Source organism: Aedes aegypti, chromosome 2, assembly GCF_002204515.2.
Source record: "Aedes aegypti strain LVP_AGWG chromosome 2, AaegL5.0 Primary Assembly, whole genome shotgun sequence".
Taxonomy (NCBI): Eukaryota; Metazoa; Arthropoda; class Insecta; order Diptera; family Culicidae; genus Aedes; species Aedes aegypti.
This window is the reverse complement of record NC_035108.1, coordinates 332,836,395-333,124,752: the sequence shown is the minus strand read 5'-3', so window position 1 is coordinate 333,124,752 and position 288,358 is coordinate 332,836,395. Positions and strand designations below refer to the sequence as shown.

General features: G+C 38.5%; 1 long non-coding RNA gene across 3 annotated transcripts; it reads right to left on the bottom strand.

Moving 5' to 3' along the window:
* Positions 1-120,557: 120,557 nt before the first annotated feature.
* LOC110676796 lies at positions 120,558-283,072 on the bottom strand. 3 transcript variants are annotated; one of them, XR_002500727.1, is made up of 5 exons: positions 282,833-283,072; positions 212,817-213,339; positions 144,154-144,287; positions 121,883-122,020; positions 120,558-120,801 (listed from the first exon to the last, which is right to left on the bottom strand). It is a non-coding gene; the product is annotated as an uncharacterized LOC110676796 (long non-coding RNA). The 3 variants fall into 3 exon arrangements; XR_002500728.1 differs by lacking the exon at positions 282,833-283,072 and adding an exon at positions 280,877-281,404; XR_002500726.1 differs by lacking the exons at positions 212,817-213,339; positions 282,833-283,072 and having other exon boundaries at positions 144,154-144,457.
* Between the last annotated feature and the right edge of the window lie 5,286 nt (positions 283,073-288,358).

Genomic DNA, 288,358 nt, shown 5'->3' with positions numbered 1-288,358 from the left:
AGAGAAGCACAATTCAATTAGTGAAAATAATCCATCGACAGATGATGATTGAAACTTCGTAATACGAAGGACATTCCGATCAATGCCGCCCCGATGATTAATGTTACCTCGTTTTACGGCACCGATTGAGTCGTCATCATCCGTCAAGCTACCGCTGCGGCAGAGACGTACAATCCTAAATCAGATCGATATCGGTCCTGCCGGAGCATCCTGGAGGAGTTGTTCGTGAACGGAATATTAAGTGAACGCCTCCTTCACTCTCCTCGGTTGTATGCTTAGAGAATCAGGTCTGCGTCGCCGTTGTCATCCATCAGAGGCTGTGGAGGAGATTGCGTGCGTCAAACAGTGACACTGATAAACTCTGGTGGACAAGATTTGACCATTGAAGACTGCGACTGGCTGCAAGTGATGTCTGAAAAATGATGTAGTGCTGAACTGGAAATAAATGTAGGGTTAAGGGGCTGATAATGGTCCCTACAGTAGCTGAGATTCATTGTTGCCTTTCTTTTATCATATCCAAAACGAATATTGGGAAGCGTCCTTTCCCATACAATTGGTTTATTTCTTTTTTTTTCTGAAATATCTGAATAACACGAGTGCTTTTAACCCGTTAACGCCCAACGTATCCCACAATTGTGTTTAAGTCCCGAAATTGTTATCAATGGTTGCGTTCCCATAAAACAAACACAGTTTCAGCAAAAAATAAATAAAGTCTATGGTGAGGATCTAAAACAAATTTTAAAAGTGTGTCGTCGATATCTGATAGCTCCATAGAATTAATTTTACATTTTATTAAGACAAAATTAATGATAGTCGATCCTTTAGAAACAGTAAGCGTTGTAAAAAATATTTTCGGTTGGAAACGTCCACCTCTTTTACTACCACGTTGGCGTCGGGAATAAATCATAATAATTCAACTCAATGCTGAACGAAACGACTATTCGGTTACATGTCAAAGTGTTGCAAGTGTCGCCCCTGTTGCAAGATACCCCGTTTGACGGTAACTCAAAAGTTCACGACGATCGGATTACCCACTTATGAATAATATGATGGACGTAAATATTTGAATTTTATTAAGGAAGAAACGGGGACAACCGTACCAACCGTCTCATATCAGGGGAAAGTTCAAATCGTTGGGAGTGGCGTTGCTAAGAAAGTTAATGCACGCTCCATTGTTGTTATTGGTGCTCTTTTTCCAGGGATGGGACACAGGTATTTCTACTTTATGTCCTGGCTCGGAAGCCTTGGCTAAAGCGCCGTTACTCGCTCTCTGTAACGAAAATAAAATGGCGAGGTCAATCCCCCCCCCCTTTTTTTAGTATTGCAAAACGTATAAAACCACAACAATATTCGCAAATCGTAGCTGGCGACTGTTTTCAGAAACCTAAAGTTTCATAATTTTCAGAGTGAAACAAATTTTGAGTGTAATAAATAATTTATTTTTCTACTCAGAAATGTTCACTGGACTACTTCAGTAAAATTGGTGTCGATAAAAACACATGTCATCGCTTTGAATTTGTTTTTATAAGCAAGTACCGTAATCCGGGGTAACATTGATCAGCGGGGTAACATTGATCGGTATGTTCCTTCTCGTAAAAAGTTAAAATCATCATTTATTGATGAAATATTTTCAAAGCATGAATGATGCCTTTCTTTCTTACATTCATAAGCTAATAAAAATTGAGGTTTTTGTGAAAATTGCATTTCATTCATGCGTAAATTTATTAACATTTTGAATCAATGATTTTTATCTTTATGGATTACACTACCAAAGATTCATATCTCACACAAGTTCTGCAAATGGTATAAACAAGGAAAATGTGATTGTTACTAGAAATGACATCGCCGAAAACGATTCCGTTGTCAAATCCTTCATAGTTTTAGTAAATTAAGCAACATTAACGAACTACTATTGGGAATTCAGAATTTCCTTAGGAAATTGCCTACCTTTAGGCGTATTGCACGGTTCAAAGTGATTTTATTTTTGAAATAACTCAAAAAGTAAATGACTTGTAAGAGTTTGGTCTTCAGGGGCCATGATTTAAGTAAGCAACGACATTTTCAATATTACCGAACGTTGTTTAAATGGGTGATCAATGTTACCCCATATCAGCTAAATCAAAATACCACTTAAAACATTTATTTAAACATACTTAAATCTTTTGTAAATCAAAATGCAGTATATGGTCACGAGCGGTGGGTGCCAGTACTTGTTTTAAAAATATAAAACCTCAGACATTTGCATTTTCAAATGAAAAATTTAAAAAATATCCCAAAAACTGATCAATGTTACCCCGGATTACGGTAGTTTCAAATGAAGATTATTTATTTTTATAGTTTAGTACAATAAATGTTAAGGTGAAGATGAATCGAAGCCAAACTTCAAATTTTCAAGAGCTCAAATCTGGAGAACCGAAACACCAGCTACTGACCAATCGATTAAGTTTTCAGCTTAAACGGGTGTTCGGTTCTTCAGATTTGAGCTCTTGAAAATTTGAAGTTTGGATTCGATTCATCTTCACCTTAAGTGTAACCTAAAAACTCTATTTCTGCTAAAACGATTTCACTTCATTTCTACAAAAACTTCCACGTCGAAAAGACTATACGTCATCGCTTTGAATTTCAATTTATTGCTGAATGTATTTTCCAAAATGCTAGAAAGTGTCTATTGCTAAATAACTTTGGGTAGACACATTTATCAAGAACCAACTAAAATGAACGTAGATCTTGCCTAATGCTCGGTTGCTGAAAGAATTTTCGAAAACGCTTCGAAAACAACAAAGATATGCATTGTCAAAGTTGGATTTCCGACTTTTTCAGGGGGTTGGATGTGCAAATGTAGGGTTCATTTGATCATGCTTTGGCACCATCTGCCGATTGAATTGTAACTATAACAACCACTGAGTGGAAGATATCAGGTTTATGAACAAGTTCTCAAAAAATAATATCATTATATTTTAAGTTATTTTCAAGTTATTTGCGCAAAACACCGTCTTCAAAAAAGGACGCTGAGCGTTCGGCGCATCTGACCTCAAAATAGGGGTAAATACGCACAAGAAAATACTAGAAAAAAATATATTCCCAGGATGGTTTCCAATATAGGCTGTGTAGGCGCTTAGATTGGATTAGATTAGATCAGTTCCCAATGAAATTCATAGAAGGATTTTATCAACGGTTCTTCTCTGAGAAAAAATCTAAAAACCCTTTCAGTATTTCCTACATAAGCTCTTCAAAGCAAACCTTCTGCTTTTAAAATAAACAACAAAAACTATACCAAGAATCTAACAATGTCTTTCAGATCACCAAAAATCCTGAAGAGATAAGAAAAAAATCCGGAGGAGCTGTTCTAAGCATTCCTCTAGGTATAATTAAAAAAAAAACTACAATTCCTTTTGCATTTCATCCAGCAAATTACATATATTTTTTCCCAAGAATACTTCGATGAATGCAGGTTATTAAAAATAATTCCTTCTATAAATCGCTCAGGAATTCTTTCAGGAGCTCTCCCTAGGTTTCTCCAGGATTTTTCATTCCAATTACTAGAAGAAATTTAAGAAGCGATGTGTTGGAAAATTCCCTTTGAATTTTGCAGATAAGTTTTCGTCAAGGGATCTTTTAATGTATAAAATCTATAAAATAAAAAGGAAACATTGTAGGAATTTCAAGAAAAAGGCGTTTTAATGACTTACTCCTAAAAGACCACTGGAACTCCTGCAAGAAGTTTTCACTAAATTATTTGCAGAAAAATAATGTATGATCACGACCATTACCCTACTTTGTGAACTCTTCTACGAATTCCTTAATGTCTTTCAGATTACATTTTTAGCAGAGATGGTTAGAAGGAAAAAGAGCAACGACTCCCGTCTTCCGAAGGCGACATGAATAGCGCCGCTCTGATGAGTCAATAGCTAACTAATCACCCATTTCCAACAAAAGTAGCTTAATTCATGAAAAGAGTAAAGACGATTTACTCATTAAAGGGTATTCGCTTTAAACTTCAAATAATGGGTATTTTTCACTCTTGGTCTTTAGTATGAAAATGGGTAAAAAAAATATTATTTTATGAGTGATACTGTAGATTTAGGTTAGGAATGAAAATATTTAAGTTGAAACACAAATCAGAAATTAAACAAATTATAAAATGTAAAACATTATTTTTTTTATGATTTAGGCCATTTAGTAAGCTGTAAAATTTCTTCCGCGTAAGTTTCTTAACAAATAAAACATAAAAGCACTTGAGCACTTTAAATGCGACCCCATCCCCCGGGAATCGCTGCAGCGGGCAAAGCACTATGAACTCGTTATGGTCATCCAATCTGCAACGAGATAGTAATTTTCAGATAATAACAGAAAGTGCTCTGTGACATGCCTTTTGTAAGCAATTTTGACTTACGTTACGTGTTAATGAAACAGTACACGATCTTAGTCCAATTTCTACTTGAAAATAGTGAGCGGCAGCAAACTAAAATATGAAAGATGACGATTTTGCTCTGTAAAGAATTATGTGTATTATTTACTTATTATTGCTACCAGTTAGGGATTGAATCCTGAGAAAATTGAGAGAATCTCTCACGCATCGCTCTCTGTAACTATCATAACATGCTGCACATTATGAGAGACTGTTTATCGTATACTGCTACAACTTTGATCAGATTGGGGGGATAGTAGTACATGATAAAACCCCTCTAAACATGCTCCAAGCCTGGAGGACACTATTGCTATTGGAAGTTCGTGGATTGTTTATCGTGCCAGTAAAGAAAAACACCTACCCCCAACGGTAAACAAGCGAGAAAAATGGATTTCTCGCTGAACATTACTAAAGGACCTATGTACAAAGAGATTCTCTCCTCTCTCGCTCTCTTTCGATTATAACAGTGGAACACTAAAGTTTTTGGGATGTTTTTCACTATAGATCGAAAGGCAGTTTCCTTTACTAGCGTTCCATACAAAAAACGCAACAGAATAGGTTAATGTGACTCAGTTATTAATGAAAGGGAAAGTAAACAAAGAGAGCCTCTCAATGTTAGATAGGTCCTTTAGTAAAGTTTCACGAGATTTTATCATCGCTCTCTCTTTGGGGCTCTCGCTCGCTGCTTCGATTTATCAGACTTGTTACACCTTGCGATACAATGACGATCGTGGACCGCAACAGATGGCATGTTTTTCTTTGCTTGCTTCGATCGTACTTCATACTCAAATGAGAGCGAATTCTGCAATGCCTGGTTAGGATATTTCATAATGAGGCTAAACTACCCTTTTTTATGCCATCGAAAAATACTCTTTTTCTGACAACTCCATACTAACAATAAAATTGGGTACAAGATACCCATTTAATGGGTACTTTAATATTAGCGTGTAGTGACAAGAAGAGCCTGATTTGGGTTTATTTTTTTTTTCATCTTTATTAACGTGTTTTTTAACAATTTGGGTTTATTCACATATTTATTAACGCCAAAAATAAGCATTGTTTACACCCACCTACCCCCTCATAACGCTTTTTATATGAATATTCTTCTAATTTTGTAAGAGTCGTAACATCATGAGGACACCCACCCACCCCCTTCAACGTTATGAAATTTGTGAATGAGCCCTTTTGTGTGAGTCGTACTCCATTCTAAATGACTTTTTTCAAACGTGTTTGTTTTGATTTCTTCCTCCTTATCATAGTTTTTCAATTGCACGATGATTTTAATTTAGCCGAAAATAATGTTTCACTCAACAGATATCAGTAGTATTACTTGAATAGCCTGTCGTCGGCAATATATATATACGGCAAAATAAAAACTTGTTCTTTTTTTTCTTTTTAACCATTTTTTTTAGGGATCGTACCTGTAGTGATTCCTAATGCTTGCAAAACTCCTTGAACTCATTTCTTTGTAAATTCTTCTATATATTCGTCAATTTATTGTACCAAGTTCTGCTTCATGAATTATGCAAAAATTATAAGCAATTCCTAAACAATTTTCTCTTCATTACAAATCTCTGTGGAATCAATTTGAATTTATTCCTCGAAATTTTGTATATTTTTGAATTCATACAATTCTAAAAATCCCACCATGCTTTTGCAGAAAAAGTTAACTTTTCTTAACAACATCTAAAACTTTTTGTGAAATTTTACACTCTGTCGGAAATCAAAATTATTTGATTTATTAATTAACAAAAATGACATTTTTGCGTGTCTCAAGGATCAAATTATGTGTCTCTAGTAGATTTTGGGTCGCTGAATCTGATGCCGCTCTCAGAAATGTTCCAGCACGTCACAATTTTTAGCTATAGGTTGCCAAAGTTGCATAAAATACTGATTTTATTGATGTTTACATAGAATTTAAAGTATGATTTATCATTTTTTTTTGTGATATATTCTATCAAACATGCTAAACAGGACTTGTACTTTCAATTTAGATACAATTTAGTTGAAATTTCACTTTAAAATTTAGTTTGAATCGATTTTTTTCAACATGCTTGCAGTCTTCATATGAAATTTTTCGTTTCTCTTATATGGCAAAATGCAATACCTTTTTTAACGACCAAAAAAATGACATATTACCATCGAATATATTATGAAATTTGTTGATAATGATTGTTTTATACACGAAGTTTGAATTCTGTGACAAATTAAGCAAATAAATTGCCGTACAAGCTGGCAAACTTGCATGCAAGTTGGTTGAAACAGTCAAATTTTGCCTTTTCAACAGTCTATATCTCAAAAACTATACGTGCCATGATATTACTGAAAATGGCAATGGACTCAGCAACCCTGAAATAGCGGTATTTTGGTGCTAAAGACAAAAACGTGTTCCACAGTGTTACCATGTGTGTAAAGATTCTTATATTTAGTTTTAAAGCAGAATTATTCCAGGAATTTTCCAATAAATATTCTAATGATATTTCACTAGGAATTTAAAGAAAGTTTTCGAATTTAATCATGTTCAAACCCGACCCGAACTGGAACTCGAAAAAATGAAATAATTTTCAAACCCGAACCCGTTTAGCTCCCTAATTCACCTTATTCTATGACAGTGCATATTATGTATTTCTATGATACAGAATCATTTGTTTTTGCTTAATATGATGTTTTATTAAAATTTCTTTTTTCATAAAATTTTACAAAAAAAAAGTAATATATATTTCTAAGTTTTTAATATTATTTTTCAATTCATTGATAGTTGCTTAAGTTTATTTTGCTTTTTTTTTTAATAACTTTAAAATCACTTTTCATGAATATCTATTATTTTTATTTTGTAATATGTTGTAAACAATGCAGCAAATATATTTTCAAATAAACTGTGAGGGAAATGTAACATGTTCGATACATTCAAAGCTTTTGAAGGACATCATTGGTATTTTAAAGATATTTTGAAAAATAATTTTCAACAAGTTAGCTAACCTTCGACAGTTAGCTTATGCCAACTATAATAGGCCAATTACCCTAGTATGTGTTAAAACATTTTAGCTTGATAAAAATTATAATGTAGCTATACTGCCCATAACTGCATATTTGTCACATTCGACATTTTTGCTAATTTCGAGTTAATATCAGAGAGAGTCATCAAATGATAAATACTTTTGATTAACTTCCCAAAATCTGTGAAGTTATTCTAGAAAATTCGAAAAAAAATACCAAGTTGTTTTGTCACATTGATAATTGTAACCGCATAACAGTCACATTGAGATTAAACATGAGCCTCGTAATGTAATAGCAATGAAATTTAAATCAGAATATTCACCCAGTATGCGATATAAGTTATACACTTTTGAGTTCTTGATATTTTTTTGATATTTTAGTTTCCTCCCATACTGCCATAAAATAAACACTTGGTATTCTATTTACTCAATGCCTAATTTTGTTGAATGTTACAAATATGCAGTTATGGGCAGTACAGAGCAAAAAAATCTTAATTTTACATGGAACATAAATTCTTATGCTTGACATAATTAATGCATTCAGGAATGCTTGCAGACTTGAGTGAAACTGACTTATTTCATGATCTTGCATCCAACATTCGCCAATATTGCATGCTTTTTTGCATCTTGCAAGTAAAAGCAAACGGGATTTTTTTTTTCACATATATTATACGCTGAATATTCTGTCAGAATTAATGCATGTATTATTTATGATTCAGTTTATGTAAACCACGTTAATTTTTACTTGCAACATTCTTTAGTAGAAGACGTTTTGCGTTCATTTTTAGGGGTTCTGTTAGCAATTGTGGATATGAAAGCTGTGTTTGTAAGATTTTTTTGATGTGTATGATAATTATTCATCACGTGAACAAATGACTTATTTTCCTCAAAATTACTATTTTGAGTCGAATGTCAATAGTCGAATCAATAACCTCAACTGACAATTTGCGAAGAAATATTTGTGTGCAAAATAACAAAACCTGGGATAAACGTCATTCCATATCAATCATTGGTACCAGCAGCTTCCTCTGCAGAGCCCTAGGTCAATTCGTACCAGGGTAGCTCAGTTTTACTCAAGCACCATCAACATTAACGTTCCATGACATCCTTCAAACATCATGCTCAGAGCAACCCAAATGGACGACGTATGTTGCATTCTGAAATGAGCCAAACAGCTTTCGCCACCGGAAGGTACCGATGATATTTTTGTGCTTACATAACTATAGGGGAGAATAGGACAAAACGAAACGTTTTTTTATTTTCATCATCGTTATCATTGCAGTTCAATATTTAAGAATTCTACTCATTTTGATTGGTTATTAGATGTATCAACAAATGCAAAAACCTGACTAGACTAATATTACATAAATTTGTATATAAAAACGTGACACCCGAATAATTTGCACTGTTATCAGACAATATTTCTTGACAGCCCTTCCTTTGCCGAATGGTCAGAATCCGCGGTGTCAAAGCAAAGCCATGCTGAAGATGTCTGGGTTCAATTTCCGGTCGGTCAAGGATCTTTTCGTACTGGAAATTTCCGTGACTTCCCTGGGCATAGAGTATCATCGTACCTCCCACACGATATACGAAAGCAAAAATGGCAACATTGGTATAGAAAGCTCTCAGTTAATAACTGTGGAAGTGCTCATTGAACACTAAGCTGAGAAGCAGACTCTGTCCCAGTTTGGAAGTAATGCCAAGAAAAAAAAATCTTGAAAGGTTATTATCAGAAATGCGTTTTGTAACATTCTCCTCCTTGGATTTTCTGATGACGCGACCAGCAATGCCAAAGGTTGGATGCGAATCCAAAGCTAGCAGTGTACGCTGCATAAGAAGGGCCATTGCCCAGCATACCAGACGAAATGTCTCATGTCAACCTGTCCGTTTTCGTTGACAAGCCCGTCAGAGACACGAGAAACGTTTCCACGAAAAGAAAAGCTCGGTTCTGACGGTGGACGCCTGGCTATTTGTTCGCCAAGGTGAAGTAATGTTGCTCATATTATGAAAAGTGGATTTCAGTTCTCGAAAGTACAAATGGAACTTTATCGGGCATAGTAGTGTTGAAAAAATGAGGGCAATCAAATATCTGTATTTCTTTGTCTCTTTATCGGATGGTTTTCGTAATTCTTATGTCACATTTGGTTTTTTCAAAACCTTCAGATCACACCGATACAAAACCGGCAAAATATCAATATCTTGGAAATTCAATTACGAAAATTCATTTTTTTCTGAATAAAGCAACCAATGCTGTTTAAATTTATAGCATAAAGCAGCATGTTCACTGCGTTATAATAACCTATGCCCTACTGTGGGTGTTCGGTGATGATGATTTTTCTTATAAAAATTCAAAATTTTAGTCAAACATAAGGCTTAATTCATAACAAATCTTTTCAAGATTTTTCAACCTGGCTTAGTTTCTTCAGATGGATGGCAGAAATTTAACCTGGTGTGAAAAAGTCCAACAAAATCGACCTCAGTTTATTATTGTAGCAATAATTTTTTGCTTTGGGGTTGCTCCAATTTTTCAAGAAATTTCGTATGAGTAAACTTATTGATAATAAAACTGTGAGCTTGTTGGTTTAACTCTTAACAACATTTCTCTTAAAAAAAACCTTACAATGTTTCAAATTCTTAAGAAATCCAAAAAATAGTTGACTAATTTTCAAAAGATTTGTAGCACAAGTTTTGAAGCTATCACTCGATTTTGCTTGAAGAATTTTAGTTAAATCAAATTCCAAGATTAGCTCATACTTTCAACGTGAATTCCTCCTGGAGGACAACCATTTCTTTTTTGCCTACCTTTTACCTAATCTTTGAAAAGTTCAAAGTTTTCCAGCGCAATTCCCCAAAAAACCATTGATTATGTGAAATATTGAAGTTTATAAATATCACTGATGTGTAGCAATATGAGACAAAATCACAAACAAATTAAATCAATACAAATCTATGCAAACAATGAAATTTGTGAAAATCGTGATTATTGCGACCGATTTAACTTCTGTTGAACAAAAATCTGCTACGCCACTCCACAAAAACATCCTTGTTACTTGTTGTGTCAAGACTGTCATATTGAATTGATTGTCCCCAGTAACAAAACCTGCTACAATTTCGATGATCGACAACCCATTCAATGCGAATAACTATTTGCTTGCATCTCTTTCGCTAATGGCCGCCTACTCATTACACATTTGAAATCAGATTCCGTCTTGTTAGCAAGTACTTTATCAAGGGTGATACACAAACTATGACTCGGTTAGATTGGACATCTATTAAATCCTTGTATATATGTTCGGTATGACTCCACTGAAAATTTTGTGAAGTGAATAACAATTTCTATGAATCATTTTCCTATCCCCTTGAAGCGTGACCTACATTGCGTATAATCCCTTAGGCCCATTTAATTCAATCGATGACCATGCTCCGCTGCATCTATCAGGAGAGCATTAATTGCCAAATGGCTATTAGCATCAGTGACAATAGTTTCTATTATTCCACCAGAAATGGATTCGAAACCACAAGAGGTGGTCATTGTCATCAGCAATGGTAATGACAATGTGATTATTCGATTAGCTGTCCACTATCGTTTTCACTCTCTGAGGATCCCTCAGCTGATTGAACATAAGCCAATAATACCACGCAAATAATTTGAACAAATCAAAAGCTGAGCTGACTGAGCACCGAAATTGTGGCAACTGTTCCGTTCAATGTACATTTAAACATTACACTGTGGAACAACTTTTTGTTCCGCGTACCAAAATACCACTTTTTATTAATTTATGGGCTGTTGAATCTATTGCCGTGTTCTGAAATATCATAGCACGTCAATTTTTTAGGATATTGTTGGTAATAAGCAGTGGCGTAGCTAGGGTTTTTGGGGCCCGGTGCGGTGTTCCATTTAGGAGCCCTCAAGAAAGTAATGTGAACGCCGTTCAAATACGAACGCTAATGTGAAATCAACTGTTGAAATAAACGATGACCAAATAGCTTTTATAGAATTATGACTAAAATGATGGAACTTATGTTGATATGTTGATAATGTTGCTGTAGTCGTTAAATGACACAAATGTCAGTTAATGAGCCTACAGTTCTTCTTTTTTAATTCTTGTTCAAAAATACATTAGTTTACCTAAAATTATCGAGAGGACTTCCAGTAAGTTGATATATTAGCTGGCGGAGTAGATCTGGAAAGCAATGATCCATATACAGCTTAAATTGGGAAATCTAGCGTAATGTTGACATTACCTGAATTTTGTGTTTTGTTCGATTTTGAAATTCTTGATGGCAGAAAAGTCTTAAATTATGCTAACTAATTACAAAATGAACACCAAAGATTTGCTCAAGAGTTCATTTTGTGATTTTCACGAACTTCCTAAAAATTAATAAACCCTAAAAAATCCAATGTAGAATTCTCCTAAGGATTTTACGTTTTCTCATAACATTCACCAAGATTCCCGTTTACAATATCTTTATGATTTTAAATAGTATTTTCTCAAATGATTTTCTAGAATTTTTTTTCAATTTATCGTTCAGATTTTAACCAATGAATTCCTTCAGGAATTACTCCAGAGATTGTCCCTAAGATTACTTCGGGAATTAAAGAATATAGAGATCTCAGAGATTTTTTTTTAATTGTGACAGTTATCTTGTAGGAATTCCACTAGTTAATTCTCATGATATTCATGCATAAAAACTTCTGAGATATTCTTCAAAAATAATTCCAGAGATTCCGCCAGATTTTTGTTTCAAGGCGATTTCAGAGATTGAAATTTCTAGAAACATTTGATCAGTATTGACTTAACGGATCCCGTTCCAAGGATTTCTTGATTTCTTGTCATAAGAAAATTGTAATTAAATTCCTCCAGGGTTTTATCCAGAATATGTCCAAGAACTGTTTCCAATGAATTCCGGATTCTAGGGATTTAAATTTAAGGATTTTGAATTTCTCCAATAGTTGCTTTTTCAAATATATCTATGAATTCTTCTATGCCTTCGATCAAGAATTTCACCAAGTGATTTCTCCAGGATATAAGGAAGATTCAACTATAAATTCTTCAAACCATTCTGCCTACGATACTTTAATTTTTCCGGAGTATAAAAATTCATAAATTATTCCAGCATTTTATCATGAATTCTTCCAGCGACTCTTTCGAAGAACTATCCAGTAATGATTCTTAAAATGCCCCATCAATTATTCTAAAAACTCGTACAGGTATTCGTCCAAAAACCTAAAAAAAAATCTTCTCGAAATATCCTACTGATATTTTGTATTACAAAATATATTCGGGAATTCGTCCAAAAATTTATCAAGATCTCCAGATCCCCCAGAGAATTCTCCTGGAATAATGCCGATACTCTCACAACTGAAGCTTTTCCATTGAAAATCTCTCAACGTTAGTTCTTCTTTGAATGGAGTTTTCTAGTGATTCCTTCATCAATTTACTGATACGTTTTTTAAAGAATTCTTGGGGAATTCATTCTAAAATTCTGTCAAGAAATAACAAAAGGATTTATTTCAAGAGTTCCTCATAACAAAATTCTTCAAGTCCCATAATTGCCTAGGGTCGGTGTTCTCTTAGTGGACAGTCTCCTATAGTCGCACTAGTGGCTCTTTGCGGCCATTTTGATATAAATCTTTTCAAAACATTTTTTGACATGAAGGACAGGAGCTATTTATCTAAGTACCATTGATACACAGATTGAATTTGTTCAAAAAATGATCGAAAGAATTAGTTTTGCTTAAAATTTGAGCTCCCTTGCGCCTATAGTAAACCTATTGTTCCTAAAGTGGCACTACTGAGAGAAACTGTTTTTTTTTTATTTTACGAAATAATTGATGAATTAAGAACTTTTTCTACATCAAACGATAGCTTTTGATCCACACTTTGTAGGAAAAATATAGAAGTTTTGTAAAAATGCTGTTTTGATAAGTATTTTGCCAACGACTTCATCCTAGTGCTACTCCCATAAAACCAAGATAAACAGCTTTCAGATGATGTAACAATAATGACGCTAGCATTATTTTTCGATTTTATACGAATTTTTGTTCTTAGCTATGCGGTTATTGGTACATCGACCCTACTAGAACTGTTAATGGACGGCTCAACTTTAACTTTTTGAGGGTTTCTGAAAGATCTCGTTTATGAATTTCTTTCAGAGGTTTTCTGAGTGTTTAAGGATTCCTCCAAAGATATTTCTGGAATACATTTCTTCAAAGATTGCAGCAATAGAGGAAAATAAAAAATAAACACGCAAAATTATGTAAGAAAGACTGAAAATGCTTGCTAGGTCAATAGCATCAATTCATGATCCATTTTACAATAAAAGTATACATGTTGAACGAAATTTAGATACAAAAACACTTGCTTCGATATAACGTAACCTGGGTGTAACGTAACGAATATAAAAATCGAGTTATGTTATATCGAAGTATTGCTGTAAAAAGTCCTGAATGGCAAACTGGAGAAACTGGCATAGGAATTCTCTTAGGAATTCTTTGAAAAATCCTGAAATGCAAATGAACAGTATAGTAATTTTTAAAGAGCTCCTTTATGAAGCTAGGGAAGATCTCCTATACCGTTCTGATTCATATCACGGACACTTAAGGCCTCAGTGAAGTTTAACTCATCAGAAAGCATATAAAATAAATCATTATGTATAATTCTTCTGCGTTATCGAGCCTTTAAAACACTTAACTTTCGAATGTTGGGTGAAGATTTTGATTCCGCAACAGGAATAATTTTAAATAAATGGAAATGCGTGGCCTTTTCATGATTCTTATTCCGGACGCCTCTTCGCTTTTGCCTCGTATTCCGGACACTTTGATTCGAATTCCGGACAGCTCATGGAAATCGTAGTTAGAAAGGTCAAATCATCAATTTAAATCGACAAACCATTGGATAGACGTCTGAGAAAATTGGGTAAATTTGTATAGAATCTGTGAAAAAAAAATTCAATATCAGAATTTATGAAGTTTTTTCTCGAGGAATCTGAAAAGAAATACCTAAAGAGCCAGTGAAAAAAAAAATCTTAAAAAAAGTCTCTATTTTTAAGATCTCTTAAAATAGAGCCTTTAAAAATAAAGCCTTGCATAAAATAGATGCTAAGCCTCTAAAAAGAGATCTTCTACCAGCCTTGAATATGTACAAACCATGTCCCGAAGATGGTTACTGATTTCTATTCTAAATTATAATTGAAATGAAATACGGTGAGGTCTATGACATACCTTCAAATCAGTTTCAGATACGGTTATGGGCCCCGCACATTTAGGTAGATCCGTATGAATTTCAAAATTAAACCGAGTTATCGAGAATGAATTTTGAGGTATTTAAGCTTTTCTAATCACTAATACCATTGATTATGGGGCCCTACACATTGCCGATCATGGTCATCGTCAAACTGAGTTTTCATCTGCTTGTAACCTGTTAGTTTTCTAGAAATCAAATTCTTTACAGTAAATGAAACACTTACCACAATTTGGGGGCCCCTATGAACTCGGGGCCCGGTGCGGACCGCACCCCCCAAGCCACGCTACTGGTAATGAGTGTATTATTTGTTGATTTTATGCTGCACTTGCATGTAAGTTTACCAGCTTGTATGACAATATTTAGACACATATACCACACATTTCAAGCTTTCGGTATTGAACAATACCTATCAACAAGGTTCATAATACTTTCAATGCTCGAAATTTATTGTTAAGCATTAAAAACGTATTGTATCTTGCCATATAAAAGGAACAACAAATTAGATATAGAGATTGTTTGCTTGTTAAAACCAAAAATACCAACTAAGTCATGCAATGTGAACCAAACTGTAGTGTTCATGAAAGTATAAGTCCTATTGTATTTGAAAGTACTACAACGTTTGATAAATCATAATTTTAATTTCAAGTAAACATTAATAAAGCGAGTATTTTATACCACTTTGAAATTGTGACGTGCTGGTACATTTATGAAGACGAGGTCAGATTCAGCAACCCCAAATTTATTATTGACACATGAGTTGATCCTTAGGACACGCAAAAATATATTTTGATACGATGTGTTATTCAAACTATACCAGACAGAATCCATCCTAGTTTGTTTATCCTCTGATAAGATATATCCCATGACCCCCTACAATAGTGAACTAACTATTTAACAAATATGTTGAGCAACGATGTGCTATACGCTAACACAGTGCCCTCATATTTTCAGTGAAAAGGACACCGTATCGAGCGATTCACTTGGCCTCTGAATGGGAATATTCAAATAACGGTGAATAAAAGATAGCGCTGAAAGATATAACCCCATATCGGGTCGTCGGTAGTGTTTGTGTGAATGGAACTCATGAATGCACTCATCGTGTAAAGATTATTTCCACACTTTCAATAGTGTGTATGGTGTCGGTACGTTTCAAGCGTTGACGGTTTAGTCTTTCCGCCCACCAGTCAAATGGAGTTGACATTGTTTGAGAGATTGGTTTTCTGGTCGGTATTGGATTTATTTGTGAAGTTGTTGAACTGTTCAAAAATAAGAATACAACATTGAAACGAATGAAAACTAATCTCATTATATTGAAGACCTTCTGAACGATTAAGGTGGCACGGGAGACCGTGTTATTTTCCCTATCTATTGTCTCACTCTAACAATTATCATCAAAACTTTGTGGCAGCAAATCTCGAGTTTCAGTGAACCGATAAAGCTGAAAATTTATTGGGTTATGTACTACATATATAGAATCATAGTGATATATTTTTCGCATCGATATGGTCGGCGTTAAGTCAGAGGGGACCAAGTACAAAACTTGGGAAAATTGTATTATTCTCTCATAAGATGCGAAATTACCTTACCTCCGTTTCATTTTGACCAGATTTGATGAATGCTGTAAACTGCGAGAGATATGTAACAAATTTACTTTGGATGATCAATAAAAATCGATGAAAGTGTGCAATCAAAGAGGACCAAATGCTTATTACAATAACAGCGAAAATGATCAGCACGCTGAGGAATGCGTGGAAATGAAAAACACTTCAAGAGATGTCAGGATTTTCAACATCGAATGATTCTTCTACATATCCATCAATAGAAATTTATAAATATTACTAAATTCTATGAATTTGATTTTTGACCATTTACCATATTTGCAAGGGTGGTCAGAAATTGCAAATATTTCTGTGCAGACAGAGCGCACCAAGTGTTGAAAAGCACTAAACTGAATGATTATTGCATTTTTGAGTCAATTCCAGAGTCCGATAGAAATTTAAAGTAGTTCTATGGTATATGTATGGAATGTGCTAGAACTCGCATAATCAAGCAGTATATTTCGGACTGAACACATATTTGAACATTTCTAGTCAACCTTAATTTTCAAACTATCGTAATGCCACTGATTTTGGTATTGACGATATGGATTATTGAAGAATGTACGATACTGGTGTCGAAGGGTCTTGATAATCTGCTTATCTTAGATATACATATGCACTCAGATTGGCAATTGAAGCATTAAATGTTTATTATTTTCCTAGAAATTGTTCAGTCAGAGTGAACCAACTCACTGAACGGTGATGTTTAGTTTAGTCAGAATGGACCAAGTACAAATATTCCATCAAAAAATCGTTCTATTAGAGTTTTGGATTATGATTTTTCATGATTATCACTTCACATTATATTGTATTAAAGTAACACAAAGATGTGTAGAAATATTGAACCAAATTTTAAATGAGTTTAAAAATTACAGTGCTTTAGACTTTGAACCCATTATTCTTAAAATATGAAAAATGTCACTTGGTCTACTCTGACTTAACGCCGACCATATATAAAGTGGTTCTTGGGATTTGCTTCTTGAAATGGATAGGGATGGTGACGTCCCGTGCGGCCTTGAACTGTGTTACAACATCTCCCTCGTGGCATCTGGTGGATATTTAACTTCGAGTTTTAATTTAATAATTACATTGATTTCTTTTGAAAGTGGCCAAATTAAAAATACCCTGGAAAGATTAGGTGGAGGGGTATTTAAATTATAAGTACAATGAAAAATTTATCTTATTTTTTTTTTGCATAAATTTGAACGAGTAAATGAATGTACCTATCCTTTGATTTTGTCGCTAGCTCCTGGGGGGGGGGGAAATTACGAACACTTGTTCGGTGTTCAATGCGTTTATCGAGTAATGTTTCGTATCCGGTTAGGAGAATTAATTTCAAGTTATATGTTTATCGTTTACCTAAACTAATCCTTTACCCAACTCTTTCCCATATCCAAACTACCAGGTTATACTTTTGGAAGTGCAGAGGACTCCTCGGCCTCCATAAAGTAAATAACACGTCAACATTACCCTTACATCCTAGAATTGACCTGCATCGGACGCATCCGGTGCACAATAATGCAAGGGAGGGAAAAAGTCGAAAAAAATTATTTCATTATTAATTCAAAAAATATGTTTTGTATGTATTTTTATACGATAATTAAATAGTCTTTTTCTGAAATTTCATAGAGATTGAGTAGATATTGACTTTTAAGAGCATTTGGAAGAACATGACCGACGGAATTGTATTTTTGGCTCCTTTGAAAAATCTATGGAGATAACCAAATGAAATTCAACTTTGTTTTTAAATGTGAGCCGAGTGTGTGCTCAATGTTACGTCAACTAACTCGGTCCATGGCTGCTATCCTCCAATTTCTCGATCGCCCCACACTTCCAAGATCCTGCTCCGCTCGGTCAAACCACCTAGCTCGTTGCGCTCCCCTTCGTCTTGTACCGGTCGGATTTGAGGTGAACACCATTTTTTGCGGGATTGTTGTCCGGCATTCTCACAACATGTCCCGCCCATCGTATCCTTCCAGCTTTGGCGACTTTCTGAATACTGAGTTCACCGTATTGCACAAGCTCGTGGTTCATTCTTCTCCTCCATACGCCGTTCTCACATACTCCGCCAAAGATCGTCCTAAGCACACGTCGTTCAAAAACTCCTAGCGCTTGCAGGTCCAGCCAGCAGATATTTCGTCTTCGTCGTATTGACCTTCAATCCAACCCGATCTGCTTCACGTTTCAACCTGGTATACTGTTCAGAAACCACCTGGAAAATTCTTCCGACAATGTCCACGTCGTCAGCGAAACAAATGAACTGGCTGGATTTATTGAAGATCGTGCCCCGCATGTTGAAGCCCGCCCGTTTCATAACACCTTCTAGCGCAATAATGAACAGGAGGCAGGAAAGACCATCGCCTTGTCGAAGTCCTTTGCGTGTTTCAAACGGGTGCGATACCATTCTCGTCCATAATCTTGCATAGCTCTTCGCGGTCGATGGTATTATAGGCCGCTTTGAAATCGATGAATAGGTGGTGCGTAGGGACTTGATATTCGCGACACTTTTTAAGGATCTGCCGCAACATAAAGATTTGGTCTGTCGTCGATCGCCCGTCCACAAAACAGGCTTGATAACTTCCCACAAATCTGCTTGCCACGGCGGACGATGATCTGGTAAAGCATTTATAGGCTGCGTTAAGAATGGTGATCGCTCGATAGTTCTCACATTCTAACTTGTCACCCTTTTTGTATATTGGGTATAATACTCCCTCCTTCCACTTCTCCGGTAGCTGTTCTGTATCCCAGATCCTGGCTATCAATCGGTGCAGACAAGTGGCCAACATGTCCGAGCCCGTTTTAATAAGCTCCGCTCCAATACCATCCTTTCCAACTGCTTTGTTGTTCTTGAGCTGTTTGATAGCATTGTTAACTTCACCTGTTGTGGGAGTTGGCACACCTCCCTAATCCGCCGTACTGATGAAGCCATTCCTCCTGCTGCCTTGGTCTTCCTCCTCTGCGCCATTTAGGTGTTCATCGTAGTGCTGCTTCCACCTTTCCAGGTGTACCGATACGGGAGACAGTGCTGGAAGTATGTACTACGTATGGCCATGTTCTTGGAGGCGGCGAAATCAATCAGTCTAAGACCGTTTTCGTTCGTAAGCTGGTGAGCGCTGAACTTCCCTATAATCGGTCTAAATTCCTCCTCCTGGCCAACCTGAACGTTGAGATCTCCGATAACGATTTTGACATCATGGCTTGGGCAGCTGTCGTATTCACGTTCCTACTGCGCGTAGAAAGCTAGGTGCTTGCTAGGTGAAGGCTGTGCACGTTGATTATGCTGATATTGAAGAAACGGCCTTTGATCCTCAACTTGCACATTCTGTTGTCGATTGGCCACCACCCAATCACGCGCCTCTACATTTCGCCCATCACGATAAAAGCTGTTGCCAGCTCATGTCTGTTGCCGCAGCTCTGGTAGATGGTATAACCATCCCTATATGTATGTACCGTCGACCCTTTCCAGCAAACCTCCTGCAGCGCTACGATGTCAAACTTGCGGACCCTCAATAATTCGGAAAGTATGCGGGTACTTCCCAAGAAATTGAGAGACTTACAGTTCCATGATCCGAGTTTCCAATCGTTAGTCCGTTTTGATGCCTGGGTCTATGCCGATTGTTCCGGTACGAATTTACATTGTATGTTTCCTGTACTTATGATTTTTACGGCTGGCTTGTAAGGCCTGCACAAACTCCCTGTCTCGCCGGAAGATCATCGTGCACAGTTTAGAGTCCCGCGCTGTCACTAGGACGATGATCAGCCGCTCCTAACATGGAGACTGGCTGTTCTGAGCCGCCCCTAACATGGAGAACAGACGCTCTGATAAGCTACACCCACAGAAGAGAGGAACCCCCTTCCCTGTCAGCATACGACCAAGGTCCCACCAGGGTTGGTTACCCGAACTTCCCTACCGTTACTCGTACCCCAGGCGGCACCATGGGGAGGTAGGGATAGGAGTTACTGGACAAGAGGCTAAGGACCACAAATGGGGTCTATTTTATACCTGCAGATACGCGAAGTACGAATGGTACGCATTGTCCAGTAATTTACCACCCATGTAAGCTATATAAAAGCCTCTTATTAGCACGGAAGGCGAATTAAAGTGCTATTCGGTCACTTGTGTATACGAGTTATTTATCATAGCCGTTACAAAACAGTGTCATTCAGCCACACCAAACAAATTAAATAACGTATTGTATGCTGCAATAAATCTGGTTTTGTAGTCACAAAATTTTGACTTTATATTTTGGCTCTAAAAGGTTTTGAAAACAGCCACGAGCCGAATTACAAAATATTATTAATGCGGCCAGGATGTCTTTCCCTACGTTGTGTTATTTGGTGATGAATTGACAACGACGCAAACGCATTTTCGTTTAATACTAATTTATTACCACCGAGGGGCAGTGTGCCCGCTCGGTGGGGAATGAACGATAAGGTACAAGCAGGAGATACAAATTTACAAGTTAAGCGTGTGCTAGAATAAGGGCGTAAGTCGCATGGTCGATTTCTCTTCATCGATTCTCTCTTCTGTGAATAAAGGTGACAAGATGCGAGTTTGCCAGCACTTTTTAACTTCAGGACGCTAGGCAGCGATGCAATCTTGCGACCTGAGGTGAAAAAATGCTGATAAACTTGCGTCTTGTTACCTTTATTTACAGAAGTGAGGATCAATGAAGAGAAATCAATTATGCGAATTACGCCCTTATTCTAGCACACGCTTGAAGTGATGATGCTGTGTCAAGTGTGGCTTATATAAACTGTACTGCCCATAACTGCATATTTGTATTATTCGAAAAAGTTGGCATTGAGTAAATGGGATACCAAGTTTGCATTTTATTGCAGTATGGGAGGAAACTAAAATTTCATAAAATCACTAAGAATTTAAAAGTGCTTATTTGAGGCTGAAATTTTGTACAACTCATATTGCATATTGTGTGAATGATCCGAAAATAATTCTGATAGAAATTTCATTGCAACCACATTACGAGGCTGATGTGTAATCTCAATGTGACTGTTATGCGGTTACAATTGCCAATGTGACAAAACAACTTGGTATTTTTTATTCGAATTTTCTAGAACAATCTCTCAGATTTCAGTACGTTGATCGAAAGTATTTGTCATTTGATGACTCTCCCCGGTATTAACTCGAAATTGTCAAAAATGTCGAAAGTGACAAACATGCAGTTATGGGCAGTGTAGAGGTAGTACGGTTTGAATGCTATACTGCGTACAATGCACAGTGGTCCAGACAGCAAGTTTACGCGGACATGAACTTTTCGACAAAGTTTTTGGTATTATTATATTCTACAACTTTGGTAAATATACCACAGTTGTATTTCTTCTCATTTTCTTATTGTCTTCTCATTCTTCCTCCTGGCGTAACGTCCCAAAGAAGATTTTAATTTAAAATCATGCCGTATTAAAAGTAATATGTTGCAAGAGTTGAGAGGCATTCAATTTATTTATCTTGAGTCTTTGATTAATGTGTAGCAGTAATTATTACAGTAGTTGAAGTCGTATTGAAATCAGTCATAGTAACCATGTAAAAAAACATGTAGTAAAACCAGCCAGAAAACCAGTTTTGATCGGACCACCCTATTGTCACTGCATGAAAAAAGCTCTAAATCGGTCAATTTAAAAGATACAAAAAAACTTTTTTTTGGCAAAGTTGCTTAAAATTGACTGGTCTATAACTTTGCTGAAGCATGTATTATATAATTTCTACAAATAAGAAAGTTAGTTACACAATTTCTATGAAAATGTGGTCCACCCTAATTTTTAATAAAACCAAACAAAGGGCTTAACTAATACAAACAACTTTGTAAAAGACCGTTTTTGTCTAATGTTTCATTTTAAAGCTCAAAATGCATCTTTCCGCGTAAAACTAATTCCTGGACCACTGTGCATTGCAATGCATTGCACAATGGTCCAGATAGCAAGTTTAGGCGGACATGAACTTTTGGACGTCATTTTGTGGTTTTTATAGGGGGGGTCCGTAGCCTTGAGGTTACGCTTTCGCTTCATAAGCGGAAGGTCATGGATTCAATTCCCAGCCCCTCCACAAAAAAAAAACCCGTCCAGTCACCAGAAGACGCCGCACGGAGGACCGTGCGTTGGGGAAGCACATCCATCCTCCGTCAATATCAGATGGTGACTGAGACAAATTGACCCTCTTCGTAGGCAGCTAGCCTCAAACGACTTAGGCACACGGCAAAATGAACCACCGCAAGAGCAAAGGACTATGGCTTATGAAAATCGATTGGACTGAACCGCTGAGCTCTCTACTACCTGCTCGGTGTGAGAGTAAAAGAATAGAAGAGAGTGAAAGCAGATGTAAATATAGTAAAGTTAAAAATAGATCTGTATCGGTAGAGCAGATACAGACGAACAGGATCCGGCACAGTAGTAAGGGTATGCGATATGGATTTTTTCCATGTCGATACGAAACGAAACGATACGCGGAATATCTTGCGCTGATAATGACGAAACGAAACGAAATTTAAAAATGTTTCGTGTAACTCGATACGAAATCAAATATCTCACGGAATTTTTCGAAACGCAACGAAATTTTTGAATTTGTTTCGCGGAATACACGTTTAAGTTTTTTTTCTTGTCATATGCTGGAAATTTGACAATAGGCATAAAAACGTCTTTTTAAATCCTCTACCATATGGAAACCTTAGCGTTGCTCAGCGGAACCCTTACATGTTTTGGTAAAGCTCTTTTCTGTTTGTTTGAAATCTTCTTAATAACTTTATAAGGTTTCATTTCAACATATCTGACACTTACACAAGGCAATGAGTGGGTATAATTTAAATGTAGCAACTAAGAAGTGGGACGTAAAGCAGTTACAAAAATTTAAAACAATCTCAAAAATATTGAGAAGAGTCCAAAATTAATGTGATTTTTAGAAACGCCTTACAATTTTTTTTATCATGTGGATATGCTAATATATACCATAAAACATGGAATAATGATATTCATTTTTTGCTGTACTTTATGCTTTGTGGCTTGAATGAATGTGATTGGGGACACAAGTCGATAAGTGATCATGAAAACACTAAACTAAGAAGCAGACTCTTTCCCAGTTGGAACACAACGCAAGAAAGAAGAAGAAAAATAAGTAGAACAGATCACTGGAATATTTGCTTTAATATTTGCTGGAGTATTGAATTAAATTCAATTTTAAAAAAATCCATCAACACATACCTAAGAAATCAATCAAGATAAATTTAAAAGAACTGCAAAAGTAATAAACACCAAGAGTTTAAAACTGACTACAAAATAACATTTCCACCTCGAGCCTCGAGAGTATTTAAAAAAAACATTTGAAAATTTCGAAAACAAAAAGTTTTGAACCTGGACTACATAGCATAGAGGAACCGCAAATAAGATTGACAAGTTCACCCATGTTCGTTCAGACAATGCGTCTTCAATGAGCTAAATTTAATGTTAGGCTTATTTTTTTTTCTCGAGATCTAGATGTGCGACAATTGAAAAAAAAAAAAAATGGTTGCTCTTTTCTATTGTGAAATACCCTAGGTACCCCACCAAACTTGAATCTAAATCCGGAACTAATTTTGATGGTGCTTGCAATACATGAATCAAATTTATAACTTATTATTATTGTGATTTTTACTGAAACAAATCATCAAAATCGATCGAAAGATGGCGAAACTTGAGAATTTTGAAACTTGATGTCGGTATTAAAAGGTTAAGACCTTTGCCTTGCGGCATTTGGCTTCCAATACTTGTAATGATAGATTATCAATATTAGCATTTTTTTTAATTGGGGGTCGTGAGGAAATTATGTCACGTTATAGAAGGAGAGAGGAGTTGGTGGTGTGGTACAGCGTGAATAAACCTAGATTCATTTTTCGATATAAAATAATCTATGCATCTTCCTTGTTTAAGGTAAATATAAATCGAAGGCATACCTCAGAATTTCAAGAGCACAAATCTAACGAACCCGACAGTGGTTCAAGCTGAACACTTGATCGATTGGCCATCGAGTAACCAATCGATAGATTTTTCAGCTTGAATGGACGTCTGGTTCCTCAGTTTTGTGCTCTTGAAGATTTGAGGTGTGGCTTTGGATCACCCAAATCAACGCGATTTTTACGGCGACAGCGACAAACAATCGCTGCTACATGTAGAGTTTTATGACACAACAACGAAATCGCGGAGAGCCTTAACTCATTGATGCGTGATATTAGTTTTCTCTTCTATTCTCCCGCTGTTCTTATGCACAGTTAAAAGTGACGTCATAGCGGGAAAGCAAGAGAGAGAACTAATGCGCGCATCAATAATCCGCACCACCTGAGCAAATCCAGAACATCAGAGACTCACGCTCCGCAGCTTTTTTTGACATTTGTGTACAAAAAATGTTTGCGATATATTAACGGATTTGCTCAAAAGAACACGCGATGTTCCCCGGAGGAACCCATGGTTTTGCTCTCTTCATTCTTATGGAAGATAAAATTGCGGTCGTTCATCAAACGCAGTTCCTTTCCTGGGCTATTCGCCGCGAGAAATTTAGGGCAAATGGGCGTTATTGGAGACTTTACAACGGCAATGCAGTTTATCATATTCTGCGGACCAGTCAATATTACCCTAGTCACATCTGGTTTGTTCTGTTAAGTCAAGGATTCGCAGTACAAAGTCCTTGTTACTGGCAGCAGTTTCTGAAAATTAATCTATTTTACCTAGCAGATGGTTAAAGACTCGGAGTTGGTCAGTCCCGAGACTACACTTGAAGCCAGGATAACAATCTTGAGTAATAACTCAACAAGAACTGTAAAGCATTGGTAATTCAAGGACTCACGTGAATTCTGATTACTAAACAAATTTTCTAGCATGATACGGTTTTGCAGCTAGCATAAAGCCCCTTTTTTCTAGTATTTTTCTAAGACTAAACTAAAAGCGAAACAAGGATGTGACTAGAGTTCCGTTGCATGGTCAAATATCAGTAGTACCGATTTGGTTCCTCAGAAATTTAATCTATTATGTTTGCTAAGGGGCGCGCCTTCGCTGAGATGTAATTTTTTATGAAGGGTGTAAATAACGGGATCTTTTCATCATAGTCGATTTTTATCAATATCTGAGGAACAAGAACTGTACAGAAATCGATGCTTCATTACCTATCAATGGAAATGGAGTAATGCGACATGCACTATACACTAAGGATACGGGTAATGCCACAATAGATCTAAATACTGGTTGCAGTGGCGCATCCGAACAGGAAAAAAAAAGTCATCCCACAGTTGTGGATAGCACACAAATATGGATCAAAGTTGGATTAAACGGAGAATATTTCAAAGTAGCAATTACGCAGAACCCATTTTACCTACGCGAACCATAAATCTATACAGCATTGCAATCAACAATAACATGCTTAAACACTTTTGTTCCATTCGTAGGAAATAAAATGTCATACATATGCCAAGAAGCGTTGATTCATATTTGTGGGGCATTGAAACCCATACCACAGTTATGAATCTAAGATAAGACGATTCCTAAAGAAACGCCAAAACGTATGCTTTCACTAGCACACCATTCGTTTGCCTCGCAGATAATTTGCTGTTATAGTGTTTTGATCCATGATATGAGTCGATTTGATGCATAATACGGACCCATTTTTGACTGTAGCTGCTAGGAGTAGAAGCGAACGCTTTGCTTTTTTTTGTTCGAAATTAAACTCGAATTTCGCAAAATTCCGTTTTATACCGTTTGTTTTCAATTTTCCGTGGAAATATTTTAACAATTTGGCGAAACGAAACGAAATAGCAAAATACAAATTTCGCCAGTGCCAGTTCCGTGGAATTCCGCGGAATTTCGTTTCGAAGCGTATTTGACGGAATCATTCGGTATTTCGCATACCCTTACACAGTAGTGGCCACGAGCACGGAGTGCCTTTAAAAAAAAATGTGGTTTTAGAGTATAGGTTGCTTCCCAGAAGTGTCTCGAAATTAGTTGTACTACAATTCGTACGAAAGGGATTTTTTTCTGCACTAATCGCAATAGTGTCCTATACGCCAACTGTTCAATTCGAATTTCTCATCAAAGTAGTCTATGAAACACTTTTAGAGCTTTGAAAAATGCGTAATTTGGTGAGTAAAGAAACTCGCTACCTCCTTCCGTTTAGGAATTATTGTTGTTTTTCTCCCAAAAACATGCCTACTTTGATTGGAGTAGTGTTTGATCCTTTGCTCGCGTCACTTGCTCCTGCGGGAGCGGGTGATGTGAGCAGGATCAATCGTGTCGCGCGTCGCTCGCGTGGCATGATCTATTAGTGGCGCGGATCGCGAAGCAGGTTAGTAGTGTTTGATCCTTTGCTCGCGTCACTTGCTCCTGCGGGAGCGGGTGATGTGAGCAGGATCAATCGTGTCGCGCGTCGCTCGCGTGGCATGATCTATTAGTGGCGCGGATCGCGAAGCAGGTTAGTAGTGTTTGATCCTTTGCTCGCGTCACTTGCTCCTGCGGGGGCGGGTGATGTGAGCAGGATCAATCGTGTCGCGCGTCGCTCGCGTGGCATGATTTATTAGTGGCGCGGATCGCGAAGCAGGTTAGTAGTGTTTGATCCTTTGCTCGCGTCACTTGCTCCTGCGGGGGCGGGTGATGTGAGCAGGATCAATCGTGTCACGCGTCGCTCGCGTGGCATGATTTATTAGTGGCGCGGTTCGCGAAGCAGGTTAGTAGTGTTTGATCCTTTGCTCGCGTCACTTGCTCCTGCGGGGGCGGGTGATGTGAGCAGGATCAATCGTGTCACGCGTCGCTCGCGTGGCATGATTTATTAGTGGCGCGGATCGCGAAGCAGGTTAGTAGTGTTTGATCCTTTGCTCGCGTCACTTGCTCCTGCGGGGGCGGGTGATGTGAGCAGGATCAATCGTGTCGCGCGTCGCTCGCGTGGCATGATCTATTAGTGGCGCGGTTCGCGAAGCAGGTTGGTAGTGTTCGATCCTTAGCTCGCGTCAAATAATTTATCATGGTCTAATCGCTTATCAAAGTGAATCCTGTGACCCAACGATCCTCCCCATTAACAAACATCCCTCCCAGTAACCTTTGTGGAGATGCAGAGGTAAACACGGTCTCCATATAGCAAAGGTTACACACTAACATTCCTTCCTCCAATCCCACCTGACTGCAAGGACGTGGCCGGCGCCGTTATTGACCCTGTATAAATAGAGGCACTGAATTATGCACACTGAAGAAGATTATGGCCTATCCCAGCCGAACTTCTTGTTGATTCTTTGTGCATTTTCACTGACTTCGGTCAATCACGGAATAGCAACCTTTGATATGTGTAGTCAGTCTAAGCTAAGCTAAGCTAAGCTAAGCAAAAACATGCCTACTTTGATTGTGAATATCACTGATTGGGGCAAACATAAAAAATATCTTTTGAGGGCGTTCAAAAGACAAAATAAAATTGTATATTATATTATAAAAATACAGATGTGTTATTTTTGTAGCTCTAATAAAATGCCTTGAAAAACAAAGGATTTTAAGCAGAAAAACTTTAATAACTTTTGAACTAAAATAGATATCATCAATATTTTTGCATGAAAATTTGCGTTTTGTTAAGTTCTTAAAGTCACTCATAGACCGCTTTGACGAGAAATCTGAAATAAGAAAGATAGGGCTCTAAAATTGTTTTGAAGATTTTCACATACTATGAATATTTATTCATTATTTTGCATTTTGAGCATGAAAATGAAATTTTAGACAAAAATGATCTTCTTTGTTTGTTTCTAAAAATGTAAGCTTTCATACTGTGCCATTTGAAACTAGGGTGGTCCACAATATCACACATATCATATTGTAAGCTGCCCCTGCTGGACAGCACGCGCCCTTTCGTAAGTTTGAACGTCAACTGAATAAAACCAACAACGGCCCTGGATTAAAGCGACAGTGACAGGTGTCATAAACCGTGAGTAGCGAAAATTGAAGAAAGAAACGAATGAATGTAGACGGCATCAAAACATCCTAAGTGAATTACATTATCAAATTTATTATTCTACCTAAATTTATTATTCTAATTGGTAAAATCGATATAAAATACCAGGTAATTAGTAATCTATCGAATTGAAACCTAACATTATTTAAAATAGTTTGTTTAGTTCGATTAGCAGTCGAACTACTCGGGAGCAATAAGTGACAGTGCGTGCCAAACCTGAATTGTAGAATTCGTGCATTGCAAAGTTGGTGAGCTGCTATTTTTACCAAGACTAAATATGTAGAATGTCTTCTAAAACACAATTATAAAACATTCACAGCCGCCCCAGATCACATAACGACATTAGACTTGACAGGACTGACGGATATATTACTAAAACGGATATTAAACGTAAGTGACAAATACTAAGACTATAGACCAATAAGACTCAATGCTACTTATGCTGTTGCATAACGGATTTAGGCTACAAAACTTATATACCATTCCATCCCATGTATTCAAAACTTTCTCATGTAGGAAATTTATAATCTCCCAATACAGAGCTAAACCACATTTGCTCTGGAGGTTATTAATACGAAAGAATTCCCCCTGCGGTCCGGTAGTCGAACAACACATATAATCAACTTTTTATTTGCAAAAATACTGATATATGCTCTTAGGCAAAGCGGTAGAACTTGAAATTTTGATCAACTTTGCCAAAAAAAGTTTTTCTGTAGCTCAAAAGTTGACCAATCTAGAGCATTTTTTCCTAATCATCGCAGGGTGGTCCAACAAAAATAGGTTTTCCAACTCTAGTTTTTTAATATTATTTTCTCGTCAAAGTCGTTTATGAACGACTTTTAGAACTTAACAAAACGCAAATTTTCATGTAAAAGCATGCATGTACCATGCTTTCATTGAAAAACTAATAAATTGTATAAAATACATTAAGGAAGTTAAGAAACCACCCATCTTAGCAACTTAGCAAGGTTAGCAACTTCAAATAGGCATTTTTGTGATCGCTCTCAAAACACTGTGAGAAGAGTGTGGGGTTTCGTAAAGTTAAGGAGAAAGTGAGGTGCCATATTAGTGGCCATTTCGGTATTCTTTTTGTAGATGTTTTCATCAGTTTTTTTTTCGAAAAAAGCCGATGAAAACATCTACAAAATCTCAAAAGCGGTGATGAAACTGATGTAACAATTTCGGTATTCACGAAAATATGTCCTTAAAAAACGAAACCTTTCCAGTGATTCATCCTAAACTGTTTTAATAAACAACCTTACATCCTGTATTTTCTGTCTACCTGTATCAAAAATCTCGGCACAAACAGCTTTAGTATCCTTCTGAAGAAACTCGTCACTTTATGATAACCCTGATTCTTGTTCACGACATAAAACTTTTGATCAAATCCTATCAGTTTGAATCTATGGCCCACTTGATTTAGCTGGCTTTAACAAGAATGCAACACGCTTTTAAATCGGATGAGTATTCAAACGAAACCAAGAATTCGGATGATAATAACCTTATTGTCGACTATCCCGGGGATGGGATTCGTTCTCAGGTCCTCTAACATCCTGTACATCAATTCTGATAAGAGGGAAACTTAAATACCGTTTTGTCTCAAATTCCGAACAGACTCATATTCCGAACACTCGGTTTTTGTATGGCGATTTGGTTGAAATGTTTCGCTGAAATATGTCATCAAATTAATAGGAAAATGCAGTCAATTGCAATTCAATTTTAACGTCTTCAAATCAATTTCCAGTAGGACTAGCTCAGATAAATTTATTTGCGAAATTATTCATTTGAATACGATTTATTCGTGCTGTTCGGAATTTGAATCAAGGTGTTCGGAATATGAGACAGTGTTCGGCATTTGAATCAAAATGGTGTTCCATACTTTAACGTAAAAACAATACTAAATAAGCTAATATAAACAATTTTATCGGCACACCCAACAGCTAACAGTTAGACTTAGCGAATAAATTGAAATTTTTCCAAATATCAGCTGATTTATGCCTATCAGATGCATTTGAAGTCACTGTTGGCCTTAAGTGTTCGGAATATGAGTCAAAACGGTACGTAGTGGACGTAGCAGTTTCTCGAATGCCTATTGTGAATTCAATTTAGTTGACCACTTGCTCCTAATTATGTACCTCTGGACTGCGGCACTTAATCGAATGGTTCAAAATCTCCGAGTACATTTCGCACCAAGCCACAATCAAACTCCGGAACAACGTCCAACTATTGCGGCCAGCAGATGTGAATTGCAGAAACTTTCGCACAAAACATTTCCCACCGACACAAATGGCGAGCCCGGGGAAAAAGTTACTCTCAAAACAAAACTACAACACCGCCGGAGTACACAACTCTTCCTGGAAGCCGCCGCCGCAGCAGCATACCGAAGCTACCGAACACCGAAGGCGACCGGGCTGCTGATTGTCGAAACCATTATCGAACACAAAACTGACTCTTCTGGATCGAACCTTGGACCACAGACAAAAGACGTAACACTTAAAACAAATTGCGATCAAAATTATGATCCCAATGCTAAAACCACTGTGTTTAGCCGATGGGCCAACAGGTGGTACTAGATTGTAAACTTCAGACACCAATAAAAACTAAGCGAGCGCTGCCGATGGTGGATTGACTGTTTTCGAATCAACCATTAACATGATGGTCGATGGATTATGATGAGAGTACGATGCCTGTTTGCCTGTGCTTCGACTGTTGGAACACTAGTTTTTTTTTCAGTTGTTAACGAGAAAGTTCAATATTTGCGCTCTAGCCTCGAGTACACCGGTAGCGATTTTCTATAGTTAGAGAAAGAGTACCGATACCGATTCATCGTCCGCCGCGGCTATGTTGAATTGGGTAGTCTCTGGTTGGTGGCTTCGGGTCGTGGGAGAGACGCTCCAACAAAGAACAATCCGCAATGAATCGGCAGCGAAGTTAATCGATTTCATTCGCTGGGATGATTGCAACTTCCCCTGGCAAACCAGCTTTTGTGCTAATTGTGTCCACTGAGCTGGAAAGATGTTTTCGTTGCGCATTTTATCGGTGCTACTCGGCAAACTGACAGAAGCGATAGCGGCAGAAGCATTGTTGGTGGGAAAGTATTTCAAATGAATTGTATTGATTCGAGGATTTTTTTTATTTTTTTCATCTGTTTAATCGAGACTTTAATGTTTGAAGCTTTTATCTTTCTGGTCGATTGTATAGAAGTGGTTCCTACTTGTTTTCATTTATAGAATGCTTTTTCTTCTTGGCATTACGTCATCACAGGGACAGAGCCTGCTCCTCAGCTTCAATGAGTGTTCAATGAGCACTTCCACAGTTATTAACTGAGAGCTTTCTTTGCTAAAAATGCCATTTTCGCATTCGTATATCATGTGGCAGCCCAAGTAACACAATTGGTCATAAATGAGCTCAAAATACACCTTTCGTACATCATCGCTGTTATGGTTCGAATATACAATACTGAATATCATACACCTTTATAACCGAAAAAGCGCAAGAACGGAAGGCTTTTAAAACATCTTCTTAGTTCAGCTATTTTTTTTACAATACCTGTTTCATACTTCTCATAGCATTCGAATTTGTTATACGAAAGTTATATCATACATCATTATAACCATTAAGTTATAATCAAGTTATCGAGATGTAATCTGGCATGCAAAAATACAAGCGCACATTGTGTATTGCTTGAAATGTTTTGACAGCTGGAAAAAAATAAACAAAAATGAAAAAGGTTCATCAATGAATTCAAGTGTAAGTACCGTGATCAAAAAGAAATGTCTTCCTGCAGAAAATTTGGTTGGGATATTTTTTATTATGTTCAGAATTGGAAAATGCAAGGTGAGCTTTGTGCATAAAGTGTACGTGATTTTTAATGTGCGGTTTCAGATTTCTGGTGAAACGGAGAGTTGTACTTGTTGATTATTCACGCGCCGCTCATAGATGTGCAGTTGCTACTTATTTTTTCGTGAATTCTATACGGTTGTATCAACTTTTCGTCAGATCGAACAACAAAGAAACATGGTGGAATTGATCACCAGCGCACAGAACGGATCAAAAAGTTTTGTAGTGGTTATTTGTTTATGAATCTATGATAATTTAATTGATTGGTGTATTTTGAGGATGTGATACTAGAAACATTAAACAGTGATTGGGTCGAACTTATTCTTGACTTTAAATTGATAATATTCAAATTAATTCATGTGCCATCATTGTTCTGAGCGGTGCTGTTACATGGCCGTGCTTTGATTGTAGCCATAGAAAAAACAGGTATTGGAATGAAGTTTAAATGAAGTTTTAAATAAGTATCAAATACGTGTTTAAAACAACAGAAATTAAAAAAAATAAACATGCTACTTTACTCATCGAAATTGTGAGCATAGTCATTGAGACAAAATAATCCTTTCCATCGGAAAAAAATCACAGCATCAGACAAGTTTTTAATTTCGTGCACTATTAATTAAAACATTCACTTCCATTCATTTTTCCCTTTCCGCTTGCATTGATTACCATATCGCATAATGTTTCTTCGCATATTTTGTTTTGCTTCAAAATATAAATCTCTGCATCAATCTTCGAAGAGAAACTGAGATGCTAAATTTGTTTTTCGATTGACAGAAAAAAGCATTATTATAACATCATAATCACAACAATCAAAACACAGATGTATGCAATGTGTTTTCGTATGCAGATTTATAACTAAGTTGCCTCAGCTGAATTTTGGTCATGGGTAGTGTTTTAGCTAAGTTATTCATACACTAATCGAACAGAAATATAACGTGAATATGATTTCTGCGCTTTCCTAATAGATATGTTTCCCTAAAACATCATCAGAACGGTATTAACGCAGAAGATGTATTGGATTTTATCTTTAACACCTGAATATAACATAATTTTAAAAGAGCTGACCGAGAAGATGTTTTCTGTGTTACTTGGGAGGTACGATGATACTCTATGCCAAGGGAGAAGTCAAGGAAATTTCCATTACGTAAAGATCCTGGACCGACCGGGATTCGAACCTAGACACCTTCAGCATGACTTTGTTTTGAAGCCGCGGACTCTAAGCACTCAGCCAAGGAAGGCTCCCTATCTCTGATTTGGCACGTCAGCTTGTTCATTAGTGTGGGACAAAATTTAGATTCTCGCTCCAGTCCACTTTTTGGATTGCATTTAGGTCCCATAACAATTGTGCAGAATTTCAGCTCGATCGGAGAAACTGTATTTTAGTGCCATCCGTTCAAATTTTGTATGGGATTTACTATGGGAAATCTTAGTTTTGCAAATAAAAACCACCCGAGGTCGCCCATTGATCTCTATAAAAATTCTGAACACACACCACGATAGGTGTTTTTACGATGAAGAATATTGCAGAAGACCGCAAAACAATCCGACTCTTGTGAAAAAAGTTATTCAATAAAAACCTATTGGCAAGGCGACGTTGATTAACACGTAAAAGAATAACAATAATAACAATTTTTTTCACAAGCATTGGATTGCTTTACGGTCTTCGGAAATGTTGTTCATCGTAGAAATACCTATCGAGATCTGTGTTCAGATTTTTTATAGAGGTCAATGGGCGGCCTCTGGCGATTTTTCTTTGCAAAAGTAAGTTTACCCATAGTAAATCCCATACAAACTTTGAACGGCTGGCGCAAAAATATAGTTTTTCCGATCGAGCTGAAATTGTGCACAGTTGTTATGGGACCTATATGCAATCCAAAAAGTGAACTCGAGTGAGAATCTAAATTTTTCATATAATCGTGTCCCAGGCTATTGGGCACTAGACTGATGCAAATGTTGAAGTTTTTGCTCCCCTATGCTTAAACGATGTCAATTATTATGAAAATGATCCTCTCGAAATTTGAGATGATTCGGAAGAAATTTGGTTGTGCACACGCTGTTTGAAGTTTATATGGAAATTAGTATGGAAAAGGCAAACCTTTGTGTCCAGTCCTCTAACTGCTCGTCATAATAATCTCTGGAAAAATGAACACACTCATCTCATGTGAAATCTTTCCAGCTACAACTTTGCTTTAGACCACATTTTGATGGGACGTAAGTATAATTTGTTATTATTGTAAACAAAATCTGTATCATGCTGAGATGATCATTCAATTACTTACAGAGCAACACTGCTTTTTTGCTGTAGAACATAGTAGCCTGGATTACTTTGATCTATTCTTCTCGCCAGGAGCACCACTGTTGCCTGCCGAACAGTTGCAAACCAACTTTATGATGATGAATAACAATTTATCCTGACATCCAATCGAAAAGTGGTCTTCTACAAAGTTGTAGCTGGGAGGATTTCACATTAGGAGAGTTTGTTCACTTTTCCATGAAATATAATGACGAAGAGATGGAGGGCTGATTACTTAAAATTGGCGTTTTCCACAGTAATCTTCATATAAACTTCAATTGGCGTGTGCACAGTCAAATTTCTTCCTAATCGCTTCAAACCTTGGGAGGATACTATTTAGCATAATTAAAATCGCTTAAGCATAGGGGAGCCTAAATTTCAAAATTTGTTTTTGTGACTCCCAATTTATGGTGTAATGCGAACCGTGTCTAGGAATGAATGGTTAATCGCGCGGATCTTTTGTTCAAATCCAGGCATGCAATGAATCATGCCACGGATTGAATCCCAGGAATCTTCGATCGTAAATTTATCGAGTAAGCATTGATATTTTATTCCATATTGGATGAAAACTTTTTTATGACACTACACATTTTGAATGCCTCTGAAAGATTTTATCATGCACAGCTGCAGTCCATAACTGCATGTATTTGTATCATTCGACAAAAGTAGGCATTGAGTAAATGGAGTACCAAGTGTGCATTTCATGGCAGTATGGGAGGAAAATGAAATTTCTATAAATTACGAGGAACTCTAAAGTGCTTATTTGAGGCTCATATTTTGTACAACTCATATCGCATACTAGGTGAATAGTCAAAAAATAATTCTGATAGAAATTTCATTGCTATTGCATTACGAGGCTCATTTATTGCTGTTTGCGTTTGACGTGCAAATCCAGCCTAACTGAGCTTCAAATGCGATAACACAAAGTAACCAAAGGATACTTAGCTTCCATGATGCATACCACCGCCAACTCAGCAAAGAAAATCAAATTTTGACCTCGCCTTCCTTGTTGAAAATCTTACCGCATTTGATGTTCCCGCATTTGATATTTGCATTTCAAACGCATACAGCAATATAATCTTAATGTGACTGTTATGCGGTTATTACCAATGTAACAAAACAACTTGGTATTTTTTTATCGAATTTTCTAGAAGCATCTCAGAGATTTCAGTAAGTTGATCGAAAGTATTTATAATTTGATGACTCTCCATGGCATTAACTCCAATTTGTCAAAAATGTCACACGTGACCGTTATGCAGTTATGGGCAGAGCTGCTTCCAGTGAATAGTTTCTGGGAACTAGTCACAATTTTTGAACATTCTGACCTGATGTATTGACTCCTCATGTAGGCGGGACTCCAAGCACTTAAACAGAAAATATGAATCAGGTACTATTGATTGAATTTCCGGAGTTGAATCATGTCTTGATTCAACTCCGGCGTTCGAATTTTTGTCTAGAATAATTTCTCCTTGAGTGAAAATAACCACAAGTAGTCCCAATTGGCAGTGGTATGATACCATTCATACTCTATCCTTATTTGCTGAATTTCACTGCCTTCCATATTCTTTTATCTCTTATTCGGTAGTCAGGTTTAATTTGCTACAATCCCTTATGAAACGTCAAATATTCCAGACGAAGAGCATTTCACCTTGAATCGATTGTCTATGAGCGTAATGACAGAGATTCAATCGTGGGATTGAATCCTTGCATATATCACGCACGCTGAGATTGTAAAAATCAGGATTCAAAATGATCCCACGCATTGAGATGATTTCAAAGCATGCTTGGATAAACCTGGGAGCAGAAGTATGCTCTTAGAAGACTAGCTCAGATCAATCTTCAGCATTAAAGAACAGCAACAATCAATCTTTGCAAACTCATGCTAGGTGGTACTGCCCAAATGGCGCTAGTTCAAAAACCTTACTTTCTTAAGGGGAACTTCTATCTAGGTAACCTTGTGGACCCAGTTTTTGCTACTTTCAGCAAACTTGAAATGGAAAACTCGCGCTCCACACCCCGTGCATGTCTACTCGTGAGTAACGCAATCGTTGCTACACTCATTTCTGAGTTAACTACCAGTGATGTGCTGTCACAATCGATGTTTCTTTTGGTGACCTCAACAGGAAATACGTCTATTGTTCAGAATATTTTCCACATGATGAACCATCCCCAACGGATGACTTCAAACGAGTTGTCGCACACTGCGTAACAAAAGGCCTTCCGCTGATTATGAACAGTGATGCCAATGCTCATCACATCATCTGGGGCAGCTCAGATATCAATTTGAGAGGCTCCAAACAGATGGAATACTCTGTTCGAATAGAATCAGTCACGAGTTGATGAATTGGCATGTATCAGATGAGGAATCATTATCTGATCATCGCTACATCTTCTATGAACATTCAAATGTAACTGCGCCGACTTTGCGTTTTAGGAATCCCCGGTCAACAAACTGGGAACTCTACACTGGATTGGTTGCGACCAAATTTCATGGTTATTCTTCGTCCATTGAAAATCCAAGTGATTTGGATGATGCCGTTGATACTACAACATCCTACATTATGGAAGCTTTTGAAGAAGCATGTCCACTGTGGTCTGTGAAGACTACAAGAGGGACCTCTTGGTGGAATTTCAGGGAACAATGTAGAAGGAGTGGGGACAGACGTCTTTCAGCTGGATCAGAGTCGTTCAAATCAGGCTCGCAAGGCTTACAAGAAGGCTCTTCGTTCTGCTGAACGATCCGGCTCTCAAATCTTTGTACAAATGTTTCCAAATTGAGTGAAGTTAGTCGGCTGAACAAAATTCTTGCAAAATCAAAGGATTTCCAAGTGAAAGAAATTCGCTCACCTAATGGTGACTATACTTCTTCTGATGAAGAAGCTTTACAATATTTATTTCTATACACACTTCCCCGGATGTGTGGACATAGCATCTACGGATGAACTAAATGTCTTTTCATGTAGTAACGAGTCTCTAGCTTCGACTCGCAATATCGTAACTACTGAATCGATTCAATGGGCACTTAAAAGTTTTACTCCTTCCAAATCTCCAGGAGCAGATGGGATTTATCCTATTCTGCTCCAGAAGGGATTTTAGTTTATCAAACATGTTTTGAAAAAGCTACTTGCTAGCAGTATTGCTACCGGGTACATTCCCAGGTCCTGGCGTGATATTACTATAAAGTTTATCCCGAAAGCAGAACGTGCGTCGTCCTACAAAGCGAAGATCATCACATCCTTGATGTTTATTTAGCAAACATGCCTTCTCATGTGAATCAATATGTATACCAATCTGAAAAGTCAACTGTGACTCGTTTCCACAAAGGTGTATACGATATCGAGAAATCATTCGCTCAGAAGCAATCATGCTCGGGTGTTTTCTTGGATATTGAGGGTGCCTTTGATAACGTGTCTTTCGATGCCATATTGGAAGCCGCACGAAATCATAAAATGCTCAAAAACCGACATCTCTTCTCGAAATTGCGTCAAGCAGCGATTCGAAAATTGAGTGTTTGCGGATGCCCCAATGGGGAGTCTTGTCACCACTTTTGTTGGATCACGTAGTAGATACTTGTGAATTTGCCGACGACTATCTAGCTTTGATAGTTGGTATGTGCATCGACCTGATGCAAAGTGCTCTTCAGGTAGTCGAAAGCTGGTGTCGCCAATATGGCCTTTCGGATAACCCGAAAAGACGATGTAACGTTCCGTTCTGTTACGCTAAGCAAACGGCTAAAGCGCCACCTTACAATTAGAAGGACCGTTAGCTCTTTCTAATACCCGGCACGAAACTACCCTCTCAGGGAAGGTCAATCTTACATCTCAATTTGTCCAAATTGACTTTTGTGTCTACGACCTTCAGGTATTTTCAAAACACCATCGGCTGGTTAAGCCGTAATAGACATGACAACCCTAGTTGAGTAAGGTCAACCTAGTAAATAAGAACCGATGTCACACTAAAACAACCCAAACGACTCCAAAAACTAACCAGAACCAATTCCAAATCATAAAAAATACCGAAACCGAAAAATAAATCCAAATTTAGCCAATGGGGGAAATGCGTATTCACTAAAAGAACCCAACACCAATCTTAAATCTAGTTGAATATCAATTCGTGACGTTATAAAAAAAAACCTAGTGGAGTAATCTAACTAATCTAGAAGTAAATTTATTTGAATAAAAAAATTAATCCAAAGTTACTTTATTTCATAAAATTTCAAATTTATCGAGTACAAATCGATTTCCTTATATATAACGTGTAATTATTTATTTAAATCCAAACAAGCCTAATCCCTACTGTGACGTCACGATTTAATAGAATTTAATTATCCTTGAGCCAATTCTTATTTCCTAAAGTCAAATCTGACCTTATTCTTCTCGTCTGACCTTAATCCCTCGTCGGTTGTCCCATGCGATGTACCGATTGCAAAACTTCCCATTCTTACTCACCAATTGCTGTGGGTCAAACTTACTCAATCGACCGGTATAGCCAACCTGTTATTCGCGCGTCGGCGTTGATTACGGGGTAAAGTCACCCCCTCGTAGTGGAGTGAAGAGCTTTGGAACGATGCTCACGCCGGACGTCTTATTGGCGAGCGAAATGTCGCACGAGCTTCGAGACGTTGGTAGCCGATGTTACACAGCAATTTGGATCGGTGGCGTTTTCGGGAACTCACAGCCTCTTGGTGGCGGCCGATTGCAGTTCCAGCCGTATCCGAGGGAGGGCTTCCGATTTGTACTAGCCCAGATTGAATAGGCCCTCCTTGCCCAATCAACGTGGGCGGCTAACGTTGATTGGGCAAGGAGGACCTATTCAATGCAGATTCTCACTTAATTTGCTCACTAAATTATCAAATTAGGCTTACCTGAATTCTTATTCACCAAATCTCACAAAATCTCAGGCACTTTTTCAAAATAATACAATTTTACTCGACAAATGGCGAAGTATTTATCAAATCTGTCAAAGCAGAATTGCAGTCTCTTGGTCAGAGCGTTGACAGGCGGATTCAACTATCACATGGAAAATATTCAGCGTGCTGACTCATTTATGTGTGATAGTTGTGACTCCGATTATGGAACTTCGTATCACCTGATATGTAACTGTCCAGTTTTTGCGCAAATGCGATTCCAATTACTTGGTAAACACTTATTAAGTAAAACTGGATTCAGAAGCCTGAATCTTCAGGACATTCTGTTATTCTTAACCCGCTGTGGTAATGAGCTATAGGCTCTCTTTACGCTCATGCGTTTTGCAGTGCCCTTTTTAGGGCGCTGTTCGAACCCATTGTGGTATGGAGCTACATGCTCTCATTTCGCTTATGCGATCTTCCCTCTTCAAGGGACCCCACTCCTATTTCCTCCCATCTTTCCCTTCCTTCCCTCTCCCATTGAGTATATGATGAAATAGGCTCAAATATGGCGATGGCACAAATCTCGCAACTGGTGGGGAACGTGCCTTTGGAGCCGGCCTTCTGATTCTTTGTCTGATTGAGAAAATTCATACACCCAACATAGGCTACTTGATGGGATTCGAGCTTTTAAACTACTGTTGTGAGGAATGCCACACAATTTTCGCCAAATTCAACCGTACTACTATAACCATTTCCAGTCCGGGTAGTAATGAGTCGTTCCTATTTTGAGAAATGAGGCGCTCACACGCATTCCTCAGGCCCAACGGCTATTTTTCATCGGAATTCTAAGTTCACGTTTTATTATCAGACTTCTCTATCGTCCCGACTAAACTGAAGCTGTGAGTTTCATTAATTAACAGGACCACCGCGATTGATTTGACAACTCATGTAAATGTGGACCTGTCTATTATCTTAATATCCACCAGTAGAAACTTATCGTCATTGTCGGAAACCGCAGTTATACTTCTCATAAGTACTCATGAATAGATGGTAAATTGAATCTTTTGTGGTAAGTATTATAGTACACAGCATGGTAAAAGACGACGTGCTGTCATAGGAACAAGAAAACGAAACGTTTCACTACCGTCGGTGGGGGTGACAATGGGTCAAAAAGGGATATGTGCGATTTATCTTTTGAATAACTATCGCAATTTAACTCCAATAAACTTCAAATTTGGTGTGTATGTACTTTGATGGTACATTAACAACTGTTCAAAAAATTAAAGACAAATATTTATTCACAGCGGCACCACAAGTGAATGAAAAATGACCCAATCTCACCCCATAGAGGGGGTGACATTGGGTCACTGTAATTGAAATAACTTGTTTTTGAGAATATGATTTCAAAACCATTCACAACTAAAAAATATTGACAAAAAACGATGCAAACAAGACAAAAAGATATCTAAGATGTTTCACAAGTATGATGAACCCACTTAAAAGAAAGATTATACTGAAAATTAAAGGACTATGAGAAAAAATATGTAAACCTAACATTTATCGTCAAGTTTACATAAATTTTCTTGGTTTTTCCCTCAAATTGTCTTCAAAGTCTCATCCCCATTGCTATAAAGCCCATCCAGTTTCCCCAAAGGTGTACTGAAACAGTGATTATTTTAAACCTTCGCAAATAGTTAAATTTCGGTGCGACATTCCACGATCAATACATTTCAGGCAGAAGTTGTCGTCATAATCCCAGTATTTCAGCAATCCAACTCATTTGTACTTCCGTGAGATGTTTCTGTAATATGAAAACACTGATAAATAATCAAATTTAGAAAAAAAAAACACCCTTTTGATAAAAATTTACTATGTTGCTGCGCACGTAACACAGTTGCTGGTTTGAGAAGTTGTCAAAATGCGTTGTATTGTTATTCAACGCACGGAATACTCAAGTCAACTTGTTTGATGTTTCAGGGATGCTGTATTTAGAAAGAATAAACACATCTTACTGAAAAAAGAGAACACCCGGCACCGTTAAATGGCAAAAAAGTGGACTTGGAATTTCATTTACTATCGTTCTTGCTTGACCCAATCTCACCCCCATTTTCAATGTTTTAGACATCGAACCGAAAAAAATGATTTTTTGTGGTAAAATCAAACAGATTCCGGAAAATACCTATGATGTGTAAATGAAAAGACTTTCAACAATCTACTAATACAACGATAGAGGCTAGAGTACATGCGTAATACTTTGTACAGGAGAAATTTAATGTTGTAAATTTTATCTAGTTTCAACATGCAAGTTTATTGATGTAGTACACAAAAACTACTATTTCTAAAAATGTATATTGTTATGAATTATGTGTAATAATATGTTCCCTAACATATGAATTATTTATTTCAGTAATATCAGCGTTATTAGCTGAAATATTTCACAAAACATATTTTCCCGTTTTGACCCAATCTCACCCCCTAGACCCATTGTCACCCCCATCGACGGTACTTTCTCTGAGCCCATTGTAGGTGTTCGTGTGTTGTGTTCAGGGCAGGCAATCGTCACCGTCAAATGGAAAAAGTCGTCGACGAAACTAAAAAAAGAATCGTCTTCGTCACTCAACCAGCGTTGGATGACGATTTGCTGCAGTAGTCCGCCACAAAGGCTCGGCGTCATGACGAACAAATAAGCCTCCTTCGTTATGGTCGAATCTTCGTTCGGGAGCTCTGAGTTGACGAAAAATTTGAACCATGGCGTAGATTATGAGCCTTTTTTAGAAAAAATAAAGCAAAAACAAAGCAACAAAACGTTTCCGGATTTGAACAAACGATCTCTGAATCGTCAACGTCACGCGCTCACCAACAGAGATATTGTTGAAGCTTGAGGAGTACGGGTTAAATTGCCAATACAAGCAATTCTGGGATGGCATTTGCCGTTTTGTGCATAGCAAGCGAATATACCTACAATAAACGCCTCCTTCGCTCGAGAAAGGGGAGCGAACCGAATGAAGACAAAGTTGTTCGTTAACGATTTTGGATTGACGTTCGTCGTGCATTCTTTCGTCGATGACGAGACGACGACCTGCCAGAATTATTATACTGGATGACGATGTTTTTTTTTTTATTTCGTCATCGCACTGTGACGAATCTGACGATTGCCTGCCCTGGTTGTGTTGCCTTCCTTCCTCGTTATTTCGTTATTACAGACCATAAATTTTGCCAATCTATTCCGTGTAGGTACGTGTCGATAGAAATCCTCAGTATTCCTCGTGGATTCGACGGATGCCAAAGGCAGCAATAATAAACACCCATCTTGTATACTAGACGAGTGCTGAGTGCGAACATTCTGTCAGACACTATGCACTTCGTTTCATGCTGATCTACTGCCGGTCGTCTGTTGTTAGTTCTTCTTCAACTCCAGATTACGCCCCCACTGTGCCAGAGTTTGCTTTTTTTATCTTAGTGTTCTAGGTGCACTTCCACAAATATTAACTAAGAGCTCTCTTTGCCAAAATGGCCTCTTTTGCATTCGTAAATCTTGGGGTGGGCTATATGATACTCTGGAAAATCAAGGAAATTGTTATTACGAAAAGATCCTGAAAAAAAAACTAGGAATCGAACCCAGACACCTTTAGCATGGCTTTGCTTAGTAATCACTGACTGTACCACTAGGCTAAGGAAGATCTGTTGCGAGTATTCCCCTCTATTAAGGAACTAAGTTCGCTACTGAGTTATGGAATAGGGAACCAAACAAGAGGAAATGATGATCCGTAGGAGTGGATAAGACACAGACTTTCCTGTTTTTGCAGCACCTTGAAGGCACACGGCCTTGTGCAAACGTTCTCATCGTCAAATATTTACGACATTCGATGTCAACGTAGACTAAGGAATATACTGCCCAGAGGCGGAAATCGTAAATTGTCGATTTTCCGTCGACGGTTTTTTTTTTGCTGGAGGTCCTTGATATATTGATTGACATTTTCCGGTGGGTTGTTTTCGCTATCGAGATGATTGATTGGAATGTGATGGAGCTCTTTAGGCTCAGTCAGGAGGAGAAGAACAAATCCATATTGTTAAAGATGGCTGGATTCTTACTAGGTATATTAATTCACTAGCTGATTGTAATTTACTAGTAAGACCATATAAAATACAATATGTACTAGTTGACAGCCATTCCAAAATGTTGGCAAGCACGATAGCGTAGCAAGGGGGGTGGACGCGGTACATACCGGGCCCCAGTTTTGTAGGGGCCCCCAAATCAGGCTAATTTCTTACAGTATTTAGAATCAGATTCTAATGTATTAACAACACGTCAACAAATTGAGAACAATCATGTTGTGTAGGAGCCACTACACTAAATTATTGTTCTCAATTATCAAGCGAAATATTCATTAGGGTAGCTTAACACCAATATCTTAAATGATTTCAAAATTATGAAATATTACTTTTCAACCGAATAATCTTGCATCAGGCTCAGAAATACATTATTCCGTTATCTGAATATATTGCAATAATTTCCAAAAAATTAAAACCTGATTAGTCTAGAACTGGTTTAGAAACAATAATCTAAATATTTAAATACGGGAAAAAACACGTGCTGAATTTCCGTACGAGATATCGTGGAACCAGCAAAGTTGTAATTTAGTCAAATGTTGAAATAATTTTAGCACAAGATATAGCCTTGATGTTTTCCACTTGTTCGAAACCTATTTATTTTTAGAATTCCGTACTTCTCTGATTTCGTCTCAAGAAATTTTTAAAACTGAGTGTGGCTTCCGAGCATATCAAGATAGTCTAGCAAATGAGCCAATAATAAAATAATCGATTCCGTTTACATTTCATATGAAACGGTATCAGAGGAAATTAGAATCTACTCTTTCAGGTTTAGTACCGTGTTGGACCGAAATCCGTACATCTAAGCACTAAGCCAAATAAGAACCTTTGTTAAAAATATTTGGATTTGTTAAAGGCTATTGATCACTCTTTTTTTACTACTATCACATCTTTTAAAACAAAATTAATCCCAAAATGAGCCTGAAGTTAAGTAGAAACCTTAAAAAATAGAAATTAAAATCACTTGTCTTGGGTTGAAATCCGAACACTCTAATAAGGCTGAATCAAAATCTGTACACCCTTGATTCGAAATCCGTACAGCTGCCCGAAATCCAAAACTTAAATGCTAAAGACATCAACTTTATCTTAGTCATTTTATTCCAAGTGAGCATCAAACTTTAAAATGATGCTTCCAGCAGCAAATTCAGAAGTATAAGACGCACTGACCACTCTATAGTAGGTTCCAAGTCCCTGGGGAAAGGGGCCAATTCGGAACATATTTGGAACCATTTTAATATGGGCATCAAGCTTCAAGATTTTTGAAAGTGATAATTCCGAAATCACTTCCAGAACCACCGACTACCATGACCACTGTATAGTAGGTTCAAGATACTCCGATGTAAATAGCAAACTTCACACATGTACGGAATCGTATATGAGTTGATATGAGATGAGTTGATATATTAACATCGTAACAAAGTTTAATATCTATAACATTTATGCTTCTGGAAGCAATTTCAGAATAACCATCTACCATGGACAGTAGGTTCCATGTGCCTTGGAGGACAGTGGTCTAGCTGCTCCTGGGAGCTTTACCTTCTAAAATCTTTGTTTGAAACCCATATTGATATGGCTCCAGATATGCTCCTATTTGGCCACTTCCCCCAGGGCACCTGAAACTTACTATACAGTGGTCCGTGCACCTAATAGTGCTGCCAAAAGCAGCATATGGATACAGCTCCGTATAATATTTAAATGATTGGAAATACAAACATAACGAACTATATTTTCCGGAACCAATTTTACGGAAATGGTGATATATCTGAAGATTTCTAAATAATCTTAATGAGCGGTTCCACAGAAAATGACGACTTTTTTCCCAAATTTCATTTTTCATATATTTTGGTTTAGATGAAATTTTGCACATGCTTTCTTTATGCCCAAAATGCCTTTTTGCTTCATTGGTTCGCTATTTTAACTCTAGCCTTACTTTTAAGAAGGGCCTAAGAAAAAAATCATTAATAATTTTCAAAAAAATATAACTTAGAAACGGTTTGTCCGATTAGTTTGGTGTCTTGGGCAAAGTTTTAGGTTATTGTTGGGACTATCTGAAAAAAATATACACTGTAAAAAAAAATGTTGTAATTTTTTTATATTTCGAAAATAAAGCTTAAAAATCAATTTTCTCAAAAATCTTTTTTTTTGATTTTTTTAATTTTTTTATATGTTATATTAGACAAAAAATGAAGTCTTTTGCACAGTAGGTCAAAATGGAGAAATCATGGACAAAAGTTATGATTTTAAAAATAAAATGTGAATTTTTGAAAATGGTCATAATAAACTTTTCAAATGTTTTTCAACTCGAGTTTATGAAAGTAAGCAAAATTTACAACAAAAAAGGTTTTCGGTAAAATCAGGCTAACTTTTACCGTTTTAAAGATACAGCGATTTTAATACAAAATTATGATATAATTTTCAATTTTCTATCATTTTAGAATGTTTTTCGAGGCTCATAAGCCTAGAAATTTGTTCATTGTCTGAAAGAGCAGATAATTTCTGACTAAAAGAAGAGAACAGGATATTATAGTTATCAAAGGAACATTTTTTAGTCCTTATTACAATTGTAAACCTTGTTGAAAGTGACAAGTCTCGGTTTACCCGGTCGCCGAGAATGATCTTGAGACAAGGAAAAAAAACGAGTCGAATACAACAAATTGTTTTCTAATCTTTTATTTATTTAGTTCTCTAGTTTGAAGAAGTAAGGACTAGGATTCTGATGCATGGACAATATCGGTGCAATTTCTTGGCTTTACAAGGGATCCGATTTTGTCTGATAAAGGGGCGCACCTGTGGAGAGTGTACCCACCACATTCTTCAGAGGGTATAAATAGCGGAACCTTTCAATTAGAATCCTTTCCTGTGATCAAGTAAGGAATTACAACTGTAAGAAAACCGAATACTTTATCACTTCTCAATAGTGATAAGGTAACACGACATGCACTAAACAAAGGACGCGGGATATACTACAATAGATCAAATCTTGGTCGCAGTGGTTTATGTTCCGAACAGAAAAAAAACGTGCCCAGTTGTTTCACACAAATATACCTGATGTTTTCTTAAAGTACAGCACGTTGGTATATTTTTGTGGTCGGACAGAAACGTACCTAATGGTTGATTCAAGTACCCATGTTGGTATAAAAAAGAGCTGATGCAGCAAAGACACAAGCAAGTGATAATCAAGTGTAAAGTAAAAGATAGCTAAGAACAATGAAGTATAAAATGAACACCATCAACAAAGGTTGTGTAAATGTATTTTCAAAAAATGTTCTTTATTTTATCAACTCGAAAAACATCCGAAAACAACCAAAAGTGAATTTTCAGTAAATTTCGCTGTATCTCGGAAACGATAGCAAAATTTTCTCAAATACCTTTTTTGTTGTAAATGTTGCGTACTTTCATAAAATCGGGTCGAAAAGCATTCAAAAAGTTTATTTAGACCATATTGAAAAATCAACCTTTTTTATAATCATAACTTTATTGTCCATGATTTCTCCGTCTCGACCCAGTGTGCAAAAGACTCCATTTTTGTCTACTTACTGGGACAAGTCGAGTCTAGTACACGACACTGAAGACGGCCTTACAGTTGAGGTCAAAATACGCGTATCTGTCAAAGGATACAAACTCTAGTGAAATTAAATGGTATAATACTAAATTCGGTTTTCTCATCTACTTATAGCTTTCTAGCTTGATTCGGAATGGAAACATTATACTTACATATAAGCATGTTTATATCTCACAAATAATTATTTATCATGGTTTAATCGCTTATCAAAGTGAATTCTGTGACCCAACGATCCTCCCCATTAACAAACATCCCTCCCAGTAACCTTTGTGGAGATGCAGAGGCAAACACGGTCTCCAAATAGCAAAGGTTACACACTAACATTCCTTCCCCCAATCCCACCTGACTGCATTCGGCCAATCCCAGCACTGGATTATGCACACTGAAGAAGATTTTGGCCAATCCCAGCCGAACTTCTAGTTGATTCTTTGTGCATTTTCACTGACTTCGGTCAATCACGGAAGAGCAACCATTGATATGTGTAGTCAGTCTAAGCTAAGCTAAGCTAAGCTAAGAAGTAACCTTCCTTCACATCACAGACACGACCGAAGAAGGTGTTGCTGAGCTTTCACGCTCCGTTTAAGGTGATTATAAAACGGAACCAAACTTTGAATTTTCAATTGCACAAGACTGGAGAATCTGACAACAGTTTCGCGTTGAAAATCAATCAATTTGTTTGCTCTCTGGTGGTGACCGATGGGATAAATTTTAACGCGGAGCGCTGTTCCGTTCTCAAGTCTTGTGCTCTTGAAAATTTGAGGTGTGGCTTCGTTTTATAATCACCTTAAGAGAGATGTACCTGATGTGCACGACTTTTGTTAATGTACCAACAACGGTGTTTTTTCTTTTAAATGTCCTTCCCCCTGAGTAATTCCATCGAACATGACGATTTTTTTTTAAATTTAATTTTTGTATTTTTTGAATCGCCTGAAAATTTGCATGCAGATTTTTTATGACCAAAAATGCCATTTTGCACCTTCAGACCGCCATTTTGAACCTCGCCTTATTTTTAAGAAGGGCGTATCGGAAAATGCATAGCAAATCTTTAAAAAACTGTAACTCGAAAACGGTTTGTGCGATCGATTTGAGATCTTCTACAAAAAATTAGGTATTGATTAGGACTATATGGAAAAAATATGCACGGTAACAAAAAGTTACAGATTATTTTTTATTTCAAAAACAAAATTTTAAATCGATTTTCTCCAGAAACGCAGTTTCAATTTTTTTTTATTTTTGGATATATTTTAGGGGACAACTTATGTGATTTATTGCACAATGTTTCATAATGGAAGAATTATGGACAAAAAAGTTATGTTTTTTTTAAATTACAGGCATTTGAAAAAAATCAAAATAGAGAAAAACAATAATTTTTTATGTGATTATTTGAAAGTACAAAAAAATTGCAATCGAAAGTACTTATGTAAATTTTTTCTAGGTTGCATCAATTTCGAGATATACTCATATTTATATAAAATTTTCAAATAAAAAAGGTAAAATAGGCCCTTTTTAAACATATTTCGTATTTCTCCATTCCAGAATCATTTTATTTTGATTGAATGAATCGTAGCTGAATTGTTTATTGTTTGATCAAAACCTATATACTAAAGTATTTAAAAAACATGCACGGTAAAATAAATATAAACGATATTTTCAAATGAAAATTTGAAGTTCATTTTTCTTAAAAACCGCAAAATTGATGTTTTTAATTTTTGTATATGTTTTGCAGCATATTGTTTGTAATTTCTTGCACAATGCCTCAAAACGGAAATTTTTTAGATAAAAAATAAATTATTTAAAAAAATAGATAAAACGAATTTATGTAAAACGATATTTTTGATGTGTTTTTTTGAGTACAGAAAAATAACTATATATTTTTAAATATGAAAATTTCTATCGAAAAATACACAAGCATCACTTCTGAGATATACACGGTAAATCTAAACGTGGCATTAAAAATGTGATTCTATCACAACGGTGTACCTTTGCTACCTTTGCTCGATGAGTCATCGCTACTAGATAGTTGAGTACAATTAGTCAGTTTTAAACGACAAGAATCACAAATTTTAAGCTTACTATTTAATTTATTCTGTTCAGCAAATCCCAACAAAACCAATTTCTGAATATTATCTTCCGTAAGATTTCGACAATGTTCAGAACAACTTTGTTTGAACACTTTAATACATCTTGAACTGATATAACTCATTGCGAAAAAATGATATTTGTACAGCTTCACGCACAACAAAAATAAATACCTCTGTAAACGCCTCCTTAATCCACAATATAATGCTGTATCTTCTTTCGTAGCCCTTGAGGAGCCTGTTTAGTAGAATGATCCTTTTAATTCTACAATTGTATCCTTCGACAGATACGCGTATTTCAACCTCAACTGTAAAGCCGTCATCAGTGTTGTGTATTTGACTTGACTTGGTTTGTGTTGTTGAAATCAAAATAAATTTTTCCGGAAGGGAGAAACACGAAATATGTTTGAAAAGAACCTATTTTTCTTTTTTAATTTGAAAATTTTATATAAGAATGAGTATATCTCGAAATTGATGCAACCTAGAAAAATTTTACTTAAGTACTCTTCCAATGCATTTTCTGTACTATCAAATAAACACATAAAAAATATTGTTTTGCTCTATTTCGATTTTTTTTTCAAAATTTGTAATATTTTATAAAATTATAACTTTTTTGTCCATAATTCTTCCATTATGAAACATTGTGCAATAAATCACATAAGTTGTCCCCTAAAAAATGTCCAAAAATAATAAAATCACAGATGTATTTTCAAAGAAAATCGATGTTAATTTTTTTTATTAATAAAAATCTGTCATTATTTTTAACCGTGCATATTTTTTTCCAAATAGTCCTAAACAATACTACAACAACCGCAAAATATATCCAAAAATTAAAAACATCAATGTTGCGGTTTTAAGAACTATTAGCTTCAAATTTTCATTTGAAAATATCGTGTATATTATTTACCGTGCACTCTTTTTTCAATACTTAAGCATAAATGTTTTGATCAAACGATAAACGATTTAGCTACGATTTGCTCAATCAAAACAATTTTTTTCTGGAATGGAGAAACACGAAGTATGCTGGAAAAGGGCCAATTTTTTTTTTATTTGAAAATTTCATATAAACATGAGTATATCTCGAAATTCATGCAACCTAGAAAAAAATTACTTTTGTACTTTTCGATTGCAATTTTTCTGTACTTTCAAATAATCACATAAAAATTATTCGATTTTTGTTCAAAACCTGTAATTTTTAAAAAAATCATAACTTTTTTGTCCAAAATTCTTCCATTTTGAAACATTGGGCAATAAATCACATAAGTTGTCCCCTAAAACATATCCAAAAATAAAAAAAAAAATCAAAACTGCGTTTCTGGAAAAAATTGATTTTAAAATTTTGTTTTTGAAATAAAAAATAATCTGTAACTTTTTTACCGTTCATATTTTTCTCCATATAGTCTTAAGCAATACCTACAACTTTGTAGAAGATCTCAAATCGATCGGACAAACCGTTTTCGAGTTACAGTTTTTTAAAGATTTGCCATGCATTTTCCGATACGCCCTTCTCAAAAAATAAGGCGAGGTTCAAAATGGCGGTGTGAAAGTGCATAATGGCATTTTTGGTCATAAAGAATCTGTATGCAAATTTTCAGGCGATTCAAAAAATACAAAAATAATCGGGTTTTCGAAACGGCGTGGAACCGCTCCCCTCCAAAGAAGGATACCGTTTTGGCTCATATTCCGAACACTTAAGGCAAACAGTGACTTCAAATGCATCACATGGGCATAAATTAGATGATATGGAACAAAATTTTGATTCAAATGCCGAGCACTGTGTTAATTCTGTCTCATATTTCGAACACCTTGATTCAAATTCCGAACAGCGCGAATAAATCGTATTCAAATGAATAATTCCACAAATGAATTTGTCTGAGCTACACTCTTAACCTTAGTTAGATACTGGGGTCATAATGACCCAAAATCGAATTTCAACCTGCAATATCTCTGTTGTTATCAAACGGATCTTTCTGAAATTCCCTGACTTTTAATATTTTGTGGAAACGAAGCGCAAGACCAAAAAAAATTTTTCTTAAGGTGATTCTAAGATGGCGCCACAAAAAAAACAACTTAATAAGATACTGGGGTCATTATGACCCAGAAATGTATACCCCTATAAATCAGCGAAATATCAACCGAATAATGAAATTTATGCCGCATTCGAAAGATATACTCCTCAAGATTCTGATCACTACCTGGAATACCGGTTCCGGATCCAGTGGCCACCGGGAATCGGCTACGAAGGGGACCATGTTGGCCACGTGGAATTTCAGTACACTCAGTCCAGAAATCTGCAGTCATCACCAAATTGTATAAGATGCAGGCCATATAGGAATGTACTGTCTTCAGCAAACTTGCTTCGGGGACCAAGAACTTCCACATGGGATACAATTTAGTTCAGAACTCGACCACCGCGTGGCGCTAGCGTCGATACGAACTTCCGGTAGAGGCTAATTATGCGATAACTCGAGAATGCGAACACATAGAAGGATGCTGTCTTCGGCAAAGTTGCTAGGGAGGATAAGCACTTCCTCATAAGATACAATTTAGTTTAGAACTCGACCGCTGCGTGGCGCTAGCGTCGATATGAACTTCCGGTAGGAGCTAATTATGCGATAACTCGAGATTGCGAGCACATAGAAGGATGCTGTCTTCGGCAAAGTTGCTCAGGAGGATAAGGACTTTCACATGAGATACAATTTAGTTCAGAACTCGACCACCGCGTGCCGCTAGCGTCGATACGAACTTCCGGTAGAGGCTAATTATGCGATAACTCGATAATGCGAACACATAGAAGGATGCTGTCTTCGGCAAAGTTGCTAGGGAGGATAAGCACTTCCTCATGAGATACAATTTAGTTTAGAACTCGACCGCTGCGTGGCGCTAGCGTCGATATGAACTTCCGGTAGGAGCTAATTATGCGATAACTCGAGATTGCGAGCACATAGAAGGATGCTGTCTTCGGCAAAGTTGCTCAGGAGGATAAGGACTTTCACATGAGATACAATTTAGTTCAGAACTCGACCACCGCGTGGCGCTAGCGTCGATATGGACTTTCGGTAGAGGCTAATTATGTGATAACTCGAGAATGCGAACACATAGAAGGATGCTGTCTTCGGCAAAGTTGCTAGGGAGGATAAGCACTTCCTCATGAGATACAATTTAGTTTAGAACTCGACCGCTGCGTGGCGCTAGCGTCGATATGAACTTCCGGTAGGAGCTAATTATGCGATAACTCGAGATTGCGAGCACATAGAAGGATGCTGTCTTCGGCAAAGTTGCTCAGGAGGATAAGGACTTTCACATGAGATACAATTTAGTTCAGAACTCGACAACCGCGTGGCGCTAGCGTCGATATGGACTTTCGGTAGAGGCTAATTATGTGATAACTCGAGAATGCGAACACATAGAAGGATGCTGTCTTCGGCAAAGTTGCTAGGGAGGATAAGCACTTCCTCATGAGATACAATTTAGTTCAGAACTCGACCGCTGCGTGGCGCTAGCGTCGATATGAACTTCCTGTAGGAGCTAATTATGCGATAACTCGAGATTGCGAGCACATAGAAGGATGCAGTCTTCAGCAAAGTTGCTCAGGAGGATAAGAACTTCCTTTTGAGATACAATTTAGTTCAGAACTCGACCGCTGCGTGGCGCTAGCGTCGATATGAACTTCCGGTAGGAGCTAATTATGCGATAACTCGAGATTGCGAGCACATAGAAGGATGCAGTCTTCAGCAAAGTTGCTCAGGAGGATAAGAACTTCCTTTTGAGATACAATTTAGTTTAGAACTCGACCGCTGCGTGGCGCTAGCGTCGATATGAACTTCCGGTAGGAGCTAATTATGCGATAACTCGAGATTGCGAGCACATAGAAGGATGCTGTCTTCGGCAAAGTTGCTCAGGAGGATAAGGACTTTCACATGAGATACAATTTAGTTCAGAACTCGACCACCGCGTGGCGCTAGCGTCGATATGGGCTTTCGGTAGAGGCTAATTATGTGATAACTCGAGAATGCGAACACATAGAAAGATGCTGTCTTCGGCAAAGTTGCTAGGGAGGATAATCACTTCCTCATGAGATACAATTTAGTTCAGAACTGGATCGCTGCGTGGCGCTAGCGTCGATATGAACTTCCGGTAGGAGCTAATTATGCGATAACTCGAGATTGCGAGCACATAGAAGGATGCTGTCTTCGGCAAAGTTGCTCAGGAGGATAAGGACTTTCACATGAGATACAATTTAGTTCAGAACTCGACCGCTGCGTGGCGCTAGCGTCGATATGGACTTTCGGTAGAGGCTAATTATGTGATAACTCGAGAATGCGAACACATAGAAGGATGCTGTCTTTGGCAAAGTTGCTCAGGAGGATAAGCACTTCCTCATGAGATACAATTTAGTTCAGAACTCGACCGCTGCGAGGCGCTAGCGTCGATATGAACTTCCGGTAGGAGCTAATTATGCGATAACTCGAGATTGCGAGCACATAGAAGGATGCTGTCTTCGGCAAAGTTGCTCAGGAGGATAAGGACTTTCACATGAGATACAATTTAGTTCAGAACTCGACCACCGCGTGGCGCTAGCGTCGATATGGACTTTCGGTAGAGGCTAATTATGTGATAACTCGAGAATGCGAACACATAGAAGGATGCTGTCTTCGGCAAAGTTGCTAGGGAGGATAAGCACTTCCTCATGAGATACAATTTAGTTCAGAACTCGACCGCTGCGTGGCGCTAGCGTCGATATGAACTTCCTGTAGGAGCTAATTATGCGATAACTCGAGATTGCGAGCACATAGAAGGATGCTGTCTTCGGCAAAGTTGCTCAGGAGGATAAGGACTTTCACATGAGATACAATTTAGTTCAGAACTCGACCGCTGCGTGGCGCTAGCGTCGATATGAACTTCCGGTAGGAGCTAATTATGCGATAACTCGAGATTGCGAGCACATAGAAGGATGCAGTCTTCAGCAAAGTTGCTCAGGAGGATAAGAACTTCCTTTTGAGATACAATTTAGTTCAGAACTCGACCGCTGCGTGGCGCTAGCGTCGATATGAACTTCCGGTAGGAGCTAATTATGCGATAACTTGAGATTGCGAGCACATAGAAGGATGCTGTCTTCGGCAAAGTTGCTCAGGAGGATAAGGACTTTCACATGAGATACAATTTAGTTCAGAACTCGACCACCGCGTGGCGCTAGCGTCGATATGGACTTTCGGTAGAGGCTAATTATGTGATAACTCGAGAATGCGAACACATAGAAGGATGCTGTCTTCGGCAAAGTTGCTAGGGAGGATAAGCACTTCCTCATGAGATACAATTTAGTTCAGAACTCGACCGCTGCGTGGCGCTAGCGTCGATATGAACTTCCTGTAGGAGCTAATTATGCGATAACTCGAGATTGCGAGCACATAGAAAGATGCAGTCTTCGGCAAAGTTGTTCATGAGGGTAAGGACTGCTACATAAGATACAATTTAGTTCAGAACTCGACCGCTGCGTGGCACTAGCGTCGATATGAACTTCCGGTAGGAGCTAGTTATGCGATAACTCGAGATTGCGAGCACATAGAAAGATGCAGTCTTCGGCAAAGTTGTTCATGAGGGTAAGGACTTGCCACATAAGATACAATTTAGTTCAGAACTCGACCACCGCGTGGCGCTAGTGTCGATATGCACTTTCGGTAAGGGCTAATTATGCGATAACACGAGATTGCGAGCACATAGAAGGATGCTGTCTTCGGCAAAGTTGCTCAGGAGGATAAGGACTTTCACATGAGATACAATTTAGTTCAGAACTCGACCGCTGCGTGGCGCTAGCGTCGATATGAACTTCCGGTAGGAGCTAATTATGCGATAACTCGAGATTGCGAGCACATAGAAGGATGCAGTCTTCAGCAAAGTTGCTCAGGAGGATAAGAACTTCCTTTTGAGATACAATTTAGTTCAGAACTCGACCGCTGCGTGGCGCTAGCGTCGATATGAACTTCCGGTAGGAGCTAATTATGCGATAACTTGAGATTGCGAGCACATAGAAGGATGCTGTCTTCGGCAAAGTTGCTCAGGAGGATAAGGACTTTCACATGAGATACAATTTAGTTCAGAACTCGACCACCGCGTGGCGCTAGCGTCGATATGGACTTTCGGTAGAGGCTAATTATGTGATAACTCGAGAATGCGAACACATAGAAGGATGCTGTCTTCGGCAAAGTTGCTAGGGAGGATAAGCACTTCCTCATGAGATACAATTTAGTTCAGAACTCGACCGCTGCGTGGCGCTAGCGTCGATATGAACTTCCTGTAGGAGCTAATTATGCGATAACTCGAGATTGCGAGCACATAGAAAGATGCAGTCTTCGACAAAGTTGCTCAGGAGGATAAGGACTTCCACATAAGATACACTTTAGTTCAGAGCTCGACCGCTGCGTGGCGCTAGCGTTGATATGAACTTCCGGTAGGAGCTAATTATGCGATAACTCGAGATTGCGAGCACATAGAAGGATGCTGTCTTCGGCAAAGTTGCTAGGGAGGATAAGCACTTCCTCATGAGATACAATTTAGTTCAGAACTGGACCGCTGCGTGGCGCTAGCGTCGATATGAACTTCCTGTAGGAGCTAATTATGCGATAACTCGAGATTGCGAGCACATAGAAGGATGCAGTCTTCAGCAAAGTTGCTCAGGAGGATAAGAACTTCCTTTTGAGATACAATTTAGTTCAGAACTCGACCGCTGCGTGGCGCTAGCGTCGATATGAACTTCCGGTAGGAGCTAATTATGCGATAACTCGAGATTGCGAGCACATAGAAGGATGCTGTCTTCGGCAAAGTTGCTCAGGAGGATAAGGACTTTCACATGAGATACAATTTAGTTCAGAACTCGACCACCGCGTGGCGCTAGCGTCGATACGAACTTCCGGTAGAGGCTAATTATGCGATAATTCGATAATGCGAACACATAGAAGGATGCTGTCTTCGGCAAAGTTGCTAGGGAGGATAAGCACTTCCTCATGAGATACAATTTAGTTCAGAACTCGACCGCTGCGTGGCGCTAGCGTCGATATGAACTTCCGGTAGGAGCTAATTATGCGATAACTCGAGATTGCGAGCACATAGAAGGATGCTGTCTTCGGCAAAGTTGCTCAGGAGGATAAGGACTTTCACATGAGATACAATTTAGTTCAGAACTCGACCGCTGCGTGGCGCTAGCGTCGATATGAACTTCCGGTAGGAGCTAATTATGCGATAACTCGAGATTGCGAGCACATAGAAGGATGCAGTCTTCAGCAAAGTTGCTCAGGAGGATAAGAACTTCCTTTTGAGATACAATTTAGTTCAGAACTCGACCGCTGCGTGGCGCTAGCGTCGATATGAACTTCCGGTAGGAGCTAATTATGCGATAACTCGAGATTGCGAGCACATAGAAGGATGCTGTCTTCGGCAAAGTTGCTCAGGAGGATAAGGACTTTCACATGAGATACAATTTAGTTCAGAACTCGACCACCGCGTGGCGCTAGCGTCGATATGGACTTTCGGTAGAGGCTAATTATGTGATAACTCGAGAATGCGAACACATAGAAGGATGCTGTCTTCGGCAAAGTTGCTAGGGAGGATAAGCACTTCCTCATGAGATACAATTTAGTTCAGAACTCGACCGCTGCTTGGCGCTAGCGTCGATATGAACTTCCGGTAGGAGCTAATTATGCGATAACTCGAGAATGCGAACACATAGAAGGATGCTGTCTTCGGCAAAGTTGCTAGGGAGGATAAGCACTTCCTCATGAGATACAATTTAGTTCAGAACTCGACCGCTGCGTGGCGCTAGCGTCGATATGAACTTCCTGTAGGAGCTAATTATGCGATAACTCGAGATTGCGAGCACATAGAAAGATGCAGTCTTCGGCAAAGTTGCTAGGGAGGATAAGCACTTCCTCATGAGATACAATTTAGTTCAGAACTCGACCGCTGCGTGGCGCTAGCGTCGATATGAACTTCCTGTAGGAGCTAATTATGCGATAACTCGAGATTGCGAGCACATAGAAAGATGCAGTCTTCGGCAAAGTTGTTCATGAGGGTAAGGACTGCCACATAAGATACAATTTAGTTCAGAACTCGACCACCGCGTGGCGCTAGTGTCGATATGCACTTTCGGTAAGGGCTAATTATGCGATAACACGAGATTGCGAGCACATAGAAGGATGCTGTCTTCGACAAAGTTGCTCAGGAGGATAAGGACTTCCACATAAGATACACTTTAGTTCAGAGCTCGACCGCTGCGTGGCGCTAGCGTCGATATGAACTTCCGGTAGGAGGTAATTATGCGATAACTCGAGATTGCGAGCACATAGAAGGATGCTGTCTTCGGCAAAGTTGCTAGGGAGGATAAGCACTTCCTCATGAGATACAATTTAGTTCAGAACTGGACCGCTGCGTGGCGCTAGCGTCGATATGAACTTCCGGTAGGAGCTAATTATGCGATAACTCGAGAATGCGAACACATAGAAGGATGCTGTCTTCGGCAAAGTTGCTAGGGAGGATAAGCACTTCCTCATGAGATACAATTTAGTTCAGAACTCGACCGCTGCGTGGCGCTAGCGTCGATATGAACTTCCGGTAGGAGCTAATTATGCGATAACTCGAGAATGCGAACACATAGAAGGATGCTGTCTTCGGCAAAGTTGCTAGGGAGGATAAGCACTTCCTCATGAGATACAATTTAGTTCAGAACTCGACCGCTGCGTGGCGCTAGCGTCGATATGAACTTCCTGTAGGAGCTAATTATGCGATAACTCGAGATTGCGAGCACATAGAAAGATGCAGTCTTCGGCAAAGTTGTTCATGAGGGTAAGGACTGCTACATAAGATACAATTTAGTTCAGAACTCGACCGCTGCGTGGCACTAGCGTCGATATGAACTTCCGGTAGGAGCTAGTTATGCGATAACTCGAGATTGCGAGCAACATAGAAAGATGCAGTCTTCGGCAAAGTTGTTCATGAGGGTAAGGACTGCCACATAAGATACAATTTAGTTCAGAACTCGACCACCGCGTGGCGCTAGTGTCGATATGCACTTTCGGTAAGGGCTAATTATGCGATAACACGAGATTGCGAGCACATAGAAGGATGCTGTCTTCGACAAAGTTGCTCAGGAGGATAAGGACTTCCACATAAGATACACTTTAGTTCAGAGCTCGACCGCTGCGTGGCGCTAGCGTCGATATGAACTTCCGGTAGGAGCTAATTATGCGATAACTCGAGATTGCGAGCACATAGAAGGATGCTGTCTTCGGCAAAGTTGCTAGGGAGGATAAGCACTTCCTCATGAGATACAATTTAGTTCAGAACTGGACCGCTGCGTGGCGCTAGCGTCGATATGAACTTCCGGTAGGAGCTAATTATGCGATAACTCGAGAATGCGAACACATAGAAGGATGCTGTCTTCGGCAAAGTTGCTAGGGAGGATAAGCACTTCCTCATGAGATACAATTTAGTTCAGAACTCGACCGCTGCGTGGCGCTAGCGTCGATATGAACTTCCTGTAGGAGCTAATTATGCGATAACTCGAGATTGCGAGCACATAGAAAGATGCAGTCTTCGGCAAAGTTGTTCATGAGGGTAAGGACTGCCACATAAGATACAATTTAGTTCAGAACTCGACCACCGCGTGGCGCTAGTGTCGATATGCACTTTCGGTAAGGGCTAATTATGCGATAACACGAGATTGCGAGCACATAGAAGGATGCTGTCTTCGACAAAGTTGCTCAGGAGGATAAGGACTTCCACATAAGATACACTTTAGTTCAGAGCTCGACCGCTGCGTGGCGCTAGCGTCGATATGAACTTCCGGTAGGAGCTAATTATGCGATAACTCGAGATTGCGAGCACATAGAAGGATGCTGTCTTCGGCAAAGTTGCTAGGGAGGATAAGCACTTCCTCATGAGATACAATTTAGTTCAGAACTGGACCGCTGCGTGGCGCTAGCGTCGATATGAACTTCCGGTAGGAGCTAATTATGCGATAACTCGAGAATGCGAACACATAGAAGGATGCTGTCTTCGGCAAAGTTGCTAGGGAGGATAAGCACTTCCTCATGAGATACAATTTAGTTCAGAACTCGACCGCTGCGTGGCGCTAGCGTCGATATGAACTTCCGGTAGGAGCTAATTATGCGATAACTCGAGAATGCGAACACATAGAAGGATGCTGTCTTCGGCAAAGTTGCTAGGGAGGATAAGCACTTCCTCATGAGATACAATTTAGTTCAGAACTCGACCACCGCGTGGCGCTAGCGTCGATATGAACTTCCGGTAGGAGCTAATTATGCGATAACTCGAGATTGCGAGCACATAGAAGGATGCTGTCTTCGGCAAAGTTGCTAGGGAGGATAAGCACTTCCTCATGAGATACAATTTAGTTCAGAACTGGACCGCTGCGTGGCGCTAGCGTCGATATGAACTTCCGGTAGGAGCTAATTATGCGATAACTCGAGAATGCGAACACATAGAAGGATGCTGTCTTCGGCAAAGTTGCTAGGGAGGATAAGCACTTCCTCATGAGATACAATTTAGTTCAGAACTCGACCACCGCGTGGCGCTAGTGTCGATATGAACTTCCGGTAAGGGCTTATTATGCGATAACACGAGATTGCGAGCACATAGAAGGATGCTGTCTTCGACAAAGTTGCTCAGGATAATAAGGACTTTCACATGGGATACAATTTAGTTCAGAGTTCAGAACTTCCGGTAGGAGCTAATTATGCGATAACTCGAGATTGCGAGCACATAGAAGGATGCTGTCTTCGGCAAAGTTGTTCAGGAGGATAAGGACTTCCACATGAGATACAATTTAGTTCAGAACTCGACCGCTGCGTGGCGTTGGTGTTGCTATGAACTTCCGGTAGGAGCTAATTATGCGATAACTCGAGATTGCGAGCACATAGAAGGATGCTGTCTTCGGCAAAGTTGTTCAGGAGGATAAGGACTTCCACATGAGATACAATTTAGTTCAGAACTCGACCGCTGCGTGGCGTTGGTGTTGCTATGAACTTCCGGTAGGGGCTTATTATGCGATAACTCGAGATTGCGAGCACATAGAAGGATGCTGTCTTCGGCAAAGTTGCTCAGGAGGATAAGCACTTCCACATGAGATACAATTTAGTTTAGAACTCGACCACCGCGTGGCGCTAGCGTCGATATGGACTTTCAGTAAGGGCTAATTATGCGATAACTCGAGATTGCGAGTACATAGAAGGATGCTGTCTTCGGCAAAGTTGCTCAGGAGGATAAGGACTTCCACATAAGATACAATTTAGTTCAGAACTCGACCACCGCGTGGCGCTAGTGTCGATATGAACTTCCGGTAAGGGCTAATTATGCGATAACACGAGATTGCGAGCACATAGAAGGATGCTGTCTTCGACAAAGTTGCTCAGGATAATAAGGACTTTCACATGGGATACAATTTAGTTCAGAGTTCAGAACTTCCGGTAGGAGCTAATTATGCGATAACTCGAGATTGCGAGCACATAGAAGGATGCTGTCTTCGGCAAAGTTGTTCAGGAGGATAAGGACTTCCACATGAGATACAATTTAGTTCAGAACTCGACCACTGCGTGGCGTTGGTGTTGCTATGAACTTCCGGTAGGGGCTTATTATGCGATAACTCGAGATTGCGAGCACATAGAAGGATGCTGTCTTCGGCAAAGTTGCTCAGGAGGATAAGGACTTCCACATAAGACACAATTTAGTTCAGAACACGACCACCACGTGACTAATTTTTAATGAAAACAAAGAAATAAATTGCTGAAAGAAATTCGTGAAAAACTCCAAAAAGACCTAAACAGTAATATAGGGAGTAATTTTTTAAAATCATTGGATAAATAAATAAATTGATAAAATTACGCCTTGAGTAGTACTGGGGGTGTCTCTCCTAGGAAATAATTTATAAGGATGTCACCGAAAAAAAAAATTCTGTGGCGTATCGCTAGAAGAAATAAGAGATAGAATTCCGAAAGAAATTCTTGAGCACATTTCATAAGAAACTTCCTACATTTTCTTACCCCTACTTAAAAAAGTGCACGTCATAAAATTTAATTTGAACGTAATCTTTTGTTTGAGTTGTGATTATCTAATCACCTACACTATTCTTCGCAAGTTAGAGTAAGTAGATTTGCGAGCATGACTTGAAGTATAAAGATGTGAATGTGTTCGGATAGTGATAATTATCAATATTATTATTGAAATAATTAAAAGTTTATAGTACAGTGAAACCTCCATGAGTTGATATTGAAGGGACCATCGACTCATGGAAATATCGGGTCATGGAACAGCATTCCTTTGGATAGCAGCTTCTAGGGACCATCATAGTAACCATGAAAGTTTGTTTTTACTATGGTCCCATGAGTCGATATCGAGTCATGGAACATCGACTCATGGAGGTATCACTGTAAAATCAATAGAGTGTGTGAATTTGATTTAACGTAAAATTTAGTGCTGAAGTAGTTGATTTGATTCAGAATCAATTATTTTTGCGTAAGTAAAAATAATTAACAGGATAGTAACGCCAACATAAAACATTCTTCTCCATTAACTTCTGGACATTTCTTTTGAATCAGCTTCTGCAGAAATTTCAACAAGAATTTGCATACAGGTTTTGTATGATAACAATATTGGCAGGAAGAACTCAGAAAAATTTCGTCAGATTTGTAAAATAATTAAGCAATTTCGCAAACGCCAATGAAAAAATCCCAAAAACCCAAATTTCTCGTAGAATTCTATAATAAAGGATTAGAAGAATCAAATTAGACTCATGTAGAACTTCGAGGAGACCTTCAGTAGATTTCTGGAACAATTGAATAAATGACCGTGGAGGAATTCATACATTAACTCGAACGAATGTTGGAAATATTTTATGGACTTATACCAGAAAGAACAGCTGGAGGAATTTCAAAAATAGCTTCATTGGGACGCATTATTAAAAACTACTCTGAAGTGTTTTTAAAAAATCCTCTTGAGCATATTCAAAATTATCCTTTAGAAAAAAAATCAGACTATTATTCCGTCAAATCCAAAAATAATAACTTGAGAAATACCGAAAACAATTTTAAAATCAGATCGTAGAAGAATTCAATAAAAAAAAAATACCTGTGAGGGAATTGCAAAAACTCTGAAGAATTCACTCCAGATAGATTTCTCCGGGAATTAATCCATCCTCAGGGAAGTTTTCCAGGAATTATTGCATAGATTACTTCAAGCACTTCTCCAGCGATTTTTCCAAAGATTCTTCAAGCGATTTCTCCTGAAATTCCTCTAATAAAAAATAAGAGATTCCCCTAAGGATTCCTCCAAGAAGATCTCTACAGAGATTTTTGCAGAATGTCAGCGGTTTCTCTAAGTAACATTTCTTCAAGGATTACTTAAAATATTTCCACAGTGAATTCTCCAGACATTCCGCTAGTAGTCCTCTCAAGATTCCTCTAGGATTTACTTCTAAGATTTCCTCCAGGGATCGCTCCGAAATTCTATAACGAATTATTCCAGAGATTCTACCATTCAATTGGGGATTTTACAAGAAATTATTTTAGGAGTTCTTATAGGGGTCGCTGGAGAAATTCTTGCAAGAGCCCAAGAAGGGATTCTCGAGGTAAGCTCTGGAGAAATTCCTTACAAAAATCCCCGGAACAGCATACATGCTTTTCAGTTACGCAGTCTTTATTTTTTTCAACGTTCTATTTATGATGAAGACTGCGTGTGTGTGTGTGTGTGTGTGTGTGTGTGTGTGTGTGTGTGTGTGTGTGTGTGTGTGTGTGTGTGTGTGTGTGTGTGTGTGTGTGTGTGTGTGTGTGTGTGTGTGTATACAATCCACCTCCCACTGACCGGCAGTGCTTTTATGGAAGAAAATTGTATGCATGTATTTATTGATTCCCTTCGATATCTTTATATATGCAGACAATTTTAGCCCGGGAGATGAAAGGTGATAGCTCTACTGAAATTCCAACGACCCATTTCAAGAATGGCAGTAAATACACACACATTCTGAGGTCATTTTCATTTACAGTAAGCCCCGCATAAAAACACCCAGATATCAAATGGATATATGAAATGTTTTTACACTTCCCGCATCGAAAATTAAATTTTCGACCCTGGTACGTATTTAGTTTCAAGTGGTAATAGGTGAGTAAATAATAATAAAGAATAAAGAACGATTTTACCTGGATGTAAGGCTGTTTTTTTCCGTCGCCACACTGAGCTTACCGCAAAATACTATACACTTTTTCACTGCACTACGCGCATAACATGATCGCTTCACTCGCCCCCGCAGGAGCAAGCGTCACGGTCAAAGGATCACACACTACTAAATTAGATCGCGGATCACGCCACTTCCCCCCACTGCACTGCGCGTGAAACAAGATTGATCCTGTCTGATCGCTTCACTCGCCCCCGCAGGAGCAAGCGTCACGGTCAAAGGATCACACGCTACATGAAGACTGCGTAGACGAAACTCATATTTCATTTATTTATACAGTCAAATCTCTACCAGTTCATTCCTGAAACGATATCTACAGGAAACCATGTAGAGATTTTTCTGAAGCGATCCTTGGAGAAATTCCTGAAGAAAAAGCTGGAGAAATCTCTGCAGGAATTCCTGTAAAGATTTGCATAGAGAAATCTCTGTAGGAGTCTTTGGATAGACTCATGTTCTGCCCATAACTGCATATTTGTAACATTCGACAAAAGTAGGCATTGAGTAAATGGAATACCAAGAGTACATTGATGACAGTATGGGAGGAAACTAAAATTACTAAAAATTACCAGGAACTCAAAAGTGCTTATTTGAGGCTGATATTTTGTACAACTCATATCGCATACTAGGTGAATAGTCAGAAAATAATTCTGGTAGAAATTTCATTGCTGTTACTTTACGAGGCTCATTTATAATCTCAATGTTACTGTTATGCGGTTATAATTACCAATGTGACAAAACAACTTGGTTTTTTTTATCGAATTTTCTAGAACAATCTCACATATTTCAGTAAGTTGATCGAAAGTATTTATCATTTGATGACTCTCCATAGTATTAACTTCAATTTGTCAAAAATGTCGAATGTGACAAATATGCAGATATGGGCAGTGTAGGCATCCATGAAGGACTCTTGGAGACATCTTTGGAGGAATCACTGATGAATGGACGTATCCTAGGAAGAATCGATGTAGAAATTTTGCAGGTGGAATCGCTAGAGAAATCCCTGGAAAAACCCCTGTAGATTTTTTGCTGGAAAAACCCCTGTAGATTTTTGTTGGATAAATCCCTGAAAGAATCCTTATAGGAGTATTAAAATAGAAAAATTTCTCGAAAAATCTAAGGAGAAATATCTAAAGAAATCCGTGAAAAGATTAAAAAAAAAATTATAGAGATTTTACTGTAGGATATGTAGAGATTTTTTTTTAATGAAATCCATGGAGAAATTTTTAGCATAAGTTCTGATAATATTCTAGCAGGAATTAATGGGAGAATCTCTAGAGAAATTTCAAGAAGAACTCTTGGGGGAATCCATGGAGTATTATTGAAGACCCAGTACGAATCCCTGGAGAAATTCTTGGGGAATCCCTGGAAGATTATCTTGAGAAATTCTTGAGGCTTTTCATGAAATTTCCTTGAGGAATTCGTGAATATTAGAACACCTGCAGAAATTCCTTGTGAAATCCTTGTAGAATTTCCTCGTAGAATCATCCCTGGAGGAATCCCGGAATAACGAATCTCGAGAGAACTGCTTGGGGATATTTTTGTATGTATCCGTGGAGGAATCCTCGGAAAAATATCTGCAGATATCATTAGAGAAAGATCTTTAGTAATCCTTGAAGAAATTGTTTTAAGTGTTACTCCTGGAGGAATTCCTGAAAAAAGCCTTGAAGATATCTGTGCAAGAATCCTTGAAGACATTTTCTTAGAGAAATCGTTGCAAAAGTCTGTGGAAAATTTTATAGAGGAATACTAGAAGAAATAACTTAAAAAATCCCTGGAGGAATCGCCGGAGAAATTTCGAAGTATTCCTGAAACGAATCCTGGAGGAATCCTTGGAAAAACTCCTGAAATCCCAATCCCAATAAAGATTTTTCTGGAGGATTCTATGAAGGAATCACTAAAGACATTTCTGCTGGAAACCTTTGCGAAATCTCTAAAGAAATCCTTAACCATATTTTTTTTGTAGGAATCCTTGTAAAAATTCCATGTCAACTTCCTGGAGGAAGCTATTCCATGCATGGCAAACAAGAGTTCTTCCTGAAAGAATCTCTGGCAAAAGTCCTAGGGAACCCCAAAAGAAATCATTGTAGAGATTAAGGTACAGAATAGCTTGGATTATTTTCTGGTAAAATACTTGGAGGAATCTTCGAAAGATTTCCTGGAAAAATCTTTGGGAGAGTCTCTGGAGATATTTCGAAAGGATGAGGACAGAAGGGCATGGGTTTGTATTCCATCGGATGAGCTCTCGGTAAATAACTGTAGAATCCATCATACAAATCATTTAAGGTTACTGGACTATATCCTTTGAATAACTCCGATGTGAACTACGTCTTGAGATCTAGATAACTTTTTGGAGGAAATCCAGAAGGAAATACTGGTATAAAGTCATAAGATTCCTCCGGATCCAATTAAAAACTAAAGTGCACAGTTACTGCAACAACTTCTAAAGAAAATTTGAAGTAATTGTTTTTGCAACTTCATGACGTTATCTGTATCTGAACTCTTGTTGGAATTTTAGAAGTGAGTACAATATAGTTCATATCATATCATAGAGCTCATTTTATATTATATACAATCGACTTTCCACAACTCGATATTCTATAACCCGATATACTCTATAACTAGATAGATTTTCTGTAACTCGATATCTCCACAAGTTGATGTTACGTGAGCGTGAGATGTGAATTTCTCTCCATAACTCGATATTTATTTAATTCTTTTTATTTTTTGGGGAAACGTGATCTAATTTTTGTTTGAAGGTGAATAAATACTTACAAGTTGTAATGACATGAAAATGATAAAAAACTATTGTCAATAAAAATAACGTGATTTTTCGAGCACTTCGAAAAATGTTTTCAAATAATAGTTTGTAAAATGCTATCAACAAAATAATATTGCTTTCTTACAAAAATGATAATAAAAATATTGAAAATACATAAATTTGTTCCTTCGATTTTGTGTCGGTATATTCTATTATAACATAATTCTATAAGTCGATGGTCCCTTGAATATCGAGTTATGGAGAGTCGACTGTAGTTTATATCGTAACATATATTTACTACGCAGAATTAAAAAAAACTGAACAACTTTGCCGAAGATAAAACCTTCAAAAAAGAGTTCCTTCTGGAAATACATATAGACGCCAGCACCACATGCTGGTTAAATTTTGAACGTATGTTCATGACTAATTCCTTATTCTCTTGAACAATTTTACCGCAGACAGCATCCTTCTATAAGTCGGGTCTCGGGTTTTCAAACCCGAACTCGAATGGTGCGGGACGGATTTGAAGGCTAGAACATCTTTTTCGAGTACGTCGGAATCGGGCTTGTAAAAATTCGGATTTAGGTGGACTTTAGTAAGAGTTATGGTAAGAGTAACAACCAAAAAGCTTCCTTATGCATCAGAAACGATGAATTTATCTATTTTTAAAAATAGGTCTTTTCTTACAAAAAATGTTTAGGTTTCGAGTCAGATTCGGATTTGAACAGCGGATTTTTTTTTCAAGTTCGGGTCAGGTCTGAGTACGGGTCGGGTCCGGGTTTAAAAAATAAAGTAAGTCGGGTACGGGTCGTGTTTGGGCTCAAAAAATGTGAAACCCCCCTCTAATAATTAACCTCTATCGGAAATACAAATCGACGTCAAATCCACCGGGTGGTCGAGCAACTTTGTGGAAGACAGCATCCTTCTAAATGACCCATAACGCGGGTACGTCATAGTTTCGTGGTGCGTTATGGAGAAAAGATAAACCAGTAAACCCTAGTCATGACTGCTTCAAACGAAGAGAACAGGATGTTCGAATAATGAAAGGAACACTTATTAGTCCTTGTTACATTTTAAACCTTGTTGAAAGTGACAAGTCGCGGATCCCCAGTTGCAGAGAATGATCTGACAATGATAGAGACAAGGAAAAAAATGAAGTCGAATTGAACAATTTGTTTCATAATCCTTCATTCATTTGATTCTCTAGTTTGAAGAAGTAGGGACTATGATTCTGATGCACGGACAATATCTGTGTAATTTCTACCGAAAGTCCATATCGACGCTAGCGCCACGCGGTGGTCGAGTTCTGAACTAAATTGTATCTCATTTGGAAGTCCTTATCCTCCTGAGCAACTTTGCCGAAGACAACATCCTTCTATGTGCTCGCAATCTCGAGTTATTGCATAATTAGCATCTACCGGAAGTTCATATCGTCGCTAGTGCCACGCAGCGGTCGAGTTCTGAACTAAGTTGTATCTCATGTGAAAGTCCTTATCCTCCTGAGCAACTATGCCGAAGACAACATCCTTCTATGTGCTCGCAATCTCGAGTTATCGCATAATTAGCCTCTACCGGAAGTTCGTATCGACGCTAGCGCCACGCGGTGGTCGAGTTCTGAACTAAATTGTATCTCATGTGAAAGTCCTTATCCTCCTGAGCAATTTTGCCGAAGACAGCATCCTTCTATGTGCTCGCAATCTCGAGTTATCGCATAATTAGCTCCTACCGGAAGTTCATATCGACGCTAGCGCCACGCAGCGGTCGAGTTCTAAACTAAATTGTATCTCATGAGGAAGTGCTTATCCTCCCTAGCAACTTTGCCGAAGACAGCATCCTTCTATGTGTTCGCATTCTCGAGTTATCGCATAATTAGCCTCTACCGGAAGTTCGTATCGACGCTAGCGCCACGCGGTGGTCGAGTTCTGAACTAAATTGTATCTCATGTGAAAGTCCTTATCCTCCTGAGCAACTTTGCCGAAGACAGCATCCTTCTATGTGCTCGCAATCTCGAGTTATCGCATAATTAGCCTCTACCGGAAGTTCGTATCGACGCTAGCGCCACGCGGTGGTCGAGTTCTGAACTAAATTGTATCTCATGTGAAAGTCCTTATCCTCCTGAGCAACTTTGCCGAAGACAGCATCCTTCTATGTGCTCGCAATCTCGAGTTATCGCATAATTAGCTCCTACCGGAAGTTCATATCGACGCTAGCGCCACGCAGCGGTCGAGTTCTAAACTTAATTGTATCTCATGAGGAAGTGCTTATCCTCCCTAGCAACTTTGCCGAAGACAGCATCCTTCTATGTGTTCGCATTCTCGAGTTATCGCATAATTAGCCTCTACCGGAAGTTCGTATCGACGCTAGCGCCACGCGGTGGTCGAGTTCTGAACTAAATTGTATCTCATGTGAAAGTCCTTATCCTCCTGAGCAACTTTGCCGAAGACAGCATCCTTCTATGTGCTCGCAATCTCGAGTTATCGCATAATTAGCTCCTACCGGAAGTTCATATCGACGCTAGCGCCACGCAGCGGTCGAGTTCTAAACTTAATTGTATCTCATGAGGAAGTGCTTATCCTCCCTAGCAACTTTGCCGAAGACAGCATCCTTCTATGTGTTCGCATTCTCGAGTTATCGCATAATTAGCCTCTACCGGAAGTTCGTATCGACGCTAGCGCCACGCGGTGGTCGAGTTCTGAACTAAATTGTATCTCATGTGAAAGTCCTTATCCTCCTGAGCAACTTTGCCGAAGACAGCATCCTTCTATGTGCTCGCAATCTCGAGTTATCGCATAATTAGCTCCTACCGGAAGTTCATATCGACGCTAGCGCCACGCAGCGGTCGAGTTCTAAACTTAATTGTATCTCATGAGGAAGTGCTTATCCTCCCTAGCAACTTTGCCGAAGACAGCATCCTTCTATGTGTTCGCATTCTCGAGTTATCGCATAATTAGCCTCTACCGGAAGTTCGTATCGACGCTAGCGCCACGCGGTGGTCGAGTTCTGAACTAAATTGTATCTCATGTGAAAGTCCTTATCCTCCTGAGCAACTTTGCCGAAGACAGCATCCTTCTATGTGCTCGCAATCTCGAGTTATCGCATAATTAGCTCCTACCGGAAGTTCATATCGACGCTAGCGCCACGCAGCGGTCGAGTTCTAAACTAAATTGTATCTCATGAGGAAGTGCTTATCCTCCCTAGCAACTTTGCCGAAGACAGCATCCTTCTATGTGTTCGCATTCTCGAGTTATCGCATAATTAGCCTCTACCGGAAGTTCGTATCGACGCTAGCGCCACGCGGTGGTCGAGTTCTGAACTAAATTGTATCCCATGTGGAAGTTCTTGGTCCCCGAAGCAAGTTTGCTGAAGACAGTACATTCCTATATGGCCTGCATCTTATACAATTTGGTGATGACTGCAGATTTCTGGACTGAGTGTACTGAAATTCCACGTGGCCTACATGGTCCCCTTCGTAGCCGATTCCCGGTGGCCACTGGATCCGGAACCGGTATTCCAGGTAGTGATCAGAATCTTGAGGAGTATATCTTTCGAATGCGGCATAAATTTCATTATTCGGTTGATATTTCGCTGATTTATAGGGGTATACATTTCTGGGTCATAATGACCCCAGTATCTTATTAAGTTGTTTTTCTTAACATCCGCGGAAGGTTAAAAATAATGAAAATCACTGCGGACGTAATTCACATTATGACTGAATGACACATGATGTAAGTGATGAAATGACGTGAAAATGTATTCTGAAAGATATATTGAACGAAAAATGTAATTTTACATGATGAAGGACATGAAAACGAGGTCATTATGATTGACATTTCCCGAATCAGACATCATTTAAAATGTGACACAAATTCAGGTCATTTGGCTCGCTTCTTTTATGTGCATACAAAAGACGTAAAATCACATGATTTTTTCGGAGTGTGTAGTTCTACTGACCTCTAACTAGACAATCATCACTACTCCCAAGGTCTAAAATAGATTAGAATATGTTTAAATTGAATTGCAATTGACTGCCATTTCCTGGTAATTCGATGACATATTTCAACGAAACATTTCAACCAAATCGCCATACAAAAACCGAGTGTTCGGAACATAAGTATGTTCGGAGTTTGAGACAAAACGGTATGCAGCGTGAAACGTGAGCAGACTGAGTGCAGAGCTAAGTTTTATGGAGTGTCTTGATCTTGCATCCTATTTGAAATGTGTAGTTGTCTCACACGTATTCAGCTGATTCAAGCAAATTGTATTCTTTTGAGCATTGGTAGAAAGAGTGAAACGACTGGACTGGTTATAAAATGCATTTCAATTGCAAGACAGTCGGCAAACACCATAATAAGAGAGAGCTAAGGAAATAAAGCTACTGTTGTTTGTGGTTAGAAATTGCAGCACAAAACAGGACGAAACCACACAAAAATTCAGAACAAAGAAGACATCCATAATGATCTTTGTTCAAATGGTTATGCAAACGAGGTTCAATCAATTAAAACCTCCATGACATTATTTATGCACTGCTTGCAGTACACAGAGGATTATTCAAGGAATGAGTAGAGATAAATTTTTATTATTCTTTAAAATTGTTCAAAACTATAGGAAGAAAACTTCCGTCGTATCTACACTAAAATGAAATTAAGCTTTAGGGCTTCATGGAGTTCTAATAGATTCAATAAGACGAGTGACTACTTGTTCGAATATCAATTTTGTTTTTTTTTTTATGTAAAAGTATTTGAATTAATATCTACCAAAGTTTCAACCATGTTCCGGACCAATCCCGATCAAATTCGATTAAAATATTTTCTATCAACTATGTATTTGTCAAATTCAAAAGATATTCAAAATAAAAGAAAATTTACATCAACAACTATAGTAAACCACTGGAGTGCCCGCTTTTCAAGGAGTTAGTTTTTTTCCCTTTTCTATCTCAGTAATGTCGACTAAATTGACAGACGTTTTGGTGATGACAGCTGACGACGTTTGGGGCGTTTCATATCGGAGCAGTATCCAAAGTAGTATTCTTATGAGCACTTCCACTCGACCAGTGGGATTCGAACCCACGACCCTCAAACAAACAAACATTCAAAAAAGACGTCCATCGTTTCGGAGACACGGTGACAGGTATTGGAAAAAGCGTCACATAGTGGGGAGAGGGGTCTAAAAATCCCGAAATACAATGCTCGTCATATTTGAATCGTCCATACTTGAATCAACTTTTTTTTTCATTAATCAAATCAAAGACCTCACAACCGTTTAGAATTTTTTGTTTTTTGTTTATGGTAATTTCTAATTTCATGCTGAATTGAAGATTTTTAAAATTTAGATAAAGCAGCTTGCTAAATCAATGGCAAAATGTATTTTTGTATTAGAATAAATATCTCTTAAATAAATTAGAAATGAAGAACACTGCTATTAAAAATATCGTCACTTTTTTTGATTTTATGTATCTTCTCACGTGTGTTGATAACTCTGGATTTCAAATGAGGTCGCAATAATGAACAGGAGCTCTGCACAACATATATGTTTTAAAAAGTACTTGTAGAGTCAAAAAGTATGGAAAACACTGATTTAGAGCAATATGCTCTCCTACAGAGTTTTAGCTGAGTAAGATTTTTTTTTGTGAAATTCTATTCAAAATATTTTAAGAACCACTATGAATTGTCTACTAGCTGAGGACTATCAGTTAATTTTGTAAGACAATTTTGACGATTTTTGACATATGTAGTTTACATTACTCAAGAACTTAGTCCCGTACTTCGAAAATTATTTTAAGTCAATTAAATATTCATTGGGTAGGTCAGTCATTGAAAAAAAAATAAGTTCATGGAATAATTTCCTCATCTTTAACATTTTTATTTTTATTATCTTTTATATAATATTAGTCTTTTTCATATATGAACATAATTATATCGTTATATTCATTTCATTATATATCATTATATTCATTGCACTATATAAATTTGTATCAATATATTCATATCGTTTTACAATATGTTGGGATAGGGAAGGGGGCATCAGGGCATCATTGAAATTGTAGCTGGACAATGGAGTGGAGTGCCAGCCCGAATCTGGGAGAATGTGACGTAACATCCTTGTAGATTGGTACATATCTCCAACAGTTGCAATTAAATTGACGCGCCCATCTAATAACAAACCATCTCGTGGAAAGCTGGACCAGCACTGCGACTCCCATTATTCTATTTGTAGGATTATGCTGTTGGAAGGAGATTCTCTTTTTCCCGCGGGTTTCGCGTAAGTGCCTCTACTTACGGGTCGGCCAACCCCCTTTTGGCCCTTCATTTAACAGTTTTTGAATTCAAGTTAGTAATACAAATTGACTTTACTATTCAGTGGAACCGTATGCAGAGCAAGACTCAATATAGGATGGTGGCTATCTACATACATGCATTTCCTCTGATCATCGAAAAGCACCTGCAAACGATATTTTTAATTCATGTATTTTTTTTTTCAGGGTGTATAAGCAATATATAATTGCAGGAAGGCGTCGTAAAAATTTAGTATAAACATTGTTATTGTATTTTTTTTTTCAGGCTTGTCGGAGCAATCTGTTATTGTGCATATAATAGTATACATTTTTCTTTCATTCAACGATTTTAGGTTATTGCATGATATCTCATATTTTTTATATTTTTAATTATTGAATTTAATTTTATTACATAACAATCATTTTAATGAATCATATAACATGGACGATATTGGGAGGGTGCATCAGGGTATCATTGAAGTTACAGCTGGACAGTGGAGTGGAGTGCCAGCCGGAGTCAAGGGTTGAAGTAACCGTAACATCCTTGTAGATGGGTTCTTCTATCCCAGCATTTGATTTGACGCGCCCATCTTATAACAAACCATCCCGTGGATAACTTGACAGGTATTGCAAATTTCATTATACTTTCCGTTAGATCATATTATTGGAAGGAGATTCTCTATTTCCCGCGGGTTTCACGTAAGTGTCTCTGCTTACGGGTCCGCCACACCCCATTTTGGCCCTTCATACAATGGTATGTTGAATTCAGATTGATAATGAAGGTTGTCTTTACTGTAAAGTGGAACCGCATGCAAAGCAAGACTCAAGCTAGGATGGTGGCTACCTACATACATACATGTAACATTTCTGAATTGAGACAAATATACGGTCAATACAAACCTATGCAATCTAAGTAAATAGTCTTTAGAAATCGTAAGAAGTCGTAAACATAAAATTTAAATTCAATATCTCCTACTCAAAACCTACTCCTGATCTCAGCAAAAAATATTCACATGTGTTATCAGGCATGTCATCTTCCAGATTCCCCTTCATAAACCCTTTAAAATTTTCATTGCCCCGCAGCTGTTACAGTTTAAAAACCTTTTCACTTGCCTAGATCACATCTGCGCTCGGAAATTAATTACTAAAAAAAAGTTTCACCTTTTGCCAACAATTGCCGGCGAGTTCTCATCGAGACCAAACGCACGTGTCATCACCGTTATCGTAATCCAGCCTGCAGCAATAAAACTCATCCTTCCCATAAAAGCTCCTCCAAAACCGGCGCCGAGGTGAACGGATTTTCCCCCCAATAATCCCGCATTGTTTCAAGTTACTTTCATTGGTTCCTCAACAGCGCAGAGCCCTTCCATTCCATACCGGGAAGAAGCCAAGCCGCAAGGCATAGAGGTGCAAGTGACTTTTCCCTATACCGAATTCCATTTTCACTCCATTCATTCAGTGAAAGCACAATTTCCCTTGAAACGAATGGAATTGCAAGGGGAGGCCAAGTGGAAAGACGCGTCCGCACCAAACCGTAAGAGAAATGTTAACAAGTTAATGTAATATGTCAGCGGTACATTTCCGAGCAGAATGCACAATGGTCTAAATAGGATATTCAGTGCTAAAAAACTTTTTCCTTCTGATTGAGTCATTGAGTTTTGTATTCTCTTGGAAAAAAATGAATAGAGTAACTCTTAATAGAGTCCTGAAGTCTCAATTTTTCCACCAACCGAAATACACGTTTACTGAATTATCTAATGTTTTGTATTGATTTGAGTTCAAAAAACTTTTTTTTTTGAGTTAATGCCACATCCCTAGATATTTTGAAACAATTATGTTTACCATGTACCTTCTGAACTGTCAGTTAGGAACGTCCCCAGTGTTAAAAAGCAAACACTCGATCGGCGAAGTGAACGTCGAACACGGTCAAGAGCGTAAAGGTTAGGATTTCAACGGATTTTCAGATTTCGATTAGACCCTTATTCTTCTTCTTCTCCTTCTTTTTCTTGGCATTACGTCCTCATTGGGACAAAGCCTGCTTCTCAGCTTAGTGTTCTTGTGAGCACTTCCACAGTTATTAACTGAGAGCTTTCTTTGCCAATGTTGTCATTTTCGCATTCGCATATCGTGTGGCAGGTACGGTGATACTCCATGCCCAGGGAAGTCAAGGAAATTTCCATTACGAAAAGATCCTGGACCGACCGGGAATCGAGCCCAGACACCTTCAGCTTGGCTTTGCTTTGTAGCCGCGGACTCTAACCACTCGGCTAAGGAAGGGCCCACAATTAGACTCACCACTTTCAAAATTCAATCCCAAAGAAATATTACCCCATCAAACTTTTTTTAATGAAAATACTCAATTACAAACATCATGTATCATGAAATATATTGTTTTCTAACATCAACGAGAGCAAAGCAAAAAGTTCAATTATGCTAAATTGTTGATTCGGACCACTGTGCAATGGAATGGTTCAAGTTCTAAGCTTCGAGTGGCGACCAAACCAGATTCATTTCATGCACAAAGTCACACAACTTGACTTCGGTAACAGTCAGTCACAAGGCAACCGAGGCACAAAGTAGCACAAAGACCCGGAAAGATTGTGCAAATGGAACAAAAGGGATTCTGGTGCGAAAGTGTTTTATTACCGGACCGCTAACATCAGAAGGTGGCAACTGGGGTGCAGCTGCATTTATCAGTTTGCTACTTAGTTCTACGAGCGCATCTGTGCATGAAAAGACACGAACAGGGTGAAAGCATGAGGCTAGTTAGCATAAAATGCATTGTGGCCACAATTGGCAGCAGTTTGTTGTTGGGACTTGAGCTTTGTGCTAACACTCAAGAATGTTAGAAAGGATGTTGTTCATCTAAATCCTGATGCAATTCTACCGGATATTTTAAATGATTCTTCCAAAGAATTCTTAGAGTCCTAGAAAATAGAAATTCTTCTGGAATTCCTACAAACTCTGAGATTCTTTCGACAAATATTCCAATACTATTCCAGTAATACTCCTGATTCTTACGAGAATGCATCTGGATTCTAACAACAATCATCTGAAACGATTTTGAAAATCGTTTTAGTATATTTTCGGATATCTTTCGAGGATAAATAATTTCAAAAATCCCTCTAGAATTCTTCTAAAATAGCTCTCTAATTCATTTTGTCAATCTCTTTATATTCTTCTGGGACTTCCCAAAAATCCTGTTGGAATTCTTCAGGATAACTCTGGATGAATTTTTCGGGAAACCTTATGGGGTTCTTTTGGAAATCTTTTTGATGATCCTCTAAATATTTCCTACTACTTATTTCCGAAGATTGTTTCATAAGTTCTTACTAAATTACTTATACGATGCTTCTGGGTATTCCTCCTGAATTTTTCAAGAAATCTTCATTTGATTGTTCTATAGAGTATCTCCCTAGGACTCTTTCAAAAACTTTTCTGGAATATATCTAGATTTCTTCAGGAGCCTTCCATTCATAAGATCTTTCAAAGATTCTTCCGTTTTTTTTTTCGAAAATTATCCCTACTCTTCTGTAAAGCTTCTGAGATTCATCCGGAAATACCATATCATCCAGTGGTGGAATTCTTGGAGCAATTCTGGATTGAATCCCTGGAGGAACTCCTTGATAAATCCTTGGAGAAATTCTGAGAAGAATCGATCTCTTTAAGAATTTCTATAGGAATTCCTGGTGGAATCGCAGTAAAAGAAATCCTGATAGAATCTGTTTAGAAATTCCTGAAGTTTCGCTATAGGAATTCTAGAATAAATATTCGGAAGACTTTTTGATGGAATTCTCAAAGGAAGCATTGGATGAATCTTTGAAGAAATCCCTCTGAAAATTTTTGTTTGAATCTCTGGAGAAACCTCTAGAAAAGTTACTAGAAAGAATCACTGAAGAAATTCTTAATGAAAATTCTGAAACAATACCTTGTTGAATTAAGGGAGGAATCGTAGTAGGAAACCCTGAAAAAAGTCCTGGTGAAATTCTTGGGGGAATCGCTGGTGATGTATTTCATGAGGAATTGCTTGAGACGTGTCTGAAAGAATTCGTGATGTGATTCCTGGGTAATTCGTGATGGAATCCTTGAAACTAACCTCTAGACAAATTCCTGAAGGAATTTTTGAAGAAATTGTTATAGCAATCTCGGGAGGAATTCTGGGAGGTAGCCTTGGGGTAAGCCCTGAAAAATTACTGAAGAAATTACTTGAGGAATTTTTGGATTGATCTTAGAAGGAATCAGCGGAGGAAATCCTGAAATACTTGTAGGGAAACCTTTGATGGAATCTCTGGAAGAATGCTACCTGGAGGCATGCCTGAAGGATTTTCTCCGGAGAAAATTGTGGTTGAATCTGCGGATACATTTCTAGAGGAATTACTGGTAATGTCTGGTTGATTATCAGGAAGAATTTTTAGTGGAATTTTCAGTGTAACCCAAAGATTGCTGAAAAACTTAAAAAGTAGAATAACTGTTCGAAAAAATTCCCACATCGATGACTGCTCAAAATAATCCACGACAGAGACCTCTCAAAATTTAGAGTTTTGCCGGAATACTTCGTGCGAATTCCTCATCTGTAACGTTAAAAACGCTAATTACATTATGAAAGTTCTGCTCTTCCTTACTACGATTATTGTCCAAAAATTTTAACAATATTCTCCCCCACAGCCACGAAACGCGGAAAATTAACAATCACATACCCACTAGACTTGCCGATTCACTTGCTAGATTCAAAACATAAGAAGAAATATAGTGTTGCTGCAACGAACTTTGACAGTCGGTCAAACGGTTGCATCAACATAAATCGGTTTGACTAACTTGGGGGACGGAGTCAATGTTGGTCAAACCGTCTGAGCGTCTGTGGACTGCACAATAACTAACAGTTGTTCTCAGGGAGTTCACGATAGGTTTTCCAGGTATTTCAAAGGATTCCTGAAAAGTTCCATATGTTTCCCAATACATTATCATTGGTTTCTATGAAGCTTAAATAAAAGGATTCCAATTGGTTTATAAATATCCAAGAGGTTTTCAGGTGTTCCCAGAGCATTCTTCTTCTGTTCCTGTCGAGCACGAATGTGATTAAAATCTGCAATCTGCAAAAAAAAAACTAGCAGCACGAGTAGCACAACCCAAGCAAAGTCCAATATCAAACGAAAGCAAATCGAAAACATATCTTGTTTTTAGCATCAAGTTGGTATCATAATTTGACATCAATTTATCACAAAAGTAGTAGGAACTGTGTGGGGCGAGACAACGCTGGGATATTACAGCCTGTAACACGCGTGTTGGAGCTGCAAATTGTGAATGGGTGACAGTGCACTATGGTCCAGAAATCAGTTTTACGCGGAAAGATGCATTTTGAGCTAGAATGAAACATTAGACAAAAACGGTCTTCTACAAAGTTATTTGTATTAGTAAGATCCTTTGTTTGGTGTTATTGAAAATTTGGGTGGACCACAATTTCATAGAAATTGTGTAACTAACTTTCTTATTTGTAGAAATTATATTATACATGCTTCAGCAAAGTTGTAGACCATTCGATTTCAAGCAACTGGTTCTAGAGTTTTCAATTCAAATTTCTCATCAAAGTAGTCTAAACCGTGGTGAATCAAAATCCGGACACTTTGAATATATTAATAAATTGGTTTTACGTTTGGTTTTCATTCACTTCCTTTGTTAGTAACAATGCTCATCAGTTAACAATAATTTTAATCTAGTTACCTTACCTTGATGGCTACAGCGTAGCATCACGCCATTGCCGGGCGTATTGTAGAGCTCCATCTTCGTCGGTCTTGGGCGAAACTTCTCCAGTTGCCCCGAACGTTTAGGGTCGCCAGGTCCTCTTCCACTGCGTACAGCCAGCGTATTCGTGGTCTTCCCCGAAGCCGCCGGCCTCTACCTGGTTCCCTGCTGAATATTATTTTCGCATTTCTTTCTTCCGACATTCGCACTAAGTGACCAGCCCACTGAAGTCTGCCGTATTTTACACGATTGATAATATTCGCATCTTTGTACACTTGATACAACTCGTGATTCATGCGTCTGCGCCACACACCATTTTCGAGTTTCCCACCGAGTATTGTCCGCAGCACTTTACGCTCGAAAACACCGAGGGCTTTCCGGTCTGACTCTTTCAACGTCCACGCTTCGTGCCCGTAGAGAGCCACCGGAAGAATCAATGTTTTATACAGGGCGAATTTTGTTTCGGTTTGCAAGCTGCGGGACCTAAGCTGGTTACGTAGTCCGTAAAAGGCCCTATTCGCAGCCGCAACACGTCTTTTCACTTCGCGGGAAACGTCGTTGTCACATGTCACAAGTGTTCCAAGGTAAACAAATTCTTCAACAACTTCAAACACATCCCCATCAAACACTACCTCAGCACTTACACCACCATGCCTGACTCTATCTCTACCTGCAACCATGTACTTCGTCTTGGTAGAATTGATGGTCAGGCCTATCCTCGCTGTCTCCCTCTTCAGAGGCACGAAGGCCTCTTCCACTGACCTGCGATCGATTCCAATCAGGTCTATATCGTCCGCAAAGCCAAGGAGCATGTGCGACCTTGTGATAATAGTACCATTTCTTTGCACGCCAGATCTCCTAAAAGCACCCTCAAGTGCAATGTTGAACAGTAAATTCGAAAGTGCGTCTCCCTGCTGCAATCCGTCTAACGTCACGAACGAGGTTGACACCTCGTCTGCGATCCGAACACTTGATTTCGAACCATCCAGCGTAGCACGTATCAGCCTAATTAGTTTCGCCGGAAAACCATTTTCAGACATTATCTGCCAAAGCTCATTTCTTTTCACTGAGTCGTACGCCGCCTTGAAATCAATAAACAGATGGTGAGTCTGCAAGTTATACTCCCGGAATTTGTCTAGGATCATTCGCAAGCTAAACATCTGGTCCGTTGTCGAACAGCCCTCACGAAAACCAGCTTGGTATTCGCCGACGAAGGACTCTTCGAGCGGTCTCAGCCTGTTAAACAGGATGCGCGACAGAATTTTGTACGCCGAATTCAGCAGGGTAATTCCTCTGTAATTGGCACACTCCAGTCTGTGCCCTTTCTTGTAGATAGGGCGGATGAGGCCATCCAACCAGCCGGTGGGCAATTCTTCGTCCTCCCATACCTTCAGAAGTACTCGGTGGATCGACTGGTAAAGCTGCTCGCTTCCGTGCTTGAGAAGCTCGACCGGGATCTCGTCCTTCCCAGCAGCCTTACAGTTCTTCAGCTCGCTGATAGCCTTTTTAACCTCTCCTATGGTCGGTGGGTCCACAGCTTGATCGTCATCATCTATGTTCATCCTGTTCCTCGCTACATTTCCATTCTCACCGTACAACAATTGCTGAAAGTGCTCCTTCCACCTGGCAGCCACCGCCGTTTTATCGGTCAGCAAATTCCCTTCTCGGTCATTGCACATGGCGGGCACTGGTACGGTATTGTGCCGCGCACCATTGACCGTTGCATAAAATCTCCGCATATCATTTCGGTTCATGCTTTCTTGTGCGTCAGCTACCACACTTTCTTCGTACTGCCTTTTCTTTCTGCGGTGGATTCGCTTTTCTTCGGCTCTCGCTGCCCTGTACCGCTCTCTGTTCTGTCGGGTACCGGCCACAAGCATACGGCTTCTGGCAACATTCTTCATGTCTGTCACCCTCTGGTACTCTTCATCGAACCAGTCGTTCCGTCTTCGTCGTTGACCAGTGCCGATCACTTCCCGCGCCGTTGTTGTCACAGCTTCGTGGATAGGGTCCCACAGGCTGTCGACGTCTCCAGCAACGTTGACTCTTCCCAACTTCTCGTCTAGTTGCTGACGGTACTGCGCAGCTACCCCATCAGTCGACAAGCGTTGTATATTGAAGCGTACCGTTCTGTGTGTTGCGGAACTCGTGACGCTGGATAACCGCGCCCGAATTTTAGCTACAACGAGATAATGATCCGAGTCGATATTAGGGCCTCGGAAGGTCCTGACATCAATGACATCTGAGAAATGTCGCCCATCAACTAGCACGTGGTCTATTTGGGAGCAGGCATCTCCACTCGGGTGTCGCTAGGTGTGTTTGCGGATATTCTTTCGTGCGAAGTAGGTACTGCTGATTGCCATCCCTCTAGCAGCAGCGAAGGTTGCTAGCCGCAGGCCATTATCATTGGTAACGGAATGAAGGCTTTCCGTTCCAATAACGGGTCGGAAGAAATCTTCTTTCCCGATCTGCGCATTTGCGTCGCCAATGACTATCTTGACGTCTTGTTTTGGGCACTCTCCGTAGGCCTTATCCAGGCTCTCATAGAACTCATCCTTCATGTCATCGGGCTTATCGTTCGTTGGCGCATATATGCTGATCAGGCTGTAGTTGAAGAACTTGCCCCTCATTCTCAACACACAGATTCGGTCGCTTACCGGTTTCCACCGAATAATTCGCTTCATCTGCTTCCCAATCACTATGAAGCCAACTCCACGTTCTGCTCTGTCGCCACCGCTGTAGTAGATGTGGTACTTGAATGAAGTGTTGGCGATGGGGTCCACCGCTCGGAATTCGCGTTCTCCGGTTTTCGGCCAGCGTATTTCCTGGATAGCTGCCACGTTCACGCCGACATTCCGCAGTTCACGAGCCAGGAGCCCAACACGCGCGGGTTCATTCAAAGTTCTCACGTTCCGCTTGTTCTTTACATGATGACCACGGTCATAGCCATCACAACCATCCACCTTTATCAGGGCTTTGGACCTGTAGCTCTGGTTCTCAATAGTTTCAAGTTCTTTCGGACATGCTACTATGGTGAGCCGTCATGCGCTAGCGGTGTTTTTTTAATCTAGTTATCATCGTCAAATAATCAATAAAAATGAAAACAAATAATTCGTTCCTGCCAGACGCCATTTCATCGCGGTCCAACTCCAACGCAAGTTAAACAACCGGTAAACGCGCGAGCATCATTTGATTGAATAAAAAGTTTGTGAACCATATTTTTATAGAAAATTTTAACCATAAGTGTTAAAGAAGAGATGTTTTGAAAGTTGGGAGACTCCACTGTTGTTAAACAAGTTGGAAATACATATTAATCGGTGTGTAAAAAGACTGTCCGGGATTACGAGCCATTGTTTAAAGATCCGGACATTATCTAAAAGACCCACGAATTACTAATGTGAGTTTCAAGAAAGAAGAAATACAAGAAAATGTGAAAAATATCTATGGAAAATGTAGTGAGTTATCGGAGTTCTATTGAGTGTAGAAAAAATTGTGTATAGCTTTCATAATAACATTTCGAGCCACATCGACTGTAGTTCAAGCCACATGCTCTTAGACTCAGGTAATCAATCCGCTTATATTACAAACATGCTTTTCTTTTTAACATAATAGGGCTAACGCAGACATCAAGTTTACTAAATGTTAATGTTCTATTGCGTGTTGATACTATTTTCATAAAAAAATAATGAATATTGCATATTTTTACACGGATGTCCGGATTTTGATTCAAAAGTATCCGGATTTAAAGACATCGTTCGCATCAGGTGTCCGGATTTATAGACATGATATGCTCTAATATATGAACGATTTTCATGTTAAAATCATGGTTTTTACCAAAAAGCTCATCACTTTCGTGAAGATCTTGCTTGAAATAATATTTAAAACAATATTGCATTAAGGATTTTCTAAAACAACTCACTCATATAAGAGATTGAAGATTTGTGTCAACTTAAGTGCCCGGGTATTGATGCACCACGGTAAAACACTTTTAGAGCTTTAAAAAAATGCGTAATTTGGTGAGTGAAGAAACTCGCTATCTCCGTTTGGGAGTTATTGTTGGTTTTCTCTCAAAAACATGCCTACTATGATTGTGAATATCTCTGATTGGGGCAAACATAAAAAATATCTTTTGACGGCATTCAAAAGACTAAAAAATTTGTCTTTTGAACTAAAATAGATACCAACAATCTTTTTGCATGAAAATTTGCGTTTTGTTAAGTTCTAAAAGTCATCAAAGTCGTCTATTTGACGAGAAATCTGAAATAAGAAGGATCATTGATCGAACATCTGGACAAACACCCGGATGTATGCAGCGTAAAAGCATGAGCATGATTGTGTGTGAATGCAGGGATGCCAAGTCATTTTTTCAATAATCTGGAAGATTTTGCGAATTTGTCTGGAAAAGTCTGGATCTACTATGTCGTATATGGAGAACCTTACAAATTATTTATTGAACTTTACAAATTCAGTACAAAATTTTATGAGGACCTTCCAGATTTTTGTGGAATGGGGTCACAAAAATCTGGAATATTCCAGACAAATCTAGAAGGTTGGCAACACTGTGTGTACGTTTACAGCACGAGTAGGGGAACTGGGGGTAATATGCCCATAGGGGGCAAAACGCGCCACCCTCGATTTGGACGAACGGTGTGGTTTAGAATACTTTTTTTCACCCTAGCTTATAGCAAATGGATAAAAATGCCTCTATAGATAAATTTTTATGTGTTTTTCTCAAGAAAATCGATAAAAACATATAAAAACGTTTTTCGCTGTTTTCGTTGCAATTTTGTGTGATTTTCAAGGTCATTTTTTAGGTCGATAAATAACCAAAGTTTTAAAACTATCGCCGAGAGCCAACTTGTGCACTGTCATAGTTTGTACTACATGCAAAAGATATGTTAAATTTGTCCTAAAAAAGCTTATCGAAGGACCTAAACTTTAATCAACTCTGGGGGCAAAACGCCCACCCCTATTTCATAACACCAAAACAGCCGTTGGAATTCAAATTCTACCAAATGTAGTGCCATATTGAAGTTACGCGCAATTTGAAACCTTACAAATGTACATTTTTCGCATCAGCATGTATACTATTATCATATATATAAAATCCCAGCGTTGTCTGTCTGTCAGTAACGCTTTGAAATGTTTCATCGAAAAGTTTCGTTGAACACTACAACAGTAGATTAAGAGCACTACAACGGTCAATTTTAATATAAGAACATTACAATTGCAAATTGTGCAGCACTACAAATGCTCTGTGACAGAATATTCTGGAGTTCTCTGGAACTTTGTTCATTCCAATTCATGGAAAATTCTCGAACCCTTCATCATTGTCGTCTGTATAGGAATTTGGTTGGTGACTTAAACGTGAACAAATCAACTTCAATCAAATTGTAATTCGGTCGAACTTGAATCGGATTGGAGTTCCAACTCAGGTTCAAAAACGAGTTTGACATATTTAAAAACTAGATAAACATGAATGAGATGAATATGCGCCATATATTCGATTTTATTAATTTACAGCGAAATCTCCATGATGTTCAATGACTCGATATCGTCTCATAGATGCATATATAAAACAAAATTGTATGCTTACTATGATGATCCCTTAAATCAGCTCTCCAAAACATTCCTGTTCTATGGCTTGATATTTCCCTGAGTCGATGGTCTTTTCACCAAAACTGCGATTTTGGAAAATGACAATGAATCATAGTACACTGCAGTAGCTATTCTGGAGAATATGCTAGAATGTTTGATAAGATTCTACTCTCTAATTCATAGGATCTTCTGGAACTTTTGAAATATTTCACTACATAAGAAACATTACAACAGCATATAAGGGTATAGTTATTTCAGATAAGAACACTACAACAGCATTGAGGCCACGTGCTCGATGGAGTATAGCCAGAGCATAAAGTAAGGCAATTTTGCGGTCATCAGTATCATATCATTTGAAAGATTCTACGTAGCTTTTCACTTTAAAATTTTGTTGGAACGTGGCTAGCCACGTCGGGTAAGCTAGTTGAACAATAACATCTGAACAAACGCCCGGATGTATGCAACCTATAAACAAGCATGATTGTGTGCGTTCGTTTACAGCATGGCTAACGCCGAACTGAAGCGGGGCGTTTTACCCCGCAAAACAATACATATGCAGTTAAGCAAGCATTTTTTAAAAAATAATTTATAAACCCCAGAAAAGCTAAAATGGATAGTTGTTTCTACTATTTGATAGAAAACATGTTTGTCTATTCGAACATAATTAAAAAGGAGCATAAAATAATGTTTCTTACATCATTAATTGGACATCCTTACTACGTTATATGTACATCGTGCATATCTCATTAAACACACGCAGTCTCACCATGCATAGCTATAGCAGCACTTATTGTCAAGCTACGTACCCAGTTGTTATTACACCTTCTAACCGTGTTAACGTTAATAAACAGCATTACACAACTAACTAGCTTACCCGACGTGGCTAGCCACGTTCCAACAAAAAGCGAAAAGCTGCGTATAATCTTTCAAATCGCTTGATACTGATGACCGCAAAATCGCCTAAATTTATGCTCTAGCAATACTCCATCGAGCACATGGCCTCAATACTGTTGAAGTGTTCTGATTCGAAATAATTACAGCCATATATGCTGTAGTAGTGTTCCTTCTGTTGTGAAATATTTCAAAAGTTCCAGAAGATTCTACAAATTAGAGAGTAGAATCTTACCAAAAATCCTAGCATATTTTCCCGTATAGCTGATGTCATCGACTCAGGGAAATATCGAGTCATGGAACAGGAATATTTTGGAAAGCTGTTTCATCATCATAGTAAGCATACAATTTTGTTTTAAGTATACATCCATGAGTCGAAATCGAGTAATTGAACATCAACTCATGGAGGTTTCACTATACATTAATAAAACACGAATATTTGGCGCACATTCATCTCATTCATGTTTGTCTTGCTTTTACATATGTCTAACTCGTTTTTGAACCTGAGTTGGAACAGAAGAAACCCACATTTCACATTTTCAACTCCAACCCGATTCAAGTTCGACCGATTTACAATTTGCTTGAAGTTGATTCCTAAACAGACGATAATGGTGAAGGGTTCGAGAATATTCTACGAATTGGAAAACTCAAGAACATTCTGTCAAAGAGCGATTGTAGCCACACAGTTTGCAAATGTTGTGTTCTAATATTAAAATTGACTGTTGTAGTGCTCCTCAATTGCTGTTGTAGCGCTCAATGAAACTTTTTGATGAAACATTGCAAAGCGTTACTAACAGACTAACAACTCTGGGATTTTATATATATGATTTGTGATTTTCACATTAAAAAATCTGTCTTGGAAACACGGCAAAATGCGACGTCGAGAAATGTTCGTCGAAGATCTTGCATTCCGTCTTGGGGAAAAATATATGTGGAACCAAGGTTTAAGGAAGCACAGTCAGGTGGTATTAGGATGGAGTTGAAGGAAGAAAAAAATTCTCGAGGGAGTTGGAAACCTTAAAACAAATGACACTAATCTTCAGGTATGTCATGTATGCTCCTCTACTGCTGAACTAACTGCGTGCTTCAATTGTGAAAATTGTATTTGCCAGAAACATACAATCAAGAAAAGAATATAAAAAAATGGTGCGTATGCTTGGGAGTAGAGCCAAGTTGACACCGTAGAGAGAAGAGGTAAACAATTAGTAATTATTGCCCGCGATCCATGCATGTGTATTATGTATTATTATTGACAGATTATAAATGTTATTTTTATCATGTTTAAGGTATGTTTATCGAAAGGTCCCTGTCAATATATTGAAGGTTTACTCAGACACTACACGGTCATACTTCCAGTGGGCTATTTGCCCTTTGAAGGAAGCACCACACTAAACAATGGACTAGCATGGAATGCCCTGGTAATACCGTGATGCATCAATACCCAGACGCTTAAGTGGACACAAATCGTCAAATTCGAATATGAGTCTGTTGTTTTGAAAAGCCTCAATGTAATATTGTTTGAGACATTATTTCAAATAAGATCTTCACGAAAGTGATTAACTTTTTAGTAAAAACAATGATTTTAACATGAAAATCATTAAAATATTAGAGCATGTCTTGTCTAAAAATCCGAAACCTGATGCAAACGATGTCCTTAAATCCGGACACTTTTGAATCGAAATCCGGACATCTGTATTGTAGCATGTAAAATTTGTTTAATTTTAATGAAAGCCATATCAACACATCAATGGGGCCCAGATAGCCGAAGCGGTAAACGCGCAGCTATTCAGCATGACCATGCTGAGGGTCGTGGGTTCGAATCCAGCTGGTCGAGGATCTTTTCGTAAGGGAAATTTTCTCGATTCCCAGGGCATAGAGTATCTTCGTATCTGCCACACGATATACACATGCAAAAATGGTCAATCGGCAAAGAAAGCTCTCAGTTAATAACTGTGGAAGTGCTCATAAGAACACTAATCTGAGAAGCAGGCTTTGTCCCAGTTGGGACGTAACGCCAGAGAGAAGAAGAAGAAGATCAACACACAATCAAATATAAATATTAAATAAGCTTGATGTTCGCTTTTGCCCTACAATGTCAAAAAATAGCACGTCTGAAATAATGGTTTGATTACCTGAGCCGAAGTGCATGTGGCTGGAACTGCAGTCGACGCGGCTCGACTGTTTTTATTAAAATTATACACAATTTATTTCACTATCAAGTGGTTTTTGATAACTCACTATGCTTCCTATAGTAAGTTTAAAATTTTCTCTTATTTTTTCTTGCTTGAAACTCACTTCACTAGTTAATCGTGGCTCTTTTAGACGATGTCCGGATCTTGAAACACTGGCTCGTAATCCCGGACAGTCTTTGCACACACCAATAAACGTTTATTTCCAGATTATTCAACAACAGTGCACTCTCCAAACTTTAAAAATATATTTTCTCAAACACTTATGATTGAAACTTGCTCAAAAATACACTTCACGAACTTTTTCTCCAATCAAACGATGTTCGCGCGTACACCGATAGTCAAACTTCAATTAGAGTTGGGCCGCGACGAAAAGATGCCCAACTCGAACATATTATTTGTTTTTATTTTTATTAATTATTTGACGATGGTTACTAGATTAAAATTAAATGTAAAATTATTAGTATAGTTAATATTAAAAGGAGGGAATAAAAACCAAACATACTGTCACTTAATTCTAACTTTAATTTACTAATATATTCAGAGTGTCCGGATATTGGTACCGTCCGGATTTTGATTTACCACGGTATCTTAGACGAGTATCTGCGGAAATGTTTGGTTACTTATCATTTAAATTTTATAAAATATTTGCGATGACTTGATACCAGATACTAGAGAAGCTAGACATCAGGGCTATAACACACAAGTAACTGCTCAGCATCAAATGCGAATGTTGCTTGCAGCACGACTGCATTGATAAAAAATTGCTAGCTGTTTGATTCAATCATTATGCATCATTGAAAACGCGAAGCTACCTACTTTGTTCAATTTTGTAATATGTCAGCAATTGCGCCATTTGGCAGCAGCTCTAAATACCGTGAAATGAGGAATGCCGTATTTCCGATGATTTTTTACAATTTATTTGTATTTCGGATACGGAAATGATGTACTAAAATAATGTTCAGAAAAGGCAAAGGAATGATACTGCGGTTGAATTTTTATGATTAGGCACGAGGTTGAGAATCTCGTAGAAGACAAACTGTATAGAAAATGTATGTTTTACAGGTACTTTAATGAACAGAAATAATTTTTTTTAGGTCAAAACCATCTCCAATCGGCATACAATGTTCTCAAAAGTTGTAAAGTACTAATAATACTTGTTAGTGTGGTAAAATTATAGTAATCCTTTCTAACGTAAACAACAACATCGGGTTTCACGAGTTTTTGACGGGTTGTGCGACTGAATCATTTTTAACGATTTGAGTTGATTGAGTGATTTTGCATCAAAATCTCAAGCGTGAGGTTTGCGAAGCAGATTTCTAATGAGTTTGCTCTTACGGGAGAGCGTATTGATTGAGATTTGAGTGTGAGTCTATCATCATTGTTAGACATGCATCAAATCGTCGTCAATTAAATAAACAATGACTACATTTAGGCACACGAATTTATTCACATTAAACAATTACTCGCATTAGCCCTTAAATGGTAATTGCCTCGGTTTGAAGTTATTTAATTAGCCGTGGTTCCCGAATTCCCCCACAGAAACACACCAATTTCAATGGCACTGAATGCACCGACAATCAATTAGCCGCCTACAGATTCGAACCGCAAAAAGTTGCCAGGCAAAACAACTGATTGCTCTGCAAGCGGAACAAACTTAACGCCAGTTCCCAATCAGAACCGCGAACCGCGAAATCAACATCGCGCACCCAAACCGCATTAATATCCGGTTTGCGTCCGGGCTCATTAATCAAAGTCAACAATTGTCATGCCCTATTAGCACTATGTGGAGACTTTTAATCTTCTTCTGGTATTACGATCCAAATGGAAAAGTGCCTGCTTCTCAGCCTAGTGTTCCTATGAGCAATTCCGCAGTTACTGACTGAGATTTTTTTCAGATCGACCCATTTTTGCATTTTTATATCATATGGCAAGCATGAAGGTACTCTCTGTCCTCGGAAGTCGAGAAATTTCCAACCCGAAAAAACCCTCGACTGACGGAATTCGTACCTACGGCCCGTATCATGGTAGTGCTGAACAGCAGTGCGTTCATTGTTACTTCTATTTCAGATATTGTTTCCTGAGGCAAGTTGAATATCATTTAACGAGCGTTCTCGTTCGTTAATTAGAGTGTTGAGCTGTCAGATTCTTTGAAACTCGATTCACTCGATTGATTTCAAATTAAGAAAATCGATCAAAAATTAATGATAATGGACCGTTTCAAAGGAATAAAAAAAATCTGGCTAGCCATAGTAATTACCACAATATCCTTAATTACTGTAAGGGACTGACATTTATGTACGATAGTAAATTTAACAATGGAACGAATGTATATCCTACGGGTGGTTCTGCGACAAAGACAAGCTACAAATATTCTCATCAACAGTGATAATCATCCACGTGACAATTCCCACCATTGACATTAAACCCTAAAACCCATTTTTGTCACGTCATACGCCCTAATGATCTGGAAGGAACTTTCTACATAAAGCTCGCTTACGATAGTCAGAACTATCCACAGCATGTGTTTAGACAATCCACAAAATAGCACAGACAACTGGAGTACTTCTCATTTTCACGTACAGCCTGGAAGGCCATTCGCTGCCAGCAGCGATGTGTAATCATCCAATATGAATTCCGAAATGTACCTTGTGTCACCCGAAACAGCACATTCTACAAAAGCGTGATGCTACTCACATATTGGCGTTCAGAGATTCAAAAGCGGTGAAACTCGTGAAACTGCTAGTGCTGACTGTGGGTGGTCTGTGACCGTGGATCGTTCTCGCTATTATGAGTTAGGAAACTTCAATATGTATTTAAACTTTGACGCAATGGATAATCCGATTTATAAGAAGGGATGACAATGTCTCTTTTCTTGTATGATGGAATCATGGCTTACAACTTAGTTCTCTGTAATCAGTTAACGATTATACGATTAACCAGTGCTTCAACATTTTCAGGCAATGTATAAAATGCACAAAAACAGTTATCTCAAATCATATAATTTTGGACATTACCCGAGCAGGAACAAATAACTCCCCAATAACTTATGCATACCATATTTTGGTATCATACCAAAATTAAGTATTGTTCAATTGTCAATACCTCAATTTGGTATTATAATGGTATTGAAAAAAATCTTTAAAACAGTTAAAAATACTTCATTGAGGTATTAAACAGCTATTGAGGTCTGCTGGAGGTATTGAACTACTATTGAAAAATTTCACTTTTATATGAAAATCCATCAAGTATTATTAAGGTATTACAATACCTGATCTAATTATTAGCTTGGTATTTGTAGAATATGCAGAAGGTATTATTTGAGGTATTTTACCTCTTATGCAGGGATCATTCATACCTCATTCAGGTTGTAAGTATTGGAAATTATCGGGTATGGAATACCTCAATTTGGTATTCAGTAGTTGTTTTCTTCTGCTAGGGTACTTACATCATAATAAAAGCTAAGGACTGTTCATTTTATAAAGTGGACACTTTGTACATGCAATATCTTTTTAATTTATCAATGAAATCGCAATCGGTTTTCTGTACATCGTTCGACTAATGGTGTTTAATGTTGTGATAATAAAAAGCCACCGAAATAATTATATTTCACACTAATAAGACACAACGTTTAGAACGGATGATTTTTGGAGACTATAAAAATCAATCATTAATATAAATTGGCTGGAAAATTCGACAATCAATATTTTTATTTTCAAAAAGCCTACTGAAAAATATCTAGTTATTTTTGGAGCAACAATTTCCCAGATATCATAATATAATTTTTCATCGATTTTTTTAGAGAAAAATATTTTAAATAGAACTGATATAAGTAGAAATTTTAAGTTTGAAATGCGTCCTGGTGGAAGTATTAATATGGTATTGATATGAAAAATAATCTACGCCTTCATAGAGTTGCTTATTTAGTCCCCACGTCGTATTTTTGGCACAATAGAAAAACAAATGCCTTATTTTTAGAAGATATCTCAAAGCACAATGACAATCATTAAAATTGGGAACATTGTTGTAATAAAAACAACTTTATTTTCCGTGCATAATTTTCATAATGTGTTATTCTTAGATTATCTATCAAAATATTTGGAGAAAAACGCTCACAATTTGCTGTAGATCGATAAATATGTGTCCATTACACTGTTCGACAAAAAAAGTCGATATGAATGCACAGAGACCGGACACCCCGGGCTTGAAAGTATAAAAATAAACAAAAATAATGGCGTTTTCAGAATGTTCGTGTCTGCCCCAGGTCATTTTTAAAATATACTTGAACTTTTTGCATTTTTTATTTAAAAATCTAATCTAATCAATAAACCGACACAGTGTTTTATATTCAGGACAGGGGAATTCATGTGCCATATAATGTTTTCAACTTTAAATACAATATGAAGAGTTGTAATAAGATTTGCAGGGAGCCCTCCCCCCTTTTTTGTACCCTCTCCATTTTTAAAGTATCGCAAATGATGGAATATTTGATATACAGGGGGTTGTCAAAATAACTGGGACAGGCAAAAATTGGACCAACTTTGGAATGCTGTAACTTTGACAAAAATTGACCGATATCAATTCTTTAAGAAGTAATGGACGGGTCAACTAATCTAGTTTTGAGGTGCATCCACGGAGATGAACTATGACCACCGGATACCGGTGATAATCCGGATTTCCGGAAGCATGTCTTATGCAGAAAAATTATGACGTGTTTTTAGCAAAGGTCTCGGCTAAAAAATCAAAATTTTACTACACATGAAGATAGAAGATCCAATTCTGAAGCGATTGGTGCGCCAAGTATTAATATTTGTTAAAACTTAAACTCAGTTTTGGTTTGGTTTGTAGATAAAAATTCTTTATTTCGTCTGCCAGGTCATTATTGGTAGTCAATGTTCGATAGCGATGTAAATAATCCAATGTTTATAATTCAATATGATTCACATGATAATCCAATAGCATTACTCGCAACACTGAATTCAAGTGAGAATATTTATGAACCATAATAAGCAGCAGAACATTTATAGCGCCCGCATACAACCTCGTATGCAAGTTCCCGTTGGATCTCGTTTGGGCATTATTGGAATAACATGACATACGTCATCAATCCTTCAATGCTGGATTGTTATTATTTTGATCGAATCTGATCATCGCGATCTCCTCGCGAATAGTTCCGCGATATTTCAACATTTCCCCTCAATCCGGACATTAAGGATGTTCAGCAGTTTCCTATGTTGAGCAGCTGGAAGTCCTTTGGTGAATGCATCAGCTGGTTGATCCACCGTCGAGATATATTCTATCTTTAGCTTCTTGCTCCTGACGAGTTCCCGGATGAACATGAACTTCAAATCAAGGTGTTTCATTCGTTGGTGACTTCGAGGTTCTTCAGTGAAGTTTATGCATGGAATGTTGTCTTCCATGATTATGAATGGAGAACTTTCTATGCCCAGTTCATTCAGAAGGTTTGTTAACCACAATCCTTCTTTAGCAGCTTGACAGAGTGAAATTAATTCAGCTTCTGTTGACGACAAACTAACCGTTTGTTGTCTTTTGGTTGACCAAGACACAAGATTGCCGAAAACAAGAAACGAATTTCCAGAAATTGATTTTCGATCATCGATGTCGTTGGCAAAATCGGCATCAGCAAAACCCAATAAAACGTTTGAGTGTTCTCTATTGCTGAATACGATTTTTGTGTTCATGGTTCCTCGCAAATAACGCAAAATGCGTTTCAATCCTGTCCAATGTGCATTTGAAGGGGAAGCTTGGTATTTGCTTAGGATATTTACTGCAGCACTGATATCAGGGCGTGATACTAATGCTAGATATTGCAAGCAGCCAAGCAATTCTTTGAATGGATGTGATGTTAATTCATCATCATTTGACTTGACCCATCGTACATTCGGATCTAGTGGAGTGCTAACTGGTTTTGATTCGGACATTCCAAATCTTTTTAGGATTTTCTCTGCATAACCTGCTTGAGATATTTCCATGATTTGGTTCTGATAATCTCGGTTTATGTCCATACCCAAAAAGTGTTTCACTTCTTTTAAATCTTTCATTTGGAATAGCTTCCCAAGTTCAGATTTTATCCAGTTTAGTTGTGATTCCTGTTTTCCAAGAATGAGTATATCGTCTACATATAAAATCAAAATCAAATCTTTTGCTCGAGACGTATACACACAACAGTCACTCTTTAATGGAATAAAACCCAGCTTTTTAATTTCGTCATCGAATTTCCTGTTCCAAGATCTACTAGCTTGTTTTAAACCGTACAAACTTTTCTGTAGACGTACGATTTGAGAATTACCTATCTCATCGTTTGGAAGCTTCATGAAGATCGTTTCCTCTAAATCTCCATAAAGAAAAGCTGTCTTAACATCCATTTGATGAATAAAAAGTCCATTCTTATTTGCGACTGACAAAATTGTCCTAACGCTTTCCATTCTGGCTACTGGAGCAAAAGTATCCTGGTAATCAAAACCAGGTCTCTGTGAGCAACCTTTTGCAACTAGCCGTGCTTTATAGCGGCCATCGTCTTTCACCGAAAAAACCCATTTCGAATGAATAGCTTTTTGGTTCTTCGGTAAACAGTTGACCACTGTCCAGGTTTTATTTTCATGAAGAGAATTTAATTCTTCATCGATGGCAATTTTCCAATTCTCCCAGTCCTCCCGTTTCTTCAATTCGGCTACTGTTTCTGGAGCATCTTCATCGAATGTTGCAGAAGCTATCTTGGCAGAACTCGGTTGGAATCTCTGGGGAACTTTTCTTTTCCGTGTACCACGTCTTAGCTCTGATTGCTGCTCATCGATGCCCTCATCCTCCTCAGCATCCGCGAAAACCTCATCAGACGTCTCGATTATTACAACTTCTTCTGCTTCCACTTCTTCCTCAGGCTCAGGAAGTCGAATCACCTCTTCTTCATCATCTTTGTTTGTTATGCTCTCATCTTCGTTGCAGATTGAAATTTCTTCCTCCTTATCTTCATTTTCGCAGTGTTTCTGCTCCCTCACAACAATTGGTAGATGAACATCTTCGGTTGTTGTATTACTGCGAACAATTGATTCATCAAAGACAACGTTTCTGGATATTTCAATTACTCGGTTGTTTTTATTCCACAACCGATATCCGTTATTCGCATAACCTACGAATGTCAATCGTTTTGTCTTCGAATCAAGCTTGTGACGTTTCTCTTTCGGAATTTGCTTGTAAGCATGGCTACCAAACATCTTTAGATTACTAAGGTCTGGTTTCCTGCCATTCCACATTTCAAAAGGCGTCTTGAGTTCAACAAGAGCATTTGTCGGAGACCTGTTAGTGACGTAAGCAGCCACATACAATGCTTCTCCCCACATTTCTTTCGAAAGTTCACTTTGATGGAGTAAAGCTCGAACCTTCTCCATTAGCGTTCGATTTATCCTTTCACTTACTCCGTTCTGCTGAGGAGTATAAGGAACGGTAAAAATCATTCTGATACCTTTATTCCTACAGTAGTCTTGGAAATCTTTGCCAAGATATTCTCTACCGTTATCGCAACGCATTTTAGACAACTTTTGACCAAAGTGAGCTGTTGCCATTGCTTCGTATTCTTTAAAACGATCGAATACGTCACTTTTTCTTTTAATGAGATAAACAACAGTGAAATGGGTAAAATCATCGGTAAAGGTGACGAAATACCGATACCCATCGTAGGTGGATTGCTCCATATACCCGCATACATCTGTATGCACTAATTCAAGTGGCCGACTTGATCTGGGTAATTGCATAGAAAGAAACTTCTTGCATGATTGTTTGCCTGCTAAACAACTCTCGCAAACTTCATACTGTTTGACTAAATCATTTGATGAAATATCTATTCCATCAACCATATTGTTTTTGAGCAGTTTTTCAAGCCCCGAAAAACTAAGATGACCGAGCCGTTTATGCCAATCGGTTAGACTTACCTTCCTTTGACTAAACAACGCTGCTTGGTCGACAGTATGCTCCAAAAACATATCAACGCAATACAAACCATTTTTATCCTTCCCCTCAGCGATAACCTCGCCTTTATCTTCAATTCGAACCTCTTTATCCTGAAAAGTGACCCTTTTCCCCATGGAATTAATCTTTCTGACTGAAAGGAGGTTTTCTTCGAGATTGGGAATGAAAAGAACATCGTACAATTCAATACGTTTTATTTTGTTCAAGCCAACAACCGATTTCAATGTTACCTTTCCTCTCTTCACAGCCTGTAGGGTCTCCCCCGACTTTGCTGTGCTGATGGTAACCGGTGTTGCCAGCTTCACCGCTCTCTGTAACAATTTTTCGTCGTTCACCATGTGGCTTGAAGCTCCAGAGTCCACAGCAAACGATACCTTCCGAGATTCCTTCTTCTTTTCTCCTGCTAGCATCGCATGACCTTGGTGATGAACAAACCGCTTCTTCTTCTTCTTTAACGCCGGGCATTTATTTTTGTAGTGTCCTGGCTTTCCACACCCAAAACACTCAATTACTCTTTTGGTCGTTTTTAGCGCCACGTCTGGCACCACTGGCTCATCATCGACCTCCATCGTCTCGCTTTGCTCCGCATCCAACAGCATTCGTTTTATCTCCACTAACGGCTTCTTGCAGAGTTCATCGCACGGCAAAACGGTCAATGCTCCCTTGACGTGCTGATATTGCTTCGGTATGGCTATCATCAGAGCGGCCATCTTCTCCGATTGATCCATTCGAGTACCCATCCGATCTAGCTCCCGGATTATCGTCTCGTACTCGTCGAACAAGGCCGAAATAGAAGTATGTTTTCTATTTTTGATCGAAAACAATCGATCACGCATGGCAATCATAACGCCCGTTCCAACTTTTTGGTAGGTTTTCACCAATAGATCCATAGCCTCCTTTGCGTATGAGATTCCGATTAGCTTGTTAAGGACGTCATTGTTCACCCACATAACAATTTCATCCAGAGCGTTCATGTCGTCGTTGATTCTCTTACGCAGCTTTGCCTTTCTCACTTCCTCTTGGGCTTCCGAATTACCCGCCACGGGAGTGGCGTATTCTTCTTCGTACGGAGTACGAACCAACGTATGGATGAGGTCCATCATAGAGAGGTGGTGCTCCATCCTCCACTTCCATGCCGCAAACATCCTCTCCGACCCATCGAAGATATGGGCACGATCTCGTACAGCAACGGCGGTATACGGCAGCTGCCGTTCGAATGCTCCTCTCTCGGTCCGATTCTCAACCTCCTGTCGCTGGTTTGCAGGTTGACCACCTGCCTTGACTTCGACATCGTTCACAGACATCTTTCGATTTCTTCAAAAAAACTTGATCGTTGAAGAAAAATAAATCTTGCTCAGTTGACTACTGGGCCCATAACCTGTTAAAACTTAAACTCAGTTTTGGTTTGGTTTGTAGATAAAAATTCTTTATTTCGTCTGTCAGGTCATTATTGGTAGTCAATGTTCGATAGCGATGTAAATAATCCAATGTTTATAATTCAATATGATTCACATGATAATCCAATAGCATTACTCGCAACACTGAATTCAAGTGAGAATATTTATGAACCTATCTGCAGCAGAACATTTATAGCGCCCGCATACAACCTCGTATGCAAGTTCCCGTTGGATCTCGTTTGGGCATTATTGGAATAACATGACATACGTCATCAATCCTTCAATGCTGGATTGTTATTATTTTGATCGAATCTGATCATCGCGATCTCCTCGCGAATAGTTCCGCGATATTTCAACAATATTGGTCGAGAAACAACCAATATATGGCCATTTCCCCGGAATCGGTGCCGGTAGTGGTGCTTTGGTGTCAAAATCGAAATGTCCCCTATGCAAGGTTCCCCCGGGGCACTGGGCGGCGCCATGGATGGCCAAATCTGTACAAGACTCATTTTCAACTTATAATAAGGTATTTTATGATAAGCTAGGGAGAAAACAATATTGCGCGACATATATTGAGTGAATAAATTGTTTGATCCCAATTCGGATCCACTACCGGCACCGATTCCGGGGAAATGGCCATATATTGGTTGTTTCTGGATCAATATTAATATTTGGCGCACCAATCGCTTCAAAATTAGATCTTCTATCTTCATGTGTAGTAAAATTTTGATTTTTTAGCCGAGACCTTTGCTAAAAACACGTCATAATTTTACTGCATAAGACATGCTTCCGGAAATCCGGATTATCACCGGTATCCGGTGGTCATAGTTCATCTCCGTGGATGCACCTCAAAACTAGATTAGTTGACCCGTCCATTACTTCCTTAAGAATTGAAATCGGTCAATTTTTGTCAAAGTTACAGCATTCCAAAGTTGGCCCAATTTTTGCCTGTCCCAGTTATTTTGACAACCCCCTGTATATCAAATATTCCATCATTTGCGATACTTTAAAAATGAGGAGGGTACAACTCTTCATATTGTATTTAAAGTTGAAAACATTATATGGCACATGAATTCCCCTGTCCTGAATATAAAACACTGTGTCGGTTTATTGATTAGATTAGATTTTTAAATAAAAAAAGCAAAAAGTTCAAGTATATTTTAAAAATGACCTGGGGCAGACACGGAAATTCCTGAAACGCCATTATTTTTGTTTATTTTTATACTTTCAAGCCCGGGGTGTCCGGTCTCTGTGCATTCATATCGACTTTTTTGTCGAACAGTGTTATTTTGAAAGTCTGAGATGTTTTCATAAAACGATCATAAAGAGTAAAATTAATACATTAGAATCCGATTCAAACTCACGATTTAGTTCTCTATTATACATATATAGTTTCTTAAGTAATCTAAACCGATTTCGAACACGCTTTTTATTTTACTTATTTGCTGGGAGTAAAAAGATGGTGTATCAGCTAATTTGGCCAAAAAGGATAAATCACTAGAGTGACCTAGTGTCCGAGAATGATGCAATAATATTGATTTTTCTTAAGCTCTACTTTTAGTGGAATAGTAAAAGATACACACTAAGCTCTTACGGTGAATTTCACCTTAATCTCAACAGCTGAACAGTTCGGTGAAATAAAAACCGTAACTTCGTCGGAATTCAACGGATTCCGGTGATTTTTCACCGAATACTGTAAAAATTTACCGTACTCCGTTAATTTATTTTTTGCAATTTCTCATCGTAATAGGCTGATTTTCATCACGCCAATCTGTCATGAAATGGCCTACTTTCCTGCACTGAAGTATGCAGTGCGGTAATAGTCATTACGCAACTGAAACCAGTGCTGTAATGATTCATTACGCAACGCTTTCTCATTACGCAACTGTTTTGAGTTGCGTAATGAATCATTACACAACCATTTTTCAGAAATTGTAAATTGATGGTGAATGCATTCCGATATAATTTCTGATACCCTAAAGTGGTCTTCAACGAAATTGCAAAAAATTTTGTACGTAACTCGTTGCAGAACTGGATTTTTACAGCACTCGTCGTAATTATCCTACTCGGCAAGCCTCGTAGGATAAATTTACGACTCGTGCTGTAAAAATCATCATTCTGCAACTTGTTCCGTAAACTACTATTACCGAACTGTTCAGGTGTTGAGATTTCACAGGAATCCGTTGAATAATTTTAGTGTGTACCAACAAACAATTTGTTCATAATTTACTCAACGAGTTCTTCGTGTTTGAGGGGTGCTTTTCTACAGTGCATAAAGTTCTGGGTTTCGGTTTGCTTATCATATCACTGTGCAATATGAAGGTAGCACGGGGTGACACAGATTGAACAATCTATAGAATAAGTTTTATCATAAGTAGATGAAAACTACTAAACTACTAAACAGCTCGAAGATTTATTATAAGTTTTATCATATTTTTCTCCTCCTTCTGAATTTAATTTACTTACCAGTCAGGCTAAGGCCTGGGTGGCCTCTGCTGTACGTAGGAGACGTCTCCATTCGACTCGGTCCATGGCTGCCCGTCGCCAGCCACGCATTCTGCGAAGGGTCCGCAGATCGTCCTCAACTTGATCGACCCATCTTGCTCGCTGCGCACTACGTCGTCTTGTGCCGGTCGGATTGTTTTCGAGAACCATGTTCACCGGGTTGGTATCCGACATTCTGGTGACATGCCCGGCCCACCGCAGCCTCCCAATTTTTGCGAGGTGGACAATGGTTGGTTCTCCCAGCGGCTGGTGCAATTCATGATTCATCCGCCTACTCCACGTTCCGCAGTACCGGTCTAATCAGCGTCTTGTAGATGGTCAACTTCGTGCGATGGCGAACTTTGCTCGATCGGAGCGTTCTGCGGAGTCCAAAGTAGGCACGATTTCCAGCAACGATGCGTCTCTGGATTTCTCTGCTGGTGTCGTTGTCGGCGGTCACCAGTGAGCCCAAGTACACGAATTCTTCGACAACCTCGATTTCATCACCGTCAATATGAACTCGAGGTGGGGGGCGTGCCGTGTCTTCTCTTGAGCCCCTCGCTATCATGTACTTCGTCTTTGACACATTGATGTTCAGTCCAATTCGCCTAGCTTCAGCCCTTAATCGGATGTACGTGTCCGCCATCGTCTCAAAGTTGCGTGCAACAATATCAATGTCGTCGGCGAAACCAAGTAACTGAACGGACTTTCTGAAAATCGTGCCACTCGTGTCTATCCCCGCTCTTCTTATCACACCCTCTAAAGCAATGTTGAACAGTAAACACGAAAGGCCATCACCTTGCCGTAACCCTCTGCGAGATTCGAAGGAACTCGAGAGTGTCCCTGATACTCGGACTACGCACTCCGGACACTCTGATAATATTGATGAAATGAACGAAAAGTTATATGTTAATATGTTAAATTTTGTGCTTCACTTTTACCTTTAACATTGTTTATCATTTTCATGAAACATGTGATCTAGTAATCATTGCCAAACAATTGATAAAAATAAAAACAGAAAAGTTGTTCCAGTCAGACACTTTTTCTTCGCAGTGCAAGTTCTTCTCGGTTAAGCGTCGATGGAAGCTCCATCTAATTCGGATTGAAAATATTCTGATTAATTTCAATTATTTGAATGGAGTTTTTAGTATAAGTGCAAACATTAACAATACAGAGACACAAAAATGGATAAATATGGTGAAAATACTACTTTATAAGTGTTGGAATAGACTGTCCGCGATTGAAGACCAGTGGCTCGAAATCCGGACGAGAGGAAATGGTGACAGTAAAGTGATATGAAGAGAAAACTTGAAGCTATTTCAATACAAGTGTTTTGTTATGTGTTCACTTCGTTTTCATTTAAAATAAAATGTGCGATTTATGTATTGCTGCAGCTTAAAGACACAAGCGTTTTGTTATGTGTTCACTTCGTTTTCATTTAAAATAAAATGTGCGATTTATGTATTGCTGCAGCTTAAAGACACAAGCGTCTAACCGGATATCTATGACTTCGATTGAGGTAATGATAACACTAATTTACATACATTTCACATTTTGTGAGCAACGTAGAGTAAATGAGTGCATCAAAAGCGTAACAATGTGGAGTTTAATTGGATTAAGGTAAGCCTATTATCTATTTTATACAAATATTTCATGATGTAATTCTGCTGTCCGGATTTCAAGACAAGGCTTGTACCAGACAAGGGGGTATACGCAACGAGGTGCGCCTACCGTTCATGTTTTGTGGGTGTATTCGTTTGGCTCACAACGCTGCTAGGCATTCCGAAATGCATCAGCATTTGTTGTCTGGCATGGCCCGCGTTTCGACCTGTGCTGTTTGGGCCGGCCCGCCGGAGAGATCATTGTTAGGCAAGCTTTGTTTGTAGTTGACAGCCGTACACCCACCCTGATAGGGGGACTGGGGGTAGTTTGCCCACGTTAAGGAGAAAAGCGATTTTAGATGAGAAAAACATTATTTAATGCTCTTTTTACATGTTTTCTACCCAATAGTAGAAACAGCTATCCATTTTAACTTTTCTGGGGTCTACAAATTAAGTTTTAAAAAATGCTTGCTTAACTGCATATGTATTGTTTTGCGGGGTAAAAATGCCCCGCTTCAGTCTGGCGTTAGCCGTTCTGTAAACGTACGCACACAATCATGCTTGTTTATAGGTTGCATACACCCGGGCGTTTGTTCAGATGTTATATTGTTCAATAATAGTATACATGCTAATGCAAAAAATGTGCATTTGTAAGGTTCCAATTTTTGCGTAACTTCAACGTGGCATTACATTTGGTAGAATTTGAATTCAAACGGCTGTTTTGGTGTTATGAAATAGGGGTGGGCGTTTTGCCCCCAGAGTTGATTTAAAGTTAGGGCCTTCAATAAGCTTTCTGAGGGCAAATTTAACATATGTTTTGCACGTAATACAAACTATGACAGTGCACAAGTTGGCTCTCGGCAATAGTTTCAGAAATTTGGTTATTTATCGACCAAAAAATATGACATTGAAAATCGCACAAAATTGCAACGAAAACAGCGAAAAACGTTTTTATACGATTTTATCGATTTGGTTGAGAAAAACACATAAAAACATATTAGGTAAAGCATTTTTACCAATTTTCTATGATCTAGGGTGAAAAAAAAGCATTCTAAAACACATCGTTGGTCCAAATCGAGGGTGGCGCGTTTTGCCCCCTATGGGCATATTACCCCCAGTTCCCCTACAAGACGTCCCCACTTCCATCTTCATCCATTTGGCGTAGAGCAAACAGTAATTTAATTGATTTCTGCTGTTAGGTCGTGATTGATATTGAAACAACTTGACGTTTATACGAAATTAATTCCACGGTGGCCGGCCGAACCTTCCTAGGACAATTAGCGGCTCCGCTTTCGTTTAATTCGCGTTGTCCGGCGAGTCGTGAAATTAACATCATGTTCGATAATTAAGTCTAATTTAAATTCATTCGCCCTTCTTGCAGTTCTCATTAACGAAGTAATTTGCTGTTTGTGGCGTAATTTGGGCAGACTGAAGAGTCAAAGTGGAAAAAGCACAGCTATTCAGCAAGAGAATGCTGAAGGTGGCAGGTTCGAATCCCGTCGGTTGAAGACATTTTCTCAACATTCCAAGGTAACGAAAGTATCGTTGTGCATTGCTACACGACATACAAATTCGGAAAAGTTGATAGGCAAAGAAAGTTATTAACTGTGAAAGTGCTCATCAACAACTGAATTTGTTTAAATTTCCAGTTGATAAGTAATTACAGAAAAAAGCAAAACGTGGCATTCAAACAGCGAGTTGATGCTGTTCACAGGTGACTAATCTAATTATTCGCTAAGTTCTGTTTACCTTTGCTACGTGTCTCGCTTGAAAATGTGTCGCGAGCACATTCAAGCTTAACAAGTTTATCTTTGATAATTCTAAAAGCAAACAATTTCTAATGAACAAGTGACATGTGTCGCCCCAAACCAGTTCGCCGATTTGATAGCGTTGGTGATTAATATGTTAATGCTTGCTGCATCATATTAATGCACCAAATTCCATTTCGTCATATTTGCAGGAAAGGACTAGTAGATAATTCAAAAACCGTGATTTCACGGTCAATTATTCAATCAATCATATAATCACATAATGAGGTGATTTTTTTATATCTTCGAAATGGGTTCGACTACAAATTTCTTTGACAATAACGAAATGTGTTACAGATATACAATGTTAAATGGATTCAAAATCTGGATTGAAAAAAAAAACTAAATTGAATTTAGTAAGGCTATAATCTCTCTCGCGCATTCATTCGAAACGAGAAACATGACTGATAAATGGTTGAAACCACCACAACCCACCAGAGGGCCAACGAAAATAAATCCTCAAATGAAGCCATTAAGCCGACGATTTCCTTTTATTTCACGGCATTTCCCGCGTCATTTTTTCCAATGGTGGACCATATACCACTCAATTCCCACAAATTTGCTAGAGCAAGCGAAGTCATAAACGGTGTGTTGCTGTGGGTTTTTTGTTGCGCGAGTGTGCCTACCGATGGAACTGACGACAGCTAGGCCCATACAAAAGTGACAGAAGCCATTACACATCACATCATTTCGAGCGTTTTATTGGGCGTGAAATCGTCGTCGTCGTGCCTATTTTCCGATGAACCAACCGGATGAGGTTACACAGAGGTTCGGATATCTTAAAAGCTGGCAAAAACCCAATTTTATAATTTCTCGCTGAAACCAGACTGCCATCAGCACCCATCGTTAGAATTCCAATTTTATGTCACTGATCGCAAGATTTTGATGAAACTGAAGGATGGTCGTTTCGGGTTTCTCACATTGGTGGACCCCTCGTACGCAAGCTAGCTATATAGTTTGCGAAAAAGCCCATTTTTTGATAATTCATATTTATTTCTTCCCGTGATATGTCTCATATTGCCCTTAGAACACAAAGTAATCTTGGTAGCATCGTAAAGAGGAAGGATATAGCTTTTATTTTAAGTCAAAAAAATGACAGTCATTTTGAAAAAGGTCGTCATCTTGAGTTTCGTCGGAAAAACCGTTTTTTCTCCATAAGCGAACCGCACGTTTTGAATTCCGATAATATCACCGTCTGAATGCTGAGAGAAAACTAAATAGAATAGGCTACAAACACTAGGTGAGCAATTGTATTTACTCTATGAAATGAACGATTTTCTAAACCATGTTCTACGATTTTGAAGTATATAGCCAGTATAATTAAGAAAACATTAACACTCACCAACATTTTTTTTAGCTTTAAATGATAACTACATCCTTTATCTATACGATGCCACTATGTTTGATTTGTGTTCCAAGGGTAATATGAAACATATCACATAAAGAAGTACTTAAGATTTATCAAAAAATGGGCTTTTTGCAAACTGTTTAGCTAGCTGACGTACGAGGCGTCCACCAATTTGAGAATATCGCAATTTTATTAAAATCTAACGGTCAGTGGAATTATAAAGATGTGTGCCGATGGCGGCCTGGTTTCAGCGAGAATTGCTCATTGATAAATATATTTTTACCAAGATTTGTTTCAATCTGCTTCACTGTGGCCCATGGGAGTGCTTCTGGCCTTGCCCGGGGAGCGGCAAAATGGGAGAAGGAATTCCGGCTTTTTATAACTTCTTTCCTTTTTCATTCGATGAAGCCCCAAGGTGGCGTTATCGAGAAAAAGTTGGCCTTTTTGATGGCACTTCATAAGTTCGTAAAATACCTGGCTAGTATACACATATAATCGACTCGGGGGGCCTTTTGCGCAGCGGGAATACGATTGGGGATATGAATGTAAATGAATTCCTTTTTAGGCAGATTTGAATGCATGAGTTTTTCACTAGCTTGATGAACATTTCATTCCCATTCAGTGGGTATTGTTATTTTTATTGGTATAAGTTATAAGAAGAATAGGGAAGGTATACCAATTTAAAGCAAAATTGAAAATGAATGAAGCAGGTGTTTCAGGGTTTCAATATTAACGTATCTTTTTAAAATAATTGAGCTCACCTAGGTATATGGCCAAAAAATAAAAGTCATTAGAAAACTAGAGCAATTTAGCATAAAGCGCATTTCTAGCTCGAAACGCAAATTGCATAGACGCTATCTTTTCCGAATTGAATGAAATTTTGCACCTTCAAGCATCTTCTATGAAACTCTCCAATAATATCGAATATCTTCCTATTGAAAATTTCTCCAAGAACTCTTCCAATAAATCTTGCTGAAAACGTTTAATGTATTTATCTTAGAATGCTTATTTTTTTAAATTCATATCAAAATTATTAGAAAAAAAAAAACACAAGTGGAATCTAAGGAATTTTGAAAAATAAATCAAATATTTTTAAACGGAAAATTTTGGCGCATTTTATTCAATTTTAAAAAATTCCTTTTTCTTACTTTTGGGCTGATACAGCCAGTATAAGAACATTGATCTTGTTCTATTTTGTAGATTAGATATTACTGATCTTGATCTTTTTTGTAGATTAGATATTACTGAATTAAATGCTAATGCAAAATGTCTAAACATATCGTGAAAATTGGTGAAGTGTTATGACAGCCGTCTTAAAGATACTGTTCATACTGTTATCCGCTTGTGCTTCAGTTTGATACCTACTAGGACTTGGTTATCAAAACTGCATGGTTCAGTTAGGTTTTTTTTTTTGGCGAATGGCTTCGTCTTCGTCTGCTATAGGAGAGGCCGTTTGCATGGAAATGGAATTGACCACCGAGTGAGTAACGAAACATGTTGCTGGGCATCCATATCCACCCGTTTGACTCTTAATCATATAGTTAACTATACTGACCTGCATCACGCCAACCAACACCACCACCAACGAAGAATGCAATTTTGTACGCTACAGCTTAAAATAAATTTATAATTTCAGTCTAGCGAACAGAACAATGTCGAACCGGACAAGGAATTTGCATAATTTTCATTTGCATTTGTTTAAACATGATGGATATGTTCCAGACGATTTTGAAAACGCGACTGTCGGATAGAATGGCGAGGCGTTTGTATATTCTAATTATTGAAAGCTGAATCCAGTGTATCGTCATCTATAAGAACGGAGCCACGCTGCATACATTGAGCCACTTAAACTGTTAAACGCATTAAAATTGATTCTGAAAACTCCTTGTTTCTTTATCATTTTTGGTTATAACTGTTTCAATATTGATTGTCTTAAACGAACTTTTGCCACACCACAACTAGTGTTCGCTAGCCATAACAAAAAAAAAATTGATTCTTATATGACAGGCATGCTTTATACCAATCGTTTTTTTTATTATTTCTTTATTAGTTTCATTCCAAACATTACATTAATTTCTTATATCTAGGTGTTATAAGAAAACACTATCATCTTAGTTTGGTAAAACAAATTGAAGATTTTATTAACATTTTGTTAACAACATATTACATTTCATTTGCCGTAGCAGTTCAGATTTTTTACAGGTGAGTTGATTTCACCTGCTTATAAGAGAAAAAAAAATAACGTTTTAAATTTACTTAACCTAACATAACCTAAACATATAACGCATTAATCGTGGCAATAGAAGATTGCAATGTTGTTTGCCTGAAATTATTAATTATTTTATTAGCCACTAGTGGTCCCGGCACACTTCGTCTTGCCATCAAGTAGGCTGCTGAAAAACGTCATAGACGTCCCATACAAAACAGGCAGTTCCGTTCACTCCCGTTATTTCTAACTTTCCTGTGAACATCTTGAGTTTTTTATACACACAAACACGTCGGAACACTTCAGGATCATATCTGTATGATAAATTTCAAAACCCGATAGCCCGTTCTCAAGTCATTTCGTGACATACAAACACCACTCCATTTTGACGTAGGACTACGTCTTTGTTATCTATTTTGGGGTGCACTTTAAAAGTACGGAAAATGAGACATGTAACGAAATTAGGGGAGATTTTGAACGTTAATAACTCAGTTGTTTATGAACCAATTATTACGATTTTAGTATCATTCGATCAGAAATGTATTTACGCATCGTAAGTAATATATCCGATAAGTGAATTTTGTTGTTGAACTATTGAAAATTTGATAAATTTTGACCCCTTTCTTATCCAACCAATCACGTTCGAGCATTTTTCGATGGTATCGCTTCCCACTATAAAAGCAAACGAGTCCCTGCTTCTTCCCTCTGTCTTCTTTTTGCGGTCGGACTGTGAACACGATCGGGCGAGTCATTCTCGCCTTGCGTTTGCACCCGCGTCACAGTCCAATTTGTGTCGTCGGAAGAGGAAGACGCAAGATTGATTTGCGGTGGCGATGACGATGGCTTATGCGCTTCTCCGAGCGGTGAACTACTGCCGCTTGGAGAAGCATCCAAGCCATCGTCATCGCCGCCGCAAATTTATCCGCGCTCCCAGATTTCGACTCGTGATCGGTGGTCAAGAAGCAAGCCCGTTAGGAACCAGAAGCCCCCAGAGTTGCTGATCCGAGGAGATGCTGTTAATTGAGCGTCGGACTGGTGAAATCGCTCAAGATTTCAAGAGTGAGTATCGTTTCCGGATTTCGACTGGTTCCAGGGAATCCACAACCCGTTGCTGTTGTGCGCCATCTACGTCATGAACCATTCAGCTGGTTCGTCGTATAAGCAAATGTCCCGTTTGACCATGACAATCATGGCTTGAATGCCCTCAATGTGATTTTTGAAAGTTAAATTCTTATCTAGCATGAGCCCTAGATACTTAACTTCATCTGACCAAATTATTGGAATCCCTCTCATCGTGGCAACATGTCTACTCGAAGGTTTCAAATAAAGAGCTTTTGGTTTATGTGGGAATATTATTAGTTGAGTTTTGGAAGCATTAGGAGAAATCTTCCATTTCTGCAAGTATGAAGAAAAAATATCCAAACTTTTTTGCAATCGACTACAGATGACACGCAGACTTTGTCCTTTGGTGGAGAGGCCTGTGTCATCCGCAAACAAATATTTTTGACATCCCTGAGGTAACTCAGGTAAGTCAGATAAGCAAATATTGTATAATATTGGTCCCAAAATGCTGCCACCAGCTCTTACAGGAAGTCTTTCAGATCTGGAGTTCTGATAATTAACCTGAAGTGTACGACTTGACAGATAACTTTGAATTTTTTTACAATGTATGTTGGAAATTAAAGTTTTTAAATTTTACGATCAAACCTTCATGCCAAACACTGTCGAATGCTTTTTCTATGTCTAGAAGAGCAAGACCAGTAGAAAAGCCTTCAGATTTGTTGGAACAGATCAAATTTGTTACACGTAAAAGTTGATGAGTAGTCGAATGTCCATGGCGGAATCCGAACTGTTCATTGTCAAAAATTGAATTTTCGTTGATGTGGACCATCATTCTGTTCAAAATGACATTTTCAAGAAGTTTACCGATGGAGAAAAGCAAACTGATTGGACGATAGCTAGAAGCTTCTGCAGGATTTGTGTCTGGTTTTAAAATTGGAACAACCTTAGCATTTTTCCATTTGTCAGGAAAATATGCTAATTGAAAACATTTGTTAAATATATCAACTAAAAGTGATAAGCTACTTTCTGGGAGATTCTTGATGAGGATGTAGAAAATTCCATCATCGCCAGGAGTTTTCATATTTTTGAATTTTTTACTAATAGTTCTCACTTCTTCCCAATCAGTCTCCCAGGAATTTTTGAAAACATTCTCTTGATTGAGAATATTTTCGAAGTCCTGAGAAACTTAATTTTCGATTGGACTGGTAAGTCCTAAATTAAAATTGTGCGCGCTTTCAAACTGCATAGCAAGTTTTTGAGCTTTTTCGCAATTGAATAGTAATAATTTGTTTTCCTCCTTTAATGCCGGTGTTGGCTTCTAAGGCTTTTTCAAAATTTAGGTTATTTCCAAAAAGGCCAGGGTCCAATTGGGAAATTTTATTTTCAAAATTTTTGTGTCTTAATTGTGAAAAACGTTTCTTGATTTCTTTCTGCAAATCCTGCCATATAATTTTCATAGCAGGATCGCGAGAGCGTTGAAATTGCCTTCTTCTCACGTTTTTTAAGACGGATCAAGAGTTTAAGATCATCGTCTATAATCACGGACTCAAATTTTACTTCACATTTTGGAATTGCAATGCTCCTGGCTTCAAAAATGGAATTTGTTAAAGTTTCAAGAGCATTGTCAATATCAAGTTTTGTTTGTAATGAAATGTTAACATCAAGATTAGAGTCAACATACGTTTCATATATATATATTCCAGTCGGCTCGAAAATAGTTGAAAGTGGAGCTGATAGGATTGAGAATAGCATCATGGGATATTTGAAATGTAACAGAGACATGATCAGAATCGAAATCAGCATGAGTAACTAATTGGCTACAAAGATAACTAGAGTCAGTTAAGACCAAGTAAATCGTAGATGGATTTCTAGAAGAGGAAAAACATGTAGGGCTATCAGGGTATTGAATTGAGAAATATCCTGAAGAGCACTCATCAAATAAAATTCTGCCGTTGGAATTACTTTGAGAATTATTCCATGACCGATGTTTGGCATTAAAGTCACCAATGACAAAAAAATTGACTTATTGCGAGTCAATTTTCGTAAGTCAGTTTGGAGCAAATTAACTTGCTGTCCAGAGCATTGAAAAGGCAAAAAGGCAGCTATGAAAGTATATTTATCGAACTGTGTTTCAACTGAAACACTTAAAGTTTCAAAAACTTTAGTTTCAAATGACGAAAACAGTTGATGTTTTATACGCCTATGAATGGTGATTGCAACTTCCCCACATGCCCGATCAAGTCAATCATTACGATAAACATAAAAATTAGAATCTTTTTTTCAGTTTCGATCCAAGTTTTAAATACGTTTCGGTAATAACTGCTATATGCACGTTATTTACTGCTCGTCCTCTTTATCATTCACAGAACGAGCATTCCAATTTAAAATATTTAAATCATGATTTGGATCCATTAGAAAAACGTAATCCAATAACAATTTGATTAGTGAATTTTACACCAACTTGGACTGCTTCAGTCATAGTGGTGGCTTTGAACATTGCATCAATCATTAGATTCAATTCTTCAGTTAGAAAATAAAAATCATAGACAGACATATCACTTGAAGTGGGTGCAATATCTGATGAATTCCCATTAGATTTTTCGGTAGACGAAGAGGCGGAGTAAGAGTTACCTGTGGCGGTAGGGTTTTTTCCATTTGATTTGAAACAAGTAGAATGGGTACTCATAGTCCGAATAGGGGTTCAAATTACCTGCTACGATATCGGCAAAGGATTTTCCGTGGGTAGATACATTCAAAATTGAAAGATTCGAACGGCAACCCGACGGAATAAAATTAGTTTGTGAATGAGCATGATTATGATATTCCTGTGGGTATGATTCATGATCAAGCGATCGTTAACTGAAAAATGAGCATTGTTCGATACTCTACCTGGGAAATTCCGGAAACGACCGTTATCGTAACGGATATTATCTTTCATCTGCCTGGCACGAGCCTCAATGACTCTCCTTATCGGAGGACAATCCCATAAATTGGACTTATGCTTGTTTCCGCAATTTGAGCATTTAAACTTGGTAGTATCTTCCTTCATTGGACATACGTCCTTAGCGTGAGAGAACCTCCGCAAACCATGCATTTAGCATCCATGCGACAATTTTTTGTATCATGACTCCACTTTTGGCACCTACGGCACTGAGTGGGGTTCTGGTAATTTCTTACAGGTTTCTGGAAATGTTCCCATGTCACATGGACATCGACCATAAGTTTTGCTTTTTCTAAAGCTTTAGTTCTTTTTTGTTAAAGTGAACTAAATAATATTCTTGAGAAAGCCCTTTCCGAACAATCCCAGATTGGGTTCTCTTTTTCATAATGATTACTTGGACTGGGGCAAATCCAAGTTAATCATTTATTCCATTTTTGATCTCTTCAGGTGACTTATAGTCACTTGAGAGACCTTTCAAGACGACTTTGAACAAACGTTCAGTTTTGTCGTCATAAGTAAAAAAATTGTGCTTCTTCTCTTCAAGATGCCTGAGAAGAAGTTCGCGATCTTTAAGAATTTCCGGCGAAACGCGACAGTCTCCTTTCTTTGCGATTTGGAAGGAAACCTTGATACCCCTAATGGAGTTCAAGATCTCCCCCAAATTCGGAACAACTGACCACGATGGGCGGCACTCTTTGCTTCCTCACTTGAATCAAAGAGCCTGGGCTAGAGGCTGCTTCGATTTGGTGTTCGGAAAATTTGTCTAGAGCATCGAACTGATTGCTCACTTCGATACAATTATTCATTTCACCCTTGGAAGAAAGTTCGCATTCCGGAGAAACGTCCTTTCTTCCATTCTTGCCACGTTTAGTGACAGTTTTAAATCCCACTTTTTTGGAAGGAAGTTGTGAATTCAGAGATTCGCCCTTCTTTTGTTTGTAGTTGCAACCATCTTTAGAAAGAAGACGTGACTTTCTAAGAGGTTTTTTCCCAAGACGGTGTCCAAGAAGGATTACCACCGCTAGCTTCCGCCAACGGGTCCAACGAAAAATCGAAGGCACGGGTCCAAACAAGGATCGTAAAGGGATCAATAGTAGAAAAAATAATACTGAAAAGTACTGTTTAAGCAGCACTGAAAAGTACCGTTTTTAAATTTAGCCCTGAAAAGTACTGTTTTATTGCTTTAGGTAGTTTTTAAAAAAAACTTCCAAGAGCAGAGAGAATTCGTGTACGCACAGTACGAAAGTACGATGCGCACTGAATTCCAATCGTAATTCTATGTTTGTGGGCTGTGAAATGGTGAACCGACTAGCAAACAAACTTCCAACACAGCTCTGCTCTTCACAAAGTCCCTACACGGGTCAAACGATAGCAAAGACCGCAAGCTATGGATTGTGTACGTAGCTGGTAATAAAGTAGGGCAGTTTACTATTTGAACAAGTTTGAACATCCAATCTATCATATTTTTCTCACTACCTTCACCATAAAAATAGTGGTTCTGTTAAATTTTCAGCTAAATCGATTTATATGCCCCTAAACAGTCTAATTAATTTGCTTGAAACGATTCTTTCCGATGTTCGACTAAACTGTTCAATTGCACGTGATGCAATTACCTCAAACAATGTTTAAAACTTCTTAACCCATTACGGTTGACAGCGAGTGCATTAGAAGTACAATAGCTTTTTTTTTTCCTACGCGTGTTTTTTTTTTTCTTTTGAAAATCGCTTTATCATATTTTCCAACAGCTGCACCATATGCATCGTAAAATACTCCACCGAATATTTAACTGCATCCACACCAACAAATTTCCAAACGAATGATAGGATACCGAAAGCTGGCTGCTCTTATTCACACATATCTTAAATTTTTGTTTCTTTTTTCTTGGCGTTACAGCTCATCCATGATGCAACCTGCACTCAACATAACATCAACACCAGTAACAACACGTTACTGGTATTGATGTTATTTTTCCATAGTTACCATTTTTTCATAGTTTCCAGTTAATTCATGTAAAACATACGAGACTATATGTAATCTTGTTGTAAAACTACCACTTTTTAAAGCGCAATGAGCGATGCAAGCCTCCTCTACCATCATTTAAACGTTACCAACCCAGTTCCATTTGTGCATCCCACGACTTCATCGAAAGTGTCCAGAAGATACATAGTGCTCTGGAGGTATCTACAGTTTTAATTTCAACACAATTCATCTCTCCGCGTTGCAGTAGTAGAGCAAAAACCAGCTCCAGGGAACCGAAGCGAATGCATAAATCGATGAATAAAAACCAACCTTCCCCGTGGCCACGACTCGCTGGCAGGACTCCAATACGGGATGTGCCAGCTGCTGCCAATTGCTCGTCGTTGCACATTTGAATTGAGAAATATTGAATGATTTTTTGCCCGATTTCCTTCTGGAGGAGCGATTTCTGTTCGCTATCGGCACTTGGTGTGGTGGTTCCCCCTTCGCTAGGGTGCTGGTACCAATAGTAAATTATCTAAGGAAAAAATATGTGTTGGCCATGCTAATGACTTTGGGTTCGATTCCCGGTCAGTTAAGAATCTTTTCGCAATGGAAATTTTCTTAACTTCCCCGGGCATAGAATATTATCGTATCTGCCACACTATTTACGAATGCGAAAATGGCAACTTTGGCAAAGAAAGCTCTCAGTTAATAACTGTGGAAGTGCAACACTAAGCTGAAAAACTAAGCTGTGTTTTATTACAATGTCCAAACTACTGGTAAATCCACAGTCATTGGTACCAGTTCCCTACTGACAGTCTTGGTAGTCCATCATACGCCAGCGAGGGGTTCTGCCTTATGTCAGCGGGTACGAAGCATACAAACGTACGAACAATATCGTGGAGTATTGAGTAGGATGGCAGTGGAAGCTTGGCGGAAAATTATGCTTCATGGTAACGAATACTTTATGAGTCGAGGCAACATCTGACCGACAAGGGAAAATGTTCTACTGAATCGACAGAAGGAGTTATAAATTTCATGTGGAGTGTATCTTTCACTTGCTTCTGTCTTCCACTCTTAATATATCACAGCTGATCAATTACAGTTCATAGCATTTGCTAGACTGACCGAAAAAAAACGTTTCCATATGCTTTTCCATTCTTCCATCATTAGGGCAATTTCATCGGTGGTCCAGTTTTTTGGTTCACATTTTTACCAAAAATAGACATGTCAAAATGAAATAGACCAGTAAAAATAGACCAAACCGCACGCGCATGCACCGGTTGATGTATTTTGTCTTCTATTCATTTCGAAAGAGATCAACGAAAACAAACCAATAGTGAATTGACGGCTGCTTGGGTACGTCAGGAGTTAATCATCAATATTAACCTCCTTTTCCTGAGCAGCCTAGATAACCGCGTAGTGTCGGTAGCGATTGTTTCAATTGGCTAAGAATTAACACTACGGACTGCCTGATCCGGTGGTAAAAGTCCACCTCACAGGTGACCCCTAATTCATGGTGTGATGAGTACCGTGCCTAGGAATGAATGGTTAGGGGGGTCTAAATAAAACCTAACCGCTAACGGAGCCTGTGGGGTATCAGGGCGTCCTCCACAGTATTGAGTCCTTCCTGTGCTGCCCGGAGCAATGGTGCAGGTGACCTTGTGTTTCTCCGAGATAATCGGCTGCCCTTCTTCAGTCTCTATCCAGAGGCTGTTGACATTTAATTTAAATTATCACCTATATGGATTCGCATCATACGTTTTTTTTTATTTATTTATTTTTATGTCACAACCGATGTTTCTGTTGGTGACCTCAATAAGAAATACGTCTATTGATCGGTATATTTACCACATGATGAACCATCCCCAACGGATGACTTCAAACGAATTGTCATACACTGCGTAACAAAAGGCCTTACGCTGATTGTAGGCAATGATGCCAATGCTCATCACATCATCTGTGGCAGCTCAGATATCAATTTGAGAGGCTCCAGTCTGATGGAATACTTAAGTTGTACAGACCTTGGATTACTTAACATAGGCAATCGCCCAACCTTCATGGTTTCCAATAGAGAAGAAGTGTTAGACATAACGCTCTGCTCGAATAGAATCAGTCACGAGTTGACGAATTGGCATGTATCAGATGAGGAATCATTATCTGATCATCGCTACATCAAATGTAACTGCGCAGACTTTGCGTTTTAGGAATCCCATTTCAACAAACTGGGAACTACATTGGTTGGTTGCAACCAAATTTCATGGATATTCTCCCTCCATTGAAAATCCAAGTGATTTGGATGATGCCGTTGATACTACAAAATCCAGCTTCCATTTTGAAGAAGCATGTCATCTGCGGTCTGTGAAGACTACAAGAGGGACCCCATGGTGGGTGGAATTCCGATCTGACTAGGCTCAGAATACAGTGTAGAAGGAGTTGGAACAGACGCCGTTCAGCTTGATCAGAGTCGTTCAAGTCGGCTCGCAAGGCTTACAAGAAAGCTCTTCGTTCTCGAACGATCCGGCTGGAAAAACCTTTGTACAAATGTTTCCAGTTTGAGTGAAGTTAGTCGGCTAAGGATTTCCAAGTGAACAAAATTCGCTTACCTAATCGAGACTACACTTCTTCTGACGAAGAAGTTTTACAATGTTTATTCAATACACAGTTCCCCGGATGTGTGGACTTAGCATCTACGGATGAACCAAATGTCTTTTCATGTAGTTACGAGTCTCTGGCCTCGGCTCGCAGTATCGTAACTACTGAATCGATTCAATGGGCACTTAATAGTTTTGCTCCTTTCAAATCTCCAGGAGCAGATAGGATTTATCCTGTTCTGCTCCAGAAGGGATTTGAGTTTATCAAACATGTTTTGAAAAAGCTACTTGTAAGCAGTTTTGCAACCGGATACATTCCCAGATTCTTGCGTGATATTACTGTAAAGTTTATCCCGAAAGGAGGACGTGCGTCGTATGAGGAAGCGAAGAGTTTTAGACCAATTAGTCTGACCTTTTTTCTTCTTTCTTCTGTCTGGAGCGCATTATCGATCATCACATCCGTAATGTTTATTTGGCAAACATGCCTCTTCATGTGAATCAACATGCTTACCAATCTCGACATCTCTTTTCGACATTGCGTCAAGCAGCGATTCGAAAATTGAGTGCTTGAGGATGCCCCCAAGGGGGAGTCTTATCACCACTTCTGTGGGATCTCGTAGCAGATACGCTATTGAGGCAACTCAATAATAGCAGTTTTCCAACTTATGGATTTGCCGACGACTATCTAGCTCTGATAGTTGGTATGTGCATAAGCACCCTATTTGACCTGATGCAAAGTGCTCTTCAGGTAGTCGAGAGTTAGTGTCGCCAATATGGCCTTTCGGTTAACCCGAATAAAACATCTATTGTTCCTTTTACGGAGAGAAAAAACCGCGATGGAATTCGACCTTTACGTCTTTTTAGCACTGAGTATAATGTTTCTGATCAAGTAAGGGATGGTACACAAATTATGTCACGCTAAATTTCAACTTTTTTGACCCCCTCCCTCCCCTTTGTCACGTTTTTTGTATGAGTCCTCTGAAATTTTTGTAAGACTTGTCACGCTGGGCTTGACCCCCCCCTCGGAGCGTGACGTAATTTGTGCATGGCCCCTTAAGTATGTCGGAGTCATTCTTGATTCCAAACTTTCATGTCGCACCACCAGTTCAACCTTTGCTGCCTCACGATTCAGGCGGGTGTTATCGATCGGCCGTCAACGCAGCCGGCTTGATAACTTCCCACCCATGAACTCGTTTACTACAGGTGACAGACGACGGAAGATGATCTGGGATAATACTCTGTAGGGCGCATTTAGAATGGTGATCGCTCGGAAGTTCTCACAATCGCCTTTCTTGTAGATGGGGCATACTAACCCTTCCTTCCACTCCTCCGGTAGCTGTTTTGTTTCCCAGATTGTGCCTATCAGCCGGTGCAGACAAATGGCCAGCCTCTCCGGACCCATCTTTATGAGTTCAGCTCCGATACCATCCTTACCAGCAGCTTTATTGTTCTTGAGCTGGTGAATGGCATCCTTAACCTCCCTCAAAGTGGGGGCTGGTTGGTTTCCATCCTCCGCAGTACCGACGAAGGCATTTCCTCCATTGTCCCGACCTTCATTGCCTGTGCTTTCAGCGCCATTCAGGTGCTCGTCGAAGTGCTGCTTCCACCTTTCGATCACCTCACGCTCGTCCGTCAGAATGCTCCCATCCTAATCCCTGCACATCTCGGCTCGCGGCACGAAGCCGTTGCGGGATGCGTTGGGCTTCTGATAGAACTTACGCGTTTCTTGAGACAGGCACAGCTGTTCCATCTCCTCGCACTCCGTCTCCTCCAGGCGGCGTTTTTTCTCCCGAAAGAGGCGGGTCTGTTGTTGCCGTTTTCGTTTTTAGCGTTCCACGTTCTGCCGGGTCCCTTGCTGCAGCATGACCGCCCGCGCTGCATTCTTCTCCTCCAAAACCTCCAGGCACTCCTCGTCAAACCAATCGTTCCGTCGACTCCGTCCCACGTACCCAACGTTGCTCTCAGCTGCATCGTTGATGGCTGCTTTTACTGTTCTCCAGCAGTCCTCAAGAGGGGCTTCGTCCAGCTCACCCTCTTCCGGTAATGCAGCCTCGAGGTGCTGCGCGTATGCTGCTGCGACATCCGGTTGCTTGAGCCGCTCTAGGTCATACCGGGGCGGCCGTCGGTACCGTACGTTGTTAACGACGGATAGTTTTGGGCGCAGTTTGACCATCACCAGATAGTGGTCGGAGTCGATGTTAGCGCCACGATAGGTCCTGACGTCGATAATGTCGGAGAAGTGCCGACCATCAATCAGAACGTGGTCGATTTGCGATTCTGTCTGCTGTGGTGATCTCCAGGTGTATCGGTATGGAATGCTGTGCTGGAAGTAGGTGCTACGAATGGCCATATTCATGGAGGCGGCAAAATCAATTAGTCGTAGGCCGTTATCGTTCGTCAGCCGGTGGGCGCTGAACTTTCCAATCTTCGGTCTAAATTCCTCCTCTTGACCAACCTGAGCGTTTAGATCTCCTATGATGATTTTGACGTCGTGGCTTGGACAGCTGTCGTACTCGCGTTCGAGCTGCGCATAAAAAGCGTCTTTATCATCATCAGTGCTTCCGGAGTGAGGGCTGTGCACGTTTATTATGCTTAAATTGAAGAACCGGCCTTTGAGCCTCAACTTGCACATACTCTCATTGATCGGCCACCACCCGATCACGCGCCTCTGCATATCACCCATCACTATAAAAGCTGTTCCCTGCTTGTGTGTGTTGCCGCAGCTCTGGCAGATGGTATGGTTCAGTGCTGGGAATGGTAATAGTAGTAGACTTGAATTTTCGCGAAAATCACATGGCTCTCCCAGTACAGTAGTTCAAAAATGAGAATCTCATCAAGTAGCCTCTGTCGGGTGCACGAATTTTCTAAATCACGAGTGTCATTGAAGGCTCTAAATGCGGGAAATGCAGCGGGAAATAGAACATTTTCCTACAGTAATTTTGGGTTGCCCTTAGCAACGGGTGTTTTGCAATTTTCAAGGCATTTTGCCTACAGCAGCGATGGGCGTGAGTTTCACTGGCTTCGCTGACTGTGATTGGCTTTATTTGGCTACTTCAGAGTGAATTTCAGATTTTTTCCCAACCTCTGAACGTTCACACCATTCATCCCTTCCAACACACTTTCTGCAACGCTACGATGCCGAATGCGGTCCTTCAGCTCGTCGGCGAGTATGCGTGTGCTCCCGATAAAGTTGAGAGATTTACAGTTCCACGTACCGAGCTTCCAATCGCTAGTCCCTTAACGACGCTGTGGTCTTCACCGATTGTCCCGGTTCTTATTCTTTCGTTGATTATTCGTTGCTTGATGTTGTTACAGCTGGCTTGCAGGGCCTGACACCAACCTCCTAGATGTTCGGAGGATCATAGTGCGCAGTTTAGCTTAGAGTCCTTCTCTGGCACTCGGACGATGATCAGCCACCCCTGACATGGGGAACAGACGCTGTTGTGAGCCGCTCCTAAAATGGAGTACAGACGTTCCAGGTTTGCAGAAGCAAAAGCAAACCCCCCTTATCTGTCAGCATACGACCATAGTTCCCACCGGAGGTTGGTTACCCGATCTTCCCTAAGGTTACTCGTACCCCGGCCAGTACCGCGAGGAGATAGGGATAGTAGTTGCTGGGTAAGAGGCTAAGGACCACACAAAGGGGTCTATTTCATTCCTGCTGGTACGCGAGGTACCAATGGTACGCCATGCCCAGCCATTTACCGTGCCATCAACTATCCAGTTTCTTACGCTCCTTTTTGACATTTTTCTTGCCTACCCAATATCTTTTATAGTTAAATCAAAGCAAGCATTGCAATGGAGACGTTTTGTTGTTGACGATTTAATGTCAGAATTTTCCAATCGTGTTCTCATGTAATCGAAATAGTTGAATTAGGGTAGATGTACCAATAGTGGAGGTACTAAGCACAATTGAACTTCATTCAAACGCCTAAATTCAAGAAGCGCAATTAATGTACAAACTAATGTTGTAACGGGAAGTAACGCCCATTTACTTAATGAGAAAAAATAATTTCATCGCAGTAATCCACGGCATGTCAGTGAAAAATAATACCTCCACTATTGGTACACTGTTCCTTTAGTTGCGGTATATTTTAAATTTGTGTTCCTATAGTTGCGGTATCCGTTGTTTTCTTATGGGATCCTCCACTATAGGAACACTTTACCGCAACTATTGGTACAAGTTAGAAAAGTTTTAGCAATTTTAGTGATATTTCATCAGTTTTCAGGCAACTTGAACGTACTTTTCAACTATTCTGTGTATCAACAAGCCAAAACGTCGATTGACAGTGTCGGTTATGTGACTAATGCAATAAAATCAGTGAAAACGGTACTACCGCAACTATAGGAACACCCACAACTAAGGGAACACTTACCCTATTACCAATTTTATAATCTGTATATTTTAGCCTCGGTGCAGGAGCTACTAGTAACCATAGCGGCAACATTTTTAAAATCACCAATCATGCGGACTCAGAGGCAAACCGTTAATCTCTTTTCAACATTCCGATGATTATGAAAAAGATCTGAAGGATGTAGAGAGCATCACCCGGCCAAAATTGATAACGAACAAAGTAATATTTTCTAGTCAGTAACTGTTCCTGGTATTATCATTTTTTCAATCTCTGTAAGATGCCTAAAACATGTTAGGTCTGGTCATCTCAGGCCTTCCAAAAATCCACAGCTCCATAAAGGTTCGGTAGGCGATCCTAAGGATAAAATGTTCAATAAATTATATTGGCCATCCAAAGAAATGAACACAGATTTGTAATATAATTCTGACTAAAAAATAATGTGTCTCTTTAATTCAAAGTCTCTGCTATTTGGTCGCATAACTAACTTTTTCAAATTTATTTTAGATATTTTTTCAATAGCATCGCAACATATTACTGACGGTTCGAAGTGTGAAGACACGGTAGGAGCCGCTTTCTATAACAACGGCATTTCCGGAACTTTTAGCTTACCGAAGGAATGCAGCGTTTTCTCTGCGGAGGCGTATGCGATCAAGAAAGCGGTTTCCATTCCAAACATTCGGAACGAGGTGGTGATCCTAACGGATTCGGCGAGTTGCCTGCAGGCCTTAGAGGCCGGATTTTCAAAGCACCCGTGGATTCAGGAGGTTGAGTACATAGTGCGAAACAAAAACGTTCGGTTTTGTTGGATCCCGGGACATGCTGGCATAACCGGAAATAATGAAGCCGACCGCTTGGCCAACGAAGCTCGACAACAACCGGCTATCGACATCCCTATCCCCGGCGAAGATGTGCTGAGAGCGACGAAAGCAGCCATACGGCACCGATGGGACTGCCAATGGTTTGGAATAAGAGATAAAAAGTTGAGAGAAATTAAGCACGATACCAAGAGGTGGATAGAACGTGGCAATGCTGCCGACCAACGCGTGCTAACGAGGTTGAGAATCGGTCACACCCGGTTCACCCATACTTTTCTTTTGAAAAGAGAATCTCCACCTACCTGCGAATGTTGTGGAACTACAATCGATGTGCGACACCTTATTCTACACTGCAGGAAATTCGAACAGGAAAGAAGAAGATACGGCATCGATACGTTAAGCCTGAAAGAAGCCCTCGATGACAATCTAGAGAGAACAACGAGGCTGTTGAAGTACCTACATGAAACAGGATTGTACAAGACATTGTGAAAATCAAAAATGAATTGCGTAATGTAATATAAATTAGATTGAACATTTTTCACCGACACGAATGCACCCTTCTGGTGTAAAGTGTCATTAATAAAAAAAAAAAAAAAAAAAAAAAAATTACTGGCACTTAGAATTTGTAGACTGGATAATCCATGTTGGAAAGCTTCATGAGAGCTAAAAAGAATGCTCCGACTAATTCAGCTTATATGAGTCTTCTACGACTGTCTCCCCATTCCAGATAATTATTCAACTTTTAATGCGACAACTATCCCATTTTCGTAAATTTTCAACCTCTGCTAAATAAAGTTCACCATCTGGACACCTTAAACATATAAAATAGACATAAAATTCCTTAAATAGTAAATATTAAACCTAATTGTGAAGTACTAATACGAAGAAAATCATAACAAATACTGTGAAAATTTTTGACGATCCAATCAATAAACTCAGATCATGGCCTACCAAGAATTTGCTGTAAAAACGTAGGCAAGTAATGTCAAAATCCAATCACCCCTTGTCGTTTTATAGCCAGCATAAAAAGCTATAATAAACGAATTTCCCCGACTGTTATTATATTTCGTTGGAAACACATGCTAACTAACAGACGAAATGTATAACGATATTATCACAGACAAACAGACGTAACACTTAGTCAGTTTGGCCGACGGACCAACAGATGGCGGTATTGTGTAAACGTCAAACACGAACAAAAACGATGCGAGCGCTGCGGGTGGCGGGTTGGCAACCTATCATATTTTTGAATCGGCCGTTAAAAAGATGGTCAATGGACAATGTTGAGAGTGTGACGTCTGTTTGTCCGTGATATTATTGTGACCGACTGATTGAGTATATTTTCCATGAAAGGAAAGTGATATTAAAATCAAATAAAACGAACAAACTTTAATTTTTTCCAATGTTTTTGTTCATGAATAACACACGTGTCTGTTTATGCGATACATTTTTCGTTGCCAGTACACTTCTTCATTTTCATCCTTTATATCTGGAAGATCGATGTTACTGATGTTGATATCCAACTTTTTTTTTTTTTCTTAAGATCCAAAAGAGAGACGTGGAGTCAACCTGGAGTATCATTTATCACCATGGATGTAGAGTTCGTGGCCCAAACTGAACGATGTCAAGAACCTGATGGAAGAAATGAGAAAGGAATAAGCATCAGATAAATGTGCATGGAGATTATCAGAAGTATTAAGTTTAGCAAAGATTCTAGCTTAGTACCTATCTTACGATTAAAAAAATATGATTCCAAAATTTTTCATCTAACAGAAATTTAGATTATTGAGATTATTGAACACTGAAAAGATAATAGTATCGAAACAATGGATGAGGACACACATACAGTCAGTGACATAAGTTAGTAACCAAATACTGTTTTTCCATACAAAATGCTCAAGTTTGAGGTGCTGTATCTCAGCTTCTGGTAATCCGAATTGGCTGAAATTTGAATGACAAACTACAAATATCTTGAAGTTTTGCCTGTAAGGGAATTATTACATTGCAGTCATTTTACATAGAGTTTCAGAGGGTTGTTCAAAGACAAAAGTAAGTAACCGAGAGATTTTGTAATTTTATTCTAAAACGGTAAGTTGTGGGTTGTTGGTCTGTTCCACAAAGTTGTTCAATTTCAGAAGTCACACAAATTTGCAAAACACACCAACTTTCCACGACTTTTCGTTTTCGAATAAAATTGAAAAGTCTCTCGGTTACTTACTTTTGTCTTTGAACAACCCTTTGAAACTCTATGTAAAATGACTGCAATATAATAATTCCCTTACAGGCAAAGTTTAAAGTTATTTGTAGTTCGTCATCCAAATTTCAGCCATTTCGGACTACCAGAAGCTGAGATACAGCACTCCAATCTTGGGCATTTTGTATGGAAAAACACTAACTTATGTCACTGACTGTATAATCATTAATTTTTATCCCTTTCAGTAACTTTCTGCAGCACGGATTCAAAATCCTACATCTGTAAGCATCAACAAAACAACCTCATTATTTTCAATTATGTTCAGAATCGAAATCGCTTGAAGCTAGGAACAAAGTTTCGAATTTCTATGCCTTGAGGGATTACGAGGCATTCGATTTCGAAACTGTGTTTCTAGTCACGAGCCAACCATAAACCGTAAGCTGTACTGCTGTTGCTGCTACAGTTAAATCACCAAAATAAAGCAGCTTCATTTCCAACATATTTACATTAGGTACTTACTGAGTTAGATTTCGTTGCTCACGGTCTCGCTTTCGGTGTTGAGTGCTCTGCATTGGTACGACCCCCTTGAGGTTTGTTTCAGCAGACTTTGGCCCACGCGTATGATTTTCATCGTCAATGAGTTCTGACGTAGTTACACTTCATGTGAAATGGCGAGGGATGGGAGTTTTAGTGTTGGGATGACAACGACGATGTTAGATGATGATAATACGATACGAATCTAATGGAGAAGTGCCTGAACTGAATATTGTTGGAGAAATTCGGTGCAACTAGTCGAGAACTGGTGAACAATGACAATGATTGCTAAATAGAGTTACAGAGGAAATCAAAGGAATGGTGCTATTTTTGTCGTAAGTTGTGATAATTTGATGGAATTTGTATAATTTCGTTTTCTTTTTTTGTGAGATAATCACAAAATTCACTTTGGCATGGGGGGCTTTTCTCGGCCGAATTGTCTGAAAGTTTTCAATGAGAAACACTTCAATACGACGCATATGTTGACATAATATGAGCTCAGTAGCTTTCAAAAAACCCCTCTGCCGAAGTGAATCAAAAGTGCCAAGAATAGGATCCGGCTCCCTACATCTTTCATATTAAAAATGGTTCAAACGTCAGTTAGCTCATGGAACGGAGTTACGTGAAATGGAATGTCGCGAAACGAAACGTAGAATCAAAACAAAAAAGTCAAAGGGGTAACCAGAAACATGGCTGTAGGGTGACTAAAAATTCAAATCAAAAATAAATCCCGATGGTTTGCATGAGGTATCGTTCAAATTAGGAGGGGTACTATTCTCTCTTCTAAGACGATAGGTAATTGGTACGGTTTAGGGACAAAACGTCGAATCCCAAAACGTCGAATCCCAAAACGTCGAAAGGGACAAAACGTCGAAGGGACAAAACGTCGAAAGCAGTAGTGTTGCTAAGAAAAAAAGGTAGCGATGCGAACGGTGTTGGAAAAAGCTAAATTCGCAATTTTCATCACAGTAAGCATATAACAAATTTTAACTAAAATGTCAATTTCTATCCAGACAAGAAGCAGTGAAGCACTTCGAAAAACAAATTCGCCGTACCTCTAGATGCTTATAACAACAAATGAAGAGAAAAAAGTAGTGAACTGGAACTAGTTGGAAGGCAATGTTTTGAATACGATAACAGTAGATGTGAACAAGAGGTTGTTTCATATGTTAACTGACACGCTAACATTTTATTTTATCCCAGCCGTTTCAACATGCCCCTTTGTACTTTACATTTTTTTTCCTACGACTAGTGGGCGAACAAAATTTTAATTTGCACCAAAGCAAGATGCCTCAGAATGTTATGATTCCAGCTGTTTCGTATATTTGGAGCGTAAGCATTTTACGTTAGATAAATTTGTTTTCACCTAAAACAAAATCTTTGTATCTCAATAGGTTCATTTTTTGTGGTTATGTTACAGTTAAATAACTTCTCAAAATTTAATACAGAACTTGTTTGAAGGTGAATTGAATTTGCTACTGGTTAAGCTTCCTGTTGGTAGATAGAGCATTATTCATTTTTATAAGATACATCCGTTGTTTCAACAAACTAGTGACATCAATTTCATCAAATTTACGAATAGATTCTTGATAATTAGTGGATTTTTTATTCTTCTAAAATGTACTCATTCTTTTATTGAAAAGGTACAAATCAATCAAATAATTAACTTATTTTTCAATGTGTGACTAACTGGCACTTTGGTGACATACTTCAAAAATTGTTTTATAACCTGAACATCAAAAAATTTGGTTTTAAATTCAGATAAATTTTAGTTATTTACCATTTTATTTTTATTATCACTTCAAAGACCAGATATAAATTACGATATCATGGTCATAATAGTAAAATCGAAATATTTTTCAATGCCTCAATTTTTTAAAACCTTGTTGAGTGTTACATCATTATCGATTTTCTTCGCATTACTTATTAATCGAATAGGTCAAAGTCACTACAGCGCAAATTTTGCCAAACACCCTCGATTTTTTTTTTTGACGGATTGTTTCTTTGACGTATTGTTCCTTCGACGTATTGTTCCTTTGACGTTTTGTCCTTTCAACGTTTTGGATTCGACATTTTTTTTATTTTCGACGTGTTGTCCCTTCAACGTTTTTCTTTTTCGACGTTTTGGAATTCGACATTTTGTCTTTCGACGTTTTGTCCTTTCGACGTTTTGTCCCTTCGACGTTTTGTCCTTTCGACATTTTGGCATTCGACGTTTTGTCACCCAGCCTGCCCCCGTAGCTTATGGGATTTCAGTTATAAGCTCTTCATTAATTACGCAATTTATTACTAAGATTACCAATAAAAAATAAATAAATATATGGCGCAACCTGTGGCAGAATTTCCACCTGATATTTGTGGTCACACGGTGAGTCATATTTCTTTTATTTTGAATTTTGCGATTTTAGAGCATGAATTTTAGTATGATTGTGACAAAATCTATGGGAATCTTCGAACTCTTATTTTGCTCCGAACTTTTATTTCCTCCAACTCTCTCAGTCCAATAATCAATAATACAGATAAACTGGTAGAAAGTTAAAATAAACTAATACATTACGATCTATGCTCGTATATTTGATTTTGTGAGGCATCATTGCAGCATGTTTGATTGTTTATTTCTGATTTCTCTGCCCTCTACAAACCCCAATCGATACTTTCCAATTATTATTTTTTTATTTGTTTTTTTTTTTTTTTATACCTACGGCACCAGAAGCTACAAATTCCAGTTTTTAGCTCCAACTGTGCATAGTTTCATCGACCGTTTTCAGGTTCAAAGTCGACCAGCAGTTTTAGCTCACGTGTAGAACAAAAGCACCTGCCGGGTGTAATTAAAAGCAGTCCGTGCTCCAAATACTGTGCCCTGCTTTCTCCATTGCTTCGTTGACATAGACAGAGGGGTGGTGCTTTCACATACCGTGCACTATATTGGAGGAAAATTATTGTCTATAGCCGAAGTTGAGAACTATCAAATTGCCGACAAAGTTTCATGATTTGTTATGGTATTTAGAAATCATTGTAAAGTAGAAAATCAACTTTTACGTTCTCCAAAACCTCAAATTCATGAATTGGACTGAAACATGATTTGAATTGCTATTTTCAAATTGAAATATGAATCTCGCGTAACTTTTCAAATGGAACTATGTAACAATGAGATATTATCTACTCTCTCGCTTTCGATTATAACAGTGCAATACTAGAGCTTTTGGGATGTTTTTCACTATCCAGACAACCAAAAATCGCATAACAGTATATGTACGTAATTCATACAAATTACATACAAATTACATCATACCCGGACTACACGGTGGAAGAAATTGTCTGATCGATGAATTTCCTTGCAATAAACGCTACTTTCCGAATTCATTTGTACATTTCGATTCGTTTCGTATACTCGTACAAAGTAAATCGAATCAGTCCGTTGCAGCTGTCAAATCAACATTTGTGATCATACATTAAGTCGCGTAAGATTACAGATTAGTTCGCAAGATAATTGATACTCTCGCATTGTATGCCAGTTTTTGTCATATCAAATATGCGCGTATATCGCCTCCACTTTTGTACACATAAGGCCTTTTCGCGATATCTTATAAGTGAAAATTTATACATATAAGCATCGTAGAACGCAAAACATGATTTCATTATACACACTCCCAAAAATTCATGCGATTTTACGTCTTTTGGATGCTCATAAAAGAAGCGAGCCAAATGACGTGAATTTGTGTCACATTTTAAATACGATGATGTCTGATTCGGGAAACGTTCATCATGTAAAATTACATTTTTCTTTCAATACATCTTTCAGAACCCATTTTTACGTCATTCCATCACTTACATCATGTGTCATTCAGTCATAATGTGAATTACGTCCGGAGTGAGTTTCATTATTTTTAAGAGTGAACGTACATTTTGGTTGTCTGCGTAAAGATCTTAAGACAATGTCCTTGGCTAACGTTTCATACAAAAAAAAAACGTTGGTTAAAGAGAAAGTGAACACAGAGAGCCTCTCAATATTACTTCAAAAAGTTACGCGAGAAATTTTGAAATTGTAATTTTTCGGAAAACAAAACCACCATTGCTCGTAACATGAGTCATGTTCGAAATTTGAGACAAAACGATATGTCTGAACCCTTTCACCCACACAGCTGGATTCCCTTAAGGCTAAACTCATGGAGACAGATCTGGTTTGGCTCAATCCCATTCTGCAAACGGACAATCCACTTTGTGAAGCAAGCCTTACCGAACATTCTGGGATATTGTAAATGTGCTCATAAATTTATTATGAGCCAATCAAAAGCTGTAAACATTGACTTCGTCTTGGCAAAGCTTCCTGATCTCCAAAAGTTAGCCTATTCTGATGTTGACTTGCAAAGGCCCACATTTCATGTGATCAAACTTTACGACTGGGAGGATTAATGTTCGGCCGAAGAACTTTTCCTTCGCAAGAAAGGCCAACTCTGAGTCGTCAGCTGTTTACCGATGTTGTACAATCAGGAAGGTTTAGCTCCCACCCTCCTATAATAAAGCCCTGTTAAGTGGGTGTCAATCTCAATCCTCTTCAGCTCCATCAAACCACATTTGTCTCCATTTGTTTTGGCAAAGTGGCTCGTCTACCCAAGAATATGCGACTGTCCACTTTTCGGAAACTATTTGTTCAAGGGAAAGTTGCGTACTCCAGGGACGTGAATCGAACACGAGTGGCTTTTTGGAGAATTACCAGGAGAATCATTTCAATAGAAACAACAGACGAAAGTTCATTTTATCCTCAGTCCCTTCACATGCCTCTTAGATTATTGAAATGAATTTCCAAAAAGCTCTCTCTCCAGAACAAACAACTGGGTCCACTTTCAAACAAATAAAAAGTGTAGGGGATATCGAAAACGATATGGGAGTTTGGAACTTTTCTTTTTTCCTAAGCTTAGGGTCAGAGGTTATCGCAGAATCGGAAGTAATTTAACGAGGAGTTTAAGTTTTTCGAGAGAGTGGGAAAGAAGAATTTTCACTGGCAACATTTTGACTGGGGCTAGCACGCTGCTACATTGTTTCGAAACAGGATATTTGAAATCGTGAGATAAAGTGCCGAAACAGAAGTCAGACTCAGTTGGTCTGAAGGTGGAGATTCACTTTGTTTTATACTTAGTGATAATTCTATTTTAATTAACGCGATTTCAAGGTAATCTTATGGATTCCATAATAGTGTGTCAAAACGAAGGTTTGGGCCCTTGAGGATCATTGAATGAAGGTGACTTTACTCAAAAGAATATCCATATAGGTAATTCCATACAAGGAGGTCACAAAAAACTATAAACTAGATATAGTCTGGACTCGGGTTTTTAAATCCCGCCATCGTGTCCGGGTTCTCTGTTGAATATTATTTTTGCTTGTCGATCTTCCGGCATACGGGCAACGTGACCATCCCAACTGAGTCTGCCGTGTTTTATGTGCTTGACAATATCCACCTCTTTATACACTTGGTTAGGCTGACCATACGTACCGTATTTAACGGGACAGTACCGTTTTCATCCCTTCGACCGACGGGACATTTTATGGAAAATTATCCCGTATTTTAGGAAATGGAGAATTGGCACATAATTTTCAACACCAGTAAAAAAATGAAAATAACAACATAACAAACATATTTTAAAAATATTTCAGAGTTTATTGTTTTACTCATCTATTTTCCAAGCAATTATTAGTTTCAGAGTTAAACTTGATCCGTACATGCTTCTTCTTAACTAACGTTTCTTTACTAATATTTATGCCAAATTTTGGTGGATCTCCAAAATACGGATCTTCATAAGATAATGATTCATATAATACCTGAAATGAAAAAAAAAAACAACTATGTGTTTACTTCTGACACGCAATTGACTGTATTAACTGTTTAAAAAGTGATGAAATATTAGAATAATTTACGTTTGAATTTGCAAAATTGAAAAGAGTTACGATTTTTTGAGAAACTCTTAAAAAACGCTGCTTCTCGAAAATCAAAGAATGAGCTTCAAGGTTCTTAAGTGGTTTTTATTGAATCATACAGACATGTAGCTTAGGATTGCATAATCTGTAGCATTCTGCTACTTTCCCTCGAATGGTGGTTCCCGAATGTCGTTCTCCCAACGCCAGTTCTCAGAATGCAAGTTCCACGAAAACCCCGTTTCCCCGAATAGCTCAGTTCTCCGAAAAGTTCTAACACTCATAATTGTCATAACCTTTTGCATTTCGAGGTGGTGAACAACATGTATTTTCGGCAATATGTATTTAGTCGAGTATGGTCCAATATCTCCTTCTTTCTCGATCTTTCTAATTCAACCAGGCATTGCAGAATTCGCTCTCAATTGAGTATGAAGCACGATCAAAGCAAGCAAAGAAAAACATACTATCTGTTGCGGTCCACGATCGTCATTGTATCGCAAGGTGTAACAAGTCTGATAAATGTAAGCAGAGAGCGAGAGCCCCAAGGAGAGAGTGATGATAAGATCCATTTTTCTCGCTTGTTTACCGTTGGGGATAGGTGTTTTTTTTTTTACTGGCACGATAAACAATCCACGAACTTCCAATAGCAATAGTGTCCCCCAGGCTTGGAGCATGTTAAGAGGGGTTTTATCATGCACTACTATCCCCCCAATCAGATCAAAGTTGTAGCAGTGTACGATAAACAGTCTCTCATAATGTGCAGCATGTTATGATAGTTACAGAGCGCGATACGTGAGAGATTCTCTCAATTTTCTCAGGATTCAATCCCTGAATTCAACACTATCTCACTACCCGAGCAGAAGCAAAGTTCTGACCATTAAATCGAGATACCGTGCACTCCTGCTTATTTGAACGGTACTTCATGCAAACCATCGGGATTCATTTTAATTTGAACATCTAGTCATCCTATAATCGTATTTCTGGTTACCTATTTCACTGTTTTTTTTTTATTATGCGTCCCGTTCCAAAGCGTTTCATTTCACTTTACTCCGTTCCATGAGCTCAATGACGTTTGAACCATTTTTAGTCTGAACTTGCACATCGTTAGCGGGGTACAAATTAAAAAGTGTTCAGATTAAATCTGGTCAAACCAACGGGGGTATCCGGTATTGATTTGATTGACATAAGAGATAAAAGATCTGAAGATAATATCAACATTTTATTCCTGGAACTTCTTAGCCATAGCTAAATTTGATGTTGGAAGTTCTAAGGAATAGCTCGCTGATATTGGTGAGATCTTATAAAAGCTAAATATGATATGATAATACTATTCCAGGAGTAAATTTTAGATATTTTTTTTTAAGGCACTCCGTGCTCGAGGCCAATACTGTGCCGGACTCAGTTTATCTGTAGCTGCTTTATCGATACAGTTCTATTTTCAACTTATCTATATTTACATCTAGTTTCACTCTCTCCTACTCTTTTACTCTCACACCGAGCAGGTAGGAGAGAGCTCTGCTATTAGTGAGGCTAGCTGCCTGTGAAGAGGGTCAGTTTGTCTCAGTCACCATCTGATACTGACTATTATTGACTTTTTTGAGCTGCATTGCTTTACAAGGGAAAGGGTCATTCAGGGAAATGGCTTCGAAGAAACGGGCCATTGAGCTTGAGTTTAAGCTTGATTGGCCGCCCGTGGATGCTACTCCAGTATCGCCAGATAAGCTGCACACAAGGAACCAACCGAATGGCTTTTTGGGACTAACAGACACCCTCAGTGTATAAGTGCTAGTGATCTTCTATTTTTAGGGAACAACGGCTCTTTAATGAATGTTCGAATCCACTGAGCAGAATCTCAAATAGAGAAACTTAAAAGTAGATGGAGTACCATGTACCTTTCAATTCCGCTCCTAAATGCTTATCTTTGACAGATACGCGTATTTCGACTACCACTTGCAGTTTTCTTCAGTGTCAGTTACTCGTATCCACTGATGGCGCCTGCCACGTCAGAATCCAGGCCAATGAGGGAAAGGAGGAGGAATTGATGATGCATTAAACTGGCTCCCACAGTAGACCGGATATACCCCTGCATCTACGCTAGTTCATGCGGAAGTATATGGATTGGGGGAAAGGTATGGCAGAGAGGTTTGCTTTTGTGGTTAGCAGACTGCCTAAGTATCAGGCGTAAGGAATGGCATGCGCGTGGAAGAATGGAAGCGTTAGGGAAACAGTTTCTCGTCCGTCTCTGTCTCTAGCGTTTGCTATGCACGAATAGTTTGAGTGTGATAGATTAAGAATGAATAGAAGCAAGTGAGAGATATACAACTACAAAGTACGAGGAAAGGGACGAGCCTGGGATTGAACCCATGACCTTCTGCTTATGGAGCAGAAGCGGTAGCCATTAGACCACCAACCCCGGCTGCGAAGAAACGGGCCATTCGGGGAAAAATAGCACAATCGCATTATCTATGTCTTTTAAAATTGTCCCGTTTTTGTTTTTTATTTGTCCCGTTTTTATCTGGTTAGCTTATGGTCAGGCTACACTTGGTACAACTCGAGATTCACGAAATGCCGCCAGATGCCGATTTCTAATTAACCGCCGAGTATTGTTCGCAGCACTTTGCGTTCAAACACCCCGAAAGCTCCGGGTCGACTTCCTTTAATGTTCATGGTTAACGCGAGTTCTGTTTTCATTTGCGGGCTACTCAACCACTTCAAACTTTTCACCACCTAGCACCATTTCCTTACCACTAACACGTCCGGACCCATGTTGACCACCAGCTATCATGTATTTCGTTTTTGTGGTGTTGATCAATGATCCACTACCTAATGGTCAATCTCGATGATGTCGAGAGCATATGAAAACGTGTGATAATAGTATCGCTTCTCTGCACACCGGCTCTCCTGATAGTACCTTCGAGCGCTATGCTAAAAACAGCAAGTTAAAAAGAGCGTCACCCTGTTTCAATCCATCTAAGGCTACGAATGATAACGAAATTTCATCCACCGCCCGCACACATTATTTCGACCCATCAAGCGTTGCATCAGTCCAATCAGCTTCGACGTAAAGCCATGCTCGGACATAATTTGACACAACTCGTTTCTCTTCACTGAATCGTACGGTGCTTTGAAAACTACAAAACAGATTATGAGTCTGCAAGTTGAATTCCTGGAATTTATCTAATCCGTCGTTGATAGGCCTTCTCGAAAACCAGCCGACAAAGGACTCCTCATGCGGTCTAAAGCTGTTGAACATGATTCCAGACATGATTTTGTACGTCGAATTAAGGAGTGTTATCGCTCGGTAATTGGCGCACTCCAGTCGATGCCCTTTCTTGTAAAAAGGGCGAATGAGACCGTCCAACCAACTAGTAGGCATTTGTTCTTCCTCCCGTATCCTCGAAAAGATACGTTGAAGAAGTTCTTGCAGCAGCTCACTTCCGTGTTTGAGAAGTTCGGCCGGGAGCACGTCCTTCCCAGTAGCTTTGTTGCTGTTAAGCCCATTAATAGCTTTCTTTACCTCATCTAGTGTTGGACGTTCCACAGCCTCTCCATCGTCATTGATTCGAATTATGTTACTAGATCCACTTCCGTTATCACCGTTCAAAAAAACCTCGAAATACTCTTTCCATCATTGTCATATCCGTCAGAATGTTAGCTTCGCGGCCATTGCACATGGCAGGAAACGGCGTTGTTTATCTCCGTACATCATTGACAGATTCGCAGAATCGTCGCATGTCGTTAGGTTTCATAGCTTCTTGCGCCTGAGCAGTTACTGCCTCTTCATGCTTCTTTTTCTTTCTGCGATGGATCAGTTTTTCGGATGCCCTTGCTTTCTTGTACCGCTCTCTACTCTGACGGGTACCTGACACAAATATGCGGCTTCTAGCCACGATCTTTTACGTCCGTTTCTTGGTCTTTGTTGAGCAGCATGCTCATCGCTCCGTGGACTGACTCCCACAGATCGCTGAGGTTGATGCTCTTGATGATTTCGCTAATCCGCTCGTCGAGCTTTTGATGGTAGTCCGCTGTTACGGGTCCACGACGTTAGGCATAAATACGTTAGGCATAAGGACGTTAGGCATAAGTACGATAGGCATAAATACGATAGGCATAATGGACGATTGGCATAATGGACGATTGGCATAATGGACGATAGGCATAATAGACGATAGGCATAATTCTCACATAAAAAATAGACATCGATCGGCTAAAACTATGAGAGTCAGTTGCTAAATAAAAACAAAGTGAAACCATTTTTATGATTATTCATTGAATGATGCTTATGAAAAAGATTTTCAATTTGCAGTTTTCAAGTTATATTGATGTAGAAATTATATAGAGTATACTTAATATATTTTTATCACATATTTTCCCTTCTTTAATGAAAGGCGGTTCTTTATAGTTATAGTGGCATCATAATTATTGGCATAAGCGCTGCTAATATTTTAATAGTGAATTTTCCCTTCTTTGATTTGAACGCTGTTCTTCAGAGTTATTCTGTGATAGAAATTTTTGACATTAGAGCTGCTTATGATTTTATCAAAAACGAAACACGAACGAGATGTGAAAAGAAACACGGGAATCCCGGATCGTCTTGGGAGTATGGGTTGATTGGATAAGAAGCAAGAGAACAGACATAAATGATGTAGTATTTTGGCCAGATTTTCTTCATACCCCATCCGCATATTCAAACTTGCATTATTTATGTATTGAACAACTTGGCGTCTCCACCATTTTAAATTACGTTGAACGTTGGAACTAGATACATGTTGGTACAAATAAGCTGAAGTTCATTCCACTGGTTAACATGTGTGCAGCGTACCTAATATTTAGCGTCCAGAACAGATATAATTGTTCAACTAACAGTGCTTTGTCTCAGCTTTGCTGCTATAACTGAACCACTAGGAGAAATTATACAACGATTGTGTAGCAAGATAACAATAGTTGTGTGAAGCACAATGGGAAACAGAATAGCCAGTTAACAATACATGTACAATCACCAAGGTTAATGCATACACTCACCTAGACTACAACAATACAATACAACATTGTGTTTATTATTTCGACGCACAATATGCTTCCAATGAGATTGATAAAACAGGCTGGTGACCTCAGAATAACTTCAGTTATCAGTCAAGTGTTCAGTGGTAAAGTTGATCGCCAGTATAGTGAAAATGGCAAACGTCAAAGTTGAGCTAATCAAATCGTCACGTGGAAACGATATGCTGGCGATTGCTGGCTACGTTTTTCACTGCAATCGTAAAATGGTTTGTATAGTAAATACAAGTTGAGGTAATATTACAATGCATCATTTGTTACGTTGATCCATTCAAGGTCGAGAACAACATTTATTATTGGGAATGTCGCGTACGCTGCCATGCTGCCGGGAGTAATAATAAATGTGCGGCCAGGGCAAGATCGACAATCGTGAATGGTCAGCATAAAATTCTGGGAATCTCTGAGCATAACCATCAACCCAACCCAATTAGCAGTCAAGTGATGCAGTTCCGAGATAAGCTGAAGAGACGTTCTGAATCGGATAATGGAGGAGTGGCCAAAGCCATTCAAGAAACGTTATCAGATTATCCATCTGAAGTGCAAGGCCAAATGTCCGAAGGAGCTCGTCGAAAAATTGTGGAGAGAGTTAGATCGAGAACAAAGCCAGTACCTAATCCTACTAGCTTGGACGACTTTGTTGTACCGAATGAGTACCAAACGGACAATAATGGCGATCGTATGTTGATTGCAGATGTCGTTGAGAATCATGAAAGGGCAATAATTTTTGGAACTCATGAGAACTTACGGCGATTGGGACATGCAAAATATTGGGTTGCAGATGGCACGTTTGCGACAGTACCTTCTTTGTTCCGGCAACTCGTTACCGTTCATGGAAGTATCGCTCCTACACATCAACAAACAGTCCCGCTCATTTACGTTCTAATGACAACTAAAACAGAATCGTTGTACCGGAAAGTATGGGAGGCAATTATAGAAGCAGCAGGTATGTTGCTAGTTAGATAGCAAAACATTTATCTCACTTTGATTTAAATTATTGAAATTTACATTCAAATTAATAAATATTCTGTTTGATTACTTGTACTGCAGTCAATATTAACACAACTTTTTACTAGAAAAAAAACGTTGTTTCAAAACAGTTTTTTATTTTGATTAGTTATTTCTAAGATCATTTATTTTTCGTATTTGTTAAAGTAATCCGTATAACAACTATCCTTTTCTCAAAAATGTAATAAAACCTGATTTCTGACCATTATTCGTTTTAGATGCACTCGACATAGATTTGGAGCCAGAATATGTCATCACAGACTTCGAGAAGGCTCTGATCAACTCAGTACAAGCTGAGTTTCCTGATGCCAAACATTCTGGATGCTTCTTCCATTGGAGCAAAAACCTCTTCAAGTTTATACAGCAGAATAAAATGTTGAACGAGTTCGGCCAGGATGCATCAGTGTACTTAACGTTCAAAAAAGTACAAGAATTAGCGTTCTTACCTCCTGACGACATCGCCGCTGCCTTTGAGACAGTGAAGCAGCAAGCGCCCGAAAATATGGCAGCATTCCTTTCTTACGTCGAAGAAACGTACATCTGTGGTCGAATGAAAAGGTCCAGTCGAGGAAAGAAAGCTGCAAAAATTGCCCCACTGTTTCCGCCGACTTTCTGGTCAGTGTATGCTAATGTGCTGGATAAGGTTTCTCGAACCAGCAATCAGGCTGAGAGTTGGCATAACCGCTGGACTAAGATAGTTGGAGCAAAACATGTGGGTGTAGTTAGGATTTTGGAAGAAATAAAAAGAGAAATCAGATATTCTGCAGGTTTGATTGCTGGGATACAATCAGGTTCATCTGTCCAACAAAAGAAGCAAGAAGATGCAATTAAGGAAGCAAGGATATTAGATATAGTTCAAAATTATGTTAATTATTTACTACCGGATTACTTGACTGCAATCGCTACTAATCTTAGTTCCAAGTAGATACTGTGTATCTGTTGCTCAAATACTGAAGTCTGCTTCGATGCTGAGATATGCAATAAAATAGCTTTGAAATGTATTAATAAAAATGTTCTTTTTGTAAACAATGATTTATTTGGTCGCAGTTTTTTTTTCTCTTTAAAACGTTTGTCAGCATTTTATTTTATGCCAAACGTCCATTATGCCTAACGTATTTTATGCCTAACGTCCATTATGCCTAATGTCTTTATGCCTAACATCCATTATGCCTAACGTCCTTAGGCCTAACGTCTTTATGCCTAACGTCTTTATGCCTAATGGGGTATACTCCGCTGTTACACCTTCTGCTAACAGGAGTTGGCTTTGCTTTGTAGCCGCGGACTCTAACCACTCGGCTAAGGAAGGCCTCAGCGTCATCAGGTGTGCTTACGGATATCCTTGCCAGTAAAGTAGGTGCATCAAAGTTCACCAAAAATAGGCCGTTAACGTTGGTTACGGAGTGAGGCTCTCCGTTCCAATGATAGGGCGGAAAAAGTTTTCTTTTCCGACCTGCGCATTAGCGTCACCGATGACAATTTTCACGTCGTGTTTTGAGCATTCTTCATAGGTCTTTTCGAAACATTTGTAAAACCCATCCTTCACGTCATCGGGTTTGATGTTTGTCGGCTGTAGTTGAAGAACTTGCTCCGAATCCTCAACACGCAGATCCGCTCCTTGATCGGCTTCCACCAAATAACGCGCTTCATCTGCTCTCCGATCACTATAAAGCCGACTCCGTGTTCGGCTTTATCGCAACCGCTGTGGTAGATGTTATAATTGAATGCGGTGTTAGCGACGGGGTCAACTGCTCAGAATTCACGTAGTCCAGATCTTAGCCACCGCACTTCCTGAATAGCAGCCACGCAGACGCCAACTTTTTGCACGAACAAGGTTCACTCGTCCAGGTTCATTTAAAGTCCTGACGTTCATTGTACCGCCTGATACTGACTGTGAGTATATTGCAGGCGCCGTTTTTGATCAATAGGGAAAGTGTACCAGTTATGGCCATAGTGGTTCTATTTGTACCAGTTCCGATCAATCACGGACTACATACCATTGACATGTACAGTAAGAATATGTTATGCTATGCTATGCTTATGAGCGAACCCAAAAAGCTTCTTGATTCATGGGATTTGAACCCATAACCCTCAGCTTGATTTTGCTGAATAGCTATTGTTCTCTGGCCCTGATGGTTACCGGCTGAATTCTACACAAACTGATGATTTCTATGTAGACTATCATTTTTCTCGATCGCTAACTGTGCCTGTGAAGACTCATCAGCTGCTATAACCAGTAAAGACAACCAATCATGATTTGGGAGCTTCACAAACTTTTCCAAGCTGACGAAGACAAATATTCAATACAAAGCTCTGAAAATGTTATGATTTTTAGTTCCATCAAAACATGTAATAACGAATGTTCTACACTTTGTATTATTTTCTTTCATTTTATATCGCTACTTTCTACGTCGTTATTTTCATTTTATTCGATACACTGCTACCCATAACGAAAAAATCAAGTCCGAATGTATTCTATAACGCATAGTTTCGCTTCGATATACAACAATAGGGGAACTTACGTATTGTCGGCAGCCTAAGCAGCTGAACTTATAGGAAGGCAATTTTACGCAACAATAGAGCATAACAATTAGCAGGAGACACCTGAACTACACTTGAGCACTCTTCATTTATTAATTATTATACATAAAACACTATTTTGTTCTCTTAATCTTATATTTTTCCTCACCAAAGTCACGAGGCACTTGTTATTTTATCGACAATGCAATTACTATTGTCGGCAACAAAAATGTTCACTTCGGCAATCCAAAACTGCGCTAAAACTAGATTATGTATTGGTAACATTTCGTATTTGTTGACAATTTCTGAAATTAAACGTCACTCATTATGTTCTACTCGTTGAAAGGGCCAATGCAGAAAAATACAGGCTACACTGAAAAAAATTAATTGCAGTTAAAATATAATAGCGGAGAGTCAAATTGAATACACAACGCCACTAAATTTATGCAGACTAAGGCGCCGTCCACAAATTACGTAACGCTTTAAGGGGAGGGGGAGTAGGCTCAAACGTTGCGGCTCAAACACAAAATTCATTTTTTTTTCATGCAAAGACCATTGTGGAGGGGGAATGGTCGAAAATTGTACATTTTAACGTTATGTCATAAATGGACGCTGCCTAATTTCGTTTTCATTTATTTTATTTAATATGTTTTGTATTTAATCTCACTATGGCAGAATTTTGGCTGTATAAATTGCCATGTCATGGTTATAAACTTGCAGCAGGTACGAATCCAACCTAGAAGTTGCAGCGTGATGTCATGGTTAATTGATTCATAATATTGTGCTCTGCAAGAAAAATCCACGGAACGCGATTATCGGATTACTTGAATTTCAGAGTGGTGTTTGAATGGGTTATACGCATGTTCCTATTCGCTACTCGCACATGCGCTACTGTCTGCGGCTTATTTTTCAAAAGTTCTCAAAACCAAAAATTCGTGTACTCTTATGAATTCGAATCATATTAGTAGAGGAACCTCAAAGTTTGAGCCAAAAATATTAAGATTTAGAGGTGGCGCAAGCGTCTTGAAGATGAATTTTCAAGTTATATAAAATGGCCTTCAGTGAAGTCACCATAGCTACGGTAATTTCAGCACCATTACCTTGAACATTATTTTTTTGAAAACTTTGTAGAACATCAAACATGTGTAAAATCAAAACTAGTTTCAATAAAAAGTAGTTTACTCCAATTTTTTTTTCTCATTTTACTAAAAAAATATCTTTGTTTGACTATAACTTCATGAATACTCAAACGATTTCAAATCTTTGTGCATAGTTTTGAAGCTTATTTAATTTTGTTCAACCTTTCATACGCCACATTTCACTGTTTTGACCAAGTTATTCAACAAAAACCGCCCAAAAACATGATTATTAACGAAAAACGCCAGTTATTTTTTTTATTTTTGTCAGTTTAACAATATTTTTTAAGCTAAAACAGGTTTTCCTCATTTGTTAAATCTTTGAAAAGGACTTAGCAACAGTTGTTAAACAATTTTGAAACAATAATATATTTGCACATGTTAAAAAATATATGCACTATTCAACTTGCAATTTAAACCAAATGCTTTATAAACATAGGTTTTATATGAAAAATGTAATATTTGACAAAAAAAACTTAAATAATCCAAAGAAAATTATTATCATTTTTTAGAAAAATGTGTTGCATGAATAGTTTGTAAAAAAATATTTTTTGCTTCAAAAACATATATAAATATATAAAACCGGTTGAGTATTTATGAAGTTATGGTCAAACAAATATGATTTTTTCAGTAAAATGAAGAAAAAATAGGAGAAACTACTTTTAACAAAGACTTATTTCGATTTAGGACAAATTTGATGTTGTTATGGTTACTCCACTGAAGGCCATTTTTGTAACGTGAAAAATTCACCTTCAAGACGCTTGCGCCACACCTAAATCTCAATATGTTTGGCTCAAACTTTGAGGTTTCTCTTCTAATGTTATTTTAATTCATAACAGCACACGAATTTTTGGTTTTGAGAACTTTTGAAAAATAAGTCGCACCCTAGTGCTTATGCGCAAAAAATCGCTAAAAGATAACGCGAAAAATATTTGCATGGCGAAAAACATATAACGAATTGTTTCTCAAAATTGGGAACTATTTTCGAAAAAAAAAATTTGGTGCCGGTTGTACCTGATGGTAATGACTATCACACCTACCAAATATTTTTTTGATTAATGCTTTTATTTACGAAAAATTTGTAGTTAGATTCCTTTCCCCAAACAAAATGAAACGAGAAAACTTCTGCTAATCAACTGTGGACAAGAGCAAAGCAGGTAATCCATTGCGCGTAAGGGCGCGGCCAGGGTAGACGCAAATTGCGAAGCTAAGCGATAATTGCACGGGAAGGAATAACAATTATGAATAATGAAATGTCAAACTCCAAAGGATTTTCGGCGGCGGTAACGCACAGAAGATATGCGTGCAATTCAAACACAACGTCAAAATTCAAGTAGGCTTGGATTTTTTCGTTCTTCAAGGACGCAAATGTTTCAAATTTGGTAAATCTGAAACATTTGGTGATTTTCATTATCACTGCGACGGTATATCGACATTTTCATATAATCGTATTACGTGGATTTATCTTGCAGAGCACAATATTGTCTGCGCGTTGCTGCCGTCGCTGGATGTGGATTTGAAATGAGCGCCGCAATATTGTCGGCGTGGTAAAAAGTTAGAAATGGTTCCTCGCCGAAAATGGTTTTTTTTTCTCAGATCTTATGCGAGATACCTAACTTCGGAAGTGAGAAGAGATCCAACTTCGGCGAAATGCATTATCTAACAATTCCAATATTATCCTTTTAACCCGCTCTTGATCCACACCATCCGTCCCCATTCAAACTACACTCATGACTTATGTCGTTCAATGGTGGAGGACGACTGTCAAATGGGAGTAAAATTGAGAAACCACCAACCTAAGTTCAGAACCAGTTTTAAGGCTTAACGCAGAAAAGGGAAAATCATTATTCGCAAAATTGCAGTCAATTAATGCGCTTGAAAAATATTGTTTGAAAGCAGTTATTTGCTACGTGCTACTACAAAGTGCTGTTGGCAATTTGATCAGCAAAATTCCTAAAATGGATGTTTTCGAGAAAATTTATTACGCTTTTACCATTGTTTGGTCGTAATATTGTATGGATGTTTACATTTTAGAACCAGCGACACATTGGGATAGCAATAAAGAGCCGCCAGTATGTTGTTAGTTTTTAAAAAATCATCGAAAAAATCTTGAAAAAGGTCTTTTTAAATTGTCACTCTTGAAGTTTCATAGATATTCTCGCTTATTGAAAAGCTCTAGAAAACTTGAGAGGACACGATTATCTTGATATGTTCTTATTGCGAATCAATTCTACACGCAGCGAGCAAGACTATCGAAATTCATACATTTTTCCTTTGGAGAGATGGAACGATTATTGCAATACGAACGCTTTATGTATTATTTTAGCATCACCCCATATCAAGACGTCGATAGACGAGGAGTGTGCGCACGAGCCTATCGATTGCAAGGTCCTTGGTTCGATTCCAGGTTACCGCGAAAACTATATTTGTTTTCAAATTTCGGTTCCATAACGTAAATTTATGAACTTCAATCCGATTTCTTGTGGCGAATTTTCATAAGGGGTTCCTATGTTTATCGATAGTTCATTTTCCTGAGTGTAGTTTGTTTGGTCCAATGTCACCTTATCGAAGGGGTGAGTTTGGGCAAATTTTCAAATGATTCCTATTTAAAGGAAAATAATAAAATTTCAATTATTTGTTCAGCATGCAACGTATTCTCATATTTAACCGAACATATCAAGTCAAATTGCGAAATTTATTTAAAAATAAATGAAGACTTACGCATTTTTGGCCAAATCTCACACCCAACGACGATACTTGCACAGTTGTTTTCATTTTTTTTTAATGTGAAAGGTCAAGAATTTCACCGTGAATTAAACTATTCGTTGACAAGCTGAATGGCTCGATATGGTTTTGGTCTGTAAAGGCTGCTGCTCTTGAACGCTCTATCACCAAGTTATTACCGAGAGAATGAATGGTATTATTAAAAAAAATTCCGATTGCAAAGTCCCACGATTGGTTTATGAATAGCACTCTCCGAATATGATTCGATCATCTTATTCGGATCAAAATCCAAACCTTGCCAGTTATTTTTAAGGTTCATATTATTCTCAGTGTATGAGAAAATCAGAATAGACCCTTTTCAAATCTACTCACTTTTGGCTTGACACAATTACATCATCCACTGATTGCCTGTAAAACAACATGAGTGTTGCCAAAATAGTTAACCTATTAAAAGACGTATAATTTATATGTTTCTCAGTATATTGAAGTTTATGCGCTACAATCTTCAAATAAGGAAGGTATTGAAAGACTCAATTATTACCCATGCATGCTTTGTTGCCTAATTCCAATATATTGATTAGTTGTGTTCGATCTTTTCTGTGAATTTAAATCGTGAATAATAAATACACCGCAATTGAATATGGTTTTCTGGTAACCTGGTGCAGAAATAAAAAGTGATTGCCGAGGAAAACAAAGTTCATTAATTTTAACTTGTAATTTGAAGCATACAAATTAAGTATTTTCGAGTGCTTTATAGACCAATCAAAAGTTTAATTGTGCATAAGTGATCGGTGCATAGATTTTGTGAAAAAAATGGCATTGGAGCGGAGAATTGGACCTTTCGAAGTGGTGAGTTTTTCTTAAGCTGTTCTTATGTTGTTCTATTCGGCAGCTCACGAATGACGATAATTTTGTAAGCATTTATTTCATTTAATAATAAAACCCATATTATATAATGTTTTTGTGAAGGATTTGATTTATATGGAAGATTATAGTTCAAGAAACATGTTGAGTACATTGAAGGTAACCCTTGTTCCGTAGATAAATCCTAACAAGGACGATAAGTTAGTGTTGCCGAAAATACCCACAGGGTGCCGAAGCCATCATTTACCCTAGTTGGATCTAAAATAATTTGAATTTTGAGTACATAGGTTCATCAAACTATTATATTGTTCTGTGTGCTATAAAACATAATTTGGTTTTATGATGAAATGAGCTCCATAATGCCTCATAGCGCTTGAGCCCATGAAAAAGCTGTTAACCGAGAAAGTCTTTTGCGGCATGTAAGTGAAATGTGCCATTGAAAACAGTTGAACATGCTTACTGGCACTACAATGCCTAATGAGTATACTGAGAACAAGTGTTTTAATGGTTACACCTTCAAAAGGGCTTAACTTCAAAGTTTGTTTATATTTTCATGCAAAAATCCGTCCAAATGTTACAAATAACTATATAAACCAGCTTTGATTCAAATTTGGATGGTGCATCATTTCGGATAATCACGACCAATGAAAACCAATCTAAATATCTCAGATTTCTTTTTAATTTGTGATCTTCTACAATCAAAAGGGCGTAATTCCAAAACGGGCCCTACGATTGTTTTAGAATTTTGCTCAGACATGCAACTTAGTTAACGAAAACGACTGGTGAGTACAGATGAGATGGAGATTTTTTTCTGATAATAACGATCAGAGGGCCCAGATAGCCGTAGCGGTAAACGCGCAGCTATTCAGCAAGACCAAGCTGAGGGTCGTGAGTCGAGGATCTCTTCGGGTTGGAAATTTTCTCGACTTCCCAGGGCATAGAGTATCTTCGTACTTGCCACACGATATACACATGCAAAAATGATAATTGGCACAGTAAGCTCTCAGTTAATAACTGTGGAAGTGCTCAGCTGAGAAGCAGGCTCTGTCCCAGTGGGGACATAACGCCAGAAAGAAGAAGAAGGGAGCACCGTGTGACCATTCACCATATTTGGATGAGTGGTCAGAAATTGCAACAATTTCTGTGCAGGCAGAGCGGGCCAAGTCTTGAAAAGCAATAAACTGATTGATTATTGCATTTTCTGAGTCATTTTCAGAGTCAGATAAAAGTTTATGGTAGTTCTATGGTGTATGTATGGGATGTGCTAGACCCCGCTTATTGGACCAGTATATTTTGGTCGGTACTAAAGATTTTCACTTGGTACACTCTGACTGAACACATATTTGAATATTTCTGGTCTTCAATGCCCTGACCCTGCAAAATCTTAATTTTCAAGCTATCGTAATGCCACTGATTTCGGTATTGACAAAAGGATTATTGAAGAATTTACGATGCTGTTGTCGAAGGGTCTTGATAATCTGCTTCTCAGAGATATGCACCCAGTTTGACCATGCAAGCATTAAATGATTTTTATTTTTCTAGAAATTGTTCAGTCAGAGTGAACCAACTCACTGAACGGTGGTCTTTAGTTCAGTCAAAGTGGACCTAATACACATAGTCCATAAAAATATCGTTCTATCAGAGGTTTGGATTATGATTTTTCATGAGTTTCCTTCCACAATATATTGTTTGAAAAACAAAGATGTGTAGAAATACTGAACCAAAAATTAAACGAGTTCAAAAATTACAGAGCTTTCGACTTTAAAACCATTTTTCTCAAAATATAAAAAATGTTACTTGGTCCACTCTGACTTATCGCCGACCAACTGTTCTACTTTGTATCTCCACAATCATTACGGGAAGGGTGTTCATTAGTGAGGGAGGAAAACAATCTGGGAGTCACCTTTGGTCGGTGGTGCGATCCATGGATAAGGAGGATAAATACGACTCTTGCTTACAACTAGTTTTGCATGTATGTCTCGTGGTGAAAAGATATTAGTAGAAGATTGAAAAAGTACGTCGACAAGTGCTAATAGCAATGAAATAATGACAAAAAAGAAAAGTATTTGTACTTGGAATAAGCTTTCGCGTGGAAAAGGAATCCAGACCGTTTTTTGAAGATGCTGTTGCGGATAAAATTTAAGTCCAAAGTTTTTAGCTGGCTATACATTCTCACCGGTGCACTCCACCAATGTCAAATATCTGGCGAATATATTTCAACTCTGGCAGAGAATTCCCCGCCATCACTACTGCATCCGGCGGTATGCAATAACATTAGATCCGGCAAACGGCGACGACACGGCTATGACGTGAAATGAAAGCATTGCTAACATTTCTCTCCGGCGCATTATCCAACAGTCATTCCAAAAACGGGCAGCAGATGCTACCCAGAGAACACAGCTGCACAGAGCAGAGATTCGAGCTCGCGTCTGTTGTGCAGCGACCAGATGACAGGTCACCATCCAACATCGGAACGAAATGTTGTCTGATTACACACTACCAGGGGAGTAGCCACCTCCCCTGGCCGACGGAAAAATATCAAAATCGACCTGTTTGTTAAGGAGCTTAATCGTCCAACTTATATTTTATTTCAATTATCATTCTTCGTCTTCAGTTAATGTTCAATATAATGATCGTTTTGCATGAAATTCTTAAAAGAACTTTTCAGGTCGCTCGACCCTGATGGAAATACTGGCCACGCCCATGCACACTACTAACTTCGAGTGAGCTTTCAGACTTAGACTGATTCGAGTGTTTCGCGACGGTTGGCCGCGGCTTCATTACGTGGATTTGTCTAAATCTAAATGGAAGGTAAAACAACACCGAACGAGTGTCAGTCGGCAGGCCGACAGATGGTGCCGGTGACAGCATAGCATAACGAATTGCTGAACCGCTTTGGAAAGGAATGGCCAGGATGAACGACGGCCGGCGCAGGACCTAATATGCAAGGAATTCCGGTTCGTTCACGGTTGCTTCCGGGATTCCTTTCGTCGTTCGTTGGCACGTTCCTTTCCAGAACACGTTTCCTGCTCCGCAACTTACCTGTCTATACAGCGGGATGCTGGCGTTGTCTCGGAACCACAATACCATGTTGATTTTATCGCGATTCATCGCTAGAAGTGGACAGTGCAGTATTGCTTGGTGGTCTTCGATTGCTTCGACATCGGTTGTTTCAACTGGGGAAATGGAACAATCAGAACAAAATACACACATGGTTAAGTCAAATGATCGGTTGTGTGGACTAGTGCAGTCGGGATAGAGAATAGATAATGGGAATTCCGTTCGGGTTACACAGGATATTGGGTGCTTAACGTCGCAATTACTGGGTTCTCTATGTAAAGGTATGCGATACGTATTTTTTCATGTCGATACGAAACGAAACGATACTCAAAATTCATTGCACAGTATATGACAAAATTAAACGAAGTAATATCTCTAGTGTTTTCCTAGTTACGAATTAAATTGAACTTTTCTTTAGGAATCGCATGAGGGTCACCAGTTTCGTGTAAAGATGTTTCGCATAAGGACATTTCGCACAAATACGTTTGGTATAATGGTTGTTTTGCGTAAAGCAGTTCCATATAAGAATAGGTAGAATTTCAAAAAAGCATATAATTCTGCTTATGTCAAACGTCCATTATGCAAAACGTCCATAAAATTATGCGAAACGTCCTGATGCGAAACGTCGTGCCTCCTTATCGCATGAATCAAATCGGAAACAGACTTTTATATCCAACGGCTACGTGGAATTAAAAAGGGTCTAGTTCAGGTTCTAGCCAAAGCCTATAAACGATATAAATTTTTGAAATTTTCTACGCTGAAACTCTAGTACAAATTGTATCGTATATTGAATCTGTTCGTACAACGGAGGAGAGTTTGTTTTACGAAGTTTTGGATAATGGTTTTTAGCGGTATTTATATTCTTTAGGTTTCTATAAGTAAGATTTACAGAGCTTCTCAGGGATAAGCTCTTAAAATCTACCGAGAATTTTTGAACTTTGATATTTGCAGGCATTTTTAAGGGCTTTCTATGGGATTCCAAGAAGCTTTTGAGGGATTCTGAGAGGTTTTAAAGCTGATTTTAAAAATTCAAAAACGGTCCAAAGTAGTTTCAGAGTTGCTCGGACCTTTTCCAAAGGCTCCCACAAGATATCTAGGATATCCAGAGTCATCCAAAAAGAATTCCAAAACGTTCCAGAGATGCAGTGCTCAAGGGGCGATGCTAAAGAAAATGGGTATTTAAAAGGTTTTCTATGGGTTACCAAGTGGTTTGCAGACCCCTAGAACGCACATGGAAGCCTATTTTAACTTGGGAACCTTGAAAACCCCCTTTTGTCATGAACACTATTGGGAATTCACAATTCTTCACCACTTTAATTTCTCAGCTGTTGTATATCCGATGAAATTTATTTCTTATGTTTCATTATGGTCTACTGTTTGCTTGTTACATGTACAAAATCAGCAAAATTTGTGGATAAACAACTGACACATTTTGGCGGATATGGCTCATCAGAGGGTAAGACGGCGACTTCAGATTTGTGAAAATCAATAAAAACCCATTCAATGCGACCGTTTCTGGAATTGGCGACAAGACAGGCTGTCGTGGTAGTGTCATTCTAAAAACACACTCAAGTCGTTCCCATAGGGGACGTTAGCCAAGGAAGGACGTTTCAAGTAATACTGTTTCATATGGTATGCCCTCTTCAACATCTAATCCAATTTCTCTCGCCGTTCCCTTACGGTACCTATTCATGTAGTATTCATTGCTTTCTTCTCCATGCTTCCTCTTACTTCGAGCAAAATAGACCGAAATATTCAACGTGGCTAGCGAATCAAAGCTTGTCTCTGAACGCTATCAATTGCACTTGATAAGCGCCCGTTGGTCGGACTTGCGTTTGTATAGCGAATCGGACTATAGCGAATCGATAAAGATCGCTTTGAGTATAATCGTCATCAACACGTATTCATAAGGTTAGGACTACAGAACGTCACGTGGATAATTTGTTCTGCACCATTTCTGCGGAAGGTACTCACTGTACCCACATTTGCAAGCTCTACATTCATTACGGCCAGGAATTCCGCATCCGTTCTCGTTGTTCACATACTTTCTGGTGTTCATTTCGATGTTTTCGATCACTTGCGCTGAAAGCGAACGCAAAACTTACGATTACACTGAACGAAATGCTCTAGAATTAAAATATGCATAGTTTTCTTTTGGCGACGAATTCAATGATTTTGTTTCCTTACAATAGAATTGTTATCTTTTCAATTTAGTCCGTAATACTACATTCGCTCTCTTCTCTACTCTTCATATAATAAATACTTAAGTTGGTGTCATATAACATTGCCACAAAAAAGGTGTTAAAACATATTTTTTCATATTTTCTTAGTTTTAAATTCATTATTTTTTCAATAATTCAATTCAGTGTTGTTGATCGGCGAGAGAATCAGCGAGAGCCAACGATAATTATTCTCTTTTTCACCTTCCCTCTTCGCACCGGGTGGTAGGAGAAGCAGCGCATGGGCAAGTCAATAAATGAACGGATTGTGTCATTCGGTTGACTTATTCATTTTCTTCTCTTCTTGCAAATGAACAAAGATACACAGCGTAGCCGATTGATTCATGCCATGATAGCGGCTGCATACAGATCGCATACAGGAGAATCGCCGCCCGATAATTTTCAAAAAATGAGAGGGAGTTTACTCATTTGATCGCAATCATTCCATGGCGGTTTTCGCATTATTCGTACCTATTGCGATACTTTTTTTTTATTTGCTAGGGTGCCGGTGCCATTAGTGGACTACCTAAGCTATAAAAAATCATAACAAAATAACGAAAAGCCTTAACAGAGATATTTTGGTGTCAACAGAAAGATTTCAACTTTTACTATATGGGAAAAATATAAAAAGAGTGATAAAACTATATTTTTAACATAAAATCGCTTGAGCCACTATTGGTACACGTGTTCCAGTAGTTACGCTAGTGCTCCAGTAGTAGACGTTCGGGAATTATATAAGGAATTTTAAACAAAATGGTAAATTTTTACATAGGATTAACATTTTTCCCTCGGAACAGCAATTAATATCATTCGAATGGAGCATAAAGATCATCTCTAGGGCTTTTCTTCATTTTTATACATGCATTTTAAGAACTGCTTCCATCCGTTGATCCACTACTGGAACACGACGGCTACTACTGGTGCAAGGGAGCAATTTTGTTTTGCATAAACTTAATTATTTATATGACTTTTTGATAAAATAAAAAGCTGAAATTTGGCAAATCGACTAAACTAGAGACGATCTATCCACCAAAAATAGCACATGTCGTTTTTATCGAAAAATATTCGTTTTATTCCATAGTCCAATCTACTGGTACATTACAACCATTGGTACCGGCACCCTATGTTGTTCGTTTTGGACACGGCTCGCACCTACGAAGATCCATCTGGCCGTTTGCAATGCTTTTGCAAGTCCGACAGCTTGTGCGTGCGTATAATTGGCTTTTTTTACAACACAAATTCAACAACGCTGCAATTTTCACTTTTATAATGTTTTTTGTATGTTAATTTGACAGTTTTGTATGAACTTTAATATCATGAGGACAATCATTTGCCGCTTCCTTCAGCGTTGAGCATAAATGCAGTTAAATTATTTTAATCTGAAACAGTTGAAAAAGATTTTATACCTTATGATATACTGCAGAAGAAGACGTGAGATATCCTTGATATTATTTGTTATACAGTTTAGTTGGTTTAAATTGAAATATCAAACTGCAATACTTAATCGCCCTATTTCGCATTCAACAAAGCGTTCTGCTTATTAAAAAGTTGAAGAAAACAGTTTTATTTTTATTTTATTTGTTAAAAATCCAATTTTGCTCGGATTATTCAGTAAAAACGGGAGTTCAAATGTTTTCAACAATTTATTTCGTATTATTTTCACAATTTTCGTTTGCAACAAAAGCCAAATTTAGATTGACCTACATCATAAAACTTTTGGAAGAGTGGACATTTTGAAATAAGCTTCGAACATTTGAGCGAATTATAATACGGATTCAATGATTATATTCATAACTCAGATAATTTAACATCTAATATGAATACTGACGTGCGTATTGTCGTGTGGGTGTCAAAAAACTAATCCATGGCCATCCAGTGGCTATTTATAATGTATTATTCAAATACCACATTGTTTTCATTATTCTGGTTTTAATTTGCTGTAAAAATATTGGCCCAAAGTCACCATTATGGACCAATGTATATTAAAGTTATGTTGGTGTCAATCGAAACTATTATTCTATATAATAATCAGGCTCTTTTCCCAATGTGTTTAATTGGTGACTATGAAATGGATAGGTATATACCATGTTGATATTTGTTTTTGATTTCATGGTGTAAACACTTTTTTAATTCAATTGCATTCAAAATGTTGTATTGTTGTCATGTCTAGAATCGGGTAAGTATACTTGATGCATCCTGTCTAAGTAACAACACTACAAATTAAAACACTATGTTTAATTCAAACCAAGGAAAGCTTTTTGCTCAAATTGATCCTATTAGCCTTAATGCGCTGTGTACATTAGTATGGGAAAAAAATCAGATTCTCGCTCCATTCCACTTTTTGGATTGCATTTGGGTTGTGTAATAACTGTGCAAAATTTCAGCTCGATCGGTTATACTATAATTTAGCGCCAGCCGATCAAAATGTGTATGAATTTTACTATAGGAAAATTTATTTTTCAAATAAAAACTGCCGGAGGTCGCTCATTGAGCATTAAGCGTTGACTAATCTTGATTGATTAGTTGGAAGGCTTTCTCAAAGTCTTGTACAGTCGAAGCTCGTTATAACTACAACTTTTATAGTGACAAAAGCTCTCTATAGCGACATTTTTCGGCACCTTGAAAAATATTTTATTGTAATAACTATTCTCTATGGCGACTTTTCTCTATAACTACGGTCCCCTGCGATGTCGTTATAATAAGCTTCGACTGTAGATACTTTTGGATACTTTGATAAGAATAATGGAAAGACGGATTGCGTTCGTGTGAAGTTTATTTGGGCGATCTCGTTCACAGTAATTTGAACTAGTTGAGTTGGTTTTTCACTGACCTAACTGAAAAAAGTATCAACATACTTTCTGCATGTGAGCGCACATAGTGATGGTTTTCTGAATCAATATTCAATATAACCACTAAGTTTTATTAGTTTGAATTTGCGAGCTGCAAAGTCAACATGGATGCCAGAAGTAATGATGGGCTACTTACCCTTAAAAACGTGCAATTTTCCCTCTCTAAGTCGATGTTACCCAATTCGATGGGATCTGTTTCAGTTTTCTATGAAGGTTAATCGATATTTTCAAGAAAATTTACAAATATTCTCCAAATGATAACAAATATCTTAAAATTGAATGTTATGATTATTTTAATAGTTATATAAAGGCTTATAACTCATTTCAGGGCAACAAAATTTGAAATTTTTGGATGCTGCCTAAAAACTGTCAAATATGTAGATAAAAATGTTAAAATTTTACTATTCTTCACGTTAACATTACTATTTTGAATGTATTTTGTCAATATAATTAAAAGCTGGAGAATATTAGAAAGATTTGGAAAATGTGTGTTCTGTATCTCGATACCAACCTAACGCGATTGTCCATTAAATATCGAGTTTGGGAGAGTTGATTGAAAAATTAATTGTCATGACAAACGCACGGTGACTAAACTTTGGAATTAGTAATTCACAATGAAAAATTCTGAAAGGAATTAAATGTTGCAGAAATTGGATTTGTCTTCATTACATAATATCACAAGGTTTGAAAGTTTAATAACTGAAAATAAATAAAAATCATTTTTACCATTACCAGTCACACTAAATAAAAATAATTTTTACCATTACCAGTCACACTATTCAATCCCAAGCAAAAAGTGACAACTATGACAATACAACAATATTATGAATTACATGGATAAATTGTCATATACTTAATGCATAGCTTTCTAAAGGATAAGTAGCCCGTCATTCGTTTAGGCAGCCATGATGACTTTGAGGCTGGCAATTTCAAAGTTATTCAAATGCAAAAGTTTGAATTGACTTGAAAAGGTATTACCGTTTTGATTCATATTACGGACAGCTTCAAATTCCGGACACTCTCGTTTGTATGGGAAACATTTCACACGAAATGTTTCAATTTTCGCCGTCCAAAAGTTCTCATTTTCAAGGCTCGTTTTATTAGGTTTTTTCCATAAATATCATTGCAAATTTATAATGCCCAACTACCTTAGACGTCTCTTAAGTGGTTGAAGGATTTCAATTGATGATTTGACTGTTCCATTAATGATTATCATGAGCTGTCCGTAATTCGATTCAAAGCGTCTGGAATATGAGGCAAAAGTGAGGGAGCGTCCGGAATAAGAATCATGAAAAGGCCACACGTTTTGATTTATTTAAAATTATTCAAGTTGCGGACGCGTATTCTTTACCCACCATCCGAAAGTTAAGGGCTTCCGACGCTCGATAACGCTAAAAAATCATACAGAATGATTTATTTTGTGTGGTCCATGCTGGGTTATACTTCACTGAGGCCTTAAGTGTCCGTAATATGAATCAAAACGGTACTGTACGCGCTAACATGCATAAAGTATTGTGATACTTTTTCAGTTGTGTCAGTACAAAACCAACTGAATATCTTTGATTCAAAATCGTGAGCTGAATAAGCAACGATCATCAACGACGCGTACAAATTTCAATGACGGCCTACTTCGCCTTAAGGCACTGGATAATGAAACATTCGAACATTATTCATCCAGAAAACTCTTATCACGTTATAATTGATAATCCTATAAAAAAAACCTACTAAAAAATATTAAAATGTAAAAATTACAGTGAATATGTCATACTCCTACCTAAAGAACCATTTCAATTGCTATAAATTGGTTATCGTCATCAATATGATTAACTTACCCTATGCATCAAAATTCGTTCAAATACTCATTACCAATGGAAAAAGAAATGTTTAGCTCGCTAAATCATTTCGCAATATTGAATTGAAAGTTCAAATCTACAAGAAGATGAAAACGATATTTCTTATCCCTCCTTTCTGGCGTAACGTCCCAACTGGGACATAGCCTGCTTCTCAGATTAGTGTTCTTATGTGCACTTCCACAGTTATTAACTGAGAGCTTTCTTTGCCGATTGACCATTTTTGCATGTGTATATCGTGTGGCAAGGGAATCGAGAAAATTTCCTTCACGAAAAGATCCTTGATCAGCGGGATTCGAACCCACGACCCTCAGCATGGTCATGCTGAATAGCTGCGCGTTTACCGCTACGGCTATCTGGGCCCCACGATATTTCTTATATTACAATCATTTGTGAAAACATTATACTAAAGGACTGTTCACGTTAGAATTTTCGTCGGTTTCTCGAACCCTTCTTCCCCATTGTTAGTGTAAGATTGTTTGTTTAAAGATTGAAAACATTGTTGAACATCGACATTGTTGAAATATTTTTTCGCATAGTAGTTAAAGGAAAAAAATCTTGAAATCCGTGTGAGATGCCGTACTTAATTCCAGCGCATATACCGTTTTGATTCATATTACGGACAGCTTCAAATTCCGGACACTCTACTTTGTATGGGAAACATTTCACACGAAATGTTTCAATTTTTGCCGTTCAAAAGTTCTCAATTTCAAGGCTCGTTTTAGTAAGCTTTTTTCATAAATATCTTTGAAAAATTTTAATGCCCAAATACCTTAGATGTCTCTTTAGTTATTCGACGATTTCAATTGATGATTTGACTGTTCCATGTATGATTATCATGAGCTGTCCGGAATTCGAAACAAAGTGTCCGGAATATGAGGCAAAAGTAAGGAAGCGTCCGGAATAAGAATCATGAAAAAGCCGCACATTTTGATATATTTAAAATTATTCAAGTTGCGGAAGCGTATTCTTTACCCACCATTCGAAAGTTAAGGGCTTCCGACGCTCGATAATGCTAAGGAATCATACAGAATGATTTATTTTGTATGCTCTATGCTGGGTTATACTTCACTGAGGCCTTAAGTGTCCGTAATATGAATCAAAACGGTACGAGCACACATTTGAATTCTAATCATAACAATCACATCCAAGATTCGGCAGACAGTTTCTAATTCTCTACCACGCCAATAGGTATCTTCTGATATACCGTAGGAGTCTCTTATGCACTCTGTTACAAAGTTTAAAAACACGTGACACGTGAACGGGTCGAGTTTTCAAAACATTGCCAGTTTGCTGACACGCACCGTCTATAATCTATATGGTCGCAAATATTCCTAAGAGCGCCCGAGCGACCGACGCATTGATGCATGTACCGATAGTATCTTCACACAATCGAATAGTGATCCGATCGAGCGGTGCAAATTGACGCGCAGGATCGGATCACGAAACGATAATGAACAGCCTGCCGGCAATGAAGAATGGGTCACCAATTAACACAAGTAGACTGCAATGAACATACATGCCAATTGAACGAGCCTGACTCTCGCGCAATGTTCATTTCAACGTTCTCTTTGCCATGTCGCCTTTCGCCTGAGAGGGTGAACTCGGTTGCCCTCTCCAAGCGCAACAATCGATTCGGCAATAATTTCGAATTGAGTGTACATTGAGGCGAGAGAAAACATCCTTGATTCAATTAACAGAAAAATAATCTATACAAATGAACCGCATATTCCCAACATTTTATTACATAACTATTTTACCAAACCATTCATAATCATTATATTATAAGTCTTATACTCTTCGTTTTATTTTGTCAATCGTTTCTTCTTGGACCTTTATTGTTTTAAAGACCTTTAGATATTATATACATTTTCGATGTTTGAAACTGTACTTGCGTGGACTCATTTAACTCGATGGTAATACCTTATTATTGTTTCGTAAGTAACTGCAAAATGTATAACTTTGATAATTAATTATTCGAATATTCAATAAAAATACTATGAGAAACATGATCATGATAATTTGCATCAGAAAAACATTGATATTCATATCAAACTTTTATTTGTGGTCATATAAATCGAATCAAACATAACATACTCATCATTTAAGAGATGAACCAGCTTAGGGCTGAAAGTCTCAATAATAAAGAAAGAAAAAAAACATACTCATCGAAAATATCTTCATCAATTCAGCGTATAAAACCATTATCGCCAAAATAATATCGGCTTCCGCATTAAATTGTAATATCCGTGTTCTTTTTTTTATACATTTTGCTACAATCAAATACTTATCGACTAAATATTATTGAAATCTCGATCCTTCCATTAATCCAAATTCCAAAAATAAATCCATTTTGTCATTTCCTTTCATGTTGGTTTTATATCGAAGAAGATTTTAGTATTGTGAACAATTCCTGATTTTACGATCTCAATCAATCCTTGACACAATTTTCCATTCAATTTTACTATTTTGATTCTCATGATTTTTTTTAATATAGAATTTAAAGCATGATATTGTTTATTTTAACGCTACCCGGATGAAAACGTACCATTCATTGAATTAAATAAACCATTAATGTATAATAAAATCGTATTGGATTCAATACAGCGTTTTGTAATTAAATGTCGAAGCAACTTTATTCTTGTCTGTAAATACAATTCAATATAATGTAACAGAACAAAGTTTTGCTTTTTAATGGTTTTATATATAATAATGTTGGTCGATTTCCTATTGCCGTGTTAAACCACTGTTGTTTTTTTTTCTTGTGAAGCTTAACTGAAATTGACTAATTAATTAGAGCAATTCAATTATAAATGCAACATATAATATTATTCAGTATAATGTTTAAACTGCAGTAAACATTGACCTTTAGTTTTGATAACAAAAAAAACTTCACTTGACTTCAATGCTGAATTTCCTATTTGATTACCAGTTATCTGATATTGAAATCGTTGATTCACACCTTAAACATTATTTAGACAAGTTTTCCAGTTGGTAATTAATATCATGTTCACAATAGCTAAAGGAAAGATTAAAATTTCATAATCAATTTTGTTGCGACGCCACTTGAACAGGCCTAACCTGTGAATAGGTCTACCCCAGAAGCATAAACGCAGCATGACAGCTCGCGTGAATAGCGGTAGTGGTAGGTAGTGGATGGAGAAGGAGAATATAAAAACAAACAACAAACGATGAAGTAGGAAAAGTATTGGATAATTTTAAAGAGTTTTCGCCATTGCAATTAACTGCAGTCGTTTAGTGATCTACTGTGTCTAGATTGCATATTTAGAGGATTGAACGTGAAAGATAAAGATTTCTGTTTACATCGTAAAACGAACGGATATGTTGGTAAGAACTTTCATTTAGAGCTGAGGATTAGTGCATAACTCTTATGTAAACACCAACTATTTCGCAGTAGTGATTAGCCTACAATCGATTTTCTACCCGGTAAATACCAGGATTGGCATCGCCCTGTCTTTCGACGTTCTTTGTGTAAGTAGAAACAGAGAGAAAGAAAAAGTGATCCTAAAATAAAATACTTCAGGTGTAGAAAACGGCATCCGCGACGCAGTAGCCAGTTTAGGGTAACGGCACCCAATATCAGCTTACATTGCTGTACGGAAAACAGAAAAGGAAGTTGTGGGAGAGGAAACCACTTCTTGTAAGTATTTAGAAGATTAGTAATTAGAATTGTATAATAACGGTAAATATTAAATAAATTTCAGTTTTAAGCGTTGCTGAAAACTAATCAGCCGCTGCCGAAAAATTTGGTTTCCCTTCGGGAACAAATTTTCTATCTATGTTCTTATAAAGAAAGTTGTTTTTTTAATGCTTCGTATATATTTTTTTAATTTAAATTAACCTTTGATAATACATCCATTCGATTAATCTCAATATTTTTAACCATTCATCTCTTCAATGAAATATTTGAATGAGTACTTCTGTGGTGTCTTTTACGGAAACAGTTTTTTTTTTCTAACTACCTGTACATTGCAATAACCTGTTTTTATTTCAGATTTAATTTCGAGGAATCATGTTTTTTAACGAACACTGGTACGTTATTGTCGGAGTTTATTCTCTTTCTGAATTTGAGCATTTAAAATCCTGTCGTCGAATTCTCAAACATACATTTTTTTCACGTGCTATTCGATATTATTTTGATTTCATTTACTACTGGTAACACAGCATCTCTTCTTATAGACCACGATTAAATTTTAATATGGTTAACAATTTGACATATTCAACACTTACAACATGTAAAATACAAATAAAAAACAACACTGTTATGTGTATGTCAATGCAAGATCTCTAATAACAAATTTACTATTAAACCATAGCCTGATAATTTCAAATTAACTGCTCATTGAATGAATTTTCATATTCCATATTTTAAGAAGTAACATAAGCAACGTTTTCATCATGAATGGAACTGATCAGGATCCTGAAAAAGCTGTCTTGACACAAAACCAGACAATTCACAATCAAGCACGAACAGGTTTTTCATCACAATACTAGCCGGTTTTCATCACTTCGCTTAGATAGAGCTGGCCAGCCACCTAAAGAATCCGTCTAGTAATAAAACCAGGGAACTTGCAATCAGCATCCTCAACAAACAAATGTTTCATATTCATTATCCTTATAAGTATTGTGCATTCAGGTTAACTTTAGGCGTCGATGTCTTGACTGCCGAGCTTCTAATTGTCACTCGAATTGTCAACATTACTTACTGATTTTCATCACTTCTCTTGGCTTACGATCAATTTTCAAGAAAAACAAGTGTTACATGTTCTAAATCTCAATAAGTAATACCAACTGATTTTCATTATTTCTTTTGTATGCATCTGATCAAGCTCTTAAAAACTCCATCCAGTAACACAGCCAGAAAAGCTGCAATCTACTTTCTCAACAAGCAAATGTTACATGTTGTATTCCTCAATAAGTAATACTAACTGATTGATCACTTCTCTTGGATGGAGCTGACCAGGCTCCTGCAAAATCCCATCAAGTAACAAAACCAGAAAATTTCTAATTAATTTTCTCAAAAAAAAAAACGAATTCTACATGTACTTTAACTCAATAAATATTACTAGTCGATTTAGATCACTTCTCTTTTATGGAGCTGGCCAGGCTTTTGAAAATTTCCCCAAGTATCAAAATCAGACAACTTTCAAAAAATGTATGCAACAAATCAATTTTTACAGTTTCTTAATAATTAACACAAGCTGTTTTTCATTACTTCTCTTGGATCCGCCAACAATATCAGGACACTTTTAATTAAATTTCTCCACAAACGTATTTAACAAGTTTTTTATTTCATCAAGCCATAATATCTGATTTTTATCACTTCTCTTTGACACTGTTGATCAGCCTCTTGAAAATCCATAATTTGAAATCCAGGAAATATGTAATAAACATTCAAAACAAACAAGTGTAATATGATCTACGGTTACGCTCAATTAATTTTTCTGTATTTTCTTTAATAATAATATAAAACAATGAAGGAAAATAAATTATAATAATGAAGTCCCACACGGTTATCATTATGATTATAATTATAATTTATTTTTTTTAGGGACTTTACTTCTCACTTTTATTCATTTTCATTCCTAGTTCTCTTTTCAAACTATTTATTGGTGGCAGTTGCCCACTCGCTCTACATTTTAATTGTTTCCTTCAAATCTCATATTTTCTCCGTCTAGCATATGCAGAAATTGCCTCATCTGAATTGTTAACAGTTGCCACTCACTTTGCTGTTCAATTATTTATTTCAACGCTCTCGCTGTCTTATGTAGGAATTTCTTTCAACTCTTTTTTTTTCTCTTATAAGGCATCATGCAGGAATCCGCACATCTGTTCTGCTAGCAGTAGCCCACTCGCTCTGCTGATTCAATTATTGATTTTTCTCTTTTTTCTCTTATTAAGCATCATGCAGGGATCCGCTCATCTGCATTACTAGAAGTAGCCCACTCGCTCTGCTGATTATTTATTTCAACTCATTTTCTTTTTTTCTTACTAAGCATCATGTAGGAATCCACTCATCTGCAATGCTAGCAGTAGCCCACTCGCTCTGCTCTCTGTTTTCTTATCCGCATTTTTTGAAAGAATCATGCAGGAATCCGCTCATCTGCAATGCTAGCAGTAGCCCGCACGCTCTGCTTTCTTTTGTGTTTATTTTTTAATTCTTTTTTTTCAAGCTTCATGCAGGAATCCGCTCATCAGCAGTGCTGCCCACTTTGCTCATTATTCCCCTCTTTCTTTTCTTTTTATGATTATTCAGGAATCTGGTCATTTGCGTTGCTAGCAGTGGCACACTCTGCTTTTTTTAATATATTCTTTTTCTAAGCAGCATGTAAGAAGCCGCTCATCTTAGCATCATCGTTAGCAGAAGCCCATTCACTCATCATTTTTTTTTACATATTAGCATAATGCGCGTATGCAATGCTATAAGTAGCCAATTTGCTTAAGCTATAACAAGTTACTTTATCTATTCATTTTTTTGCGGTATTTTCTCAAGGCGATTCTCAAAAATTGCTGAAATATAAATCGTCAATGTTAGTTCTGCCTTTTTAAATGATGCAAAGAATTCAAAAGTGATAAGTAGCTCAAGATTGGTATTTTTGGTTGTTTAACGATTATGAAATATTTTCATAAAATATGTATTCTAATATCTCCCGATTCATGACATTCAGTTCCGTTTTTTTGCACTGCATGCAAGCAAAAATATAAAAACAAGCAACACAATATTTTACCGTGCTTGTTTTAGCTTTCCCAAATATACTTTTACTATGTAAAATTTTAGATTTTGTAATTTTACCTTTGATTGCCAAATACTTCTCCACTGTTCTCACTGAACACCTTACCTCGAAATTTCAACCGCCATGTATCCGATCTACTCCTCTTTAGCTGAAAGGTATTTTACTAAACAGCTCGAAGATTTACTCCTCTTTTTTCCATTATCAATCCTATAACATTCTTTTTGTACAACAAAAAATCACGATTGCAATATACAAAATACCCAATCGAATATTGGTATTTACTCATTTCACACAAAAATATTGCGAATTGACAATAGAATTAAAATATGCATAGTTTTCTTTTGGCGACGAATTCAATGATTTTGTTTCCTTACAATAGAATTGTTATCACAACACTACCGACTGCGCCATGTCGTATACCGTTTTGATTCATATTACGGACAGCTTCAAATTCCGGACACTCTACTTTGTATGGGAAACATTTCACACGAAATGTTTCAATTTTTGCCGTTCAAAAGTTCACAATTTCGAGGCTCGTTTTAGTAAGCTTTAACCATAAATAACTTTGAAAATTTATAATGCCCAACTACCTTAGATGTCTCTTTAGTGATTTGACGATATCAATTGATGATTTGACTGTTCCATTTATGATTATCATGAGCTGTCCGGAATTCGAATCAAAGTGTCCGGAATATGAGGCAAAAGTAAGGAAGTGTCCGGAATAAGAATCATGAAAAGGCCACACATTTTCATTTATTTAAAATCATTCAAGTTGCGAAGGCGTATTCTTTACCCACCATTCGAAAGTTAACGGCTTCCGACGCTCGATAACGCTAAGGAATCATACAAAATGATTAATTTTGTATGCTCTATGCTGGGTTATTCTTCATTGAGGCCTTAAGTGTCCGTAATACGAATCAAAACGGTACTTTCAAAATAAAACATTTTTTTTTTATTCATGGCGTCACCAGCGGTTATATATTTTTTTCACCTCGCGCGAACTGAACGCAAACCGTCCGCGTCAAAAATCGTTATTAGACTGAGCAGGGTTGCCACATTTAAATCTGTAATTTTTCTTTCAATTATCTGTATTTCTGTATCCTAGAACAAAATATCTGTATTTTGAATCTGTATGCTCCATAATTAAGCTAGAAGTTAAAATTATTCAAAACATTCATGAAAATACCAATCATTTCTAACTACATTGTGGAATTGTTACATCAAATGTTAAATTATAAAGCTTTCAAAAATAAAAATTTTCATTTTTCTCAAAAATCTGTATAAATCTGTATAATTTGGGCTGAATTCTGTATACAGAATCTGTATATCTGTATTTTAACGAAAAATCTGTAATCTGGATATACAGATTCTTGGTCACAAAATATTCGAGAAAATCTGTGAAATACAGATTAATCTGTATATGTGGCAACCCTGAGACTGAGGAACATGCGCAACGACATCGACCAGTTTTACTGCGACGCACACCCCTGTCTCTTTTCCTCCTTCACTTCGCTTTATTCCATTCCATTCAGTACCACCGTCGTATCGTCAATCGACGTATTTCTCTTCTGCATCCATTCAGCTCAACCCCTCTATCTCCGCATCCGTTCTCGCTGTTCGCATACTTTCTGGTGTTCATTTCTGGACAAACATTTCAAAAGGGCCCATCGACATTGGTAAACATTGGCTTTGCAAGGCGCTGTTGAGCCCATTTCAACTCGATCACGCTCACCAATACCACTATCAGAAAGAGCTGACACCAATCTTTCTGATAGTGGTGCTAGTTTGCGTGGGCGGGCTAAGAAGGGCTCAACAGCAACGTTTCTAAAAAAAAGGCTCAAGACCTCTTGAGCCCTTTTCAAATGTTTGTCCAGATTTCGATGTTTTCGATCACTTGCGCTGAAAGCGAACGCAAAACTTTCGATTACACTGAACGAAATGCTCCAGAATTAAAATATGCATAGTTCTCTTTTGGCGACGAATACAATGATTTTGTTTCCTTACAATAGAATTGTTATCTTTTCAATTTAGTCCGTAATACTACAATTACCTCGAATGCCATTACCCCAAATGGGTCATTACCCCGAATGGGTCACTACCCCGAACGCCATGACCCCGAATGCATGACTAATTCTAATTACAAGGTAAGGAGATAATTGTACGACTTCATATGAGTACTAAACAAGCTTGGCTTAACAATGTAACAAGAACGTAACAAGAAGATAAAAAGGAGCTAGATTTTCAGCGAATAAGTTTTACATACTCAATTTCGTTTGGATTTGTTCTCTAATTTAGATAAGATTCACACAACCACACTGCAATGCTCTGAAGAACAGCCTATTTCGAAGAGAAGGGTGATGTTATTATGAAAAAGATTGCTATAATATGCACAAAATTAGGATGTAGTAAAGTCTCCTTTTGGACGCTGCCTCTGTTTTTTTAGATGTCTGTCTACTAAATAGAAATATTAGAAGTAGAACGCTAGTAGCGCTGTTGTCACAAAACTGATTTAACTAATTATTACCTTTGATTGCTATTTTTCATAAATTGATCAATCCCACACAATAGAGAATGTTTTGTTTTGGCCTTTGACACTTTGAGGCCCGGTGCTCACGCTGTCACATCGCAGCAAACTAGATGTTGGTCACACGAACAGCAGCAACATTAGCATTCTTAGGTTAATGCTTCTACTGTCTACTAGCATTAGGATCTTCTAAAAGATTTCGTTTCGTAAAAACTTTCGTTGATTTGTTGGATTATTTACTCGAATTTCGATAAAATAACCACCAAAAATGGTTGTGTATGATTCAAACCAATGAAGAAATCATGATGGCCTACAAGTGATCAGCAGTTTCATAAAAGACATGACTTTTTTAATACAAGAAGATAAAAAGGGAAAATTTCGGATTATAATTATAGCAAGGTTATTATTTTATTTATTTATTTGCACTTTCAGCTGGCAAACCGAACAGCCTACTTGAGTATGCCCAAGTTTTTCGCTTTGTTGGCCTCTGCAACCGATAGCCCAATCGACGCCACATCCTTTCTAAGGTGGATGGCCTTACTGGCTAAGTCGATGTCACACTGCTATTTGAGGGCAGCCGAGACCTCCGCTACATCGGTGACCTCATCCAGATTTTTACACTGGAGAGTCATTTCTATAGTCAGGGATCTTACATTAACCTCTTACATTAACAGTTAAGAAAAATGAAGATTACACGTCATGTAAACTTCATTTATGCGATGTAAACGTGATGTCATGTAAATTTCAGTTTGAAATCATGTAAAAATGTTTTATATGTCATGTAATCACTCAGGATCCTGCTAGATTACATGACATATAATTGAAGTTTACATGACATATCATGTAAATATCCATGATATTCCACGCTCCAATTATGTGCATTATATGTCTCAGAAATTTACACGTTTCGTTCGAACTGTGTAGGCTTGGCGTCTTTCTTTAAGACTAGGATCATTTCATCAATCCTAGTCCGCCATCTGCACCCTGTCTGCAATGTCGATAACTTCTCCGTGCCTCACATCGCCTTCAGAACCTCGACTTATATCACTTCCTCGGTTGTGATAACGTTTTAGGCCTCGCCTAAGTTCCTACGTTTCACTGTCTCCGGCTTATGATTCTCATTGGTCATCGTTTCCGGGTTTCTCCTTACTTTCTTCTTTGCTGCAACTCGTATCCACTGTTGCTTTGCACTCCCGTGGTTCCTGTGGAAGCTGGTCTGGTTTGGGCTTACCCGTGCTTTCTTAGCCTTAGACGTGATGTTTGCCATCTTACCACGCTGAGGTAGTTGTTTAGAAAGGTTTTCTTTAATTTTTTTTTAAAGCGAATCCGTATAAGTTTTAAGCGAAATATTGTTGAACAATGGATGTGATAAAATTCAATCAAGTCTACATTTTTTTAAACGTCATGTGTGCAGCTGACACTGTCCACGTCACGTTTAACATTTCTAACATTCAGATAAACTAATCTTAGTTCCTACTAAGATTTAAGTATTGCGGGGAAATTTAAAAATTTGGATAAGCTCGCGGAAATAACGCGCAGTGGGCTATCTCCGCACAGAACAAAAATCACATAGTGTGCGTTGAAAGCTGATTGAAATAAAACACATCAATCAATCACTACTTTTCACATCGTTGGTTTACTTTTCATGTCCTAGGAGAAAACTTGAAAATTGACCTTTTTAATTGATTCCAATGCTCCTAGACACGTATCCCTCCATGGGGATGCTAATTGTAATCGCGAAGACGAAGACAGTATATAGGATTGATAAGGGAAGGCAGGAAGGCAGCATGTTAAGCGTTCCTGTTAAAGTGCGTTAAGCACAAATACGGAATCAAATTGTGGCTCACATTTTTACTCATCGAACAAATAGCTTCAAATCCCATTTCTATCTGCGTGGTTCGATTGCATATTCAATTAAAAACATTATAGACTAGCGTAGACAAATTTCTACTAGCAGAATTGCACCCCACAGCGGAGTTCTCAGAACTTAGATGTTAGTGATTAATTTAATATATTTTTGTTAGGCGATTGGACGTGTAGGTACTTGTAATAATGCTTCATGTGTTCATACTTCATGTCACACAATTTTTTGTGATTTTACCACTGTCGTAGAGGTGATCTTTAAATTTGTTCCTGATTGTCACGCCAATCAAAACAATCACACCCAACGACGAGCAAGGCTAACTTTGATGTTTACCCTGGAAAATTTAGCAGCCTGAGGGTTTCTATTTTCCAGGAATCCAAATTTTTCTTGCAACGCGTAATATTAAATCCGTAATAAATGTCAAAACCGAATCACCCCTAGGTGTTTTATGATTAGCGAAAAAGTTTGAATATCACAGAAGCATTCGAAATTCCGCATACCCTTATTTTTATGCTACTAGTTCAGCTGCACGTATCCATTGGGGAAATGGGAGAACGATAATGGAAACGATTGTCGACAATACGACCAAAAGCATGAGAGTATAGATTGAACTCGTTTCATTGGAGATTGAAATTTTTATGTTGTTCCTTTGCAGTTAGAATTTACGGAAATGAATTTCACTATCGAACTAAAGTGAATCTGTGATTTGTTCCGTTTTGCGAAGCACTTTATCTTCCCACAAAATCTCTCACCAGATTATTATCTTTTACCAGTCCATAAATTAATGCATGATTTCCATCGTAATTACTCTTCCATCATTTTTATCTCCCCGTAATGATGCCTAGATGAAAAATTAGTCTCGTTAAGCGAACTGCCATGCACTTCATCTTGGAGAGCCTTCAACCGCTAGATAACCTCATATCGCGACTTGAACTCGATATCCCCAAAATTAGCTCCCATCATTCATCGCCAGCATCATCCACCACTCAGATCACCCACCAGAAAGATATGCTTTCGTCATCATCATACGAGTAGGACGGCACTACAGAATTCGGAACCCCGTCGAAGCATTTTCCATCATAAATGAAGTAGGATGTAAAATGAGATTTCCATCAAGCCATTACACAGAGTCACCTTCCCAGTCGCCCGGGAAAAATCGTGGATGCGTTGCCGCCATAGTCGGATCCTTTCCCATTAGGGAAAACTCATTTTAAACCACGTTCATCATGAGACTAGAGAGGAAGAGGCTATAGAGTTAAAATATGATGCATTCCATGGGTGAGCGTGGCCTATCTGTGCTGGATTCGATTTCCGAGCCAGGCTGCGTGTGTCATCTCTGAGTGTTCTGATGGCACAGAATACAGTAGACTGAGTTCATAAATTATTCTGGTGTGAGCAAGCATCGGTTGGGCCTTTGCAGCTTAGTTGCATTGCAATCGAATTGGTGATATTGGCCTACGAAATACACGCTTCATGAATGAGGTATAAACGTTTAGGATGCAAATCGTGAAATCGAGTATTGACCAGCATGAATTTTGAAGGGCCCTTTAACCGTCTATGTGCATGTCAAATGAAAGTAAATCGAAAGTCAAACCTCTGCAGTTCTGCCTGACAGTAAGCATTTTAGGAATTCTCTTCCATCGTTCCATAAATACGTCAAATGGCAACTATCGGATTTTAAGTATTCATGGTATACATTGCAAGCAATGGGCAACAAAGGTCACTTGAAGAGACGGATCAAATACAATTTCTTGAAGAAATGTGCATACCTCTTTCTGTTCAATAGGTGTTATGAAATGGGCTGGCTTCAACATGCGGGGCACGATCTTCAATAAATCCAGCCAGTTCCTCTGAAAACAAATGAAAAAAACGAATCTAATTCTTATTCTCCTTTTTCTTCTTCTTCTTGATGGCATAACGTCCTCACTGGGACAGAGCCTACTTCTCAGCTTAGTGTTCTTATGAGCACTTCCACAGTTATTAACTGAGAGCTTTCTATGCCAAAGTTGCCATTTCCACATTCGTATATCGTGTGGCAGGTACGATTGTTACAAACCGTTTGCGTTATTTACAAAAAAAAAGGAAAACAAGTGTAATGTTAGGAAATGTTAAGGCTTCGCATGTAGCCCAATCGGAATCTTATTTTTAAAAGTTTTGCAAGATACCTTTAGTACTGAAATATGTTTAGCGTGTAAGGAACTCATCGCTACCAAGACCCACTCATCATTAGAAAGGTAGACGAGTTCTTGATATCTGTCATTAAGGATATGGGAGTTGGATAGGGGTAGTGGCTAGTGGAAAGACCCCCCCCCCCTTTTACGACTACTATAAAGGGGATGGGAAGATTTTGGAAAAGCTCTCTTTTAATTTTTGTCCGGAGTAGTGATGAAGACGTCTGGTTTCATCCGTTACAAAACGTGCCGGTGATTAGTTCCGCGAAGTGATACCCTCACTAAAGTTTTATCTAAAAATTAATGTGTAAAATTATACAGTTATAACGTCACAAACAGCTTAACAACACCTAAAGTTAATAGTACGGGTCAAAGAATGGCACCACCTCAGCTGGTAATAAGACATCATTTTCTAAAAACGCTAGTGCCAGAATAGGTTAAGCCTCCTTTGATCGTAATGTACATGTAATTCGAGCGAGTGTGGTGAAAAAGAATTGCAGTGAAAGTGATGGTCGGAAGTGACAAGAAGGGTACCTTGGCATAAGGGAATCCCAGTGACGTTGCTCAAAATCTGTACCTTGTAAGAACATTTATCGGTGTCTGCTCGCTCGAATCCCGACCAAGTGATAATGCGCGCTATAGTACCACTCTCCGGACATTTTGGAACTAAGTCCATTCGCTATAAAGGCGTATACCGTCACCACCCCCCCTCTGTTATATGTGAATGCCAGCCAGTAGTCGTGTAAGAAGAAAAGGCATGTGCACGATAATCCTCCGGCGAGACAGAGGGTTGGTGCAGGCCTTACAAGCTTGCCGTAAAAATCATCAGTACAGGAAGCATACAATGTAAATTCGTACCGGAACAATCGGCATAGACCCAGGCATCGAAAACGGACTAACGGTTGGAAACTCGGATCATGGAACTGTAAGTCTCTCAATTTCTACCCGTTTTTTTTTTCCGAGTTATTGAGGGTCCGCAAGTTCGACATCGCAGCGCTGCAGGAGGTTTGCTGGTGTTCACGCAAAACGCGAACGGTGTGCAACATTTCAACCCTGATCAGTTCAGTCGTCGTTTTCACCCTGTTGTTGATCCTGTCTATGTAATCCATTCCCCCCTATTCCCATTTATGTAAAGTAACCACATAACTAACCTCGAGTCGCCGCGAGTATTTCGGCTACCACCACTAACAAACACCCTTTTCTACCTGAACCACACACACACACTACTTCACGCAACCCGACCGACTAGCTTGAGCTCTCCATCATCACACCACCCGGACCACCGATTGCAGCATCCAGTATGTAGTACATAAGACAGTGGAAATTTCCATCGCAACCCCACCGCTGCGCATGCAATGTTCTTGACTACCTGCAACCTATATAAGGAGATTGCATGTGCAAGAAATTCATTCAGTATTCAGTTTCTAGCCGTTGTATGGCACGCGAATAAACCGTCATAGTTCGAAAACCGATACCAAAAGCGTTTCCCTCACCGAAAGCAGCCCAACTTAGTAGTCCTTTTCAGGACTGTTGTTGAGAAATCATATTCACAGTCTGAGCTATCGACACCCCAGGCATTCCTTCAGGGGAAGGAATTGGCCGATCATCCCTGGCATTCCGAAGAGGAATTGGCCGCCGAAGCAGGGATCCTTCAACCGAAAGGATTGCCCTCGTTAACTACTGTCCGTGATCGGACATTTTGGTCCTTCGAGCCGGATCTGCGTGATCCACATCCAGCGTGTTGCACCCGCAACCGTGGCTTGGAAATTGCCCATCGTTCCCGTTGTTCCCGTCGATGCTCTGCAGAGTTGCTTAGGAAATATTCCTCGCTGCTTCGATGAGGGAAATTGCCTTCCGTAAGTGCGAAAGTAAGTCGCGAGTGAAAAACGTAAGTGCAAAAGTAAGACGTGAGTGAGAAACATTTCGCGAAACGTGAGTGCGAAAGAGAAGTGGAAAAACTGTTCCGAGTGTGCGTGGAATCGTCGCCGCGGAAGTGAAAATCGATCCACCAGTGCGAAAAGTTGCCACTTGTGCAATTTGTTGAACGTGTTGGAACACGTTCGTACCTGTCGTCGTCGTGCGGAAGCGAAACGCACCATCGCCGATGCCGATCGAGCACACACCAACGAAAACCGACCAGAAGGAGAGGATGGCGGAGCTGAAATCGCTTGTTCACCTACGCGGACAGGTGAAAGCGAAAGTGACGCGCATCCGCAAATCCGTCGAAGAAGCATCCGGAGCAGGAGCAGTGCAGTTGGATTTGATCCAGCTGAAGCTATACCAGCGGAATTTGGAAACCCACTACAGAGAGTACTGTGAGTTGCATCGCCAAATTGTGACTCTGACGCCCGCCGAGAAGCTGATCGAGCAGGATGAAGCGTACATCGTGTTCGAAGCCCAGCACAACGAAACCTGCATGCTGGTCGAAACGCTCATCCAGTCCATGACCGACACCTCCGACATGAGACTGCAACGAAGAAGCCAGCAAGAAGAAGCACCCCGCATAATCATCCAGCAGCAACCGCTGAAAGCACCCATCCCCACGTTTGATGGGAAACCAGAGAACTGGCCACGCTTCAAGGCCATGTTTCTCGACGTGATGAGAACCTCCACCGATTCCGACGCCATCAAGCTCTACCACCTTGATCGAGCTTTGATCGGTAGTGCAGCGGGAATCATCGATGATTGCACCATGCAATCCAACAACTACGCCCACGCATGGAAGCTGCTGGAAGAGCGGTTTGAAGACAAGCGCCTCATCGTAGATACTCACATCTTGGGTATGCTACACCTGAAGAAGATGACCCGACCCAGTGCAAAGGAGCTCCGTGAACTGATCGACGATGTAACCCGGCACATCGACGGTCTGACCCTGATGGAGGAGCAAATGCTTGGAATGTCCGAGCGTTTCGTCGTAAACCTGGTTGCGACAGCGTTGGACAACCGAACCCGGATGGAGTGGGAATCCACGGTGCCCCACAAGCAAATTCCCACCTACAACGAGACCATGGACTTCCTGAAGAAGCGTTGTTCAATCCTCGAGCGATGTGAAGACGCAATCGAGAAGCCCACCGTGAAGCCGATCCCAGCGAATAGTTCCAGCCAAATGAAGACCTTTGCTGTCACCGAACCAGCAGAACCGACCTGCCAAGTGTGTGGCAGCGGAAGCCACCCGATCTTCAAGTGTGACGCCCTCCGCAAGATGTCCGTTCCAGAACGAGAAGCCAAGGTAAGAGAGCTCAAGTCTTGCTTTAACTGTTTGCGAACGGGTCATAGGAGTAGTGCGTGTAAATCCCTCTTTAACTGTTGGAAATGTGAAGGTCGACACCACACCCTTCTCCACCCTAACGAATCTGATGTGTCTCCACCCAAATCCAGATCCGATGATTCGAATTCCGAAACAAAATCCCATCTAATACAGTCCACTTCTGCCGTCTATCCCGCCAAGAAAGTCCACCATATGTGCAACAGTCTCTTGATGACCGCAATGGTTAAAGTGTTCGATGCTAATGGTAAACTTCAGCCTTGTCGAGTCTTCCTCGATAGTGGTTCCCAAGCAAACATTGTTTCACGTAAACTTGTTCAAACCCTGAAACTCCCTCGACTCGCAACAAAGGTTGATATTGTTGGAGTCAATAATCAAAAGTCATCCCTGTCAGAAGTAGCGAAGCTCAGAATTCGATCTCGTTATTCCGACTACAGTGCGCAGTTAGAGTGTCTTGTTGCTGATCAAGTCACTGGCCCAATACCGTCAGCTCCCATCGATATTAAATCATGGGACATTCCACCCGGATTTGCCCTTGCCGATCCAAATTTCCACATTCCCGGTGAAATTGATCTCCTCATTGGCATTCAGCACTTTTTCAAGCTGATGATGCCAGGACAAATCAAACTCTCCGACGATCTTCCTATCCTCCAAGAAACCCGTCTTGGATGGGTGGTCGCTGGAGCTGTTAATTCTGCTCGTCCTAAGTCAGACAATTACACAGTTGGTGTACAGTCGTTAACCGGTCAAGTAAATCCCTCCTGTCACAACCGTCCGCCCCGTCGTACAGTGTATAGTTCCACAGATGATTTCCCTATCGATTCGCCTGATTTTCCATCTTTCCCAAAACGATCAATCGCACGAAAAAGAAACCCTGTTTATCCGTTTGTTTCCCAAAACCTCGAAGATACGCAATACATGAAACAGATCCGTCAGTCCACAAACCCACAAAGTTGTCAGTTACCAATCCAAGTAAATGAGCCCTTGAAACCCACACAGTCACAAAATCCTCCAATCACTAGTGCTGAAAACCCGCTTTACGATCTTCTGCTAGAATCCCGACAGTCTTTAGTGAATTCTCGTTCTTCCCCCAGTAACTCAAACCGTACGTCTAGTTCGTCCACACTACTCGTTAACCAGAATCAAACCGTTACAACCAAACCCATCGTAATCAATCCAGGTCAACAACGTCCGCTTTCCGTTAATACCGCTAATGTAAGTGATTCCGCTAATCTGTCAGATACCCAACCCGTAATGAATCCCAAAATCGCTGTAGAATCAATGCCTTTAAATCCACCGGCTTCACACTTTTCGCTGGCGGGAGAATGTTCACGCAAAACGCGAACGGTGTGCAACATTTCAACCCTGATCAGTTCAGTCGTCGTTTTCACCCTGTTGTTGATCCTGTCTATGTAATCCATTCCCCCCTATTCCCATTTATGTAAAGTAACCACATAACTAACCTCGAGTCGCCGCGAGTATTTCGGCTACCACCACTAACAAACACCCTTTTCTACCTGAACCACACACACACTACTTCACGCAACCCGACCGACTAGCTTGAGCTCTCCATCATCACACCACCCGGACCACCGATTGCAGCATCCAGTATGTAGTACATAAGACAGTGGAAATTTCCATCGCAACCCCACCGCTGCGCATGCAATGTTCTTGACTACCTGCAACCTATATAAGGAGATTGCATGTGCAAGAAATTCATTCAGTATTCAGTTTCTAGCCGTTGTATGGCACGCGAATAAACCGTCATAGTTCGAAAACCGATACCAAAAGCGTTTCCCTCACCGAAAGCAGCCCAACTTAGTAGTCCTTTTCAGGACTGTTGTTGAGAAATCATATTCACAGTCTGAGCTATCGACACCCCAGGCATTCCTTCAGGGGAAGGAATTGGCCGATCATCCCTGGCATTCCGAAGAGGAATTGGCCGCCGAAGCAGGGATCCTTCAACCGAAAGGATTGCCCTCGTTAACTACTGTCCGTGATCGGACAGCTGGAAAGGGTCGACGATACATACGTATAGGAATGGTTATACCATCTACCAGAGTTGCGGCAACAGACATGAGCCGGGCACAGCTTTTATCGTGATGGGCAAAATGCAGAGGCGCGTGATTGGGTGGTGGCCAATCGACAACAGAATGTGCAAGTTGAGGATCAAGGGCCGTTTCTTCAATATCAGCATGATCAACGTGCACAGCGCTCACCAAGCAAGTGACGATGACGATAAGGACGCTTTCTACGCGCAGCAGGAACGTGAATACGACAGCTGCCCAAGCCATGATGTCAAAATCGTTATCGGAGATCTCAACGTTCAGGTTGGCCAGGAGGAGGAATTTAGACCGATTATAGGGAAGTTCAGCGCTCACCAGCTTACGAAAGAAAACGGCCTTAGACTGATTGTTTTCGCCGCCTCCAAAAACATGGCCATACCTCCCAGTCAACATTTTGGTTGGTATATTTTTTGCTATACATCATTATATATGAATCAAATCACTCGTATAAAATGCATGAAAACGCCATATACACACCAAAGTGGAGGCCATATACGCACTTCCCACGACTTTCCATGGTCAGCAATACGATGCCACAAAATTCCGATAAAAATAAAAATTAAAGTTTCCAGCGAGACTCGAACACCAGAATTTTGGATCCCTAACCCGGTACCATAACACTGCACCACAGACCACTTCATGAATGAGATGTGATTATTTGCCAATATGAAAGTAAGTTAGCTATACAGCATACACGCTTTGTTGTTTTTCGAAGCCCATCGCCAGAAGATAACAACCTCGGGTGGCAAATTTTGCTAAGTTATTGCGTTTTCATTTGATGCTAGTCTGCATTGATATATGATCTTTCAGTTTATACAACTTGACGCGATTCTAGATTATACTATTTACAGCATGGTTTGTTGTCAACAAAGTTTGTCGACAATGAATCGTAGTGGAGAATTATATACAATTTATGTTAACATTTCTTCGTTTTGATTTGACATATTGTGCGATTTTGATTTTTGACGTATGAATATGAGATTTTTGGCGCACATTCTTATACGATACGAGGTTTACTGGGCTAGTACCTACTTCCAGCACAGCCTCCCGTATCGGTACACCTGGAGATCACCCCAGCAAACTGAATCGCAAATCGACCACGTTTTGATTGATGGAAGACACTTCTCGGACATTATCGACGTCAGAACTTATCGCGGCGCAAACATCGATTCGGATCACTACCTAGTGACGGTTAAAGTGCGTCAACGACTCTCCGTTGTGAACAACATTCGGTACCGACGCCCGCCACGGTACAATCTGGAACGACTCAAGCTACCCGAAGTCGCAACTGATTACGCGCAAAGCCTTGAAGTAGCGTTGCCGGAAGAGCGCGAGCTCACCGAAGCCCCTCTTGTGGACTGCTGGAGTAGTCTCAAAGCAGCCATAAACAACGCAGCGGAAGGTGCCATTGGGTTCATGGAAGCAAATCGACGGAACGGTTGGTTCGACGAGGAGTGTCAGACGGTTTTGGACGAGAAGAATGCAGCGCGGGCGATGATGCTGCAGCAAGGCACCCGCCAAAAAGTGGAACGATACAAACAGAAGCGAAGACAGCAAACCCATCTATTCCGGGATAAAAAGCGCCGCCTGGAAGAGTTGGAGTGCGAAGAGATGGAGCAGCTGTATCGTTCTCAAGAAACACGTAAGTTCTAGTAGAAACTAAATGCATCCCGCAAAGGCTTTGTGCCGCGAGCCGAAATGTGCCGGGATAAGGATGGAGGTATCTTGACGGACGAACGTGAGGTGATTGAAAGGTGGAAGCAGCACTACGATGAACACCTAAACGGCGCAGAGGAGGAAGATCCAGACAGCAGGAGGAATGGCTTCATCAATACGCATGGGCGTAAATAGCCATCAGACTTGAGGGGGGCCACGGCCCCTTCTCATGAGAGACAAAAGTCGTAAAGGATTTATAGAACTTAATGCTTGTTTCGATAATATTTTTGAACCGATTATAGTGGCGCAATTTCATACAGAGGTAGATAAAAACCTGAAAATCGTCCAAAACCGATTGATCAACTTTCTTAGTTACAAAATGTCACTTTCATGGAAAAATAGTAAACGTATTTAAAATCTTTTTTTTCGTTTTATATGTTTTATTTTTTTTGCCAAGATGACGTATTCAACCCAATCTAATAGATCTCGAACAGAATACAAGGATTTAAAAGCAGACTATAATCAGGATTTACCTTTCCAATTTGATTCAAACTAGAATTTTTAGAAATTTATAAAACAAGAATAAGATTTAAATGTATCAGTTCAATTAAGGTTTAAGATCAATGTGAAGTTCTAACCTCTTGAAGCCGACAAGTAAAAAATATCCCAAGCCTTTGAAAAAACGCTTGCTACTTAAATATGGATTATTGTTGCTCAGTATTTCTGTAACGAACGATTCATTTCTCTAAACCTCTCGAAACCAAAATTTGAACATAGGATTGAATAATGCCTTTTTTTGTTGGAGTTAAAAACTTTAAATCCTATAACTGCTTGGCTGCGTATCATATTGGAGAATTGAAGGTTTTTTTTGTATTCAAAAAAAAGCTGTCGTCAGCAAATTCGTACCTTAACAGTTGTTTGAAGAAAGTAGGATGGAAGGTATTTTGCTCATGAATTTATAAATATCCAATCAGACTTAGGTAGGGCAATAGTTCCTTATTTACGCCAATGGACGATCGACGGGGATGAGTTCGGGGTGGTGGACGAATTTGTCTACCTCGAATCATTGATAACGTCGGATAACAACTGCAGCAGAGAAATTCGAAGACGTATCATTGCCGAAAGTCGTGCTTACTATGGACTCCACAAGACCTTGCGGTCTGGTAAACTTCACTTCCGTACTAAGTGTACCGTGTACAAGACGCTAATAAGACCGGTAGTCCTCTACGGGCATGAGACGTGGACAATGCTCGAAGAGGACCTGCAAGCGCTAGGAATTTTTGAACGACGTGTGCTTAGGACGATCTTCGGCGGAGTATGTGAGAACGGCGTATGGGGTAGAAGAATGAACCACGAGCTTGCGCAACTCTACGGTGAATCCAGTATCACGAAAGTCGCCAAAGCTGGAAGGGTACGATGGGCGGGACACGTTGTGAGAATGCCGGACAACAATCCCACAAAAATGGTGTTCAACTCAAATCCGGCCGGTACAAGGTGATGGGGAGCGCAACGAGCTAGATGGTTTGACCAAGTGGAGCAGGATCTTGGAAGTGTGGGGCGATCGAGGAATTGGAGGTTAGCAGCCATGGACCGAGTTAGTTGGCGTAACATTGTGGCGCAGGTCATGTCTTGAAGGACGTAGAGCCAGCAAAAGTAAAGTAAGTATTGGTTATTTAATAGAAAAAGAAAATGCGTAGATGGCGCTCTTCTAGAATAGATATTACCCAAAAAACATTTATGCTGAATAAGAGTTAAACAAACGACTCTCAAGCGTACTTCAGCGGAATAAACTATTATTCAGCTACTAATGTTTCTTGGGTAGTGCACCGTATTCAATAATTTTCTAGTGATTACTTTGAAAGAAAAATCACCACAATCATTTATCTGACAAGATTTTTGCAATTTAAGGCACAGGAAACCGTAAATATTCAGTTCAATTTGAGAACTTCATCAACCTAACCCCCTTTTTTGATCGCCAACAGTAGGATAGTACATGATGTTGCCTAATTCTCTAATTATCTATTGTTCCCTTATATCAATTCACTCTTAGTGAACCATCAAATTCAAAAACTAGCAGGTTATGGATGTTTCTACTTGATTTTCATAACTTTCGTAAAATGTTATACCAATGATTTAATCCTGGTTGAAAAATAATCAGCAGGGTTGGAAGATTCTTTTTAGAAAATTTCTACTAAAAGTCTATATTAAATTGATGCCATTGCGATTTGTATAAAAATATAGACATACAACAATTTAAGTCGTTTCATAATTTTTCAGAAGACTTTCATCTTAACCTGGAGGTTGTCCAGAAACCACGCTTAAGTCGTTATAATGGGAGCCTCAAACAGATTCCTCTGTTATGGTCTTATCATACCATATATAACATAGCCTCAAACAAAATTGCAAAAAATAAGTTTTTTGTAATTTTTCTACCGACTCTACCTAGCTTTCTGAATGTCACCTAGCTCATGAACGGACCTTTGCTCAAAAGTAGTGCATTATGGCAGTTTCAGTTGTTTTTATACCAATAAAATTGATTCAACTGGTTTGATTGTATTGCAAGCAGCAAAGTTTGAAGTATATGGTTGAAAAATTTACTAAATTATCGCTTTTACTTGAACCGTTGTATCTCGGCCATCCGCAAATATATGCAAAAAAATTTGGTAGCACCAGAAAGAGTGTAGTCTAGGCTTCCACCTTAAACTGGTTGCAAGCCGAATACGGTGGAATAACTAAACTTTTAAGGCGAACTCTTAAAAATATAGTACATTGTGAAATCAATGGTAAAATTTAAAATTAACCTTTTTTGTATCACATATGTGAAATGCACTCAATTTGCTTTCGAAAAATGAACACACACAATTATTTTTCTTGCCATTTTTCCCCTCAAACCAAATTTTCTAATAATAGGCTGAAATACAAGTTTTTCAGTTTAAACAAAATTGTCCTCCATAGAGTACAATGAAATAATGTAATAAATCAAATAAGATAGTTGGTATGCAATCACACATGTTCCTAATAATGAGAAATTCATCTCAATAATTAATTTTATTGAAAAAAAGGCTCTAGAACAGCAGCTTGGGGCTTTGGCTGATCCCCTTCTGGGACCTAGCATGAATACCTGGACCAAAGAGAATCGTATCACGATGATACTCTATGCCCAAGGAAGTCAAGGACATTTCCATCACAAAAAAATCCTGCATCAAGTTGGAATCGAACCTAGACACCTTCAGCATGGATTTTCTATGTAGTCGCGGACTCTAACTACTCGGCTAAGGAAGGACCCTAACCTCAGTAGAGTAAAGACTGTTCCTTTTATAAAGTGGACACCTTGTGCTTGCTGTATCTTTTTAATTTATCAATGAAATTTAAATCGGCTTTTTGCACATCGTTTGACTAGTATTGTACAAAGTTGTGACAATAAAAATTCTCTAAAATAATTAAATTTCATACGAATATGGAACAACGAATGAAACGGTCGATTTTTAGAGGTTATCAAAATCAATGATTGTTAGAAATTAGCTGGAAAATTCAACAATTTATATTTTTTATTTTCAAAAAAGGCTTGTTCTTCAAAAGCATCACCAATCAGAAGTCTAATGAAAAAAAACAAGTTATTTTTGGAGCAACAATTTTACAGATATAATAAAATCATTTTTCCCCTATATTTTTAGAGAACAATATTTTAAGAGTTTTCGGTTCGCGTGTTGTGCTGGGCAGTGTTTTGGAAAGCCCAAGCAAGACGATTCGTTTTCGGGACGCCGGGAGTTTAGTTTTCGGTTCGCGTGTTGTGCTGGGGAGTGTTTTGGAAAGCCCAAGCTCGACGATTCGTTTTCGGGACGCCGGGAGTTTGGTTTTCGGTTCGCGTGCTGTGCTGGGGAGTGTTTTGGAAAGCCCAAGCCCGACGATTCGTTTTCGGGACGCCGGGAGTTTAGTTTTCGGTTCGCGTGTTGTGCTGGGCAGTGTTTTGGAAAGCCCAAGCCCGACGATTCGCTTTCGGGACGCCGGGAGTTTGGTTTTCGGTTCGCGTGCTGTGCTGGGGAGTGTTTTGGAAAGCCCAAGCCCGACGATTCGCTTTCGGGACGCCGGGAGTTTGGTTTTCGGTTCGCGTGTTGTGCTGGGCAGTGTTTTGGAAAGCCCAAGCCCGACGATTCGTTTTCGGGACGCCGGGAGTTTGGTTTTCGGTTCGCGTGCTGTGCTGGGGAGTGTTTTGGAAAGCCCAAGCCCGACGATTCGTTTTCGGGACGCCGGGAGTTTAGTTTTCGGTTCGCGTGTTGTGCTGGGCAGTGTTTTGGAAAGCCCAAGCCCGACGCTTCGTTTCCGGGAGGCCGGGAGTTTGGTTTTCGGTTCGCGTGTTGTGCTGGGCAGTGTTTTGGAAAGCCCAAGCAAGACGATTCGTTTTCGGGACGCCGGGAGTTTAGTTTTCGGTTCGCGTGTTGTGCTGGGCAGTGTTTTGGAAAACCCAAGCAAGACGATTCGTTTTCGGGACGCCGGGAGTTTAGTTTTCGGTTCGCGTGTTGTGCTGGGCAGTGTTTTGGAAAGCCCAAGCAAGACGGTTCGTTTTCGGGGCGCCGAGAAGTTTTGCTGTTCGCGCTGTGTGAGTGCGAAAAGATATTTGTGTTCAGTCGAGGATGGATTACCAACTGGTGAGCTCGTTTCATGCTTATGATAACACATTTTTTCATGAAAGCGTTACTTTTTTTGTAATATGCAATCAAACTTTGTATGGTTTGTCACTATAAGTGTCGGCATTATGCCTGTTTTATACAATTCTAATAAACATAAAATTTTTGACATTTCTCAAAATATTTTTTGAATTGTTTGACATCATGAATGTCGACGTTTATTTTAAAACTTCTACCAAAGACTTTTCTTCTTGAGGCATAAATGTTGTAATTTTCAAACAAACTATGTATGGTTCGTCACTACATGTGTCGGCATTATTCCTGTTCCATATAATTTAAGATATACGCATATATTTTCCTCTTTTCGCCATTAATAAAAACTTCTTTTGAATGGTTCGACATTATAGATGTTGACGTTTATTTTAAATCTTCTACCAAAAAGAGACAAAACTAAAAACTAGCTTTAAGTATAAATCGTATTTTTCCTCCTTATCCATGGATCGCATCACCGACCAAAGGTGACTCCCAGATCTTTTCCTTCTTCACTAATAAACACCCTTCCCGTGGTGATTGTGGAGATGCAGAGGTATTCTCGGTCTCTAGAAGCAACAATCATTACACCCTAACATTCCTTTCCTATCCCAACTGACTGTAAGGACTTGGCCGGCGCCGTTATTGATCAATAATATTAGATCTGCTAAAATTGCACTCCGAGAGTAAGCGGAAACTCCCATCCCTTATTCATTTGGATCGCAGTGCAATTATTACCAGTTCCGATCAATCACGGAGTAGCAACCATTGACATGTACAGTCAGTCTATGCTATGCTATGCTATGCTATGCTATATTTTTAGAGAACAATATTTTAAATTTGAAAGGAATTGACATGAGTAGAATTTTTTGGTTGAAAGTAAGTCCTGGGGGAAGTGCTAAGATAGTATTAATATGAAAAATAACTTACGCCTTCATAGAGTTACTTATTTAGTCCCCACGTCACATTTAATGCACAATAGAAACACAACTGCTTTATTCTTGCCTACTTTTCTCTTTTGCTGGGAGTGAAATGATGGTGTATCAGCAAATTTGGCCATAAATGGGTAAATCACTTAGTTACCCAATGTTTGAGAATTGTGGAATATAATTGATTTTTTAAAGCTATACCTTTAGTAGAATAGTAGAGGATACAAACATACAATTTGTTCAAAAAAATTAGGTTTTTTGTTTTGCAAAAAATATTGTTAAACTTTAACGAACAGCTTATCTTAGTAGTTTTTGGAAAAACTATATAGCTCTTCAATCAAAAGCATTTTCTAATATCTCATATTTTCATAGCATTGTAGAATAATAGTTGAACGTGCACAGAAAACCGATTAAGATTTTATCAATAAATAAAAAAGTTGTAGCATAAACAAAGTGTCCACTTTATAAAATGAACAGTCCTTATGTTACATTCAAAAAAATCTTCCTTAAACAAAATAAACTCTTTTTATGTCATTATTGGTTCAAATACGTTTTGCGCAGCTTTCACTCGTAGAGCTATAATGTAATTATAGTTTATTCTCACATAACTACTGTGAAAAAATCGCATCAAATAAGTCAACTTATTTCCGAACCATTGATCCAATTTCTCACATCCGGCATCCATACATTTCGGCCCATTTCCATGAAACGTTCAATAGATTTCCACAGTAGAGCCCTCTCGCACCGAAAAGCCCGTAATGCTACGAAATCAAATTCGTTATCCCAACAGTTACGTAAGGCTGCCCTTTTTCATGCATCCAGCTGGTTTGCATTTTTAATCACCCGAGGAGAGACCGCCGATTCCGGGAATCGTTAAATTTTATCGACGGTAAAATTTGTTACGTTGTTGTCGGCCAGTTGGGCTTCCAACTTTTCACCATTTTCTCACCCACAACCGTTTTCACACACACATACGGAAACATAATCCGTCAAATGTTTATACCGGAAAATGCTAATGGCGATGATGAGCGAACTGCGAATTGTCGGCCGCTATAGGGAAAAGTTTTTTTTTTACGTGCAAATATCATATCTCTGTTGTTATTGTCGGTTGTCCTCATGCTGGAGCATACGAGGAAGCAAAAAAGAGGACATGCAGTATGAAAAAATTTTAACAACATTTCAAGGATTTCCCATCATTGAATTACTTTTCCGTGATGGGAATCAGAATGGTGCACTTTGACTCCATTTTCCATTAAAGCTAGCTACGGCAGTCAGTTGAAAATTGTTTTTCTACTTGACCTATCCGTTCTTTCCTTGACGCAGGTGTTACAGAGAGCCGACCATGAAATGCTAAACATTCGTAACGATGACCACGGTAAGCGCGTAATGGTTGAAGTTTGCTGGGCCGAAAAGGAGAAAACCATTTGCAGAAGGTTTTCACACGATTGTTGGAATTCTTTTACACGTTCTTTTTGTTATGAAGGATGAATGGTAATGCAGACCTTCTGTTTCTTGGAACCCTTTGACTGCTATTCTTTTTTGTTGAGCGAATATTTTATTGGATTTTGAAGTTTATTAATTAAGATATTGTTTGAATATGGAAGATAATTGGCTTCTAAGATAGCAAAAATTACCGTGATGCATCAATACCCGGATGCTTAAGCAGTGAAATGTGTTCTAATACTAATATCTATATTTTAACGTCAAATTTGATTAATGTACTACCGTGGCACGAATCGTTTTGACTTGTATCTTGATGAAAATAACTAGTATTCTTATTAAAAAACCAATATAATATAAAAACATTGATTTCAATTACACATGTTTTGGGTTTTAAATCCGGACATTTTTGAAGCAATTTCCGTACACCCGCGCTTTAGCAAGCTGAATTCAAGTAAAATTAAGAAAATTACATTTAAAAATGATTATTATTTTATAATTTTTGATGTTAAATACAGGGAAGCTAATAATAATGCTTTACAAAAAAGAATTATCAAGACTCTCTTGTGTTTCGGTAACTTACATTTTTTGGTTGCAATCACACGCCAATAATCTGAAACAATCATTATCAAAAAAATCAATTTTACCACTACAATTTAGTTTAGCACCCGACAATTCACTTTTTCTAGCATTTCTCCACATTTTTATTAAAAATAGGCTTTCACTAATGCAAACTATAAGTTGAACGTGTAGGGTCTGGATTTCAAATCCATGGTTCACAAATCCGGACAGCACTTATCTTTAGTAAAAAAGTCCTTCTACTCTGGTTTTCACAGCTTTGAAATGCTTCAATAATTCGAACATGGAATCATTAAAGCCACTTTATTATTCAAATTCACATTTTAATTAGTTGAACTTATCAGAGTGTCCGGATTTTGATTCATCACGGTACAATTGTTGTAAAGTTGAAAGACGAACGAGCTCATTTTAAAAAAAATACAAAACTGAGAATCATAGCTTATTTTGTCCATTTCAATTTCCAATTTGAAACATTCATTCAAGTTAATAAAGATAATTTGCACCCCCGTTACCGATCCCGTTACGATCTGAAAGGGACATTTTTGACCGTATTTTATATTTTCCTGATGAACCAATTCCCAACAGGGCCATCACCCTAGAATGCTACCAACTTTCTTTTGAGCTGCAATAATTTTCGGAGGCAGCTCTATAGCTTTCTGGAACAAACTAACTTTCCACTATCATCTCCATTCAAATGAAGTCGTCGGTTCAACTATGACCCAATGGCTTGAATTGCGTTGTGCTTCAGTTAAACCAACAAGAACAAGTTAAATGTGACAGTGGCAACCACCAAATGGCATTCCGGTTTCGACAGTCATAGTTTCATGATGCACTTTTCCTAGAGGCGACAGTTTATAGACCAGCAAACGATCTAATTGTAATTCTTCATCCCGTACTCTCGTTGTTGAATATGAATCTAGGGAAAAGTTGAATTAACAGTAAGTGGAATATTCCTTATGAGAAAGGCAAACTAAAAATAGTAAGTGAAATATTTTTCCTGAGAAGACAAGAAGACAAGAGGACAGGAATACAAACCTATTAGAAATCCAATCCGAATTCAATCCAACTTGAAGGATGAAGAATGAGAATGCTAGTTTCTGAATCAAAGCTTAACGAATCACACTTCACTCACTTTTTTATTTTGAAGTTAAATTCTTATCTAGCATGAGCCGTAGATTCTTAACTTCATCTGAGCAATTTATTGGAACCCCTCTCATCGTGACAACATGTCTGTAGAGATCCTTAGTACACCCCTGGTGACGAGAGGGAATGAAGCGAGAGTAGATGGGAGAGAGAGTTGATAGGGCAGAAGTATTGAAGCCATGACTGTGAAAAGATGTGCAATAAAGTGATGTGAAAACTGAAGTGTGTTAAAGTGAGTTTTTAATAAACGAATCCGTAAGTTGCTTATTCCGCTGGCCGATTGATTCCTTGTTACGATCCTACAAATTGGCGCAGTCAGTAGGATTAAAAGGTGAGTCCTTTTTTTTGCGAAATATTTTGCTGGATGAACGGTCATGGAAAAGAAAATGGCAGCTTGGATGAAAGTTGTTTCGTAGTGATGATTTATTGAAACACAGCGGGTTTTTTGATGTGTTATTTGAAATGAAGAACATGCGTTGTGCTAGCCTTGGTACAGTTTCTTTAGAATAAATTGATTGATTGATTGGGAGAAAGCGCTAAATTTCATCAGATTTTCTTTTGTGACTGTGAAATGGTGTTATGAGGAAAAGAGTTCGATGGTTGACGTGTGTTCTGCCATTGACCATTAAAGTGAGACAGAAGAGTGAAACTATCATGAATGCTAGCCCAGCAATTGCTGTAGAGCGAAAGGAAAAAAAAATTCTCAATTGCTAGCCCAGCAACCGAATGCTGTAGAGTGAAAAGGAAACATTGCGAGCCCATGCGAAGCGCAATAGTTTGCTAGTCCAGCGAAGCTGCAGAGCAACAAGTGTGAAAAATGTGTGAAGACTGCCAGACCAGCCGTTGCTGCTGTAGGGTAGAGCGAGAAGAAAACAAGTGCGAATCCATCAGAAGCGCACCAGTGTCACAGCCAGTCCAATGATGACGATCATTGCAGGGCATGGAGAGAGAGGGAAAACAAAACGATTGATGCTAGACCAGCAAGAAATGCTGCAGAGCAAAAGTGATAGCAAACAAATTGCGAGACCCATTGGAAGCGCATTGTTGTCTTTGTGGTGATCCCCTTGATAGAAGAGAAAAAAAAAGTTTTGTTTTATAACTGCCTGGCCAGCAAACTACGCTGTCGGGCGAGAAAAAGATCGAAAGTTTATGTGAAAGAGAGAACGGCAACAGAAAGATTATTTGATGATGATGATGATGATGGGGGGCTGTTCATTCAGTCCGTAGAAATAAGAGAGCCAGGGCTGTTTCGATCCGTCTGAGATCGTGAGTTAAGCACTGTAAAAAAATGTTTAAAGGAAATTCGAACATGCAATAATAGATATTGATTGGTGGATTATCAATACATATTTCGTTGTAAAGAAAGTGAAGTTTGTGAGCAGCAGCAAATCTGTGACAGTGTAGCATCCCAAATAATATCATTCATATACCATTTCACTGCTCGAGTCATAATTTACATTAAGGCACTTGATTGCCAACATTCATTAGTGCATACTCAGATTTCACAACAGACCTCATTCAAAATTTATTGCATACACATGTTTTCATGAACATATTATTTCGACCATATCATAACATTGAAATTGGGACTAGGCAGTTGACACTTGCCTGACCCACATTCAATGTTGAACAAACAGAAAATACCACCCGTGCAGTAAAAAGACACATGTTGAACAAACAGCCTGCTTCATGACGATTGGCTATCGTCTTCACAAAAATAAGTCCAAGCTCCTCCCATAGAATTTAAGTTTGTGTAGACTTAAGCTTGAGTGTAGAGTTAAGGTTTGATGTAAATCAAAAAGAAAGATACAAGGGAGATTGATTTGAACCAAGAACAAAAACGGACGTGTTTTCAATGTGATATCACCGCATATACTTTAACAGCATAGTAATATCTGTGGTAAGCGAAAAATGACCCAAATTGACCACAAAAAAAGGTAAGATAGATATTTTAAGAACAACTTTTGAAAACCTGCTGTGTGGAAATAAACAAGAGACAAAGTGTATTTTGTGTTGAAATAACTGGTTGCATGACAAAAACAATTGTCCCTTTATTTGTATTTTTTTTTCTTGTGATTATTATTTCAGACAATACAATGGACAAAAGCCTGTGGCCACTTGAGCCGTTCAATGATGCAGTTGATTCACAAGCCTTGCAAAAAGAGTGGGAAGAATGGCACAAAGCATTTGGCCTTTTATTGGAATTGAGAAATGTTTCGTCCCAACATGAAAGATTCATTTTACTTTTGGCCCTTGGTGGTCGCGGTCTACAACGAATTTACTATAATCTTGGAGTGGTTCCGGAAGAAATCCATCCGGCACCAGTGAAGGTTCCGTATCATCCGGTGGAGATCCCGGAATACGATAATGCGATTAAACGCTTGAGTAAATTTTTCATTGGCAAGCGAAACGATCGTGTGGAACTAGAATTGTTCAGATCGCTAAAGCAAACATATGATGAGTCGTTTAACCAGTTCATTCTGAAGCTCCGAATACAAGCTGCACGTTGTGATTTCAAAGAGCGTGAAGAGAAAGAAATCTTACAGCAAATAACCATGGGTGCGCGTGACGAAAAAGTAAGGGACAAAGGATTAGAAAACGTTATGAACCTGAACGAACTGACGAATTATGCGATTAATCGTGAGGTTCTTACGAAACAAAAGGAGAAGAAGGCATTTCGAGACGACGAAGTCAAAGGCGTTGTTGCAACAATAAAGCAACAATGGTCTGGGGAATCAAGCGCTCGTGGAATGAATCGTCGATCGTTTGAACCTGAACGCAGAGTATCGGGTAGAGAATCGTCGTCTAACTTCATCAGAAACTATCGCTCGAAGTGTAATCGATGTGGATCATTGAACCATGATACTGAAGCGCCTAACTGCTCAGCCAGAAATGCTCGCTGTAACCGATGTGCGAAGATTGGTCATTATGCCAGGGTGTGTAATCTATCACGCACTTCATCTGCGAGGAGCCGGTATGTTTGGAAACGTCAGTATGGACCGTCAGTTATGGAAACTAATTCTTTGCGCGAAAACGAATGGAAAGAGGATCTTCCTCATCGTCCTGAACTGAATGATATCTCAAAGGTAAATTGATTATAATTTCGAAAGTGGTAATATTGTTTTAAGATAAATCAACTGACTGTTAAATTGCGGTAGGCTTTGTTTTGTATGATTGGACTTTGAATAAAGAATTGATTTTGAATTTTCGTTTTTTTTACTAGGAAACAGTACAGTTATCTAATAACGGAACGATATGCTGTTTCATTGATAAGTTCCCTGTTGAATTCCTTATCGATTCTGGAGCAGCTATTAATGCAGTAACTGAAAATGTTTGGGACATGCTAAAAACGACAAAAGCAGCGATTTTCAAACAAAAATTCCAGTGCGATCGCCAGTTTAAGGCATATGCCTGTGAAACACCGCTTCGCGTTTCGACAATATTCGAAGCATGGATATCAATCAATGCTTCGAAACCGAAATGTTATGCGGATTTTTTTGTAATTGACGGAGCCAACCGATGTTTACTAAGTAAAAGAACGGCAGAGGAACTGAAAGTTCTTAAAGTTGGGCTTGATGTTCAACATATTGAACAAGAGTCAGAGTCGTTTCCAAAGTTCCCAAACATTCAGTTGAAACTGTCTATCGATAAGAGGGTTCCCCCAAGAAAGATCGCCTATCTCAGAATCCCGGGACCAATGGAAGAAAAGGTTGACGCTAAGATTTTGGAGATGCTGCGGAATGATATCATTGAGCCAGTAAATGGTCCTGCCGAGTGGATTTCACCAATGGTGGTAGTAACAAAGGGAGTTGATGACGTCCGCCTGTGTTTCAACATGAAGTACCCTAATGAGGCAATCCAAAGGGAGCACTACCCATTACCGGTAATCGAAACATTTTTGAACAAACTCAGAGGATCAACAGTTTTTTCAAGGTTGGATATAATGTCCGCATTTCACCATGTGGAACTACACCCGGAATCACGAGGAATCACCACGTTCATGACGAGCAGAGGGTTGATGCAGTTTAAGAGGCTGATGTTTGGTATTAACTGCGCGCCGGAAATTTTCCAGCGAATTATGACGGAAATGTTGTCAGGGATTGAAGGTGTCATAGTATATATCGACGATATTGTCATTACCGGTAGAAATCAGGCAGAACATGATGCTAGGTTGCAGGAAGTTTTGTCAGTACTCAAGAAAAACAATGCGAAATTGAATGAAAGCAAATGTGTCATAGGCGTCAAGGAAATAGAGATTTTGGGTTTCAAGGTTAGCTCAGCAGGTATTAGCCCTTCAGATGACAAGGTTACAGCGATCAAGAATTTCCGTCAACCTGAAACAAGAGAGGAAGTAAGAAGTTTCTTGGGGCTCGTGAATTTCGTCGCTCACTTCATCCCAAATTTATCTACACGATCCGAGCCGTTGCGTCAATTTGTGCGCGGCAACGTCAATGATTTCGGTGCACTTCAACAAAACGCTTTCGATGACTTGAGAACTGAATTATCTTCAAATGTGCGTAGACTAGGATTCTACGACCCCAAAGACGTTACTGAGCTCTTCGTCGATGCCTCATCGGTTGGCCTTGGATCAGTACTAGTCCAGAGAGATAAATCGAATGTTCCAAGAATCATATCGTTTGCTTCAAAGGGACTTACCGCTACGGAGAGAATTTACCCTCAAACGCAACGAGAAGCTCTGGCAGTTGTGTGGGCAGTAGAGAAATTCTACCTCTACTTGTTCGGACTTCGATTCACTATTTTTACTGATCACAAGACGTTGGAATACATTTTCGGAGGGAAGTACAGAGATGGAAGGCGAGCATGTTCGAGGGCAGAAGGCTGGGCATTGCGGTTGCAGCCGTATAACTTTGAAGTCAAACACATCCCTGGATACAATAATATATCGGACGTACTATCTAGGCTATGTAGTCAATCAGATGCAGCTTTTGACGAGGATTCGGAGCATTTTTTGTTAGCAATCGGAGATGGACCAGTTGCAATCACGTTAGATGAGATCAGGCGTGATACAAAAAGTGATGAGATTCTTCAGTCGGTAATTAAGTCCCTTGAATCAGGAGATTGGACTCACGATTTAGTTCGATATCAAGCGTTTGAGAAGGAGTTAGGTGTTCGAGATGGTATTGTTGTTCGTGATGAGAGAATTGTACTTCCAGTTAAATTGAGACGAAGAGCACTTGAAATTGAACATAGGGGACATCCTGGAGTAGTTTCAATGCGTAGGCGCTTAAGAGAGAGAGTCTGGTGGCCGTGTATGGACAACGATGTCGGTAACATGATCCAGGAGTGCGCCGGTTGTGCAGCTGTAAGTAGAAATCATCCACCAGAACCGATGCTGCGAAAGGATATCCCAGAGAGAGCATGGCAAGAAGTTGCTATTGATTTTTTCTCGGCAAAGGAATGTGCGACGTTCTTGGTGCTAGTGGATTATTTCAGCCGGTATCTCAAAGTTGTAGAAATGAGAGGTACAACCGCTGAGAAGACTATTGAAGCTTTGGAAGCAATCTTCAATGAGCAGACATATCCTGAAACAATCAGAAGTGACAATGGTCCTCCGTTTGCAGGAGAGGTGTTTGCTAATTATTGCCGTAGCAAAAACATCCGGTTAGTTAGAACGATCCCTTACTGGCCACAAATGAATGGTTTAGTTGAAAGACAGAACCAAGGGATTCTAAGAGCCCTTAGAATCGCAAATGCTACAAACAGTGACTGGCGTAAGGCGGTGAAGGATTACGTTTATATGTACAACACCAGCCCTCATTCGATTACTGATAAAGCCCCTATGGAACTGATGACTGGGCGACCAGTGAAGGATTTACTGCCAAGTTTCAGAACTGATGCAAGCTGGAATCGAGACGAAGACGTACGAGAGAAAGACGCAGTCAAAAAGTTGCAGGGGAAGATTTATGCGGACGAAAGAAGGCATGCAAAGATTTCTGAAATCAATGTCGGTGATTTTGTAATGCTGAAAAACTATGAGACTGGCAAATTGGAACCCAAATTTCGCATGGAAAAGTTTATCGTCTTGAAGAAAACAGGAAATGATACGATTGTCGTGAATGAGGATGGTGTGATGTATCGCCGTTCCGTAACTCATTTGAGGAAGTGGCCATTGACACCCAACGAAGTAACGGTTCCATCCCCAACAGAATCACATTCACTGGATGATAAGGAGAGTTCAGAAAATACTGCAAAACGTTTGGTAAATGACAACAAGGGAGATGAAGCACCTAAACGTCCCACCCGAGCAAAGAAACTTCCTGAAAGATTCCGATAATTTGCGTTGTTCAGTGAATTGAATTTATTTGATTTTTTTTCGGACAAGGTGAGGAATGTAGAGATCCTTAGTACACCCCTGGTGACGAGAGGGAATGAAGCGAGAGTAGATGGGAGAGAGAGTTGATAGGGCAGAAGTATTGAAGCCATGACTGTGAAAAGATGTGCAATAAAGTGATGTGAAAACTGAAGTGTGTTAAAGTGAGTTTTTAATAAACGAATCCGTAAGTTGCTTATTTCGCTGGCCGATTGATTCCTTGTTACGATCCTACAATGTCTACTTGTCTACTACTTCAAATAAAGAACTTTTGGTTTATGTGGGAATATTATTAGCTGAGTTTTGGAAGCATTAGGAGAAATCTTCCATTTTTGCATATGAAGAAAAAAATATCCAAACTTTTTTGCAATCGACTACAGATGACACGCAGGCTTCGTCCTTTGGCGGACAGGCTAGTGTCATACGCAAACAAGGATTTTCGACATCCCTGAGGTAACTCAGGTAAGTCAGATGTGAAAATATTGTATAATATTGGTCCCAAAATGCAGCCTTGGTGTTTCCCTCTTACAGGAAGCGTTTCAGATCTGGAATTCTGATAATTAACCTGAAGCGTACGATTTGACAGATAACTTTGAATTATTCTAACAATGTATGTTGGGAAATTAAAGTTTTTAAATTTTAAGATCAAACCTTCATGCCAAACACTGTCGAATGCTTTTTCTATGTGTAGAAAAGCAAGACCAGTAGAATAGCCTTACGATTTGTTGGAACATAGTAAATTTGTTACATCTGAAAGTTTATGAGTGGTCGAATGTCCATAGCGGAATCCAAACTGCTCATTGGCAAAATTGAATTTTCGTTGATGTGGGCCATCATTCTGTTCAAAATGACCTTTTCAAAAAGTTTACTGATGGAGGAAAGCAAACTGATTGGACGATAGCTAGAAGCTTCTGCAGGATTTTTGTCTGGTTTTAAAATTGGAACAGCCTTAGCATTTCTTCATTTTTCAGGAAAATATGCTAATTGAAAACATTTGTTGAATATATCAACTAAAAATGATAAGCTACTTTCTGGAAGTTTCTTGATGAGGATGTAGAAAATTCCATCATCGCCAGGAGTTTTCATATTTTTTATTTTTTTAATAATAGTTCTCACTTCTTCCAAATCAGTCTCCCAGGCATTTTCGAAAACATTCTCTTGATTGAGAATATTTTCGAAGTCCTGAGTAACTTGATTTTCAATTGGACTAGTAAGTCTTAATTCAAAATTATGCGCGCTTTCAAACTGCATAGCAAGTTTTTAAGCTTCTTCGCAATCAGTTAGTAATAATTTGTTTTCCTCTTTCAATGCTGGTGTTGGCTTCTGAGGTTTTTTCAAGATTTTATATAATTTCCAAAAGGGCTTAGAGCCACGGTCCAACTGAGAAATTTTATTTTCAAAATTTTTGGTTTCTTAATTGTGAGAAACGTTTCTTGATTTCTCAATCCTGCCATTAATTTTCATAGCAAGATCGCGAGTGCGTTGAAATTGCCTTCTCCTCACATTTTTAAGACAGATCAAGAGTTCAAGATCATCGTCTATAATCACGGATTCAAATTTTACTTCACATTTTGAAATTGCAGTGCTCCTGGCTTCAACAATGGAATTTGTTGAAGTTGCAAGAGCATTGTCAATATCAAGTTTTTTTTAGTAAAGAAATGTTAACATCAAGATTAGAGTCAATATACACTACCCGCCATAAGTATGGAATCGCATCATCTAGTATTGCAACACCTCAATTGAATATTGCAGCACCCCCCAAAAAGTTTAGCATCACCCGTAAGCTATTACACTAATGACGCAATATCTTGGAAATCTTACATTCTAGAAAGCTGCGGTCTTCAGCAAAGTTGTTCAGAAGCCTTACGGCGTTCATCAGCTGAAATTTTTAATGCGCCATTTTGCCGCTTCGTGGCGCTAGTGTGCATGTAATTTGGTCATATTGTAGACGGCTCTAGCTCATGAACCTGATTACTTAGAATGTTCGTGTCTTCAGCAAAGTTGTTCAGAAGCTTAGAAGCAATCTGAGGCAGCACTGATTGGTTAGCAATTTTGCCGCTACGTGGCGCTAGTGTGCATGTAAATTGGTCATATTTTAGACGGCTCTGGCTCATGAACCTGACAACTTAGAATATTCGTGTCTTCAGCAAAGTTGTTCAGAAGCTTAAAAGCAATGTGAAACAGCACTGATTGGTTTTGCCGCTACGTGCCGCTAGTGTGCATTCAAATTGGTCATATTTTAGACGGCTCTGGCTCATGAACCTGACCACTTAGAATGTTCGTGTCTTCAGCAAAGTTGGTTAGAAGCTTAAAAGCAATCGGAGACAGCACTGATTGGTTAGCAATTTTGACGAGGGTGGCTCTGCTTTTAGCGAAATGATGGATCCAAAATTTGAACTGAATGTTGGAAATAACTTTAAATTAAAACTGTGTACGATTCCTTAAGGCATTAAATATAGCCTATTTTAATAAAAAATGTCAAATTTTGAATTTTTTAACACATAGTAAACAATTATACAGTACTGACCCGATATTGTCAGCCCCCGATTTTGTCTGCCCCCGATGTCTACCCCCGATTTTGTCAGCTTTTTGACCCGATTTTGTCGGCTTGTTTTAAATTTATCAAAAAATTGTTTTCCCCATGTTCTACCATATTTTCATTAAAAATGATGATGATGTTTAATGTCATGCACGCATGGGCATAGCCAGAGGGGGCAATGGGAATGCCTCCTCCCCTTTGGACGATGCTAAAAACAATATTACGGGAATTTATCATGTGTTTGTATTCTTAAAAGATTGTCTCCAGCACTCATATTTAAATAATTGTTGCATGATGATAGATTGGAAAACTTATGGAGAATTCCAAACAATCAGCTTTTTGAAAAACTTCTTGCCATAAATTTTTCGAAGGGTTTATCAAATCTGTTGGGAAACTCAAAAAGGTTCTACAAAATTTATTGTCAGTAGAATATTATCATTAGAGTAATCGGACTCCTCGTATTTCCCACATGAATTCCACTCGAGATATCATTCATAATCCTCCAGATATTTCTCCAACGTGTTTCTCCAATCATTCCTGAAATTATTCTATAAGTCGTTCCTGGCTGTACCTCGAATTTCTCCAGAGATTCCTCAACAAAATTTAAAAGTGTTTTCTAGAGGTGATTCTAAAAATTCTTCCATAAAAACTCAATTTAATATGCCAAATATTAAACGAGTTATGCACAGCGATCTCAAGTATCATAAAACTGTGTTTCGTTACTTAGCAACTTGGCAACACGCTAGTTAAATCATTCTTAAAATTAAAAAACGGGATTCATACAGCCGAGTTTATGACAAAAAAAAACATGTGTGTAGGTTCATTCATGAATTCCTCAGAGAATTTCTCTCAATACTATTTCAAAAATTAATCTTTGGATTCCTGTTGAAACTTTTCTTTCAAAAATTTCCAAACAATAATTTCATAAATTGTTCCAGAAACATACTGGGTACACCGAAAGGGTTTTGCGTCTAAGTTAAAATTGATTTTTGCTTGAACTTGAAATCGACCACAAAATTCACTCAAAATTCTAATAGAATATTTTTATTTTTCAAGCAATTACTTCAATAATTATCTTCCTTTAGTCCTTGTTGAATTCATTCCATTTTTATCTTCAGTATGTCTCGAGATAAGCTTCAAAATTTGCTCACGAGATTTTCAGGAACTTGATTAGGAATTTCACCAAAATCATTTTGAAGCATTAAATCATCCCTTAGGTATAGGAATAATTTATGAGATTTATTCACAACTTCATGTGATGTAATTTATGAATACTTCTGCGCTAAAAACCCAGCAAAAAAAATCCATGAAAACTAAAGAAAATTTCTTGGTTTTCATACAGTAAGAAATATTTTTACACACATTCCATTTCCAAACATTGAGTTTTAAAACAATGTTTAGGAAAAATTTTGTGAAAACTCCGTATGAAATATTCTTTGAATTATACTAAATACTTTGAATCATACTAAAATTTATGCTACAGTACTGACCCGATTTTGTCAGCCCCCGATTTAGTCTGCCCCCGATTTTGTCTACCCCCGATTTTGTCAGCTTTTTGACCCGTGTTTGTCAGTCTATTTTAAATTTGTCAAAAAATTGATATCGTCATGTTTTACCACGTTTACATTAAAATTAATGATGATGTTTGATGTGATGCACGCATGGGCGTAGCTAGAGGGGGCAATGGCAATGCCTTTTATTAAGTGTTAAAAATCGATATTACCAATATGAGAGAGGGGGAGCTTATGATAAAAAAAACTGGCTACGCCCAAGTCCATCGCCCTCCTAAAAGTCCATGTAACCATGTAACACGTCAAAATTTGAAAAACAGGAACAAAATAAAATGACCCGATTTTGTCAGGTTCCCCATTTTGTCAGCCTAAAATTCATCGAGGGGCTGACAAAATCGGGTCCTTACTGTATTTCGAAGGAGTTTCTAAATCAAAAAGAATTTTAATATGAACCTCTTTAGGAATTTCTGTGTTCTGTGAGAAATTTTTAGATAATTCATCGATCATGTATAACTAACAACTCAGGTTGATTCCATTTGTTTTACTGGACAAAGCCGATCAAAGGGACCACAACGAATCGAATCTTTGGAATTTTTCCAATAGGTAAATCTGCAAGACTTTAAATAGACCCGTCACTCAACATTGAAATAAGACGCGTTTAGGACTTTACTTAGCTTACTATAAAAAAAAATACGGTGGGTATCTTGTATAGTTTTATGTTTCATGCAAAAAGAGTGTAATGTAAAATGATCATTTTGTCGTGAAAATCGTGAATGAAATGTTAAGAATCGATCTTCTTAAGCCCCCCCCCCTGATGAAAAAACCTGGCTACGTCAAAGGTTATCGATCCCTTAGGGACCGTTCAAATATTACGTAACGCAACAGGGGAGGGAGGGGGTCTTACATAGTGTTACGGTTCAAAGAAAAATTTAAAATTTTCTATACAAAAGTTGTTACGTGGAGGTGAAAGGGGGTCTAAAATTGACAAATTTTGCGTTACGTAATTTTTTAATGAACTCTTAAAAGTCCATGCAAGTTCTTGACGCGGTTCACAAGCAATCATTAACACGTCGAAATTTGAAAAACAGACACTGGAAAACCACACATTTGAAGAGCAAAGCGTAAAATACCGTCAGAATTTAGGTAAAGGTAATTAAACTTTCTAGGTGGTTTTTGATGACTGCACATTTTAAAAAGTTGAATACTTAAATATAGTCGTGTGTTGGCAAACTGCTATTGATTTTTTTATTCATACCTTTTTCACATTGAACAACAATGAGTGAATGATAAGATCATTAGACCGTTGTGCACAACCCAAGAACTAAAGAAAGAAGTCTAAGAAGGCAAGAAAACATGTCAACTGTCAGTGAGCTGTCTCCTCTCTCAGCTGTACATTGCTTTTAAGCTTCTGAACAACTTTGCTGAAGACACGAACATCCTAAGTGGTCAGGTTCATGAGCTAGAGCCGTCTAAAATATGACCAATTTACATGCACACTAGCGCCACATAGCGGCAAAATTGCTAACCAATCAGTGCTGTTTCACATTGCTTTTAAGCTTCTGAACAACTTTGCTGAAGACACGAACATTCTAAGTAATCAGGTTCATGAGCTAGAGCCGTCTAAAATATGACCAAATTACATGCACACTAGCGCCACGAAGCGGCAAAATGGCGCATTAAAAATTTCAGCTGATGAGCGCCGTAAGGCTTCTGAACAACTTTGCTGAAGACCGCAGCTTTCTAGAAAGTAAGGTTTCCAAGATATTGCGTCATTAGTGTAATAGCTTACGGGTGATGCTAAACTTTTTGGGGTGCTGCAATATTCAATTGAAATGTAACAGGAACATGATCAGAATCAAAATCAGCATGAGTAACTAATCGGCCTCAAAAAGTAGAACAATCGTTTATACCAATACTTACCAAGTGTTCGCTTTTGCAAAAGGCCGTTACTATCGACGAATTGTTCATTTAACCCGAGAACACTCCGATGCATTTTTGAAGCGATGTCGGCTTTGAGGCATACCATTATTCCGACTGCTTCCAAAGTTATCCTTGTCAATCTAAGCTGCTATTTTGGCTACATACTGGAGCATATTGTGGCAGTTGACAGTCAAATTCAGTACTTCGCTATACGGGTAGATTAAATCTTGCATTCCTTCCGATTCAACAAATTTGAATGGGAGACCAATCAATTTCAAAAATCCGCTTAGCAGACGCACTGAACACATACGTACAAGGAGTACCGGATCTCGTTTCTCTTCACCTTTGGAATGTTCGACTTCTCCTAGGCTAAGAAGAACATATTCCATTGGATGATGCGTTCGAATATGCCGCTTGAAATTCCCGATGACAAGTTTGCTCTGCGTATACACGCAGTCCGGAACAACAGCACATCGATGCTCTCCTGATGGTAAAACATTCTTCATTTTATTAATGGTCTCAGCAACGCAACGCCGTTTTTTTTTCGGAGCTGTTGCACCACTGCTTCCTGCGCCGTTATTTGCGTCCGACACCTGTTCCGACATATTCCGACGTGGGTTTTAAATCAAATTTTACTTTTTATTGATCAGATAAGAACCTCTGCTTTGAGCCGATCAAACAAAAGCAAACTTTTTTTTTGACATTTCGTTTCTTACTATTCTGCAATGGACCAATGCACGAGTTCATTATTTGACGTTTTAGCGGTGCCGTGTTATTTATGTGACCATGGAAACCAGTGAATTCGGCACATCTCAAACGTCAAATTAGTGAACTTGTGCATCGGTCCATTAGAGAGCGTGAGATGAAGAACAAATGAGATAGGTGCAGGGATGCAAGACAGTGTTGCCACATTTTATTCTGTATCGAGGATCAAAAAATCTTTTTCATCTGTTCCTTCTTGCTAAAAAATCTGTACCAAAAATCTATACCGCTATTAAAAGTCGTGTTCATTTCTTTTTAAATATTTTTTTATTGAATTGATTTTAATAACAAAGTTTCAAGTAGTTTTGGTTTGACTTTATTAACGAGATTTTAAGCCCTGGGCTAGTTCATCTCGGGACCAACGGCTTTACTTCCCTTCCGAAGGAAGTCGTCACTATAACTTTTTACGTCATAAGTGACTATGTCGGGGATGGGATTCGATCCCAGGTCCTCGGCGTGAGAGGCGAGTGTTCTAACCACTACACCAGGTCCGTCCCCCCGTTTCAAGTAGTACCAACGTGCCTTGTTAATCATCGCTCGATCGGTGATGTTTATACATTGTTTTGCAAAACTTTGACTGCATAGGGGCAGTTAAAACGATATTCGAGCTTCCACCCCATTGTTTGATGAGGTCCTTAGATTTGAGGATGGAATTCATTGTGTCGTCGCCAAGTCGATTCCGCAATTTGGTTTTATTGTTGTTATATTGAAAAAAGATCCTTTCAACGGCTGCCGAAGAATGTGGCATTATCAGTTTGTTGAAAACGAGTCGTCGAAGTGCAGGAAATGCATAAGAGTCATCCATTCGTTTCGCGCTCGCTAATTTTGTCCACCAATCCTAAACATGCTCATTCTTTGCCACAGTTAGTTCGTCTCGTAATATTTTCAACTTCAGCGTTTGAAATTCATTTTCCAGTGTCTGTGCATCTCCGTCGTAACAACCTGGAAAAGCTTCCAAGAGCACGCTTATGCTTGGAAGACTGGCAAGATGCGCTGCTTTTCACCATCCATTGATTTCAACGCCTCCTCAGTCGCAATTCCGACATAGATCTGCTTTTAATTTTTCAAGTGCTTTTTGAATTCTCTTGCATTGTCAATAGACAATGACGTCACGTAAGAATCCTCACAAATGTTCGTGAGGATCGTCCAGAAAAAATCCTTGAGTTCCTCATGCAACATGGTGAACTCAGGCTTTTCTGATTGAAACAAACGATTAAGTCTGTTAATCTGCGGCAAAATGTAATCCAAGAATAGTAGCAATGGCTTTGTCATTGCGTCTTGCAAATATGTTAATATCCTGCAAGCAGTCTGATTTTTGTCGACATTATATTGGAATGTGAAAAACAGAATTAACTCTGCAAAGCTTCCAAGGCATCTCTTGACAACCGCCTCCAATGAGAGCCATCTCGTAGCGGAAGGATGTAGCATTTTTAATAGTTCAAGGTCGAGAATTTCTTGAATCATTTCGAATTCACTTGTTCGCTTTGGACTATTAGAAATATAACTGTATATGTCCTTAAAAAGATGTTCCAGGTAGTCTGGAATTTTCTCACAAGCATAGCTTGCGCATAGTGCTAGTGAACGGCATGTGCACTTGATGATTATCATATCTGGACCGTCTGATTTTAACAAACGCATTACCGAATTCGAAACATCCATCATTACTGCAGCACCATCAAATGCAAATCCTTTCAACCGTTCTTTATACGGTACGTCATCTTTTTGGAATTGATCAATTATGGCATTGTAAATGCTTTTATGATCAGCTGCTCCAAGCTGAACGGCGGAGTAAAAATGATCACGTACCTGCATATCACCATTTTCATCTTCTGCACAAAGTCTGACAACCATTGCCAAGGTTTTTGTTGCCTTTATGTCAGTTGATTTGTCGATGATTAGCGAAAAATTGCTATTCTGCATCTTAGTAACAAGCTCATGGTGCTGTTCTTCCGCTAAAACCCCTTCAACAACTGCGGTAGCTTTGGTCCTTCCGAGCGTAATCTTGGCCATCACTTTGGATTCTGGATCAATGGCGCGCAAGCTTTCCAACTGAGTTGAAGGAGACATTGTTTTCAACCGCGCAAGCAGAAATTTTCAACTCCGCCTGCGTTGACATGGCATCTTCAGAAGACATAGTATTCGCAAAACAGTCCAATTCAGCTTCATTCTCAGCATGAACTTTTGAAGCGGTTTCCTTGTGACGTTTCGTTGCCAGATGAGTCGTCAAGTTCGATTTGCCTCCTCGACTGATGCTAAGCTTTTCTAGGCACACCTTGCACCAAGCAAACGATTCGTCCTTTTCATATTTTTCAAAACAACTGTACTGCGACTCGCTAATCCATTCTTTCCTGAATTTTTGTGATTTTTCTTTTGCGGTTCTTGATTTTTTCATTTCCGGTTCACAAAAATCCGTCGCATCGTTGCTTGATTTAATTTCTAAAATAATTAAAAATAATTTTAGTTAAACACAATTCAAGCATAATTTTTTAAATCGGCGTATCTAACATTTGGAAGGATTCGAGAAATATGCGATGCAACATATTGTAAAGCATTTTAAATCCTGTTTAAAATGTTTTGCATTTTTTCTATTGCTGTGTCTTCTATAAGTTGAAAAAAAGATCACCGTTTCCAACCTCTATTAAACAATTCCGATTTGTTTTGAATTAGTTTGAAAAACTGGTGAAATTATCGAATAAACGCTTTTGCTTTGTGCTGCTCACATACACCATGATGATTCGTCGATATCATATCTTGCTTGATACATACATCTTGCTTGATGCGTCGGTTTGACAGTTCATTTATCACATGCGTCACGTCATAAACACCAGTATTGTTTTGAAGTTGCACATACACCGGTTTGCAAATTCCCATAAAACATAATAAAGTTTATTCTATTCGTCAGTTTCTACGTTCAATTACAACGAATATTGAATGTTTCCAATTTCAACTCGACTAACAGTAGCATCGGACGGAGCCGTGAGTAACAAAAGTAGATGGAGAACAGTTCTTGTGAGAAATATTGTCTAAACCGAATACTGATGATGTTCCACATCAGTTTGCCGACCCGTCAGCCTACTGCAGCTGTGAAAATCCGAATCTCTCGATTTCCAACATGTTTAGTAATTCGGAAATAATATGACGTATCTGCTGATTATTTTTTTTTGTTTTGATTCTGCATATAGGTTACTTTGCTATGAGCATATGTACGGTGTATGTGCTAGCATGAAAAATGTTGACAGTTGAGTCGCTTTGCAATGGTAGGGTGTATGTAGCCAAATTAAAAACACTGAGTAAAGTGCATATATGGCAAAATTGAAATTTATTTCAAAAAATAAAAAAAAAATGTTTTAGGATTACTTTTTTGGACTAAATATGTAGATTATGCGTTTGTCAAGCCCATGCAAAGCAAATCTAGATTTGTTTATTTTTGCAGATACGTCGAAATGAAGAATTATGCTTGAATTAGAAATATTAAAATCACAGCTGTACCGCTCTGAGCTCCGGTGCCCATGACTACATCAGCAATGCTTTTTCCGGCTTGAGAAGTGCCTGCCGATTCATCAGACAGCTTTGGCTTCTCGACATTTTTCGCCGTATTGTTGTCTGCAAAAATCTCATTTCAATTATATTTTTCTATTTATAAAAAAATGTAGCCTACCTTTCTCCAGTTTTTCCGCTTTGGAGAAGTAATCAGTCAAAGTGAATTTCCGAGACATTACGGCAAATCGCGGCCAAATAACTTCCAAATCAGTTGAAATAAATCCTCGTTAAACGCACAACAACCACAATCACTTTTCTTCTCTTTCATCCTTCCGCAGCTACTCGCTACACATTCCTTCATACCTTATTCACAGTAATCCATTCATAGGGGGTGGGCCAGATGAATTAACTACAGACGTCAATTATCTTTTTACACCTTGATAAAATTATACTCAAGATTATCAGAAAGCAATATTAACCCTCTAATACCCAACCCCGCCTTTAGACGGGGTACACTTTGGAATTTTGTGTATTTTTTCGTAGCTCAGAAATCAAAATGATTTTATTTTTGGCTTAAACCTTGACTCATAACACGCATATGAGAAAAGTTTTTTATGACTTTTGAAACTTTTTTGTATTTTTAAAAATTGTTTGAAAAATTGTATTCTTATATAACATACAAATGTCTGGGGTTTATTTAACGTGTAATATAAAAAATCGTACCTTTTACATTTTTCTACTATTAACCTATAACAGAAGAAGGGCTTGGTGGTATTAACATAATTCCAAACCTGTGTTTTCGTTAATTACACGGAAAATAAAAATATTTTCAGAAAAATATTTGAAATTTATTATTTTTAAAAGTACCGTGAAAACTTGAATTTTTATTGTTGCCAAAAATCAGTAACTAGAAGAAACCTCAAGAAAAAATGAAAAAGGATAGGGATGTTCAAAAATAAAAATTATAAAAATCAAAAACCAAAATTCATAGATTTGCGAATAAAAATAAATCATTGCCCAAAACGTGTTTAAAACGATTTTAGATAACTAAAAATGATATTTAGATCGAAAATAAAAATTTGGGTATTAGAGGGTTAAATTATGCTAATTAAAAAAAAACGATAATGTGAGTATAAATAATGTATATTACAGTCAAAACTAAAAAATCTGTACTAATCTGTACCTTTCTTCAAATATCTGTAATCTGTACCGTACAAAATATGTACCAAAAAAATCGAAAAAAACTGTACCTTTCCAGATAAATCTGTACCTGTGGCAACACTGATGCAAGATGTTTGGTGAATGATTTCATTTTGCATTTCTATCGACCGAGAGGTGGAATTGATTTCCAACAGAAAATCTATATAGAGCTTAGTGACATTTGAACACACGTAGACTAGCATACGCTCGTCATACACAGTTTGTTTTTGTTTTCCTCAAAGAAACTTGCACACGTTTTCCAGACTCATCAAAATGCATATGGAAATATTACCCAATTTGAAAAATTTACACCCGGATTCTGGGTGTTTTTCGAGACAGAGTGCATATTGTTTTCCTCTAAGGTTCACAACTACATCTATACTAGGGCACCCATACCATTGGGTGAGATAACTACTATTCGGAAAGCTATGAAATGAATAAAAAACAAATAGTTTCCTTATAATACTTAATTTCTGGTGTTTCTGCAAGATAATGTTTTCGGCGTATGATAGTTTATTTGTATGCTTTGTTTTTGTTTTTGAAATAACTATCTTGCATTGTCTGGCAACACGGCATGGGATCGTGAATGCCATAATTATAGTAAGAAATTGTTTATTCTCGATCAAGTTGAACGAAAGTTATCAGTCAAATAAGAAAGGTGAAAACTAATTCTCCCAATATCTTTGAGACTGATTTGATCACCTTTGGCAAGTGAGACTTAAAATCAGTGAGAAGTAAACGCTGATAAAATTAACACAGCTTTGATGAGCGATTTTTAGTGCGATCGATAACCGACTGATAATGATAATGAGTGATAATTTTATTCACTTGCTGTCAAATGAACTCTCAAAACAAGCTCATTGAAAATATTTTCACTAATCCCACACCACGTTGAAGGGTCGACCACAGCTGTGCTTATCTCACTTACTCATTCAATGAAATGATCGTTGACGTCAGAGAGCACTAGGAACCCCAAAAATAAGGGACGTCGACTGCGGCTATGAATAGCTCAGTTAAAAGTTTCATGGTTATAAATTAGATTTTAAATATTAATTGTTGATTCCAAAATTATTTTATTTATGTCGTCACTTGAGCAAACAAACCCCGAAATAAACTAAACCACTCTTGCAGTCAGCCAGGATTGTCATGGGTTGCGTTCTGTTCTGCATCAATCATATCGTCGTTCGCTGAGAGCTTCTGCATGGTGAGGGGTTGAAGGCAATATTTATACCACGCAAATTCTACCAACTGCTTCCCATGAATAGCGTATGAGTTTGTGTAAGTTTTCTACAACCAGCTCTACCAGACCATTGAGAAATTATTACGGACGGCTTTTCCTCTGAAGCACTTGTATTTTGTGAAAAAGGGGAGAGCTAGGAATTAAGTGGGAGCTTTTCACCATTACCAGCTAACGGTTTCAGGAGTGGGTGGTATTAGTTTTCCCATGTGTTTCGAACGGAATGTCATTGTCATAGCCAAATGTTCAAAGTTTACATAATGTTTAAACTTAGAATGTTATTTTCACATTTTTTATATGGTTTTGCGTCCACTCACAAAAGAAAATTCTTCATATATTGCTGAAATTCATTCAGAAAATTTTCAATTTAATTTAACCCTATGTAAGAACCTTGGATCTTTTTTGACCAATTTCAAAATTCAAATCAATGTAACTTTTGATTGAAATAACCTAACAATTTGAAACTTTCTGACAATTATTTTTTGTGGAATATTTTGTTTTTGCGGAAACAAAAGTTTTGAATGACCCCTGTGGGAGCTTCCATAAAATAAGTTACAAATTGTGACTTAGGGTCGTTTTCGACCCGAAAATTCAAACAGCAAAAATCAGTGTGTTGACCGAATATAGTTCTGTTGAACTTGTATGAAGGGCACACATGTCTCGTTTAAGAAACCCTCCCGGAGATCCGGATTTTGTCACTGTGGCCTAGGGACGTACCGATACTGCGAAGTATCGATATTTGATTCGATACCATTATCGAAACAAAGCATCGATACCACCGATATATTGATTCAAAATATCGATATATCGGAATATCAAATGATATATTTCAATAAAACAAAGTTCATATATCACTTAGTGACGTACCGTTTAGTTTCCTTAAATTCGACAGAAAAGTTTTTGAATACTCAAGCTTATTGCTGTTTTGACCGACATTTGCATAGATATATTCTGTTAACATACATTCTACTACAATTCAAACAGAAACTGTTTTTAGTTTTCTCCAAATCTAGTTTATTTCTTGTTTTTTAACAAGAAATAAACTATATTTGGAGAAAACCCTACATTTTTTTGACTTGTAGCATGTAGAGTAGGCCGTCCCTTATATTTTGAAAATGTGAAATGTTATAAGTTCGTTATTGTGAAGTGCTCGTTTTGGTAAGAATAAATCAGGTAAAAAATCGAAGTCCGTACGTGAACGCTAAGTGGTCCTCCAACGGCAATGAAGGTATCAGGTGTAGATGATCCCGTGCGCAAAATCGAGCTCGCTGCTCTAGTGAAGAAAATTTACTTCTGTGCTGACTACCAACGCGCGCAGGAGAATTTGTTACTAGTGGCTTTTCGTACTCATATTGCGTGCACTAGAGCAGTGAGCTCGATTTAGCGGTGTCATCTACACCTGACACTTTCCGGGCCGTTGGGAGACCACTTTGCGTCCACGTAGTCCGTATTTTTACTCGATTTTTCTACCTATACTAGCACTTTACAATGATGAACTTATAACATTTCACATTTTCGAAAAATAAGGGACGGCCTAATGTAGAGGTCTTTGCAACTCTCGTCCACGTTTCCAGAGAATGTCAGAACGTTAAACAATTTTCCTTTATCATTTCCTATGCCTCAGTTTTTGCAAGGATATGGCCAAAACAATTCTCAACTGCTGAAGGATGCATCAATTTCTTCTAAGAGGCAGATTTGTCTCGAATATTTGTCTATGGTAACTGACGAGAAGGAAGCAACCCTCATACAGCAGTCTAGGGCTGTACCACCTACAAATGCTTAATACTTATGCTAGTGCTAATGCTTATGCTTAAACCCTACAATTGTCTTCTAAATATAAATTTACGATATATCGGAAGGAAATATCGATATCTCCAATATATTGAATAGAAAATATCGATACCAAAATATCGAATATCGAAAGCAAAATATCGATATTTCGATATATCGGAAGTATCGGAACGTCCCTACTGTGGCCACCGGGAACCTGCTACATCTGAAAAAAGTTCCTTTAGAGTAAGGGTCTCTAATGACCTGTAGTTTCGTAACTAAACAAGTAATCTGAACCGTCCTCATATTAATTAATAGGTATTCACGTGGACTGTAAATAGAGATTCTCAAAACACTTAGTTATTCATACCCGGTTCCGGAAACCTTTAACATCCGAAAAGTTAGTTTCCATCGTAGTTCTGTATATGTAATTCACATCGGTACTATTCGGTTGATGGAGATTTTGGCATATTTTGTTTTCTGCAATAAGGAACCAAACCACAAATATGGGACCACAAAGTTTTAGCACCAAAAGTAGGCATGTGACGGCTCAATCTTCATGATTTTGAACAGGGCCTTCCATTTTCAGTTCATTGAAAGCATTTTCAGTCCCCAACTGACAGACTCAAGCTTTCCTTTCAATTGATACTCTACTGTTTCGTTTCAATCAGTAGAAGCATTAACCTAAGAATGCTAATGTCGCTACACACTAAACACACTACGGTGAATTTCACCGTAATCTCAACAGCTGAACAGTTCGGTGAAATAAAACACCGTATTTCGTCGAAATTCGACGGATTACGGTGATTTTTTACCGAATACTGTAAAAATTTACCGTACTACGTTAATTTATTTCACCGAACTGTTCAGCTGTTGAGATTTCACAGGAATCCGTAAAATAATTTAAGTGTGTACTGTTCGTGTTACCAACATCTAGTTTGCCACGCGCTGACAGCCTGAGTACCGGGCCTCAAAGTGTCAAATCAATTTTAAAGACCAAAACAAATCATTGGCATCAAAAAAACAGCGAAAATTCATAACTGAAGATAAAAATAATTAAAATCAGTTTTGTGGTAACAGCGCCACTAGCGTTCTATTACTAATATTTCTATTTTTATGACGCGCGATGCACAGGCAGCAAGAAAGAAATGAAAGACTACGCTTGCTGCGATAAAAGGAAAGGTTTGTCGGATTGAAAAGTAGAAACATTAGCCGTAAAAGGCCAATGTCGCGACTGTTCGTGTGACCAACATCTAGTTTGCCACGCTCTGACAGTCTGAGTACCGGGTCTATAAGTGTCAAATCATTTTTTTTAACCACAACAAAACATTCTCTACAACATGGCATTAAACAAACAATCAAAAACTTGAATAGTAAGTATTAATAAAGTAATTCTATTTTGTGATAACAGCGCCACTAGCGTTCTACTACTTATATTTCTATTACTGTCATAAATCAGAGCCTCACCACAGAGAGCTGGTCTTTCAATCGGTAATCTCTAACTGTAGGAGCTGATCAATTCAAATGAACGACGTGGTGATCCACATAGATTCTCTATCTTAATTTATTACCTAACAAGTTACATACATTACTATTGCAAAAAATAGGTAAAATTCAATTTGGAACATTTTGATAGATTTCAATTAAATCAAATAAAACGAAGTTCTTACTTTTTCATTTCACCTTTCTTGTTCGCTGCTTTCAATCAGGTAACGAAACGAATGAGTGTGGAAAGAAGACCGAAGCGACGCAGTTGGTTGTCGCCATCGAGATGACACAACCAAGCCTTCGTGTTTCACAAAATGCTTTCGAAAATGCACAGCCCTGATTTTGAATCCCTGTGACTCTGCTAGTTCAATTATTGATGAATGACCACTTTGGTTTTTCTGGCCCACCGAAATAACCCAGGAATGACCACCGGAGATACCCGTATTTTGGGACATTTCAGTTTTTGTACCAAAATTAGGCATGCGACGGCTCATTCTTCATGATTTTGAACACCTGTTGCTCTTCTAGTTCAATAACACAGCGTAACAAAAATGAAATTTTTGCGTGTCTCGAATATATATGGGGTTGCTGAATCTGATGTCGTTTTCAGAAATGTTCTAGCACGTCACAATTTTTAGCTACAGCTCGCCAAAGTTGTATAAAACAGGAAAGGGAGTGAAATTATCGGTCACGGCGATAATCATAAGCCTATCGCTCAAGCCGGTTTTCCGGCGAAAAGAGACGTGCGATAATATCCTACCAACCCCCTGAAGAAAGCTCTAGTTCTTGAAGCCTGCCACCTTTGTTGTGGCGCTAGTGTTTTTTAAGCTCTGTCCATGTCACGCTGCTTGCGGAAGCGTCAAATTTCGCCTGACAAATTTAATGAAATCAATGTTTTGGTTAACAAAAATTGCAATGCAATGGACAACTATACAAATTAATCTATATATTGCGCAATACTATACATACTGGCTCAGATAAAACGGCTTCTACACACTTAAATTAGAATGCCGAATCTCGGCTAATTTTAACCTAGATCCGCACAGCCGAGAAGTTGGCAAACAAATTTCCTGGGATCTCAGTAAATAAAAGCCGAGTATCAGTAAATCGTGCTTCGTTGCTAAGCAACCGGACAAATTGTTAGCTGAGTCTCGGTTAAAATCGGGAAACCGAGATTCGCAAAGCCGAGCTCGTGAAAAAAATCTAAGTGTCTAGGGTCTCAAACTTTGATCTATGTGCAACATTTAAAAACAATTAGATTCTAATAAAATGTACTGCCATTTCATATAGTATCCACATGCTCTGCAGTGTAATGCCAATGTCACACATTTAGGATTTGAATGCGTAAATTATATTTCCACTGAAAATCCACTGATCGTTTTTCAGTTTCCAAAGGTCTTGTAGTTAAAATGTAATTTAATGAAATTTGATTATACATCAGTTTCTAAACAGGAAGTGGGGCGATACATCGCCTAAAATGACAGTGATTACAGGCACATGGATATTCATTGAACTGTAAGTTCATATTTACCATGATTGAAAACAGAACTCTTTTTCATTTCGTTAGCGGCCATCGGAAGGTTTTGAAAGACGAGCGCAACAACCACATCTGGGCCCCACACAGATGCAAGCAATATGTTTGGCCAGTCAGCAGGTGGATAAATGAAAATAACAAACCTGATTGCTGAAGATGACTCCACAAAAACAGATTCCACTGATCGTTGATTAAGCAGCAAAAATATTGGTCAGATTTGAAGTCAATCAAACATTTAAACACACTTTAGTCTACAATATATAAAAAGTCTCAAAGAAATCTGAATAATTTTGTTTCTTTTTCCTATTTTGATTATTAGAGAAGGCTAAACAAAACAAAACAGTTCAAGAGCGCACCATTTGTTTTCCGTTTGTGACCGCACATAAAATATAAATGCAAGATCATACACTCAAGATAATGTCTTCATTTGATTCATGTGCCAACCCATATGGATTTTTGCAATGGGGGTTTGCATATGGAAAGCATATGCGTAATCAATAGATTGTCGCCAATCTTAATTTCCATTGAAAGCATGATTATTTCATATCAAATCCATAATCCAGGCACATACTTTACATGGGCGGCCTCAATGGAGTATATTGACCGACCAAATCATTTAAATGAAGGTTTTTTTGTTTTTTCTTGTTAAATCCAATAATGAGCAAAACAAATAAGTGAACATAAATAAAGTTTATTATATATTCTGATAAACACATTAGAACAGTTTCAATATGTGTAGTACGATGAAACAATGAATTAGAATGAGCAGCAGAAGAAAACAAACCAAAAATTATCAACTTTTTGGAGCGACTCGTATTGGTCTTCTACGCAATCTCTGTGGGCAGCGAGTTCATCAGTCGGTAATTTTTTTGCTGTTACATCTTTCAGATGAAATTCGATTTCTCCATCTGTATAAAAGTAAACATAAGTTAAAAGAATATCAAAGTATTGAATTTTAGCCAATCTACTTTCCGATGCAGCCAAAATATCGCTGGATAAATACAGCTCAACGAGATCACTACCGCGAAACCTTCACACGGACGCCATATTTTTTGCACAATGTGCTTCAGAAGAACGTATTACTTGCACATACTTTGAATATGTTTCAAATGCTATATATATGATACAAATAAAACTAATGATTTTGGCAATTTGAGCGATGTATGTGCAAATTCACATGAATTGAAGGAAGCTATTTTCTTGAGTGTAGGAATTGAACTGCATCTACCCTTCTATTGTAGTTGCATCCAAGGGTGGAGGGTGGCTGTCAAATGGGAGTAAAATTGAAAAGCCGCCAACGTAAGTCCAGAACCAGTTTTAAGGCTTAACGCGGAAAAGTAAAAAAAAATATTCGCAAAATTCCAGGTAATCAATGCAATTGAAAGATATTGTTTGCAAGCAGTGATTTGCTACGTGCTACTGCAGTGCGCTGCAGGACCGCCCCACTCGGGATCAGATTGGGTACCACTTCTAGTACTGCATTTGGTCCCTCGGTAGTGCAAAAGGTACCCAAGTTTGACAGATCGCAGTGCACTTTTCACGGCATTCTAGATTACCTTATGAGCCATACAATTGTGGGAGACTGCAAGGGACATGGAGGACTTTAATGTGTCTTTGGCGGTCGAATTGCGTCAAAAGAAGTCAAAGTTGGGTTGATTTGCGGCTCCGTGTATCAAGGCGGGTCCAATTCTCTAAGGTGTTCTATTATGCAAACTTTGTGGAGAAAATCAGACAGGGTAGATGAGGAAGGGCTGGCCGTTTTGTTTACAAAAATCTGAGACAGGTAGTCGAGCGATCGACTCCTGAGTGGTTGGAGAAACAGTGTTGTCAAGAATTATTCTAATCTGGTCGCCCCTGCTCCTTGTGAGCTTTACTCCAGCACAGTTAGTTTCAGTTTCAGTATCATCCAGGCAAGGCAGTAATGTTTGTAAACAAAACGGCCAGCAAGTTAAAGATGGCCTCCTAGCCGCTTTCGCCAAGTGATTACACCTTACTCTGGCTACAGAGTAAAATGCACACACCTTGCCGTGTATAAGGCAATATGACGTTCAATCTCCTTTCTCTTTCATGCACTCGCACGCTATGGATTGTTTTCATACGGAAACCGTTTCCGTATGAAAACAACAAACAAAAAATCCCATTTGATCTTGGTGCTGGAAAGTGAATGGTGCGATAGTTTTATAAAATCCGTACAAATCTTATGACATTGTTGAAGGTTGAAAATTACTGTTTTTTGCGCGACGTAATTAATGAACGTACCCAAACTCCCAAACAATTGTTAACAATAGAAATCTGTAAGAGGCCCAATAACCATAGTGGTGGACACGCAGCTAGACCATGTTGATGATTGTGGATACAGGTTGAAAATTTTCTCGACTTAATAAGGTAAATAGTATCTTGTACTTGCCGCACGATAACGAATGAAAACTTTGATTGAAAATAAACTCATTTGACAAAAAATAGCTTTCAGTTAATAACTGCGGAAGTGCTTATTATAACACTTAAATGAGAAGATGACGCTGCTACAGATGGGATGTAAAGTTAGAAGAAGACTTGTCGATCCTCACACGATCAACCAATATGTAGTATCAAATACGTTGAATATCCCAACGAATGGACATGCAAACTTAGGTATGAAAGAAGAAAAACAGTGCGAAATAAATATGCTAGTAAAAATTATTACATGATAACATTGATCATAAGTTCCGTAATCAGAATCTGACGATCGTTACCTTTCAGATGTTTATTAACTGTGCTGGTAGGAGTGATATTAGATAACGAAATTGGCAACACCTCTTAATAGAAACCTCAATATTACAACAATAGTAATACATTCTACTTCCTCTTCCTCTTGCATTACCATATACACTGCAGCGAATTAAAAAGAAAACCGATCTCATAACATTCACAACTTCTTCGACCCTTCTAATATGTACTTAGACGCGTACGCTTCCGCAACGCATTTTGGTTTGTTTGCAGCTTAAAGCACCAGCTGTCAAATCAGCACCTTCTCCAGCACCAAATTTTTGGCTTCACTCCAGTTGTTCGTGGATGACAGCCGTTTCAGTCCTGTGTATCCTACCCGTCCAGTACTGCGAGAGTGTGCTCTCACGAGATCTGCAGCAGCGAATTTATATTATCACCAGCAACGAAAACTTGGCTTCCTTCTTTTCTTCTCTTGTTTCGTCGTTTTGAGTGTCCTTCGCTTTAGCATGTAGCTTTTATACATCAAATTTCTCCCCCTCTCTTCGTTTAGCTGGCGTGGCCGAGTGGTGCACCATACGCGCGTTTTGAAAACGTTTTTGCTCATGGGCATGGGTTCGAGCCCCGTCGGCGGCAAACATTTTTGTTATTTCCCGTCTGATAATTATTGCGATAAGTTCAGAGCCGATAAAGTTGGATCAGTGCATACGATCGGATCGATCTTGGCTTCTCGTCAGCACAATGATCAACAATTATAGCAGTTCACGAAATCTGTTTCTCGCAGATAAAGGCGGCAACTAATTGCCGGGTTGCTTGAAAAATGCCTATTTTCGTCTCGCTTCCGCGATAATTTCATTCACTGGTATAAAACACTGATTTCATTGTGTTTACATAAAATTTTAAGTATAATTTATCAAACCAATCCACTAAGCATGCTATTTTGCACTTAAATTTTCATTTTGGATTATATTTGGTTGAAATTGCGTGATTAAATTAAAATATAATCGGTTTTTTCAACATGTTTGCTGTCTCCATACAAAATTCTTCGTTTCTCTTATATGAGAAAATACAATACTTTTTTAAACCATCAAAAAATAACATTTCCGCATCGAAAGTATTATAAACTTTGCCGATAAGTATTGTTATACACATGAAGTTTGAATTCTGTGGCAAATTAAGCAAATAAATTGCCTTACAAGCTGGCAAACTTGCATGCAAATTGGCTAAAATAGTCAGTTTTTGCATTTTCAACAGCCAATATCTCAAAAATTAGACGTGCTATAAAATTTTGAAAACAGCAATAGATTCAGCAACCCTTAATTGAGTGAATAACGGTATTTTGGTGCTTGAGACAAAAACGTGTTCCGCAGTGTTATTGATGAATGACCACTTTGGTTCTTCTGGCCTACCCAAATAAACCAGGAATGACCACCGGAGATGCCCGAATTGTGGGACATATTAGTTTTTGTACCAAAACTAGGCATGCGACGACTCAATTTTCATGGTTTTGAATACCTGTGACTCTTCTTATTCAATTATAGCTGAATGAGCACTGGCTCTTAGGAACCACCGAAATAATTCAGGAATTGCCAAGGCAGATACCCGTATTGTGGGATATTTTAGTTTTGTACTTAAGGACATATAGGAAGGAATCCCTGTCATGGCAGTGAAAATGGCTCCCTCACATATACAAACACATTTCTGGAAGTCCACATTATTTCTCAAAATATTTCACTTACCTACACTAAGTTCACTCCCAAATTGCTAACGAGACATCAAAACACTATTACCTTACGATTTCTGTAGTTTCAACACTAGTAGCTGAGGGAAATTTCATGATCCGTGCTAATTTTCAACACGGACGTTTAACTTTGCTACAATTGTTTACACTTATCCGCCTGCGAACGAAGAACACTTTTCGCCGAATTTTACCACTTTTGCTAAACGTAGAACCTCCAACACTGTTTACTTTCACTACTTGTTAATTCAAGAACAATTACTGGTTGATTTCTGATGAAAACAACTTAAAATTTCACCAAACCGTGCTAAAAACAATCACTTGATCACAGTATTTCGCTTTTTTTATTTTTCTAATTTTACGCTTGCTGCTCGCTTGCAGGGCTGTCAGATACGTTGATGGTTACGTACGACATCAAGCAATCTTATTTAGTCGAAGAGGAAAAGACTCAAATTCAAGTAGCGATTACTGGCAACAACGTCTTATCAATTATAATTTCACTATTACCAACATATAGGAGAATATTTTTTGTATACCACTACTTTTATACAGTTATTAGTGGATTCAAAGGAGTTTCACCTTAAACTAGGTATGCGACGGCTCAATCTCCCGTGGTCATTCCTGGGTTATTTCGTGCTAACAATGAGCCAGAGTGGTCATTCATCTAAAATTGAACTAGAAGAGTCACAGGTATCCAAAATCATGAAGAATGAACCTTCGCATGCCTTGTTTTGGAACAATTACTGAAATGTCCCACAATACGGGTATTTCAGGTGACCATTCCTAGGTTATTTCGGTAGGCCAAAAGAACCAAAGTGGTCTTTCATCAATAACTGAACTAGCAGAGTCACATTTGTTTAAAATCATGAAGATTGTGTCGTCGCATGCCTACTTTTGGTGCTAAAACTTTGTGGTCCCATATTACAGGTTTCCCGGTGGCCATTCCGGTGCTCCAAAAGGACCAGAATAACCATCAATTCATTCTTTTGGCAAAATACATCCAAACATAAAAAATCGTAAAAAATTGGACAAAATTCATTTGGTTTTTAGGTTCAAATCTGAGTAATTTCAACGGATTGTCCAGATTGGCCACCTCTCGGGACTCCAGGAACCGGTTCCATATGGGCCATAATGGACCGAATTTTTCAGGGAATGTGCGCCGGTAATTTGTTTCTTATTGCAGAAAGAAATTATGCCAAAATATCCATCAACCGAATAGTACCGATGTGAATCACATATACAGAACTGCGATGGAAACTTACTTTTCGGATGTTCCGGGTTTCCGGAACCGGGTATGAATAACTAAGTGTTTTGAGAATCTCTTTTTACAGTCCACGCGAATACCTATTTATTAATATGAGGACGGTTCAGATTACTTGTTTAGTTACGAAACTACAGGTCGTCAAAATAAGGGCCTCTAAAGGGACTTTTTTCAGCTGTAGCAGATTCCCGGTGGCCACAGTGACCAAATACGGATCTCCGGGAGAGTTTCTAAAAACGTGTGCCCTTCAGTGAAGCCCAACAGAACTAAATTCGATGATTTTTGCGAGCTGTTTGAATTTTCGGGTCGAAAACGACCCTAAGTCACAATTTGTAACTTTTTGTTAGGGACTAAGGAAGGTTAAAATGAACAAACAGTCGTTCTTCATGCTCTCTTGTTCTTCTTGTCTTCTTGTTTTCTTGTCTTCTTGTCTTCTTGTCTTCTTGTCTTCTTGTCTTCTTGTCTTCTTGTCTTCTTGTCTTCTTGTCTTCTTGTCTTCTTGTCTTCTTGTCTTCTTGTCTTCTTGTCTTCTTGTCTTCTTGTCTTTGTCTTGTCTTCTTGTCTTCTTGTCTTCTTGTCTTCTTGTCTTCTTGTCTTCTTGTCTTCTTGTCTTCTTGTCTTCTTGTCTTCTTGTCTTCTTGTCTTCTTGTCTTCTTGTCTTCTTGTCTTCTTGTCTTCTTGTCTTCTTGTCTTCTTGTCTTCTTGTCTTCTTGTCTTCTTGTCTTCTTGTCTTCTTGTCTTCTTGTCTTCTTGTCTTCTTGTCTTCTTGTCTTCTTGTCTTCTTGTCTTCTTGTCTTCTTGTCTTCTTGTCTTCTTGTCTTCTTGTCTTCTTGTCTTCTTGTCTTCTTGTCTTCTTGTCTTCTTGTCTTCTTGTCTCTTGTCTTCTTGTCTTCTTGTCTTCTTGTCTTCTTGTCTTCTTGTCTTCTTGTCTTCTTGTCTTCTTGTCTTCTTGTCTTCTTGTCTTCTTGTCTTCTTGTCTTCTTGTCTTCTTGTCTTCTTGTCTTCTTGTCTTCTTGTCTTCTTGTCTTCTTGTCTTCTTGTCTTCTTGTCTTCTTGTCTTCTTGTCTTCTTGTCTTCTTGTTCTTCTTGTCTTCTTGTTCTTTCTTGTCTTCTGTCTTCTTGTCTTCTTGTCTTCTTGTCTTCTTGTCTTCTTGTCTTCTTCTGTCTTTGTTTCTTGTCTTCTGTTTCTTGTTTTCTTGTCTTCTTGTCTTCTTGTCTTCTTGTCTTCTTGTCTTCTGTCTTCTTGTCTTCTGTCTTCTTGTCTTCTTGTCTTCTTTGTCTTCTTGTCTTCTTGTCTTCTTGTCTTCTTGTCTTCTTGTCTTCTTGTCTTCTTGTCTTCTTGTCTTCTTGTCTTCTTGTCTTCTTGTGACTCTTTATCTGATAAAATTAAATCAATGTGTGACTTCATCATCAAACACAAACTCTCTTCGGATAAGGCAACGCCATGAACTCTGAAAGGCAATGGAATATTAGTTTCATGTCCATTTCGACCCACTTCATTATGACAATAAAACATTTTGACCTCCTTGGGTCGGCTCTGATCAGAGTTCGCCCATGGAGTGAGTGAACGAGAATTTATTGAATGCGGAATTATTATCGGCCCCAAAACAATTCGATGCTACCGGCATGGATTTTGTATACTCGCAAAATGTTGCGTTGTTGGTTGATGGTGCGTTTTTTGAATTTTGTTCCCAGGACGTGCACTTTCCACTATAACATTTCCATAGCTCTCGCGCTTCCCGTAGAATTTTATTGTAACGAAGCGAATTGTTTGAACAAGCGATAAAAATGAGATTATTGCTTGTTAACCCCTCTACCGGCAGCTTTATTTATTACCGCCAAAAATATATTCAAATTACGATTACTTTTTTCTTTATCTATATTTAGGTATCATTTTTTCACCAGATCTCAAAAAACTCTTCTTGTTTAAGAAGCCGTGTTGATATTAATTATTGGTGATCTGATTTAGAAGATATCCCGATGTTCCTTAGAGAACCGACATTTCCCATATAAAATATCTTTAGCGGCCATTTTATTTTTGGTCAATTTATCAAAAAAACAAAATGTGTACATTACAATACCAGATAATAAGGAGCTACTCTGAAATAATCATATAAATCGGTTCAGTATTCTTTGAAAAATCTGAATACTCGCATTAATGTATCGTTCTGAGGAGTGAACATCCGAATACGACAAAAATTCTGCAGACTGAGATATTTATGTGGGTTATGGCTATGCGTCCCCCAAGGAATTCAGGAATATCTCCGGATCCAGATGACCTATTATCAATATCGACACATATTTGAAAACTAGTTTTCGAAAAGAGTTTTTTGAGAACTTGTGAAAGAATGGTGTAAAATTATTGAGAAACAAAAAAGTTATCGCAATTTGAATATTTTTTAGCGAAGAATATTGAAGCTGCCGGGTAGTGAGTTATGAAATGATGAATGAAAATATGGAAAATGACGTCGTTATTAATATACAAAACACTGTAAAGAAGGTTACTACAGCAAAACAAATTATGTGTGTCGATCTTTGAGGACCAAAACCAAAACAAATAAGGTAACGTTTAGCAAATGATGTAAGTACTTACCACGATCTGATGATGATGGAGAGGTTTTCAAATAATGTGAAGTTTACGGAGCCGTGAGTAAAATAATGAGAAATGGCATGCCAATTATGAACCCTTGAAGCCACGCATTCACCCCCTTTATAAAGTAGCTCAAGCTAGGCTTCGAGCAAGTTACTCTCTGTAATTCGATCTAAATTTCAAATAGGCTTTTTAGCACACGAACGTTGTCTTTAAAGATCTTGTGGTGTTCGTGGTCTATAAAGTGAATGTTTTGGAAAACGGGAACTTCTAAAATTACATGTGAAAATAGCGGAACAACCTTTGAAAATCAAAATGATTCGAATTCATCAAAAACATATTCTTATATTTTTCAGAGAGTTTGCAAGAATTGAGCCTGTGGTGGATAAGAGAAGCGTCGAATTGAAAAAGTTGTCCCGTCCTTATCACATGTTAATCAAGAGTTAATGATTAACTACTAACGTAGTTTCGTGTGTACATAATTAATTCCAACACAACATTATCGAGTGTGACTAATCACTGGAAATCGTAATTAGAGAATAAATGAGATTGATTAAACAGTCCCTATCTCCACCCGCCTCCCATTCATTCGAACAAAAACTGAATTCATACTCACCGAAACTCGTCGTCAGTTTTTTTTTCCACCAAGTGCCAGACCGAAACGTGGAAAAACTATCACCAGCAAAAACCAAAAATCCTATCTGGAAGGTCGACTCGTTCTAGATCCAGTCTCATGGGAGGAGAAGCCCGTCAACACCTGTTCGTGGTGATTTTGTTTTTGCTTCCAGCCACAGAAGTGCTGCTACCGGACGACGCAAAGCAAGATGTCGCAGAACATCATTTCCGGTGCGATTAACGGTCATTGTTGGAAAAGTGGGGCACTTTTTCTATGATTCCCATTCTCGGAAAGCATTCGTCACTGATGGCCGTTTCGGTTGCCTGGGGTGGTTGTGGTTTCACAGAGTTTAAGCTGCACGTGCTTTCCAATAGTTTATTGTAAACGGGGATTTGGCTGACAAATTTGATTCTGCCGGTGTTGAGAAGAGCCCAGACAAACGATTTTCATTGGTTTCTAGGAAAGCTTTGATTCCTGGGTGATTTAGATGTATTTTTTCATGGGAAATTTGGAGTTGTTTCATCTGAAATATAAAATAATTAAGTTGTTAAGATTTTTTAAAATCAAAAATGTTTTCAATTCATCGTGCAAACCAGAAATCATTTGAGAAAAAAAACTTTTTAAAGAATAGTTCATAAATTGCGTCAGAACGATTTTTGAATTTTGACGTTTTTTTTTTACATTCTAAGCCTACAAATTGTCTTATATTTTCTGGTTACGGTACCAATACAGGATTACATGAGACAATCAATCAGAGCGACCAGAGAAATTCATAGAATCAAAAATAAAATCAAATGCCTCAAAATTAAAAACTCTAAATCATTCGTAATATCAACGAAAAGATGTAGAGGTCTCCGCTAGAGTTAGGGGAAGTGGTGGTAAAATGAACAGGGGTGGTAAAATGAACACCGTGCCTTTTACCGAGAAAAAGCAAATTTCAATGAATTTTTATCACGCACGGACGATTTAGAGCATAAATCTGAGTGTTCGAGTTGATACGTAGGTCAATTTAAGCGAAAATATTCACGAAAACTAAGATATTAGAAAACCACGTTTGAAAATTAGAATTGTCGTTACTTTTAGCTCGGAAAACTTGAGGTTGTTTAGTGAGGTGAATATCGTTATGATATGATGTCAAATCTGATACCTTTAGAAATCTTTTTGAATGGGTTACAATCATTAATGGATTTATTTTCGGTGGGGCAGGGAAAATTTTCAGAAATATTTGTTATGCTCACGTTTTTTTGCATGGTGTTCGTTTTACCAGCAACCGCTGTTCATTTTACCCACATAGTGCAGGTAAAATGAACATTTGCATCGCTTTTTGATAGCGATGAAAATATGTGAAATTTAGCTATTTAAGTATGAATCCTTGTCGCTGCTATAGATTACATCCCTATTTTTGATGTTGTGCGATAGAACTATACAAATTTGTCGTTTTTCTATCAGAAACAAGATGATTTCCTTAAGGTGTTCATTTTACCACCCCTTCCCCTACATATTTCTCAGCACTTAAATGTACTGACGAGCCTTCAACCAAACCGTCTTTCAGCTCATCGGAATCCTAGTGTGCTGCGCTAGACGGAGGCTCACGAAAATTCTAAAAGCGCGCGCTAGGTGATGTGCTCTCGGGAAGCTCGTCTCATGCGCTGCTCGGCGCTACGGCTCGCCATCGGTATCCAAGTTGTGAAACAACTGCTTAGTAACGAAGAATCTCTACAACTATTTCCGCCTCATTATGCAGACCTGTGTCTAGATGGCTTACATGATATGGTCGCGATCCAAGAGTTACAAATTCGATCCTCGTTGAAAACTTTTGTAATCACTTCAATTATTGCGCTGAATTTTAAACAGCACATATGACGGAGCGCATGAGAGCGCAGTGAGACACATCTCAAGAAAAATGAAGCGCATTAAAATAGCTAGGTCTCACAATGTACAGCGCGCCCGTGCGCTTGCAAGCAATGAGGCTCTTGCACCTAAGGCTACAGCACGTGCACGGTAACTCTAGTCTCTGCTATACCCTGTCAGACAGTAGCCTATGCTTTTGCAATAAATCATAAACGGTAATATTATTTTCCAGTAATGCCTGTTATTCATGGTAGGGTGCCGCTTTTTCTAATATTTCTGTATTTTCAAAATCTCACACAATTGTTTTCTTCTTTTTCGTTAAAAAGTTTACGGTAATTCAGAAAAATTCAAATTATTAGGTGCGTATATATTCAATATTACGTTTTGAAAGAGAAACCACCGTCATCTTAAAAATTAACGTCAATGAAATATCTTCGGAAGTCTTGAGATTTCTATAACATTGTATAACAATACTCAGTAATCATTCTAGCAGATAAATTCCATCAACATCAGCATGATTTTTGTTTGATAATCAAGAAAAATACTGATACAGTGGGACTCCGTTTTTGTCATGCTCCGTTTTGTGCAATAAAATGGATTTATTTTTAGCAACAGTTGTGAATACAATCAAAATCAGTATTAAGTTTTAAATATCACCATTAAATATTATTATATTTATATTATATTATATTATTTCAATATATATATACACATCTGCTTCTTTATACAAATAATATACACTATATTATTTCAATTTACCAGTTTTTGGCTTTCGTAGTTTGAACAGCAGCTCAGCTTTACACTGATCATATCCCAGAGTACCACCTTCGTCGATATTCTTTCAAATGCCTCGTTATATCATGGTTCCCATACGCACAATTTTTTCGCGGAATGGTCTTGTGTACGCAATCTTTCACGAAATAAGCGATCTCTTTATGCTTCTCTACTAGATTTTCAATATTTTTTCTTATACATTCACACTGACTGACCAGCCCACTCAAGTCTGCCGGATTTCGTATAGAAATAACACACAAGCAATTGCAAAAATATTTACATTCAAACGCTAGGAATACTGTCCAGTTCCAGACATGCCCTGATATTACGATTTTGTTCGTGCATTTTGATGAATTTGTTGTATGGGTATCAAAGTCCCAAAAACTGTATCATCAAACTGTATATTATGGAAGCTGACGTAAAAAACGCATTGAAAAAATCCTTCTAGGAAATCCTACATTTATTTTTCTACGAACATCTTCAGAGATTATTTTTGGAATTTCCGCAAAAATATTCTTAGAAATCTTCGATGTTTTTCCTCATACATCTTTTCCAAGATTTTTTGCATTCGCCAAAGATGGTTACATATATAATACTCTGGCGTTCTAACTTGATTTTTTTTTATTCTATGAAACGATCCTTGGATTGCTCCCAAATTCCATGTTCCGAAGATAATATCGCATTTATTTCTTAATGGATATTGTTAAAATATCCCTTTTTCTTCTAGACATTTAACATTCTTTTCAATGGTGTAATTTAACATTTTATTCTGTACTTCCTCAAAAATACTGAGACTGCTAATTGATTACCTTAACATTATTTTTGTTTTTTCTCCAGTTTCCATGCAAAAATTGTCCAGAGAATGCGATTTCACGCTGTGTCTGAACAAGCAGAAAAATCACAACTGTCTTGGATTTCTTCATGCTAGAGTTCAGTATCGGGAGTGTATCTTCATAATCAATTTTTTAATAAAGGTCACTTATGCGATTAGATTTAATAAAAGTAAGTGTAATATCAAATTTAATCAACGCTTTACTTTAGTTCTGTCCTCAGAAATCAGCTTCGAAGGGATCGTTCTGAAGTCTGATAATCATATAGTTCTAATTTTCATAAGGATTACGTTACAACATCCTATGGATGTTTTATTACCAATAATTGCGAAATGAAATAAGAAAAATAAACGTTTCTGAGTTTGGAACGGTTCCGTTTTTGGCAACTGAAAATTTCAATCGTGTTGCCAAAAATGGAATCCCACTGTAGCTGAAATGGCGCGTTCGTCACTCTGCCAGTTTACAGCAGTTTCGTCATTTTGTGCAGCGGTGTGATTTAAGTTAGTTAACTTCCAATCGCAGTACAACAAATCGAAAATAAAAAAAATCTCTCTCGTTGTAATGTCTCATTCGCAGTCCAGATGTCAGAATTGAATGCTATAAATGAAATTCCACTAGCTGCACCTTTCAACGGATTGCCATGTTCGTAGTGAAAAAAAAGGAAAAAATATGCTATTCCGTGATTGACCGAGGTCAGTGAAAATGCACAAAGAATCATCTAGAAGATCGGCTGGGATTGGCCATAATCTTCTTCAGTGTGCATTATTCAGTGGCTCTATTTATACATGGTCAATAACGGCGCCGGCCACGTCCTTGCAGTCAGGTGGGATTGGGGGAAGGAATGTTAGTGTGTAACCTTTGCTATTTGGAGACCGTGTTTGCCTCTGCATCTCCACAAAGGTTACTGGGAGGGATGTTTGTTAATGGGGAGGATCGTTGGGTCACAGGATTCACTTTGATAAGCGATTAGACCATGATAAATAATTATTTGTGAGCTATAAATATGCTTATATGTAAATCTAATATTTTCATTTGGTATGAACAATATCTATGTAGAGAAAAATTATGCCGACACTTGAGGTGACGAACCTTTCAAAGTTTGTTGAATAAAGTGAACCTTTTGCAAGTCTACACTCGTAGTGTCGAACCATTCAAAGTTTTTATTTTTTATTTACAAAAGTAAAAGGAAAAAAGTGTTTTGAGAAAAAAAAGTTTATGTCGACACTCACAGTGACGAACCTTTCATAGTTTGTTGAAAAATCATATTTACGTATCACCGTTGTAACGATCAAAGGTGCAATCATACATATTTTATAGATAAGAAATAGTAGCATGAAACGAGCTCACCAATTGATCCGTCATCCTTGAGCAGCAACAATCCACTTTCAGCTTCACTCGTTTGCTCGGCTATATACAAACACACAGAGAAAATGGGCGCGCGACCCGAGAACGAAAACAACTGACGACTGCTCGGACTTTCTTGACGCTTTACCCAGGAGCAAGCGTCAACGTCGAAAGATCAAAAAGAACTTATCGATCACGCCACTTTTTCACTTTCACTCGAACGACGCGCGACATGTTTGATCCTGCCCTCATCGCCGGCCCCCGCAGGAGCAAGCGTCAAGGTCGAAGGATCAAACACAACTAAATGATCACGCCACTTTTTCATTTTCACTCGAACGACGCGCGACTTGTTTGATCCTGCCCTCATCGCCGGCCCACGCAGGAGCAAGCGTCAAGGTCGAAGGATCAAACACAACTCCAATTATATCGGTGCCAATAAATCAATAACTTACCAACATAACTACACATTACAGCACCTGCAATATATGGGACAGTGGTGTGATTTTTTGAATGGTCGATCGAGTCGTAACGCATCCGACGGATTTTTATGGATTTGGGTTTTATGTTGGTTATATTTTTTACGCACTCGAATCTATTGGATACCTTCATCAAGCAATTTCAGACGAAAAGATTTGAGTTCCTTAATGGAATAGAATGTAGGTTGAACAACTTCGCATGAATTCTATGATTATAGCAGTATAGTTATGCGTTTCATCTGCTTTCAAATGCTCTTTATTTCATCCGGAGCACTTCGGATATAAAATTGAGAAACTCCAATCTAGTAGATATCTCATTAGAAGCGATTTGAAATCGTGGAAAAACACCTTACCACCTCATGGTACTTGAAGAAAAAGAGAAACAGAATCATCATAAGTTGATGAATTACCACCCAAATAATAATTGTAGTTGAACTAATTTCTTCCAGGGGGCTATGAATAAACGCCCATAAAACCACGGTCAAGGTACTTTTGCCTTCATCGCATCCCACAAAACCATTTGTAGAGTAGAACTCGCCTGAGTGGCCTAAAGGAGGCTATGAAGTGTATGAACATAAATAACATTAATAAAGCAAAATAACTTCGATGGTAGCTATTTAGAGGCCAACAGTTTTAGATGAATGTCGCTTTATCTTGAAAATGAATTCATCTTAACGTTTTAAGATTGATAAAAATTAATTGCTCTTGTCAGTTATTTTTCAACGCCTCCTAAAATATTGATGATCTGGTAACAATGTTGAGATCTTCAATTTGTTTGGTTATCATTCATCCCAGAATAGCCTTACTTTACATTGAGCAATAAATTTATTATCGAAATGCAAAATTTCTATGGATTTTGTATGAAAAATTTGGACGATTTTTTCAAAATTGGCTGAAAACACCTCTGAGAGTCAAGTGTTTTCTACTCTGAAGTGTGTGATGAAATCAAAATTTTCAAAATTGGCAACACTGTATCCAAGAAAAATATTGTTTTCTTGACTGAATTGAATATAATTGGAGGTCATTTTTCTCTATTCCAAAAAGTTTCGAAAATATAAATTGAAGAGCGTAAGCAAAATCATGGATTTTGTCAAATTTGCAGAGGGGGGGTCCGATTGACATAAAAATTAAATGGAATGGAAATAAATGGAATAAATGGAATAACCGGCGTGTATGGCACTGTACTGCGTCTTGCCTAGGTGGCTCGTGGGGGTGTTTTCGTGGGTGGTGGCATTATGTTTATATACTAAAGCAACTTGCACTTTAAAAATAATGATTTCGCTTACAGTCAAAAATGTATTACAACCATCAGTGTCTAGAATAGCATTAAAATTGAGTTGCGATTGATTATTGATCTTGATAACATGTTGCATGTTATTGTTGATTTTAATAACATGTTGCAGTGGAATATTTCAGCAAAATAAACAAAATCAGAGTGCTCGAAATATGAGTCTGTTCAGCATTGATTACAAAACGATATCAAGTAATTAACCTCAATATTATTATCAGGGATTGAATCCTGAGAAAATTGAGAGAATCTCTCACGTATCGCTCTCTGTAACTATCATAACATGCTGCACGTTATGAGAGACTGTTTATCGTATACTGCTACAACTTTGATCAGATTGGGGGGATAGTAGTGCATGATAGAACCCCTCTAAACGTGCCGTGTAGTTCCGGCGTCCAGAATAGAACTACGGACAACCCGTTCCGGTGGTAAGAGTCCACCAAACGGGGTAACCCCAATTCAAGGTGTGATGCGAAAAACCGTGCTGAGGAATGAATGGTCGAAGGGGTGAAAAAGATGTTCGGCCATTAACGGAGCCTGTGGGGCACCTGGGCACCCCTCACAGTATTTTGTCCCTTACCGCGTTAATGCAGGGCTCTGGCGTGGTTGACCTCTTTTCCCGTGCTACTCGTGGGATCCAAAATGAGTACAAATTCAAACAACAATCAGATTAGTAGTGGTAGTGCAGGTAGTAGCAGTAGTAGGGAAGCGAACCCCTTCGCAAGAAGTGGGCTAGCTAGATCTCCGTTGAGGAGAGTAGAAGCAGGAGGAGGCAGCAGTGCACGTAGTGCCAGTGCTGGAACCCATATTTCATCCCCGGCTAACGCATCGGGTGAAGTTATGGATGGAGCGTGGTTGATGAGGGCCATCAATAAAAGTAGAGATGGGCTCTCTGCGATGGAAGTGGCTGCACAGCAGCTCGACTCCATAATTGACTTTGCGTCCTCGAAGTCTAACATCAGCAAGGACCTCAAGCAGGCCTTGCTTAGACTTCGCAAGTCAATGTTGGCGGCCAAGCAGAACCATGCTGAACCCATGGTGACTGTGGCTGCGGCAGAACCCGTGGAACTGAAGGTGCCGAAGTCTACCCAGACGGAACCCTTCGTTTTCGCGGGCAGCCCCAAAAGCGTGGAAGCGAATGCTTACAGCAAGCAATCGCAGAAGCGCGCGAGGCAGCCGTCAGGGGAGGAGCTACCCGGCGGCGCTCGTAAGGCCAGGCGGATACTGACCCCGAAAACCGGCAGAAGTGCCGGAAAATCGGACCCCAGCCAGGCGTCCCGGAAAGCCGAGAAGGGTGGGCCCGAAAAGGCTGGCCCCACACGGAGTGATGGGAACAGGGGGTTGCGACCTTTGAGAGGTCCTCCATCACCACAGATCAGGGCGGAGCAGGGGGGGGACGCCCCCTGGACAACCGTAGTGAGGAAGAAGAAGAAGAAGAAACAGGAGAATCAGGAGCGCAGGGATACCAGACCTAAGAAAGGTAGGAGGGTAGGTGCCAAGCGCGAAAAGGGTGATGCGATCATCATCAAGACGGAAGAGTCCAAGTACTCGGAAGTCCTGAAGGCGATGCGCAGTGACGCGAAGCTTGCGGATCTAGGAGCCGACGTACGCAGTGTCAGACGCACTCGTACAGGTGAAATGATCCTCGAGCTTAAGCGCGATAAGGAGCGCAAGGGCGCCGTCTACAAAAGTTTGGCGGAAGAGGTCCTTGGCGCTGGTGTTGAAGTGAGGGCTCTGACGCAGTCAGTGACTCTGAAGGTGATGAACCTTGACGAGATCACTAACGCAGAAGAGCTCGTCACGGCACTGCGGCAACAGTGCGAAGTGCAGGTGCCCACCACCGCCGTTCAGCTACGGAAAGGTCCGGCAGGTACTCAGGTGGCCTTAGTACACCTACCTGTGGCAGACGCAAATAAGTCCGCTAAGGTAGGTAAGATCAAGGTTGGTTGGTCAGTATGTTCACTGAACATACATGAGCAACCAGTGATCTGCTTTAGGTGCAGGGAACCTGGACACAAGTCCTGGGGCTGTAAAGGCCCTGATAGGACCAAGTTGTGCAGGCGTTGTGGTGAGGAAGGTCATAAGGCACTAGGCTGCAAGAACCCTCCCAAGTGCTTGATTTGTTCCGGCAAGTCCGTGAACAACAATCATCCAACGGGAGGCTCAAGGTGCCCGACCTTCAAACGAGCCATCAACGAAAAGTCACAGTGCAGGTAACGCAGCTGAACCTGAACCACTGTGACGCAGCTCAGCAACTGCTGTACCAGTCAGCTGCTGAGTGGGGGACGGACATCGCCATCATATCGGACCCATACCGAGTACCCGCCGGCAACGGCAACTGGGTCGTGGATGGATCCGGAAAAATGGCGGCGATATGGACAACGGGTAAATACCCTGTCCAGCAGTTGGTGTCTACTACCTACGAGAGCTTCGTGATCGCCAAAGTAAACGGGGTCCTCTTCTGTAGCTGCTATGCGCCTCCGAGTTGGTCGACCGAGCGGTTCACGCAGATGCTGGACTGTATGACGACCGCGCTGACAGGGCGAAGGCCAGTTGTAATAGCGGGTGACTTCAATGCCTGGGCCGTGGAATGGGGAAGCCGTAACACGAACCAGCGAGGTCAAATCCTGCTAGAGGCACTGGCCGTGCTAGATGTCGATCTGGCTAATGTTGGTGCCAAAAGTACCTTCAGCCGTAACGGAGCGGAGTCGATTATCGACGTTACTTTTTGTAGTCCTGGCCTAACGAGTAGTTCGAACTGGAGGGTAGACGATGCCTACACTCACAGCGACCACCTGGCGGTTCGCTACAGTATCGACTACAACAACAGTAGGCAGTGGGTTGAGGATGCGGCTAGGTCAAGGCCAAGCCCTCGTAGGTGGAAGACATCGTACTTCAATGATGAAGTACTTAGGGAGGCGCTCCGCCGTGAGCGTAACCTACTCGGCCTAAGCGGGGACGAACTGGTAGCGGTGCTTACGCGTGCATGCGATGCGACCATGCCTAGAAAAGTCCACCCTAGGAATGGGAGACCACCGACATACTGGTGGACTCAAGCTATTGCGAACCTGCGCCGTGCCTGCCTACGGGCCAGGAGATGGATGCAGCGAGCACGTACCGAGCAGGAGCGTGAAGAACGACGGGCGGTGTTCACCGCTGCCAAAGTCGCGCTGAAGTCTGAGATAAGGGCAAGCAAAAAGGCCTGCTTCGAGGGACTCTGTCAGAGTGCCAACGCGAACCCGTGGGGTGATGCCTACAGGATCGTAATGGCGAAGACAAGAGGTGCAATTGCTCCTACGGAGCAATCTCCACAGATACTGGAGTGGATCATCGAGGGGCTCTTCCCGCGCCACAACCCTAGCCCATGGCCTCCTTTTGTAGGACAGCCGGGGATTGGGGCTGGCGATGAGGATAGAGTAACTGATGAGGAACTTGTAGGGATTGCAAAATCCCTAAGCATGGGGAAGGCACCAGGTCCGGACGGAGTTCCAAACCTGGCCCTCAAAGTCGCAATCTTGGAGGCTCCCGGTATGTTCAGATCTGCTATGCAGATATGCCTGGACGAGGGAGTATTTCCAGATGCGTGGAAGAGGCAGAGCCTGGTACTATTGCCAAAGGCGGGGAAACCACCCGGTGACCCGTCGGCGTATAGACCAATATGCTTGATGGACACGGTGGGGAAAGTGCTCGAGAAGATCATCCTCAACAGACTGTCGAGGTACACCGAGGGTGTAAATGGTCTCTCAGGCAACCAGTTCGGCTTCCGGAAAGGGAGGTCCACTGTAGACGCTATTCTGACGGTTAAGAAAACCGCTGAGATAGCACTCCAGCGTAAGAGGAGGGGTATTCGCTACTGCGCAGTAGTGACTCTGGATGTAAGGAATGCATTTAATAGTGCCAGTTGGGCGGCTATTGCTGATGCGCTCCTGCGTCTGGGGATACCCGAGTACCTGTACGAGATTCTCGGAAGTTACTTCCAGAATCGGGTATTAGTCTATGACACAGAGGTGGGTCGGAAGTGCTTTCACATAACCTCAGGAGTCCCGCAAGGTTCCATCCTGGGTCCGGTGTTATGGAATGTCATGTACGACGAGGTGTTGAGATTAAAATTCTCGGCGGGTGTGGTCATCGTTGGCTTTGCCGACGATATTACGCTGGAGGTCTACGGTGAATCGATCGAAGAAGTGGAATTGACTACAGCCCACTCGATCGCAATTGTGGAGGAGTGGATGAGCTCCAGGAAACTGGAATTGGCTCACCACAAAACTGAGGCTGTTGTTGTCAACAACCGAAAGTCGGTGCAGCAAGCGGTGATCAGTGTAGGCGACTGCACAATCACTTCGAAGCGCTCCGTCAAACACTTGGGGGTGATGATGGACGATAAGCTTACCTTCGGTAGCCATGTCGATTATGCCTGCAAGAGAGCCTCCACAGCTATTGTGGCACTGTCCCGGATGATGTCCAATAGCTCTGCGGTGTACGCCAGCAAGCGTAAGCTTCTGGCCAGTGTCGCCTCGTCCATACTGAGGTATGGTGGCCCGGCTTGGGGCACGGCTTTGAGTACCGATAGCTACCGTAGCAAGCTAGAGAGTACTTATAGGCTAATGTGCCTGAGGGTTGCGAGCGCGTACCGTACCGTGTCACACGATGCACTTTGTGTCATCACCGCTACGTAGGTCATACCGGTGCCCTACGGTCGAAATCGACCCTTACAGCGATTAAGTGGCCGCGGGGAGAACATCCTGGTAGCGCTGCTGTCGTGGCGCCGGCCTACTGGGTGGATACGAGCCTCTGGTTGTTCGGGGCAGGTGGAGGCCCCTTCGTCAGCAATCCCAGCTGGTGCTAGCTGATAGGGCCTGAGCCTTCAGTAGGTCAAATTGCGAAGCCCGCAGTATCAGTTCTTGATACCTGCGGTGCAGCTGGGCGCGGGCTTAGCGGTCGACCCTGCCCGCCTTCAGCGGACAACGGGAGGTGAGGACCACCCGGGAAGCTGGCAATGCGCCAGCATGCTACCTTGGTGGACCCCCATAAGCGTGTCATCGATGTTCGTTGCTGCATGGCTACGCAGCTAGCCTGGAGGATGCGATGTGCAATAGCCCCTCTCCGAAGCAATGCCTTCTTGGTGGTCCCGGAGAGACGAAGGGTTTGGCGGCAATGGAAATGGTTTAGTGGGTCGGGGGTGTAGTCCTGTTTACTGCTTGTACGTAGTAAATGGTCCCCAACCCCACACTCCCGGACCTCGGTCCGGAGTCTGTTGAGCAGATTATCCCCCCATTGCTTAGAAGGAAAAAAAAAAAAAAAACGTGCTCCAAGCCTGGGGGACACTATTGCTATTGGAAGTTCGTGGATTGTTTATTGTGCCAGTAAAGAAAAACACCTGTCCCCAACGGCAAACAAGCGAGAAAAATGGATTTTATCATCGCTCTCTCTTTGGGGCTCTCGCTCGCTGCTTCCATTTATCAGACTTGTTACACGTTGCGATACAATGACGATCGTGGACCGCAACAGATAGGATGTTTTTCTTTGCCTTCTTTGATCGTGCTTCATACTCAAATGAGAGCGAATCCTGCAATGCCTGATTATTATACAGCTTTCCTTAGCCTAGTGGTTAGGGTCCGCGGCAACAATGCAAAGTCATGTTGAAAGTATCTGGGTTCGATTCCCGGTCGGTCCACGATTCTTACGTAATGGAAATTTCGTTGACTTCTTTGGGCATAGAGTATCATCGTACCAGCCAAACAATGAACGAATGCGAAAAATAGCAACTTTGGCAAAGAAAGCTCCCAGCTAATAACTGTGGAAGTGCTCATTGAACACTAAGCTGAGAAGCAGGCTCTGTCCCATGTAGGACGGAATACTAAGAAGAAGAATTATTCCACAATGACACGCTCTACTCGATTAACTCTTTTCCTAAACTTTTCCTGCTTCTCACATCAAGGTCGTAAAATCTGACGATCGTGGGAAAATTTCTCGGAAAATCGGAGCACTTTGAAAGTTTTTGACAATAATTTCAACCAGGGGACATGATTCCGCATGATTCCTCGGGGACAGACGACCGTTCAAATGCAATCCACCCACGCTAAAGCCCGCTAACGACGAAAAAAAAACTTTCCGATGATCTCTGGGGCAAAACACCGTCGAATAATTGAAATTCTCCCCAACAAACAGAAAACAATTCCACACAAGAAAATGACATGACCATTTCCCGGACAATCGCTCTCCAGTCGACTCGGAATCTGACAGTGCCAAAGTTTAAGATCTTTTTGGGTTTCTTTTTGTCTCAGAGAAGCTACATCACAAGCAAAGACATTTCCGTTCGTCTCTTCAGCAAGGCCGAACGAAAGAGCAAGCGTGGACCTAGAAGTACACTATGGACGAAAAGTTGACCAAAAATCGAAAAAATGGTGTGATAGGTTATTCTTGTTCAGCATTTCGTAGTTGCTACTTCTTTTATCATATACCTAGAATATCAGAGCAAAATATTTTGTTGCTTAATGGATTACATGCTTTGCTCTTTCCCACAGTTGATCAGCAGGAGTTTTCTCGTTTAATTTTGTATGGGAAAAGGCATCTAGCTTCAAATTTCTCGTAAATGAAAGCTTTAATCGAAACAATATTTGGTAGGCGTGATAATCATTATCATTATGTACAGCCGGTACCAATATTGAGAAATAATTCGTTAGATGCATTTTGCCTAATTGTATTTGTATTTGTATTTTAATTTTATGCATTACCTTTTAGCAATTTTTCGTGCATAGACACTAGCGCATGTGCGTTATTATGTGGCGAGTAGCGAATCAGGACATGTATGTAACCCATTGATCCTATTTTTTCATGTGTATATCGTGTGGCATCCGTGATATAAATACAAATCTCTATACGTTTTTTCAAAATAAAATAATTTTGGTTTTTGATCGCGATTTCTGAGCGCAATGAACATTTATTTTCGAGAATGTGCGAAGAAGACATCAAAAAGCTAGTACCTTCAGTAGACAGTCCATTATAGTCACACTCGTGGGTTTCTAGTGCGTTTTGCTATAAATCGTTACATAACAATTTTGACATGAAGGTCAGGAACTATTTGTCAAGTATCAATGATTCATAGCTCGATTTTGTCCAATTTTTGAATACGTATTTATTTTCGATACTGGGGTGCACTTTAAAAGTACGGAAAATGAGACATGTAACGAAATTAGGGGAGATTTTGAACGTTCATAACTCAGTTGTTTATGAACCAATTATTATGATTTTAAGGGGCCCAGATAGCCGTAGCGGTAAACGCGCAGCTATTCAGCAAGACCAAGCTGAGGGTCGTGGGTTCGAATCCCACCGATCGAGGATCTTTTCGGGTGGGAAATTTTCTCGACTTCCCAAGGCATAGAGTATCTTCGTACCTGCCACACGATATACGCATGCAAAAATTGTCATTGGCATAGTAAGCTCTCAGTTAATAACTGTGGAAGTGCTCATAAGAACACTAAGCTGAGAAGCAGGCTCTGTCCCAGTGGGGACGTAATGCCAGAGAGAAGAAGAAGGGAACCCTTCGATTAAGAAAATTATCACATGTAACAAAATTGCGACATATTTAGAATACTTTTGGAAATAAATATTCATTGAACAATTTTCATTATTTTGGCACCCATGGATCAGAAATTTACCTTCATACTAAAGAAAGCTATTGATTATCAATAGCTTACTATTGAATTTTTTAGTAAATGTCAACTATTCGTGTTCGACCAATTTCTCACCAATTATAATTTTCCGCAATTTTCAAGTAATTCTAAGCCCAACTCATTATTGGCACATACCCATTTCCCAGATTGGTCGACTATCATCTGTGGTGCAGTCAAGAATCAAGCCCGTTAAGTACCATCGCCATTATTATTAGGCAAATCGAGCGTTTGGCTTGTGCAATCGCTCAAGGTTTCAAACTTGAGCTACATTTCCAGATTTCGACTTCAGCCGTGTGATCCACTATCTGTTGCTGATGTGTGCCATCCACACCACGAAACATTCAGCTGGCTCGTCGTATAAGCAGAGAATTTATTCAAATTTATACACTTGCGTCGAGGATTCCCCGTTTTACCATGGCAATCAACTTATAACATCCTGTAGTGCTATTTAACTATGACAGCCACGCTAACAAAGCCTTTGGCCCTTTTCAGGCCCAAAATAATCGGTCCTTCATTAAGACCATTTTCGAAATCATATCCTTCTTGAACCAGGGGTTCAGATTGCCGTAGCGGTAAACGCGCAGCTGTTCAGCATTACCATGCTAAGGGTCGTGGGTTCGAATCCCGCTGGTCGAGGGACTTTTTGTAAAGGAAATTTTCTCGATTCCCAGGGCATAGAGTATCTTCGTACTTGCCACACGATATACACATGCAAAAATGGTCAATCGGCAAAGAAAGCTCTCAGTTAATAACTGTGGAAGTGCTCATAAGAACACTAATCTGAAAAGCAGGCTTTGTCCCAGTTGAGACGTAACGCCAGAAAGAAGAAGAAGAAGAATAAGAAGAAGAAGATCCTTTTTGAACCAGCCTAAGGTTATCCAACGTCAATACTGCGGTCGTGTCTTGCACACAACCCCTCCAACTTTTTTTACAAAATTCTATAATGTGTCATAAGACGGAATGAATATTTTTGAGTAGTGTTTGATCCTTCGACCTTGACCTCCGCGCGTCGTTCGCGGTGTGAATTGAAAAAGCACCGCGGATCGTTAGTAGTGTTTGATCTATTGATCGCGTCACTTATTCTTGCATGGGCGAGTGATTAACACTTGTTTGGCGTTCAATGCGATTATCGTATTACATTGCGATTTCGGTTAGGCGTGATTATATCATGTCTCGCATAACCAAACATTTATGACTCCCCCTCTACCTTATCCCACTGACCCAGTATGCATTCCATGATAACTGTGGAGACGCAGAGGTATACTCGGTCTCTAGTTACAACGGTTGTCTAACTAACATTCCTTCCCTTCACCGATGACCGATGCCGTTATTGTCTTTAAAAAAATGAGCTTTCAATGTGTGCATTTTGAGAATGGTAAGCTAATACCAAGCCCATTATCATTTAATCATTAAATCTCTGTGGAACTTCGCTTGTTCTGGTCAATCACGAAGTAGCAACTACGAATTTTACGGTCATCTATGCTCATGCTCATAAGACGGAATTACATATTTTTGGCTACTAGACTATAAGAAAATTGCCCTTAGTGGATTTGTGTGGGAAGCAGATTCGATGGTGCGGCAAGACTTGTTTGCTGTTTTGTGAAAGTTATGAACTCTGCCACACCGTCGACGCAGTACTCGTAGTATCGTGCCCGTGCTCGTTAGGTTTCCTTTTTTCATTTATTGTGTTCCCAGCAACTCCATGAGATCAAAGTTATGAAAGTGAGCACAACGAGTGGCAGCAAAAAGCAATCGCCCTTCTCATATACCTTTAATGAAGACGATCAGAGAAGTTTTAAATTGATAAAAACAGAAAGGGGACCACCAAGTGGTGATAATGTACTGGGGCAGAAAGTTAGGCGACAGAAACTTTCCAGGGTAATGGGAATTCTTGACCTTTTGCTGATAACTTGGATCATTCATTTTTTTATTGTTTGCTCTGAATTATTCCCATTCATAACAAAACTTTCTCTTCTTCTTTGTGGCACTACGTCCTCACTGGGATAGAGCCTGCTTCTCAGCTTAGTGTTGTTGTGAGCACTTCAACAGTTATTAACTGAGAGCTTTCTATGCCAAAATTGCCAATTTGCATTCGTATATGGTGTGACAGGTACTCTATGCTTACGGAAGTCAAGGAAATTTCCATTACGAAAAGATCCTGGACTGACCGGGAACCGAACCCTGACACCTTCAGCATGACTTTAATTTGTAGCTGCAGACTCCAACGACTTGGCTAAGGATTGATTTCATTCATGATTGATACTATTTATTTCAACACAGGTGGAAGCTTAACGACTGTAGTTTGATCCGGAATTGTGATGTTTTCGGCCTTAGCAGTCTAAGTATCAGCAAAAACAATTTCGCATCTACATTCGACGGTTTCGGTAATATATTTTACCTTTTTCAAGGACTCTACACATTTGTTTTCTATATTATTCTTATTCACTACAAATTGCAATTTAATTTAAATGATTCTGAATACCGTGAAACAGCATTTGAAACAAACTGTTGGTCCATACTTTTACGAAAAAAAAACAATCTGAACAATATCAAATCAACATTTTTATTAGAACAAAATAGGTTTTTTTGTATAATGCTGTAAAATTTTCGAATGAATTCAAAAGAAATTCCTTGAAATTTCTGGAGTATTTTTTCCAATCTCATGAAAGTCACTCAGTGATTCGTACCAATATCACGTTGGATGGGCATCAAGTCAAATGACCAATTGATGATTGTAATCAATTTCTATCGGCTAAAATGGAAATTCAAATGAACTTCCAGAAATCGTATCTATTCATTGACAGGATTTTCACGTTCAGTGGAACGAACTCAACAACCATTATACCTGATACGTGTCCTACAGAGAGTTTCCCTTCGGCGCAATTCATTAGGCACGTGGACTGGTTCTATACCGTTTACCCATTCACCGTTTCACGAACGATCCGGCTACATTTTTCCCCACATTCACCAACCTGCACGAACATAAATGAATCAACGCACAATCCGATAGTTACAGCAATAACCGTACATTTCAAGCGCTCCCGCTCCGACTGGCACACTGGTAGATTACAGATTTTTACAACCCATGGAAAAACCACAACTCAACTCTCGTCGCGGTATGGAGCGCACGTGCTACTGCGGTTCCACAGACAAACAGACGTAACACTGACGAAATCTACAACGACCGCGCTTTCCAATGTTTCACATTTCACAACCAGGGGCGTGCGAATGGTTTGACGTTTCACTCTAGCGCCTTCTGCCTTGAGTGTTCCGTCTGATTATCCGTGGGAACTCCATCGTACTATCTCATACATCGGTCTCACATGGAACTTTTAAAGGAGCCCATTTTGGCGCAAAACGTGTGCAGCACTATGTCAGCATGTGACGTGCTATTTTCCCAACAGTCAGTTTCTGCTTGGGACAACAAACGATGACATCGCCCATAGCAGTCTCGTTTAGATCCGTTCACCGGCAGAATGTTATTTCACGTGTCGAGCTCAGAATGTAGGTTAGAAAAGTAGGTCCTTTTTTGCGTGCTGCCTCCCCGTATGGTAACATTTCACTAAAGGTAGCTTGGGCGAGACTTTTTGTTCTGTGCTATTGAATCTCCATCGGTTTTATGGAGTACGGGTCCACCGGATGGAATCTACGAGAAAGGCCACACCAAGAGCACGAAAAACATAATCGTAGAATTTGGGGAAACAAGAGACACAACAAGTGGTGGGGCTTTTCCTGGAAGTCACTTCCGAAAGCAATGACTAACGAGTGAACGTGTTGTGGGGGAGTGTTCCGGAAAAATGGCACTGTGTGCCTCTTGCTACTGGCTCTTTCTGGGATGGGGCGACCAAGTGGGATTATCCATAAAATATGCGATATGATGAGGTACCATTTAGGCGGAGTCGTTGTTTTTTTTATTCTAAAGCTCTAGCACAAATTGCTTCTACGAAAAAGGCAAATTTGCATCACGGATCGTAGGAAATTATAATAGGCTTTTGAACGAGCGTACATGTGGTGCAGACAATTTTTGTGGATGTTTAAGATTAGATATGAAAATAAAGATAAGGATTCATGGGTGGTATGCACAATGTATGTGAGCGTTCTGCGATAGATCATTCTGATGAACACAACTTAAGATGAACATCGATAAACTTATGCGTACGAGTATCAATTTCGCAAGAAACTTCACTCCATGATTCACTTGAATATTTGATCAACAAATTACATAAACCTTGGTTCTAGAGGTTATTATTCATCTGAATACGATTTATTCGTACTGTTCGGAATATGGAACAGAATGACTGCGTACATTTGAATCAATATGTTGTTTCATACTTTTACGTAAAAACAATACTGAACAAGTTTGATTAAACATTTTTATAGGCACACTCAACAGCCAACAGCGATACTTTGTGAAAATATTAAAATTTTCATATATATCAGCTAATTTAAGCCTATCAGATGCATTTGAAGTCACTGTTGGCTTTAAGTGTTTGAAAGTTGAGTCAAAACGGTAATCATATACTACCCATTAAACCATTTTTTTATATCCCTCGAAAATCTCTCAGAATGTGTTATTTTGCGCAAATACTATTATCTATAATAGCTTGGGTTGGTAAATGGCTGAGCATGGCGTACCATTGGTACCTCGCGTACCTGAAGGAATAAATTAGACCCCACTATGCGGTCCTTAGCCTCTTGCCCAGCAACTCCTATCCCTACCTCCTCGTGGTACTGGCCAAGGTACGAGTAACCCAGCCAGTACCACGTTGCTTTTGCTCTTGCTTCTGCAAACCTTGAGCGTCTGTACTCCATGTTAGGAGCGGCTCACAACAGCGTCTGTTCCCCATGTCAGGGGCGGCTGATCATCGTCCGAGTGCCAGAGAAGGACTCTAAGCTAAACTGCGCACTATGGCCCTCCGAACATTTAGGGGGAATGGTCCTCCGGAAATCTAGGGGGTTGGTGTCAGGCCCTGCAAGCCAGCCGTAAAAAACACTAGCACAGGAACGTCAACGAGAGAATACGGACCGGAACAATCGGCAAATACCACAGCGACGAAAATGGACTAGCGATTGGAAACTCGGTACGTGGAACTGCAAATCTCTCAACTTCATTGGAAGTACTCGCATACTTTCCGATGTATTAAAGACCCGCGGTTTCGACATCGTAGCGCTGCAGGAGGTGTGCTGGACAGAAGCATTGGTGCGAACGTTTAGAGGTAATCATACCATCTACCAGAGCTGCGGCAACACACGTGAGCTGGGAACAGCATTTATAGTGCTGGGTGATATGCAAAGGCGCGTGATCGGAGGGTGGCCGATCAATGAAAGAATGTGCAAGTTGAGGCTCAAAGGTCGGTTCTTCAATTTCAGCATCATAAACGTGCATAGCCCTCACTCCGGAAGCACTGATGATGACAAGGATGCATTTTACGCGCAGCTCGAACGCGAGTACGACCGCTGCCCAAGCCACGACGTCAAGATCATCGTAGGAGATTTGAACGCTCAGGTTGGCCAGGAGGAGGAGTTCAGACCGACGATTGGAAAGTTCAGCGCCCACCGGCTGACGAACGAAAACGGCCTACGACTGATAGATTTTGCCGCCTCCAAGAACATGGCCATTCGTAGCACCTATTTCCAGCACAGCCTCCCGTATCGGTACACCTGGAGATCACCTCAGCATACAGAATCGCACATTGACTCCGACCACTACCTGATGATGGCGAAACTGCGCTCAAAACTATCCGTCATCAATGATGTACGGTACCGACGCCCGCCCCAGTACAATCCCGAGCGGCTGAGACAACCGGATGTCGCCAATGCGTACGCGCAGCATCTTGAGGCAGCGTTGCCGGATGAGGGCGAGCTCGATAGGGCCCCTCTTGAGGACTGGTGGAGGACAGACAAAGCAGCCATTAACGACGCTGCCGAAAGCGTTGTCGGATATGTGGAACGGAGCTCAAGAAACGATTGGTTCGACGAAGAGTGACAGGAGGTTTTAGAGGAGAAGAATAAAGCGCGGGCTACAATGATACAGACTGAAGCGGAAACAGCAAACCCGCCTATTCCGGGACAAAAAGCGCCGCATGGAAGAGGTGGAATGCCAAGAGGTGCAGTTGCTGCACCGTTCTCAAGAAACGCGGAAGTTCTATCAGAAGCTCAACACATCCCGCAAAGGCTTCGTGCCGCGAGTTGAGATGTGCCGGGATAAGGATGGGAGCATCTTGACGGATGGACGCGAGGTGATCGAAAGGTGGAAGCGATGAACATCTGAATGGCGCAGAGAACACAGGCACAGAAGGTCAGGACAGCGTAGGCGATGGCTACGTCAGCACAGCGGACAGCGGAAACCAACCAGCTCCCACGATGGGGGAAGTTAAAGATGCCATTCAACAGCTCAAGAACAACAAGGCCACTGGCAAGGATGGTATAGGATCCGAATTCTTCAAGATGGGCCCGGACAGGTTGGCCGCTTGTCTGCATCGGCTGATAGTCAGAATCTGGGAAAGAGAACAGCAACCGGAGGAATGGAAGCAAGGCGTTATATGCCCTATCTACAAACATGGCGACAAACTAGAGTGTGAAAATCATCGTGCAATCACCATCCTAAACGCCGCCAACAAAGTGCTATCCCAGATTCTCTTCCGTCGTCTATCACCTATAGCAAACGTTCGTGGGAAGTTATCAAGCAGGTTTCATCGACGGCCGCTCGACAATGGACCAGATCTTTTCCGTGCGACAAATCCTCCAGAAATGCCGTGAGTACCAGGTCCCTACGCACCATTCGTTCATCGATTTCAAGGCGGCATACGATAGTATCGACCACGTAGAGCTATGAAAAATCATGGACGAGAACAGCTTTCCCGGGAAGCTCACAAGCTTAATCAGAGCAACGATGGACGGTGTGCAAAACTGCGTGAAGATCTCGGGCGAACTCTCCAGTTCGTTCGAGTCTCGGCGGAGACTACGACAGGGCGATGTACTTTCGTTCCTGTTGTTCAATATTACGCTTGAAGGTGTCATGCGGAAATCCGGACTTAACAGTCGAGGCACGATTTTCACGAGATCTGGACAATTTGTTTGCTTCGCGGACGACATGGATATTATTGGGAGATAATTTGAAACGATGGCAGATTTGTTCACCCGCCTTAAACGCGAAGCAACAAAAGTCGGCTTTTATGATGAATGCGTCGAAAACAAAGTAGGGAGCCGGATCCTATTTTGGCACTTTTGATTCACTTCGGCAGTGGGGTTTTTCAAAGCTACTGAGCTCATGTTGTAACAGTTGGTAGATTGCAGAGGCGGAAATGGTGGAAAGTAGAGGGTAAATATGCTAAGCCATAGCTATTTTTGCAGCCAAATATTTTCAAACTATTTCCGCAAAATTAGCAAGTTCTTCAACGAACTACCATTTTGGAAACCCTTTTCGCTTAAGCGCCAGTACGACGAATCGTACTGCGAAAGGGCGTATTCTAAATACCGTACCCGGCTAGTTCTTCTCAAGGCAGGTCAGGTAAGAGCTATCATTGGCAAATATGCCCAAACAAAACCGTATCAAACTAAACCGAAACCTGATAGAAACTAAAATTCTTTCACTGTATGGTTGAAATACACTACGAGGGAGAAATATAAATGTTGCTCGAAGTTTATTCTCCTAGCTTTCAACCTAAGGCCCTAAACGTGCACGTTTGCTATAAATGGTTTGATCTAACCTGTGTGTTATGCTGCTGAAATTTGTCTCGTGGCTCGTGAAATCTGGAAGGCAGTTGCTCGTGGCTGTTGAGGGGGAAGGGCACACGTGGGCCTAGCTACGACTTGATCCTGCAAGGAGCTACTCGAAGCACCACATGTGAAAACGCCGGTAGGGCGCTATCGTGCCGACGCTGGTGTACGATGGTACCTGGTCCCTAAAAAAAACCTTCGCCTGAAGGTTCTTCAGACAAAATCGAGCAACTTCAGTTAAATACTGTCAGCTAAATATTTGCTGATTACCTTAAATGCAGGCTCTTGGCCGCTAATTTTGAATTCACAGTTGTATAGAATACTCACGATCGCCTAAATACATTCAATAGTTTTCGGATTTGTTTTAGCAATATTACATTTTATGCTGAACTCACTTTTTTAATACAAGGTAAGGATACACGCTCCACTTCACAGGCAAAAACTCGGCTCTCACTATCGTTCTAGAGGAATTTTATATTAATTAACTTCTAAACTAGAAAAGTATTAGGATGACTTACAAATTTTCTTATAATTTGCTCACACGGTGTCTTAAAATTTGGTACTGATTTGTAGTCAACTTCTGCAGCGATCTCGAAAGCGAATATGAACTGGTCACTTTCACTGGCTGAGCGGGAATGAATCTTTGTTCATATCTGGTCATATTGGGGACCGATTGTCCCACATCGCGTATTGAAACCCGAAGCAATTTCTAACGTGTCCTGGCTCTGATTGGACCACAAAATATCGTATGATTTTCTAATAATGGGCTTCGTAGCCGTGCAGTCAGCGGCGTCAGTCGTTTAGGCGTATTGTGCTACGGAGTGTGGGTTCGATTCCCGCCCCAGTCGGAGAAAACTCTTCGTCAAACGAAAAATTCTTCACATGGCCAGTGGACCGTTCTGTGTGTCCGTTGTCTAATGTCAATGATCGTCAATTTCATGTGAAATATATGATTGTTCATTCATTCGACAGCAAAATGGTGACAGACAAATACGCAGAGGCTGACGATTCGAGTATGTTGAACTGTTATTGGATGTATTGGAAAGTCAGTGACATGTTAGTTATATGATCCAAAATTGAAAAAGATTCCCATCTTCTGATGCCAACCAACCACGTGGGAAAAATCTGTTAGCTAAAATTAATTGAAAATTAATAGCACTCTAACGTCACGTCACTGTCTCCGAATGGCCATAATACAAATTCAGCATCCGGTTATAAGCCATAAAAGATGAAGTCACTATTCACTGGCGTTTGTGCCAAGGTACGTGTACCAGTAGGTAAACTAAAGTTTTTTTTTACACGGATTAAGGATTTAACACGTTTTGGTTTTTTTTTACACGGATTCCGTTATTAACACTGTTTCTTTTACGCTGATTTAATTTTGGTTTGAAAACTCGCCCCCTACGTTGATTTCTTACGGAGGGTGGTGAATTCAAGAATACCACGGCGAAACGAGCAGTCAAAATCTCGCTTAACTTATGATTTCGCCCCAGAAGCCATTGGCAATGGAGTGTGTAGCTCGTTATTTTTAAGCAAATGAATGGGCCAAGAAAAAACTATCACTACTGAGAGATAGAGGAAGATCTTCTCTTCAGCTTAGCATTGTTAAATAACATGTAAATTCATTCGTTTGTTCAGCAACAATAAGTTACAACTTGGTTAACAATGGCTTTTAGTGCGATATCATAAATTAAACGAGAAATATATAATCGATTATTTTTTGCGAGAGTGATCAAATGCACAATAAACGATTTGTTGCTATTTGTGTTGTGAAACGGTGTATAATCCGGGGCGACGAATATTTGTCCTGTGATGAATACCGGTACATTTACCCTATTTCCATTCCGCAAACGAAAACTTTAGCGTCATTCGGTGCAAGGTCCTGTGATCTTTTTTTTTTTGGTTGGTAACAAATCGTAAGAGCTTTTTCTGGTTCGATACAATTCAGTTGGTGAAAACCCTGGTTGGAGGAAAGGACCACAGCTCCAAAGAAAAAGCAGCTTCCGCGTCTTTACTCTATCGACCTTCACGTGACGCCTGTTTGAACGAAATCCGATTGTGGTGCTCAGTGTGGAATCAGGACTGACAGGGAAGGTAAATTTCGAGTCTGAATGAAAAGTTTTACGCTTATTCTGAGAAGTTCGACTGTGATAGAGATATAGGTGGCAAGACACGTTGGCAGATGGCATCAGTCTGAGAAGGCATCGCCAAACTGATGCCGAAGCTTCCATCAGTGCTCTATTGGATATAACATTGTCGCTTTTTTGCTTTGGTTGAGTTTTCATGTGCGTCAGACGGATCAGCGTGGGTTTGTTGGGCAAAGAGTGCGACGTTGTGTTAATATTTGAACATCAACTTCTCCGGTCGAACCGTTATGAAGCATACTGCGAGAGATACAAGATTTTAAATTTCTTCAAAGTAAAGGACCATCCAAGAAATAAGAGAAGATTAATGTTTGATTCAAATTAGAAAATTTGACCTAAAGCCTTCCATCTTTCCATTACAAAATTCTCGAGTTTAGTGTCATACAAGTGTATCTGTAGTGATTGATTTCACTTACGTTCGAATATTGCTACTTAACTACCCACGAATTACGTCATGTGATATTATTTTATTTTTTGCTGTGTAGCAAGATTAATCTGAAGAAAAATTATTGGATGAATTTTTCAAGAACATTTGAATGGAAGCAATTAATGGAATCCTAGGAAAATCTGTAGAAGACTTACTGGAACAAGACGGACCTGGAAACGAACCCATGACCTTCTTTTTGTATAGCAGAAGCGATTGCTATTTGACCACCAATCCCTTCAATCAAAATGCTCTGAAAAATAGGAATTATTTGAGTTGTATGGGAAAGAGTTACTATTCTATGAAATACGAATAATTCATGATAAGCCAGTAAGATTGATAAGCTCCCCACAATTTTGAGCAAAATTAGCAATGACTTATTATATATCTTTACAAAGTATTGATTTACTACCCAAACGGTTCCCATGTAACTAAGCTGGAAGACGGTCTCACATTTTTATGACCCTTTCCCACTCTGGATTAACTATCATTGTATTCATACAGTTTACTAGTTTCTATGTATGCATTGCAGCTTCAGCATCACGGTTACTTGAGTCTTAACTTTTTATCTTGGTCGTGGAAACATATTCACTTGACGTTACTATCGTAGAAGAAATGGTTTTAAAAATGGTTGATGTGATCCATCATTAATTCCACTTGTAATACCTACAAACTGAATCCTAATCATCACCTATACGATAAGAACGTGCATCATTGCCAGAAACCCACAAATTCAAAAGTAAGGCTTAAGAGCCATAAACAAGGAGTTTATATGCAAATAACACAATTTCCTTTCTTATTTACCCATGAAGCATTCCTCAAATGCCTCTCCAGAGTCCATTTTCGCATCGATAGCCCCAAAAAGACAGATAAGAATAAACCCTTCCTCGACCCAATTCCCTGCATTTCGATTTCCATCGTTTTTATTTTACCGGCCCTGATTTTTCTTCCACAAGCTTTTCACCGGCAAGCCTCCATATCAAAGCCACAATAAATTCTCGGTTGATTTTCCATCAGGCCCATTCACTTGAACGATGATGGAGGGAAACCCCTTTTACCGTCGCCATCACCATCATCATCGTCATCGTCGTCGTCAACAGCATCACATTCACAACAGCTCAAACAAAGAGCTTCTGTCTCGAAGGAGCTTTTCCGTGGTAACGCAGTGCAACCTGAAGGAAAGGTAAAACCTTCATTAAGAATGGAATCTTTTCATAAGCCTGGAGAAATCCATCGGATGGAGGGATCCGTTTCATTTGAATAACTAACACAGTCTTTCGGAAAAATGACGGTATCTTCGCCGTCGTCGTCGCGGTCTAATGGACTGCGAGTTGCGTTTACCTGCCTTCTTGGAGGTGGTCCCATTATGTGCTTACCGATTTCCAGAAATTTAGGACTCGACGAAATTTGTTTTCGGGAGTTTCTCTTTGTTCCGGAGGAAAGGTTAGTTTGAGGTTGGTACGACGATATCGGAACCCAATATGATGAGTTCTCGAAGATGCTTCTCAACGCAGCTAACTGAATCGTCGCGACAGAGGACTGCGCGTTGGTATACTTTTGACGATGGAGAAGGTGTAGATGAGTGAGTTTATTACCCCTCTTCCTTGGGTGTTAGACCAACTATTCAAGACGTCGATGGTTAGATATATTTTTTTTAGGTTTCTCGTCATCGACCACGGCGGTGGCTGTCCGGTTTCCTCCTAGGCAAACCACGGTGCTTCCCAGAACGTCATTATCAGAAAAAAATTTCCATCAAAACTTTTTTCACCACACTGAAAACATCTCTTAGTATTTTATCCAAAATCCATTTCGTTAAACAAGATTTCGTACATATAACGCTATTTTCATTCATTGTACGAATTATTTGTACTTGACAAAATTTTGCGATTCAGTGACTTTACGAAATAATCGTAAGATGTACGATATACAATTCGTAGATGTGCGTTATCGTGTTGTTCGTAGAGCTCGCTTTGAAGCTACGCCCTTTCAATGGTGTAAGTCTACAAATTCATGGCGAACCAGGGGTATTCATTGGTGTTTTTTATCACCATGCTTATGAGAAACAATACATTATCAAACTTGGCTTAAAGTTGGATTGAAAAGTCATATGTAGCCTCTTGGAGTATTGATAAAAAAAGATTGACAAAATTTTGAGTTACGCCCTCTGGGCACAAATATGGTAAAGATTTTTTTTCCTGATAACGGTTCGGATAGCTCCTTCGACACACCTATTCTGAACTAGCCTGTCGTACTGTATCTACGGTACCCGTAGATTACGATGCACACAGGAGTAATTTGGGTCCATCATGGCCAAAATTGTTTTTTGCTCTTAACCCCTCTACTAGCAGCATCATATTATTCAAAATAAATATATATATACAACCATTCCATGAAAAACCGATCTAGTGGGTCTCCGAATTCCGTGCAAATTTGCTATTTTGTTCCTTATCCGAAATAAGGATACACGTATTTTTGGATTTTTTGATTAGGGTGACCATTTCCGAAATAGGGTGACCAGAAAAATCGCGATTTTGCAAAATTTTTATTTAAAAAAAAAACTATAACTTTTGAACCGTTTGTTCGATTTTCAATCTTTTTGGACGAAATGAAGGCTAAAGATTTTGACTTTTCGGGAAAAATATAAAATTTCACAAAAAATGTGTTTTTTTACATGAAAAAACTCAATAGTTTCCGTTTTTTCGTGTTTTGAAGGCCTCGGGACCAAAGGGGCTATTGCTGCTCTCATTTTTTCTTAAAAGTTCAGAAAATGTTACGTAAACTGTCAAATTTTCAGCGATGTATGTTTTTTAGTTTTTGAGATATATTTTTTTGAAAATTAAAAATCAGTCATTTTTCATCGGCACACACTGTAGATCTCAGTGCATTAGATTTGTAATGTTTAAAAAAAAATCATAACTTCTGAACAGCTCAACCGATTTCCAATCTTTTTTTATGGAATGAAAGCTTAAGGTCTCAACTTTTCAGAAAAAAAATAGATAAAATAGAAAACTTTGAAAAAAAAAAATTCACATTAAAATATATGAAAATTTCTAAAAAAAAACTAGAAATTTTTATATTTTTTCACGTTTGAACATATTTTTATCAGATTTTTCAATTTTGTCTGAATAGTTGAAATTTTAAGCTTTCATTCAATACAAAAAGATTGGAAATCGGTTAAGCTGTTCAAAAGTTATATTTTTTTTTTAAACATTACATATCTAATGCGCTGAGACCTACAGTGTGTGCCGATAAAAAATGACTGATTTTTTATTTTCAAAAAAATATATTTAAAAAACTAAAAAACATACATCGCTGAAAATTTGACAGTATACGTAAAATTTTCTAAACTTTCAAGAAAAAATGAGAACAGCAATAGCCCCTTTGGTCCCGAGGCCTTCAAAACATGGAAAAACCGAAACTATTGAGTTTTTTCATGTAAAAAACACATTTTTTGTGAAATTTTATATTTTTCCTGAAAATTCAAAATCTTTAGCCTTCTTTTTGTCCAAAAAGATTGAAAATCGGTCGAACGGTTCAAAAGTTATATATTTTTTTTTGAAAATAAAAATTTTGCAAAATCGCGATTTTTCTGGTCATTCTATTTCGGAAATGGTCACCCTAATCAAAAAACCCAAAAATACGTGTATCCTTATTTCGGATAAGGAACAAAATAGCAAATTTTCACGGAATTCGGAGACCCACTAGATCGGTTTTTCATGGAATGGCATATATTTTCACAACACGATACTTTTTTTAATTCAGTATTTCTGCACCATTTTTATACAAGTTCTCAAAAAACAAACTTCTACTTTTAGAATCCGTGTCAATATTAAACGTTGCTCGTCTGGATCCGAAGACATCCCGCAATTCTTTGGGGGTCTGACGCGTAGCCATAATCTATTTTTTAGATCACTATTTTACAACTTTTTGTTGTGTTATCCTTCAGAATTGAAATAATGTCAAATACATTTCGACAAAACCAGTGCTCCATTGATCTTTATCAGTTTTTGAAATTGATTTTTCATTAAATAATATTTAACATGTCATTAAAAGAGTTTTAATATCAAAAAATTAAAATGACACATTGGGGCGGTATTGATCACCATATCACAAAGCAGATTTAAGAATTGAAATTTTTTTTTCTACTAAATTTGGGTTTCCTGAATCTGAAAATGATGTCAAAATTCTTACAACTCGAGAATTTGATCAGTTTATTGCAAAATTAATCTTTGAAAATCTGCCTACCAACTAACAATTTTAGCGCTATAAGCCAAGATTATTTGCTTTATACTGTATAACAGTTGAATTGAAGCAGCGAACGCAGCAAAAAATGAAAGCTGTCAAAATAGAACGATTAGCGTTAATACAGCTGTAACACAAACGTTTTGCAGCTACAAATCTTAGCTGAATAAATTTCGTCAATTATCGCTTTTGCTGCTTTCACTAAGCTTTAACTCAACACCGTAAAAGATAGCAACCTAATGATGTGGAATAAAACTCGCCATCATTAATCCGTCTGCTTCTATACAATATGATTTGTTATGCTGCTCATTATATAATTAAGAAGCGCTTTGTCGTCAGTTATACAGCGAGCATATAGCAGTAAGCTGTAAAACGACAACTTGTGGCGCATCTACTCAGCTTGTTGGATGTACACATTGCGTTTGACGTTTCGCACCCTTTTACAGCCTGATGAAGTGGTGTAAGCGTGGCTATAACATTTTTTACGATCGATATAGACTGTGGTGGCAACAAGGACAGCGTCGAGACTTGTGGATGCAGAGATAGTGAGTTCGATTCCAAGCGGTGACAGGTAACGTTGGGAATATTAAATTCAGATACCTATGAAGCTGTGAAACAGCTTGAAATAAATATTTAATAGATAATACAGCGAAGCTGTATAAAAATTATTCAACAGTTGCGAAATGGTTGAGAAAGTGACTTCCGAAGATGTTACACACTACTTGTCGTATCACTATCGAGATACAGCAATGATCGGTATGAACAAGAGCTGCCAACACAGCTTAGAAGTGGCTGAGTAGATTCGCCAGAGTTGTTGGTAAGCATAAAGCCGTATAAAGAGGGCCTAGAGAATGTTTACATTTGCACTAAATGTTAGTTGGGTAATACGCCTAAATGGAGACAATTTCCCTTGAAATTAGCACATTATTCGAGATTAAACGGTTTTACGAGCAAAACAACTATACTTGCTATGCTGCATGATTTCAAAAATAAGTTCAGTGGTTCATACTTAAGCTTACACATCATTTTAAACATTCAAAGTTAACATTGCTTACACCTTCAAAAACTGTGAATATTTCTTTGCAAAACTGACCCTGACAGCATCCTTGGATGGAAATGTTTTTTGATATCGACCTGATTAAATTCACCCCGGTGATCAATTTGCCCCCGGATTACGGTACCTAACATTGTATAGCTCATAATTTATTTTTCGATAAATTGACTAAAAACAAAATGGTGGCCAAAGAAATTTTATAAGGGGAATGTCGGTCCCCCAAGGAACATATAAATATTTTCAAAACCAGATGACCAATGATTAATATCGACGCAGATTCTGCATATAAAAGAGTCTTTGAGAACTTGTGAAAAAGTGATGCAAAATATTGAGAACTAAAAACGTTATAGCGATTTGAATATTTATTACGGTAAAAAAATGAAGCTGCTAGTAGAGAGGTCAATGGGCTTCTTGTGTTTTTATATTGACTATTAAATGGTTATTGCGTTATGGAAAAAAATTATAGATAAAAAATCTGATGGCCATTTGAATTTTAATCATTATTACAACAAATAAAATAGTTTTTTTTTTTGAATCAACTATAGATAAAAAGTAAGTTTTTCAACGATTTTTGAAAATTTAATCCAACAAAGAAAATTTTGCAATTAATCTCTCGAACAACAATCTTAGTATTATGGAGCGGGATATTCATTACATGGTATGCAGCGCACTAAATATTTTTGAAGATTGAACCTGAGGGAAAAAAATGAATGAAGGTTGTGTTGCAGGCTTATATTATTTAATTTTTTTATGAACGTTGTTATTTTAAGTTATTTTGATACCAAAGTTTGTATAGGCAAGAAAAAAAAAACAATTGAACTATTAAACTCGTAGTTATAATGAAATGCATTGTTCACTTAGGTTTTGTAATATTAACGTAATTTTCAGCAAAAGAAAAGTATAAACCCCATTAACATATTAGTTCTTTTTTTCATTTAAAATTCATGTTTTTGAGTGACTTTTGTTTTAAATTGCTAGGGTATTGCGATTCTTGACCTGTAAATTTTATTTTCAATTTCTAAGCCAACTAAATTATCTGTACAATTATGTAAACCAATAAGATGAGCATTAATTGAATGAAGGTCAAACAAATTTTGTTTTTTTTTTTCAGAGGTGGGCCCACATTCATTGCGTAGAAGATTATGGGGGCAGAGGGGGTCTGAGATTTCTCATGCGCCATTTTACCTGTTTTAAGTGTTTTACAAAAAACTTTCCAACGTAATTAATTGACAATCCATTAAACGAGAGAAATAAGAAAAAAACTGTCAACTAACATTACACGCATTCCATGCCAAATCGATCAGTTACAGAACTCAACCATTTTTTATTTGCAGTAAATTTTACACATGTTTTTGTTATGGTAGAATAAATGTTTTCCATAGATACATCGATCATTTTGATTCAGGAGTAAGTTCCGAAAATAGCCTATGAGTTTTTGTATGCAATGCATTTGAAAACTTCTAGCTCCGAAACTGTTGATTTTAGATGAAAAAAAGATATTTACTGAAAAAAAAATCATGCAAAATACATTCAAATTTTATATTACTAAAATAATCCATTTTTATTTATTTTTTAATTTCCATGGAAAATTATATGATGGAGGCTTTTGTCATAAAAACGTTATCTCATGAACAACTTTTGGCCTTTCAAAATTTAGAGTTTTTGTTAAAACAAATATCAAATAGGAGTCTTGAAACTATTATTAATGATTTTCATGATCACTTCTCTCATAGCAGCAAATATGGAGTTACAGCCAACTATCCCTTACTCGATAATTTTGTACCTCGTTATTTCCCCTAACTCGATAGAATTAACGGAACGTTCATTCTTGCATACTTTGATCCATCTGTAAGTCGATACCTCTCTAACTCGGAGGCAATTGGTCTAGTCGCAAGGAGTCAAGTCCATAACATAACAGTGAAAGCTGAAACACCTGGGCGTAATGCTAGACGATCAACTGAACTTCAACAGTTACTTCGATTATGTATGCGAGAAGGCGACGAAGGCGAACAATGCGCTCACATACACTTGTGCTCAGAATAATAGTAGTGAATGCCGATTTTCATACAAAATGCTCAACTTTGGCATGCTGTAACTTTGTTACCCTATAGGCAATCGGCATGAAATTTTGACAGGGAACTACAAATATTCTCAATTTCATTATCACAAATTTTGAAACTTTCACACTATCGGCTAAAAAGTTAAGCACCAGGTGAAATCGCTCAAAATAATAGTAGTTTTAATAATTTAAATATCTGCTGTATTTTGAGTTCATGAATTTTTCTTTACTCATCGTTTCAACCATTTCCACCCAAGCTACAAATGTATGAACATGCCATTTTTTTTTTACAAAATTGTTGCTGAACAAAAATTTACAAAAGAAAAACTACCGTAATTTCGGGTGAAATTGATCATTTTTCACGGTTTTTCTAGTCTGTTTTCTACAATGTTAAGAATGCCAAACAACTAAATGCAGGAAAACAAGTACGAAGGTGAGCCTCATCGACTTATGTACTGAAATTTTCTAACAAATGTCATTTTAGTGTTCACAAATACCTCTAAAATAAAAAATCAGAGAATCTCATTTCGGGGTGAAATTGATCACTTGTCAATGCCATTATTGTTAGTTTCCAAAACAACTATATATGATAAATTTGAGCTCCCTGAATCCGAATATGCTTGTAAAATTCTTAACAATGCAATATTTGTATAAATAACGAGTAGTTAAATTTCAAGAATTAGGCGGAAAACGCCTAAATGTATGCAATTTTCTAAGGAATTCAATGATATATAACAGAAATTCAATTATTTAAATCATATTAGCTAATTGGTACGAGTTTTGGTGATGATATCTGGTTTGGGGATATATCTAAAGCATCCTCACAAACTTTCAGGTTTATACCATGTTCAAATCCTTGCTTATAAATAGAAGTTCATAAGTGTTTGTCAATACTGCACCGTGCATGATTTTGAAATTTTACATTATTTTCATAGTAATAAACATTCTTTAACGCAAAAAACTTCACAACACACAATTCGACAATAGTTACGACAATCAACGTTCATTTACTGCAGCTTACATTGATATTTGTGCTCCATTACGAATAAATGAAATCGTGTGATACGATGATCAATTTCACCCTTCTGATCAATTACACCCGATTTTACGGTACCATTATTTTGAGCGATTTCACCTGGTGCTTAACTTTTAAGCCGGTAGTGTGAAAATTTTAAAATTTTGAGATAATGAAATTGAGCATATTTGTAGTTCGTTGCCAAAATTTCATGCTGATTGCTCATATGGAAACAAAATTACAGTATGCCAAAGTTGAGCATTTTGTATGAAAATAGGCTTCCACTACTATTATTCTGAGTGCGAGTGGTGAGCGTGTACAGGACTATTATTCGTCAGAATCGGCATGCGTAATCGCTGGGATGATCCCGATCTGCATCATCCTGTCCGAAGGCATCGAATGCGATCAGCGAAGAGAAACTAGCCAGGCGAGGAAATTGGCAAGAACTCGTTCGCTGGCTAAGTGGCAGCAAGAATGGGATGCTTCCGAGAAAGGAAGGTGGACCCACAGGCTCATCCCAAATTTATCGGCCTGGGTGAACAGTGAGCATGGAGAATTGAACTTCCACACAATTCTTATTAGGTCACGGCTGCTTCAAGCATTATCTGCATCGATTTGGCCATGCGTCTTCACCATTCTGTTCAGAGTGTATGAAAATTGAAGAAACGCCACAACATGTTGTCTTCGACTGCTCGAGGTTCAACATAAAACGAAACACGGTGGCGATTGCTTTTGGTGAGTACTTCAGCGTAGAAGGTGTGGTCCACAGAATGATAAGCGATCCCGATCTTTGGAATATGATGACCAACATGGTGGTGCAAATAATGTCTGGCCTACAGCGCAACTGGCGAGAAGAGCAACAAAACGAGATGCAGAGAGCAGTGCTTGACGTCGGGACGTCGGGGCGCTGATGAACCGGAAGATAAGCTCCCACCGGAATTGTCGGACTAACCTCGGAAATCGATAAGTCAGTCTGTTGATGAGAGGAGACCACCAGGCGCGATCGGAGTAGGCTAGATCCTCCGTCGGGGACAAGTCCGAGTAGAACGAGCGTAACGTAGTATCGGTAATAAGTCGTCGAGGCGCCTGTGAGCCGGAAGTCACCCTCCAACCGGAATTGCAGAACCGACCCTGACACTTGGCCGACCACCATCGAGTCGGAGTAGGCTAGATCCTCCGCCACGGACTAGCTGAGTAGATCGCGAAACAGCACCGGCAAATGGTGGTCGGGGCGCCTGTGAACCGGAAGTTTCCCTCCACCAGAATCGCAGGACCGGCATCTGCCCGGATAGCATCGGTTCGGAAGATCTTCCGCCGCTGGGGAAATCTTCGTCGAAGTAGGATAGATCCACCGTCAGGGGCTATTCTGAAAAGTGCGAGCGTATCACCGGCTTGAGTCATCGGAGCACCAGTGAACCGGAAGCCATCCTCCAACCGGAATCTCTAGGCTGACATCGGCACTCTACCGGCCAACAACGGAGTATGAACAACGCGTAACGTTACCGGTTTCCGTCGAGGTATTCTCCATCGGAGTAGGCTTGCTTCACCGTGGGGAACTAAGGCGAGTATCGAGTATCGATCACGACGAATCGCCGGCTTTGGGTCATCGGGCGCTTGCGAATCGGAAGTCATCCCTCAACCGAAATCGAAAGACCGACTTCGGCATCCAACCGGTCCGCCCGTAGAGCATGACGAGCAGAAAAATAGATTCAAGCGCATCAACAAAACACAGCAGCATCCATCGAAAAATTTTCACATGGCCCAGGCGTGTGGTCGGCCCCAAAAGGCGTAGAGGCATCAACAAGCCTTCTGTCTCCTGAAGTAATACCATGAGGTAGTTCCAGGAGGACATCGGACTTGTAGCCCAAAAACCAAACCAAAGAAAGGTGGCGTGGTACAGAGTTGTTTTCCCTTTTTTTCTCTGTTACCGTACTCTAAACGTGTATCCGCAGTAGACCGTTGAGTAATAGACCGTTAAGTGAGAACCACAAAACCTAAATCCCATATGCTCCCCAGATAGTCGGGTTAGGTGAAAGTTTCTAGCTTTGCTAGAAGTGCAAAAATTCTGTATAAAAAAACCTTTCTTGTTAAGCTTTGTTCTTCTTCTTCTTCTTCTTCTTGGCATTAAGTCCTCACTGGGACAGACCCTGCTACTCAGACTAGTGTTCAACAATAGCTTCCACAACTATTTACTGAGAGCTTTCTTTGCCAAAGTTGCCATTTTCTCATTCATATATCGTGTGGCAGGTACGATGTTACCCTTTGGTTAGGGAAGTCGAGGAAATTTCTATTACGAAACGATCCTGGACCGTCCGTCAATCGAACCCATGGCATTGCTTTGTAGCCGTGGACCCTGACCACTCGGCTAAGTAAGCTTTGTTATCCTTTTGACCCACCTTACCCTATAGCCTGACCTGTGGTACCTGTGGATGCCGATGATGACGATGGGGATGATGTGGAAATGGAAAACTCTTTTGCGGTCGCCTGAATGGCTGACAGAAGTGAATGCAAAGGGGTTTGTGGGTGCATTTTGTATGGCGGCAATCGTTGTGTGGTTGCGGGATGTGCTCAACACTCTCCGGTGGAGCGTTGACACAAGCACCTGAAGGAGAGCACATTTCCTTCAAACATTCAATTGGTTACACCTTTGCTAGATGGATAGATGGGTCTTACGGCATTTGCATAACTAAGCCTGACTGGCTGCAAAGGTGGTACGTGATGGCAAACAAATTCTTCTTTGGCATGGATGATGTGGAAGAATGGAATTTTCTTCGGAATCAGACAGAGTTCGATTGCTTCAATCGAGCTAAGTATTTTTTTTTTTCTACACAAGAGCTAGCTACTGTTTTCTGGGAAGTGGGAAAATGCTTGCTGATCCGATTTGTTTTTCCCTGTGGTGGCAGTTTGAATGACGAACAAAATGTGCATTAGTTTCTGTTTTGCTTTAGTTGGGAGTGTCAGAAAGGTATCGATATTTAACGATATTCTAAAAAAAAATGATTCATTGTTTATTAATTTTAGCTTAATTGTAGTCGATTTCAATGGAAAATTCTGGATGTGAATGGAAAAATCTTCCATGGCAAGCGGTTTTTATTTTTATTTTTTTTTTTCGACAAACTGCAAGACTTTTTTTAATGTCTCTTCTGCCCCTTTCATTTGGAAGTAAAAATACAACAACAGATTTCCCACAGGAGTTTCTTCAGAAAATGTTTTTGCGATTCCTTTTAAAAAATTTAAAAGATTAGTACAGACATGTCTTCTATAATATTTCAAGCAATTTTTGCAATTGGATGAAATCCCTCTATTGTTCTCCCAAGTCCAGGTTCTCCAACATTGTGTCCAGGTATCTCAGTATGAAATACTTCTTTTATTTATATATTGCTGTGTGCATTTGAAATGCAAATATCAAATGCGGGAACACCAAACGCGGTAAGATTTTTCACAAGAAATGCGATGTCAAAGATAGATTTTTCTTGCTAGGGTGGCGGTGATTTATTTACGTTGCTAAGTGTCCTTTGATTGTTTTGTGTTACCGCATTTGGAGGACGTTTAGTCTTGATTTGCATCCCAAATGCAAACAGCAATATATTACGAAACACTTCGTGAGATTCCTCCAGTATTTTTTCGAATAATCGATCCAGAAATCCTACTGTAATTTTTCACAGAGTTCGTCAAATAGCTCCCCCAATATGATATCTTTTTTTTCTAGGAACTTCTCCAAAGACTCCTTCATGAATTCCTCCTTGATGTTCTTGAAATTTCTCTACAGATCCTATCAGGATATATTTTAGGGATTATTACAGATCCTATTTTAGGTATTATTACTTTTCCTTGAATTGAAAAAAGGTTATTCTAAAAATGTCTATGAAAATTGAAAAGCAGAGAAATATATTCAAAAAAAGTTTGCAATACTTTTCTTATTGGGACTGAGAGAATCAGATTTGACGTTAATATAACATTACTAATTAGTAAAAATCAATCATATTTTATGTTTTCGTTAAAATTTCTTTGATAGCATCTATTCAAATTTCTGCTTTTTTCATACCGATAATGGATTGCTCAACGTCTTTTTTCTTTAGTTAAATGGTTAGAGCTAACAGCTACGAAGCAAAGCTATGCTGAAAGTGTCTGGGTTCGATTCTCAGTCGGTCCGAGATCGTATTGTAATGGAAATTTCCTTGATTTCCTCGGCATTTGGTATCATCGTACCTGCCAAACGAGATATGAATGCGAAAAAGCCATCTTTGGCAAAAAAGATTCGAATAATAACTGTGGAAGTGCTCATAGAAGCACGGTGCTCCCCTGACCGTTATTATCAGAAAAAAATCTCCATCAAATCTGTGCTCACAAGTCGATTTCTATAGCCAAGCTGCATGTCTGGGCAAAATTTTAAAAAAATCGTAGGGCCCGTTTTGAAGATACGCCCTTTTGAATGTGTAAGTCCACTAATTCTAAGGAAATTTGAGATATTCAAACGAGTTTTCATTGGCCGTGATTATCAGGATAGATATAATATTAAAATTTGAACTAAAGTAGGTTTGAATAGTTATTTGTAAGTTCTAGGAAGAGTTTTGAATGAGAAGATAGACGAAATTTGGAATTACGTCCTTTTGGAAGCGTAACCATTGAAAACACTTATTTCCAATAGTTTAATTAGGCATTCTTATACTTTTAAGCATATTCAAATGTTTTCAATGGCACATTGCACTTATATGCCGCCGAAGTATTTCACAATTAACTAATTTTCCATAGGCTCAAGTGTTTTAAGGCATTACGGAGCTAATTTCATCATGTAACTAAATTAGTTCTTGTAGCACGATATTTTGGCTAGCTTGGTAAACCCATGTACTCACGATTCAGTTTATTTTAAATGCAATTATTGTTACCTGTTGCACATCGAAGAGAAGTATACGTCAAGGAATACTTTACGAGGTAAGTTTTTGGTTATGGATAACAGTGTATGGAATAAAATAAAATTAAAAACGTAGAAAGCAGCGATACAAAATGGAAGAAAACAATGCAAAGTTTAGAACATTCGTTGTTATTTTGTTTAATGGAGTTCAAATTTGTAGCATTTACAGAGCTTAATTTTATATGTTTGTCTTTGTAAATTTGTAAAACTTTGTGAGACTCCAAAGGAATGATATTTTTTACTTCACAAGCACAGTCTGCGATCGAAAACAAATAAGTTTAAATGGAAATCTTCAGATTGTGTAGGATTGGAACCATATTCTGGTATGTCGTCCAGAACAATTTACGATTTTCCGGTAATCAAAACTGGAATTTACGTAAAATCCATGAACAACTCTGTTTTAACCATATTTTATATATCTTTTCAAAATTATACCCCTTGACTTTGAATTCCATTATCCCCAATACCTGAAGACCATCTCCGCAAGTTCCAGTTTCTAGAATGGCATTACTTCGAATTTCATTATCACGGGACAATGTCATACAAGGTAATTATATATTCGGGATAATAGCATTCAGTCTAATAGTGCGTTCAGGGTGATGACACTCGGGTTAATGAAATTCGGAGTTAATGTATAGAATCTTTTCAAGAGAGTTTGATTTTCAAGGGAGACATGTAGCATAAAGCTCTGAAAGTGTTATGATTTTAAATTCAATTAAACCAAATAATAACGAATGATTCTTACTTTTCTTAAGCATATTTCAAGTACTGAGGTTTTCTTTTCACGAGTTACCATGAGAATGGACTGATTGATTTATACAATTCTTTCACTATTGCATTCATACAGAGCTCTTACGTGTTCGTAAAATCGAAAAGACCGAGAAACCCAATGGTAAAATTGTAGATTTTTTGAAAAATATAAATGTAGTAATGTATGCTACAAATGATCACAAAAGTGTTGGCAGTGGTTTAGAGTTCTATAGTTAGGCCAATTGTGCATTACTCAGCAATTGAAGTTTATGTTCTGAGGTAGTACAAAATTAGCCGCAATAGCCGGTAGCTTCTGCTTCTTCTTATTGGCATTTCGTTCCAACTGGAACAGAGCCTGCTTCTCTACTTAGTGTTCAATGAACACTTCAACAATTATTAACTGAGAGCTTTCTTTACCAAAGTTGCCATTTTTGTATCGTATATCGTGTGGCAGGTACAAACATACTCTATGCCAAGGGAAGTCAAGGAAATTTTCATTACGAAAAGATCCTGGACCGACCAGGAATTGAACCCAATCACCTCTAGCATGGCTTTGCTTAGTAGCCACGGACTCTAACCACTCGGTTAGGGAAGGCCCAATGTAGGTAGTTGGGCCATAACAATATTTTATGAACAATAATAATGACACGAACATTGCTCCGTAATGCCTTACAGCGCTTGAGCCTTTGAAATGATAATCAATTGTAAAAAACTTTAGCGACATATAAGTGCAATGTGTCATTGAAAACATTTGAACATGCTAAACGGAATGCCTTCTTAAAAGAATGCCGAATTAATCTATTGGAAATTAGTGTTTTCAATGGTTACACTTCCAAAAAAACGTAACTCCAAATTTCGTCTATCTTCTCATTCAAAACTCCTCTCAGAAGTAACAAATAACTATATAAACCAACTTTGATTCAAATTTTCATATTATATTTATTCTGATAATCACGGCCAATAAAAACTCGTTTAAATATCTCAGGTTTCCTTAGAATTAGTGGACTTACACATTCAAAAGGACGTAACTTCAAAACGGGCCCTACGATTTTTTTTAAATTTTGCCCAGACATGCAGCTTGGCTATAGAAATCGACTGGTGAGCACAGATTTGATGGAGATTTTTTTCTGATAATAACGGTCAGGGGAGCACCGTGAGAAGACTAAACTGATTAGCAGGCTCTGTTCCAGTGAGGACGTAATGCCAAGAAGAAGAAGAAGAAGAAGCGTTCAAATAACCCTGCAGAAATGAATCAAAAGTATTAAGAATAGGATCCGGCCCTATGAAACATAGTAGTTTTCATCCATCTTAGGTATAATTATTATTCATATTCTGTTTGAAATTTTCTCAACAATTCCTTAAACTTGCCAGAACCCACCAAGGAACCCACTTAACGTTGTTACAACGCTTAACAATAGCGGAAATCGCACCAAAACCTCCATTAGCAGAACAAGATTACTTCTGAGGCGGTTTGTGCCAAGATTTATCATTGTGACAGCCACTGGTGATGGTTCCACGCGGTTCCAGCGCAGCTGAATAAATCTAAAAGGCCTCCAAGGCGCCACCATCTCCAGGGAAGCTGGAAATTTATGCTAATTGAGCCAATTGAGTGAATTATCGCTCCCCGGAAAGACCGAATGAGGGATGCTTTCTTCCAAGTGCTAAAACTCAACCAATGGCCCTCGCCAAGTGTTTGGGTCTTTTGTGCGGAGCAGTCGGGCGATAAGAATCATCTGTCTGTCGGTGGCAGCCATGAGACGGCGGCTCTGCCCTTATGAAAAATATTGTTAAAATACAATAGGTTTTACTGTAATCAATAGCATTTAACGATATTTTTTTTTTAATATACTCGCAGAACAGATGCTATTGTTTAAAAAATTCTCGACTGAATAAGTAAGCAAGATGTCCGCAGTTACTAAAAATCTGATTTGCAATCGTATATTGTGTGGCGAGTACGATGATACCCTATGCCTAGGGAAGTCAAGAAAATTTCCATTACGAAAAGATCCTAGACAGACCTTGAATTGAACACAGATACCTTCAGCATGGCTTTGCTTTGTAACCGCGGATTCTAACCACTCGGCTAAGGAAGGTCCCCATAAGTTCACTAATATAGTTTTTTTTTATTATTTTCGGTCAAACAGCAATCGGCTAAATAGCATTCGGCCAAATCACCCGGAACCGTTTTGTGGTATCTTTATAAGTTCAATTTTTAAAATAATTGTTTTTTTTTTTTTTATTCGGGCCTCGCCTTGGGAAGCAACGCACTGCGCGTGGTTGGGAAATATCTGGATTTCATTAAAAGTTGGTCCTTTATCCGATAAGCCGGTGCTGCGGTTGGATATCGAGGACGACGGGGAAATTGTACGGTGCATGCTTTTATTTGCATAATTATTAGCGAGGACCCATCAACTGTGACAGGCGACCCTGCGTCGATGATTTAATCCGCAGGAGGAAGAATGACAGACAAACCGGCAAGAGAGGGTGACGGAAGATAGCGGATCGAGTTGTCAATTTTCATTTGGCCAGTCAGTCAGGCTCGTGATGAAAAAGAAAATTAAGAACAAATTCCGAAAAGCGAAAACAAATTCGATGAATTTACTATAGTAAGCAGTGTAAATTCAGTGGGAGTTGGAGGGTACCGTTTTAATTATTGATCATATTAATAATAAATACAAGCCCATTTTCGCTGGAGTTGAAGAGTAATGACCGGGCATTGCAAAATTCGTACTCAATTGATTTTGAAGCATGATCAAAGCAAGCGAAGAAAAACTCCCATCTGTTGCGACCCATGATCGGCAATGTATCGCAAGTTGTAACAAGTTTGATAAATAAGAGCAGCGAACGAGAGCCCCAAAGAAAGAGCAATGATAAAATCCAAAAACTCGTCCCATAGAAGCAAAACTGTGCCATATGGATTTTCGAACCAGCTCGTTTTTATTGCAAGATTCATGTTTCAATATAGTCATAATAACTATTGGTTGACAATCGAAAACCCATTCTGATTCAATTATGAAGCATTTCACATTTTCGTTCTAATGGGAAATTTAAAAAAAAATCATGCTTCCTCCGTTAGCACAGGGTTAAGCCTTTGAACAAAAGTATCAGTGTTTTCTTGAAAAAACATCCCACGAAACAATGCCACTCCACCGTGCGTCTGGACGCATTTCGCGTTGTGCAAGATGTGGAGCACAACTAAGTTGGAAGGGGGGAGTATTTGCGATCTGATTTTTTATGCCCCCTTTTCATCAAATTAAAAGCATGGCAAACCAAATAATGATATCCAAACAACGGTGTGGCGAGTGCTCCGACCCTAAACCAACAATGGAGTTGTTCAGGTCAGTGCAGGCAGCCTTTAAACAACAACGATGGGCGACATGAAAAGACGAATTGTGGAAGAATACTGACCGCAAAACTGAATAGGGTGATGAGTTTATTACCGCCGTAGCAAGCTTTGATATGTACAAACATGCTACCCAAGAAACAATTGTGGGCGATTAATAAAATTGCCTGGTTAACTATAGCTTTACAAAAGCCGTCGTGGTTGAACGAAAGTATAAGTTGTAGAAAGTGATGATCAAATGTTTTATATATTATTAGCAGCGCTTTAGTTCCTCACTTTCATGATACTTGAACAGCAAGTAGAACCAAAGTTTGAACAACGTTTGTTGATAATTTAGTTTGGTTGTCTAAAAGCCTCTCTAGGAAGGTGAGCTGTTTCTGTAGATCCAGATTCTGTTGTTCCATGTACGACATACAATTGAATAACAAGCTTTTACAATTTTCAGCAACACTCGTTTCGTCCCTTGTTCAACAATACTTATATGGGTCAAAACTGCAGTGAAGATATTTTTGCTTTAAAATGGTTTCATCTTTCCCACCAACCTTAATATAGTTATAGTTCAAACATCGTTGTTCAAATATTGAAGAATTGTGGTAGTAAACATTATTACCGATTAATATTCAAATTTTCAATTACAAGTTTTATTCAACTTAACAAAAATTCTCCTAGAGAAAAGTTTCTGAGAGCTGTTCCATTCAGCTATTGGCAAGAATTATCTCAGTAAAAATCAAACTATTATCCAATCATTATTGGATGGATGGATGACTGTTTCTACTATTTGATAGAAAACATGTTTGTCTATGAGATAATGAATAAAAAAAGGGGTATAATAATGCTCTTCTAAAAATAATAGCTAATAGCTAAAAACGCTTCCTTCCTTAGAGGGCGCGTTTTTTCCCCAGTTACCCTACTGTTTTTGAATGTTTCATAAAAATCAATATTTGTTTCGGCCATAGAAAATATTATATACTACTGTGTTATGTTACAAGTTTCTAGTAAAACCTTATATATATCCCTGTAAAATAAGTTTGATTGTAGGTTGGAATTTTGAACCTTCTTCCTCTAGTATGATTTATTGCATACATGTAAATGCATAAACTGACATAAAATATTGAAGAAAAATTCAATAATAATTATGCTTTTTTTTCGGGAAATAGGTCATTCTTGGAAATCATTTCCGGGAAATGTTATAGAAACCTCATAAGAAATCAATTGGCGAAATAAGGAGCAGAATTTAAAAACATGGTGAATACTGGTACAGATGATTTAGTAATCGCCACTGTAATTCACAACACAAAAACAAAATTTGTGACCAGTTCGTAAGTTTTTTCTACCAATAAAGGATTGAAGCTTATCATTAAATGTATTGTCAGTAGTTCTCAAATATATTGAAAATATTTTTTCTTTGGTATGCGAATACTGGTATACACTCCCGTGCATAAGTTTGGGTTCACCCCCTAAAAAACATACAAAAGTGTTCAGTCCATATCTCTGTGATTACACGTCCAATTGAAACTCTCTAAGTCGCATTTGAAAGGCAAAGAGTTATTCTTACTTCGTATGTATTTTTCCAAAAACATTCTTTGAACCAGTTTTGCGATGGATCTTCTTCGTGAACAATGATCGACGCATCTTCGCGATCCAACGTTCGCCAAAATTCATTTTTCATTTTTGAGTCACGAAGAGCATCGCAAAAAGCGAACGGATGCAACGCCGAAGAAGCAAAATGAACACACCGATAAGTGGTTCGCGAAGCCTTTCCACTCGTAGGATTCATTTATCTACGCGTTGTTCATTCTGGTGATTCATTGCAAGGTTGCTTCTTCTCGTAAAGTCAAGCAAACACTCCACGCAGCGCATGTATTAAAACTACACAGAATGAGGCAACCAATGTGTAGTGAATAAGATGATCATAGATTATTTATTTTAATAATACTCAATTAGCATTGGAAAACTATTTTGGCATCACTGAAATGGAAAGCGCACAAACCTAACTGAAAGAATCAATGATGATTTTGAATGAGACGAGGTGGATTCTGATGTTTGAAAGGATGATCATGGAAAGAATGGTGATGAATGAGAAGAACAGAAAGAATGCGTTCGGTAGGATGTTCCATCGAAAACAAGTGGAGAAAACATTGTGTCGGTGTGTGTAATATAGAGAAAGGGAAGAAGTGAGTGCGTTCCCGTTGCTTCGGCATTCTGTTGACGATTCTAACGACGAACGGACGTGAATTTGTGTTTGGATTTTGAGAATTAGCGTGACTTTTGGATTTTGGATGACGAGTAGTGTTTCGGCTTTGTGAATCATATATTGTGTTGATGAATGTGAATGATCGATGTAAGTTTAATTGAGGAATTTGTTTGGATACGACATGGCGGAGTCGGTAGTTTGTTTGGTGAATTAATGGTCTTGCTGAGAGGCTTGATGGAGTTTCAAGTGGATTCAAGACATGATTGTCTCAGGTAAGATGTAAAGTGAAAAGTGCGAAAGTGGAATGGCGTTTAATTGAAGTGTGCGGTTGAATTTGATTGACTAAGGTGAGTGGTGTTCGATTCGCGAGGAGTGATTGTCTGGTTTGGGGAATGAACCGGAACGTAGAATGGAAAAGTATATTAATCGTTTTTTTTTCTCAGGCAATAATTAATGTTTTTTTATTAATATGTAGTTGGTAAATGGTAAGTTTTCAAGGCTTTTTTGTAGAAGGAAAAGTTTATGACTGCATGCAAAAAGACAGTGCGAATGGAGATTATATTTTGCATCATGGTTTTTATTTCTCTATTTTCATATGGGGTTTCATTTGGGAGTAGGGGGACGTGGAGTAAAATGCACCAGTTAAGGAAGATGAGCCGAAATGAAGACCAAACAACCTGTTTGTTGTGTTTCACGAATACACGAAACTAGTTAGTTTGTATCTACCCTATATGGAGCTTATCGAGTTTTGTTGCCCTTATTTTAGTAGATTTTTGTAAAATTTATTTATTTTTCAAACAGTACTTTGCGTGAATAATAATACATTCGGAGCATGATGCTCTGCCTTTTGGGGCAAATGGACCACAATATTGAGGCAAGACGAACCTTGACAGAGCTATTTAATACACTGCAACAATAAGGCCAGAAGCACCATTGTGTTTCAAACGTAATTTTATTTATTGAAAAAACAGGCTCGCTCGGATGATTTTCTTTTACAAAATGATACAGTTGCGCCTAAAAACGCTGTAGAATGCAAAAAAAAAATTAAATATGGATTGAGTCGTGGATCAAGTTGAATAGTTGATTGAGCTGAGAGGTTGATGTAGTGGTTGACTTGGTATTATTATCCAAATTGTGAACAATGAAACAGAAAACAAATCAGAATGGAACTAAGTCAGAAAACAGAATGAAAATAAAAACGAAATTATACAGCGGAGTGAGTACATCTCCTGTCAATGATTCTGTGTAGCGTCTCCTTAAGAGTTAGGTCTCACAGAAATAAAACAAAGAGAATGAAAATGCGGAGCGAGTAGGTCTCCTGCCGATGATTCTGTGTAGCGTCTCCTTAAGAGTTAGGTCTCACAGAAATAAACGAAAGAGAATGGAAATGCGGAGCGAGTAGGTCTCCTGCCAATGATTCTGTGTAGCGTCTCCTTAAGAGTTAGGTCTCTCACAGAAATAAAACAAAGAGAATGAAAATGCGGAGCGAGTAGGTCTCCTGCCAATGATTCTGTGTAGCGTCTCCTTAAGAGTTAGGTCTCACAGAAATAAACAAAAGAGAATGAAAATGCGGAGCGAGTAGGTCTCCTGCCGATGATTCTGTGTAGCGTCTCCTTAAGAGTTAGGTCTCACAGAAATAAAGGAATGAGAATGGAAATGCAGAGCGAGTAGGTCTCTTGCCAAGAATTGAAATAAATTAAGAATAGAATGCGTGGGGAACTAATCAAACTGAATGGTTGATATAATTGAACAAGATGTTGGTAAAAAAATAGAACGCTAAATCTAGCACAACTGAATTAAAAAAAAATCTTCTACCAAAACCATATCAAATCAACTACGGTTGTGTAAAGAAGAGAGAGCAAATATAAATTAAAAACAGAACGATTAACTTAATTGTAAAGAAGTTTCTAATTGTGTACTTCAGTAAAACAAAAATGATGAATTGTGTAAAATTTTGATTAAGTGCCACGTTCCCTAACAGGAGTCCGCAAACCCCGACCATGTTAGAAAGCCTTACAGCGAGCCGGTTTTTTTCGTGGTTACCAGGGTAAGAAAACTGTGATTAAGTGCTTTGGATTTTTCCGAAGAGCTACAATCTTCATCTAAGACAGTAAAATCAAAATCTCTGATTATGTCAAGAGTGGGAGAAAATGTGAAAACATAAGGAAGAATTGTTTAGAAAGTTTGATTTTGTGTATCATTCATGTATTTTTATGGGGCTTGGTAAATTCCATCCAACACAGCAAAATTAAATCAGCTGTTATTACGTAAGAATCGATAGGCTCATATCAGCTGTGGTTATGTTAGAAGTGGTAAACGTAAAATAAGATTAGAATGATGAATTGGTTGTTATTTTCTGATTTGGCGCTTCATTGATTCTTCTGGAGCTCAGAAAGCTCCATCCAAGACGGCAAGATAAAATTAGCTGTGATTGTATAACAAGATGTTGAACATGTACACTTAGATAAAAAGGATATGTTGTTTGAAATTTTTCTGATCTTTTGTTTTATAAACGTTGCTGGGGGCTGGCAAGCTCCATCCATGACAGCAAGATCAAAATCAGCTTTAGTTATGACAGAAGTGAAGAAAAAATGAAAGTAAAACCAAAAGATGAACTGTTTGAAAATTTTCTGATCCTGTGTTTCATGGATTCTCCTGGAACTTGGCTAGCTCAATGTAAAGCCTGGACTTCAAAAGTACTGCCCATAAGACAGTTAGATCGAAATTAGCTCTGGTTATATTAGGAGTGGCAGAAAATGTAGAGTAAACCGAAAAAGATGCATTGTTTGATTCTTGTTTGTGATTTATACATGATACATAAACTTTTCGGTGCCTGGCAAGCTCCATCTAAGCTTGCCGTCTGCTTGAAATCAACTGTGATTACAAGTAGACAATAGGTAGAAATCAAGACAAAAACTTTTTGATTTTTTTTTCTTGTTTCCCGAGCGTCACGACTAATATCTGTATAGTGCGTTGTATTCATAAAAATCATATGACACATAGCGAGTGCGACAATAAAAAAAAACGTAGAACATGTACAGTTAAATAAGAAGGATGAACTGTTTGAAACTTCTCTGACCCTGTGCATCAACCTGGCAAGTCTATCCAAGACAACAAGATCAAAATCAGCCGTGATTATGTCAGGAGTAGAAGAGATCGTAAAGTGAAAATAAAAGATGATTTGTTTTTAAATTTCCAATATGTGCTTCATGGAAAGCTCCATCCAAGATGGCAACACCAAATCGGTTTGTCAGGTTAGATCAAATCAGGTTGGAAATTTTTGATTTAGTGATTCATGGATTGTTATGGAGCTTGGTTAGGTCTATCTAAGACAGCAAGATCAAATCAGCTGTGGTTATTTCAGGAGTGGTAGGAAATGTATAGTTAAACAAGAAGGATCATTTATTTGTAATTTTCTGATTTTGCGCTTCATGGATTCCTCTGGAGCCTGACATGCTCCACCCAAGACGTGTGATTTTGTTTGAAGATGTAGAACATATAAAGTTAAATAAGAAGAATGAATTGTTTGAAAATTTTGTGATCCTGTGTTTCATAGATATGGTAAGCTGCATCCAAGACAGCAAGATCAAAATCAGTAAGTAGAGGTCAAGAATGATAGAAAGATGGAAGATGTTCCGCGATCGAGCTCAATGTTTGATTACAGCGTTGATATTAAGGAAAGTTTAAAATCTTTGATAGTCATGATGAGCGCAAGAGCAGCAAGTGAAGTCTTTGATCAAAGTACAATCTAAAGGATTAATTGGTTAGAGTTTTTGTTTTGATGCTTTATGGATTCTTCTGGAAACTTGTTAGCTCCATATCGCTTCTCGGCCTAAAGGCTAAGATCAAAGTTGAGTTCCATCTAAGACAGCAAAATCAAAATCATCTGTGGTTATGTCAGGAGTTATAGGTTTAAATAGAGGATATTACACAGTACGAACGAAACGTGTAAATTTCCGAGACATATAATGCACATAATTGGAGGGTGGAATATCATGGATATTTACATGATATGTCATGTAAACTTCAATTATATGTCATGTAATCCAGCAGGATCCTGTGTGATTACATGACATATAACACATTTTTACATGATTTCAGACTTAAATTTACATGACATCATGTTTACATCGCATAAATGAAGTTTACATGACGTGTAATCTTCATTATTTTTAACTGTGTATGTTTGAAATTTTCTGATTTGTGCTTCATAGATTCTTCTTGAGCCTGGCGATCTCCATCTAAGACCAAATCAGCTGTGATTATTTAAGAATAGGTAGAACATGTACAGTTAAATAAGATTGATGAATTGGTTAAAAAAAAACTGATTCTGTGTTTTGTGAATTCTTCTAGAGTCTGACAAGCTTCATATAAGGTAACAAGACCAAAATCAGCTGTGGTTATATCATGAGCGAAAAAAAAATGTTAAGTTGAAACATATTAGAATCCTTGGTTTTTGCGAACAATAGCAGCAAAGTAAGCACTATGCAAGAGCTCTGGATGTTAATTGTAATGTTTGGTCTAAATGACATTAAAAAAAACAGCAATACAGAGTACGGAAGGAGGCGAATGTAGTGAATAAGATGATCATAGATTATTTATTTTAATAATACTCAATTAGCATTGGAAAACTATTTTGGCATCACTGAAATGGAAAGCGCACAAACCTAACTGAAAGAATCAATGATGATTTTGAATGAGACGAGGTGGATTCTGATGTTTGAAAGGATGATCATGGAAAGAATGGTGATGAATGAGAAGAACAGAAAGAATGCGTTCGGTAGGATGTTCCATCGAAAACAAGTGGAGAAAACATTGTGTCGGTGTGTGTAATATAGAGAAAGGGAAGAAGTGAGTGCGTTCCCGTTGCTTCGGCATTCTGTTGACGATTCTAACGACGAACGGACGTGAATTTGTGTTTGGATTTTGAGAATTAGCGTGACTTTTGGATTTTGGATGACGAGTAGTGTTTCGGCTTTGTGAATTATATATTGTGTTGATGAATGTGAATGATCGATGTAAGTTTAATTGAGGAATTTGTTTGGATACGACACAATGCAGAACTGGCTGACTGAGTGAAAATTCTGTGTAGGTCGCACTCATTCTGTGAGTTGCCGACGTGTTGGCCTTCGGCTGTGCGGGGATCGATGGAAACGGAACTGTCAATGATCTCCCGCGCGGCAGCAAACATTTGACCGTTGGTAAGATGGGGAGTTTTCTGAGATGTTTTCTAGCGAAAAGCCGGAAAATGGTCGCAAATGCGAAAATTTTTTCCCCATTTGCTTCCACTTCGGCTATTCAAATGAAAAAATCTCTGAAAAACTTTAAAATTGGAACTGAGTTCCGCATTCCAAGCGTTCCTCCTCTGTGCTCATTTCACTCATTCAGTTTTGTTTACCACCGTTTGCACAAAACTGTGTACAGCCCCTTTGCACAGAATCTGCGGTGCACGAAAAGAGGCCAATTTTGTGCGCTCGGCACTCATTTTTGAGCGGAGCAAGTTTAGCGTGATTGTTGCGAGCCCGTTTGAAGATGATCGATATGAATATTTTCCTGCTCTTCGCGAAGAACAGGCAGCGTGGATCGTACCGTTCACATTACCGAGCGATGGAAAATCACCCGATGATAGCGTCGGAAGAAACAGCGATCCGAAAATGAAACACGAACGAATGAAGCGTCCGAACGGTTGTTAGTGTTTATTCGCAGATTCTGTTTTGATGCCTACGAAAATTCATCGTGCCTCGCGTTTCCGATCGTTGTTCAGCAACATTGCTTTGAACTTTGTATACTAAATTTTTACTTAAAGTTGTGACATTTTTCAAAAAACACACTGAAAAGTCATATCTAATTTCCTCAACATTGGGTAGACCAAAATTTTAAATCAAAGTGTCATTAGAATCGTAATCTTATATTCTTTGAAGAGACCCCACGAAATGTTGGCGGAAAAATCTGAAAAGTATCCAAAATCAATGAAACAGTCATTCAAGTCATCGTGCAAAAGTTTGGGTTCACCCCTCAGTATGGTGTATCGTGCAAAAGTTTGGGTTCACCTGAACTTACTTAAATCTTTGATATCTCAAACCAATCATGTACGCACCATTATTTGCGCTTAACAAAGATTTAAACCAGTGATGCTCAGGCTCATTTTTCTATCGCCTGTATTTCTGATCGACGATAGTTATCCGAATAGATCAGTGTGTTATTCATGATAACTTTAGGGGTAGTATAACCTCCTGACGAAAAATTGTATGAAGTTTGTCACATTCAGGAAATCCGGGCAACTAGTGCGGCCCGCGGATTTAAACTATTAAAATCGGTTGAAAAATGGCAGAGATATTGACAAAAATGATGTGCGTGCGGCTCAGGTGAACCCAAACTTTTGCACGATTTGCATCATACTGAGGGGTGAACCCAAACTTTTGCACGATGACTTGAATGACTGTTTCATTGATTTTGAATGCTTTCCAGATTTTTCCGCCAACATTTCGTGGGGTCTCTTTAAAGAATAAAAGATTACGATTCTAATGACACTTTGATTTAAAATTTTGGTCGACCCAATGCTGAGGAAATTCAATATGATTTTTCAGTGTGATTTTTGAAAAATGTCACAATTTTATGTAAAAATTTAGTATACAAAGTTCAAAGAATGTTTTTGGAAAAATACATACGAAGTAAGAATAACTCCTTGCCTTTCGAATGCGGCTTCAAGAGTTTCAATTGGACGTGTAATCACAGAGATATGGACAGAACACTTTTGTATGTTTTTGAGGGGGTGAACCCAAACTTTTGCACGGGAGTGTACTTACTAGAGTGATCAAAAAATCGTTTTTGCTTTGATTTGAGCTCATTCGGATGAAAACTGAGACTGCACAAGCTCTTTAAAGTTTATATGGGAATTACTATGGGAAAAGCAAGCAATTCATTCAATCGGTCATAGTGTTTGCCCATGAGCTACGTTGGTACTGTGAGATACATTCATCAGCTACAACTTTGCTGAAGACCGTTTTCAAATCGGACGCCTCAGTAAAACTGTTTTAAATCATAAGTGAAGAAAGCAAAAACAATCTCCATCACTATTGGCACCAGAAAATTATCGAGCAGATTGTGCGTTCAATTCAGTTCAACAATGTCTGATGAGTAATGAGTAATGATAGAATTGTCGATCGATGGATCGAGAATTTTATTAGCTCCTTTCTACAATCCACCAAGAGTCGATGCTTCCAATTTGTTAGATACACTACTTCAGGAGTATTGACCACTTTTTAATCACATCTATTTCCTTGGAGATTTCATCACAAACTTGTTGAACACGGGAATCATACCAACAAAACGATTAAATGATGTTATTTCGAGTTATCAAATGCAAAGCATTGGCACTGAGCATTTTTCTATAATGGAGAATCTTCTCAGCTTGATCTTATTTTAACTAATAGTGTTTCTCGAGTTTCGCTTTTCAACCAAGTTGACATACCAGTCCTTTCAAATCATGACCTTTTGTTTATTTCGCTAGATTTTAACTGTTCAGTCCAACCAAATATAGTTCAATATCGTGATCACAAAAATATTAATGTTGATGATCTAAGAAATGCGTTTGACATGTGCGGCGGGGCATATTTTTATTCCCAAAATGATCCTGACATTTTAGTAAACTTTTTTAACTCTTCAATTTTGTATATACAGTCGCCTCTCCACATCTCGATATCGAAGGGACCATCGCTGCCGTTATACGCATAATTGTCCCATGTTCCAAAATATGCAATCGAGAAAAACGCGTTTAAAGATTATAACACATTTAGGCCTCGTATTGACCAGGTGTGTGGTAAATTAAATTAAATTATTTGCAATAGTGTAATGAATAGCGTGTTTATTAGAGTCAAGATTTTGTATTATGAGAATAAAGTTAATTTAGCTACAAAATTCAAAGTGGGACTCTTATGCCTAGAAATACGGGGTTTTTGGTGAATTTCTACGCATAACAGTCCCACTGATAGTGATGACCAAATATGTGCTAAGCATAATGCTGTAGAAGACCGTTTTTACGTATGGATTACGAGAGGACGTATATCCTCAAGACTATGTTAAGGCACCTTATGTAGGCTCAAGTGACATGTACCAAACGGAGCCACGTGTGGGAAAGTGAAGAAATACGATTTTATAGTTCGGGATGAAAAACAAAGTTTTCTGTATGTGTGATAATGAGAAAATGTATGAGTTAGTGATAGAAAGAAAGGATGAGTAGGTTAGAGAAATTATAAGATGTAATTAATTCCTATATCGACTCTTCTAGCTGCAGGCTTGACAGAAACTCATCTGTGAATTCAAGGTTATGCTGCGGAGTAAATATTTAACTCAAAGTTCACGACATAAATCTTTACACGATTTGACATTTTTTGGACTTTGTTTGCAAAATCATTATATTTGATACATCGCAAATTAAGTTTTAGAACTACTAACATATTTGCCACTTGCACCGAAGAGCCAATTGTCCGGAATAACCCAGTATGTGGCCAGGTTATCCAAAACCTTTTGAACTATTTTTTTTAAGACTTGAATTTGACTTCTTCTTGACTTCATCAAGTTTAATAATTTTGAAATTGACCCTGAAAATTCAACTGAAATTCATTGAAAAACGGATGGGAAAAAATATTTTGATATTGAAAATTGCAATCATATATGACGTCAGGCTTGCATGAATGATGAATGCATCCCGATAATACAAACACATAAAATAGCCAGCCCTGTCGTCGTACGATTTGAGCTTCTTAGTCGTCCACTTTTGATTAGGGCGTTGGTATAGCCCAGAGGGCGGTTGTACTCCCAGGCGTTAATGAGGGAGTCTTATAAGAAAATTGTCTCGAATTAATATATATTCCAAACATATAAGAACTAATATGCATTTGCACGTGTTTAGTTTGTGTTCAAAACTCATTCCAATTAAAATGTGAAACGAAGAAACACTTATAAATTTAAAAAAAATATATATACATGGATAGTGTCGAGCCTCAGAGAAACATCGGAATATCTTCAAAACCTGGTGTCCAATAATCAAAATCCACACAGATTTTCAAAGTAGATAGTACTTGTTTCAATTCAATTTCTATTTCATTACAACATGATGAGTACCATTATACTAAATAACTAATAGTTTTGTCTAAAATCAAGATGGCGTTAAAATACAATATGGCCACCAGATTTTCAACCAAAGTTCGATCTCATTTTACAGTTCACTCGAGGGAAGAATCAGCGATTGAATACTTACACAGTACCAAAAAATAATGTGATTTACGTCTTTTGGGATGCACATAAAAGAAGCGAGCCGAATGACGTAAATTTGTGTAAAATTTCAAATACGTTAGTCTCTGATTCGAGAAGTTTCGATCACAGTACCATCGTTTTCGTGTCCTTTAACATGTAGAATTACATTTTTTGTTCAATACATCTTCAAGGACACGTTTTTGTGTCGTTCCATCACTTACATCATGTGTCATTCAGTCATATCCAGAATTACGTCCAGAGTAATTTTCATTATTTTTAAGAGTGTATGACTTTCTTGTACGAAATATGTTGTTTGCATAAATTTAGAAAATCTTTCATTTCAAAGGGCTTATACCATTGCTCTCCTGATTCTTGCAGCTGCTCTAACTCAGTTTTTCCTAAGCTATCTTGTTAATGGTGACCACGACATTCGAAACGAATGGTGCGCTAATGGTGAATTTTTTTTCTGATAAAATTCGAGATGACTAAATTTAAAAAGACCACTAAAATTATTTCATATGAAAGCTTATCCCCATCCTTACTCAATATGTGTTACAGGGGACATATGAGAAGAAAGATACGTGAAGAAATATCTAAAATTTATTTAAAAAAATAGTTTCTCTTCAAACCGTTTAGCTGGCTAACGTAAGAAGCATCTATTAATATGATTTAACTAAAACAATAGAAATAACCAATAAACTATAGAGGAAGAATATCGCTGGCATCGTTGTCGGAACATCTTTTGCTGGCGGAGATAGGCGGGTCTATACGTATGAACGCAAAAATGTATGCAATTTGACAGTTATGTGCCCGACATGTTCTGAGCGAGAACAAAGGGAACAGTAGCGACATTCGTCCTCTAAAGTATTCTATATATTTTAGAAATTAAATCTCCTCTAGTCTACTTTGTAAAAAAAAAGTTTGGTATGTTGCTGAGTAATTCTTGCTGAAACCATATATCGTTAGAATTCCTATTTTTGTCATAGTTCACGAGAATTCTCGTGAACTTTGACAAAAATAGGAATTCTAGCGATATGTTGTTTCAGCGAGAATTACTCAGCAACATACCAAACATTTTTTTTTTCATCAAAGTAGAGTTATAAAGTAAAACATAAAAAATATGTCTGAAGTTTTTTGGGAATTGATGTTTAGAATGTTTGATTCTGTTTGAAAGTGAAGTAATATATGAATTGGAGAAAAACTGTAAATTAAGGCTTCGGCATCATTCAACTATTATCGGCAATCAAAATTAAAACGCCAAATTCACAGTACCATTGAAAATATTAAAATGATTCTTTGTTCTGCCAGTTTCCCCCTGAGATGGTTTTGGAGTTCGATCAAAAAAGTGCGCCAGAGATGTCATTCATTGAAATAAATACGCCTCAAAATGCGGTTTATGTGGAATTGCCGAACGGATTTGCCTGCAGTTCTTATGGGAAGCCGAAAAAACAAGGATGCCAGTAATCGTCACAATAGCCATGAGGTATTTTAAGTGTTGTAAAAACGTTTCCAAAAAGTGTTTACCAAGTTTGTCGATGTGAATCAAGAATGGATTGAACAGCGCATTTATGTAACAATCATTCAGTTTATCTGTGTATGCCAGAGCAAATTACAAATGAGGCATCGGCTTAGACTGCTGAAAATACGTAAATTCCTTTAAATCATTTTATTAAAAAAATTGAATCGCAATAATTAGTCCACGAACAAATGCTCAAGATTTATTAAAGCAAGGCATCTAGAAAATTTGAACCTTATTTTTGAAATAAATAAGAAGTTCGAACTTCATCCAAATATATCGTTTTATTTGAAAATAAAATGTCGCTCTTAAAGTGATATCATAGTGCAAAAAAGTTGATAATTGCTCTGGATTATATGAAATTTCGCTATGTATTATATTGTGTATTGTAGTTTTGCGTTGAGTTTATCAGTGAATTTTAGAATTTTCAATTATTCATTACAGTAGGTTTTCAAACTCATTTCAGCAAATACTGTTTTTGATGCGTACTTGATCATGAGTTTTCGTCACTATCACATACCCAGCCAACAAATATGTTCACATAAGTGAGACTGCAAGCGAATAAAGTGAACACTTATTCGGTAAAAACAGATTGTATAAAATGCACACATTCCCCCTATTCGCACAAATCTGGAGGCCCATATACGTACATTTCAGAAAATTTATCGTGGTCAATGCAACTTCAGACAATTTGATTTGGCGTTCACTATAATTTCATGTATAATTGTGTATTGCAGTTTATATGACTTAATGTTTACAAACAAATAAAATTAAAACAAATAATATAATACAAGACGAGCCTCGAACCTCTAACCCTTAGATCACTAATCAGATGCGCTACCACTATGCCACGCAGTCTTTAAGCAAATATAAATGAAACACTGTAGAGCATCGTTTGTGAATGCTACCGATCTTAATTGTCGTTTGAAAAATAACCAAACCAGTGCAACACTGAAGGTTTCATGTTAACGTTTGCTTTGAAATGAAGTGCAGCAATTTGTTATAGATATCGTACGAAAATACTGATGCCAAGTGATTTCTTTGTTTTTATGTTGAACGGTGATGTTCTTTCAACCGGTAAGTCATTCCACCATTTCTGTTTATGGTGGGTTCTTACTTGCCTTGTATGATTTTATTTCTACATCAGATTAACTCATATGTAATCTCACATTGATGATTATAACAGAGTCATACCAAGTGAAAAATAAATCGTAATGAAATGGCAGTATGAAGTTACATATTCGGTCAGATTAAATTGGAATTCTATATGATGAAAATTCAAGTCAGATGAAATTTATTACTTCAATAACGATTTCAATCAATTAAGTTTTGCATCATATCCAATTCCAACGAAAATTGTACATTTATACAATTTGAAATGAACATCCTTATATGATCTCTGGTTTGCTGGGTAAATACTATTGACGCAAAATGGACAAGAATATGAACTGAAAAACAAGGGCTTGATTGTACGACTGTTTGCGTGAACTCACATCTGGAAGGAGATTATTTTTCCCGTGCGAGTTTCGCGTAAGTGTCTTTACTTACGAGTCCGCCATTAATTTTTGGCCCTTCACACAGGAGTTTGATTGAACACAAATAGTCATCCAATCTTGAATAAATTGTTTTATTAGAACAGGCCATTGCTACCGGTGAATACCTTGCTACAATAGTTGGCAGCTTATACCATATCATCGTCATCAAAATGAACAAGAATGCGAACTGATTGTTCTAACAAATGAAATGAAATTTTTTTCAGCTCCAAAATTCCATATACTTTATCAAACATCAAGAGTTAGTTGAGATGATTCGATCGATATTTTATCATGCTGAAGGTATGTTATAATTTTGTCAATGTCAACATAATATTTCTTTTAATACGAAAAAGCTTATGTATATAAAGGGTTATCAGGATTTAGTGGTGACAAGAGGTCGTACAGCCCGGAAATTTCGATTGATATTCTATAGTTTCTGATTACTCCAGGGTGTTTATGCAGCTTGACCAGTGCTGGGAATGGTAATAGTAGTAGGCTTGAATTTTCGCGAAAATCACGTGTGTCTCCCAGTACAGTAGTTTAAAAACGTGAATCTCATCAAGTAGCCTATGTTGGGTGCACGAATTTTCTAAATCATGAGTGTCATTGAAGGCTCTAAATGCGGGAAATGCAGCGGGAAATAGAACATTTTTCTACAGTAGTTTTGGGTTGCCCTTAGCAACGGGTATTTTGCTATTTTCAAGGCATTTTGCCTACAGCAGCGATGGGCGTGAGTTTCACCGGCTTCGCTGACTGTGATTGGCTTTGCTTGGCTACTGTAGAGTGAATTTCAGATTTTTTTCCTAACCCTGAGCTTGACAATTTCGATTGTAGTGCTACAGAGCGTATAGATGTACCTTGATTTATGTGTATTAAAGTCAAATTTCTGCAGGACGTTGATGAAACTCTGAATTTTGAATTATAAATAGATTATAAATAGAATAAGGATGGCGTTAAGATGCACCTTATCTACTTGAAATCGGTCAAATTACTCCAGGGCGTCGATACAGCTTGGAATTTTCAATTGATTTAGTGCGCCTCAACGCACTTGATCTCCATAGGATATGGTCAAATTTGTCCAAGCGGTATCTACGCTTAGAATTTCTAATTAATGTTAATCTGGGCGTTTAGATGCAGCTGATCCATACAAAATCAAATAACTCCATTGTGTTGAAGTAGCATGGAAATTTCGATTGATTTTCCAAAAGGGTTTTAAGATCCTCCAGATCTTGCAAAGGTCTATGTGGAATAGAGTAGAATTACTCCAGGGCGTTGATACAATTTGTAATTTACAATTGATGTCCTACAGGGCGTTAAGATGCGTCTAATCGGCAAAGGATATGGACAAATTACTCCAGGACATTGATACAGCTTGACAATCTCGATTAATGTCATACAGGGCTATGGGGTGCGTCTGATCCACATAGTATAAAGTCATATAGCCCTAGGGCGTTGATACATTAAGAAAACATCGATTGATTTTCTACAGGGTGTAAAAATGCTTCAGATCTCGCCAAATCTTTGTGAACTATTACTCCAGAGCGCAGATATAGCTTGGAATTATCAGGAGTTTACAATTAATGGCCTATAGTGCGTTTAGTGGTATCTTATATACATGGAATAAGCTAAAATTACTCCAGGGCGTTGATACAGCACGGTACTTCCGATTGATTTTCGATCAGATGCTTTAGATTTCGCAAAGATCTGTGTGGAATAAAACCAAATTATTCCAGGGCTTCTGATCTACATGGAATAAGGATACTTCAGGACGTTAATACAGCATGAACATTTTGATTGATTTTCTACAGGGCGTTGAGATGTTCCTACATAGGGCAAAGTCAAAACACTCCAGGGCGTTTAATCAGTTCGGAAATTTCAATAGATTTTCTACAAGGCGCAAAGATGCTCCAGATCTCGCAAAGATATGTGAGCATGAGCATGAGCATGAGCATAGATGACCGTACAATTCGTAGTTGCTACTCAGTGATTGACCAGAACAATCGAAGTTGCACAGGGGATTAATGAATGGGGCTTGGGACTAGCTTACCATTCTTCAATGTGCACACATCGAGAGCTCAAATTTTAAATGTCAATAACGGCGCCGGCCACGTCCTTACGGTCATCGGGGAAGGGAAGGAATGTTAGTTAGACAACCGTTGTTACTAGAGACCGAGTATACCTCTGCATCTCCACAGTTGTCATGGAAAGGATGTTGGGTCAGTGGGATAAGGTAAAGATCTGGGAGTCACCAATGGTTAATGATGCGATCCATGATATAATCACGCATAATCGGATTCGCGATATAATTCGATAAACGCATTGTACCCCGAACAAGTGTTCATCACTCGCCCACGCAAGAACAAGCGACTCGATCAATAGATCAAACACTACTGACGATCTACAGCGCTTTTTCATTTCACTACTCGACCGACGCGCGACATGTTTGATGCTGCCCTCATCACCCGCCCCCGCAGGAGCAAGCGTCAAGGTCGAAAGATCAAACAGAACTCCAGATCTCGCAAAGATGTGCGAGGAATAAAGTCAACTTATTCCTGGGCGACCCTGAAAATTGTCTTACGTAATTAATGGATCGCCCCTAATACATCTTGAATTTTTAACTGATGTCCCAAAGGGCGTTAATAAAAAATCTGAAAAAAGCTTCTTAGTCGTCGACTAAGCGCGACTAAGCAGGACGACAGGGCTGAAAATAGCTTGTGTTCAACATGGGATCTAAAGCCAACGTAAGAAGATGTTAAAAACGATTTTCATAAACACCAGGTAATTCAAAACTGACATCTGAATATTTCGTTCGAGATCAGCGCAGCTAAGTGTAATTCAACAATGGGACAAATTGACTTGGCTTGCTTTTCATTGAGTTTCCGAACAAAGTTAATTTTTGATAAGTGTTTTCTAAAACTATACGTAAAAATAAACTGTTTGATGACAAAAAGTCAAAATGCACAAAAAGTAACATGGGACAATTATGCGTATAACGGCAGATCGAGATAGGGAGAGATCGAGGCAAAGAACACTAATTTAATGAACACTAGATTGAAAATCACTCCGTTACTAGCAGTTGACAACCGCTTTTCGTGCGCGATAGACGTGTTTTCACAGAGCTCTTTATAGCTCTCGTTGTTCTAGTACCCCACGATCACTGCTACGAAACACAAGATGTCTTCGCATCGAAAAAACACTCTTGTTGTTGATTTCATTGTTCTGCCGCATCGTATTTTAACGGATCAGGTGGAGGAGTTCCTCAAGGATGTCGTTAAGCTCGACATGACCGATGTAAGGAACATCCAGCTGCACAACCTTGACAACTGCCTGTACATCGAAATGCGGGACGCAGGCGTACCCCCACGCCTGGCAAAAAACATCATTTGCGACACTACCTTGAGTATCAGGGAATACTCTACTACATCCCGATGTACGTGGATGGTCCCACTACCACTGTTAGAATCCACGATTTACCACCGCAGATGTCTAACAACACCATATCCGACTACATGCAGCAGTATGGCAAAGTCATCTCTATCCACAACGAGCTATGGAGAAAGTATTTCGCGGGATTTCCAAACGGTGTGCGAGTTGTACGCATGAGGATGGAGAAGCCGGTGCCATCGCGAATAACAATAGACAAACAGCATACACTCTACACCTATTCGAAAGACGACAAATCGAAACCAGTCCGTCACGAGAAAGGGGACAGTACAACAACACATCAAGAACAAACGTCCAGCTCTACTGTTGCAGATGGAACGAACCATACGAACAACGACGACGAACACTCGCCAACACCGCATGACGACGACGACGACGACGACAACGACGATAGCGAACTGGAAACATCCACGAAACGGCGGCTGTCGGCTAGACCATCGAGCGAAGAGAAAGAAGGAATGCAAACACTCGGTGCGGTCGAAGATTCTGAATTGGACAGAAAACAGTCTCCTGATTTAGGCTGGAGAGTTACTAGATCGAGAAAGCTTTGGAAAATTAATAATTAAATTTGATAATAAATCTTCGAGCTGTTTAGTAGAATACCTATAAGTAGATGAAAAAACCGAATTTATTACTATACCATTTAATTCCACTAGAGTTTGTATCCTTTGACAGATACGCGTATTTCGACCTCAACTGTAAGGCCGTCTTCAGTGTCGTGTACTAGAGTCGAGTCTAGTACACTGAAGACGGCCTTACAGTTGAGGTCGAAATACGCGTATCTGTCAAAGGATACAAACTCTAGTGGAATTAAATGGTATAGTACTAAATTCGGTTTTTTCATCTACTTAATTAAATTTGATTTGAATTCATGAATTAGGTGCTTAGAATAATCAATTAACGAATTTGTATAAATATCCGACACGAATGCACGGATTACGTGTAAAGTGTCGATAATAAAAAAAACAAAAAAAAACTCCGTTACTAGGAAAATAATAAACAAACAAACTTCATTTCGAGTTTCCAAATTGTTCTGAATCACTTAAATCTAGTCTAGTAACCTTTGAAAATGTTCATATCAACATACGGAGAGAAACTTGGGAACAAAAAATCAACGGAAACACATCGAGATATGAAGATATCGAGATAAGGAGGATATCGAGACATGGAGAGAGAAATCGTATGCAGAATGAAGGGACCGCAGCAATCATCGACATAGGGAGAGATATCGAGCTGTAGAACATCGAGATGTGGAAACGTTTACTTCAAAAACCAACGTGAACTCATGGTTTAATAATGATATTGCCAAAAGCGATAGTTGATCGCGATTTAGCATATAAACAATGGAAATGTTCTAATGATGATATTCATCGCAGTTTGTTCAAAAGATTATGTAATAAGGTCACGGACCTAGTGCAAAAGTCTAAAGAACGTTATTATTCTACCCAGCTTAATCCAGATCTCACGCCAAAGCTTCTGTGGAAACGATTGAACAATATAGGTATTGGTAAATCTTCTACATCTAACGTTGATAATTACAGTGCAAATGATGTTAATGAATATTTCGTCAGTAATTATTTAGAACCAGATGATCATTGTCCATTTGTGCCTTACTCGCCTCTGCGTTCTTTCAATTTTGATGGAATCAGTGAGGTTGATGTAGTGAATGCTTTGTTTGAAATTACATCTCATGCTGTTGGTCTAGATAACATTTCCCCTCGATTTTTTTTAATTTATTTTACTTTGTGTTTAAATCAAGTGACCTTTACGTTTAATAACATCATCAGAACACACAAATTCCCGTCTTAATGGAAATATTCCAAAGTTATTCCTATAAAGAAAAAAACAACTGGTAATTCAATTGAAAATTTTTGTCCTATAAGCATATTAAGTGTTCTTTCCAAAGCTTTCGAACGAATTATCAAAAACCAAATATGTTGCTATGTTCTAGAAAACAAACTGACGAATTCCATCCAGAATGAGTCGAAAAAAAATTAAAATCGTGCTTGATAGTCTTCGATTTCGATTAAACTTTGCACGTATTTTTAGTATGGTAGAATAAGTGTTTTCTATAGAAAAAATGATCATTTTGACTCAAGCGTAACTTTTGAAAATGGCCTATAATTTTTTGCATGCAACTTATTTGAAAAATTCTTACTCCGAAACTGTTGATTTTAGAGAAAAATGATCTATGAAGAAGTTGTAGTGAACCGTTTGGACAATAAGAAAAAAATATACACTGAAAAAATATTTTCTTTATTTTCATAAAGAAATCTAAAATAAAACTTAAATTTTAAATTACTCAAAAACCCCATTTTAAATATTTTTTTTAATTTTCACCATAGAATATTGATAGTAAACAGATGTTTGAGACAAAGTTTCACGATGGAGAAATTTTTAATAAAAAAGTTTTTCTAAGAACAACTTTTGGTCGATTTTCAAAATTTTGATTTTTTGTCAAAATAAATACGTTCTGATGATACAGTAAGCATCTTGAAATGATTCTAAGTTATAATGATTGCATGAATAATTTCTCTTGAAGTAGCCATTTTCGAATTATATCGAGTTTAATGCAAAAAATATGATTTAAATATTAACCTTTCGGTTGTCGCGCGAATTTTTGTAACGCGAGTAGTCGCGCGTTGTACAACAACCTTGGTTTTGCGAATATCCCACTAGTCTGACCAGTTAGAAAGATGAAGTCTTCGGCACAATTGTTCAGTAGCTCAAGGGCTATCATGATTTTTGCCAAGAAATTCGGAATTTTGCCGCTAGTGAGCATGAAACTTTTGTTTCGCAGATCTCAGGATCCTAACCACTTAGAAAGATGGCGTCTTCGGCAAAATTGTTCGGTAACTCAAGGACTATCATTGCTCGAGCTAGTTGATTCAAAATTTTGACACTAGGCGGCGCTAGCGAGCATAAAACATTTGTTTCGAAAATATCTCAGCAGCCTGACCACTTAGAAAGATGGCGTCCTCGACAGAGTTGTTCAGCAGCTCAAATTATTTCTTTGTTTAAACCTTGAAGTTCGAGATTTTGTAAAATACTGATGTAAATAATAATTTAAAATAATGATCCATGAGCTTCTGAACAACTTTGTAGAAGGTGCATGTCTAAAAGGTCAAGATTCTGCAGCATCCGCAGAACAAAAATTTCATGCTCACTAGCACCGCCTGGTGGCAAAATATCCAATTTCTTGGCTCAAATAATGATAGTCCTTGAGCTATTGTACTACTTAGCCGAAAACACTATCTTTCTAAGTGGTCAGGCTCCTGAGATACCTGCAAAAAAAAGTTTCATGCTCACTAGCGCCGCCTAGTGGCAAAATTTTGCTAGCTCGAACAATGATTGTCCTTTACTTACTAAACAACTTTGCCGAAGACGACATCCTTCTAAATGGTCAGGATCCTGAAATGTTTGCAAAACAAAAGTAAAACTTCCATGCCCACTAGTGCCACCTAGCGGTCAAATTCCGAATTAAGGTACCATCAGACCGCGCTTCACCTCCAGTACATCATTACTATAGACCCCAAGTTTCTATATATTGGTGTCGATAGATATCTTGGTTAAAATATGCCATTTTCATTAGTTATTCGTGATTCTCCATCAAGGAAAATAAGTAAGTGGAAAGAAATATGGTCTTTACTCTCGAAAACGTGTTATGTTTAATGGGGAAACGCGAATAACTTATGAAAATGGCCTATTTTAATATTTAAATAATAGTTTTTGCATTAAACTCGATATATTTCGAAAATGGCTACTTCTAGAAAATTTATTCATGCAATCATTATGACTTAGAATCGTTTCAAGATGCTTACTGTATCATCAGAACGTATTTATTTTGACAAAATATCAAAATTTTGAAAATCGATCAAGAGTTGTTCATACAAAAACTTTTTTATTTAAAATTTCTCCATCATGAAAATTTGTCCTAAACATCTTTTTACTCTCAAGATTCTATGGTAAAAATTTAAAAAATATTAAAAATGGGGTTTTTGTGTAAATTAAAATTTAAGTATTATTTTTGATTTTTCTATAAAAATAAATAAAATATTTTTTCAGTGTATATTTTTCTCTTATAGTCCAAACGGTTCACTACAACTTCTTCATAGAACATTTTTCTCTTAAATCAACAGTTTCCGAGTTAGAATTTTTCGAATAAATTGCATGCAAAAACTTGTAGGCCATTTTCAGAAGTTACCTTTGAGTCAAAATGATCAATTTTTCTATGGAAAACACGTACCATACCAAAAATATGTGCAAAATTTAATCCAAATCGAAGATGGTCGAGTTCTGTGACTGACCGATTTGACATGGAATCCGTCAACTGCTGAACGATTTTCAATCAGGATATCGACCGAACCATGAAACCAAAACTGCAATGCTCAAGGTTCCAGACGATATAGGAATAATTATGGATGGTGGTAAGCCTGTTGTTTTAATATTGCTAGATTTCTTTAAGGCGTTCGATACCGCTTCGAACAATGCTGTTCAACTTGTCCACTCTTACCTGGTGGATCGTTCTCAAGCTGTATGTTGCAACGGTAGCATGTCTACGTTTTTACCAATTAGCTCAGCAGTACCTCAAGGCTCCGTCTTAGGACCAATTCTCTTTTCGTTGTACAGTGGGATTCCGTTTTTGGCATGCTCCGTTTTTGGCATGCTCCATTTTTGGCACCCCCCGATTTTGGCAACAAAATGGATCTGTTTTTGGCAACATTTTTGGAAACCATTAAAATATGTAAATTTTTGTATATATCTGTGTGTGTTTTGTTTTAGTCATTTGAAAAGCAATTCAGCTTCACGCTTACCGCATTCCAGACCTAAATTTTCGTTTCTATTCCCCCAAACTGCACCAACTGCTAGTATTAACGTACACGCCTATTTACTTCTAAATGGTCGTGTGTTTGCAACGTTTCATAAAGTAATTAATCTCTATGAGTATCTCAACTAGAGTTCCAATATATTTTTACAGGCATTAACGCTGTATAGCCAGCCCACTTGAGTATGCCGGTAAAATTGACCCATTGATACACATTTTTCTTCGAATTTGGAAAAGCTCGTTTGAACAAAGTTGCTATCATTGATTTCGTCTCGCCTATTCAGCTCCCTGTTCCTTTTATTAATACATAGCGTATGTAAAAGCATACCATAACAATATAAACAAACCAAGCCAAATGTCAGGTATCTTAGCCTTTTATAGAAATTCATAAAATAAATTACGTATTCCAAGCAATTTTTTATTTAAGTACAGTGTCAACATAAAATCCATAATTTTGACAATACTTAGATAAATTAATGACAAATGCAAACACAGTCGAAACTACACTTTATTTTCAATAATGTTTGACATTTGAAGAAACGATCCAATGTTGCTCGGGCTGGAGTATAGTGAGTACAATATAAAGATTTTAATTAGGCATGGTAAATCAAAATTTTCCTAACGACTTTATTCTGGTAATACTTAGCTAGGTCTAGAAGTTTTCAAACTGGATTCTGGAGAATCTTTATAGGATCCTATACTCTTATGGTGAGCTTCTGAGAATTTTCAATGGATTCTTGAAGATACCGAGCGAAATCTGGGCATTCCTGTCGGACATAAGTGGTTTCTTGCGGGATCCTGAAGAGATATAATTAGTTACTTGATATGCCGTGCAAAATCTGTCGATTTTTTGTAAGTTCTTAAGGTCTCAGGCGTCCTGAAAGCTGTGATTGATTAGTTATATTCTGAATAGTTCTAGCAGAATTTTGAGGATTCTGGATAGGTTTCCAGCGGAATATGGAGATTCCTATTGTTAGTCTGGGAAGTCCTTATGAACTTTTGAGAGTTTTCAGCAATATCGCAACGGAATCTTAGAAATCATTCTAAGCAATATCCTCAAAACTCCTAGCAAGCTCAAGGGTAGACTACTTCAGAGTTCTAGTGGATTTCTGTGGATTCTTAACGGACACTTGAAGATTCTTATCGGGCTGTTAAGGTTCCATAGCGGGATCCTGCGAATATCTGTTAAATTCATATGATTGATTTATAATATGAAAGCTTAACTTCTAAAGCACAATCGAAACTCATTTCAAAATAAAGTGATGAGAAGCTTATTTATGTATTTTACAAAATTGTGGGCCATAGTTATGGATCTTGGGGTTCTCATGCGACTTGTGGGTCGCATGTTGAGCATCACGGTTTTTTACCATTTTTCCATTATTTCTAGAGGAATTTTTCATCCATATTTCAGTGAAAAATCCAAATGAATGCTTAGTCAATATTCTGTTTCAAAAATATTATAGTTTTCGTATATTCCGATTGATTTCAACTGTTTCTGTGTCTTTTTGACTGCAATAAAGCATTTTATATAAGATGCCATACTATGCAAAGAACATAATTTTGAAGAGCCAATGATCGAATTTTGTCAAATTTGGCAATAGAAGCGCTAGCCATTAGACCACCAACCCCGTCAATGTAAAATTTGACGCTTAGACTTAAAAGATGAACTGTTATTGTTATTGTTCATTGAATTACAAAAATCATTATGTTTTGTAACGCCTAGAACTTTTTTTTTGTAGATACGTTGCTAATAAAAAGTATTGTATTTCTGTATCTTTTCACTGCTTTGTGGAGTTGTCCAGTTCTAGAATAAAGGTCACTTATGCGATTATTGTTTTTACACGGCTTATGTATACAAATAGTATACATGAAGCTTATGAAACATCATTGAAGCTATTTCAGCAATCAAAAGAGTGTGGAGCATTTGTCATAATTAATATGACAGGTTTCCAACGGAAATCCGATTCGAAATGGACCGTTTAGAAGTCGGGCCATCATTGGGGTCTATAATCATGATGTAAATACGTCCAAATGCTATTCTTGAAATTGAAAAAAAAGGGTTCCGATTTTGGCACGGTTCCGTTTTTGGCAACTGAAAATTTCGATTTTGTTGCAAAAAACGGAATCCCACTGTATATAAACGACTTGCCTAATGTGCTAAAACATTGCAGAATTCAATGATGTACAACTATACTGTGATTGTTCCGAATTGAATGATTCTGAAATAACGTTACGTGTAAATCAAGACTTACGGCCGATTTCTTCACCATGACTTAAGCCGTAAACCACGCTTACCCATATAGTTAAACTAGGTTTGGGGCCTAAGCAGTGGTGAAGAAATCGGCACTTAGATCGTTTATTTAAGTTATCAATAGCAAATCGATTGTCTTTGAACGTCAATAAGTCGTACGCAATTTTTATAGCGGACAATGCAAATCTTATCAGAAAAACCGAACCTGGTATTGAATGGTTCTAGTTTGCCGTTTGTCAACTCTAGCTTGGGAGTAAATATCCAGGAAAATTGCGAATGGGACAATTTCTTGAGTGAGCAGTGTGGTAAAATATATGACAAGCTTCGAACACTGCATCTTTGCGCCAGTTTCTTGAACACTGAAATTAAACTGAAATTATTCAAAGCGTTAATTCTTCCACATTTTATTTCGTGTGATTTTTAACTAACACAAGCTTCGTCTGTGCCTTATAACAAGTTGAAAGTTGCTTTAAATTCCTGCGTTTGATTTGTCTTTGACTTGACAAGATTTCAACATGTTTCGCATCTACAAGCAAAATTAATAGGATGTCCGTTTAAAAACGTTGGGAAAATGAGATGTTGTTTGCTAATCTATCAGATTCTTAAATCTCAAGAGCCTGACAATTTATTCAGCAAATTGAGACCTTTGCGGAGCATTTGTTGTGGGAAAATTCTCTATACCACGATATCGTACCTCCAAACGCGGAAATTCATTCTTTATCAGAGGCGTTGCAATTTGGAACTCATTGCCTAATAGTTTAACACATCAAACATCAGAATGTGCGTTTAGGAGGGAATGTATCGAGCACTTAAATAGTAGTAATTTTTGAAAAACAGTTTTTAATCGTATCATTTGTTATTTGTAATATGTGTTCAGCTATCTACCATCAATATTTCTTTATCAATGTAACATTTTAAAAGGCAGATGCCTTAAGTTGCGTAATAAATGGTTTTTATAATAATAATAATAATAATTGAATCCATAAAAGAGCCAAAACCGCTACTAAACACACAACTTTTGATATAGCCCAACAAATACATCGCAATATTTGTATGCCGTACTCTATCCTGCTTCCTGTAAGCATGAAAACTCAAAAGAATACGAAAGAATCCTGACAGAACTAATCAAATCAATCACATACCTACTCGTTATTTTCGTCCCGACGCCAGTGGTGATGTGACGTTTCCTGCTTCCTCTCTTCTCTTTCCTCTCTCTCTCTGCAACACTTCCGGTTTGCTGTGGGCGCAAATCGACTTTCGCTCAGATGTTTCTCACCCAGGGCAATCCGAGATGACTGGCAGGAAGTTTTTTACTCTCGTTCCCAGAACGCCACCAACTCCAATCAGCAGCATCACTTTTGGCAGTTGCAGTGTAAGGCCAAGATCAATAGCAGCGACTCCAACACACCACCATGGGGGACTTTACTTGGGCTCAACATTAGAGTGGTCCATATTTATATGACAACAGTCAAACTGTAAGAACCTTATGTAACCCTGCCCAAAGTTAAACAAATTTGTTCATATGAACCCTCTGAAGCTACTGCAAAAATATGAGTCAAATCTGTCAACTTTCAGGTAAGGGCTAAACAAGCTTAAAGATTGTTTGGAGGAAATCGACCTAATAGGGAGCCGGATCCTATTCTTGACACTTTTGATTCACTTTGGCAGTGTGGTTTTTTTTTTTTGAAAGCTACTGATCTCATATTTGGCCACAACATGCGTCCTATTAAAGTGCTTCTGCTTGCAAAGTTTCAGATAATTCGGTCAAGAAAAACCCCCCATGCCAAAGTGAATCGTGGAAGTGCACAAGTAGCACTGCACCTTATCTCATACTTTATGAAGATTCTTTAAAAGCCATTGGAAACAAAGTGTGTAGCTCGTATGCCACTCGTAAACAACGAGCTACACTGAGCCCATTCAGCAATATTTTGCTGAAATTTGCCATTCTGAAGTGTTCAGCAAATCAAATTGCTGAAAATCGGTTGAAAATTGCTGAAATTCCCTCTCCCTTCTTGCGGTCTTTTGTTCATACAAAATATTTCAATTTGTGAGAACCAAAACAAATGCAACTTTATGCTTGTTCAATTCGCTTAGGGCATCTTCAAAATGTGTAACTCGCCATACAATTTTTTGTCTGCAGAGTTACGGATTTCAGTAGCTTCTGGGGATTCAAGCAGACAAACTTGGGGTGCACAATTTTTTTTTTCTGATGTTTGATCATTATGGGCCACCCTGTCCATCCCAATACTGGAATACACTTTTAGGCGATCATCACTTAACACGCCGACTCTCAGCTTGTGATTCGCAACTTTTCACTATTCTATCCCACACAGGGAAAACTCAAACAACTCGTGGAAATTGATTCTCGGGTATACGTATGTGCCGGAAGGTACCTTTTCTTCCCACGGCTACATGACTGACGTTGGTTGAATCGAGAGGACCGGATGATTGATGATACCATCGAACCGACCGGCTCACTGAAGGATGCAAATTTAATGATTTAGCCTTTCTTAGATTTCTTCAGGCATGATACCGCTCATTCAATCGCACCTCTTCATAAATCCGACGAAGGAATGGATGCATAGAATCTCAATCATTAATTTAATCGATCAGGATTTTCTCTTCGTCGGTAATTGCGATTATGCTTCAAACCGTGAAATTATTCCAAATATGACGGATCATTAAATATTCACATTGGTTTTCCAACCCAATTAATCGTTAATATGTTGAGTTGTGGTTTGATGACCCCGGTACTTTCTCCCACCGGCATAGGTTGAAGTTGGAAAACGGTCACTCCACAGTTTTGGATCAACTAAGACTGATTTTCCTAAACATAATGTGAATAAAAATCAAGGTGACGTGAATTGCATTTTAATCGAAATTCGCATAACCGAGTGTTTAGAAAACATGTTTCATTAGATCTCAGGTAATAAAAGCCGAGTGTCAGTATATCGTGTCTCATTACTAAGCAACCTGACATATTGTTAGCTATACATACATATATGTTATATAGAATTTTGAAATATACATTAAATTTGTAAATAAATTCAACACTGATCCATGTACATATGTGAGGTGCCTTTACTAAGTATAATTACCAGAAAATAGCGTGATTTCCTTCAGCGAAGTTTTCTTGGGGCTCCTCTTTTGGAATGGTGCGACCAAACTCTGAATACTTTTGCGCTGGAACACGATAATCCACCTGACCGCGACCAAATTCGTGACCGTTTCCAATCAGTTAGGGCGAAAGGCCTAGGTAGAACGCTTCCGAACGGTTACAAGTGTTCCGGTAGACTGAAGCAAAGGAGCTTCTTGTGCGAGGCGTGCTCGCCATTCTGAAGAGCAGATACGACAGCTGTTGCGAGGATGACGATGAATTGTAGGAAAATTTTTCCCGATGATGGGTGGTTGAATTTTCCGCTCTCGCTCTCGGGGCTGTGGAGAAGGATAATCTTGAAAAAGGATACACGCTAAATTTCGTTTACATATTGCATGTGTAAGTTTTACTTAGGTGTCGTAATTTTTTTTATCTTTTTACGCAAATTCGAAATATGTTATATCCACCATTGTCTAGATCTACCAAATCTAAAAAGGAAAAGTGTTTCCGACAACTTCGTAAAACTTACATATCCAATGTGTAACAGAAGTTAAGCATAAGAACATGCAAAAGCAAACGAATGATTTCGAATTGAGAGGAGCCATCTGGGACTGATGGGAAAAGTTCTTGCTCTCTCGGATAAATCGTTGAGAGAAAACACATCAGCAGAGTCAAGCGAATGGTCAAATAATATGCTCTGATGTGTCTCCTGTTCGGAAGAATCAGCTGATTGTTTAGGAAATATTTTCAGAGAAAAATAGAGAAAGAGTGGCAAAATGATTTCAAATGTTCATTTCTCGCAGGACAACCTGATTCAAATTTGTTGCTTCACAATGAAGATTTTACCATGCCAGTGGAAAATGGAACAACTTCGAATATTCATGCTTGTACTTCAGGCAGGTGAAAGTTTATTATTCATCGAGCCCTTGTTATTGGATGGATTCTAAAACTTCTATAGGGATCGCATCCTGTGCTCTTCACTTCGTTAGAGAAGAATTTGTGTGAGTCATTTGGGTTCGAAGTTGATTGAAAAATTGTGACCAAAATTTGTGACGAAACTGGTCCTGTTCATTACTATTGTTAATTTCTGTTTTATGTGCGGTAGTACAATGTAGTACAACACTGAACTAATAAGACCTTTGTTTTATGTTTTTCTCATTTCTCTACTCATTTCAAGTGTTTGCAATAAAGAAATAGTTATTTTCATTATGGAGTAATATTGAAGCTGTTAGGTTTAAAAACTATGTTTGCTAAACACTCACCCAAATCAAATCAATCTGTTGCTTCTCTCTATCGTTAATTGAGGAGTTACTCTAGGTATTCCTCCTGAGATTGTACCAGGTATCCTCTTATGGATTGCTCTAGAAAGTCCTTATGGAAACCGTCCAGGAATCTTCAGAAAATTATTACAGAAAGCAAGAAATTTTTAAGATCTTACTGTTTTTTTCCAGAATGTCTGCGATTTTACAATAAATTCCGTCCTTTTTTCTATTTTACTCATCATGGCAAGGACTTGTTGAGTAACTATTCAATAATTCATTTCAAAATTCCATAGAAACTATGCTACAGATTACTAGAGCAATTATTTTCATTCTTCTTATTTTTTGCAGGACATTTCAAAATATTTTCCAGAAAAAAATCATCTCGCTGTTTTCCTACGACTACCTTAATAACTTTAAAAGCACTGCTGTTAGAATTACCGTTATTCAGTTTTTCAGGAATTTCTTAAAAATTACTTCCGAAATTTAAAAAAAAGTGCAGATTTGGCTTACATAGCTCGTGATTATATACCGTATTTTGTGTTCTGAAAGTTTTAGGCATATCAAAAAATATCAAAAAATATTACAGCATGCTAAGCACATAAGTCAATCACCTTTTTAATATTGATATTCCTCGATTATTCTTCCAGGATTATTTTTTTGAATTCTCCAATAACTTCACCGTAAAATTTTCTCCAGTTCCTATTGGGAGTTTTGAAATATATCTTAAAGATTTGAACAAAACATCTTTTATGGTTTATTCCGGAATACCAGACCTATCATTACAAAAATAAAAATTTTTGCTTCAGAAATGCCTCCGATATTGTCTTGCAACGTTTTTGGAGACTACTTGAAGAAATCGTGCAGATATTTCTCTTGTGTTTCTCCCAGAAACTCCCTCAAAAAATCATATATAAGATATTGAATTTCTTTTTTTGAGTTTCTCCAAAGATATCGGAAAATTTCTAGAGATTGTTTTGCAGAAATTACTAAAGGTTTTCTGATCCCATTTCTGAAGGATTGGAAACCCTAGAGGATTCCCAAAAAAATCTGAAGAATGTCTTTTGGACTCCCTGAATCTTGGAATTCAAAGAAAATTTGCTAGAGCTAATCTTTGACGAAACTTTGGTAAAACTTCTAAAGTACTGTTCAGAAGAAACAGAGATGATGTTTTAAAAAACCTCTGGATTTAACTTTTAGTTAAATTTTAACAGTTCAAAAGTAATTGCCTCTCCTATTAAAAAGCAGGGTTACTCTGGAACATGGTTAAACTTGACAGTTCAAAAGTTATTTTCTGCTCCCGGTAATTTAAAAATAACTATCTGTCAACTTTGTTCTGGAATACTCCTCCACTGAAAAACCGAATATAGTTTTCATGTACTTATTAGTTTTCCACTAAACAGCTCGAAGATTTATTATTACCATCGAAATGTAAAATTTTAACTAAAAGTTGAATGAATCGGTGAAACGGTTCACAACCTTAGTACCGCGAGTGCTGCTAATCAATTGTTCTAATTCTTGCACCACAGTTATCTCCCATCGGATAATTAGCATTGTAAATTTATCTGCTGTGCTATGAATAGTACAAGTTTCCCAAGGAAAGCATTACTTCGGGCACAAAGTATGTCAAAGCAGCTGTTTCGTCGAAGCTGACTAGTTCATCCAGTTTCGCCGACAAGTGCTTCGTCTAGCTAAATTAACTAATGACTTGGTACTCAAATTCAACGCCCTCTTTCTCCTTCCATCAAATCGACGACGATCAGATGCGGTGAAATGAAGTCGTTATAACCAACATGCTGCCGTTACGCAATGTTTGCATCTTATTAGTCTTGTAACTAAAATTGTTTCAACCTTTAGTTTGGCACCTGCCACGAAGCATCAAGGATAGACAAGTTTAGCCCGTAAGATGGCTGAAATGTTCTTACTCAACGCATAGAGCACAACTAACTTTATCGACGGCAGCCGTGCTTTCCATGTCGTGTTACGTTGTTATGAGCACGACTACTCTTGTAAAGTTTTGAGCTCTTGGTCGTTGATTCATCTCTTTGAAATAAATTGTAGAAACTTCAACGTTTTCTTTCTAATCACCTTTAATAATTATTAGATTAAAACAAATTTAATATTATTTCAAATATTCCAATATATTTGTATTCGATTTCTTTAGGAGAATCTACAGAAGCTTTCCCCAATAGTGTTCTCTTCCAGTCTATTTGTTTTCTCCAATTGGTATCCATTTTTGTGAAATCGGAAATCTAATTGCCGCCATCTCTGCAAACGTCATTAGCAATTTGTCACGACCAGGCCCATAAAAACAGCTACGAGAACTAACACGGGTCATTGATTTTGCAAGCACAAAAAGACGAGACTGAAGATCTCTAGAATGATAAAACTTGCTTGAAAAGACATTTTGTCGAAAGCCAAGAAGAAGACTTTGCTACCAAGCGACCGCGGTGTCATTGACAGTGACATGGGCCAAACTTTATCACTGATTGTTGCACGCTTTGGTAGTCAGTTGAATCCAAATAGGGCAAAAAAGGGAAAGAGGGACGTGGGCCCCCATGGCTAACAATCAACGAAGTTTGAATGGTTTATGATTTTTTCTGTCATTATTGGTTTCTTAGTTTAACTACAGAGAACTCTCCCTTACTCGATATTCTGTATCTCGATATCAAGTTAGAGAACCAACCCGAAGTTGGTTTTCAAAGTTAACTCGATGGTCCCTTGGAACGCAGTTGCACTGGTTTTGTGTTTTGTAGCTCGATACCTCCCTAACTCGATGGTCCCTTCAATATTGAGTTATGGAGAGTTGATTGTATCATTAGGGCAGTTCAAAATTTTAAAAATGTTTGAGAATCCAATCTCCCATATGTTCCTTACCATCCTTACCGTAAAAATAGTGTTCTGTGAAATTTTCAGCTTTCTAGGTGATGATTTAAAGGTGGCCCAAAGACAATGTAGGTTTATATGGAAATTACTATGGAGAAGTTTTGAGATGTGTTCCAAACAGGCTAGTACTGTAATGTACGTACATACTTACTATCCCATAGTGAAAACTCATTGTTCAAGCCATAATAAAGAAATTTGCTGAAGAGCGAAATTCAATCCGACGGATAGCAAAAGAGATATTCATGAGTTTGTTTGCTATTATTTTGCTGTATATGGGATTATAGCCCTACAAACATGTACAAAAATTCCAAACAAAATTAACTCATAAGGGATTTTTTTCTTCAGCAACATACTTCATTAAGGTTTGAAGAATGAGTTTTTACTATGGGATGATAAGTTTCTACTTACATTACAGTACTAGCGTGTTTGAAACATTTCTCAAAATTTCTCCATAGTTATTTCCATATAAACCTACATTGCCTTTGGGCCACCTTCAAATTACCACATAGAAAGCTGAAAATTTCACAGAACACCATTTTTACGGTAAGGATGGTAAGGAGCATATGGGAGATTGGATTTTCAAACATATTTAAAATTTTGAATCGCCCTACTGTATCATTTATTTATGAATACATCTAAGAAAACCATGAAAATCTTGTCCGCAAAATTAACGCAAACAAATTCAAAATATTACTTTTTCAATTACAAAAACTTCTGCAAGCGGTATTGGAAACAAATCTTAGAGAAATCCTTGAGAGAATGGCTAAATACATTTCTGGAATATTTTTTAAGGAAATTTACCAGCCTCGGGCTGAATTTCTCCATAATACAGAGTCAATTATTATTATTATTTGGTAGATTTCTTGAAATTATGCTTGTAGGAATATCAAGAAGAACTCACGAGGAACTAGGGACGTTCCGATACTTCCAATATATCGGAATATCAATATTTTGCTTTCGATATTCGATATTTTGGTATCGATATTTTCTATTCAATATTACATTGGCGTAGGAACAGGATTTTTGGTGATAATAAAAATAAAAATTACAAACAAAAACAATTCAACATGAAGCTAAATTTTCTGAATCAATGTACATGACTCTTGTTATTGATAAAAATATCTTCAGTAGTTACATTATTGTATGTTTACAACTATAGTGTGGCAACCTCGCCTGTCTTAAACATCATCAGCGTGGCGGTTCCGACTTCGGTGAATCGTGTGAAAATCGAAAGCTAGAACTAGCCTCTTGTTGTATGCGATATGCACAATTTTTCGACATCTTCTTTGATTCCTAAAATTCGTTTGTTTCTGAATGATCCAAATAATGCTGTTTCAGCATAAAGCAGTCTATTCACTGAATTCTGAATTCTCAGGTTTTTA